General features: G+C 53.0%; 4 protein-coding genes across 7 annotated transcripts; all 4 read right to left on the bottom strand.

Moving 5' to 3' along the window:
• Window positions 1-69,298: 69,298 nt before the first annotated feature.
• On the bottom strand, window positions 69,299-203,692 carry EPHB2 (EPH receptor B2). Of its 2 annotated transcripts, none has more exons than XM_058818689.1 (16): window positions 203,552-203,692; window positions 164,356-164,420; window positions 159,505-160,189; window positions 114,496-114,651; window positions 113,095-113,430; window positions 93,435-93,559; window positions 86,464-86,626; window positions 85,793-85,901; window positions 85,593-85,660; window positions 83,418-83,540; window positions 82,477-82,724; window positions 81,620-81,835; window positions 78,857-79,006; window positions 74,538-74,731; window positions 73,606-73,761; window positions 69,299-70,568 (listed from the first exon to the last, which is right to left on the bottom strand). In XM_058818689.1, exons 1-16 carry the CDS (start codon window positions 203,634-203,636, stop codon window positions 70,460-70,462), a joined length of 2,988 nt encoding a protein of 995 aa, XP_058674672.1. In that variant the 5' UTR covers window positions 203,637-203,692; the 3' UTR covers window positions 69,299-70,459. The 2 variants fall into 2 exon arrangements, with proteins under 2 accessions (XP_058674672.1, XP_058674673.1); XM_058818690.1 differs by having other exon boundaries at window positions 85,593-85,657.
• Window positions 203,693-230,497: 26,805 nt separating this feature from the next.
• Window positions 230,498-232,947, bottom strand: C1QB (complement C1q B chain). The gene is made up of 3 exons (XM_058818766.1): window positions 232,864-232,947; window positions 231,526-231,685; window positions 230,498-231,212 (listed from the first exon to the last, which is right to left on the bottom strand). Exons 1-3 carry the CDS (start codon window positions 232,879-232,881, stop codon window positions 230,644-230,646), a joined length of 747 nt encoding a protein of 248 aa, XP_058674749.1. The 5' UTR covers window positions 232,882-232,947; the 3' UTR covers window positions 230,498-230,643.
• Window positions 232,948-233,942: 995 nt separating this feature from the next.
• On the bottom strand, window positions 233,943-236,080 carry C1QC (complement C1q C chain). 2 transcript variants are annotated; one of them, XM_058818807.1, is made up of 3 exons: window positions 235,893-236,080; window positions 235,056-235,245; window positions 233,943-234,839 (listed from the first exon to the last, which is right to left on the bottom strand). In XM_058818807.1, the coding sequence occupies exons 2-3, from the start codon at window positions 235,234-235,236 to the stop codon at window positions 234,286-234,288; spliced, it is 735 nt and encodes a 244-aa protein (XP_058674790.1). In that variant the 5' UTR covers window positions 235,237-235,245; window positions 235,893-236,080; the 3' UTR covers window positions 233,943-234,285. The 2 variants fall into 2 exon arrangements, with proteins under 2 accessions (XP_058674790.1, XP_058674789.1); XM_058818806.1 differs by lacking the exon at window positions 235,893-236,080 and having other exon boundaries at window positions 235,056-235,254.
• A 772-nt stretch (window positions 236,081-236,852) lies between these two features.
• Window positions 236,853-238,864, bottom strand: C1QA (complement C1q A chain). Of its 2 annotated transcripts, none has more exons than XM_058818863.1 (3): window positions 238,808-238,864; window positions 237,948-238,118; window positions 236,853-237,824 (listed from the first exon to the last, which is right to left on the bottom strand). In XM_058818863.1, exons 2-3 carry the CDS (start codon window positions 238,108-238,110, stop codon window positions 237,256-237,258), a joined length of 732 nt encoding a protein of 243 aa, XP_058674846.1. In that variant the 5' UTR covers window positions 238,111-238,118; window positions 238,808-238,864; the 3' UTR covers window positions 236,853-237,255. The 2 variants fall into 2 exon arrangements, with proteins under 2 accessions (XP_058674846.1, XP_058674845.1); XM_058818862.1 differs by lacking the exon at window positions 238,808-238,864 and adding an exon at window positions 238,534-238,601.
• Window positions 238,865-284,480: the final 45,616 nt, after the last annotated feature.

Raw genomic sequence — 284,480 nt, 5'->3', positions numbered from 1 at the left:
CTAACAGCAGGGATTGCCAGTGACAATGTAATGATTTTAATCCAGCAGTTTTCATTAACTCCTCACGCGCTGTGGGCCTCGCCACGAGGCAGCACCGGCCGGGTTGGGAGGATGGTGCCACTGCCCTAAACGTGCACAGGAACACGTCCCAGACACCACTGTGGACCACAGGGGTGCAAACCCAGCTCTGGGGCTTGGTGCAAAGCCCAAAGCCTCTCCCTGTGCTCCCCTGGGTCAGTGAAGAGCCCAGCAGCTGTGGGGGGAGCTCTGTGACAGCAACATGCCCGTTAAGCCCAGGGATCTAAATCTCTCAATTTCTGGAGGTAAACACAGCTCTTCATGTGTCACTGTGTGCAGCTGGACTTTTGTCAGAGGGTAAAGACATGACTTGAGCATCAGGGTATGGACATGGGACACAACAGGGCAGCAGGGGAAGCAGGGGTGGGGATTGAGCGGTGGAGAAAACGATGGCAGGTCATGGGTGAACATGAGGGCAGGGCTGTCCCACTGGGCAAAAAAGCAGGCTGAGGGCTCAGAACAGGCCCAGAGCTGGAGCTGGCTTGTGGTGCCAGGTGCTCAGTGAGCTGCATGTGACAGAAGGACAGTGAATCCTCTCAGAGTGACTGAAAGAGGCCAACTTGTCTTTATCCCCTGAGTTCTGATGGTCAATCCAGCTGCTCTTTCCCCCAGTCTCCAGCAGACCCTTTGGAGAAGCAGGGCTGGCACAGGCAGCTGCTTTTTCAAGTCTGCTGTTGAGAACAAACAAGGTGCCCAGTGACTGCAGGGACAGTGCAGGCCAGCCCTGTTTGTACTGGAAGCAGGGCCAGAGGAGTGATGGTGTTTGGGGTGGTCCCAGGGCCAGAGGAGTGATGATGTTTGGGGTGGTCCCAGGGCCAGAACAGACCAGCAGTGCTGCTGAGGGGATCCACTGTCTCTGGAACTGGCAAACTCCAGATCCCAGCAGTTAACCCACAAAGCAGAGAGGAAGGAGGGTGAAACAAGGGCAGTTCAGCTCCTGCCACCTGCAAGGGGAAGCATCCTCTCCTCTTGTTTGTCTTCTCACCTTCCCCATTCTTCCTTGACCCCAGTCCCAGTTCCCCCAGTATCTCCTGTGCTCATCCACCTTTCTGCAAGGGGTTTCAGCTCCCAGACCCACTCTAGGAAATCCCAGCACCTCTGAGGAGTGTGCTGAGCACCTCTGGAACACTGGAAGGTAAGACAAGACCTCCCCCTTGTGCTGAGCTGTCACAGCAGATTTACAGCTGCAGCTCTGGACAAATGCTGCAGGTGTGAGATTAGTAAAGGAATGGTCTTTCAAGTCCAGAGAAGAAAATTCCTTTTGCTTCAAAAAGTGGGATGAACTTACTCATGTCCTGGAACAGCTTGGGGGAGACACTGCACCTCCATGAGCTGTGCCTGGGCTTTTTCTTTTTTTTTTTTTTTTTTTTTTTTTTTTCCCTAGGATGTCCTTCAGAGTGGAAGACCTCAGGATGTCCTGAGGTCAGGAAGTGATTTAGTCCAACCTACAACTCAGACAAGTGTCAGCTCTGAGATCACACCAGGCTACCTAAGGCTCCTTCCTGTAAGGTCTTGGAAACCCACAAAGCCTTCTGGTCTTCTGCCAGCATGGCGAAATTCCTGGGATTGTCCTGTAGGGCAGGAGTTGGACTCAATGATCCTTGTGGATCCCTTCCAACTCAGGGCATTCTATACTCAATGAACTGGTGCTGTATCACTTTGGTTCTTTGGAAGGTTCCTTAAGGAAGATGAATTCCTGAATGAGAGAGCCAATGACCTCTGTGTCCCATTGGTCTGCCCTTCAGGGACATGACTGAAAATCTTATTGTCCTGTCCAGGTGATGGCCTGCATGCAAGCAGAGGCATTCCTGCCCCCCAGGCCTGGAAGAGGGGGAACACCACTTTTCCATGTCCATCCTGCTGGACACGGATGAAACTGAGGCAGGGAGGAGAGGAGGGCTCCTCTTGGAGTTTAGTTGTTAATTGCTGCCCCGAGATGTGCAGGATGTCTCTGTTTCAGCCTGTATGTCTGAAGAACGAGTCAGAGCTCTTCAGTTTTCAGTCTTGAAGTTGTTTATTAAATTCTTATCTATAAAATTTTCCTTCTGCCCAGCCGAGGTCTGCTCAGCAAGGCAGCCACAGGCACTCTGTGTGTTGTCCTTTTATACTACAAATTGCATATAACATATTTACACTTAATTCTCAATACCCATCACCTGTGTTAGACAGTGCACTTCTACTCTAAACTAATCTCAAAGTGCCAACATCACTGCAGAAAATGGAGAACAAGGAGAAGAAGAAGAAAGGCTGGACACACCCAGATTCCTCCATCTTGTCCCCATAACCCCCATACCAAAAATGCTAAAATCTACATTTTCAACCTGTCATAATTTTATTATTATACTATTCGAACCTCTGTGACTTTCAGGTCCTCATACAAAGCTGGCAACTTGCTCCAGGGGTCACAATCAAACCCACAGATGTTCTGGGCTGTGTGCCAGGGTCTCTGAGCTCCCCAGCGGGGTCCTGGTAACTCTGGACACCTGGAGGGATGTGCTGAGTTCCGACAGGTTCCTGCTCTCCTGTGGCACAGATGGGACACAGTGACACGGACCTGCTTTCACTCAGGCTTCCCATGGGCCAGGGCCAGGGCAGGAGCAGGCTGGGTGCCCAGAGATCCCCGTGCTGCTGATGGGGGGGCACAAACACATCAAAAATGAGGAAAACCTCTTTGCAGCAGTTCCACTGGAAGCTGGTCAAGCAGCAGGACTGAGACCCTGGGATGCTTCCCACAGCTCCCAAGATATAGCCAGGAATAGCCAGCCCTTATGAGCCAGCCTTGGCTCTGTTTGAGCTGTTCCCTAAGCTTCAGAGTGACTTTCACTATCCATAAGTGTCTGAGGTGAGGTTGGAGAGAGCGTGGAGCAACCTGCCCTGGTGGAAGGGGGGTGGAACAAGAGGAGCTTTAAGATTCCTTCCAACCCAAACCATTCTGGAATTCTATGACTAATGAAATTGTCTTGTTTTATGGTAAATGTGGCCCTTTCCACTTCTTATTTTTAATAATTTCTCTTGCATTTGCTCTCATCTATGGTAAATATGGTCATACTGATTTCTTTTTATCATTTTCTCTTGAGTTTGCTCTGCTTGTGGCATATGGGAAGGAAACAAGCCATGAACTCAGGGTGGCTGAAGTGCTGAGATGTGAAGATCAACTCCTGAGTTCCTAGAGCAGTGCTGGGCTCCTCTGCAGCCTGTCACAGGGTGCCACTGTGCACACTGGGCTGTCCTGGAGCTCACAGCCTCAACAGGGTTATCTTTTCTCTCCTAAGGCAGTAAAGGTGTTGATACCATGTCCAAACCCTCAGAAACAGCATATGGAGTGTTTGTGAGCCTCCTACTGATTCCTTGTGCTTCACCTGTCTAACAGGGGAAGTGTAACTCCAGCCTGTCCACGCCAAGCTGTTTATTGTTTGCACATGTTAGAAATATCAGAAATGTAGGAAGTGCACCCTTTACTCTGGGTGCAGAGTAAAGAGGAGCCCAGTACCAGGCTAATCCTCAGCCATGGAGGACAGATCTTCCCAGATGTCTGCAGCACTTGGAGCTGGGTCTTCCACAGAGTCTGACTGGGGGTCATTGAATCACAGCCTGGGTTGGCAGGTAACTTCAAATATCATCAAATCCTAAAATCAGAGTTGTTTGGGCTGGGAGGGATCCTAAAGGGATCCACAACCTGCCCAGGGCAAGGACAATTTCCACTAGACCAGGCTGTGCCAAGCCCCATCCAGCCTGGCTTTGGATGCTTCCAGGGTTTGGAAATAATATCCCAGAAACTACCAGATGGAAGAAGCTGAACAGCAGGTTTAAATGGAAGCTGTGTAGTTCTGAACAAAACCAGTACAGGGAAGGGGAGGTGAAGGAATAGGATCCTTTAATTTAAACATTGCTGATACATTTGTGACCCTCCATCATCCATAAATAGCTGTACCTGGATCATAAATCTGGGCAACCTGATGCAGTGTTGGCATCCCTGCCCATGCAGGGGGGCTGGAAGCAGGGCTCTTTCCAGCCCTGAGCAGTCTGTGATCCCATGACACACAGTGCAGGGGGGTTGGATCTGGACTCCCCTTCCAGGCACTTCCAGGCTGTATCAATATCACAGGATGGGGCAGGAATAGGGAGGATTTGGCTCTTGATTTGGGAGCTCAGAGGCATTTCCAAAGATGGAGCAGACTTAAAAATAATTTGGTCCAAGCCACATGTGAGCCACCAGGAGAGCCTGGCTGACACCTTCTCTTGGCACCCATGGGCAGCCTCGAGTGCCAGGGGACACAGGACTGGGGTTCATGTCTGTGCTATCCAAAGAACAAAGTCTCCCCAACAGCATTGGGCTGGGATTGGGATTTTTGGGCCCACTGGGATCTTTGAGGGTGATTGTCCATGGGTTTGTGGCGGAGGAACAGAGTTGGACTAAATCTTTGAGCTGTGGGGAATTCACCTTCAGATCACACGTTCCATAAGCTCGAGTACAGCTTGCATGGGGAAATATTCCTATTCACAAATTTATGGGGTAATTGGTTGGAGGGACTTGAGGATGTCTCTGCTCCAACCTCCAGCTCAAAGCAGGGTCAGATGTGAGGTCAGAAAGGACTTCTCAGGGCTTTTTCCAATTCTGCCTCCAAAACCTCCAAGGGCAGAGACTCCACAGTCTCTCTGGACAAACTCTGCTGACAATTGATTCTACACATAAACCCAGATGCACCTTATTCCTTTATTTGTGGAGCTCCTAAATGCATGACAGCATATTTATTTAAAATATAGTCCTAAAAATATAAAATACATATATAAAATATATGTATATGGGGCTATATAAAAATATAGCCCTAAAAATGTTCTTATTATTTTATAGAACCACAGAATTATTAAGGTATGAAAAGACCTCCAAGATTGTCAAGTCCAACATTTGACTGCAACTATAAATCTTGGTTTCTGCCCTGTGCTACTCCCAGTCCCTTTTCCTGTCCTAAAAGACAAAATTCTGCAGGTGAGGAGCACCACAGGTAAGGGTGGGATGGTAGAAAGGATTGGGAAGATGTTCAGATGGTCTTCAAAGCTGGTGTTGGTACTGACAGACACTGCCAAAAAAAATGTGTCTTGGTGGATTTGATGTATTGGTAAATGATGAGTAACTTAATACATTTAATACTTCACTTTCCCAGAACAATTCATACAAAGCTGCTTCAACAAAGCAGAAGGAAGAAAAAAAATCCCCTACAAAATACCCAAAAAGCTCACAATAAATTGTTATTTTCCTTTGGAAAAAAGAGAAATAATTTAATCCTACTGTTTGGATGTCAGTAAGGACCACTGGTCTCAGGAGATAAGAATGAAGCCCATAATGAAGAACACTCATAAATGTTTCATTCTGACAGAATATTTTTTAAAAAGTGATCTGGGAAGAAAAGCAAAGAATAAACAACTATGAGCATTTCTTTGTGTGGGTGTGAGGAATGATGCTGGCAAACAGAAAAGGTGAATCCTTAAATGCAGAGAAATCTAAAGTACAAGGAAACGTGAGTGTGAGAATAAAAACACAGATACTTCTGAGCAGGGCTTGGAGAAGTCAAAATACAGAAGATTTCTGTTCCCTCAGAGGGTAAAATTAATGGAGGAGGAAGGATGATGGTCAGCAAATTGAACTGCAGGTGTCAGTCCCTGCCTGGTTCCCGTGCTCCAGCTTTCCCCTGTGGCCCTGGACAGAGGGAGGAGGTGCTGATGGTGCAGGAGGGAGAAAAGGGCAGCAGGAAAACAGCCCCAGTGCAGCCAGCCCTGTCCCAGGGCTCTGGGTCCTGCTGGGAGGGACCACAACACTTCCACAGCCCCTCATCCTGCTCAGTCCCTCCTCAGTCCCTCCGGCTCCAGCACAGAGATGCTGGGAATGTGCCAAGAGACTGATGGTATGTGCTGATTTGCAGATGAATTTGCATGAATTTGCATACATCTCCCTCTCAGTTTGCATTCATTCCCTGAGATGCCTTTAAGAACAAGCAAAACATTGTCTGCTCTGAATGAGTCAAATTTTCTACTTTAGTTTTCTTTTTTGCAGATACACAAATGTGAAAAAATTCAGCTACTGGTTAATTCATTTTCTTCCATTTCTATTGCTTTTCCCACCTCCCTTCCACTCTCAGCTACTATGGTGATCTATTCTTCTTTTTTTTACATTATATGAAAATTGTTATCATAAATTATTCCCTCAGTTGTGCACAAAGCAGGCAATATCCCAAACTGTACCTTTAGCTGTCCAATTTGCACAACACTGATGGTTCACAGTCTGATGTTAATATGCTCCACTTTTCATTTCTTTTCCTGGAGGAGCAGGTCTCAATACTGACATCTGCTTGGTGAGAAGTTTTAGGTAAACAGAATTCCACACAATTTAATGTTGAGGGACAATTATCCTGGGAGCTCTTTGCTGTGCAGATGAGGGAGTTGGATGGAAGACCATGGTCGGGGAATGCTCATTCTGCAGGGAGCACTGGGACTCTGGGGAACAGCAGATATTTTGGGAAACGTTTGAGAGGTTTCCCTTGGCCCAGATGTGAAGTTTGTTGAGGTTCTTCTGGGCTAGAGCTCTGCCATTCCTGTGCCTGTATCTTTTAATTAGCAATTTACTCTGCTGTTTACAAAACCCTAGGAGGGCAAACTGTAAATATGATCTCTAGCCAAGAAAAAAAGCCCTACTCACCCCTCAAAAGCCATTCCTCCTGCTTCTCTGGAATCAGACTTTTTTGGATTTGGCCTTCTTTTTCTCATTTCACTCTGTGACCTGATGGAGTGAGAGCTAATGCTGTGTTGGCATTTTCCCCTCATATCCCACCGGGTTGTCTCCTTGGTGTCATTCTCTAAGTGCCGTCCAACAGTTTGTGATCTGTGATCTCCAGGATCTCAGCATCAGCTTTGTGTGACAGCACAAACCAACTCCTTCCACCTGTGCAGGGCCACGAGTCAGAGCCCTGGCAGCTCAGCTAGCCCCTGACAGCTCAGCCATCCCCTGGCACCTCAGCCATCCCCTGACACCTCAGCCATCCCCTGCCACATCTCCTGTGTGCTTCTGTCACACCCTCTTATTCAGGGTGAAGAAGGGGCCTTGGGGGATGGACAAGAACAGGGGATCCCAGCACTGAGGAGAGGAACTCCTCCCTTCTGGTCCCAGTCCTTGTGAAGCCCAGTTTGTGGTTTCCCTGGTTTGCCATGAGAGTGCACTGTTGACTCATGTTCCATCTGTCCTCCTGGTCCTTCCCAGCAGGCTGATCCGTTCCTTCCCTGGCTGCACTGCTGGCCAGGGTTACCCTGCCCTGGCCCAGGGCAGTTTGAGAGGCTCCCCTTGGCCCAGATCTGAAGTTTGTTGAGGTTCTTCTGGGCTAGAGCTCGGCCATTCCTGTGCCAGCTGCTTCATCCCTGGTGTTGCCTACAACCATAATGGGGCTGCACCTCACCAGAGAGCACATGGAGTTACTGAACTAGCCCTGGGGTGCTCAGATTGTCCCCTGAGGTTAATCAAACTCCAGTCTGACTGTGCCCACTGCCCTTCCTTAGGGATTGTCCATGGAACAGTCTTTAACCCAAGATTTTTAAATCACTGGTGTCCAGGCTGTGTCAGAGGGGTTTAGGTTGGATATCAGGGAAAGGCTCTTCCCCAGAGAGTGCTGGCACTGCTCAGGCTCCCCAGGGAATGGGCACAGCCCCAAAGCTGCCAGAGCTCCAGGAGCATTGGGACAGAGCTCCCAGGGATGCCCAGGGTGGGATTGTTGGGGTGTCTGTGCAGGGGCAGGGGTTGGACTGGATGGTCCTTGTGGGTCCTTTCCAGCTCAGGATATTCCATTATTATATATTCCATTATTCCATTACTGTCCTGACATTATTCTTCTGTTCTACCACCTTCAAGTTACTCCAGTTCTTTCCATTCCACTGCTTCCCTTCCACTTAACTGAGTCCCCCACCTGCTGGATGCCCTTCCTGGCTGGAGTCTGACTCTTCCCCTCCTGGGAGCACTGAACATGGCCTGTGGCTCTGGGCTCCCTGCTTGTCCTGGCAGGAGATGGGTTTGCCAGGCACCCCCAGCCCTTCCCTCCAGAGTGAGCCCAGGTCTGGGGCATGGGCTTTGCCCAACCATGCTGCCCAGGGTTTGGGAAGATGGAACGCATTCCCATGTGGATCTGCTCTCTCTGGTGAGGCATTGTCCCAGTTGTTTGCTGTTGGGGAGGATGAAAGTTTGACAAAGAAGTCTCACAGATATGTGTGCTTAGCAGAAAGATTTTTGAATGTAGAGTCTGATGAAGGCATAGAGACGGAAGCAAGTTTTGATATAGAAGAAAAGAATTGCTGAGCCAGTCTTGCTGGATAACCAAGGAGGCAAAGGGTGTGTTAGTTAGAAGAGGTTTTTATGCCTTAGAGAAAAGGATAAACCCACCTCAAACAAGAAGATGTTTTTTACCAAGCAGAAAGCACAGGCAAACAACTCAGCAAATGTTGCAAGTAGAAAAAAGGTCTCAGAATGTTCCACTGAAAGAAAACTGAAAAACAACTTCTGGCTTAAACTGTAATGTACTAACTTTTAGTGACTGGAGAACAGTAACATGAATATGGTAATTATAGTAGTTATGATAGGCTAGAGATAATAGTTAAGGTATAGATTGGTTCTACTGCATTAAGATGCACAGCAAAGAAAAGTATATAATTGATTGTAACCAAAACCAAAGGGTCTCCAGGCCTGCCTGCAGCTGGAGCTGACAGCTGTAGCACAGCTCTGTCACCCACAACCCTGGACTGCTGTACCTTCTTGGATACAATAAACTGCATTTTAAAGAGCTGCCTGGAGCCCTGCATCCCTCATTTGGGCTCTTACAGTTTGCCATCTCAGTGCAGGGCAGGATGTCCTTACACTGATTGATGGGCAGCAGGGAAGAGGCAGGAGCCTTTCCAAGCACCTGGACACAGCTTGTTCATGATAACCCATGAGAGGGAAAATCTCCTCCAGCAACCAGGAGAGGACTGTTTGGAGTCAGTGGGACAGAGATGGGGATGTTCTCTCATTTCCCCCCTTATAGAACATTGTTGCCATGCCAGGAGATGGTATTTTTGGGTTTTTTTTTTAAGTCACAGGTGAAATATTTCATTATTTGAAGCTGTGCTCACTATTAACTGTAAACCACCAATCTAATCAAGTACCTGAGTTGTGTAATCAAACTCCTGAGGAAAACCTGAAGATTGCTCCTAACTTGGCACGTAAATAAATGTCAGCACAAAGAGGTGAGGCCCTCTGAGCCAGGATTTCCTTCTGAGCCAGGGGAGTTCTGAGCAAGGAGAGCTCAGGCTCTTGGAGAAGCTGAGGCTGGAGTGGGATGATCCTGATGGATCAGTTATCTACTGATCCTAGTGTTAAATACTTGAGTTTTAGCTACAAACAATATATAACTGATATTTAGAGTTGGTTTGTCAAGCTGTATCTTTTAATTAGCAATTTACTCTGCTGTTTTTAAAACTCTAGGAGGGCAAACTGTAAATATGATCTCCAGCCAAGAAGAAAAGCCCTACTCACTCCTCAAAAGGCATTCCTCCTGCTTCTCTGGAATCAGACTTTCTTGGATTTGGCCTTCTTTTCTCATTTCACCTGCAGATTTGCTCAGGTTTTCAGTAGTTTGCTGCCTTGCCTTGTGCACCTCACAGCAGGCAGTGCAGCAAGAAGGGTTAAACAAGCCTGGGAGTGTGCAGGGGATGTGCTTGACTTTCATTACTGGTTATGGCACATAAGACAGAGAACCCAGCATGTCCTCTTTAAAGGAAAATTGTGTTCCTCTGCCTGCTTTAAGTGTGTCAGCAAAGCAGTTTTGAAGGATGCAATTTACTGAGTCTTTCAAAAGCCTTTGTCAAAGTTCTTCTCAAAAGTCACAGAGAACCAAAAGCTTCTCATGAAACTCTGGTGTATGACAAAATCCAGCCAGGCAGGGGCTGAGCAGGGATTCCCCTGGTGTGGTCTGGGGCTCACAGGTGAGCCAAGAAAATTGAGAGGCTGCTCTTCAAATTAAATATTTCCTTCTGGGGTTGTTGAGCTTGGAGTAAAAGAGGCTCAGGGGGGATCTTCTGGGTCTCCACAACTCCCTGGCAGGAGAGAAGAGCTGGGGGTGGGGGCTTGGCTGGGCTCTGTTCCCAAGGAACAAGAGGAAATGGTTGGATACCAAGGAAAAATCTTTCACTGAAAGGGTGCCCAGGCGCTGGCACAGGCTGCCCAGGTGGAGTCACAATCTCTGGAAGTGTTCAAAAACTTGTGGTTTGGTGGCCATGGGAGTTTGTAGGAGTGTTGGGGGGTAGGACGGTGGGGACAGACAGAGACCAGAGATCTCTGCAGCCAGGTCAGAAACTTGGGGTTTATTGCAAAGGGCCAAGTGCAGGGCCCTGCTAGGAGCTGCCAAACACAGCTGGAGCAGGGCTGAGAGAAGAGAGTGGGAGAGAGGGTGAGGGGGTAAGAGAGTGAGGTTCCCGTTACAATACCATAAATCTTCTTCTGCATTGAATATTCTCATTCTCACTAACCAATCTAGTACAAGATACAAATCCTATAGAATTTCCATACAACCTATAAGAATCATTACATTACCACACTGTGTTACATTTTAAACCCTAAAACCTCCTCTTTGGGCCCCTTCTGCCGAGCTGTAGGGTCTGCTCTGAGCCTTGGGCCTGTCTGCAAGCAGAGGGTGTTGTTCCATCAAAAGGGGATCACCTTCAGCTGGCCATGCCATTGTTTTCCAGTTGTTCAGTAACTGAGGGATCTCAAAGCTTGCTTTCATTTCAATCTCACTTATAGTTTCCATATTCTCAAAATCTTTTGCCAGACAATCATATTTATAAGGCTTTCCTGTTTCACCTTCCCCAACAGGAGTTAAGTGGTGTGAAGGTTGGCCTTGATGATCTTGGAGGTTTTTTCCAGCCCTAATAATAATTCCCTGACTCTGTGAGATGCACCAGCACCATGGTGCTCACCCTCCCTGGGCTCTCAGAACTGTGGGGGCTGTCTCCAGGTGAGCACAGGCTGACTGAGGGGACGTGAGTGACAGCACAAGAGGAGAGTGTTGCTTGTACAAAGCCCAAGGCCCAGGTGACTTGGCAGCAGAAACTTGTCCCCCAGCAGCTCTGGCAGACAAACACCACAGCATCTGTGCTATTTCTCATCACGTTATCCCAACAAACACACCACATCCACCAGGGGCCCAAACAAGGAAACACAGGCAACAGAAATCAATCTCACTTAAGACTTACTGAGGGTGAGGCAAGAAAAAGTCCAAAACAAAAGATCACACTGCAATAAATGTTGACTTCTGGGTCAAAACTACTGCCCAAAAGCCTCTTATCCTTGACAATCACGAGCACCCAGGGAGGGACTGTCAGGACACAGCAGCTGACACCCTTTCTGTGCTGCATCTGGAAAGCTGCTGTGTCCTGACAGTGCCTCCCTGTGTGCCTGCATTAGTGTGGAAAATGGATTTTGGATACCAATTTATTGCAGTGTGCCCCACCCAGGCACACAGGTACAATCCTGGTGTTTGTACATGTGCATGTGAGGATGCAGGGGGGCAGGATCAGCTCCCCTGGAAAGTTAAATTAAATCAGACCCTTTTCTGCTTCCTGACAGTTTCTCACTGAGTTTTGGCACACTCACCACAGTCAGTCCAGACTCTTCCCTTGTGGGACAGAACCTTTCTCCTGCATTCCTGCAAAAGCTCCTCAGGGCTGCTTTGCATGGCTGAACGGAGAGATTTCCTGCCTCAAGAGCTCTGTCCCCCTTCCCTGAACCAGGGGGTGCCTGTCCCAGCTTGCATGTGAATCCCAGGGAAGATGTATTTCTGCAGCTGTGTGAGGGGAGAGCAGCCCCAGAGCTCCCCAGGGCTTGGGGGAAGGCCTGGCTGGCTGGTCTGCAGCTCCCTGGCAGCACAGGGGGAAGGGCTCAGCCCCTAGGGGGAAAAAAAAATTAAAAAGAGCAAAAAATCCCAATTCCAAGCTCCTATTTGCCTTTCTCTGCAGACAGCAAGTGTCTTATGGGAGAGATGGGAAACAAGGAACTTGGGGAGCAGGGAGAGAGACAGAGGGCTTGTGAAGGAGGGAAACACTGCCAAAAATCTGTGTCTGCAGGCAGCAAGAAGGGACAAGTTGAGACCTGAGGATGACACATCATTTTCTGTGATAAGTTGGTAGCTTGTGAAGGGGCCAAAGACTGTAAGTCACAGGCCTGGAGGTGTTTAATTGTGCTTCCCAAAGCTCCAGCAGTGCTCAGCTCCCTGGGGTCTGCTCACCCCAGCTCAGCAGGGCTTTATGTGTGCCCTCACCACCGTGTCCATCACTGGAGAAAACCTATCCTGGGGTTCCAGGATGGCTTGGGGTTCCCTGGTGATGAAGTGGGGCTGTGGTGATCCATACAATCCTCTCTCTGCACCCCTGAGCACAGAACTCTGGGCATCTGAGGCCTCCTTCCTGCAAGATCCAGCGTGTTCTGCTTTGTTTCATTTGTACAAAAAGGTCAAGGGAGCTGATGGTGGTAGGAGATTCAGCAGTGCTGTGATTAAATTACAGGCAAATGCAGCTTCGGTTCCTGCTCTGCTGTACCTTCCTTTCTCTCCTCAGGGCCAGAGGGAACCAAGGAGTGAGTGGAGTTCAGCTGCAGGGACAGGCTATGGCACCCACACAAATACCCTGTCCACAGGCTCCAACTACCCTGTCCACAAGCTCCAACCACCCCCTGTCTCCTCCAGAGAGAGAATTCCAGTGCCCCAGATGTGGCACTGGGCACAGAGCAGTGCCCAGCCAGCAGCCAAGGCCTGTCCCAGCAGGGCATCACTCACAGACATTCCTGGCTGAGCCCAGTGGCTGTGGCAAGAGGCAGCCCAGGAGGGCCTGATGTGGAAAATGCCCTTACCAGAGCAGCACTGATGGAAGGAACTCACAGAATCCATGGAATGACAGAATGGTTTGGGTGGGAAGGGATTTAAAACCCTCTCATCCCACCCCCTGCCGTGGCAGGGACACCTTCCATAGCCCAGGGTGCTCCAGGTCCTGTCCAGCCTGGCCTTGGGCACTGCCAGGGATCCAGGGGCAGCCACAGCTTCACCCTGTGCCAGGGTCTCAACACCATCACAGCCAGGAATTCCTTCCTAATATCCCACCTAACCCTTCCCTCTGTCCATTTGAAGCCATTCCCTGTGTCCTGTCCCTCCATCCCTTGTCCCCAGTCCCTCTCCTGGAGCCCCTTTAGGCCCTGGTGGGGGCTCTGAGCTCTCCCTGGAGCCTTCTCCTCTCCAGGCTGAACACGCCCAGCTCTCCCAGCCTTTCCTCATAGCAGAGGAGTTCCAGCTCTCACCTCATGTCCCCCTTCCCTCTCTGGACTTACTCCTTACTTGTGGAATAATCCCAGTAGCCAGAACGAGGAGCACAGTGCTCTCTGAAGGAGGAAGAAGCTGTTGTGGGAAGCCCCCAGTGGAAGAGCTGAGCCCCAGTTATGTCACTAAATCCTCCCACAGTGTTGCACAGTGGTGAGGGGGCTGGAGGATGTAATCACAGAATATCAGTAATGCCAGTCTGGCTTCACCGTGGGACTGCCACCTTGAATGTTCCCCATCCTGGCACAGGGTGCCCAGAGCAGCTGTGGCTGCCCCTGGATCCCTGGCAGTGCCCAAGGCCAGGCTGGACACTGGGGCTGGGAGCACCTGGGACAGTGGAAGGTGTCCCTGCCATGGCAGGGATTGGAATGAGATTCACTTTGAGGTCCCTTCCAAGCAAACCAGTCTGGGATTCTGTGATTTTCTGACTCTGTGATTTTCTGACTCTTTGCTTCTGCCCCAAGTACCATTTTCTCTGTGCTGGGTGATTTTGGACACACAATGATGCCTGACCACAGCTGCTCCCCAGCTGCTCACCCAGTTCAATGGGAGCCAACTCTGATTTTTGCCTCTGTGCTGAGCTTCCTTCCTGGAGTGGGAAAACACTGACCTGTCACAAGGTGCCTTCACCTGGGCTTGAGGCATCTGGGAACTCATTTTCAGGACAGGGCAGAGCACTCTGATAAAGGCCACCTCAGTCTTTCCCACTGACTCAGATGTTCCTTATGGTGAAACACTTCCTTCTTTCCCAACACTGCAGTCCCAGCCAAGAGGATCATGTAAGAGCCAGGGAAAACACCGAGGAAAAACAGGGTGTAAAAGAGTATGTCTAAACAAGTTCCCATCACAAACCCTGATCCTTAGTTCAGCAGCAGTGAAAAATAAAACAAAATAAAAGATACAATTTCCTTCAGGGGTGAGATGGCGGTGAGACATCCCACTGCTCAGCACCACTGTGAGACCAAGGGAGAACAAATCCCTGGAGGGGAGGGGGTGAGGGGGGCAGAACAGTCACCAGATCCAAATTCAGCTGTTACCCAAGAACAGGAGGCTCAGAACAACGACCTGCAATTGGGAACAAGTGAATATCTCACCCAGCCATCGGTGCTGCCAGCCAGGCTCAGCACCAGGGAGCGGGGGAGACAGAGAATTCCTGTTTGCAGCAATAGAGAGCTCGGTGCTGAGGAAGGAGCTGCATCCATTCACACCTGGCATTACCCAAGTGCCCCACCAGGGCCAGCTGATTGCTCAGGTCCAGGTGAGGTGTTTCCCAGGCAGCCCAGAAAAGCCGCTCAGAAACATTTTGACGTGCTCTCAATTACATTTGGAGGTTTTGGGGTCAGCTGGGAATCTGTGGGAATTTTAACAGCACCACTAATGGCAGCAGAGGGGCTGGAGCCTTCACTGTCTGGGAGTGCTACTGCTCCTCCTGACCCTTCCTGCTCATTGTCCAGCTGCATTGTGTTTGCACAGAGCTTCAAGATCCCCTCCCTCCTGTACAGGCCCTTTAAACACCTGTTTAACCTGAACATTCCCCAGACCCCGCTGTGTTTCTTGCATCGAGTCCCTCCCACCCCTTCTTGCACAAGCTCTAATATTCATCACGGAGCTCAGAAGTGCCTTATAGCTTAATAAAATCTGTCTCAGTCAAGGGAAAAGATTTAGACAGGAATCAGTTCACTCAGCGGAGGAAACTGTTCTCCTAACAAACTCATCAAGCCATTTCCCATAGGAAACCAGTTCCAAAGGCACTTTGGCAAGCAGCAGCCTAAGACAAAAGGAGATCAGTTTGCTGGATAAATTGCATGCTGCAGACAGGAGGGTGACATAATTGTGGGTTTTCTTCTTGTGACAGGTGAATTTCAGACCCAGGGCACCTTAGATCATACAAAATAATTTGTTAAGGAAATAAAGTCTTATGCTGCCTTACCAAACCCTAGACAATGTGGAAAAGAGGAGGATTTGCTGTCAGATGCCTCAGAGCTGCAAGGAGTTAATTTATTTATAAGCACCCCCTCTGCAAGGGACTCAGTGAGGATGTGGAAGGTACCTCACAGATAATTCACTGTGCACACGGAGTCTGGAGCTGCCCAGCACATCCCAGTGCTGCCAGGGTCTGGGTTGGTCTCGTGGGGAATGTGAGGGAGCTGTGATAGCTGAGAGCAGAGGTTTTGCCAGTGCTGGGTTTCAGCCCATGCCCTTTGGTCATTTGTAAATTGGTAATCAATATTAATGTTTACTGGAGCTTTCTGTGAGTGCCGAGGCTGCTGAGCATCATCATCAGAGCACCCTGGGGTCCTGCCCATGGCTCAGCCCTGGCTCTGCCTGGCTGCTGCAGAGGCTGGTACTTCCCACAACTGATTTTTCCCAGCTCAGGACTTGGCACTGATGATTTCTTTGGTTTTACTTTTACAAGGAGTTACCCAGAGCAGCTGTGGCTGCCCCATCCCTGAAAGTGTCCGAGGCCAGGCTGGATGGGGCTCTGAGCCACCTGGGGTGTCCCTGCCCAGCAACTGGATGGGCTTTAAGGATCCTTCCAACCCAAACCATCCTATGTTTCTATGAATATGTTATTTCCAGCCTTGCTGTCTCTTACATAATCAAACTGTAAGTTAAAGTCACTGCTAGAGGCACCACAGAAATTCTGTGTAAGTACCTGAAAATCAGGCACTTATCTCAACAAATTTCCCCTGTGGCTTCCTGCTCATGCTCTGCCGGTGAAATCTTCTCTCCCTGTGTTTCCTGACACATTTTCATGCAAAGCCCCTGCTACTCCAGCTCTTCCCCTGGAGACAGACCTGCAGCCTGGGGGACTTTCATCCCCAAAGGACTGAAGGGGGGTTTTTAGTGGGGAGCTGTGTCCTGCAGCCCTGGCCCTCAGTGCTGCTGCTCCGTCCCTGCTGCCAGGGCTGCCAGGGCTGCACAGCCCCTGCCTGAGTGGCACTTCAGCAAAGGCAGGGTCACACGTGGTCATTGTAATTAAGGTCTATATTTTCCAACATGTTTCCCTGCCAGCCATGCTCCTGAACTTCTGAACTTCCCTGTCATGGGGCTGGGGCTCCTGGGGATGCCTTGCTGCCACGTTTTTATCCCAGTGTTGTTCCCATTTATCCCCATCACCTTGGTGCTAATGGACACCCAAAGCCCACAGCTGGTGGCTTTGGGCAGTGAGGTGGCAGCTCTGATCCTGGTGTCACACACAGACTCCTGGAGCTGGGCCTGGGATGTTTTATTCCTGGGATCACCCTCAGCCACAGGCAGCTGCATGCCATGGGTCCAGTCCAACCTGCACTGCAGCCATGGGATTGCAGCCCCCAATGGGTTAAATGCAGCCAGAGCTGCACCCGGGCACTCCTGGGCTCCCACTCTGGATTCCTCTCTGCCAATGACAAGACTTGGCACTTTGCACTGAACAGTTGCCCAGCGAAGTTGTGGAATCTCCATCCTTGGAGGTAACCAAAAGTAATCTGGAAATTGTCCTGGGCAACAAGGACAGGGGACATTGGAATGGCCTTCAGAAATCCAAATGATTTCCAGAGATTCCTCCCTGCCCCAACCAGTCTGACATTCTGTGATTTTCTGCTGTTTCCCTGGGGCTTTGCCAGCCCAGCCCTGTGTGCAGATGTGCTGCTTGGGGCACACCTCAGCAAACCTGAGTGGCCCAGAGCCACACGGGACTAACTCAGCTGCAGAATTAACAGCACAGGGTGCCTTTGTGCTGCAGTTTTTCTTGGGTTCCAAAAACCAATAGGTGGGCTAATAATTTAAAATATTTTTTAAAATTATTTTAAATAATTTTAAAAAATTATTTAATGCATTTAAAAATATATGCATAAACTGCAGATGCTGAGAGGAGGTTTAAAGAATAGTTTTATTCTATTCTTGCATCCACCCCAAGGCATCCACTCCCAAGGTCTTGGTGGGAGTTGAGTGGCCATCTGGAGAGTTCCTGTGGGACAGCAGGGTTGGAAGTTGGACTGAAAGGTGTCTACCCATACCACTCATCTGGAAATTAGACTTCAGGGAGGACTAGGAATAAAACATCTTCCAAGTTAACAGTTCAGCTCCAGCAGAGTGAGCTGAAGCCTCAGGTTCTGTTGAGATTTCCCAGTGCTCCACCCTTTCCCATTTTTTGTGATTTTCTGGACCCTTTGTTCTGTGCCCTGGTCTCTCACCCTGAGCAGCGCTGGAGGAGGATTCTCCCAGTTCATCCCACCTGAGGCTGGGTCTGCACTGCACCCTCCCTCCTGGATTCCCCCACGCTGGGAGTACCCCAGGGCCTTCTCCAGCTGGAGCAGCCCAGCTCTCCCAGCCTCTCTCCACAAGGAGCCTCCAATCCCTTCAACATCCTCAGGGCTTTTTGCTTTTGCTTTTTGCTGCCTCCCCAGCGTGTCCGTGTGTCCTTTAGGCTGCCATGAGCAAGGGCTGGGCTCAGAAGGGCCAGGGCTGTGTCCCAGCAGTGCCCTCTGGCATTCCCCTCCCAGCTGCCAGCCCCCAGCCGTGGGCACCGTGCCCGGCCAGCGCTGGCTCTGGGGGCTGGCACCACCTCCAGGGTCCCCGTGGCACCCACAGGGGGTCCTGCCTCTCACTCCGGGGTGCATCCTGGGAGAAACGCCTCCATTTGTGCAGTGTAACCTGTGAGTAACACGCCTTGCAGCTCAATGCATCCTGGGAGTAATGCAGCACACTGTATGCAGCACATCCTGGGAGTAATGCATCCTATGAGTAATGCATCCTGGGAGTAATGCATCCTATGAGTAATGCATCCTGGGAGTAATGCATCCTGGGAGTAATGCACCCCACTGTGTTACTATGAGTAATGTCACCTTCTGCGTGCAATGTAACCTCAGAGTGATGCATCTCACTGTGTGTATCCTGTGAGTAATGCAGCACACTGCATGTAGTGCAGCCTGGGAGTAATGCATCCTGGGAGTTAAGCAGCACATTGCATGCAGTGCAGCCTGGGAGTAATGCATCCCCAGAGTAATGCATCCTGTGAGTAATGCAGCCCACTGCATGCAGTGCAGCCTGTGAGTAATGTGTCCTGGGAGTAATGCATCCCCAGAGTAATACATCCTGGGAGTAATACATCATGGGAGTGATGCATCCTGTGAGTAATGCAGCACACTGCATGCAGTGCATCCTATGAGTAATGTACCTCGCTGCACGCGGTGTATCTTCTAAGTAATGCACCTCACTGTGTGCTGTGCATTGTGAGTAATGCAACTCACTGTGTACAGTGAGAGGTATGCACCTCCCTATGTGCATCCTGTGAGTACCACACCTCCTGTGTGCATCATCTGAGTACCGCACCTCCTGTGTGCATACTGTGAGTACCGCACCTCCTGTGTGCATTGTATCCTGTGAGCACCACCCCTCTCTGTGTGCATCCCTTGAGTACCACACCTCGCTGTGTGTATCCTGTGAGTGCCACCCCTCGCTGTGTGCATCCTGTGAGTGCCACCCCTCCTGTGTGCATCCTGTGAGTACCACCCCTCCTGTGTGCATCCTGTGAGTACCACCCCTTGCTGTGTGTATCCTGTGAGTACCACACCTTGCTGTGTGCATTGTATCCTGTGAGTGCCACCCCTCGCTGTGTGTATCATGTGAGTACCACCCCTCGCTGTGTGTATCCTATGGTGTATCCTGTGAGTATCACTCCTGGCTGCGTGCATTGTATCCTGTGAGTACCACCCCTGGCTGTGTGTATCGTGTGAGTACCACACCTCGCTGTGTGCATTGTATCCTGTGAGTACCACACCTCGCTGTGTACATTGTATCCTGTGAGTACCACACCTCCTGTGTGCATCCCTTGAGTACCACATCTCCTGTGTGTGCTGTATGCTGTGAGTAGCACACCTCCTATTGTGCTGTATCCTGCAAGAACCCCCCCTCGCTGTGTGCATCCCTTGAGTACCACACCTCCCCGTGTGCATTGTATCCTGGGATTCACACACCACCCTTCCTGTGTGAATCCCTTGAGAACCACTCCGCGCTGTGTGCATTGTATCCTGTGAGTACCGCCCCTTGCTGTGTGCATCCTGTGAGTACCCCCCTCGCTGTGTGTATCCTGTGAGTACCACTGCCCGCTGTGTGTATCCTGTGAGTACCCCCGTCACTGTGTGTATCCTGTGAGTACCGCCCCTCGCTGTGTGTATCCTGTGAGTACCACCGCCCGCTGTGTGTATCCTGTGAGTACCCCCGTCACTGTGTGTATCCTGTGAGTACCACCGCCCGCTGTGTGTATCCTGTGAGTACCCCCGTCACTGTGTGTATCCTGTGAGTACCACCCCTCGCTGTGTGTATCCTGTGAGTACCCCCCTCGCTGTGTGTATCCTGTGAGTACCCCCCTGGCTGTGTGTATCCTGTGAGTACCATCCCTGACTGTGACTTGTATCCTGTGAGTACCACCCCTCGCTGTGTATCCTGTGAGTACCACTCCACGCTGTGTGTATCCTGTGAGTACCCCCCTCGCTGTGTGTATCCTGTGAGTACCCGCCCTCGCTGTGTGTATCCTGTGAGTACCATCCCTGACTGTGACTTGTATCCTGTGAGTACCACCCCTCGCTGTGTGTATCCTGTGAGTACCCCCCTCGGTGCGGGCAGCCGTGCCTCCCGCGGGGCCGTTCCCCGCCTGGGCTCATCCCCGGCCGTTCCGCAGCCCGGCGCTCCCCGCGGTCCCTGCGCCTCCCGGGCGCGCTGTGATCCCTCTCTGCTCCCAGCGGAGCGGATCGGGCAGCTCTGGCACCCCCAGCCCATGCTCCAGCCCGGGCCGAGCCGTGCTCGGGGCTGGCACCGCCGGCAGACCGAGCCCCGGCCCGGTGTGCCCAGCCCTGCTCGCCCCTTTCATCGCCTGGGTCAGGGCTGCTTCTCCCTGCTCAGCGTCTCAAAGGCTCCACATCAAAGTCAGCCCGTGGGTTCCTCAGTTTCTTTCATATATCCCACAATGGCCTTGTTAAATCACAGAAACCTTTGCGGCTTTTCTCCTTTCTTTCCTTTCTTTCTCTGCTATTTTTTAAAAAGAGTCTTTTCATTTGGGGGGAATTGATAAGGGACAGTGATTGTTGGGGGAAGGAAATTTCTTCCGTAGCATTTCTTTAGGAGTCTTGCTTATTAAAGCACTGGAAAGGAAGCACCAAGGAAAATGCAAGCAGATGGATGAAATGCTTTCCTTTTATATATATATATATTTATTTATGTAGCTTTGGAGATGTGCCTTTCATTTTCTCATTCTTCTCCTATTTGCCCCCAATATGAATCTACAAATTTCAGCTGGGGAACTGGCCGCAATCACCCCAGTGACCCGTGGAATATCCCTTTAATTTTTCTTGCCTTAAACTCCCACGTTACAGGATCAGAGAAAACTGTTAAACTCCAAATTCCCATATTTGTGCTGGGTCCCTGGAGCTCACAAGAATGTGATGCAGCTCCAAGAAGACCAAGAAATCCAGGGGCTCACACTTGTGTGTGAAAGGTGTGAGCAACTTGGGCCAAATGGGGCACACTGGGTTCTGTTAAGCCATCTGGGTGTCTGTCAGGAAATCCTGCCAGCTCCCACTCACCCATGACAACCCTGCCCAAATTCTCCAGGGTACCACCCTGCTTCCAGGCAGATCTCTTTGGAATTTGCCATCCTTTTTTTTAACCTTCTCAGAATTTTCCTCCCTCCTGACATGAAAGTGGAGGTTTTCTCTAGGCTGTTACTACCACTGCACCTTCCACCACCTCATGTTTCCTTACAGGTGTTTGGCCCTGGGCTGGCAGGAGTGGGAGGATTGCACCAGCCCTGGTCATTTCTCATACAAGTTTAGCTAAGAAAGGCAGCAGGTGATCACCCTCTGGGAACAAGATTCCCTGTTTCCTACAAGATGTGCTGCTTGCATTCCTCTCCTGAACTCTCCCAGTGGTTCCTGCCAAGGCTCCTGTGCCAGCAGCAATTGCCACATCATGCAGGGACCATCCCTGGCTCTGCCTGCACACCACACCTTTGCCTGACCCTGTTTTCCCTCCTAACAGGAGAGGCCATGCTGGGGAGAACATCCATGTCTTCCTGTGGTTCCAAGAGTCATGCCAAAAGAGAGAGCAGCTGGACTGAAAGCAAAGCTTGGAAGGTCAGATGACAAGAGAATTCTGTCTTTCTGTGCCATCTTGGGTCAGTTCTCGTGTCTGCACACATCAAGCAGCTGCTGGGGGCTCAGGGGTGGGCATCCTCAGAGTCTGTCTGAAGGGTCTGGGTGTAAAATCAGGTATCTCCAGGCTTGTGAGGCATTGCTGGATGTGGTGTGAGAGCAGAACAGTGTCTGCAAGCTTTCAGGAGGTGCTGGGGTGCTATCACCTCGTTTGCTCATCACAAACTGCCTGCAGCATCCTGGTGTTCCCACCTGCAGGAACACGGCCTCTGGGTCTCCAAGTACAGCCCCAGAGACTGCTCTGCATCTAGACTGGCTCTGTTTGCTCAGATATGCCCTCGAGCAATTGCTCTAAACTTGATGCTTGGCTCTGCATCAAGTCCTGGGACAGCACATCCCAATCCCAGCCCAAACCAGTCCTGGCAGCAGAGACACCCCAGTGCTCCCAGCACCCACCCAGTGCTCCCAGCCCGCCTCCCTCCCTATCCAACACCCACCCCAGGGTCCCAGCACCCACCCAGTGCCCCCAGCACCACCCCAGGGTTCCCAGACCACCTCCCTCCCTATCCAACACCCACCCCAGGGTCCCAGCACCCGCCCAGTGCCCCCAGCACCACCCCAGTGTTCCCAGACCACCTCCCTCCCTATCCAACACCCATCCCAGTGCTCCCAGCACCATCCCAGTGTCCCCAGCCTGCCTCCCTCCCTACCCAGCACCCACCCCAGTGCTCCCAGTACCCACCCAGTGCTCCCAGCACCCACCCCAATGCTCCCAGCCCTCCTCTCTCCCTGCCCAGCACCCACTCAGCCCCTCAGTGTCTCCTGATAACCTGCTCTATCAGAGGTCAAATGTTCTCACAGGTACACCAAGTATTTCAGAAGTAACAACCACTAGAGAAGGGTTTGGCAGGAATTTCCCAGCCCACCCAGACCTTCCTTCTCCAGGGCAGAAGCCACCACTGATTTCCCCATCCTGCCTGTTGTCATTGTCATATTTTCTGGAAAAATCCCTTCACCAGGATTTCTTCTCCTGGGAAGCTGAGAAGCCTCAGAGAAAAATGAAAATAATAATGATCTGATTGCTTCTCCTGTGTTTTGCTGCTTTGGAATGTGGTTGGAGATTGTTTTATCCAACAGGTGGCTGTTTGATTGGTTTCATGTGAATTGTTTTGACTTAATGACCAATCCCAGCCAGCTGTGTTGGGACTCAAAGCAGTCAAGCAGTCACAAGTTTTTCATTAGTATCTTGTTAAGCCTTTTGTATGTATCCTTTCTCTATTCTTTAGTATAGTTTTAGTATAGCGTAATGTAATGTAATGTAATGTAATGTAATGTAATGTAATGTAATGTATATAATATAATATAATATAATATAATATAATATAATATAATATAATATAATATAATATAATATGCCTTCTAAGAACATGGAGTCAGATTCTCAATTCCTCCTTCACCCTGGGGACCCAGCACACAGCACAGCCTGTGGCTGTTGTGCTCCCGCTGCTGCTGCCATTTCCAGGCTCTCACCCTGTGGCTGCAGTTTACACAGTCCCTGGAACCATCACCAAAGGGTTTCCTCAGGCTGATCCCTGCAGGGGCTCCATGCTGGGCTCCATCCCCAGGCTGCCGTGGACAGCCTGGAGCAAGGACAGGCACCTCACTGTCCTCACGGTCTGTGAAGGAACAAGAGAGCTGGAGAGGGACTTGGGACAAGGGCAGGTATTGATAGAGCAAGGGGGAATGGCTTCCACTGCCAGAGGGCAGGGATGGATGGGATATTGGGAAAAAATTCCTCCCTGTGAGGGTGGGCAGGCCCTGGCACAGGGTGCCCAGAGCAGCTGGGGCTGCCCCTGGATCCCTGGCAGTGCCCAAGGCCAGGCTGGGCAGGGCTGGGAGCAGCCTGGGACAGTGGGAGGTGCCCCTGCCATGGCAGGTGGGGGGGACAAAAAGACCTTTCAGGTCACTTCCAACCCAAACCATTCTGTGATTCTGTGTGTCTGTGATCCAGGAAAGTGAGTTGTGTGGGATGGAGTCACATGGGGAGTGTGGGGGTGGCACAACGTGCCAGTTGTAAGCACAAAAGATGGCTCAGATTCGTGTCTGCCTGCATTTGAGACATCCCCCTGAAGCTGGAGTTCTCCAGTGCCAGGGCTTGGCTCTGTGCCTCACTGAAGTTGAGCTGAGGTGGGGACAACACCCAGTGCCTTGTAGAAAAGCCCAGTGGGGAGAATACATGAAAGAACACCAAAAGCTGTGTGTGATCCCCAAATCCAGAGCTGCCCTTCCCCAGGACAGTGCCCCACTACAAGGAGGGTGCAGTGATGGGGCTGATGCAGAGCTCCTCTGGAGCGCTTTGCTGGCAGGCTGGGAATTCACAGTGCCCGTGCAGGAGGACACAGAACACAGCCCTGGGATGGTAAATATGAGTAAAATGCAGCTGGAAACCTTCCAGAGGCAGAAAGCAGAGGGAACAGCAGTGGGCTGGCGGCAGCATGGGAGGGTGAGGGGTGCTCTGAGGGAAGCTCATGCATATTCCCTTCTCCAGAGCTGGAAAAGAGGCTCCAGCCTGGCCACCCTGCTGCTGCAGCAGCCACAGCCACAGAGCAGAGGAGGCTCTCCTGCCCTCAGCCACCTTCCTGGGGAGAGCACCATCAAAAGCAAGGGATTCTTGTGCTCAAATGCTCAAATAGCATTTCCTATCAAAAAGGTTCCCTTGATTATTTCCCAGCAAAGTGTAAACCTTTGCAGTAGCCCAAACATCACAGGAGGAGACTGAGGGACTGGCTGTGAGGCCAGTTCAGGGCAGCCCCATCTCCTCAGGGTTGAGCTTAAATTGTTCCTCTCCCAGCACCAGCCCAGAGCACGAGGGAATCATCAAACACCCCCTGCCCTCCATCCACCTGATCCAGCCCCTCCACAGCAGTGTGGACAACACAGTGCTGCTTTTTCGCTATTCATGTGTCGTGTGCCTCAGTTTCCCAATTCCAGCATGCTGAGGAACAAGTGGGATAACATCCTTCTGCTCCAGGAGATAACAAGGAGTGGCTGCTGGGCACACAGGACTCCAGATCCCCAAACAAGGCACAATCAAAAACCTTCTTTGGCATCAGTGTGTGCTCCAAACCTGGGAACAGAAACTCCTCTGCCTTTCACAGAGTCATGGAATCACTGAAGTTGGAAAAGCCCTTTAAGATCATGGAGTCCAACCCTTCCCCCAGCACAGCCAAGGCCATCACCAGATGATGTCCCCAGGTGCCATACCCACGTGTTTGAACACTTCCCCACTGCCCTGGGCAGCCTGTGCCAATGCCTGACCACCCTTCCTGTGCTGAAATTTTCTCTAATATCCAGCCGAATCCTCCCTTCTGCAGCTTCCTGACACCTGTTATAGATTCCATGTGGTTTAGAGCTTTTTTATGGAGATCTCATGTCACTGTCATATTTTCTGGGAAAATCCCTTCACCAGGATTTCTTCTCCTGGGAAGCTGAGAAGCCTCAGAGAAAAATGGAAACAATAATGATCTGATTTGCTTCTCCTGTGTTTTGCTGCTTTAGAATGTGGTTTGGAGATTGTTTATCCAACATGTGAATTGTTTTTACTCGATGACCAATTACGATCCAGCTGTGTCAGGACTTTGGTGAAGGTCACAGATTTTTCATTAGTATCTTGTTAAGCCTTTTTAATGTATTCTTTCTCTATTCTTTAGTATAGCTTAGTACAGTATTCTTTAATATAACATAGTAACATAATATAATAAATTAGCCTTCTAAGAACACGGAGTCAGATTCATAATTTCCTTCCTGCCACAGGGGACTGTAAAAATACCACAATTTCACATCCAAATGAAGAGGAAACAGGATATAGGATGAGTAGGATGAGATCTTTCACAGAATCACACAAGTATTTAGGTGGAAAAAGCTCTCTAAGACCATTTAATCCAACCGTTATCCCAGCACTGCCAGGGCCACCACTAAGAAAGGAAGACATTCCTAGCAGCCCAAAGTCTTCCTCCTTCCAGAGTATCTCTGCCTTACAGCAAAGCTCTGGCTCTCACTCACTCTGGGACTGGATTTTGAAGCAGATCTCTGGAAATGTCCAGTGGGGGCACAGCATTAGGGAAACCCAAATTATCCATAGGCAGGAGTGCTGGAGAGACACGTGGCAGGATGAGACAGAGCACAAGGACACAGGTGCCATCAGTAACAGCTGGTGGGAAAGGCTGGGGAATGGCTATAGACAAATCCATTCCTCATTCCCACTGACCATGTCTCCTGAAAGTTTTGAATCATCAAATTGGAATATCCTGAGCTGGAAAGGAACTCACAAGGATCATAAAATCCAGCTTCTGGCCCTGCACAGGACAGCCACAATTTTCCCAACTGAGCATCTTGCCTGTTATTAAAGCTCTTTTTTTCTGGTTGCCTGTGATCCTTCTGTGATGGGTGTAAGGAGCCAGGGCAGGATCCAGAAGCAGGGTATGGAATTGCCAGACCCATGAACTGTCAGGAGTCAGGGAACTGGGACAGTGTGGGCAGTGGATCAGCCACTGGAGAGACACACACAGGAGCAGAGTCCAGGAATATGTAAGGAAAAGTTACCAGAAGAATTCCCTGGGAAGGACAGAGAATCAGAAAACTGAATGTCTAGCCCAGAAAATGAGGGGAAAAGAACAACTGATCAAGAAAGAAGGAATGCTCAAAGCAAGGAGAGCCAGTCACATGCAGGGCTCAGAACACAGGGAAATCTGTTGGCTGGGGTCAATATTCCAGCAGGAGCCTGGGCAGAGCTCTGAGAATTCAGCATTTCTGATCAGAGAGGAGACCAGGCTCTTCCCAGGTTTGGCTTTGCAGCTCATCAGCCATGGAGGGAGAGAGGGAAGGGGGGATGGATGGGAGTCAGGGGTGGGAGCCTCTCTCCTGCACTGGGACCAAGGCCTGGCTGGCAGGAATCACCTTGGCCCAGGAATATGAGGGGTTCTCACATTAATGTGCTTCCCCGAGGTCTCTGTGAAGGTGTCAAGGTGAATATCAAACAGTCCTGAGGAGCCCCAGGAATTGGGCTAAGGATGCAGTCGCCATGGCAACAGAGTGGCTTTTGGTCGAGGATATTGAGTGATGTGTCACATTCATAAAGGCACAGAGCTGAGGCAGAGCCTCCCAGGAGCCTTCAGAGCAGCCCAGGAGGGAGCAGAGAGAGCCAGGGCTGGGAATGGGGCTGGGAATGGGAATGGGAATGGGGCTGGGACTGGGACTGGGACTGGGAATGGGGCTGGGAATGGGAATGGGGCTGGGAATGGGAATGGGGCTGAAAATGGGACTGCTGGAACTGGGAGTGGGAATGGGAATGGAGCTGGGACTGGGACTGGGAATGGGGCTGGGACTGGGAATGGGGCTGGAAATGGGACTACTGGGGCTGGGAATGGGAACGGGACTGGGACTACTGGGAATGGGAATGGGACTGAGACTACCAGGACTGGGACTGGGACTGGGACTGGAACTGGAACTATGGATGGGGCAGGGACTGTGACTGGAGCTGAGGATGGAGCTGGATCTGGAATTGGGAGTGGAACTGGAAGCTGGACAGGGACAGGGACAGAAGCTGGGGTGGGAGCTGGGGCTGGGGTTGGAGCTGGGGCTGCTTTACCCCCTTCCACATGAAAGCTGGCAACTTCCATTGTTATTCCATACCATGTGGCATGTGAAGAGGTAGGGAAGTTGAAAAGCCAACAGATGGATCCAAACCACAATTCTCTGTTTTACATTCATGCCATGACCTCGCTCAAGATCAACCTTTAGGATAAACCTTCCTGAAAACAGCTGAGGAGGGGCATTTTCTTGTGTAACAGGAGGTGATAGAATTGTGGAATGTGCTGAAATGGAAGGGATCCACTGGTGTCATTGAGTCTAACTTCTGACCCTGCACAGACACCCCAACAATCCCACACAGAGCCTTGTCCAAAGGCTCCTGGAGCTCTGGCAGCCTTGGGGCCGTGCCCATTCCCTGGGAAGCCTGGGCAGTGCCTGCACCCTCTGGGGGAAGAACCTTGCCCTGATCTCCAGCCTAACCCTGCCCTGACAGAGCTCCAGCCATTCCCTGGCCCTGTTGCTGTCACCAGAGCAGAGATCAGTGTCTGTCTCCTGTTCCTCTCAGAGGAAGCTGTAACTGGGATGAGTCTCCCCTCAGTCTCCTCCTGTGTCCTCAGCCCCTCTTTAAAAGGCTTCTCTTACACTTCCTTTGGACACTCTCTAAGAGCTGAAATGATACTTTAATGTACTTACCATGTTTCTGTTTCTCCTCCCCTCCTGGAGGGTTCAGCTGTTGGTTCCCTGAGGCCCTGGTTTCATTCACTACATGAGTCCAGGGCCTCTCTGAGCTGCAGCAGAGCCTGGCCCTGGACAAGTGAGCAGCCACACACAGAGATCCCATGGCACGTCCTCTGCTCTCAGCTTCCCTGGACCCAAACTGAGGAGCTGGTGCTGCTGGGCACAGATCTGAAATGCAGAACGTGTCTTGCTCTCAGCCTACAGCACAGAACTGAGCTGAGTGCATCCCAGAGATCTGCCGTTGAGTCTCTGCCCTTTGGATGTTGTGGTTTTTTCCCTTACACAGTAAATGTCAGATGTAAAACACCTAACAGTCAGAGCAGAACCTCAAGGCATAGTTTTTTTCCAGCAGGTCCCACAGAAGAGATTTCCCACCTGCTCGTTCCATAACATGTAGATTTTATGCTCAGTTTCAAAACACACACGCACAATGTATTGATGCTCCTTTTCCAACTGTAAATGCTCACAGACAGTGAGGGTGGTGGGGGGAGGTACTGCTGTTCTCCCTTTCCCAAATGCTTGCAGTGATCCCCAGGTCCCAGCAGGGATGGAGGATTTGCCCTCTGTCCCTCGAGCAGGTGCTCTCACTGCAGGGTACAACACAGCCGTACGTGTTTTATGAGAAGACAGAGGTCTAAGTGTCTAAACATAGGAATAAGTTTCATGCTCCAAATCCCAATTTCACAAGTTGCCTAAGTGCTGCTCTTGGATAGACACGTGAACTCATGTGGAAGAAGCTCCACACATCCTGTGTCATTGTCATCTCCAAGGCAGAGTTATGGACATCCCTGTGCTCAGCATCATCCCTGCTCTCTGTCCCCCCAACTCAGCATTGCAAATTCCATCCCTGGAACTGGGCTGCTGCTCCTCAGTTTGGGGAGAGACACCACAGAGCAGGAGTCCATCATGAATTCAGCCAGAAGAGTGTTGTCATGATGAGGGATGAGAGGGGAAGAAGAAGGAGTTGAACATTAATAACAGTGGACAAGACTTGTCTGCATTGATGGATGGTTCTAGTACCAGGAAATCAAAACAGATTTAGACTGGACTTAGGATAATTTGCAAACTGGGCCAAAGCAAATGAACCCACGAGAACCATTTTGTTTCTATGTGCCCTCAAAACAGCACTGCAGAAACATGAAAAGAGACCTCTTTTGCCTACTTGGATCCCAAATTGCTGTTTCAAAAGACAGACCCCCTTTGAACAGGTGTCTGTGGGGTGTTTGTGGCAAGGTTCTGATGGGGAGAACTCCATGGGAGACCAGGAGTTCTGGTCACAGGCTGCAAGCACAGCCTGTGGAGGAGCCAGGCCAGAGCAGAGGGAGAGAATGAGAGGGAAAGGAGCCTGTACACCCCAGCTGCAGCCCCGTGCTGCACTGCCTGTTCTGCAGTGAAAGGCTTGGGTGAGACCTTTGGGGCAGAGCAGCACTTGGAATGAGGTCAGCCAAGGAAAGGAGGAGGAAAGGTTGTTTCCCTTTGTGGGTTAATGATTGTCTTTCTGATTCTCACTACCTGAATCAAAAATTAAAACTATTTAAATTATATATATATATTTATGTTTTTATATGTAATTTGGCACTAAAATAATTTCCCCAAGCTGAGTCTGTTTAGTCCACACCAATGGGACCCTGAGTAACCAGACCTAGTGGAGGCCATCCCTCCTTGATTATCTTTGAGGTCCCTTCCAGCCCAAACCATTCCGTGATTTCTAGGATGATTTCCATGATATTTAGTAAGAGGTTTTCCATCTTTATTTTAACCTATGAGTTTTCTCATTCCTGATCTTCCAAACCTTCTCCCCTCCTGCTGCAGGGAGCAGTGAGTGAACAGCTGGGCAGGAGTTTGGCCTTTTACTGGGACCAGCACACCAGTGTCCACTGCTTCTTACCAGTGGTGTAGATCTGCCTGCATAAAAACATTTTCACTAGACTTTGTCAAATGTTATTTGCTCCTTTCTGCCTGTATCTGCTCATCAGTGTGTAATTAATTAATTAATTGCCACTCCAGCCAATGGTTCACCCTCCACAGGTCTGAGGTGTAACACCCAACTTGGCTTCAGTTCTCTGAAGAACTGACCAAAAGTTCTTCCAGAACTGACCACAAGGATGTCCACCAGAAAATCCTACACAGATTTTATTGGAGAATTAAACTTTGAAATGCCAACTTGGTTTAAATCGTAGAATCCTAGACTGGTTTGGGTTGGAAGGGGCATCAAACCTCATCCTCTTCCACCCATGCCATGGGCAGGGACACCTTCCTCTGTCCCAGGTTGCTTCAAGCCCCAGCCCACCTGGCCAAAATCAAAAGTTATGAAGATTCCAGTAATATCACATGCAGGAAGCTTTTCTACCACCAAGGCTATTCATTCAAAACCAGTTCTCTAAGAACTCCCTATTAGAGACAAACAATCCTCTTTGCCAAGAATAAAGTAATCTCATCAATGACATACTGTTCTTTAATCTGCTTTTTCCCAAAATACAGCACAAAACATCTGCACACACAGACACAGACATACACACTTTTTTTTTCCATCCTTATTGAGCAATTCTCACCTCACATTGGATCTGTGTCATTACCAGAATTTTGGTTGCTAATATACTCGAAAAACTCCTTTGCTCTATTGATTTCAGCTGTGGATTTTTCACTGAGGACCTTAAAGCCCTTTATCAATTTTCTGTTCTGTTAAGTGTCTCCTTTGCAGAGATTGTCAGGTATCACCCCCTCCCCCTGTTATTTAGAGCTTTTCTTTCTCAGCAGTTCAGCCCAAGTCCCTGGGAGGTGGGGACTCAAGCAGCAGGAGCTGCTGTTGCTGGAAAGAAAAGATGGGCCCCGAGGAAAGCAGAATGTGGGACAGACAGATGGGGCAGGGCGGAGGGGGGGTTTGACTCAGATACCTTGAGGGTCTGGGAAGAGAGGAAATGGATGGGTGCCTAAGAGATGAGATTGCTCTTGGCAGCATCACGGGCTGGGGAGTGAGGAGCTGCGACAAGCAGTTTACAAATGTGAGCCATGGGTGGCTCCCCTTGCTCTGCAGCTGTGCTCCAGAGCTGCTCTGGCCTCTCAGGAGCCCAGCAGCTTGTGGGACTGGGGACACATTGTCACTTCACTGATGGAGGCAAAGCTGGCTGGCCACAGGGAGGGAAGGCAAAACACGGGGAATGGAGAAAGATGCTCAAGGAGCAATAAAATCAGTGTTGGACACAAAGAGAGAAGACAGGAAAACACAAAACACTCATTAAGAGGAGAAATATCCAGAGGTTAAAGAATGTAAAGTGAAGCACGAGCAGCATGAGGTGTGAGAGGGTCTGGGAGAAAACACAATGGTGTCCTTCCCATCTCCCAAACATTCTTCAAATTGAGAATAATGAATGCCCCCATCTAATGAGAGAATGAGGTGGGAAACTCCTGCACAAACCCCCTGCCCTCGCTGGGTTTCTGGAGCACATTCCCTTTCCCTGCCCCACAAAGGAATTGTCTTTGCAGCCTATTGTATATGGGGAAAAGCCTCGGCCCAAATCCAGAGAAGGCATTGCAGCACTTTGTGCAATATATGGAACACATCCCTGTGGATCCCAGAGCTCCAATCCCCCTATTCCCATACTGAATGATGGAATTTGTGCTCTAAGGCCAGTGCCTGTCCTGTTCCCTAATGTCTCCCCCTCCTTAGAGTCACAGAATCCCAGACTAGTTTGGGCTGGAAGGGACAGCAAAGCTCATCTCATTCCATGCCCTGCCACGGCCAGGGACACCTTCCACTATCCCAGGCTGCTCCAAAGTTGGTGGATCCAGCCTGGCCTTGGACAATTCCAAGGATCCAACAGCTTCTCTAACATTCTTGTAGTGCTCTGCTGTCCTGCACAGAGCCCCTTCCTTGGTCAATCTATGTTCCTCCCCCTTTTCCCCCACTACCAAACATCCCCCTGCAATTTTCCTTACAAGAGATTATGAGATTATGAGAGGAACACCAACATGTGAGCCTGTCAGAGAGAAGTGGTGAGCCTCTGATCCAGCAAAGCAACCTGTCACAGACAGACACCTCTGGCCAGGAAATCCTGCTTGGAATGTGGCACACCTGGAACTGAGCCAGAAATTGGAACTTGCAACCACAACCTGTGGGTCCAGAGTTGTTCCAGCTGCACCTGCTGCCCGTTGTGCCTGGTTCTGCACAGCTCCACACACAGTGAGTTATGCAAATTATACCTTCAGCTATTTCTTTTCTATGTTTTCAGCCCGTTTATCCACAGCTTTAAGTATAAAATTGTGGAAATGGGAAATGGAAAAGTTTCAGTTGGTTCATGGAACATCTGGATTCTGCACATCTTGCTCCTGTCTCATTTCTTGGGATGAGGACACACCGCAGACAACAAGGGGCAGGACAAGAGGAAGTGATCCCAAGTTGTGCTGAGGGGGTTCAGATTGGATAATAGGCAATTTTTTTTTTCATGGAAAGAGTGGTCAGGCACTGGTTCCAACTGCCCAGGGCAGTAGTGGAGTCACCATCCCAAATGCAAAAAATTTGCAAAAAAAAATCATAACTGTGACACTTGGGGACATTTAAAAGTGACCCTGGCAGTGCTGGGGCAATGGACTTGATCTTAGAGGGCTTTTCCTACCTCAATGATTCCACAATCCTGCAAATTCCAGAAGACAGCAAATGCACAGGATAGCAAACATTCCATGTGGGAAAACACACACAGAAAACTGTATCCCATCCCCTGACTGGTACTGGGTACAGGGGGTTTGGTCTCCTTTTTTGGCTATTTAGTCCCAAAATCCCTGTGCATTTTGAAAAGTAGGACAAGAAAGAGACTTCTGCAAACAAAAGGTTCATCTGGAAAGAGGGAAGGGAAGAGGAACATGGAAAACAGTCACCCAGTCCATAGGGGGAATAATAAAAAATGTAATTGTCCTTTGCCAGCAGAACTTTCTGGGTTTTTTGAGATTTGTGTTCATTATTTTAGGTCTTTTTTTTGCAGGTTTTTGTTTGGTTAGTTTGTGCTTTTTGTTGGTCTTGTCCTGTTCCTTTTTGTTTTAATTTTGTGGTTTTGTTCCAAAAAGATGAATCTGACCTTGAAAGAACTTTCAACCATTAAAACCAAAGCTATGGAGCTGTGAAAGGAGCTGCCAACCAGGAGCAAAAGATATTTCCAGATGGGTTTTCAAGTAGTTCCTGAGGCTGCTTTACCAGTGGACTTTGCATCAGTCCTTGTATCCAAACCTGCAGCAATTACCAAGAAGATTAGAAAGTTGCCCATTGGTGTCAGGAACAGCAGTCCCAGAGAAACAGTCTAATTAAGAATCAAATAATCCAGCATTTAGATAAACCCAGAGTAGCTTGATTGGGTCAAAGCATCAGAGCTGCTGAAGGGAGAAGCGTGTCTTGTTAACCTGGAAAAGTTAATAAAATCCGAGAGCAAGGTGACCCAAGTGCATGTCATTTCCTTGGAGTTTGATAACACTTTTTATAAGGTTCCTCATAAAAGACATAAGGAAAATAAATAGGTATAGGAGAGAGGGAAATGAGTCATAATAACTGATTTCATTAAAAGATACAAATCAAAGAACTGCAGTGGAAGTTTGCTCCCCAGAGGAGCAGAGATTTTCTCAGCGTTGTTTTTAATGGTCTTTAATTAAATATTAAAAACAATGTTAATTATATTGTCAATGGAAAAGATGAATTTAAGTATAGGAAATACCAAACATCCAGCTGTGTTTTGTAAAAAGACTCTGAATTGTCCATAACTTCCAAATGGGTTTCCTTGGTCCTTTTCCATAGACACCCAAAGAAACTTCTCTTAAAAGCAAAACCAACAACAAACCACAGAAATTTTATCTGAAAAAGGATAAGAACAAGGAGGATTTTTTTTTCCATTCTGCCTGCCAGATCCAACAGCCTGATGCTATTCTGGACTGGAATATCCCTGCTCAGGAAAAGTCATGCCAGTCCTAAGTTTGATGTCCCCTTCTGGCTTCTGGAGCTCTGGGGAATGAGGACTGTCCATGAATTCACACATTTAAAAAGTTGAAAGACACACACACACAAATGTCCCAGGTAGTGCAGTTTCTCGTGGGTTCACCTAAGCAAACAGAATATTTTGAATATTGGGAAAAGAGGAAAGAGGAAAGAAGATGTGTGGTTATCTGCACTCTGGTCACTGACGGAGAAAAGCAGGATTCAAAGAGGGGCTGGTATGTGAGTCTTCCCTTTTGCCTTCACTGAAGATGGTGAGATGTTGAAGCACAGCATCTTTTATGGCAAATAACAAAAGCTCAATGAGTCTGAATTATTTCAGCTGTCCCATCCAGGTGGGTGTTGTGCAACTTTTGGAATTCCTGGGGGAAAAAAAGCAACAAAACCAAAACAACAACAACAAAAAGAATCCTATAATGGTTTGGGTTGGAGGGGATCTTAAAGTTCATCCCATTCCACCCCTTGCCATGGCAGGGACACCTCCCACTGTCCCAGGCTGCTCCCAGCCCTGTCCAGCCTGGCCTTGGGCACTGCCAGGGATCCAGGGGCAGCCACAGCTGCTCTGGGCACCCTGTGCCAGGGCCTGCCCATCCTCACAGGGAAGAACTAGGAAATTACAGATACATCTCAGAAATATTTCAGTAGAAATAGTGTAAATATGAGGCCCCTGCCTTCTCCATGAAGCTTGTCAACCCTGTAATAACCATTCCCAGGTGTCAAATGTTTCCTGAGACAGGAATAATGACAAATGGACAATCTATTTTCATTTCATGTAATGATAGACAAATCCAGGTTTGGATTTGTGGAGATCTCGTGGTCACCCCAAAGTCTGAGCAGGTCTTTAAAGACCCATCCTGCTGCTTGAGTCCTGTCCAGTCATGTTTTGACACCCTCAGTCATGTTTTGACACCCTCAGTGACAGAGATTCCACAGCCTTGCTGAACCCCTGTGCTGGTGTCTGGCCAGAGTTTGCCCCACTGGCCCTGGCAGGCTGCAATGATAGGGATTTAGAGGAACCAGAGTTTTATGTGATTTCAGGAAGTACCTGCTGTTCCTGCCCCTTTGCAGTGATGTTTTTAGAGCAAGTTTCATGTCTGAATTCATCTGCAGTGTGACTGATACCAGTATGATCCCAATATTAGATGATAAAGAGGATAAATAGGATAAAGAGACTGGTAACTTCCTCAAGTGCTCTCAGGAGATGTAACACAATTGCAGAACCAAACCCAACCAAACTAAGCTTCAGCTGAGAGGGAACCAAGAGAATGGAGCAGCCTGGGAGCCAAGAATGAGGGAACAAAGCCTTCTGCAGGTGGCAGATTTTCAGGCATTCTGCTCTTGAGGGATGGACCACAGGAGACCTGGTGAGACACTGCCCTGCTGCCCTGGCACCAGGATTCACAGGGCCTGCCATGGTGTTTCTAATCAAGCAGCATGAAGGATTTTGTCAGATCTCCAGTGACAGTGAGGGAAGGCACAGCTGATAGATCAGACTGATTAAAAGGTTCTTTTTCTCAGGGCACAGCTAATGATGCAGGGCTGCAGCAGTTTGACTGTAGGAATTACACTCATCATCACTGTTCATTGTCTGTGGGGTGGGAATGCCTTGGAGGGGCCTGGGACCACACTGTGATGGTGCTGATGGACATGTCCAAACCACTTTGAGAAACAGGGATGTAAAGAGACGGGGAGACAGGGAGAGTGGGAGGAGAAACCGAGGCACAGAGGGAAGAAGAGCTTCCTGTCGGTCCTTCAGGCTTTCAGCTGTGAGCTGGAACCATCCAGGTCTCCTGTGTTCTGCCCACCCTCCTGGGGGTGATGCCTCAGTTTTTAGCCTTTATATTTTTCAGATTCTGTGCTGCTTTAGTGTGTGGGTATGAGTTTCATATAAAGAGATGGTGAGCTCTCTTCACAGAGTAGGGAGACAAAACAATTCCTTTCCTAGCTTGGGACCAAGGACAACCAACCCAAATTTCAGAACCCAGCGCATCAACAATGTGAACTGAAGAGAGAAAAGCAAGAAGGATGGGACTTCATGGGGTAAAGCTGTAATTGGACAATTAACTCCAATATGAAAATGGAACAGAACTTATAAAAGTGAGAGACCCTGTGACTGGTCGTGCATTTAGGGACCATTTTTGTTCATCTTGGGTGCAGCCGTGGCAGGGCTCTTGTGCTGCCCAAGGTGGATCTATTTGAGGCCTCCTAATAAATCCCTACTTTATTCTTTAGCTCCATCTTATCTCTGTTGTAGCTCAGCCTTCACAAGGCATCAGGGGAATGGACAATATCCCAGCTTTGAAAAAATTGCCAGTTCTCCTAATTCTTTGGCCATGATTCTGGCATTTTAGGGCTTAGAATGGTTTGGGGATTTTTTGCTAGTTTTGACTGGAAAAGATGAACAATTTTTATATCCATTCTACATCAAAATACCATTTTCATGGTCATGTTTCTGGTTCTTTGACACTATTCATGGTGGCTCCTGCACTGGAAATAAGAATATAACAGACCATGAAATTGCTAAAGATCCCACAGAATTTCAGAGCTTTGCTAGAAAGCTGAGGAAAATCCTTCCCCGTTCCAAGCGAGAAGAGTACGAAAAAGTTCTTTAATTTTGTATGATGTTCTAAAGTCAAGGGCAATTTAAGGCATGGAAGTTGTCTTTCAGAGAGGATGGGTGGTTGGAGAGATGGAAGAGATGGAACACCCCTCTTGTGAGGAAAGGCTGGGAATGCTGGGGGTGTCCAGCATGGAGAAGTGAAGGGATACTGTCCTGGATTGCCAAGCAAATTGTATTCTATTTGCCATCTGTATAGCAGTTGTCTTCTGTTCAGTGGGCAGTTTTCCTTATCTCTTCCACAACCGCTCCTCTCTCAGGGGAGACATCTGCTGATAACAGCTATTGAATGTCACTGCATGGCTGATAAGAACTACAGCATCCCATTGGGTGCTCCAACCAGAAGGAGGAGCCAAGCATTCCTACCCAGATATAATCTTGAGATTCTGGAACACCAACAGGGCTTTCTCCACTGGATTTCCCAGAGGAACAGCTGCCTCTTCTGCTGGATTTTTAGAAGAAGACTACACCTTTCTCCAGGATCCCTGCTCCAGCAGAACCACACCTGACACTCCAGGAGGGCTGTAGCCACAATTCCAATGGGACTGCCACCAACACCCTGACCCACAGGGTGTCAGGTTGTGTTCAGACTCTGTCAGTGCTGGTTTGGTTTACTGCATTGTTTATTTTATCTTTTTATTTTCTTCCCTAACAAAGAACTGTTATTCCTGCTCCCATATTTTTGCCTGAGAGCCCCTTAATTTAAAATTTATAACAATTCAGAGGAGGAGGATTACATTTTTCCATTTCAGGGGAGGCTCCTGCCTTCCTTAGCAGACACCTGTCTTTCCAAACCAAGACAGATAATTTAGAGTCCCTTCCAGAGCTTAAAGGGGCTCCAACAGAGCAGGAGAAGGACTTGGGATAAGGGTCTGGAGTTCCAGAACAAGGGGGAATGGCTTCCCACTGCCAGAGGGCAGAGTTAGACGGGATTTTGGGCAGAAATCCTTTCCTGTGAGGGTGGGGAGGCCCTGGCACTCATGAGATTAGAGCACATGAGAGCTTTGCTTTCATGAGATTCCAATACCTCAGTAGAGTCTCCTGAGCTCCACAAGGCCCCACTGCACCACCCTGGAGCATTGGTTCCATGAGGTTCTATGCCTCACTATGATATCCTTGGTTCAGTGAGGCTTTTCTGAGTCACATTAGAGCCCTGGTTCCATTGGGTTCCATAACCTCACAGTGCTCTCCTGGGTTCCAAGAGGCCGTGCTGTGGCACATTAGAGCCTTTGTTCCAAGAGACTGCATGGCCTCACCATTCTCCTGGGTTCCATAAGGCTGCCCTGTGACACAGAAGATCCTTGGCTCCCTGGATGAGCAGAACCTCACAGCATCTCCTGAGCGCCCGCTGCATCCATTTAGAGCCCTGGTTCCTTGAGATTCCATACCCTCACTATGGCTTTGGGTTCCATAAGGGCCCCTGATGTGTCACTTTAGCATTTTGGTTCCTTGAGACTCCATAGTGTCAGTGTGGTCTCCTGGGTTCCATGAGGCCCCACTGTGTCAAACACTGGAGCCCTGGTTCCATGAGGTTCCAAAACTTCACCATGGGCTCTTGGTTCCCTGAAGCTCCTCTGTGTCACATTTGACATACAGGGTGTCACATTTGTCACACAGGGTGTCACATTTGTCACATTTCCATAACTTCACAGTAGTCTCCTGCATTCCATGGGTTTCAAATTTCAGCCCCAGTTCCATGAGGTTCCATATCCTCCTTGAGGTTTCCTGGGCCCCATGAGGCCCCGCTGTGTCACATCAGAGCCTGGGCCCATTGAGGTCCCATGAGACCCCGCTGTGTCACATCAGAGCCTTGGGCCCAAGACATTCCATGGCCTCAGAATGGACTCCTGGGCCCCATGAGGCCCTACTGTTGCCCAGAGCAGCTGTGGCTGCCCAGGATCCCTGGAAGTGTCCAAAACCACATTGGACAGGGCTTGGAGTGACGTGGGATAGTGGAAGGTGTCCCTGTCCATGGCAGGGGTGGCACTGGATGGGCTTTAAGGCCCATCCAACCCAAACCATTTAATGATTTGTTGGATTCTCTGATTCCTGGGAGGTAAATGGGCAGAATGAGGCCTCAGGCAATGGCCAAGGTGTGGACTGAGGAGAGGATGGACCCCCAGCACAAAAGTCAATGTCAAGAAGTGAACCTAACACCCCATGACTGTATAAGTGACACTTGGTGACAATGTAAGAAAGATCCAGCTCTAAGGGACACTTTGAGCAGCTCCTGTACAGGATTTGGCAGGAGTCTGAACCCCAGAGATGGTCATTTTGGAAGGGACCACAGTGGGGTCCTCTGGGCCAAGCTCCCTCTAAGCAGGGTCATTCTACACCATGACCTGTCCCAGCCATGGTGTGACCACAGGACCAGGGCAGTGACTGTCCCCTGTGCTGGGCACTCGAATCCTGGGTCAGTTCAGGGCTCCTCATGACAGGAAAGACCTGAGGGGCTGGAGTGTGTCCAGAGAAGGGAATGGAGCTGGGGAAGGGTCTGGGACACCAGGAGCAGCTGAGGGAGCTCCTGGAGCAAAGGAGGCTCAGGGGGCCTTTGTGGCTCTGCACAGCTCCTGACAGGAGGGGACAGCCGGGGATGTCAGGCTGTGCTCCCAGGGAACAGGGACAGGAGCAGAGGGAACGGCCTCAGGCTGGGCCAGGGGAGGTACATATGGAATATCAGGGACAATTTTTTCATTGGAAGGGGCTGTCAGGTCCTGGCAGAGGCTGCCCAGGGCCATTCTGGAGTCACCATCCCTTTAAAGTGTTCAAAGGGGGTGTGGCACTTGGGGACATGGTTTTGTGGTGGTGCTGGCAGTGCTCGATGCTCTTTGGGCTCTTTTCCAGCCTTGATGACTCTGTGATCCTGTGAGCTCCTCCTTGACGGAAGCTGGCAGTAACCCTGCAATCCCTGTGCCTTGTGGGACACAGATGGTTTGGTGTCCCTTCCCTCTGCGTCCCTCCATCTTTCTGCCCCACCTGCCTCATGTGGAACAGTTAGTGCCTTTTTAATGGGAACCTCAGGGATGCTGGAAACCAGAGGATGGAGGGAGCTGGTGCCTTGTGTAGCAAGAAGAGTCTGGGGAAATGAAATGTTGAGCTATGGCAGGGGCACAGCAGGGCCAGGGGAGAAGGCTGGACAGGGCAGGAAAGTCTCAACAGCCTCCTCTGCACCCCGAGCTCCAACCTAATCCTGATTAGTCCCCTACAGTTATCAAATGCATGGGCATTGAGGGGAATTATGGGATCCTTTAGCATTTCAAAAATGGATTGAAAGGTAATTACTGCTTATATTGGCTCAGATATTTTAGGTGATGGATTTCTTTGCAAAAGTCAAATATAACACTGCTTTAAACCTTGTTCCTGCGTGGTTATAAAAGTAGTAAAATTTGAATAAAGTGCAATCTTGAGATGCCTTTTCTCACTTTAACTTTCAAAATGGGCAAAAGTAGGTCTAGAATAGGATTGGAAGCTTAGAAAGGCAAACTTTGAAATCTAAGGAAATGAATTATTGAGTCTGACTAAGCAGCTCTGGGATCTGTGAGCAGAGAAGGCACAGGTACTTAAAATTCAAAATTCAAAAGGGAGAGAGAGCAGTGAGAGGAGGAATGTTTGAGAGGTTAGAAACTGAAAAAGAAAGTTAGAATGACCAAAAAACCACCTCACATAGGAAATTAAAATTAATAATAGTAAATGGCACTCAAACCATTGAAACCAAGAGAAGCCAAGAGAAAATTAGGACAGGTGCACACTTGAGACAAAAATAGATCAGAACTTACCTGTTGGCAGCCTGAAAATCTTATTTACCACAACTAACAGCAGCACCAAGGTGGTATCAAGAATTACATTAACAGAAATCCCAGAGTAAATTAGGGTGCTAATGAGTCCTGACATCAGCTGAGGAGAAGCCACAATTTGGGCTGATTCAAGTGAAAAATAAACCACTGATTTCTACCTGGACCAGCAACAGCACTGTCTGGACAACACATCAAGCAAGGACCATGGATAATGATTATGGAAATCAGGGATGGTCCCATAGTGGGGTAACAGATAAAACACCTCTGTCAAGGACAGGGTGAAGCATGGTTCACACAAGTACAGGCTCTTAGCTGGAATTCAAAGTTATGGAAGAAGAACAGATAAAGCCAGGAGAGCAGGGAGAAATACATAAAGTACAAGATAATTTAACAAAGCTAAATTGTTTCTGGATAATTTAGCAGCATTTCCTGGTAGGATCAGTGCTGCCATGCATAGGACATACATGAACTAAATCCCTCTTACTTTCTGTGATATCCTAATAAATTAGCCATGGATTTGGGCTCTGGAGCTGAAAGTGAATAAAAGGAGTCTGCAAATGTTCCCACTGAAGAGGCAATTACCACAGAAGGGAATGGGGGTGCTCAGAGACAGTTCTGAATCCAACAGGGCGTGGACTCACAGGGAAAAAGTCTCCAGGGAGAGATCTCTGGAGAGAAAACTCCTCTTAGGGCATAGCTGACTGCAAAGGGAAATCTCTTTAGTACACGATGGTGAGCAAAGACTAAAAATTAGGTCCAAGCTTCATGACTGGAATGTGACACAAACTGGGAACTGCTACCAAGACTGACAGAAGAGCAAGATCTCACTCTTTGAATGAGGAGACATTCAGGAACATAGAGCAGACTCGTGTCCTTAGAGTGGCTCAACCAAGACTGTCTTTTTTTGATACCTGCTGAAAAATAGGGGGGCAAGAGTTGAGAAATAAAAATTCATGAACTACAGGCATAAAGAAGGTGGAAAAGTTTTAAGCATTTATAAGTTGCATATGGCTTTTTATTTTTAACACTGGACCAACCAGCTCTGACACTCATTCGAGACTTCTTGTACAGTTAAAGAATCCCAGAATGGTTTGGGTTGGAAAGACCTTAAAGCCCATCTCATTCCACCCCCTTCCAAGCGAGAGACACCTTCCACCAGATTGTTCTGTCCCTTGTGTTCATAATTTCTCCAGGTGTGACAGACAGAACATAAATCCCATGTATGCATCAGGAGGAACTGAGACGTGGGTCTGCAGGTGGATCAGAGCCAGTTTGGACTGAAATTAGGAGAACCTTCCCATTTCAAGAATAAAGTGCACCATGGGCATCAAGTCAGCATTCACCTAAAATCCAGTGGCAGTTCATCATAGCCCAGTCGCAAACACTGGGATCAGAGTCACAGAGAATTTCCCAACTCCATCAGCAGCTGCAGAGGTCTGAGAGCATCCCCTGAAGCACCTGGGTGCTCTTGCAGCATGGTCTTTGTTACATGGCTAAAATATTACAACAGCATTGGCCAGGAAGGTCAAGGGCACCTGGATGGTCCCAGCCATGGGGTGGCAGCAGGACCAGGGCAGTGATTGTCCCCTGTGCTGGGCACTGGTGAGGCCCTGCCTCAAATCCTGGGTCAGTTCTGGGCTCCTCATGACAGGAAAGACCCAGAGGGGCTGGAGTGTGTCCAGAGAAGGGAACGGAGCTGGGGAAGGGCCTGGGACACCAGGAGCAGCTGAGGGAGCTCCTGGAGCAAAGGAGGCTCAGGGGGCCCTTGTGGCTCTGCACAGCTCCTGACAGGAGGGGACAGCCGGGGATGTCAGGCTGTGCTCCCAGGGAACAGGGACAGGAGCAGAGGGAACGGCCTCAGGCTGGGCCAGGGGAGGTACATATGGAATATCAGGGACAATTTTTTCATTGGAAGGGGCTGTCAGGTCCTGGCAGAGGCTGCCCAGGGCCATTCTGGAGTCACCATCCCTTTAAAGTGTTCAAAGGGGGTGTGGCACTTGGGGACATGGTTTTGTGGTGGTGCTGGCAGTGCTCGATGCTCTTTGGGCTCTTTTCCAGCCTTGATGACTCTGTGATCCTGTGAGCTCCTCCTTGACGGAAGCTGGCAGTAACCCTGCAATCCCTGTGCCTTGTGGGACACAGATGGTTTGGTGTCCCTTCCCTCTGCGTCCCTCCATCTTTCTGCCCCACCTGCCTCATGTGGAACAGTTAGTGCCTTTTTAAATGAATCATAGTCCTGTGGCTCAGTCATCCTCTGTGCCACACACGATACCAGGGAAGCAGAGCTCCTGGTGGAGCTGCTGGCAAAGATGGAATAAAAACCTTTCATTTTGATACTGGAGCATTTTCTGAAGCTTTTATAATTCAGCATCACTGTGAAACTGCTACAGGAGCTGCTCTGCTCAACCCATCAACCTGGAGAAAATGCTTTTCCCTCTTGAGTCACTTTTAGTGTCACAAAGCAGGAGCAAATGTTTGAGTGAAAATGCTCACAATAATAGAGAGGCATTTTGTCTACTAGAAAGAGGTACAAGGTGGTTAGGCCATTATCAAGTTCTTAATGTAAAAAATGCTTTAGATAGAGGAAAACTGGCAAAAATGGGAAAATTACTCTTTATCAAGATTATGAAATGCTTTCCATTAACTGGATCCAACATATGCTCCTTGTTCTACACAATCTATCAGATTTAAAGGAAGATTTCTTCCAAAGCTAATAAAACCATTTTTGAAATATTCACTCTTTGCTCATTTGCATTTGCTTACAGAAAATTGTGTCTACTGTAAAGACAGCAAAGCAGTAATTATTTAAATTAGTTTGATAGATGTTTAGTAATGCTTTGATTAAAATATCAATTTTAGATACCAGTAAGTTTGTGAAAAGCAGAGCGTTTAAATGATAATGAACTTTTCTTCAAGAAATAGTTTCATTCTGCACAAATGATTTGGAATGAAAAGCCCTTTTCATATAAAAATTTCAGGCACTCAAACAATGGAACCAGAGCAGAACTGAGGTCAGTCTGGTGACCCAACTGGATCATTATGAGACAGAAAAGGGGCCCATCTCTGTCAGATGAAATATGGGTGGATCCCCCTCCACAAGAGAAGAGTTTTATTGTGTGGGTGATGCCCAAGTAACACAAACTTGCCTGGAAAATTGTCCTGTAGGACTGAGAGGCTTTGCTCAGGGTGAAGCTGAAGGTCACTGGCAAAAGGCAAAGACAAACCAAGACATCCCTGGGAGCATTTCCTTTCCCAGGGCACCCCAGGGCTCCTGTTCCAGCCTACAAGGGGTTGGTGAGCCCTGGAACCAGAGAGAAGGAATTTGCAGGGATCTGCAGCCTGTTGGTCCAGCTCTGCACGTTCATCTCCCTGGATAAATATTCATCTAATCTCTACATCATAATTTTCCACAATCTCCCTGCTGACTCTGACCTAAATCCTGTTATGCAAATGAAACTGAGTCGTTTCTGTCCTATCCATAATGGGTTTGGAACCAAGGCTATTTGTGTAAATCAGCTCTTCTCTGGATAAACATCTCAAATCCTTTTTCCCCCTTGTAGTTCTCTATCCCACTGCTCTGCCTCCCCCCAGCTCTCTAAATTGGCTGTATCATTCCCACTGTGATCCTGCCCTTTCTGAGCACAGCACCATGAGCACTGCACAGGCTGAAAGAAAGGCAGAGATATTCACCCAGAGCAGCTGTGGCTGCCCCTGGATCCCTGGAATTGTCCAAGGCCAGGCTGGACAGGGCTTGGAGAAAGCTGGGACAGTGGAAGGTGGCCCTGCCCATAGCTGGGAGTGGAATGAGATGGATTTTAAGCTCTTTTTCAACCCAAACCACTGTGGGATTCTATGGGTCCATGATTCTAAGATATATAAATGGTTTTTTCCCCTGTGTTCTCTTCCAGCAGCAAGGTGTTTGTGCACCTCAGGATGCATTACTGCTTCCCACTTCTCTTCTACAGTGTTGGCACCAAGCTGCATTTTTCCTGCCCGGTATTTTCTGGAATATTGATTCTTACCTGGAAGGAACAGCATGTTGAATTGGTCTGTATCAAACGACATCTATATTTTTCAGGGTCTTTTCTCATTTTCTCAGGGTTTTGCTAAATTTTAAGCTTTTTTCCCCACCTTCAAAAGGAGTGGGCAGAGGAAGAAGATATGGTGACACTGGGAAAATTCTCATTTGGAAAATGTAAGGCTTTGGTGGAAGATTTGAACTGCAAATGGGCAGCCAGGGGCCGATTTGGTCTCTGGATTAAAACAATTATGATTTGAAGTTCAGAAATGTTGTGAATGACAAACCAGGAGTGACCCCTCCTCCCACCTGCAATGACTTTAATGTAGAGGGACACAAGCCCTGTTACCTATTGCAGCCTGAGGATCAGCCTGGGAGCAGTAAAATAGATGCGGCCAGGGAAACAGGATTTCTATCTTTTCTCAATAAAACTGTGCTTCTGAGACAATATATTTCTGAGCAAGCAGGAGCAGTGAAGGTGATGTAGGTGTCTGCAGCACTAATGAGCAACACGCCAGGCTCTGTGCCATGATCATGAACCCAGGCAGGGGTGCACCACGTCCTCACCAGAGGTTTAGTGCAGCAAGCCTCAGATCCTCCTAAGCAAAACCCAAAATGGAAATATTTAGAGCTTAGTAGAGGATTTTTTGCTAACGAGACTTCATTTAATTAGCAAATCTGTGAGCAGGGCTGATCAGCTATGAGAAAATCCTGTTTGGCTCTCACTGTGCTGATGTTTGCTGTCGGGTGGGAACACCAGGGAAGTGAAGCAAACCCACAGCCAAGCTGCAGTAATCACTGAAAACTGTCTGAAAAACTGTCTTTGCCTGAGAAAAAGATGGGGAAATGAAATTCAGCTGTCTCCCACGCCAGTTTTCAAGTGAGGGCTGAGCAACATTTCACTGTTTGATCCTCCACAAACCAGCACCTTCAATATTTCTTTCACTGCACAGCTGAAGGCGACCTTGCTGCATCAGATTGCACCAAACAGTTGTGGAACAGAGAGGAGCAGACAGATGCTAAAATGGAAATAATTCAGCAACAGCAAAGCCATTCCCATTGCCATGAGCTCGTTGTGAACCACTGGGAGTTCGTGCCAGCAGCTCATGTCTGCACTGTCCCAACCACAGCAGAGTGAGAATCTAAAGCCATTCTAGGGGAAATACCTTTATGCTGATAAAGGGCAGATTCAATGGGATACTGGGAAGGAATTCCTGGCTGTGAGGGTGGGCAGGCCCTGGCACAGGGTGCCCAGAGCAGCCCCTGGATCCCTGGCAGTGCCCAAGGCCAGGCTGGATGGGGCTGGGAGCAGCCTGGTCTACGGAAGGTGTCCCTGCCATGGCAGGGCGTGGAAGGAGATGAGCTTTAAGATCACTTCCAACCCAAATAATTCTGTGATTCTGTGATTCTAAGAGATGTCAGTGCTACACCATCCCCACAAATGGCATCACCATGGAACATGGTAAGAGATTAATCACTGCTCTGTCTCAGAGATCAACTCCCACTGATTTGTCCTGGTTTGTTGTTTTTTTTTTTTTTCCTAGTGAGCTTTGCATTCTCCAGAAAAATCCATGCAGACATTTTATGACCAAATCCACCATCTCTTGTTTCAGCTGTTGTTTGAAAGAGGCAAATTGGCTTTAACAGGCTCATTATCACAGCTGAAGAGAGGAAAGAAAGTCCAGCTTGTGATGGTGGAGCGAGACAACATATCTCCTCTTGACCTTCAGCCCCCTTCACCCTCTGTCCCTGAAAAAATCCCCACCCATCGTGCCATGGTGTGAATCAGCACCTTTCTCTGGAGCTCTCCAATTAACATTCAGCAACGCTTGGAGAGCAGCAGTCGGCCCACACTGGACTAATTAATTTTTCCTGCCTGAGTAATTACAGTCCAGAGGTGACCATGAAAGCCAAGCAAATCAATTTGTGTTTTACTGAGATCCTCATCAGTCACGGAGCACTAACCAAGAAGAAAAAAAATGACCAGGACGGAGCTGGCCCCTGAACAGCAACCAAAAAAGGTTGCTCTGAAACTGCTAAACTTCAGTGCTGGCAAACGCCGTCTTCAAAATATTTTTGTTTTTTGTTTTGTTTTGGTTTGGTTTTGTTTTGATTTGGTTTGGATTTTTTGGCCCAATCACTCTGCTGCTCAAAAATTTAAACTCCATCTCCCTCACTGGCACACACATTCCCTGCAACTGGCTCATTCCAGCCAAAAATCCTTCAAAACTCAGTTTATGAAGATGAGCACAATCGTTTTGCAAATGTCTCAGCAAGTGTTGGGAGTGAGTTTCCCACTTTCCAAACAGAGGCAATCTGCTGCTCTGCTGAGCCAGTGCAGTACCACCGGCAGCTGAACCTATCTCCCAGGAAAAGCTTTCCCAAATGTGCCAGGGATGCAAACAGACAGCTGTCTCCACACACCACTTGTTGATACCCTTGTGAAGTGTCTTTGTCAGCCGCAACAGAGAACGTCCCAGAGAAATCTTGTCTCCTGAAGCCAAATATTCCCATCTCAATGTTTCCACAGGGTTCACGCAATTCTAAATGAGTGGTTTGGCTGGTGGTATGATGGAGAAGATGAAGTTTTTCCTACACTGCAAAGAACTGGGACCCAGGGCTCTCCCAGGGGTGTGAGGGTTTGTGGATAGGAGCTGTCTCACCTGGAATGGTGCAGGTGGAGTGGAAGTGCCAGATAAGAATGACCTTTAAGGTCTCTTCCAACTCAAACCATTCCATGATTCTGTGATTGTGAGATTCTTCTGCCCAAGCCAAAGCAGGTGGAGGAGTCCAATGGGGTGCACATGTCCCAGAGTCACTCCTGAGCATCCACTCAGTGTTTTCATGGTCAGCTGTAGCAAGGACAGTCCTGCTGACATGGTGTGTTTGGGCTGTCCTGAAGGCTGTCCAGGATGCTCATCCCTCAAAGGAGTCAAGGAAGGAGTGAAGGCAGCTGACACGGGGAGATCACTGTGGAAGGCAAATGTTGCAGCCCTTCTCCAAGAGAAGCAGCACCAGCAAGCACAGAAGCAGCATCCAACCAGTGTCCTTTTTCCTGAAACCCTTGGGTACCAGCAGATACCTGCAGACCCTCCACTGAACATGGTTGCAAAAAGATTCCTATCAAGGGAGATGTGAAGGTCCCTGAGGAGCCACACAATGCTGTGCTGGAGCCTACGACCTGTGCCAGGTCCAAGCTCAGAAAGGGCTGTGAGGGCTCTCTGAGACACAGCACAAAGAGAACAAACTCAGAGAAGGGAGCAGGAGCCACCCTTTGTCCTGGGGAAGATTTGGGTCTGCCTGGCTGCAGAGATGTTCTTGCTGATCTGTCAGGAGCTGAGGTGTTGCTCAAACAACATCCTTGTTACTGTTGGTGTCCCTGTTGCTGTCACTGAAGGAGGGTTTGTTTGCAGGTATTGTGACCTGGAAGTAGAAATTTAGGAATGTGTTTTCCCTAAGGAGCAGCACAGTCTCCTCCTATGCAGTCAGGAGCACTCACAGAGGGATTTAGATGAACACAAGGAGCTGCTGAGTTCCAGTCAGGACTCTGTGATGTGGATGGCACTGCAAAGAGCCCAGCAGAAATCCCTGTTTCCAATACAGTGGTCAAGGCACATTCACCTGGGTCCAGAGGATAATGCAGGTGTGTTAAAGAAGATCTGATTGAAGAATAGGCCACAGACTGCAGAGATAGCCAAGTTAGAGGTACAAGGCCTGGGTAATTGCATGGGATTGCACTAGAGAAGTTAAAAAGAGAAGTGCAAAACAGAAGATGGGATGAAATGGTAAATTTGGCACAAATGTGGCATTCTGGACTTTTCAGGGAGAAAGAGGGGATTGGAATGGGAGTCAAAGTGTTGGAAGGGAGTGGCAGGACAAAGCTTTGGCACATCAGATCTATGAGAAGCCAAAGGAAGATTTTGATGATCAAAGTTTTCACCTGTCATGGGGTTGAGGTCCCACCCACCTGCAGTGCAGTGGAGTGGGCTGCTACTGCTGTCCAAATGAACCACCTCAGCAGCAATGTTTGGCCACTGCCCTTTGCTGTGTTGTTTAGCACCACTGAGAACTGGGCTCCATTCTCCTTGTAATGGCCTTGGGGTTGCTGCAGCTGCTCCTGGTTCACCCAACCCAACTCTGTGCCTGCCCGTGGGCCTGGAACCTGGGTCTGACCCTTTTCATCACCCTCTGGCCTCTCTTTTTTCTCCATATCCCTCTGGAAGCTTGGGACAGTTTCTAAAACTGGCCACAGTAAGTCCAATTTGTCTTCCCCAGTGGTGGTCAGAGAGGAAGTTACTTTCCCTTATTTGGCTGGGCACAACCCTCTGATGTTGCCCGGGCCATGGTTTGCCTCATCTGCAGTGGGATCAGGCTCTTGGCAGACGTCCCACACGAAGAGCACAGCTCCCTCAGCAGGACCTGTGACCTTCCAGCAAGACTGAGCGAGTCCAGCACTGTCAGAACAGGGAGCTGGCCTGGTTCACCTCTGCCATGGACAGACCTGAGCAGGCGGGCAAGGCTGCTCAAGGGCATCTGGCTTTACCTTCTCCCTTAAAATAAACGTGTGTGCCTGGAAACATGTCTGTGTGGTGTGGGATGAGCCTCCCTCCCAGCCCCTCATGCAGGGGCAGATGGCTGTCTCTGCCAGTTACTTCAAGGTTTTGAGGGTGCTCAGATGTGGCATCAGCTGCATGTTTTATTTGGGCTGGAAGCAGAGTGCCTTTGAGCTGTTATGCATGCAGGACAATTGCTGCCAAGGCTTTCCAGGATGCTCCTGTCTCGAGCAATCCAGCTTCAGCCATTTCCATCAGGACTCATCAAAGGTCAGTGGCAGGGCTCTCAAAGCCAGGGTCAGTCAGGAGGAGAACAGGATGGACTGGGAGGAACACTTCTGCCCCAATACTGATCTCCACATTCCCTTGCCCATCAGGTATTGGCCAGTGGGGCAGCATTGGCCTGACAGATATCACTGGACCAAACCACCCTGCTGCACCTTGAACATGGACTGGCTCATGGAGAAAATGCCTCGGGTTTGTTGCTGAGGTCCCATAATGGGGCTAGATGATGATCAAAGTGACTATCAGGGGTTCTCTGCCCAGATTTGCACAGCGTGATGGGGATTGCTTCATCCCTGCAAGTGTCCAAGGCCAGGCTGGATGGAGCTTGGAGCAACCTGGGATAGTGACAGGTGACCCTGCCCATGGCAGGGTGTGGAACAAGATGGGCTTTAAAGTTCCTTTCTAACTCAAACTGGTCTGGGATTCTATGATTCTCTTTTAAGTCCATGGCCCTTCATCCAGAGAAGCCACCTTCTATAAAAAGCTCATCCTATTAACTACACTGCAGTTGGCATTTGGGTTTTTGTTGGTTTTTTTTTTTTTCTCCCCATGCATGGAAGCTGCTTGGGCTTTTATTTGGCCACCCAAAATGATGGCTTTTTTCCAGAATGGACTTTTCCTGCCAACACATTTATTTTTAGACATAATTGCTCTTCAGTTCCTCCCGATGAGCGTGCTTTGAGGAAACGCTGCCTTCAGAGAGGCCCAAGCCCCGAGTTCAGCGAGAATTTGCAGAGAGGGATGGAATTGTTGGGGTTTTTCGCTATTCTCTTTCTCCATGCTTCCTTCCCATCATGCCCGCTGCTGTCAAGGCAAAGACCTTGTTGTTTTGACTGTCCCAACCTCAGCAAAGCGCAGACTGAGGGACCCCGAGGCGCTCTTACCGCGATGAATGGCGCACCAAGAGCTCTTTGTCCTTCAACGCAAGCCACTCTGAGCATGGCAGACCCACCCCGTGGGTCATGGAGGGTGATAAAAACATGACAAATAATTCATCAACACAGTCGTGTGAAAGCCAATTGGTGGCGACAATTACCAAACTTGCACCCCACAACAATTATCTCTCACTGTAAGACAAAAATCTCCCCAAAATTCGCCCGCCCCTCACGCAATGGCGCCTAGAAGATGATTTCTCTTGACGCGCTGAACTTTTGAACCCAACGAAAAAAATCTTTTTTTTTACAAGAGAGTCATCGAAAGTTCATTGCCCTTTCTCACATTTGCACCACCAAAGGGACATAAGGAAAAACATCAAGTGTAATATCCGTCAATGTTAGTGAGGCATTCAGAATATATCACCGATGCATAAATAACCCCCATGAAACTCCAGTGGCAGGGGGAGGTTCTGGAAGAACGGAGATACACAACAATATTTAATTATAAATTTCATCAAAATTATTGTCTTTACTCATCAAAGGGTGTCTCACAAGCATTCCTTTGGTTCAGATTTGAGCCTGAAATCCTGGATGCCCCCATCTAAAAGCTCGGGATTTTTCTTGGTTGACTGGCTACTTTTTCCTGCCAAAGCTCATAAAAATCCAGACACCAATTTACTTAACACGAGGGGTGTGAAATCCCCACTTAGGGAAGGTGAATTTAATTGGAAAAGAAAAAAATCATAAATCCAGGCCACTGAGCAGTTTGAATTGGCAAACTCTCTTGTGACCTCGATTTGTTGTGGTTTTATTTTCCTGAAATGTTTTTCCCAACACATGTTGGGTGGAAAAATCCACTGGAATCACCAAACATTGGGTTTTCCTACCCTTTGTACAGAGCAGCGGGTGTGTACTCTTTGTCCAAGGCAAAGGCCGATGGAAAAAGATTCCTGGTAGGAGCAGCAGGAGGGAGTGGGTGGGAGGAACCCCAACCCTCTCTAGGGATTAAAGACTTGGAAGCCTTTTGTTCTCTTCAAAGTAACATCTCCCACTGTCTTTTCTTGACTTGAGGCTGTCAGGGTCATCTGATCCTTAGTGCAAGACCAGTCCATGGTCACCATCCTCCCGTGCTGTCTGGAATTGCTGCCCCACTGGAGTCTCTGGGGTGTGGAATCAGAGTGGTCTGAGGGCACCTTAGAGATCATCATTCCCATTCCATCCATGGCTCCGTGGGCCACATCCCCACAGCAGTTTTGTCTGAGACTCTCCAGAGTCTCCCACCACAGACAACGTTGGCACCCAGGGTATCACCCAGCTGCTGCTGCCAACTCCTGTGTAAAGAAAATTCTCTGGAGCACTTCCACGGCTGTCCCAGGAGCTCTGTCAGGGATGACCCACAACACGGGCAGGGAAGAAGCTCAGGCTGGCAGGCCCAGTGCTGTCTGTGGTGGGAGCCTCTAGAGACCCTCAGACAAACCTGCTGCCCACAAGGCTGTGCATGGAATGGGAATGATGATCTTTAAGGTCCCTTCCAGCTCAAACCCCTCTGTGATCCCACACCACAGACACCTAGCAGAGCAGAGACCCCAGTCACAGACAGCTCTGGGGAGGCTGAGGGAAGCCTAGGAGGATGCTGACCGTGGTCTTGCACTAAGGATGAGCTCACTCTGACAGCCTCAAGTATAAAACAGACTGGGAGATGTTAATTTGAAGAAAGCTAAATGCTTCCTGGTCTTCAATCCCTAGAGAGACTCTTCTATTCCTTCTATTCCTTTCAAACACACACACATGTTAAACCATGTGGGTAAAAAGCACCATCGCATGGAATTTGGAGGAAGCTGCAATAACTGCAGCCCCCATTTCTGTACCACTGCTTGGACTGCTTGGGGAGGGACCCTTTCACTGCTTCCATGTCCTCACTGCCAGCACAGCTCCTGCTCTTGCTGCTGAGAGTGCGCATTTGCTCTTTGTGCAACAACTTCCCTCCCAAGAACCTGTGAAAGGGAAAGGAGGAAAGAAACTGCCCCAGCTGAAGAGAGCCCCACATTGCTGCCTTGTTGACAGGCCCAGCTCCCAAGTCTTGACAAAATATACCTGGATGGGGAAGATAAAAGTCAACATGGAAATCTTACCCACAAGGTGTGAATATTCCACTGTCTGGGAGTCAGGCACCACCTCCACGGCTTTCAGAGGGAGAGTGTCTGGAAAAGGGGCAGGAGCAGCTGCAGGCAATGTTTCCTGTGGGAGTATCCATGTGCTGGCCTGAGGCTGTGATCAGAAATCCTGTGGGGTCGTTAAACCCCCCTTATCCCCAGCTTGGTGTCAGTGTGGGCCAGGCAGCTCTGACCAGGATCTGCTGTGGGAGAGGGGCCAGCAGCACCTTCACAGAACCAGCCTGGGACACCCAGCCCACATCCACAGCTCCACAATGAAGACAGGCAGTGCAAAAAAGGGAAATAGAAAAACACACAAATGCAGCAGAAAGAAAGCTGAGGCTCAGTGTGGAACACTGAATTATTAGAGAATTATCTGGCAGATGTGCAACAAGCAAAGTACTGAAATGGAGATGCTGTGCTTGGATAGGGATGTACAGCAGAAGGCACAGGAAAGGTAACACAGAGTTTAAATAAACTTAATATTTTGTTATAAAGAAGAAGACACCTTAAATCATTATATCTGATTGAGAGAGGCAAAACAAGTGAGAAGTAGATTTCCAAGCAGGAAAACAGCTTCTTTCTAAGTGATACAGAATATAACACCATTTTGTGTTTTGAAAAGTTGCAGAATTTAAGATAGGGAGGAAATAAAGTCAGAGCAGGATCTCCAGAGACCAAGGCAGCAGAAAAACCCAGAAATGTACAGAAATAATTATTTCCTATCTCCAGGTATTTTAGACATCTTTTGTTTACTGAAAATCAAGTGCAAACTCAAACTTTCTTTCCATCTACCAGTGAAAAAAAAGAATTAGGTTTATATCTTTGCAGTGAAAGAAATTAATTATTGTTTAATCTCCCTCCTCTTTTCCCCATCCCCAATAAAAAGCTATAAAAAGGACATTTTAATGTGAACAAAAGGGTTTCCCATATTTAGTCCCTCCTGCCATTTTCACTCCAGCAGGCTGTGCTGTCCATGTGGATTTATTGTCACGCCACAGCTCACTGAGACTCGCTGGCTGTTACCAGGGTTTGGAGCATGTTTTCTTTGTAATAATCCACTGCCATTTTCCACACCATCCCTGGATTTATGACATTATTTATTCTCTATAAATTCCCATTGCTTTTTTTTCTAATGGCAATTTCACCCTTTGTTTCCCCCAGCAGCCTCCCAGAACTGGGGGCTTGTTGCACTCAGTAAATGCAATTATTGACACACCCCCAGCACATCCATATGTGTCCAGATTTGCTGCTGAAAATGCATTTGCAAAGGAAAAAGGAAGAGCTCAGGAAGGATGGAAATTAGTAAAGAAATTGCATTGTGTGGCAAATCTTTTCAACCAGAAAAAACAGAATTTTTTGAAGTCCAACCAATCCTCCTCCAACCATTGCACAGAGAATCATCTGCCTGACCAGCCAGACCAGTGACTTGTGATATTTTCACATGAAATGATCTTTCCTTTGACTCAGAATAAGATCTGTAAGATATTTACATTTGGAAAACAACAAGAAGAAATTAGACTTGGAATTTTTTATTTTATTCTACTCTTACTCACGGGATACATGGATTTGTGGAAGCAAAAAGGGTCCTTTTCAGCCTTGTTAAATGCCTCAGGGATGGTGTGCATGGTTTTATTTTTTTATTTTATTTAACAAAATAAATTTAGCAATATTTTAAAATTTTATTTAACAAAACCAACAAAACCCAGCCGAAAAAAAAGGATTTCATTTTGATTTGAGCATCCTGCCCTCTCCCCTTGGTTTGGAAAATGAACAATTGATTATTCCCTTTCTGCTGCACGACCACTGACACTGCATTTATTTCCCTCTCTGCAAATCTTCCCATTGAGAGCATTCCCAGCTCCATAAATTCTCATGAATAATGTACTAACCAGCATAAATGTGACACTTTCATATATGTGGCCTGATCTGATTAATTGAGAACCACAACATCCTATTATCTATGTTATCTCATCCTGGCAGTTTATATATATTAGATTGACCTGAAATACACTTTTAATTGATTTTTATCAACAGATCCGAAGAGCTGTGGTTTGATTTTACTGTGCTTGTAGTCAGCCTGGATCTTCACTCAAGTTGAGCTGCATTTCATACTTTGATGGATTTTCCATTAAGATCACAAGAAAGAACTTTATTTAGACATTAAAATGTTAAACAAAACATGGCATAAAGGACTAAGAGAGGAGGAGGTTAGGGTTGGGGTTAGGGTTATGGTTATGGTTATGGTTATGGTTAGGGTTAGGGTTTGGTTAGGGTTAGGGTTAGTGTTAGGGTTAGGGTTAGGATTAGGGTTAGGGTTAGGGTTAGGGTTATGGTTATGGTTATGGTTATGGTTAGGGTTTGGTTAGGGTTAGGATTAGGGTTTGGGTTAGAGTTAGGGTTAGGGTTAGGGTTATGGTTATGGTTAGGGTTAGGGTTTGGTTAGGGTTAGGGTTAGGGTTTGGTTAGGGTTTGGTTAGGGTTAGGGTTAGGGTTTGGTTAGAGTTAGGGTTATGGTTAGGGTTAGGGTTAGGGTTTGGTTAGGGTTAGGGTTAGGGTTTGGTTAGGGTTATGGTTATGGTTATGGTTAGGGTTTGGTTAGGGTTAGGGTTAGGGTTTGGTTAGAGTTAGGGTTATGGTTAGGGTTAGGGTTAGGGTTTGGTTATGGTTAGGGTTATGGTTAGGGTTAGTGTTAGGATTAGGATTAGGGTTAGGGTTTGGGTTAGGCTTAGGGTTTGGTTAGGGTTAGGGTTATGGTTTGGTTAGGGTATGGTTAGGGTTATGGTTAGGGTTAGGTTTAGGGTTTGGTTAGGGTTATGGTTTGGTTAGGGTTAGGGTTTAGTTTAGGGTTAGGGTTCAAGTTTAAATTCTTACTAAAATAAATATATAATTACTAAAAGCAGTTTGATGCATAAGAAAATAAAATTAATAATCGTCAGACGTGTGCAACAGCTTTGCTAGGAATTATATAGAGACAAAAGCAAAAGTCCAAATTCAGTGCTAATATTCAGTGAAAGTGGAAGGAAGAGTTTTTATAGAACCCTGCAATTCTTCAAGTACCTCTAAAGAAAAATATTTAGCTCTATTTAAATGAAGGCTGGTGGCCATGGAGTGCAGCCTCAAAGTCTGAGGTTGGAGCTGGGAAAGGGCCATTTCTGGGGGTGCTGCAGCCCCAGGGAATGGGGTGTCCCCATTTGGGCTCCAGTCTCACCTGCACAAAGCCACAACTGCCCTGGGGTGCCTGGGACGTGTGGGAATTCATCCTCACCACGAGGCAATTGCAGATCCCCCTGCAGATGTGCCTGGGAAGACCTGAGGAGTCAAAGTTTCATCGTGTTTGGCCACCAGAAGTGCGTTGGAAAGGAGTTACTGCTCCTAAGGCTGCTGTAGGAAATCCACGTGCACTTGGTCTGTCTCTGAGCAAAAACATCATGGAAAGGGTGAGCTCGTGGTGGAAATGGCCCAACAATGAGCCAAGATGCTCCTGGTGTTTGGTTTGGCTGCTGAGTGCCCTGAAAGCAAAGAATAAAGCACAAAAAAGCCTTGCTGAGAACAACCAAGGCCTTGATGAGAAGAACTGAGGCTCTCAGTGGCTTCTCTTGGTGGCAGAGGGATGATGGAGAGCGCAAGATAAAGGGGGGCAGACCCAGACTGAGCTGAGAAAACATGAAGATATTGGATGTCAGGAAGGAATTCCGGCTCCTGTGAGGGTGGGCAGGGCCTGGCACAGGGTGCCCAGAGCATCCTGGACCCCTGGCAGTGCCCAATGCCAGGCTGGGCAGGGTTGGGAGCATCTGGCACAGGTGTCACAGTGGAAGGTGTCCCTTCCATGGCAGGGGTGGCACTGGATGGGCTTTAAGGTCCCTTCTCACCCAAACCATAATGGGATCCTATGCGGCAAAAAAAAGTGTCAAAACTCTGAAAAGCAAATAAGAAAATATACAAGAGGGGAGATAAATATGCAAAGAAGGAACACTGCAGACAATGGTAAACTGCCTTAAGAAAAATGCCTTGTATCTAATAATAATTGGAAAATCAACTATTATACAGGAGGCTGCAGACCAGAAAAAGCCAAGGAAAGAAAGCACAATAGAAGCAGTGCCTCAAAATATCAGATTTTATACATTTATGACACCAGCACATTCCAAAAAGGCTGACATATTTTTTTTACAGATCTGTCTAGCACCAGATAAGGAAAGAAACAGGCAGAGGAACACAAACAAGCAGGAAATTGCATGGGAAGTCAACATCAATGCTCTGTGAACGAGCAGAGCTACAAAGGCTTCACTGCATTGTGCTGAGGGAGAAAGCAAACCCAGAGCTAAGCAAAGAGAAATTAAAATTTTATGCAGAGTCTAAGGCAGTGTAAGACACAAACACAGCAGAAAGGATATTTATCGGCCAAACAACACAGGAATCGTTACTTTCAGCAGTAAATTAAGGGATTGCTGACATGAAATCAGAGAGAAATATTCCATACAAACCCACAGGAGTGAAATGGGTATGAAAACATAAAATATTCAGTCAGGATGATGCATCTACAGCAAGGGAGAAATCGTTTGTGTTACCCAGAACTGCAGCTATTGGTGTAACTTCAGAACCAAGGGCTCCGAAAGGGAACTGATCTCCCACACTTCCCTTTGCACTGAGAGGACCCTGAATGAGGCTGTGAAAAGCTTGAATTGATGTCACAGAGCATCAGCCACAGCAGCTGGGGCACAGGGGGCCTGGGAAACCCACCAGGAGCATTTCTGGGATCTTTCCAGGGAGCTGTGGAGCTGGGAAAGGACTGAGAGAGGTGCCCAGGCTGCCCCAGTGCCCAAGGCCAGGCTGGACAGGGCTTGGAACAGCCTGGAAGGTGTCCTGCCCATGGCAGGGGTGGAACAAGATGGGCTTTAGGGTCTCTTCCAACCCAAACCAGTCTGGCACTCTGTGGTTCCATGGTTATTGGCGATTCCACGTCTCAGCACACGTCCCAGGACTGGAGGGTTCACTGCTGGTCTGGCAGGTGAGAGCAAACTCCTCCCCTGATCCCAGGGAAAGGAATAGGAACTCTGCCAGGAGCACAGGAAAACCACCCCAGGCTGCAGGCTGACCCTCAGGGTGGGCTTGGCTGTGAGAGGTAGAAGTGACCCCAGCAGTGGCTTTGTACTGGCTGGAGCTCTGGCGAACCAAGGCTCTCCTGGGGCAGAAATCTGGGTTCTTGAACTGCAGTTTTGGGGCTCATGACTCAGCCCTTGGGGCCTGACCTCACACGGGGGTCTCAAGCAGGGATTGCTGAGACCTAGAGCTGGATCCCCTTCAAATTCACTCTTTGGGTCTCTGTGACTTCTGGAAATTGCAGCCCCACACTCCCAGGATAGATTCTGATTACACAGCAGTTTCCTCTCAGTGTTTTTCCACCCATTCCCACTGAGTTCTGCCTGACTTGCATCAGTGTGATGGGAGGGAATTCTCAACTGCTCAGCACTGACTGCTGTGCCTTCCTGGGGTGCAGCAGAGAAGCTTGGGGGGGATTTGGAGCTGCTATTGGCTCTTATAAAAGCAGATCTGTGACTGGGGGAATGGATGGCAGGGGCCAGAACAGCACTGTGCTGTCACCTTCCCTTCCTGGAACAGGAAAGGAGAAGCTTACAGCCTGGAAGTTTAAGATTTTACACCAGACCCATCCAGCTGAGATTCCTTTTTTAATGGTTTGCTCTGAGAGAAAGGAAGCAGTCTGGAAACAGCCAGGCAAGAGCAGTTTCACATTTGGACAGCAGCAAATCCCCTGCCCAGTGTCCCAGAACCACAGAATCATGGAACCTTCAGAGCTGGGAGGGACCTTCAAGGATCACAGAGCCCAGCTTCTGACCCTGCACAGGACAACCCAGTGATCCCACCCGGTGCCCAAGGACTTTGTCTAAACACTCCTTGATCTCTGTGCCAGATATGAAAGATCCATTGCTCTGTTTTTATTACCAGCTTTGATACAAGTGTTCCCCTCCCAGAATACCCTGCCAAGTGTCACCTCTGCCAGGTTTGCCAAATGGTTCTGGGCTCGGGAGCCTCCCTGAACTGTTTGCAGGTTCTTTCCCCGCTCAGTGCAGATGGAGGAAGGGGTGCGTGGCCTCACAGCACTGGACATCACAGAGGCACCTGGCAGAGGGAGTGACCAGGGCTCAGGCAGGGCTGGGAGGAGAAACAGGGAGCTGGGAGGGCTCCAGGTCCACCAGGAGAGCCAGGAGGAGCTGCCTGCCCCTATGGCACCACCATTGCTGGATGTGTGGCTTCCTTGGGAAGCATTTCAGGTGTGCCCAGAGCTGATCCTGACCCCATCATCGGCTCAGTAGGTTTCCAGCAGACATCAGGTCTTACCCCAGATGAAGACAACACTGTTCCCTCATAAACTGAAGTGGCCAGTAGGGTGGGAGGTGAGCTTTAATTCAATTTAAGGCAATGAATGCCTTTGGTGCCTTCCCAGGCCCTCCTCTGTGCTTGCTCTGCTTGCAGGCTCAGGGTCAGAGTCAGGGGGGCAAACAGCAGCTGCGGCCATTTCCCACAGCTCAGAACCACCCGGTCCCTCTCAGGGCTCCTGTGTCCCCAGCTCCTGCTCCCTGTGCCCCTTGCTGCTCACCAGGGCTCCTGTCCCTGCAGGAAATAAGGCTCCCTCCCTGCCCAGACACCTTCAGGGCCTTTCCAGGAGCCCATGAGAAAGGAAAATCCTCTGCCCTGCCCAGCTGCACCAGCGGTGAGGTGCCCGGAGTGGGGCTGTGCACAACCAAAGGAAACCCTTACTGGGCTCACTGGTTTCACTCCAGGGCTGCCCATCCTTCTCCCGGCTGCCACTTCAGGGCTGTGTGGGCTGGTCCTGAGCAGAGATCACAGCTGGCACATTCAGGGCCTGGCCCAAAGATGCAGGAGGAGCCCCAGCTCCAGCTGTGCAGAAATATTTGCCTCAATTGCAAAATCCAACCCAAGCTTCTCCTGACAGATCCATGCAGAAATTCCTTTTTCCTTTGGAAAAGAAGTAGGAGGGTGATAGAACCAGACACACGGATCTGTGACTATAAACTAAATTATTGATGTTCTCTTCTTATGAGTCAAACTCTTTATTGCAGCTGAATGTTGGATTATGACAGCCAATGGTCTGTGCAGACTGTTCACTGCATTATTTATATCAATCATCTGAGCTACACCTTGTTCTCTTGATGGGGGCTTTTCAGGGTTGAAAGATCACTGCAGAGAAGAATTTGCAGATAGTAATTAAAATAAAAATTCAATAATGAATAAAATAATAAGTAAAATATAAAAATAATAAATGGAAAATATATAAAATATTTAATAAAATAAAATTAATTTCCATAAGACTTGATCCTTTCAAGGATCCTGATCTACAATAATCCCTTATATAAGAGATTTTCCTTTTTTTGTTTGTTTGGTTTGGTCTTTTTTTTTGTTTTTGTTTTTGGGTTTTTTTACCCACAGAATTGTCAAGGGATCAAGATTCCCATGAAAACAGCTGTGATTTACTCCCCACATGGAGTTCAAGCTGGGGGTTGGTTGCTTAGACACTGAAATGCCTTGAATTTCCTTCTCCTCTTTAAAATTGCTTGTCAATCCATTGGGCATTGATACCTCCATGAATAATGAAGAAAAGGAAGATCATCACTGAAGATCTAAGCTAAAATACTCAAACATGTACACATATAAATTTGCAGTGCGTTTTAACTAAAGAACAAGTCAGTGACAAAGAGAGTGGGTAATTTATTGCTACACTTGAGGGTTAATTATTCAGATTAAATGGTTTAAGTGGGGTAACAATGGTATCTGTTTATCTTGCAGTCATTTACCAGGCACTAGACAAGTTCTGGGCATGTTTTCTCCTTTTTAAGTAATCAACATCTCTCTTGTTTCTTTACCTTCATATTTACACCCAAGCAGGATTATTGGGAAGGGGAAAAGTTGGATAAAGCACCTAGAAAGGAAAGCCACAAGCAAATGCTTCAAACTTTACAATTCACATTTATTTTGAAAAAATGTCTTGTTAAAAATACTCCTACAAAGGCATTGGAGCAGCAGGTTTCTGTTTCCTTTATAAATACATCTGATTTATTTATTTATTTATTTCTTCTCCGTAACATCGAAAGACATCTGACAAAGCCAGGGAAGCCCTGGGCTGAATGGAAGACACATCCCTGTGTAACAAGGACCTGCACATGATCTCCCCATTCACAATTAAAAAAAAATACAAATACTGTCATGAAAAGTGTTCTGTTGTCCTCAGGGTCACGGCCAACACGCGGAGAGAGCAGGAGGCCAGGGCTGGGGACACCCGGCTGATGGACGCTGGCCCTGGTGGCAGGGGAGGACAGGACACAGTGCTGGCACCCTGCTCTTTGGGTGGCTGCAGGACTCACCCATTTCCCACTCTGCAGCTCCTTCCAGAGCCTGGCAAAGGCTCCTCTCCCTGCAAACCCTCCCTGTGCCATCAGCAGCTCCCCAGAACCTTCCAGGGAGGGACGTTTCCAGCAGATGCTGCCACATCGTGTTCTGTGGGAGGATCCCATGGGCAGGTCACAGGAGACAATGCCCTGATGGACAAGAGAATTCCCTGCCCCATCTCCCCCAGCGCCTCACTGTCACCTCACTGCCACCCCTCCCTTCCCTCTGGGACCTTCCTGGGATTTGGTATCTGAGCCAGGAAAAGATCTCTGCAAGGAGTTCTTTGGAATGGGAGCATGGACAGCCACCTTGGCTCTTCAGCTCCTCAGAAGCCCGTGGGTAGATGTTGGCACAGGAAGGAGGTTTGGGTACCTGTGCCCAGCTCATCCTGAGAGGAGATCTCTGAGCTCCCAAACTCCTGTTTCCTGCTCCCCAATGCTCTCAGACCACGGCTTGGGGAAATGAGAAGGGTCATGCCTTTATTTGGGACATGTTTGGAAGCACCAGGCTCATTTATCCAGCAAGAACTGTGACTCCTCAGCTCTGGCTTCAGGGGCTGGAACACCCCCAGGCTCCCCAGACTTAAACCAGGGCCTCAAAGCACTCCCTGGGTACACTGAGCTCCCATCAATCCAAAGAGCATGGCAGGGAGGGACACAAGGTCAGCAAAGCTCTTCCAAAGCAATTCTGGAAGTACAAGTTGTGTTCTAACACTGATGGATGTGCCCCTTCTCCTGAGGCAGGGCTGGAGCCTTTCCCCTGGATGTCCCAGGGATCCTGACACACCAAACCTGCTCTCACACAGCTTTCTGCTGCTTTACCCAGGAAGATCTGTGATGTGAGGTGGATGTTTCCAGAAAGAAAGGGAGGCAAAGGGGGATTTTTAATGGGGAGAGATGTAACTAAGCAGAGGTTCCCTGCAGAGATGTGCTGGGCCAGCTCCAAGGAAGAGAATCCCTGGCCTTGGCCAAACCTGAACAAACCATGGAGCCCTTCCATACTGGGGAGAGGACAGAGGGCAGACAAGCAGCAGAGAGAGAGCTGAAGGTGGAGGACAAGCAGTGACAAAGAAAAGGGTGCAAGAGTCACAGGTTGAAAAGTGAATGGAGAATTCACTGGAGGAGGGCACCCAACAGAAACCTCCAGTGCAGGGGCTGCAGATCCACTAAAGAAGCAGCAGATGCAAGCCCCCATCTCTGATCCTTGATTTCTCCCCCTCCAGCTCCAGCAGGATGGCAGGGGATGTGCTGTGATGTGGGGTCTTGGAGGATCATCTGAAGAGGGGAGAAGCAAAGCCAGGACTCAGGCAGGAGAACCTGGGTGATCCAGGGTGGCACCCACAGGGACTGCTCTCCTTGGCAGGGCATCCACAGACTGCAGTTCCTGCTCAGTGTCTCCAACTCTCTCACCCTCCAAGGAGGCTTTCCTTCCTCCCCTGCTCAAACCAGGCCTTTCCCTGCTCAGATCCCACTGTTGGATGGGACAGGAATGACCACAGGTGCCTGTCCCTCTGGCCAGGGGGAGCTGGGCTGTTTCACTTGCCTCCACCGTTGAACAGCTTGAAAGAAAACTCTGGAGCTTGGGGATGGATGGTCAGTGCTCCTACAGACACAAGGGACCCAGCCTCACCCTGACCAAGCCCTCACTCCAGAACCCCAGAGGATTTTGGGAACTCCTGCAATCTGAACTTTATTTCTCTGTACTTCAGAGAATGGCCAACATGAAACCCACAGCCCTGAACCTTGGCCACCTCACATGAGAGCTGGACTGTATTTCACTAAAAGTTGGGATTTTCTTATGATCCCAATGCTCCTGGGATCCCAGACACAGAAGCTGGGAGTTCAGAGGAAAAAAGAACCATCAGAGAGCTCATAAACCCATCCCTTCCTCCTGGAGACCAGAGCCCGGGTGGGGCCAAGAAGGAAGCACTGATGCACCAACCTGTCCCTTCCCTGGTTCCCTACAGCTCACAAGGGTCTGCAAGGGCCAGGAATGCAGCCAGGGACCCTCCAGCTCCAGCCTGGCCCATCTCCCACATTCCTGGGCTGCTCTGCAGAGGGACAGAAATCCCTGCCCGTGCCAAAGACCTTTTCACTCGTGGCAGACCAAGCAACGAAGGGCTTGAATGTCTGCATCTAAACTGTCCCCAGGACATAAAGAACAAATTCATCTTCAGAGTTGGGCCAGCACTCCAAACCAAACCTTGCACTTATCCCTGCCTGGATCTTGTCCTGGAGCCCTCAACACTCACTGTCTGCTCTGGGGCCCCTCTGGGATTTCCCTGCACTCCTCCAGCCCAGCCCTGAGTTCCTCCATTGCACCAAGAGCTTTTTGCCCATTTTAGAAGCTTGTCTCAGTCTCCTTTCCTGCATTTTAACCCTTGAGGAAGCTCTGACACATCCATTTGGACTCATGGTCAGCTTGCCACCCAGCCAGCAGGTCACAAGGCTGAGCCAGCGATGCAGAGGGACAAATCTCAGAAACCTCTCTGGAGCAGAGGAAGGGAAGGACAGGCCGTACCCAGCACTCCTTAAGGTTCTCTGGGTCAGGAAAGAAGGTTTGAGGTAAGAATACTTCCACTGAGAGCTTCCACGTCCAACACATGATGGATCACTCAGTCAATCTCTCTTTTTTGTGCTTTTCCAGTTGTTTGAGGCACTGATGTCCCACTGCACCCCTGAGCCCCAGGGATGCCCTGGGATACACAAGAAATTGGGAGGAGGAAGAAGTGGTTTCCTCTGACACGAGAAGCCCTCTGGCTCCACACAGAAATCCTTCCCCAGAAAGAGTGAAAATGGAAAATCAATGATGCTTGATGGAGTGTTTGGGCTTTTAAGAGATGTAGAATGTGTCAGTCCCAAGAATACAATCAAATAAAAGAATTTCTGCAGGAATCCTGTTATACACCCTGTGCCCCCAGGCATCCATGACCCAGAGAAACTGGAAGAGGTATTTTTGTGTCAAGATCAATCTTTTAAAAGTTTGTCCAGTCACCTTTTGGATCCCAGAATGTTTTGGGTTGGAAAGGACCTCAAAGCTCACCATTCCCATCCCCTGCCATAGGCAGGGACACCTTCCACTGCCCCAGGGTGTTCTTAGCCCCATCCAACCTGGCCTGGGACACTGTCAGGGATCCAGGGGCAACCACAGCTGCTCTGGGCAGTCTGTGCTGGGGTCTCCCCTCTCTCACAGGGAAGAATTTCTTCTTAAAATCCAATCTAAACTTATCGTCCTTTAGCTTAAAGTCACCTCTCCTTTTCCTATCAATCCATCCACGTTCCAGCCATGAGTTCCACCCTCCAACCACTGTGCTCTGTGCCAAGGAATATTCTGCTTCCCCTGCCTTCGAGCTGTTACTGTCAGAAACAGTGACTGCTGCTTTCTCACCTCTCTCACATCTTTCCTGATTTAAGGGCATGAAATTTTAATCATTGGGGTTTACCTCTGCCAGAACCAAGAATCAAAATCTATTTATCTTTTATACCTCGCACAGACTTCTGGCTGTTACAGAAGCCCTGATCTGGCTGCACCTATCTGTATATTTATTGCACCAATCCGTATATTTATTTCTTTGTATCTGTGTATTTCTGTGTATCCCTTTTGAGTGGAAGAGAACAAAAGCATCTCCAGCATTTGCAGAGCCAGCACATCAAAAATTCACTGGCTCGTGACCTTGTGTGAAGGCTCCTGAATGCCAATATTTGATGGCAATCAGAGATTTCACATTTATTCTCCACCAGCAAAGGCCAAGCCAGGCTGTGGGTTTGCCACACCATCTGTCCCAGACTGGTGATTTTATCAACCTCCATCTCCCAACCCAGCCCACCCAGCCTGGAGTCAGTGAGCTGGAAATGCAGACCAAAGGCAATTTGGGGAAAAGGGGATCTGAGTGCCAGCTTCATCCTCAGGTAGAGTAACACACTTCTCCCAGTCCTTCTGGAATCCTGGGGTGGTTTGGGTTGGAAAGGACCTTAAAGATCATCTTGTTCCAACTCCCTGCCATGGGCACGACTCCTCCTTGACCCCCTTCCATTGGTTTTTCATAACACAGCTGCTGGGCTCTTAGAGACAAAATTTACTCCTTCCCTCCCAGACTTAGTTGGAATAACCAAAGGATATGGCAGGACATCTGTGTAAGAGCTCCAGACCGACCCCAGAGGTAGAAGTTGAAGCTACAGTTGAGGCAAGTGAAGAATTCCTGAAGTTTACTGGAACAAAAGATCTGGAAATGGATCAACCAAGTGTTTGTTGTTCTTTTTTTCATGAAGGCAAAACAGTTCCTGATAAAAAATGAGGCACACAAGGCTGAGTGTGGTTTGTTTGCAGGGCTGGCAATGGGGCACTGGGATGGCCCAAGGAATCAGACAGGGAGACACAGTGGCACTGCTGCTGCACTCCCGCAGAGCTCACAGAGGAATTTCTTGCGGAATTTTAAAAGGAGAAAAAAAGGGAGAGATACTGCTGAATAGGTTTTAAGACAGCAGGAATGCAGATTCAGGAAAAGATTTGTGGGGAGAGAGGACTTCTTGCTTCCAGTCCCAAATTTCTGCAAATAACATTTGTCAGTGGAGTTGGCAGGAGTTTACACAGGGACAGCAAGGAGGTAAATTCCAGGAAATATTTGGAGAGTGCAGGGAGTTTTCTAGGAGAGCAGTGGAAGATTGGAACACATATGGAAGCAAACACAGGCCAAGGTTGTGTCCTAGGAAGGGCAAAGAATTACAAGAAGCAAAGACATCCTGAACAAGTTTCAATAAAAAAAGCCAAAACGTGACTGTAGATAAAAAAAGTCGAATCCTGTATGTGAAGAACTTGCAAATATGTAACATTTTTGAGGATGGAAAAAGACCTACATTAAATCAGCCTCGAGTTAGACATGCAGGAAAGAAGATGATTTACATTAAAACAATAAACTCCACTAAACCAAAGCAGACAGCAGTGACACTTCCAGGACTCTGTTGTACATCCAAGGCAGTCCCAGATTTATTGCATCATCAGAGGATACAACTGTTAACGATGCAGCAGAGTTCAAGCCCTGACTCCAGGGTTTACATAAATCACCCTGGCAAATATAACAAGAAGTTTCCTCAGCTGCTCAAACCCTCCAAGAGGTTCTCTCTACAGGCCACTGCTAATCCACAGCCTGGGTGAGGATTCCTGGGAAAGAACCTTTCCTTCAACCCAAATTCCAAGGACAGCTCCAGGGAGTGTGGGAAAAGCCCTGCAGTGCAGCCAGAGGCTGTTGCTGATGAAAGTCCCTCAGCTCAGGCCAGGAGGGAGCTGCTCTGGGTAGGGCTCACCAGCCAGGGCACAGAGCAGGATCCTGGGTTGGGGAAGGGTGACAGGAGCCAGCAGTCCCTGTGGGCTCATCTGGCAAGGCAGAGCTCACAGGGATGAAGCTCTGCTGTGTCCCTGCCCTGCACGTGCCTCTCCCTCCCCATGAGCTGACCCTGCTGTCCAACTGCAGTGGGGCCATGGGATGGGTCCCAGCCCACCCTGGGATCAGAGCACTACAGGAAGCCTGCAGCAGTGGGAAGCCCTGGGACAGCCACGTTTATCTGGGGCAATGGAAGCCCCAACACGGGTTGCTGCCTTTGGGAGCTGCTGCTTGGCAGTGAGGATGCTATGGAGAGGAGAAGCTCTTTAGCTGCTGAAAAGCACAAATCCCCACTAATTCATGAAAGGCAGTTCTGAGGGTTTGCTGGGGAGGAGAGCAGATCCTTTAGGGAGGGAATGTGCAGCTCACAGTGCCCTGTTTTGTGTCCCTACAGCCACTAGGGCAAGTGACTCCTCATGGCACTGCTGTGTCTTACAGGGCTGTTTTTCCTCTCTCCTTCACAGCCCTGGGCTGTAACTCCAGCAAATGGGCTGGTGGCAACAGCTGGAAATGAACCATAAAACACATTTTAATTTCTTACTGTCCACATATGCTTTGCTTTCTCTGCCCTGCCCTGTGATGCTCTGCAAGATTTGAACTTATCACTGTCCAACCAACTGAGAACTTCCAAGCTGCTCAGCATTCCCACTGAATGCCATCCACAGGCTGATCCTCAGCAGGAAATGGGAAGGGGACAAGGGAAGGGCTGGGAGGTAGCTTGAAAGGTACAGGGGAAATGTGAAAATTGCAACAAGCTGCCTGAAAATCTCCATGTGATGATTTTTGTTACGTACCCACACATGCACACATGCACATGCACAACAGCATTTCACAGTGTCAATGTTAGCAAATGCCTTTTCCCCTTGGAACGTGCCCAGTTTTCCATCAGACTCCCATTTGGTAGCAGTACATTGGAGACCCATGAAATAAAAATGTCATTGTCACTCCAGTGCTCTGCCCTCACTCTGCAGCATGTGCCAGAGGTGTTTACAACCACAGCACTTGACAGGAACTCGGTTCCTTGTGCTCCCAGGAGAGCTGAAGGATGCAGAAAACTGCAGTGTTTTCTGGACCATGCCTGTTTTAGCCCAGCTCTCCATTAGTCCTACACAGCCAAACACAGATGTCACAGCTGTGTCTGGTACACACAGATGGGAAGGTGTTACTTTTAGTACCACCACCACCACCACCACGTGATTTTTGGTCAGAAGAAGAGACAAGGATGTGCTTTGTCCTGCAGATGGCTGCCACAGCTCTGGGGCTGTGGCACTGGGACCTGTCCTTCACAGTGGGCTGGGTCTGGCAGGTAGATGTGTCTGAAGCAGCCAGCGAGGAGATTCAGTGCATTGAGACAAAATGTCTCCAAGTGAAGAAGACCTGAAGTGCCCTTCCAAGGCCTGGGTGGCTCTGCAGGGATGCTGCCTGGGCACTGCTCCTCCTTGGTGTCTGCAGGAGTGGAGGGGGTGGCAGAAAACGGTCAGGAATTGTCTGGGGAGGACAAGTGAGGAGCACCACGTGCTCCTTGCACACGGCTGCCCCACAGGAATCTGCTGGTGGGTTTTGTGGGCAGAGCTCTCCTGGCAGAGCTCTGGGGCACGAGGTCACTCCTGGCTGTGCTGGACACTGGCACAGCACCATCCTGCCCTCACCCTGCACTGCCATCAGAGAGCTTCACATGCCTTTGGGGCAGGGACAACTGCTCCTTGTCAAAGCACAGCAGCCGCAGACACCAGGGGAGGCTCCCACACCACACTGGGACTGGGCACACCTGGGAGCTCCTGGTTTCCCTGTGTGCCCTCTGCAAACACTTCCTGTGGTTTAGTCAACTCCAGTGATTTTTTATGTCCTTTCAAAGCTGAGCCCATCACCTGACCAGGAGCAAGTGCATCCCTTTGGATACACAGGCTAAACCAGGCTGGATTTGGGGCAGAGCTGCCCCTCCAGGTACCCCCTGCACAGCCCATGCCTACAGCCCACTGCCCCTCTCTCAACGCCACTCTGTGCCACCTGCCAGCCATGCAGGGAGATGCTGGGGCTGTGCCAGGGGCTGCCCTGTGGGCACTGAGCTCAGGACAGGACCCTGGCACCCAGCACACACCTCCTGCCAGGTTCCCATCACCACAGGCAAGCCCAGAGCTGCAAAGCCAGGGCTGGCCTGGATGCAAACATCAACACAACACTGCACTAGAGATTTTGGATTAACAGGGGCTGGAGGGACAACTGAAAAGCCCCTGGGTTGGAGCACCTAACCCTGGGGCAAGGCAAGAGCTCAGGAGAGAAGTCTCACTTGCAGGGACTGCTCTGATGCCACTCACAAGGGCTCTGGTGTTGGATCTGCTCTGGCAGCAGAAAATGCTAGAAGTATTTAATAAAGGGCCTCATATTTTACAAGCAGTCTGGGGAGATGATGTCTGGCCACAGAGGTCTAGACAGCTTGGGATTTTCATCCACAGCAGACATACTTCCTCTTGGATACAGCTCCTGGAAAACACAGCCAGGCAGCTCCCAGTGAACGTGCCTTCAACACTCACTGCTGCCAAAAACAAGAGGAGGAGCCCAGGAACCACATGGCCATGGCAGACAAGGGCTGTGAACACCAGTCCTGAGGCCATGGCCAGGAGATGGGTGGGAAAATGCCATGTGTGGAATGCTTCAAAGGATGCACGGTGGTGTTGGGCACAGAGAACAACCCCATTCTCATCTGCACCTCCCTGCACTCAGCTGGTGGCATTCACACACCCCAAAGACCTGGTCAGTAACTAAGGAATTTTTTTTGTTATTTACAAACCCATTCATTGATTGTTCAACTTCACCCACAGCATTTTGCCTCTGGAGAGCAGGGATTGGAGGTTTTTCTGTCCCAGGCTCTCTGTGACGTGAGGGGCTGAGCCTGAAGCTGCATCACCCAAGTAAGGGACAGGGTCCCCAAGGCACAGAGCCCACCTGCACAGCCTGGCACCTGCAGGGACCCATCCCCACATGGACATAACACAATCCCCTCTCCAAAATGCTGTGCCACGAGCTCCTCTGAGAGGGCTGGGCTTGCCCTGCCTTTCCCATGCACCAATCCAACATCTTCCTCAGCAGCCAGACACTTCCAAAGGGCTCTAAAGCCACCTGTGGAGTCATCATTCCCTCACAAAACCCCTCCACCCTCCCACACTTCCCTCCCAAGCCCCCTGTGATGCTGCTCACCCCCGAGTTGAGCTGGTGGCCATTTCACTTTGGCAAACACCTGGAACCCCAAGAGCCACAAACATCTGTCGTGCCACGACCAGTTGGAAAGACAAATAAGCAAACGGGAGGAAATGTGCATATAAAAAACCTTTTTCTCCTGGCATATGGTCAATAAGCTGCAATTTTTCCTTCCACAGGGAAGGGATTTAAGTTCTTGGATGATATGATGCTTGGAGATGTCATTTCTTTTTCATTAAAAAAAACCAAACCCCCAACCAACCGAAAATTTCCAACCCCAAACTCACAAACTGATGTTAACAAAACAATGTAAAAGGACAAATCTCCCAACAGTGACAACTGAAAAATAAAGGTACACGTCAGCATTTGTAATCAAAAACTACTACATACTGTACTTGGGAAGTCTTCTGGGAAAAGATCATTGGCATCTAGAAAGGATATCACTAAAGTCTTGAGCAATGATATGTATGAGACACGATGCCATTGGAGGGTGGATGGACGGACCCTTAGGAAACTGTCACTCACAAAACTGTTCCATGACAAGAGAAAATAAGAGATGTAAAAAGGATTGGTTTTCCCCATCCCCACCCCCCCAGGCGTTACAGATTCCTTCTCATTTGTTGGAAACAGCCTCCTCTAGTCTTAGTTTATTTGTTGTGGTTTTGTTTTGTTTTGTTTTTTTAAAAAAAAAAAGTCTTCAGCTTTTGAAGGAGTCCATCAGTTTCTGAGATGCACTTGGTTTCACAGCACCAAAGAGCTTCAGCTCTCCCCCTCTGATCTGCTCACAGGGGCTCTGGGGAAGGGCCTGGCTCACAGCATTCCCAGAGCCATGGGAGGAAGAGATGTGCTTCTCGTGGCCTTTTCTTGCATTCCTCTTCCTGGAGAAGTCCCACTGCTCCAGAGGTGCCTGGGTCCAGCTGCAGCAGCCTTGTGCAAGAGGAAACATGAAGCTGCTCTTTTCTCTTCCTTTGGAGACTCCCATTGGTCTTGGAGCCCTTTTCAAGAATGCAATTGCTTTATTATTATTTAAAAATATTTTGTAGTTTGTTTGTTTTTTTTCAAAATAGTTGTCTTTTTTTTTTTTTTTGTTCCCTTTTTCCATTGCTTAAATTCTAGAAGCTCTTGGCAACTTCTCATTGTTGAGGACAGGGTATTCCCTCCTGCTGCTGTGATCCTCAGAGCAGCTGCCTGTCTCAGGTCCATGCAGAACACTCAGGAACTGGAGCTTGGACACACAGGGGCAAAGGGGAGCAGGGCCTCGAGGAGGAGGAGTGGGAGGACAGGCAGCCATCAAACCTCCACAGACTGGATTTGGTTCATCTGTGCTCTCATCACCTGGATACTGTTCAAAATTTTCTTCTGGTGTCCTGCTAAAGTGACCCCGACTCGCAGAATGTCCCTTTGAGAGGAAAGGAAACAAAAACAAATATCAGGAGGTATTTTCTCAAAGCAGAACAAGATCATAGATGGTATTTAAAATTATTTTTAAGGTCCCTTTCAACCTAAACCATTCTGGAATTCTGTGATTCTATGATTCCCTGACTCTATGAGTCCATGAGAATGGTATTTAGAGAGCTGAAGTATCCACAGATTTCTTTCATGAACGCAACAAACAGATGCAAACCTTGTGAAATCTCTACTCTTTCACTTTTTCCTGCTTATTGTCCCATCTTTGCACTTTCTACCTATTTGCAGCACCCTCAGAGTCCTGAACTTCAATAGAGTGTGAAACGAAATGCCACAGGCTCTGCTCTCTGCTTGTGAGTCAATTTGTCTTAAATTTTTTACCCATCTACTGTTTTGCATTTTGGATTTTCTCTCATTTTGTGACACACTAACCTGTTTTTTTCTAGCCCTGGAGACACAGGACAGGGATGTGCTGCCCCTCCTTAGTGTAGATCTGACCCCCATATGCAGATGATGCTGTTCTTGATGCTTTTCCTTTGAGCTGATAAGACCATGAAGTGATCAATTTTTGCACTTATCCTTTTGTTAAATCATGGTGATCTCATTTTTGGACAGCTTCTATTTTTTATAGATTTGGACATCTGAGAGAAATCAAAGTCATGCCGAGAGCATGAGTGTGGCACTAAATTGGTCCTGTCTGTGTCTCCAGCTGAGTTTGCTCTCATCTCCCCCTTGGCAAATAAACCTCAGTCATGAAATCTTCAGATCTTCTTCTTCCCATCAGGGGATGGGAGGCTACATGACCCAAACCTGACTTGAAGGAATTTCAGGTGCCTTTTGTTCTTGAGTGCTAGGAACAGACATTTAAGGGGAAGAGTGGCAAAATCTTTGTCATGTTTAGAGTGGAGGTTATTGGGCAAAGAAGGGTAAAGGACAGCTCCAAAGGGTGGAAAAAATTCTTCACTCATGTCTGTAAACCAGAATAAGACTGTAGCTCTGCACAGCCCAGTGATTCCAAGCCTTCTGCCCTGGACATTAAATATTTGATTGGATATTGGGAAAGAATTCTTTGCTCTGAGGGTGGTGAGGCCCTGTCTCAGGTTGCCCAGAGAAGCTGTGGCTGGCCCTTCCCTGGAAGTGCCCAAGGCCAGGCTGGATGGGGTTTGGAGCAAGCTGGGACACTGGAAAGTGTCTTAAAGCCATGGCTTTAAGAGGAGCTTTAAGGTCCCTTCCAACTCAAATGGTTCTGTGACTCTTGAAAGATAATTGGGTGTCCCAGGTGTCCCAGCCTGCAGACAAACCAGTGAGGTCAGTGTTGAGACCATGTGGATTTGGGGAACTGAGTCAGTTTTCAGGAAACATTCACACTTTGCTGGCTCTCCAAATCTGGATAAACCAGCAGCTCCACTGACATTCCTATCAGCTTCTGCAAAGGCCAGAGAACATCAGGGAGGGGTGTCAAGTCCTGTTACACCACAATTTTCCAAGGAAAAAGGACTGTCCTCTCTATTGTACATTCAGCCATGCACGTGAGGAATGTGGAATGGAAGTTTGCCAAAATCAGTGGGACATGAGCTGAGGATGCCCTTGGAATTGTGGTGAAGGCTCTTGGAGAGGACTTGAGGGACATGGTGAGGGAGTGGGAGTATTGGCATTTAAGGGACACTGAGGATGTCTGTGAAAGAACAGCCAGCATAGCTGGACTGTCTGCATCCTGCCTGCTGTCAGATATTGCAAAGAGCAGGACCCAGGCAGGGGTGGGTTGTGGTCTGATACCTCTGTTTGATCAAAGTTCTTCCCTACCCTTCAGATTTTGTGGACTCTCTCTCTTTCTGTTGTATAAACCCAGCCAATACTGTGACAAAATCATCCCCAGGGCCTTGAGATTGCACCACAGATGTCCCCAAACAGTCAGAACTGCCATGGGAACTTCCCAGCAGCAAACAAGAACAAAAAGTCAGAGAAAGTCACAGTGGCTAGTGGCTGTTTGAGTGAATGGATTCTGACTCACTGGTAGATCTAAGCATTTGGATTTAAGCACAAATCCAAAAACCTCCCTGGCCACCAGGCTCAGAGACATTGCAGCCCTTACAGATGGCTCTAATGCTTGGCCCTTTCTGAGGGTTTCTAGAGATACCTGCAGCCAGCCACAAATCTTTCAGCAGAGGCATCAAAGTCCCAGCCAGCCCCAAGGGATTTCAAAACCCTCCAGAAGTGGGATTTCAGCTGTCTGATTTCTCTGAAGAACTTGCTAAGGATCAGGTGCTGATTGTCACTTGTCAATTGTCACTGCAGGATAACTTCTGTAGATGCAGGACATTTTAGTGGATGCAGCACAGAATGAAACCACTCCCCACAAGGGGATCTTATCGAGGTGTGTGAGGAGATGTGCTGGAGGCTGGAGCCAGGCTCTGCTCCATGTGGCAGAGCAACAGGAGGAGAGGCAATGGGAAAAAATGAATGCCCAGGAAGATCCACCAGAACATGAGGAAGAACTTCTTTACTGTCGGGGTGGAACAGACTTCCCAGAGAGGGTGTGAAATCTCTTTCCACAGAAGTAATCCTGAATGAGGAGCTCTAGAAGCTGAGCAGGAAGGTTGGACTGGATGACCTCCAGTGGTTCCTTTCAACTGTAACCACTCTGTGATTCTGCCTTTCTTAAGCAGGACTTTGCACCATGCTTGTCTCCATCAATACATCAGCCATCCAAGAGGAGTGCAGAGGTCAGAGGTGCTCTGGAGAATTGTCTGATGCCAGCCTGAAATCTCAGTTTGTCCCATGAAGGGGTTTGGACACCCTTGGCAGGGGTGTTCATTTTCACAGAGTGGTAGTGGGGAGAGGAATTCTGCAGGTGCAGAGTGACAGACACATGGTCTGGAGGCTGAATAGATTAGAAGTGGTTCCACAAAACAACAATTCTATAAAAGTATAACTACATCATATGAAAATAAAATCTAATTCAATACCAATTGTTGCAAAACTGCTGGGACTTATCCTTGTGCTTTGGGACTCAAAGCCTGGGCACTTACTCTACAGTCATCTGAGATACTACATCAAAGGTGGTGAAACCAGCACTGGCAAAGCTCTCCTTGTACTGGCTCATCTTGATGGCATCCAGCCATTCATCCACAGTGTTGAAGCTGGTGTAATCCGGGATTGTGCGGTCAAGGAGGGGGAGGTTCATCCTGAAACACAGAAATGGGCAGTGACAGCCAAGCACAACTGTTCCTGACCCTCCAGCAGCTGAGGCACAGCATCAGCATCACTCACAGTGCAGACACTGCCCTGTAGTGTGGAATTCCACCCAGAAATCACTGTTCTGCCAGGGAAGGACTGTGCAGAGCATCAGGGAAGCCCTTCTGGATCAGTTCCTGCAGCAGAGGCAGGAGCCATCAGAGATGATGGGATGCAGCTTTGAATCCTGGCTGCTCACGGGGAGAAAGATCATTCTTGTACAGGGGCAGTGCTTCCCACAAGCTGGTGCAACCTACCCAGCCCAGGGAAACTCCACATTGCGTCAGGGGCTTTATCTGCTCCCAATGCAGTGGGACTGGGATACCAGAACAATCCCACCACCCCAGCACCCCCATGTACATGAAACCAAGGTGCTCCTCTGTGTGCAGAGTGCACTGTCCAAGAGCCCACCAGAGCTGCCCAAGGAGAGGAACCTTGACATCTGTATTCCTGTTCACGCCCCAAGGGTCCAAGGCCAGCTTGGATGGGGCTTGCAGCAACCTGGGATAGTGGAAGCTGAGCCTGCCCATGGCAGGGGTTGAATGAGGTGGGCTTTAAGGTCTCTTCTACCCCAAACTGTGATTCTAGGATCTTTTAATGCTCTCCCTATACAGGATCAAACACAGGCCAAGCTCTAAAGTAGCTCCTGAGAGGTGCAGGGATGGTGCCACCAGGACCCAGAGGACACCAGACCTGTTCAGAGGAGCCAAAGGACAGAGACACATACCCAGAGGAGAGAGGTGCCATGGCTTTCAGGCTGTTTGGATTTCGGATCATTTTATCCAAGGTGTTGACAATTTGCCCAAATTTTGGCCTGTGGTTCCGATCCTTCTGCCAGCAGTCCAGCATCAGCTGGTGAAGGGCATTTGGGCAGTCCATGGGTGGTGGCAGCCGATAGTCCTGCTCAATGGCATTTATCACCTGCAGGAAGAGACAGAGGCATCAGTACAGCTGTGATAAAACCTATTTAATTCATAATGTGCCTTTTCTTGGACCCTGAGGGTGACCGACATGACTGATCCTGCAGCCTGTGCTCACTGCTGCCTTCCCATTTTTGCTCAGCCCTCCAGCCTGGGTGGCTGATTGTCAGGAGCAGTCTCCTGATCTGGGGAAAGGAGCACCCCTGTTGTCCTGACAGGATGTGTGATCCCACAGCTGCAGGCAGGGCAGTCAGAGATGGGATCATGCTTTCCTTGGACACAGCACAACAGCTTGCTGGGAAAACATCTTCATCCAAAGAAGGGGGTGAGTTACAGACAGGGAGCCTGTTTCTGTGTTTTCCATCCCCCAGTGGCGTTTTGTGCTCCTGACACAAACCAGCTCGTCCAGGTGACAGGGTTGTGCCAGGCGTGGGTGGCTCAGTCAGCAGAAACTGCTGGATCATTCTGCAGGCCTGTGCAAGTGCAAAACAGCACAGGGAGGACTCAGACCCCAGCCAGCACAGCCAGCCAAGGAGAACTCATTGCAGTGTGCACAGAAGAGCTGCAGCACACCTTGCCAAAGCTACATTGCACCTCCAGGCACATCCAAAAAGGCTTTGGTCAATCCTTACTGCTCCACAGAGTCTGGGAAAAAGTCTGGTCTTGCAATGTCCATAAGGGCTTGAGCAAGGGCTGGAGGATCTTCTGGAATAGAACAAGGGCTGGAGAATCTTCTTCAAGGGGAACTCCACCTCCCTGCCACTCTGCAGCCCTCAATCCTCTCCTGGGTGACAAACGAGGATGAAGCTGCTCCACTTCTTCCAGGAATATCTGTTCCTCTGACAGGGGCATGCACAGGCAGGATTCTCCTGCCTCCTTGGCCATGCACAGCACAGGCACTGAAGGATGAGCAGAAGGAGCCTTGAACACCAGAGATGGGCGCGTGCATGGCAACAAAACCCAGAAGGACAAAAACCAGAACTGAGGGTACTGCAGAAATCAGGAGCAGATCTCAAATTTACAAAGTCTCCATGGGAATGATGGACAAGGGAAGGAAGAGTGCCAGAACCTCCCTCAGGGATCCTGAGGAAGAACCTCCATGCCTCCATGCTATTCTCACCATGGGATCAAGGCTGCCATGGCTTTGTCCAGCCATGTCTTGCACAATTCCAAAGAGAGATCTTCCTGGTGGGATTCCCTAGGGCTGTGCCCCCATCCTGGGGAAGTCTAGACATACTCGTGCTGGTGGGCACATTGTTGAGTAGGGAGGTTACACAGAGAAAATTAAGGATACTGGGAATGGGAACGGGAGAGAAGCAGGGAAGAGCTGGTGGCTGATCCATGCCAAACAATCCAGAGTGTGAGATGGGCATCTGGCAGGGCTTGAGGTGGTCTGTGGCTCCAGGCAGAGAATGGACTGGGACGTGCTGCAGGCACTGCTGTGTGTGGCCAAGGTGCTGGGCAGGCTGACCTGAGACACGGGGCTGGCACTGCTGCTGCCAAAATTTGCCAGATGGAAGAGCCCTCCCCCAGTTCTGCTGCCCTGGCTGAACATGGTGGTGGCCCCATGGGGCCTGTGAAGGTCCGACCAGAGGTCCGACCTTTACAAATCAGTGACAGGAGGGTGGAGCTGGGGAGTGCTGGTCTCTTCTCCCAGAAAACAAATAGCAGGACTAGAGTAAATGGCCTAAAGTTGTACCAGGGAAAGTTTGGATTTGACAGGAGGGAAAGGGTTGTCAAGCATTGAAACAGGCTGTGCAGGGAAATGGAGTCACCATCCCTGGAAGGCTTCAAAAGGTGTGTGGATGTGGCACTTGGGGACATGTTTAGGGTGAACACAGCTACCTTGATGGCTGGACCCAATGATCTCAGAGCCTTTTCCAGCCTCAAGGATTCCATGGCTACTGATGTGCTTTGTGCAGCTCAGGGAACCTCCCAAGGGCTGCTGAGCCCCAGCCCAGCTCTGTGGATTCAGGTCTGCCCCGGCCAATGCCAGGGGAGGCACAGGGTGGGCACCAAGCACTCCTCTCTGTTCCCAGCGAGTCCTGCTGCCATCAGCCTCATGCAGAGGCAGCCCCAGCTCTCTCCATGTCCTCCCCAGCCGCCACCCCAGGCGCTCACACCCCAGGGTCAGGAGGGTAATCTGCCCTCAATATCCGCCACGCTCCTCCACAGCAGGACCAGCTGTGCTTAAGTGGTGACAGCTTTGGGGCACCGTGTCCTGCGGCACGGAAAGGGAGCAGGGGCTGGGGACAGCGACGCGCAGCGGGAGGTGCCCGGGATGGCAGAGCTGTGCCATCCACAGCACAGTGAGCAGTGCCAGGGACGGGCACAGCTTTGCCATCCCCAGGGCAGTGAGCAGTGCCAGGGACAGGCACAGCTCTGCCATCCCCAGGGCAGCAGGAGGTGCCAGGGACAGGCACAGCTCTGCCATCCCCAGGGCAGTGAGCAGTTCTAGGGACAGGCACAGTTCTGCCATCCCCAGCACAGCAAGTGGTGCCAGGGACAGGCACAGCTCTGCCATCCACAGCACAGTAAGCAGTGCCAGGGACAGGCACAGCTCTGCCATCCCCAGGGCAGCAGGAGGTGCCAGGGACAGGCACAGCTCTGCCATCCCCAGCACAGTGAGTGGTGCTGCCGCAGCAGTGCAGCCGTGGCAGGGGAAACCTCCAAGGGAAGAGCTCCCAGAGAAGGACAAGGGACAGGGAAGGTACAAAACATCTGGTGCAGGACATGCTTGAAACTAAGGTGACAACAATGGCTTAGCAGGAAGGGAATTGTCCTTGGTGAGAAAGGCAGACCCCTAAGTCCCATCCCTCTACCTCCAAGAACTGATGGAAACATTTTCCTGGTGTAGCAGAGGCTGTGAACAGCCAAAAGTTCTAAAGCATCATCCCCCTGCTCCAGACTTAGGAATTCACATTAATAAATTTCCCACCAGGCATTAGGGAGGAAATATCCCCACTCTGGAGAAACCTGATGTGGCACAGATGGAGATCTATTGAGATGGAAAAGGTCTGACAGGAGCAGGGACAGGAGTCAGGGAGGAGACAGGAGGGACAGGGAGCTTGGCTCTCACTCTCTCCCTGTAAGGCAAGACCTTAGGAGCCCACAGCATGGTGGAGAAGAAGTGCATGTCTGAAAGCTTCCAAGGGACTCCCCAGAGCTGCTCTGAGACACACTGGAAGCCAGGCAGATACTGCAAGAGCCAGGACAAGCTTTCTGCATTCCCTAGGTCCACCCAGGACCTTGGTGTTACATCCTGAGTATTCATGATGTGAGGAAGGGCAGCTGTTCTGAGAGACAGAGTTAAAAGTGGCCTTCTGACACACACATGCAGGTGCAGCATCCTCACAGCACTCAATGCCACTGGCCAGATGGGCTTTGAGCCCCAGGTACCACACCAAGACGACCAGGGAGCATGGAAATGGCATTCTGTGCTGAGGGCAGGGACTGCAGCCAGGGGCCATCCTTGCAGGAAAAACATCCCTGGAGCAAGGAGTGCAAGTAACTGTTTGACCTGAATTAGAGCAGAGGAATGAAATATTTAAAACTGAGCATGTTATGAAGTACCTTATGCTTTTGCTTTCTAGCTGTGTCTAAGTTACTTGTGGTTCTTAACAGACCACAGTGCAAGCTTCCCATGGGAGATTTAATGACCATCTAGCAGATGTCCTTAACCATGGCAGAGGGTTGGAAGGAGATGATCTTTAAAGGTCTCTTCCAACCCAAGCCATTGCGTGGCTTTTTAACAGACTTTCCTGGAGTGTCTGTGATCCCAGCAGATGAAGCTCTGCTCCACAGGCTCTCAGCTCAGGAACATCTCCTTTTTCATCCACCTGCTCCTTCCCTTCCTCAGCACCTGCCAACACCCCTGGGATGCTCCCCTTAACCCTGTGCAGTGGGTGCTGTGCCATCCTCAATCTCTGCCACAGCAGCACCACGGGGCCAGAATAAATCCCAAAATTATTCCCATTATTGCTTCCAAAGGTGTTGACCTTGCATACATCTGCCACAACAGAGAAGGCTCTGGACATGCCACAGGCTGGGACAGGCTGTGGACATGCTTTGGCCTTGCAATGCTCCCCACTGCAGTGTTCCTGCCCCTGGTTCCCCAAGAACTCACATCCTGGTTGGTCATGTCCCAGTAGGGCCGCTCTCCATAGGACATCACCTCCCACATGACAATTCCATAGCTCCACACGTCACTGGCTGAGGTGAACTTTCGGTACTGGATGGCCTCAGGTGCCGTCCATCGGATCGGGATCTTCCCACCCTGCAGGGCAAAAACAGCATGGTAACAGAGAGAGCAGATGCAAAATAAAAATAGCAGTGTCCACGATATTTCCCTGGGATATTCTAGTAAAATCCCAGAAGGAAGGAAGCACAGGACTGTCTGTCCCTCAGGGTGGATGTGGATTGTCCAGCCATGCTGGAAGCCTTCAAGATGATGATGATGATTCTCCCCATTTGGTGACCTGTCCCAACACCCTACTGAGGAAGGAGCTTTTCCTGTTGCTCACCTTGAACGTCCCCAGCCATGTTTTTGTCTATGACCCCTTTATTGCATCATCTGGTGCCACTGCAAAGAGTTTGGCTCTGTCTCTTCATTACTGCCCTGAAGGTCACTCAGCCTTCCTGTCACCACCTTAACCAAGGCCAGCTCCTTCCCCTGCCTCCTGCTCCTGCACGGCAAAATGCCCAAGTGCTAAGAGGGTCTTCGGCAGAAAGTGAATGGCCAGGAATGTAAAAAACCAAACTGATCTCCCTCTATCCTTTTGCTGTCACTTGGCTACCTGCAGAGCAGAATAAAGGGAATTAGAACACTTTCCTCTTCAGCCATCTACAGCTTCCACTCTTTGAAGTCAGCAAGAGACCATTTCTGGCCTGAGTCCTGGTGTCCCAGTCTGTCTGCAGATCTACACCTGATCCAGCAGGTTCTGATCCTTCAGCATGGGCAGGGGGGTCACTGGTGGGAAATGGGATAAGTCTGGGTGGGCACTGGGGTCTCTGTCATCCAGCTTGGAGCAATCAGATTCTCCACTCCCTCTGAGGAGTTAAGCACAGAAGTAGCACACACAAATGGGGACACAGGGATTGAAGGCTCTGCTTAAGCCCTTCCTGCCTCCTGATTTTCTACCAGGGGCTTTGGACTTGAGCCATTCACTCAAGGGACCTTCTGAAGGGAAAATCTTCCCCTGTGCTGAAAAAATAAGCAGAAGTATCTGTGTTTTGTGGCTGTGGGAAGATTAAAAAACATTATATTTTGTCAATGAACAACTGCCATGTCTTATTAAGGGTCTCTCAGGACTTCATAAGACTCAGCCCCAGTTCATGCCAGAATAATGAAAAAAGATAATGTTTCTTAATCTTTTCACAGCCACAAACCTCAGACAAAATATTGTTTTCCACAAAAGGGGAAGACAAAGCAATCCATACCAAACAGGATGTCCTCTCCATCAGGCAGACTCCTGACAGAACTCCTGGCAAGCAGTGGATTTTAAAAATGGCTAAAAAGAGGTCCTGAAGTAGAAACTTGACTTTGGAGGATTCTTGTAGGAACTGACCATGGAGTCTGACCTGGAGCTTCACCACTCCAAAGACTTTCCTAAGGTCCACCATGAACCTCCCAGGCCAGAACTTGTGACTTCTGCTTACCCATGGACACAGGGTCACTGGGAGAATGATGACAAAAACCATTTTGCAGAGGAAGATACTTCTGATACAGTAGGTGCACATAATCTGTCATTAGGGATAATAAATATCCTGCTACAGTGCCCACAGTTTAAGGAGAATAAATTAGGGATGATGAATTTATTATTAAAGAGAAAAGCTACAGGCATAACACCAGGGATAGAGAACAGCAGTAAACACCATGTATTTAGTTAACAAAGGGAAATTTAATTGGCTGTAAGGGATATATGAAAAATAAATGTTATTAGTGTTTGCAAAAACCATTGATGGCTGAGTTGATGTCTGAAGCTACACGGATGAGAATAAACCCACACATTTTTAGGTGTTTGTTAGGTATTTAGCTACTGATAAAATTTACTAAGAGCTATGCCAGACATCTCATCACTGCCAGCTTGAAAAGACCCAGGAGAGGTGATTTCCTACAGGTCATGCCCCAGCCCTATCAACACTGATTTCCAAGGATTCCTGACGTGGGCATTGATCCTGATGCACCGTGCAGAGCATTTCTGTGTGGTGTTTATGAGAACTCCTGGCTGAGCTCTCCCTGAGCAAAACCAAATAATCCGCTGGTCCTGGGGCACCTTCTGCAGCCTGACATGAGCCACAAGTTCTTGGTGGCACTTGTGTCTACGGCACCAAGGTGTTCCTGGGAGTTGTTACATGAACATGAAGTCACTTTTAGGAGTGTTTTTCTGTTTAAATTGGATACTCTCTGGAAGATCAGTATCTAGTATCTGGCACCCACCCACATTTCCTACACTTTCAGTCTATCCTTCTTGGGGCTGAGCCAGTGAGATGACATGAAGAAGGGCAGCAGGGCAGCATGACTGGACAATGATGGTAAGAAACTCAGACTTGCTGCCCTGGCAACAAATCTGTCAGGGCAGATCACATCTCAAAGGATCCCAGGTGGATCATACAGGGAGGTGCAGAGCATGATCCCAACCAAGGGCTCTTCAGGGACATGTGTGTGTTTGCAGACATGTTCGGAGGAAGGCTCAACAGGAAGGACAGGAATGACAGGATCTTGCAAGGGAAAATCTTCTTCAGTTTATTTCACTGCTCTTTCTCATCTGGGACGTTTCCACTGCTGACACCCTGGAAAAGTGCTCCCTGCTGTCAGGGGGAGGTCCCTCCTTCCCTCTCCCACTCCTTCCTGCACCCCTGGCCCTCCCTGGCTGAGGAGCAGCATTACCAGAGCACTGGTGTAGGTGGGGTCGGAGGTGTCGTCCTCCAGGAAGCGGGAGAGGCCGAAGTCAGACACCTTGCACACCAGGTTGCTGTTGACCAGGATGTTGCGGGCAGCCAGGTCCCGGTGCACGTAGTTCATGTCCGCCAGGTACTTCATGCCCGCGGCGATGCCCCGCAGCATCCCCACCAGCTGGATCACCGTGAACTGCCCGTCGTTTTGCTGAGGGACACACGGACACGGGTCACAGGAGCGGATTCACAGCCCAGGGAAAAGCCAGGAGCCTCTTTCCACACCCACGGCAGGATAAGCCATGAGTACATTCCCTCCCAGGGAGGGTGGGGAGTGCAGAGCTCACAGGGGTTGGGAGTCACCTCACACATCCCAAGGGCACCACTACGGCAGCTGCTGTCACCTCAAAATGCACCCACCCTGCACAGCAGAGCTCAGAAGGGACAATCTATTCCCATTGACCAGGTTACTTCCCTTCAACAGAGTCAATTGCCCACTTCAAACCCAGAACTAAAACTATTTAGACAGAGCAGCTGGAGGTGGGGTCCTGCTGGGTTAAAGCTGTGTTAGACTGTCCCTCCACGGGTGTCCATGTGTCCATGGGTCGGTCTGGACGTGCACCTGTGGGCAGGCAGGCACAGCCTCTCGCTGGGATGAGTGGACAGACACATAAGAAATGACAGCCCTGGTGCTGTCACCCCCAGCTCTCTGCACAGACCTCTGCACAATGCAGCAGCTGCCCCAGTGACAGGGAAGGGCAGGCTGGGAAGGCCACTGCAAAGGGAACCTTCCCCCCAAATCCCCTCTGTGCTAGCACAGCCTCTAAAGCTGCACACTGCCAGATCTCATACCCGCAGGAAGGAGTCCAGTGAGCCATTCTCCATGAACTCAGTGATGATCATGACTGGAGAGCTCTTGGTGACCACCCCCTCCAGGTGGATGACGTTGGGGTGGTCGAACTGCCCCATGATGCTGGCCTCGCTCAGGAAGTCCCGTCTCTGCTTCTCCGTGTAGCCAGACTTGAGGGTCTTGATGGCCACAAAGATCTCCCTTTTGCCTGGAAGCTTGAGATGCCCACTGCATACCTCACCAAACTCCCCTGTGAACACAAGTAAGGCCTATGAGCCTTCTCCACCTCTGCTGTGCCCCTGAGGGACCCTTGGCCCCCGCTGTGTCTGCCCTGTCTGTCCCTGAGCCGAGCACCCACCCCTGTCCCTGTGCTGAGCACCCACCCCCTGATCCTGAGCTGAGCACCCACCCCAGACCCTGAGCTGAGCACCCACCCCTGTCCCTGTGCTGAGCACCCACTCCCTGATCCTGAGCTGAGCACCCACCCTCAGACCCTGAGCTGAGCACCCATTCCAGATCCTGAGCTGAGCACCCATCCCTGTCCCTGAGCTGAGCACCCACCCCAGACCCTGAGCCAAGCACCCATCCCAGATCCTGAGCTGAGCACCCACCCTCAGACCCTGAGCTGAGCACCCACCCCTGCCCCTGATCTGAGCACCCACCCCTTATCCCTGAGCTGAGCACCCACCCCCTGACCCACGTTCCCTCCCTCTCCACCCCTCCAGCTGCACTCATCCATGAGGAGCACTGCCTGTGGGCTCATGGGAACTGATGGTCTTGATTCTCCTGCACTGGACTCCCCTGCTCCTTTAGTGCAGCCTGGGGCTAAGTAAGGTCTTAGTGGCATCAGTCCTAGTGGCATCAGGCTAAACCCTCCCAAATGCTGGCACCATGAAGGAGCCTGTGCTGCTGAGGGCCAGCCAGCCACTCCCAGGTCACCTACCTGCCCCAATCACCTGCTCAATTTTGACACAAGAGATATCGATTTCTTTTGCAAATTCCCTGACAGCCTCATTGGGATCTTCGTAGGTGAAAGGATCGATATAAATCTTCATCCCCGGAGTCACTGCAGAAAGGTGAGGGAGAGAGTCAGACAGATGGATGCAACTGGAATGGTTGGCATCAAGGCAAAGAGAAAACAGTTTGAGTGACAGTCTTTTACCTCAGCAAGTTGCATAAACAAGGCACGAAGCAGACAGAGAGAAACAGTTTGAGAAACAACATGCAGATCCATGTTTCACAAGACTGTTAAAACTGATTTTCATGAACACTGGCCCACAGGTCATTGTTGGAGCAGTAAGGAGCCACATCATGAGGCTGGACTACAAACTGCAGACTCCTCCATGGGATCTGTGACCCTTCCAGGAGCTGTGCAAGCAGAAGGGACAGTCCAGTCTGCCCTGTTCTCCTGACTGGCACTCCTGCCCAAGGCTGGGATTGCTCTTGGGAGCCCCAAGAGAAGTAGTGGGATACCCTAGGAAAATCACAAAAGACAGGTTCCTCTTGCTAGGCCCAGCAGGGGACACAGTGACACGCCATGGGACCTGGTGAGGCTGGACTGCTGCTGCCACACCCCAGCCACCTGCACTGTGGGACAGCCCTCACCTGTGCTTCTCCCCTTTGTGTACTCATCTTCTGGCCCCTGGCTCACTCCAACATGGGCTATTTGGAGAGCAGAGCTCACAGTTCCCTAAATAAGGAGCCCCACAGAGCACCAGACTGACTCCAGCTTCAGGATGCTGGTTGTATTCAGGGGATTCTGCACGGTTCACAGGCTCCCTGGGCCTTGGCAATTTGCTGCAGTGTCTGCACAGCAATCACTGCTGGGGACTGAGCAGGGACTGAGCCCTGGCCAGGTGTGTTGGGTGAGGAAGGGGCTAAAAGGCAGCCAGGCTGTATCAGCTCTGCTGCATCCTGGGGCACCAGGCCTGTTCCAAGTGGTGCAGGCACAGTGATTAAACCCATCCCAGCCTGGAGCTGTCACATCCCACACCAGGCCTGGGGAGAATGTGTGAATGTGTGTTTGCAGCCCAGACTGACAAACAACTGAGAGCTACATTTACATAATGTCTCCTGAAAAGTGTCGTTTTTCCTGGTAAGTGATAGCGAGGCAGCCAGCACAGGCTGCTGGGCCACAGGGCTGCAGCTCTGCCTTTTGGGACATGTTTCCCAGGTAAAAGATGGAGCAACAGTGAGTCCTGAGTGGAAACACTGCTGGTGTTTTCCATGCTTTGAGCAAGGCCTGGATTTGTACAGGAATAAGGTATTAAAAGGGTAGAAATCCTGAAGCTGCAAGTAGAACACGAGGAAAATCACAACTGAGATTGGAATAAAGCAAAATTAGAGCAACAGGTCTTCAGTGAGGGGGGAGAAAGGAATTTCAGGGATATGAAGGCAGGGGTTAATCATAGAATCATGGAATGGTTTGGGTTGAAAGGAATCTTAAATGACCTCATCTCTTCCCCCCCCTGCCATGGGCAGGGACACCTGCCACTATCCCAGGTTGCTCCAAGCCCTGTCCAACCTGGCCCTGGACACTTCCAGGGATGGGGGAAGAAGGATGCACTGGGGTGAGGCAGGGTGTGCAGTGAGGCTGAGCAGGAAAGCTGGATGTGAGGGAGTGCCTTGCACAGGGATGTTGGAAGAGGGAGGCTACAAGAGAGGGCATGTTAGGTATTGTATTATATACCTAAACATAGATATATCTCCTATCTACTGGGAATCTGGGAGCACTGGGATGGGCTCTGGCTAAGGTCTGTGGGTTCCTGCAGGGGGACAGGGACAGGTCAGGGAGGGGTGTCACTGCTGCCCAGGAGATGGGCAAAGCTCAGGAGCTGGAGAAGCAAGACATGCTGTGGTGGCAGACACTGCAGCACAGAAGACAGTGATGCTTCAGGGGGTGTTGGTTGTCACCGAGGTCTGGAGGACACGCCCAGGCACCTGACAGCGTGCAGAGCTGAGAGCAGGGCAGGGATCAGGGGCAGGAGGGATCTGGAGCTGCCCTGCCCACACACACACGCCCACCCTGCCCAGAGCCCTCCCCAAGCCCCGAGTGAACAGGAGCACGAACCGAGCAGCGAGCGGCCCCCCAGGGCCGGGGGGGGCCCCCGGTACGTACTGTGGCCACTGGTGTAGTGCTGCAGCTTGTCCGTGTACTCCGAGTCAGCCCGCTCGAAGCCCCGTCTTCTGGAAGGGAAGGGAGACCTGAGCACAGCATGGGCCCCTCGGGGCTGGGGCTGCGCTGTGGGGACACCTGTGTCCCCTCCCTGCCATGCCCTGTCCCCAGTGCCCCGCCCTGGGTGCCTCAGGCTGCCCTACCTGCTGCACACGATGCCGATGACCACCACGGCGATGAGGAACACCAGCCCCGCCGCCGAGGAGCCGATGATGAGCGGCAGCTTCTCCTGCACGCTGGTCTGGTACTCGGCTGGCACAGGGCAAAGGGAACAGGTTACTGTGCCATCCCCCTCCAGGTCATTGAGGTCAGAGCCCTGAGCACGGGCCATGTTTGATTCCTGGTATGGCTTTGGTCTTGGACAGCCGGGACTCCCCTCTGGCTGTGGGATGTGTCCCAGAAGGAAGGGTGGATGGAGCTATTCCTTTCGGGAGGAAGGTTTAGTCCTGTGGACGTGTGCTGTGCCTTGTCCTTGGCACCAGGGCCTGAAAACTGGCTTGGTCTGTTTTATTTAGCAGCACAAATTTAGAAAAGTAAGACATGGCTCTGTGTTTGTCATCAGCAGCTGCGCAGGTAGAAAACATAAATTTTGCTTCCTCTACATCCAGCTGAGCAGACATATCCCCACAACAGAAAGGCTGGGCAGAAACTGGGGCCTTCCTTGCATGGAACAAGCACCAGGCCTCTCTCCGGGTCTTGAATGTGGTTTCTCAACACACCCTTAAAGGGACTGACAGCAAGGGGACTGGCTGCTTGTCTATCTTCACATCTCTCTAGACCCTGAGTCACCTTTACAGAGCAGTTGCAGACTCACCTTCAGTCATGGTCTGGAAATACATCTTCCCACTGTAGCGGCCGTAGCCGGCCACGGTGCGCGCCCGCACCTGGAACACGTAGATGGTGCCAGCCTTGAGGTTCTGCACTGCCACAGTGTTGGTGGGGCTCTTCACTGTGGTCGAGTTCAACTCACTCAGATCCTGCCAAGAAAAAACAAATCCATCATCAGAAGAACCAGTCCAGAATCAGGCATTGTGCTTCTGGAAGGAGGAAGGGCAGGAGACCAGGGTGGAGAGACCACCAGGGTCTGAACAAAGAGGTGCTTCCTCCTGTCAGGGAGACACAGACTCAGGGATGTGAGTATGGATATCCCTGAGCTATTCACCACCTCTCAGGAAGGGCTCTAGAGAAGACAGGAGCTACGAAACTCATGTTGCTTCTCTAAGCCTTGAGGTCAATGGAGACTGTAAGGTGGGAACTTCTTCCCTCTTCTGTGCTTTTCTCTTAGCACTTTCCTCCTCCCTCTACCCCTCCTGCTGTGCCTTAGCCAGCCTCAGCACAGTCCACCTGCTCTTCCCCAACTCCCATCTCCCTTTGCCAGGAGGTAAAGCCCACCTGAACTCTGGGTTTTGGACCTCAAGAGAAGTTCTGCTTGCACCCCACTGCCCAGAGCCTGCTTCTCCAGGGGCCATGGCCAAGTTTCCAAGGCTGGGGACCCCAAGAGCACATTTCAAAGTGATAATGAGACTGCAACATAACTTTTGTTCTGCCCCTTGTCTCCAGTTTTCTAGCTGAGGACTGGATGGACAGGATTTCCTCACACAAGGGAACAGATAGTCTCTGTCCCCCAAGGACATGGAGTCAACAGAGGATGATGACAGAGGGTCCTGAACATGGCCAGAGACAGTAGCTGGGAGCCTGGCTGCCATGAAGTCCCAAAAGTCAGAGCAAAACAGCAATGCCAACAGCACAATGCTTCTGGAAAACAAAGAGCTCTTAGGAAAGCCCAGCTGTGAGCAAGCACTGAGAAAAGGAGGTGCAGGCACAGATTTTGGAATCCAGTGGCTGTAGTGACACTGAAGGTGCTCATCCATCCTGGCTGCCCTGGCAGATCACCAGATGCAACAGAGCAGTGGCAGCTCAAAATCTGAGCTGGCAAGTTCCCAGAGAGTCCCTGACTTCAAGTCACTGCACAGGACACCCCTGCACCCTCAGTGAGGAGAGGTCACCTTGTGAGACTCTGACAGGGACTGGCAGAAAGTGAGACATGAGGTTTGGGGAACTCCCTAAGTGTGACTGAGGGTGTGACCAAGGGACTGACCTCTGTCCCAGCTCTGAAATGACATGGAGATGGAGATAGATGCATGGAGACATTTCTGCTTTTCCCATGGGAACAAGAGATCAGTGTGAAACTTGCAGAAAAGAGAAAGCACCTCTAACCAACTTCTGCAATAAAGTGCTGATGGACAGAGGGTAATGAAGGGGCAATCAGGCAGAAGGAAGATCCCACAGAATCATTAAGGTCAGAAAATTCCTTCAAAATCATCAAGTCCAACCTTTGATTGATGCCCACCTGTCACCAGCCCAGAGCAGTGAGTGCCATGTCCAGTATTTCCTGGACACCTCTGACGTGGGGGTTCCACAACCTCCTTGGGCAGCCCCTTCTAATGTCTGAGCACCCCTTCCATGAAGAAATTCTTCCTGCTGTCCAACCTGAACCACCCCTGGCACACCTTGAGACTATGTCCTCTTGTCCTGTTGCTTTTTCCCCAGAGGAAGAGACTGACACCCACCTGGCTGTACCTTCCTGTCAGGGATTTTGTGGTCATAGAATCATGGAACAGCTTCAGTTGGAAGGGGAACTTAAAGTTCATCCAGTTCCACCCCCTGCCACAGGCAGGGACACCCTCTACTAGACAAAGTGTCCAACCTGACCTTGGACACTTCCAGGGATCCAGGGGCAACCACAGCTTCTTTGTGCAGCCTGTGCCAGGGCCTCCCCACACCATCCAAGCTGGCCTTGAATGGAGTGAATTTTGTGTCTCAAGCTGTTAGTTGGGCAGTGCTTTGGTGTGGTTGGTGGTAAGAGAGGGGTCTGTTTCCTCTGGTAAGAGGAATGTGTTTCTTCAAGTGTGTGGCCAAACCCAAGGAGTGGAGATGCTGATGGCAAATCCCTCTGCAGGGAGTGCAGGGGAGCTCTGTGTTACATGTAGGGGCATGGAGGAATATGACAAGGGGGAATGGCTTTAGGCTGAAAGAGAGCAGGGCTAGATGAGATATAGGGGAGAAATTTCTCTCTGTGATGAAGCTCTGGCACAGGGTGTCCAGAGCAGCTGTGGCTGCCCCTGGATCCCTGGCAGTGCCCAAGGCCAGGCTGGATGGGGCTTGGAGCAGCCTGGGACAGTGGGAGCTGTCCCTGCCATGGCAAGGGTGGAATGAGATGGGCTTTGAGTCCCTTCCAGCCCAGCCATCCTATGATTCTGTGAAACACCTGGGAGATCTCCACTATTAACACTGTTCAGGAACACTTTTCCCTTCTAAAAACTACAGTATCTGTTTTATGCATCTGGACTTGGTGCTGAAGGTTCCTGATTGTCACTGGGGTCTCTGGTAATTAGACTGATGGCAGTGAAAAGCTCAAGTTCAGATACATACACCCCAAGGAAAGATGAGCACACAGAAAACCCATGGCCTCGTTTGTCTGATCAGGCTCAGCACTCCCTTGGACCTTTCCCAGGTGGTTGAGGAGAGAAATAGGTCAGGAAATGTTTACAGTTTTAGAGCTCAAGGGCTTGGATGAATCCTCCCAGGCCCTTGGAGGGCACTAACAACACAGTTGTTTAAAAATCATTTGTCCACCTCTTTTGGAGAACCTTATCCCTGCTCCTGGAGGACTTTAAATGGAATGTAATGGCCAAGCCTACAAGGTGGTTGATGCATGGGAAATTGCTGTCTGCCTGGCTGAGGAAGGTGTGCTTGTGATGTGCTCTCCTATAAACCCAGACCACAAGGAAAAACCATTTACACCTCTCCACCCTCCCTTATCAAACCTGTTCTTCCTCCTTGGCATCACCTCTCCAGAACCTGCACATTCACCTCAAACACTTCTCCCTTTCACCTCTCTGGGCTCCACTAGCCAAGTGCATCCCAGGTGATTGAAAGCCCAAGTCCAAGCAGACGTTTGTGGTGTTTGGGGGCTTTTCCCCTGCTGATATTCTTTTGAGTTTGGACATTCTAATTCAAAATAACACACTGGTTTGATTTTGAGTCTTTATCTGATTCTCCCTCCCACGAGCCAAACTGAAGCAAAAACCAAACTCTGATCAATAAAGAAAGAGTCTCTTGAAACATGGGTAGGCTGCGAGACACCCAAAGGATTTACAAAAATTGCTTCTAAAAAGTCGCATTTAAAAAAAAAGAAAATTGAAAGTGAAAAAGCCAAGAAAAAAATGTCAACTGACAGAATTTGGCAGAGTTCCTATGAGCCTGCACAGTGACATCTGCCATGGCCCTGGGGGCAAACACAGCAGGACACCAGGGCCTGGTGCCAAACCATCACACAGCTGCAGTTCGGGATGCCCACGTGTGGGAGCACGGCCCTGCCAGCCACCCTGGCATCCCCAGCACCTGGACTCTCATAGAGATCCACCCCTTGTGGGGGCAGCCCAAGAAGATTTGTGCCCCCAGCCAGGTATCCCATCAAGTGGGACAAGGAGAAATGGCCTCAAGTTGTGCCAAGGGAAGTGCAAGCTAGATATGAGGAAACATTTCTTCATTAAAAGAGTTTTCAGGCATTGGCACAGGCTGCCCAGGGCAGTGGTGGAGTCCCCATGCCTGGAAGTGCTCAAAAAACGAGATGCTGCACTTGGCAACGTAGCTTGGTGAAGGTTGGGCTGACTGATCTTGGAGGGCTTTTCCAACTTTAATTATCCTCTGAGTGTTTGAACGCCTGTCCCAACCCAGTCCTGGATAGTGCCCAGTCCCAGTGTGGCCCTGGGCAGGGACTGGGACTGCAGGCAGGCTATGCCAGGGCTCCCTGGCAGGGTTTCCTCTCCATGTCCTTGAACTCCCAATTTTCTTGGGACAGAGACCCCTCCAAGAGTTTGGGCAGCACTGGCTGAAGGGGCAGCCCCACCTCAGCAGAGATGAGAAACACCAGGCAGCAGCTTTGGCTCCAGGCTCGGGGATTGTGGTGTCCTGCACTGCAGGACAGACTCTGAAGAGTCAGACAATCACAGAAACCCAGGATTGGGTTGGAAGGGACCTTACAGACCATCTTTTTCCAACCCCCTGACATGGGCAGGGATGTCCCCTGAGTCAGCCTGGCAGCAGCACCTCCAGCATCTGTGGGCCAAGCCCTGGGGACATCCTGTCCTGGGGTGCTGGGCTCTGACCAGAAGCTCCTGGGCACCAGGAGAGCTCTGCTTCTACCTCCACTTCCACATCCACCTTCACAGGTCCTCTCCCCCACCCTTCGTGTCCCAGCCAGCCCATGCCCCTACTCCAGCACTGGCTGGAGACATCAAAGGGCTCCTTTGCCTCTAACGTCTTGCACTGGTGACCAAATTGGGCTGAATGTCTTCAAACAATTACAGAATGGGTGACTTTGAGCATCATCAAACCAAATAATTTTGCATAATTATTTGCAAAGGAGGGCTAATTGTTCTTTGCTGTGTCTGACTGCAGTGGGTCTCCAGTTCCCACACTCCAGGATGAGTTTGGCAACTTTGGATGAAAACTGCTACACCCTTTCTAAATGAAGACAACACAGACTTTTTAAATAAGACAAACACTGGCAGGTACCTCTTGGAAGTGAAAAAACAACACATTAAAGTGAGGGCTACAGAGAGCAGCCACGTCAGGCAGTGTTTGTGCAACAATCTGCACGGATTTGCTCCAACTCCACGTGAAAAAAACTCATAATGCCTTTGTACAGGCATTTTTAATGGTATCTAAAAATAGCAGTGCTATAAATAATCTGTGAAAGGGAAACAAAAATACACCTTTGTTTCAGGTGCTGTGAACAGTGCTTTTCTGTCAACACTAAATAAATTCTTCTATTTTTTTAATTTAATGTCTGTATATAGAAGAGAATCCATTAAAAATGAAGAGTCAAGGTGCTTTTGATACACAGTGTGTATGGTGCTATTCTTCATTTGAGCTGTTCGCATGAAAATAAAATATAATTTTCTACTGAGGGAAAAAAAATTCAACCAGAAAAAACTTAACCAGCTCTAGAGATCTTTGCTGAGCATTCAGAAGCATATGGGACAGTTTGTAATTAAATATTTGTAAGGAAATCACCTCTGCACAGCCTGGCAGTGCAGTGGGAACACACCTGGAGTGTGTCACACACCACATCCAACTGCTGGATTGATGGGAAGCAGGAGAGAAGCACAGCAAGGCCAAAGCCCTGGCACAGGATGCCCAGAGAAGCTGGGGCTGCCCCTGGATCCCTGGCAGTGCCCAAGGCCAGGATGGGTGGAAGGTGTCCCTGCCCATGGCAGGGGGTGGCACTGGATGAGCTTTAAGGTCCCTTCCAACCCAAACCATTCTGGGATGCTTCCATGGTTCTCTGAAACCAGGACAGGGAGAACCTGAGCCCAGCTGTGCCCTCTGTGCCAGGCTTAGTGCTCCATGAACAGCCCTGACTGAGAGTGGGGCCACTTGTCCCCATCATCAGGGACAGGCTGTGCCCTGACTCTGACAATGGGACAGGCAGATGTGGCTGCCTGCAAAGACTGGCCACCAGCATCACTGTTTTTTAAACAAAAATTCCCTTTATTTACAGCCTTCCTCAGAAAACAGAGGAGAGGGAAGAAAGAAAGAGAGTGAGAGATTAAGATAAAGTAAGAGGAGGAGAATGTACTCCCTGAGATCTTCTGCCTCTACATTGAGGGTCCCCAGGGAAAGGACCCCTCTTGCTTCCCAGATCTGTCTTGTTATCTCCTCATCCATCCTGCCACATATTCTGGGATAATTTCCAAGGGTCAAAATAAATGGCTGTGATTTATGCAATATAGGTCAGGACCTATTTAACAGCTTACAAAGGAGCCCCCCCTCCTCCCCATTCTCCCTCTGGCTCTTGGTGATGAGAAAATAGGTCACAGGCAGGCAGTGGGGGGGATTAATCATTTCTTCCGGCAACTGCTGGGAAAAATATTTTCAGTTCCATTTAATCATAAAGCTTTTTAATTAGTTAGTTTGCAATTTATAATGTATAGTTTATAAGCTCTTGTGCAAGGGGGCAGATTCCTGGAAGGAGAAGTCTCCTGCTCCCCATCTCCCCTGGGCTGCACAGATGAAGTTCAGCCTGGCAGGTCCTGGGACCAACCTCCACATGGTCCTCAGGTGTCTGAGCAGCCACTGGTGGGATGGACACCCTGGCACAGTCCACATGAAATTCCTCTGTCTGCCTGGACAGGGAGCTTATGGAAGGAGCAGGTTCCTCAGGGATACAGGGCCAGAGCTGCCTGAGCCCTTCACACTGACTCCATAGTGCAGCATGAGCCCTCCATGGGAGCATGGGACACCTTCTCCCTGTGCAACATCTGGGCTCAGGATGCTGCAGGGATGCCAAACTCACCTTTGGGGTAGATGCACCCATGGACAGCGCTCCAGAAAATCTCCAGGACTGGACACCCACTGAGTGTACGCCAACCTGTGACTGGATTTTCCCTGTCATTCCCATTTCCTTCTGATGCCACAGTACACAAAAAGGAAAAAATAGACCCTGGACCCAGAGTACCCTGCTCTCCCTGCAATGGGTCCACTTGCCACCAGTTCTGTGGAGGTGACAGGAGAAGCTCCTGAATGGCCAGTGGAATTTCTACACTTGGACCACTGGAACCATCACTGGACCCCAAGGATAGATGGCCACTGTCACCCATGTGACCGAATGCAGCAAGAGAAGTTTCCTACTTAATAACCACTGTATGCCCTTAAATAAAGTCTGCCCCCCTCCTCTCCCCAAAAGCTGTGGGTGACCCCTGTGAGGTCCCTCAGTACCTTCTCGTAGTACTGCAGCTCATAGTCCAGGATGACTCCGTTGGGCTGGTCGGGCTGGGACCAGGACAGGGTGATGCTGTCCACAGTGCGGCTCACCTGGTGCATGATGGACACGGCAGAAGGGGCTGCAAGAGAGAGAGGGGGGACAGACAGTCAGACACCTGCACAGGTAGGACCCTCACCCTGCAGGAGGTGGGCAGGACAGTTATTGTTGTTTGGAGCTTTGGAATTCACCTCCTGCACTGGGAGAGCTGTGCAGAGGTCAGGGGATCCTGGATTTTGCTGTTTGTAGAGAGCAGTGAGGAGAGGAAAAAATGGTTCTGCTGAACTGGTAGTTAGAAGACATGTAGGACAGTGCCTCAAGCAGGAAAGTGGCAAAAGGAGCCCAGGTTGGAGCAGGCACAGCACTGTTCTACCGCAAAGAGCCCCACCAGCCCCACAGCATGCACTCCTGCAAAGAGCCCCACCAGCCCCACAGCATGCACTCCTGCCATGGGGAAATGGGTGGTTTTTACGTTTCCATTCGCTCAGAGCAGCTTCCCAAGGCTCGGGCCGGCTGGGGCTGCACGCTGCACATGCCAATCACGGGAGGCGCATCCAGCGCTGAGCAGGCAGCACAAAGCTGACCTGACACGCTGACAATGGAGAGCAGCCCGGCCGGGCCCCGCTCCTCGCAGCGAGCACAAAGGGCCCCGCCGGCCCTCACACACCCGGGCCGCTCTCCCTGCCGGCCCTCACACACCCGGGCCGCTCCCGCTGCCGGGACCCTCGGCCGGGAAAGCCGCCCCGGGAGCTGGGCTGGCAGCCCCACATGCAGGGACCGGAGCGGGGAGCTGGGCTGGCAGCCCCACATGCAGGGACCGGAGCGAGGAGCTGGGCTGACAGCCCCACGGGCAGGGACTGGAGCGGGGAGCTGGGCTGGCAGCCCCACATGCAGGGACCGGAGCGAGGAGCTGGGCTGGCAGCCCCACAGGCAGGGACCGGAGCGGGGAGCTGGGCTGGCAGCCCCACATGCAGGGACCGGAGCGAGGAGCTGGGCTGGCAGCCCCACAGGCAGGGACCGGAGCGGGGAGCTGGGCTGGCAGCCCCACATGCAGGGACCGGAGCGAGGAGCTGGGCTGGCAGCCCCACAGGGAAGGGACCGGAGCGGGGAGCTGGGCTGGCAGCCCCACAGGGAAGGGACCGGAGCGGGGAGCTGGGCTGGCAGCCCCACAGGCAGGGACCGGAGCGAGGAGCTGGGCTGGCAGCCCCACGGGCAGGGACCGGAGCTGAGCTGGCAGGCCCGCAGGGAAGGAACTGGAGCGGGGAGCTGCGGGCGCCCTGGGAAAGCCTGAGCGGCCCTGGCCCGGCGGGCTGGGGAGCAGGGTGAGCCAACAGCCCGGGCTGCCTCAGTCCTGAGGGGCAGGAAACTCCTCGGAGCCTGCAGCTTCTCCTGAGGGCAGCTCCCATCTCTACTCTGTGAGCAGGGACAGCTCCCAGGGAACGGCTGGAGCTCTGCCATGGGGGTTTAGGCTGGAGATCAGGGAAAAGTTCTTCCCCCAGAGGGTGCAGGCACTGCCCAGGCTCCCCAGGGAATGGGCACGGCCCCAAGGCTGCCAGAGCTCCAGGAGCGCTCAGACAACGCTCTCAGGAATGCACAAGTGGGATTGTTGGGGTGTCTCTGCAGGGCCAGGAGTGGGACTCGATGACCCGTGGGGATATTCTCTGATTCTAGGTGCTGACAGCAGAGCAGCCAACACCCCCACCCCTGCTGCAGGGCTGACACCCACAGCTGCCTGCGCTGGCTCCTCTCCCCCATCCCAGAGCGGTGAGAGGAGCCCTCCCCGTGCCCAGCCTGCTGCTGGCACTGACAGCACATCCTCCTCAGTGCAGGGCTACCCCAGACCTGCCCTAGTGCCAGCCCAGCCCTGGAGAGAGAGCTCGAGCTGCAGTCAGCGTTAGCCCTGGCACAGCTGCCAGCACAGGCTCACCACTGCAACAGCTGTAGGGCACAGAAGAAGCCTCAGGGCTAGGAGAGGACTGGAGAGTGGTAGCTTGAAAGTTTTCCCATCACTTGCATGCCAGGCCAAATGGATGCAGAGTGGTTTGCACTCAGATGGGCTTTTCCCAAGTCCAACCCTTACAATATTTCATGGAATAACAACTCATTTGGCAGCTCTGAGAAACAGCCTGGAGGAGCAGCACCCAGAGGAAGGCACCTCTCACCCATCTCTAGGCTGGCTCCCGTTGGCATCAGGGGTAGTGACAGGAGCTGTGCCAGCTGGGACTGCAGTGGTAGGACCACGGTGCTTGGACAAGCATGGCCCCAGCATGTTCCTGCACATCACAATAAATTACCACTGAGCAACTCCTCTCCAACACACCAACAAAAGCCATTTTTCTGGTCCACCTCTGCCTCTTCCCTGCTGCTTTTCTGACTCAGCACCACAGTTCCCAGGATGCTCAGTGTCTGGGTGCCAAGGGGCTGGGTTTGGCAAACACAAGACCTGTACCACACTGCTGCACCACTTTCCTTCACCTGCCTAGGTTACCCGACTCCTGAAGGAAGGTGTGATGTGGATTAGCCTCAGCAGTGTTGTTGAGCTCCAGTTTTGTCGAGGAGAACAAAACTAGAAGGACAGCAGAGAACTTCATCCCTGGAAGTGTCCCGGCCAGGCTGGATGGGGCTTGGAGCAACCTGGTCTGATGGAAGGTGTCCCTGCCTATGGCAGGGGATGAGATAATCTTTAAAGACCCTTCCAACCCAAACCACACCATGATTTCAACAGATCCTGAGGCCACTCCTTCCATCCATTTCTGCTTGAGCAAAGCCCCATTACCCAACAGTCTGAAACCCTCTGTGTCACCTCAGCCCTCCCCTCACTCTGTGGCTCTGCTCCCCTCCCAGCTTGACACCCTCATCCCACTGCTTCAGGCCACATCTTTCCAAACTCCTGGGAAGAGTTTCTCACGCTGTGTGAAGATAAAACACAGGTAATGTTTCTGGAGCCTGTCAGCTCTTGCCAGAGCTCACTGCTTCCTTGTTCAAACAGATTCTGTAGGACATCTGCAATTTTCAAGACAAACATCTCTGTCTCTGGAGACCAGGCTCAGGAGGAAGATGTGACTGTGCTGCGGATGCCGTGTGGCAGGGATGGCACTGGACTGAGGGAAGCACACAGCCCACAGTGTCTGTGACAGCTGCTCTGGGAGCTGATCCCACATTACACACTGGGCTTTTCCAGGACAGGGGCCATGTACAGCCAGAGCTGTCCCACCACAACACCAGGATGTGGCAACATCCCGTGATTCAGGCACAGGTTCAGTGGCCTTGCAGCTGGAGAAGCTCCTCAGCTCCAGGTTCCTCCTGGTAGGAGTGAAGTCTCTGGGATGTTCTTCCAGTTCCATGCACTGCACCCCAGCCTGGGAGCACAGGACCTCTCCAGGGCATCTCCTGCCTCTCCTGAGGGAGATGTACCAGACAACAGCTACAGCAGGACGTGTGTGACTCATGTGCTGCTGGTACCTGGTGAACCTGCTCTGGTTTGGCTCAGCAAAAGACCCAAATGGATGAGGTGGGGCTCACGGAAGGAGCTTAATGAGGCAAATGTGCTGCATGGTGGGAGGAGGCAGGGGAGATGAATGACTACAGCAACCTCAGAGCCTTTCCTGCACCTGGGGCAAGGGAGGGCTCTGGAAGAGCAGGAACGTCCCCAGTGCATGTCCTCAGTAACTGCTGCTCTTATCAGGACACCAGGGGAGTGCACAGCAATGAAACCACAGCAAGGCCCAGCTCAGAAGTGACCTCTGGAGGTTTCTGGTCCCACGGGCTGGCAGACTAATTTCAAAATCACATCATTTTTCTCAGGACTGTGTCCAGATAAGACCTAGTGAGTCTGATCCCCATGGATGGGGCTTCCACAGGCTCTGAGCAGCAGCCCCCAGCTGCCTTGCTCTTAGGGGCAGAAACTTTCCCTCACATTCCACTGGGATTTTGCTGGTTGTGCTTTGTGGATGTTGCCACCATTCTCCCCCTTGATGCCCCTCATCCTCCTCCTCTCCAGGCTGATCAGACCTAGCCCTCAGCTGCCCTCACCTTGGATGCTCCAGCCCCAGCCTCAGGGTAACCTCCTTGTCCTGCTGGACCTGCTCCAGTTTGTCCAGGAGTGTGATACTGGGAGCCCCAGAAGATGAAGGAGCCCAGGTGTGGCCCTGAGACTGCTGAGCAGATGGAAACAATCAATCCCTCTCCTGGACTTTTTGCTAACTCTGCAGTGCCACAAAACATGGTCCTTTGTCACACCCTTTATGCCAGGTGAGGGCCTGGGGTGCACAGAGAGGCTCCCAGGCCCATGAATCAGGGATGGGCTGGCACTGGATATGTGAGCTTGAAACCAGTTTAGAGGAGCCAGCCAGACTCAGAGTGACTTTCCCAGGTCCAGTCAGCAGGAACAGCTTCAGCTGGATTCTGACACGATGCCCAGGCAGCTGACTGTGCCCTGTGACACACAGAGGAGATCAGATATGGAGAGTCCCCACTCTCAGAGCCTTGATCTCCCTGTGCTGTCACCATGAAGGTGTGAACAGAGGTGGATTTATCCCGATGGGGTATCCAGGGGTAGGTGTGTCCCAAAAGTGCAAAAAACAAACAGACCTGCCTTCATTCCACAGCTGATGGAAACACTGCTCCTCACTGAATCCCTTAACCTCAATGTTATTTGACTGCACAGATTTCACAGAATATTTTGAGTTGGAAAGGATCCACAAAGATCACTGAGTCCATCTCTGAAGTGAATGGTCCATACAGGGATCAAACCCACACCCTTGGCATTATCAGCACGGGGCACTGAGGCAAACCCAACCACTGCAGTCCTTGAAAGGCACTTTCTGCATCCTCTTGATCAGGGATGGCCTCAGACTCCTCACAGTGCAGTGCTGTGGCTTCCTTGAATTGCTGGAGAAATAAACCACACTGAAGCCACCAGTGGAGTGTAAAACAAGCTTAATGAAAATCCACTGATGTACAAAGCCAACGTGCCCCACACGGTGACCCCACGGGAGGGATGCCAGGGATGCTTCTGTGGTCACCACCCTGAGCCCTGCATGGCCACACAACGCTGCTCACAGCCAGACCCCTGCCCAGGCCGGACATTTGGCAGTTTATCTCAACCCAGGGAGCAGAGCAGAGTTCTGTGGCTGGGGCAGCTCTGCAGGATCAGTGTGGGGGTGCTGGCAGCTCTGCAGCACACACAGAGCACTGCCTGGGCTCAGGAACTGCAAACACTTGGGAAGGATGGGGTTCAGGAGGTCCCCCCATGCTCAGGTGTTGCCAGCAGAGCTGCATGGCCATCACCTCCCTGAAGGGATCACCCCTGAGCTTTGCCAGGGCTGGGCTGGCAGAACACCATCTGGGCTGATCCCACAGCGTGGGCACCAGCTCCGGGGAGGGGATTCTGCTCCTCTGCTCGCCTCTGGAGAGACCCCCTTGCAATTCTGCCTCCAGCCCTGGGGTCCCAGCACAGAAAGGATGTGGAGGAGTTGGAGCAAGTCCAGAGGAGGCTATGGAGATGCTCTAAGGGCTGGAGCCCCTCTGTGCTGGAGCCAGGCTGGGAGAGCTGGGGAGGTTCAGCCTGGAGAGGAGAAGGCTCCAGGGAGAGCTCAGAGCCCCTGCCAGGGCCTGAAGGGGCTCCAGGAGAGCTGGAGAGGGACTGGGGACAGGGGATGGAGGGACAGGACACAGGGAATGGCTTCCACTGCCAGAGGGCAGGGATGGATGGGATATTGGGAAGGGATTCCTGGCTGTGAGGGTGGGCAGGGCCTGGCACAGGGTGCCCAGAGCAGCTGTGTCTGCCCCTGGATCCCTGGCAGTGCCCAAGGCCAGGCTGGATGGGGCTGGGAGCAGCCTGGGCTATGGAAGGTGTCCCTGTCCATGGCAGGGGATAGAATGGGATGGGCTTTAAGGTCCCTTCCAACCCAAATCATTCTGGGATTTGAAGACACCTGAAGACATTGTCCTTTCAAACCAGGCTGGCTCAATGCCACAAGGTGGACATAATCAGGCAGGTCTCAAATCCCACTACACACCACATTTTCCATGAAGGCATCCTTAAGGAACAACTGGGATCTCAAGTCCTGCTTGACTGACTGTCTCCCAGGAATGCTCAAATACCCACTGGGGAGGAAATGTCTGGTCCCAGTGGGGTTTGGCAAGGGAAGCACCAAAGCCACCAGGCTGGTTCTGACCTCCCCAGAATCAGTGTAGCAGCTTCAGCCTCACAGAGGCCAATGCCTCTGGTACCACGAGGTGGGTCTGGCCCGTGTCAGGGTGGGGCTGACACATCCTGATGCTCTCATCTAACAAAAGGGTAACAGCCAAGGGAATGCATCCTGTGCTCTTGGCTTGGTCCCAGAGCCATGGTGTGGAGTCAGTACCAGCAGGACAGACACAGCCCAGGCTGTGCTGCTCTGATCTCTCTCCATGTTCATTATCCATGTCTAGGTGAAGCAGTTGGACCAGATGATCATTGTAGGTGTTTCCATTTGAAATATTCTATATTCCATTCCATTCCACAGACTGTGCTGAGGAAAGGGATGACCCAAGAGGCCTAGGTGCCTCCACACGGAGCAGAGAAGAGCTGTGAAGGCTGACAGGACTGAGCCCTCCTCTTCCACTGCTCCTTTCCATTCCCTAGAGCACCAAATCCCAGCAATGCTGCTGGGATGGGACTCCCAGAGCTTCTGGCCCATGACCACACCAAGGAAGGGAAACTGTATTAGGTGAATCTTTAAACCTCCAAGAATGGGGCTCCCCTCAGTAGCCCCTCTGTATCAGCACCCCTTAGCCTTTCTGATTAGCTCTAGATAAAATCCCAATTTTTGGTCATAAAACACATTCCTTCTCTGCCACATCCCTGTAAACGAGCCCCACATGTCCTGTCTCCCAGGCACTGTGTCTGAGGCACATCCAGAATTTAAAATATGTCTTCTAAAGGAGAAAAAAAAAAAAATAAGAAAAGGTAAGAGATCACAAGTGATGGTCTGGGCCCTGATTATGAAGCTGAAGCCACTTTTATGAAAGAGCTTCCTTTTTTTTTTTTTTTTAAAGAGCTTTTGCTTAAGATCCCATCCAGGCACATCTCTCTTTACAGCTTTACATCTTTGACTGAAAGCATGTCCAGGCTCCCCTGTGGCAGAGCTGCTCTCTGAGGATGCTGTGACATGAGGATAACACCTCCATGGCTCCAGAGCAGCACCTCAAGGCTCCCTCAGCTAAGGGAAACCAAACCCCAGGTGGCACAGATCCATCACACAAAGGCAGCTTAACCTGCACTGATCCTCCACAAGAGGCTTTGGGATCTGTAAGTAAGGATTTGCCTGATCTCCTGCAGGGACAAAGGGGGGTGTTGGTTACATCATGAAGCCTCAGGCTTGGCATAGCCAGAATCTGAGTTTCATACAAATATTTGCTTCTTTGGGACTTGCTGGAAATGGTGAAAAGTTTTAAGGGAAAAAGGGAAATGGAAGAAAACAGAAAGGAACAAAATGTGAGTTTTCCAGGAGAAACAATCACTTTTTAATCACAGGAAAAGCTGAAGAAGGTCACACCAAACCCAGAGCAGCATGATGAGACAGCACAAGAACAGAGCAATTTAGCAGAGAATTGGGAAAGTTCCATAACACCCAGGTCTGAACACCTGCACAAACCCAGGCAGAGCTAAAAATAGCTAAAACACTTGTGTTTGACCCCCTGAGTATGCTACAGACACACCCCCTGCTTCCTTTGAGGACTTCAGATGATGCTGAGCCCACTAGGCCCCTGGGGAGGTTTCCCTCAGCTCTCTTTTAAAATGCACCCTTTATTTTCACATTAAGATGTATGGACTTCAGTTTCCAACTGCAGGAACTTTTCTGGGTTTTGTAACTAAATGGAGGAGGAGTCTAGAAAAAGAACATTGTCATCATGGACAAGCTGAAAGACAGTGAAAATATTTCCTTTTTGTCCATGGAGTGTTGGAACTGGAAGATCTTTAAGGTCCTTTGCAGCACAAATCAGACAATGATTCTGTGATTCCTTTCTGTTTTCCAAGTAGTTTCCTGAGCACTTCACACATTTATCAGCCTGATAACTTCCTCCTCTATCTTTTCTAATTTTTTGTTAATCTCCTTTTCAAACATAAACCTCAAAACTGAGTTCAGTACCCAGCACCCATCTCCTTGCTGAGGTTTGATATTCCTGAGTGTGTCCAAGGTGACACTTCCCTGCCTCAGCTCAGCCCTGCAGAGCTGCTCTTCCCTCTCCCCTGGGCACTTCCACTGGGTATTTTTGGCTGTGCCCCCAGCTCAGGGAGGGAAGTAGGCTGTTCCTGCATTTCCTATCATCCCAGTTCTGCTGGGAGTGGGGTGAGAGATCCTCGATGCATCCAAAGTTCATGTAATTGTCTCTAAAGCCCAGGGAAATTCATTAGGAGAAAGCTGACAAAAAGCAGCAGGAGGGCATCACACAATGAAGAATTGTTTTGGGGCAATGAGAAAGAAATAGGCCCATTTTTCTCTTTGCTTCTATGTCTCTGAGTTGATTTGAGGGTTCTTAGGCAGCTCATGTGTTTGTCTCTCTAACCCATCCCCACAACACCACAACTCTGAGCAGTTCCAGGAGCCCCTGGACATCTCCTAGGACATATTTCTCTTTTATTCAACAAGAGCTTCCATCTGGGATCTATTCCTTTCTCCCAGCCCTGCTTTTTCAACATCCTGAGCTCACCTCCCTCCTATCCCACCTCTATCTGCCTCACCCCTGGAAGAGTCTAAGGCCAGGCTGGATGGGCTTGGAGCAGCCTGGGATAGTGGAAGGTGTCCCTGCCCATGGGAGGGGGTAGAATAAAATGATCTTCAAGGTCCCGTTCAACACAACCCAGTCTGGGATTCTGTGATTTTATGATTCAGTGTATTCTGGCTCATCCCATCCCAAAGGACCCATCAGGGCATCCTTGTCTAATAGACTTTGATAGCAGAGGCCAATTTTCTGTGTCAGGTCCTGACTCTTGGGCCACCATCACTGCCAGTGTTTTTTAGGATGTCTGGCTCAAATAAACCAAGCCCACATCCAGCTACACAGATGTCCATGGCACTCCAGGGCCACTTTGCAGCTTTGGTGCTGCTGTGACCTGGAAGGTCACAGTGTGCAGGCTGGGAAGCTGGAGCACTGCTGTAAAGGGAATAAAATGGGAAAAGACCCTGCCAGCAGCCAGGGCAGCACTGCAGGGAGCAGCCCAGGGGCTCAGACTCTGCTGGCAGCATCTCCTGGGAGTGTCTGGTGGGACTGTGTGGCTCCAGCCTGCAGGGGGGACATGAGGATCTCTCCACAGCTTCTCTTTCATCATCTTTAGACCCATTTAGACCCATGCAATCTTCCCCCCAGTCTGCAGCCAGCCCCCCTTCACCTGCCAGTCCCAAGGCTGAGCCCCTACTCCTGCCTAGTGGGGCAGCGCTGTAGAGATCCCGGTAAAATCAAAGCATCCATTCCTCTGCTGGCTTAGCTGGGAGAATCAGGTTACAGGCAGCAAACCCCCTATCTCTGATCACTTTAATTCCACTAACCCATGTCATGTCAGACAGAGTCAACATTTGCTCTGGAAAACACTCACAACTCAGAGAGAGCAAAGCCAGCCCAGCCCGTGGCCTCTCCCTGGCAACACTTTGAAATCACCCAGGGGAAAAGGGGAGGTGAACAGCTGGGAGCTTTCCAGCATCTCCTCGGAGCCCTCCTGACAGATCTCGGTCCCTGGAGTGTCAGGTTACTGGATGGGGAGAACTGCTTTTATTATAGGAAGGTCAGCAGGGAATTCTGGCATTTTCAATTACCCCGTGCAGCAGCGGCTGTGATCGGGGTCAGGATTAACTGCCTGACCCCCGGCTGAAGACAGAGTGGCAGGGAAATGCACCATGATGCTGCAAGGCACCAGCCAGTCCAGAGGCCACGGGACAGGCCAGGGAGTGGGGAGATGTGGGGGAGAAGGCTCTGTCAGGGCAGAATTTCTGTCAGAGCATCTGGCAGGGGATGCCTGTGACTGTCCTGCCACTGTGCAAAGGGGGAGACTTGGAAAGCCTTGGGGGAAGGGGGCAAGCTTTCCCCTCACTGCCTTCACCCAGGGACTCAGTCTGAGTGGGGGACCCAGGCAGCTCCAACATGTGGGGAGCAGGATTCCCTGTGGGTCCAGAGCATCCCCTGTGGGTCCAGAGCATTCCCTGAGGGTCCAGAGCATCCCCTGTGGGTCCAGAGCATTCCCTGAGGGTCCAGAGCATTCCCTGAGGGTCCAGAGCATCCCCTGTGGGTCCAGAGCATTCCCTGTGGGTCCAGAGCATCCCCTGAGGGTCCAGAGCATTCCCTGTGGGTCCAGAGCATCCCCTGTGGGTCCAGAGCATTCCCTGAGGGTCCAGAGCATTCCCTGTGGGTCTAGAGCATTCCCTGTGGGTCCAGAGCATTCCCTGAGGGTCCAGAGCATCCCCTGTGGGTCCAGAGCATTCCCTGAGGGTCCAGAGCATTCCCTGTGGGTCTAGAGCATTCCCTGAGGGTCCAGAGCATTCCCTGAGGGTCCAGAGCATCCCCTGAGGGTTCAGAGCATTCCCTGAGGGTCCAGAGCATCCCCTGTGGGTCCAGAGCAGGGCATTCCCCAGGACAGTGTTCCCACACCCCGTGCAGTGAGGCTGGAGGTGATGCTGTGCAGCAGCCAGGACACTGCTGTGATCAGTCACAGAGCAAGGGCTGTCCTGACCTTCAATCCTCAGGGCTGGGGATCCAGGCTCCAGCAGTCTGGAGAAGTGTGTTTGCAGTGGCAGGAGCACACAGGGCCTCTGTGCAAGGCACAGGGGTGGGGGTGAGCACTGTTTGTCCACCATGGGCAGAGGGGACAGACAGGACAACTGAGCCCACATTCATTCCCAGAGACCTGGATGTCTCTCACCACTGTCTCACCTGCAGCTCTCCCTCCTTGCCCCACGGCACCCCAGGCCCACACAGTCCCCAGCAGGTGGGACAGTACAGACTGTCACTGTACAATGGTCCAACTGTCCCCACTCCAGGTGCCACCACTGACCCCAAGGACCCTGGTTTTTGTGCTCCTGTTCAGCTCAGAGTCCAAACCCATCCAGGTACTGAACTGAAAATCGGTTTCTCTGGTTAAAACCTCCCTCATTTTTTGCTTTTCTGGGTAAAACTCAATCTGGCCATTTAAGCATCACAGACCATGGGCCCTCCTGGAGAATGCATTTGAACTCAGATGCCTTCCTCCAGCATGAGCACTGAATGCACCACAGTGAGGAATACCTGGATGAGGAAGGGAAGAAGGGAGGATTCTTCACCTGCCCTCCATGGTGACCCTGCTTTGCATGGGAGGTTAGGCTGGAGACCTCCAGAAGCCCCTCCACCAGCACTTGTGTGTCTGTGGCCCTCCTGCTGAAAGGGTTCATTATTCCTGGACTATTACAACATTTGTCCCCCCAGTTCCTTTCCCAGTTCTGCCCCTGTGATGCCATGTTCAGGAGCCACACACTTTTGGAGCCAATTCTCTCCAGCAGAAGCTGAGGAAAGCAAGGAATGGCAGCACTGGGGACTCTTTAATAAGCAACATTTGCCCTTAAAGGAGTAAAAATTCTCAGGTCTGGGATATTCCTGGACTCGCTGGAGCTCTGGAAAATTGGTGTTTCACAGTGTGTGAGGTTTCTGTTCCGAGGTTCTTGGCAAGGTGGCCCCATCAGAGAGGTACCCACGCTGTGTCAAGTGTCTGGAAAACTTCCCAGTGGGCCCAGCCTGCAGCTCCTTGAGTCTGGAACTACAAACGCTGGAAAATCTTAAAAACATGGCAAAGCAGCCCAAAGCTGGTCCTGGCTGCAGCCCCACTCAAATCAAGGCAGGCTTTGGTGTAGATTACAGCCTTTAGAGCAGTTGCTAATGCCACAAGCCCAGGACTTGGCCCAGGCAGCCGAGGCTTTGGCTGTGTTTGAGCTCTTTGTTCAGGGGGGTTTGCAGTCCCATTTGTATGTGTCACCCGGCCTGCAGGGCTTTGTTCCCACACAGAGGAGCTGCTCCAGAGGCTCCTGGCACCCCCCACACTGCTGCCAGAGCAGCTTTGGGGTCACAAGGTACCAAGGGTGTCCCCACCTCCTGGACCCCTCTGCACGTGGAAAACTCATCTGCTCCAGATCATGGCATGTCCCCAGCAAAAGCTGCAGGGAAGCAGGAACACAGAGGGAGCCAGACCCCCCCTCCTCCAACCTGCCCCCCAGATTTTCCATAAAAATATACTTTCCCAAAAAGTGCCCATTAATTGCTGTCATTAATTGCATTAATTGCAATGATAACTGCCCTTAGGAACAACCTGACTTCAAAATTTCAAACATAGAAAGCTTAGAGCTATAGTCCTTGAAAGACATGTCTGCTGCAGAGCATCCATGCAATCACAGAATGGTCCAGCTTGGAAGGGACCTTTCCACCCCTGCCATGGCAGGGACACCTTCCACTGTCCCAGGTGCTCCCAGCTCCAGTGTCCAGCCTGGCCTTGGGCACTGCCAGGGATCCAGGGGCAGCCACAGCTGCTCTGGGCACCCTGTGCCAGGGCCTGCCCACCCTCACAGCCAGGAATCCCTTCCCAATATCCCATCCAGCCCTGCCCTCTGGCAGTGGGAGCCATTCCCTGTGTCCTGTCCCTCCATCCCTTGTCCCCAGTCCCTCTCCAGCTCTCCTGGAGCCCCTTTAGGCTCTGGCAGGGGCTCTGAGCTCTCCCTGGAGCCTTCTCTTATCCAGGTGAGCACCCCCAGCTCTCCCAGCCTGGCTCTGGAGGGGCTCCAGCCCTTGCAGCATCACTAAGTCTTGTTAATTTGTGACTGAACCTTTTCCCTTGCTCTCTTGCATTGGCAAACTCCAGCAGGTTTCCTGTGTAGGGGAAAGTTCTGGAAATCCCATTTTCTCTTGGGAAGAGCATTCCCTGCCCAGCCCCAGAGGTGCAGCTGCCTCCTGCACCCTGCCAGGGCAGGGATGGCCATGGAGCAGCCTGTGGAGGGCCAGGCACTTGAGCATCTCCCTGCTTGCACAGGGGCACACACAGACTCAGCCCTTCCCACAGGGACCCCAAAAAGGACTGGAGGACACCCAGCCAGGAAGTTGCAGTAACCCCTTTGGAACGACTGCCAGCTTCCCCAGCTGCCCCAGGGCACTGCCCCAGGGCTGTGTTTGCCAAGGGCAGCAGGAGACATAAATCAGCCATCTGCAACACAGGAGAAAAGGAGAGCCCTGGAGCCTTCCCATCAGCTCCCGGCACAGCACAGAGCAGGGATGGGGGCACACTGAGGGAGCCCCTGGTTCAGCAGAAGGGACTTTCCACCACATCCATCATGGACAGACTGTTGTTTCTGACCAAAGTCAGATCCAGATGCACTGCAATAGGTTTCTGAAGCCCCAGGCAGGTGAGGGAAAAACGATCCTCAAACTCATGGTGTAACTTATGCAACAGGGAAGGCTGGGAGTCAGCAGGAGGAGGAGCCCACAGAGACGGAGGCGGGCAGGGAAGGGCATCTGCTCGGGAAGCTCCAGCAGTGCAGCCCATCCCCTGCTCTGCCAACATCCCCCAACTGCCCACCACAGGAGAGGGAAGAGGCTCCTGAAGAGCCAGCAGCTGACAAAGCTCCTGCCATCTGCTGCAGATGGTCTCCAGTGGCACAGGAGAAGGGATTTGGGCACGGCAGGGTCCCTCCTGGGCACTCACTGCCAGCTGCTGCAGGCTGGGGGATGCAGTGAAGGCAACAGGCTGGGGCAACAAGAGAGGGGAGGAGGGCAGCAAAAGCAAAGCCACATCATGTTTTGGTGGCCATCAGGGTGAAGATGGGAGCTGTGGGTAAATGGAAGAGGGAGAGGAGATAGATGATGGAACCAGGATGGTTACACAGGTCCATGGAAGGTAAGGTCTGGATCTTAACAGGGTAAGAGAAGCAGCCATGAGGATGTCAAGGTTTCAGGAGGTTTGGAGCATGGGAACAGGCTGAATTGTCAGAGAAACACAACCAGGGAAGTCTCCAAAAGATGAAACCTGGGATTTAAGTGACCTCAGGACAGCAGCCCAGCAGATCCTCCAGCTTGCTCTGTCACACAGAGAAACAGGCTTTGTCCTGGCTCCTCCATGTGTGAGATGGCTCCAAAGCTCAGGAAATTTCTGCTTTTCTCCTTTTTGTGTCAGTTTTCTGCACAAGAAGTATCCTACCAGGTCTTGAAACATCAAGAAGTATGAAGGTGCTTCTCATGGACCTCAGTCACCTCAGCTCAGCTGAGGCTTCCCCACTCGGGTCATTGTGGTCTCCCATTTCTGCAGTTCCTGGACAGACTGCACAGAACCACTTCCAGCTTGCAGTTCCCCAAATCAAATGTTTTACTGGTGTCCTGACAGACACAGAAATACAGACTGGTGTCCTGTATTTCCTTAGAAAAGCAGTGATTTCATTGGGAAAAAAAGCAGCAATCTACACAGGCTCATGTACAAGGAGCTGCTGGGCTGCCTGTCCTTGATGGCTCAAGACTAATTCTCTTCCTGAAAGGTGTTTTAGCTAAAGCCAGGACTGAATTGGAGGAAAATTCCCATCCCTAGAAGTGTCCCAGGCCAGGCTGGACAGGGCTTGGAGCAGCCTGGTCTAGTGGAAGATGTCCCTGCCCATGAGAGGGGGTAGAATGACCTGAGCTTTAAGGTCCCTCCAGCACAAACCACATTCTGGGATTCTGGGATTTGAACTGGTATTCAGGCTGATCTAAAACATCTCTGGGCTAGAACCTTGGAAACTTAGTCAAATGAAGAGCAATGGCCATAAATCATAGCTTGGGAGGGTCAGGTTGGCCATTGGAAGAAGTTCCCTCCCCAGGAGGGCGGTGCAGATGTGGGACAAGTCAGTGGGACATGGGGAGAGTTCTGCCTTTGGAGATAACCAACAACTGCTGGCAGCAGCCATGCTGTAAGTGGGAAGTTGGATGAGGAACCTGAGATACTCAGATGTTACAACTTCCTGCCTTTTATTCTGGAAGAAACAGGAAAGTGGAGTGTCAAAATCTTGTTGAAGTTCAAGGTCAGCTTGGATGGGGCTTGGAGCAACCTGTGCAAGTGGAAGGTGTCGCTGCCCATGGCAGGAGGTGGGACTGGGTAATCTTTGAAGTCCCTTCCAACCCAAACCATTCTGGGATTCTATGATAAACAAATACTCAGAGCTTTGAAGCTCTGGAAAGATCATTCCAGCCCTTTGAGGTAATTTCTGCACTTTCCCAGGTTTGGTTTCACAGACACTAACTCCTGGCTGCAGCAGGGCCCAGCCGAGCAGCACGAGAGAGAACAGGAGGAGCCACTGCTCCTGCTCGTGTCCAGAGCAGCACAGGCTCTCCTGTGCCTCCCTCACAAGCAGGGAGCCAGACACATCCTCTGACACACACTGAAAGTGAGAAGATAAAAGCAAGGCTCCCTGTGCCCCAGGCAGTACAAGCCTCCTGTCCCTGTCTAGCCAGCAGCATCACTGATGTGACAAGCAAACAGCAGGCTGGGATGGCTGCTGAGAAGGTCTGGTCCTGCCCACCCCACCCCTTCACCTCACCTGATCCCCAACCTCTCCATGGCCCTGCTGCCTCTGCCAGCAGAGCTCCAGGGCTGTGGCTGCAAGGGAATTGTTTTGATTGAAGGTGAGGGGGAAACCCTTCCTTTCTGCACAGCCTGGGATGTGTCTCACCCGTGCTCCATCGCTCATGGATGAACTCCTCAAGGTTTGTAGCAGGATCAGGCTGGGCTCAGTCCAGTGCTAGGAGACCCCAGCAGAGCAGGGCCATGGCCCATGTCCTCACTTTGGATGGTGGCCACCTGTCCTTGAGCTCATGGGCTCCTCCAAGGCCTGTGGGGACAGCCCTCCCCAAAAGACCCTGCAGGGCTGGGACCCCACCTGGGCTGTGCCAGCCACTGAAATTCAAACCCTGCTGATGCCTGGCATGCACCTGGGGCAGGGCTGTGAGCTGCACATCTTCCTGGCCAAGAGACCTGGAGAATCATGGAAGGTTGGGAAAAACCTCCAAGATCATCAAGCCCAACCTTTGACTGAATGCCACTTTGTCCACTAACCCGTATCACCATGTCATGACATACTGCTGGAAAATGCCACCCAGAATAATAATGAAAATAATCATAACAACTTTTCTGGATCTGTAGAGGGGGAGAAATCATCCTGATGGGTTTATCAGGACAATGGATTGGTTTCCTTCACACACAGTCCTTGTATTCCCTCTGTAAGGGCCCTTTATGGCTCTCTGTGGCTCTGTTTGCAGCCAAGAGCCTCTGACACCAGCACTAATCCTCCCTCCTTATCCCCTCTGACAAGAGTTGCTCACAAAAGGGACACATTCCCAAGAGCCTGGATGCTCTCTTACCCCCACCACTGGGAGGTCTTGAATTTCTCTCTGGATACTCCAGAGCCCAAGGCTTCTTCCTCCCTCCTCAGGTCACAGCAGCCAGTTACCAACAAGTGCCCTTCCCACTGCTATTAACTCATTCCTGACCATGGAGCCCTTTCCTTCAGCTTTCCCAGGGCACTCAGCCTGTCCATGGTGTGGACAGAGCCTGCCAGCCCTCACAGCACCAAGACTCTCCCCATCCCCAGCAGTCCCCAAGGAAAGGCCACAAATTTGTAGTCAGGGGCTGCCAGCAAGAGCTGGTGCCTGGCAAGGCTCTCAATCAGTCAAGTGTTGTTATCCAGAGCCCTGAGCTCAGCTCCTTGACCCCTTGGGATGCTGGCACGGCTCTCTGACACCCTCCTGGCACAGATCATTTGTTGAGGAATGGCTGGGAAAGGACTTTTGGTGGCACCCAGGCTCTGTCATGGTCCCTGCAGACAGGACTGAGCACATGGATAGTTCTGGATTTTTCTCCTGAAGGGATGCTGGGCTTTGGGGATGAGGTACTGCTCAGCTGCAGGGTGTGAGGAGCAGCAGTGCAGGTGAGCTGCAGATGCACAGGTGGAGCTGGAGGTCGAGGAGAGCCTGCTGAGAAGAGCAGAGAGAAAAGCCAGCCTGGGCTCAGAGGTGCCAGAAGGCATTGCCCAGGAAGGCAGGAGGATCATGTTCATGGGCATCCAGTTAGCTGGAAGGGGTCATGGCCATGGGATGATGGCCACCCAACCATCACCCAGCATGTGCCACCCACCTGGGCACACTCAGGACCTTCCCTCCCTCTGGCTGCTCTAGAGGGGGTGTTTCCTTACTCTCACAGGAGATTTCTCCTGGGATCCCAGAATGGTTTGAACTGCAAGGGATATAAAAGCTCATCACTCCTTGCCATGGGCTGGGACAGCTTCTACTATCCCAGGGTGCTCCAAGCCACATCCAACCTGGTTTTGGGCAATTCCAGGTATGGGACAACTACAGCTTCTCTGGGCACCCTGTGCCAGGGCCTCCTCACCCTCCCAGGGAAGAATTCCTTCCCCATATTCCATCCAACCCTGTCCTCTGGCAGGGGGAGCCATCCTCCCTTGTCCTGGCACTCCATGCCCTTATAAAATGTGGGTGCTGAAGAACTAGTGACACCTGAAGGTTGTGGATGCTGCTGGTGATGGGGCATCTCTCCTCAGTCCTGCATCACAGAGGGTCCCCAGCACACACCCTGTGTCCCTTGGGGAACCAGGGGGGTTTTCCTTGCTTCCTGCAGGGCTGCAGGACCCCGAGGGGTGGTGGGCACTTTGCTTTGTCCAGCTGTGGCAGGAGCACAACCCCATCACACATCCAACAATGCAGCCCCAGCTGGCTCCTCCATCCAGAGCCAAGGCAGAGGGAGGCTCATCCTCCCTCTGCTCCCTCTCCTCTCCCCCAGCACCCCCCATTCTCCTGTCCCAGCTCTGCCTTTGTGTCTGCAGCTTCTGTTACCAACTGCTAATGATCTACATCAAGGCTGCCAGGCAGTGCCGGTGCGAGTGTAAGCAGAAGAATCCAGAGCCTCTAATTACAGAGGAATTAGCAAGCAGACAGTTAGTGTTTAGTGCTAATGAATAGATACATTAGGAGAGACATCACACAGGCTGAGAAGTGTGAGCCCTGATAATAAAGGAGTGTCAAACCAGGGAAACACAAGGAGGAGGATGCAGGGGACTGAAAAGGATTTGCCTTCGACTCAGCTTGCTGGTTCTGCTCAGGTGGGAGCAGCCACGGGTGATCCATGAAGGTTCAAGCACAGCAGAGAAATGCAAGTATGAAATATGAGCATCAAATGATTAATCCATAGTACAGGACCACGGTGGGAGGGTGCAGAGCCCCTTCCCAGCTCCAGGCAGCATTTCAGCCACCCCATCTCCATCAGATAAAGGAAGCTGGTCATCCAGACCCATTCCCCCCTCCTTGGGGCAGCCTGTCTCTGCTTGGAGCCAAACCATGGCTCAGCCTGTGTCAGACCTGCCTCCAGGGCTTCAAAAACACCCTGGCCCCACTCCCAAACTAACTCCACATCAGAGGGCACCATAATAATTACTCCAGACATTTCTGCACGTTCCCTCTGTCCTCAGGCTCTGGAAGTGATGCCCAAGTGATGCCCACCTGCCCTTCTGCTGTTTCACCCCACGCACCACCCCTGGCAGCCAGGACACACCATGGCCTCCAGGTGATTCACCCACGTCTGCCAAATACAGCCCTGGGGGTCAAGAAGTGTCCAGGGCACTTCAGAGGAACCAGAATCTCTCCTGCTCCCCAGCAGGGCTGTGCCTCACTGGCATCCTTCCACCTCAATCCCACTCAGCCGAGCCCCAGGCTGTGCCCAGCTCCAGATGGCTCCAGGTGGGCTGGGAAGGCAGCCCTGGCCAGCAGCTCCGTGGGGCTCCTGCCACCAGCACAGCTGCCAGGGGGACCCTCCTGGGAGCAGCACTACCAGCCACTCTGACCATCCCTCCCCCAGCAAACCCACCCTGCACAGAGCTGGAGACCCCACTGAAACCCTCCCAGCTCTGTGCTTCAGCTGCTTCACCAGGCGACTCTGGAGAAGAAGCTCTGCCTTGGGGGCACGCTGCAGCTTTTCACTGAAATAAGGGATATTTTGACACCCAGGGCTTGGGATTCACTCAGGAATTGCCAGGCACTCATCACCACCAACACTATGGAATAAGCAACACTTCACCCCACTCTTGTCCCCTTCCAGCCCACAGGGACCCAGCCAGCACTGCCCAGGGACCCTGCCCATTCCTGATACCTCAGGTTTTAGCTTTTATATTTTTCAGATTCTATTCTGCTTTAATGTGTAAGTTTGGGCTTCATATTAGGGGATGGTGAGCTCTCTTCACAGGTATTCCTGCTCTAGCTGGGGACCCAAGGGCAGCTGATTCAGATCTCAGGCACAAGAGCATAAATTATGTGGGCTGAAGAGAGAAAACAAGAAGGATGGACTTCATGGGCTAAAGCTGACAATTAGCTCCAAGATGCAAATGGACCAAAACATATAAAAGTGTGAGATTCTGTGACCAGTCAACCATTTTTGTGGCCATTTTGGGTTGTGCTGCCCAAGGTGGATCTATTTGAGACCTCTTTATAAATGCCTCCTCTATTCTTTAGCTCTGTGTTCTAGCTCAGCCTTCACAGGGCATTCCCCCATGCCAGCCCACCCTGCTGTGGGAGCTGTGAGGGAGGGGCACAGGGCCTTACCGGCCTGGTTGGTGGTGATGTTCACAGAGGCGAACTGCGGGGAGAAGGGGCTCTGGTCGGTGACGCCGTTGACGGCCTGGATCTCGAAGGTGTACTGGGTGTGGGCCAGCAGGTCGCTGATGTAGATGCGGGGCTCGGTGAGGCCCAGCTGGCGCGGGGCGAACTGCACGTTGTCCCCGCAGCGCGTGCAGGCCCCGCGGCCGGCCCCGCAGCTCTTGCAGATGATGTTGTACACCAGGTCCTCGCGGCCCCCCGAGTCCCGCGGGGGGCTCCACTCCAGCATCAGCGACGTCTCGTTCACGCTGGAGATCACGGCCTGCGGGGCGGACGGGATGGCTGCAAAGAAAGGGAGCACACAGGAAGGTGTGAGCAGCTGCAGCCCTCCTCCTCCCCATCCCTGAGCAGGCTCTGTGAGCCGAGCCCACAGGGGCTCCCAGCCCAGAGGGACTCCCAGCCCACAGGGGCCCAGCCCACGGGGGTTCAGCCCACAGGGGCTCAGCCCACAGGGGTTCAGCCCACGGGGGTTCAGCCCACAAGGGCTCCCAGCCAACAGGGGCTCAGCCCACAAGGGCTCCCAGCCCACAGGGGTTCAGCCCACGGGGGTTCAGCCCACAAGGGCTCCCAGCCCACAGTAGCTCAGCCCACAAGGGCTCCCAGCCCACAGTAGCTCAGCCCACAGGGCTCAGCCCACAAGGGCTCCCAGCCAACAGGGGCTCAGCCCACAAGGGCTCCCAGCCAACAGGGGCTCAGCCAGCACTGCCCAGGGAGCCTGCCCACCCCTGATGCCTCAGGTTTTCGCTTTTACATTTTTCAGATTCTATTCTGCTTTAGTGTGTAAGTCTAGGCTTCATATTAGGGGATGGTGAGCTCTCTTCACAGAGTAGGTAGATAAAACAGTTCCTGGTCTAGCTGGGGACCAAGGACAAATGATCCAGATCTCAGACTCAAAAGCATAACCAATGTGGGCTGAAGAGAAAAAACAAGGATGGGACTGCATGGGCTAAAGCTGTGATTGGACAATTAGCTCCAATATGCAAATGGACCAAAACATATAAAAGTGTGAAACCCCGTGATCTGTCATCCATTTCTGTGGCCGTTTTGGGTTGTGCTGCCCAAGGTGGATCTATCTGAGGCCTCTTAATAAATCCCTACTTCTCTTGGTGTCAGGGGTGTGTGCAGCAAGCTGGACATCCAAAGCAAAGAGGGGGAATGAAACCAGTCCTCTTACCCCACGCTAATTTGATTGTGTGAAAGTCCGGGCAAAATTTACCAGTTAGTTTGTGTAGTGCCCCCAAAACCCCACTGGGACAGACACCTTGTCAAGCATCCCTCAGTGCTCTGACTGAGTGCCATGTCCTTTCCCCACCACATGGTCCCTCCCAGCTGCCCAGCCCCACATACTGGTGCACGGCATGTCCACGGGGTCGGCATCTGCCCGGTAATATCCATTCCGGCACACGCAGTTTGTGGCCCCCTCCGAGGTTGTCCGGCTGTTGATGGGGCAGTGGACGCACCCTTCATCCCCCTGGCTGGCCTTGAATGTTCCTGAGGGACAGCCTGGAAGAGAAGAGAGCAGTGGTGAGCAGTGAGAAGGGGGCTGGGGGGACGCCTGGAGCTGCCCAAACCATCCCTGGGGCTCTGTAGAGTGCAAAGGAAATCCTGACAACTGCAGGTGGGCACCACAGAGAAGGTGCAGCTGTTGGGAAGGCCCTGAGGAGGCACCTGCAGAGGTGGGTCCCCACATAGACACCTCTGTCCCTGTTCCCCAAGCACAGAACAGATTCTATTCTGCAGAACAGGGACTGTAGGAGTGCAGAGGGAATTTTCAGCCACTGCTACATAAGATGTCAGTACCAGGTCAGACCATGGACACCAGAATCCTCCCCCAACAGCGACTGTCAGAGAGGTTTAGGCTGGATATGAGGAAAGGCTCTTCCCCAGAGGGTGCTGCCACTGCCCAGGTTCCCAGGGAATGGGCACAGCCCTGAGGCTGCCAGAGCTCCAGGAGCATTTGGACACTGCTGCAGGGACACACAGGGTGGGATTGTTGGGGGATCTGTGCAGGGTCAAGGGTTGGATTTGATCCCTGTGGGTCTCATCCAAGTCAGGATATTCCATGATTCCAGGAACACCCAAGGAGCAGGGCATGAACCAGGTGCATGTGTTGCCCATAACACTTCCCCGCTCCCTTCTGAGATGCAGCTCCTTGCACTCAATACCCCATGTCAGTGTTTCTCCATGTTACCCACTCAGTTTTTTATTCCCTGCAGATGTCCTGCACCTATTTTACCCCTAAAGAGCCCTGTGCTGTAACCACACACTGCAGGAAGAAACTGCTGCTCTCTGCTTCCAAGCCAAGCTGCCATCCTTGATGCCATCCCACATTTCCATAGCTGATGGACACTCAATCACCATCTGCCTTGTCCACAACTTCTAGAGTTGTCCAAATCTCTGTCGTGCCCCACACTGCATAACACCATTCACTGTTTTATTCTCTTTTTTCGGCAATGCCCACATTGTTTTTTAACCAGTGACTGTGAAAGCCCCAGGATCTGAGTTGTGAGGGACATTGGGCCAGCTCCCAGCTCATCTCTACAGGTGTGTGTGAACTGGTCTACCAAAGATGCCCCATGGCAGATGGTCTTTAAGGCAGCTCCAAACCCAAACCATTCTGTGATTGCACCATCCCATGAACCTGGGGTTGTTTTCTCCCATTTGTATCACCTCAATTCTTTTGAATTCCAATTGCCTTCTCACTCCCTAGTCACACTGTCTCACAGGGTCCTTTTGCAACTCCCCACAGAGTTTTGTTTTCATGACATTGTAGATGTGGCACCTGGGGACCACATGGCAGTGCTGGGCTGATGATCCTAGGGGACATTCCCAACCTTAATGATTTTATGACTCAATATTACAAATAAACTGTTGGTTCTGCTGAGCAGTAGCAGAGGGCTGGGCTCTCCCTCCAGGCTCTGAGCCTCTCACAGGTGAGGAAGATGCTCCTCAAGCAGCAGCCACTCAACCCCACGTGTGTCCAGCCCCACAGGGTGGGTGAGGGGGGCACAGGGGTGTGTGGTGCCCACAGCAGACAGTGGTGAAGGCTGGACCACACTGTGACCCAGCACTAACAGATTCAGCACTCATGGATAAAAGCTTTCAACACCACAAAGTCCCGTCCAAGCTCCGGATCACCAGTGCCCAAGGAACGGCTCAGCTCAGACCGTTCCTCTGAGGTTACTCCTGTTGTGACTTTCTGTTCCTGTTAATTCTTACACACCCTGAAGAGCCTGGGGGGAGGCAGGTGGTTCCTGTGCTGAAACAAGTTTAACAAACTTTTCCTTCAGTCACCTGCCAAGGCTCCCAGGAATGAGGCAGACCAGAAAACAGCCTGGGACAAACATTCACTGGGGTTGCTGTCAGCAAGAGCCATTGCTAAGAAGTAGCTATTTCTTATCTGGGAAAAAAGGAAAAAAAGAAGGTTGGATTTTTTCTTCAGTTGCCATCTCCTTTTCTCCAGAATTAGCCTGAGTTTCCAATGAGAAAAGCTCTACAGAGAAATTCCATCAGCCCTCCTGCTGGCACTGTCTCTCCTTCCTCTCATGGTCAAAGGAGCTGTTGAGAACCAGGATCCTCCTCACGTTCCTGGGTCTTTCCATCGATCCCTCACCTGCTCCATTCCATTCCTGACCCCCTTCCCTCGGGACCAGCCCATCTCAGAGGGTGTTAAGCTGTTGGGAGAGGTGATGGCTGGGCAGTTCTGCATTCCCCAGAAGCAATGGGGACATGATAACAGGCTTCCTGCACTAATACCAATATTTGAGACACACAAAAGACCAAGAGATAAAATTGCTCTCATCTGACAGCCCAGGTGAAATGCAGGATCATTCCAGCAAGGATAGTTTCAGACAGGGGCCTCTTTCACCTTCCTGAGGTTTATTTTAAAAATAGATACTTTCCTATAATGCTTCTTCTGCATCAAGACAGAGAGACATCCAAAAAGTGCCCAGGCTGTGGAGTGTAGTGACTGCTCCAAGGGATAAAAACATTCCCCACACTGGCCCTGGCACAGGTCAATGGCTGGACAGGGATAAAAACTGAGGCTCAGTGGTTGTGCCTCAAAAATGCCGAGCTGGGACACTGAAACTCTTTGCAGAGCCACCAAAACACAGCCAGGAGTTTGGGCAAGTCCCTTCCTCCCCAGCAGCAGGTCCCACATGGGTAAAATAATCCTGAAAAAATCAGAACTTCTCCAAAGCTAAATGTTCTGAAATCATGTGTAAAGACAGGAAAATCACTGAAATTTGATGCAAAGTCCTTTTTTCTATTGATTTATTTTTCTACAGTAATGACAATCTCCAGAAGTAAAATAAATGAACATTGTCTTCAAAATTGTTCTGCTCCCTCCAGGTCTTCCCTTGGGTGAGAAAACAGTTTTTCTTTAGGAATTTACCCTTGTTTCCAGAAATTTCTTGTTTCCAGAATAAACACCAAATCAAATGTGAAACCTTCACACAGGGGCTAAAACCCCTCCTGCCTGAACAATGAGAACGTTCTCATCATGTTCTGGAAAGCATCACAGAATCATGGAATATCCTGAGCTGGGAGGGACCCACAGGGATCCTCCAGCCCAGCTCCTGGCCCTGCACAGACACCCCAACAATCCCATCCTGTGCCTCCCTGAGAGCCTTGAGCAAATGCTGCTGTGGCAGCCTCGGGGCTGTGCCCATCCCTGGGGAGCCTGGGCAGTGCCAGCACCCTCTGGGGGAGGAACCTTTTCCTCATGTCCAGCCTGACACAGACATGAGGACACCCCAGCTTTCTGCCCTGGGAGGTAACAGCAGCTTTGGGACATTGCTGCTTTTCCTGAGGCTTGCAGCAAGGACATCCATAGGAATTCCTGCTTGCCAAGAGGGAAATGAAAGAGTGGAAGCACATAAATTTCTACTTTATCCGAGCATCCTTCATCCCTGGAGGGTGATTTCGGTGCCAGTGGCTCTGGCCCCATCACTGCAGCAGTAATGGGGCTAACAGGGCTCACAGTCACCCTTCACAGCCCCATGGCAGCTGGGGTACAGCCCTGGAGGCAGCCTGGAGCACTGGCTGGGGTGCTGAGCAACACTGGGGCTCCTTGTTTCTCACTCACTCCCTCCCAGGGCATGGAAAGCTGCTTGTGCCTGGGAAGCCATGTGCTTTGGGAATCACAGAATACACTGAGCTGGAGTAGACCCACAAGGATCACTGTGTCCAGCTCCTGAAGGGAAGGGAATGCCATGGGAAGGCCCCACTGAGGATCCTGCCCTGGGAAGGCACAAAGAGACGCACAAGGATTATTGTGCCCAGCTCCTGAAGGGAAGGAATTGCCATGGGAAGGACCCACAGAGGATCCTGCCCTCCTGCAGAGAACCACACCAGGATGTGGGAGGCAAGGCCACCTCTGCTGCTGGCACCAAGCTTCCAGCCCTCCTGTCCCAGGGCAGTTCAGCAGGGAAAGGCATCCCAAAGCTCAGGGAAAGCTTTTGGCCAAACGTGCAGGAGGGGCCACACAGGGGTTCCCTGCTCCTTCGTGTCTCACTGCCTCTCTCTAACCAAGTGTTTAATTAATCCAGCGTGAGCTGGGCAGGCTCCAGCCAGGCTCTCCTGCATCCCAAACTGCCCTGGCCTTCAGAGTCCACCCCAGGCCCCTCCTGGAAACAGCTCTGAGCAAGCAGCTCCCTCCTGCAATAAAAGTTCCTAAAATGGCACCTTCAGCCCATGCTGAGGGCTCTGAGGGAGGAAGGATTCTTCTCAGCCCCTCTGCCTGGCCCTGTTTCTGCTGGCAGCAAGGATCCCTGAACTCCAGAGAGGCATTTTTAAAGGCTGATGGAAGCCAGGCAGCCCTGGCTGTCAGGATCTGCCAGGAGCCTTAAATCCCCAGCCTTATCTCCCCCTGGCTCCTCTCTCCCTGGGGGCCGGGGCTGGGGGCTGGCTCTGCAGCTTCCCTGCTGCTGCTGCAGGACCCAGGGCGGCTCCCCCGGCCACGTCCTGCCTCCTCTGGGGCTGTGGGGTCCCTCTCCATGCTTTTGGGATTCCTCCTCCATGCTCTTGGGGTCCTGGCCCCACAGCCCTCCCTGCTGCCACCTCATGCCCCTACAAACCCTAGGGGGGTGCCTTGGCCCCACAGCACAGTGCTGCTCCCACTCTGACCCCACATAAAATGAGTCCCACAGAGAGGCTCTTAAGGAGGAGGAGGAAAACAATGCCCTGGGCCGAGCCAGGAGGAGCATGGCCAGGACACTGGGGGAGGTGTTTTCCCCTCCCTTGCCAGGCACTGGGGATGCTGCCATGGTTAGGCTAGGGTTGCCCAGTTCAGGGGTGATATGGAGGAGCAGAAGAGTCCAGTGGAGAGTCACCAAGAGGGTCACCCTAGGGAACAGGGCATGGGAGAGGTGGGAAGAGCTGGATGGGGTAAGGGGGGATCTGGGGATACTGGGGTAAGGGGGGATCTAACTGCACCTGCTGAAGATAGGCTCAGACACTTCTCAGGGTGCCAGACTCTGCCACACAGGACAAGGACCACAGGTTCAGACAGGCTGTTATGAAAAGCTACATCTCCAAAAGATGGTGCTGACCTGGGAGAGGGGTGGTAGAGCTCCATCTTTGGGGTAGATTGAGCCCAATTGCATGGCTGCCTTGAGCTCATGCTGGGGGCACCCCCAGTGCAAATGGACATTGGACATGAGACCCCAGACCCTCCCTGACAGCACTTCTGGCTCTCCGCTCTCCATGGTGTGTGGGGCATTTCATGGAATCATGGAAAGGCAGGAGGGTTTGGGTTCAAAGGGACGTTAAAGCTCATCTCAGGTTCAATCACCTTCCACTGTCCCAGGCTGCTCCAAGCCCTGTCCAACCTGGCCTTGGACACTGACATGGATGGGGCAGCCATAGCTCCTATGGGCACCCTGTGCCAGGGCCTGCCCACCCTCACAGGGAAGAATTCCTTCCCAACATCCCATCTAACTCTACTCTGCTCCAGTTTAAAGCCATTTATGATGTTCTGTGCAGAACTATTATGTCTAACCAGCTCTGAATTTCCCCCTTTTCCTTTCATCAACCATACCCTGCTTGGAAGATGAGGTGGCTGCTGCAATGACATTGTCACTTTTCCCATATTCTGCTCCATTCTGTCCCTTGCACCTTGACCCTTGTTTTCAATCCTGCATCCAAACAGCAATCACTTTGTCTCACTTGTAAATTTTCCCTCCTCTGCTTGTTCCCGTCCCCTGTCCCTCAGCTGATGGGGTTTGTGCTCTCAATGAGAGGGAGCCTTTGGACAAGCCAAAGCAGCCACAGAGCCTTTGGATCCACTCCCACCCCCCCCCATGTCCCCAGGCTGCACAGGGCTGCAGGGAAGGGGACTCAGCTGGGCCTTGGGGAGGCAGTGGTGACACCCTGGATCCTGCACCTGGGAAGGAGTGAGGAGCTGGGACCTGCAGGTGCCAGGGGCCACACGGGTCCTCCTGCTTCCTCAGGGATAAATTCAATTAGCAGCCTGCTCTGTTACCTCATCCTCAGATAAGCAATTAATGCCACTGCCAGGTGCTGTCACTGCCAACAGCTCTTACAGCATTTGGAGAGCAGGAGAGGAAAATACAGGAGGGAAAACAGGGTTAAATGAGATTAACTGGAGGGGAACCTCCAGGATGTGGATTACAGAATTGTCAATAAAGGGAATGGTCCCAGTGGAAATGTTCCTGTTTAACCTCATCATTTTCCATGGGATGGGAATGGAAGCAAGACAGGACAAGCTGTGTAGCATCCTCCTGGCCCACAGACACTGGGCCAACTGACTGGGCCAACACCCTGCACCTCACCAGCAGCCCCAGGAGATCCCCTGTCCCATCACCTGCCCACTGCTGCTCTGGCCTCACAGCTGGAGGTGCCAGCACTCCAAACCCCACATTCCCTGCAGCAATGCTCCCCACCAGCCACCCCAGCTGCCCCCAGCTCCATCCCAGGCTCCCTCAGACACAACTCCCTCAAAGCGCCCTGCCAAGACTCCCACATGTGCCCTGCCTGTGCACAGCTCATGGCACTTTAGGAGCTCACACCTTGCTCTCAGCACCATCTCCTGTGTGCCTCGGTCCCCAGGCAGAGGGGCAGTGCTGGGACAGTGTGGGGCTGGGACAAGACCTTAGTGCTGTCCTCAGGGGTGTCACAGAGCTTTGGAGAGGACAGGGCAGGGCAGAGTGATGCCCTGCTCTGGGAGCTCCCCAAAACAGACCACATTGGAAGGTCTTACAAATTCAGAACTCAGCACATCCCTCTGGGTGTCCAGAATTACTGAGGACCCCCCCGGGGGGCTCAGAGACCCTGGCACACAGCCCAGAACACCTGGGGATTTGATTATGACCCCTGGAGCAAGTTGCCAGCTTTGTATGAGGACCTGAAAGTCACAGAAGTTTAAATAGTATAATAACGAAATTATCACAGGGTCAAAAGGTAAATTTTGGGATTTTTGGAATGGGGTTTTGGGGACAAGATGGAGGGACTTGGGTGTGTCTAGTCTTTCTTCTTCTTCTTCTTCTTCTTCTTCTTCTTCTTCTTCTTCTTCTTCTTCTTCTTCTTCTTCTTCTTCTTCTTCAGGGACTTGGGTGTGTCTAGTCTTTCTTCTTCTTCTTCTTCTTCTTCTTCTTCTTCTTCTTCTTCTTGTTCTCCATTTTTGCAGTGATGTTGGCACTTTGGGATTGGCTTAGAATAGAAGCTCACTGTCTAACACAGGTGATAGGTATTGGGAATTAAGTGTAAATATGCTATATGTAGTTTCTAGTATAAAGAGACAACATCGCCCCAGGGGTGGTCAGAGTGCCTTTGGCTGCCCTGCTGAGCAGAACTCGGGTGGGCAGGAGGAAAATTTTATAGATAAGAATTAATAAACAACTACAAGACCAAAAACTGAAGAGCTCTGACTTGTTCTTCGCACGCGCGGACCGAAGCAGAGACACCCTGCACATCTGGGGCATCATTTAACAGCAAAACTCCTGAGACTGCAAGGGGCAAACACACCCTGACCTCTGGGCAGACTGTCCTCGGCCCAAAGCTCCACAGACCCAGGCCAAGGCCCAAGGATCAAGGATGCAGCCTGTGGACACCATGGGACAAACCAATAGTGCTCATGGCACACCAGATCCAGGCAGGTGCAGTCCCTGCCCTCCTGAGAGCATCCCCAGCCCTGGCAGGAGGAGCCTGATCCCAGCCCTGGCAGCTCTCTCCCAGTGCTGTGTTCCAGCAGCAGAGCTGAGCTCTCACCTGGAACAGGCTTTGTACCAGGGGCTTCCCAGCAAATCCCCCCCTGCAGTTCCCAGGGTTCACAAGGTCACTCCCTTCCAGCACTGCTCCCGAGTTCAGGCATCTGGTGAGCCCAGCACACCTGTGGGCAGCACACCTGGAGGCCCCAGTCCTGCTGGGGGAGGGCACATCCATCAGAGCTGATGGGATTCCCTGTCACAGAGAAATGCCTGGAATTTCTTACCTGCCCTCGGTCAGCCTGGTTCAGCCTCCCCAGCCTGTCACAGTTCTTAAAGAAAAATGTGAAGTTTTCTGTCCCTGCCTGAGCATGTGGGACTGGGATGTTGCCAATATCCTCAGAGTACAGATGGAGAAGACCATAACCCAGCATTTATCCTGTCAGGGCCATCCACACACAAGGGGAGAGGACTTCCCTGTCCCTGTTTGGGGTCAGTCTCCTCTCCCAGGAATAAAGCAAAAGAACATGAGGAAACAGCTTCAAATTGTACCAGAGGAGGTTTGGATTGAATATTAAGGAAAATTTTGTCATGGAAAATATGGTCAGGTATTGGCACAGGCTGCCCAGTGCAGTGGTGCAGTCACCTTCCTTGGAAGTGCTCTAAAAACACATGAGTGTGCAGCTGGGGACAGGGTTAGTGCTGGGTTAATGGCTGGATTCAGTCCTAGAGAGCTTTTCCAACCTTAATGATTTCCTGATTCTCTGGTTCTGTCCCAGGGAGAATGGATCTGTGTGCCCATCCTCTGCTGCAGCCCAGGGGTGGCTGCAGCCCAGCAGCTCAGCTCTCTGCACACCTCCAGAGGCCTCCAGGGAGGCTGAAAGCAGGGAGAGAGTGCAGAGCCCAGGAGCACAGTGCTGGGGGCAGCAGATGCCTGCAAGCTCCTGCCTCGTGCGGACACCTGAAGAGCAGCTCAGGATGCAGCTGCCCCAAGGCCAAGCTCAGCAGCTCAGTGCTCTCCTGAAGCAGGACATTCCCAGCCCAGGAATGCCAGGTGAGGCTGCCCAGGAGCAGCCCCAGTGCCAGGCATGGGGGCAGCAGGAGCCTGCACAGTGCCAGCCTCCAAACCTTGTCTGGGTGCCTTGGCACACACAGAAGGAAGCAGAGCTCCAGGGGCTGGACAGCAGCATTGCTGGGAGCCCTGGGGTGACCTGCATGGAGCAGGGGAGCACTGGGGCACTGCTTTCATCACAGGAAGGACTTGCAGCTGCTGGGGTGAGTCCAGAGAACGCCAAAGAGAAGCTCTGAGAGCTGGAGCCCCTCCAGAGCCAGGCTGGGAGAGCTGGGGGGATTCACCTGGAGAAGAGAAGGCTCCAGGGAGAGCTCAGAGCCCCTTCTGGGGCCTGAAGGGGCTCCAGGAGAGCTGGAGAGGGACTGGGGACAGGGGATGGAGGGACAGGACACAGGGAATGGCTTCAGAGAGCTGCCAGAGAGCAGGGTTAGATGGGTGGGCAGGCCCTGGCACAGGGTGCCCAGAGCAGCTGTGGCTGCCCCTGGATCCCTGGAGGTGTCCAAGGCCAGGCTGGACGGGGCTGGGAGCAGCCTGGAACAGTGGGAGGTGTCCAGGTGTCCCTGCCATGGCAGGGGTGGAATGGGATGAGCTTTAAGGTCCCTTCCAACCCAAACCATTCTGGGAGTCTACAGCTTTATATTTTTATTTTAAACATGCTGCTCGGGCCAGCAGCCCATCCTTTCTCTTGATGTAAACACTGAAGAACTGCAGACTCCCACAGTGACTATTCTGAGCCAGCTTTCTCCAAGAGGTCCCCTGAAGAATTTAGGACCTTCATATTTTGTTACTTTGTTTGGTCTTGTTTAATTGTTTCCCAAAGCTTCTGCCTGGGAGAGCTGTGCCTGGGGAGGGAGGCCACGTTAACCATCCCAGGAACACTTCCCAGGGATTTAACCAGGGAAAGGAACAAACCAAGCAGGCAAGTGGTGACATCAAAGTCACACTGATGGAAACCCCCTAATCCTATAAACCCTTCCTGCTTTAATTGGTGTTAAAACAAAGATAATCTTATCTCAGCCCTATAAAAGAAGGGATAGGATGTTCTTTCTAAAAGCCTCTCTAAAAGCCCTCGTAAACTTGACAAACATTCCCTGGTTCCAGCCCAAGGAGAGTGACTTTAATCCTGAAGGAAACAGGAAAGCAAAAAGGGAACTTTTCCTGGACAAGAGCCCCTCGCGTGTGCCCAGCCCTGCTGGTGCTGGGCCAGTGTGGAGTGACACCCCCAGCACTGTGGGGCTGCTGGGGACAGCACAGAGCCCCAGGAGCAGAGACAGGCTGGCACGGACCAGGCACACTGCCAGGAGTGAGCAGAGGCAGGAGCAGAGCAGGACACATCTGTGCCTCCACCCCAGGTACCCCCAGTGCCTCTGGGGCTGCTCACTGCTTGTGGCTGGGGCTGCTCACTGCTTGTAGCTGCTCACTGCTTGTGGCTGCTCACTGTTTGCATCTGGGGCTGCTCACTGTTTGTGGCTGCTCACTGCTTGTGGCTGCTCACTGCTTGTAGCTGCTCACTGCTTGCATCTGGGGCTGCTCACTGCTTGTAGTTGGGGCTGCTCACTGTTTGTAGTTGGGGCTGCTCACTGCTTGTGGCTGTCTCGCCTGCCCTCCCCTGTCTCAGATGTTGGAGGAGCAGTTCCAGAGCCTGAGATGGGGTGTCTGAAGGAATCCCCAGCTGACCCAACAGCCCCAATCCAGGGTGCAGCCATTGGCACTATTCCCAAGCTGCTCTGCCTTGGCTTCCCCCATCCCTCTGGGGTTTTGGTTGTTGATTGCTGTCCCGAGATGTGCAGGGTGTCTCTGTTTTGGCCCACGTGACTGAAGAACGTGTCAGAGCTCTTCAGTTTTTGGTCTTGAAGTTGTTTCTTAATTCTTATCTATAAAATTTTCTTTCTGCCCAGCTGAGATCTGCCCAGCAGGGCAGCCACAGGCACTCTGACCACCTCCAGGATGGTGTTGTCCTTTTATACTACAAACTATGTATAACATATTTACACTTAATTCCCAGTACCCATCACCTGTGTTAGACAGTGCACTTCTACTCTAAACCAATCCCAAAGTGCCAACATCACTGCAGAAAATGGAGAACAAGAAGAAGAAGAAGAAAGGCTGGACACACCCAAGTTCCTCCATCTTGTCCCCATAACCCCCATACCAAAAATGTTAAAATCTACATTTTCACCCTGTGATCATTTTGTTATCACACTATTCGAACTTGTCTGACTTGCAGGTCCTCATACAAAGCTGGAAACTTGTTCCAGGGGTCACAATCACATCCCCAGGTGCTCTGGGCTGTGTGCCAGGGTCTCTGAGCCCGCCGGGGGGGTCCTGGCAATTCTGGACACCCAGAGGGATGCGCTGAGTTCTGACACAGCACCAGCAGCCCTCACACCCCACACTCCCCTCCTCATCTCCAGCACTGCCCTGCACACCCCTCCAGGTACCCTTCCCAGGCCACCAGCAGCTTTCCAGGTGGAGCTGGGGATGGCCAGGAACCCTTGGAATGGAAGTGGGCACGTTCAATCAGCACATTTTAATGCTCCTTAGCACCCAGTTGGGACAAGTTCAAAGTGCCAGTTGGTTTCGTGCCAGCAGCCACTTTCCAGATGACAGCACTGCTCTGTGTCAGCCCTTGGTGCTGAGTGGAACTGGTAGAAGAGTGATTAAAAATGGGCATTATGGTGAGTGAAGTCACTGGGGGAGCTCACAGAACCTTTCCTTGCTGGCCTGCAGTGAGCAGAGAAGCTGTGGGAAGGCAGCTGGGGAGGGCACACACTGCCCACCTGTGCTTCCCAAAACGCCCTGAAGGAGACCTTTGAAAGGCAAAACCCAAGGAGAGCCAACCTTCCTCAAACAAAAGCTCCCAAGTGCACTGGCAATGAAGAGCTGCTCCAGTCTGGGCTCCCCAGTACAAGGAAGGATCCAGGGAAGGCTCCAGGCTGCTGGAGCACATGGTGGGCAGGGAGAGGCTGAGCATGGATGTGAGCCTGGAAAAGAGAAGGCAAGGAGAGACCTTGCTGCTGCCTGCAGGGTGAAAGGAAGGTGGAGCCAGACCTCAGAAGGAGGGCAAGACTCCAGCTGGCACATGGAAAATTCCAGCTTGACACAAGAACATTTTTCACCATGAGGGAGGAGGGACCAGCACACAGGGATCCACATCCTCAGAGGTGGTCACAGCCCCTCCCTGGGAACTGAGCTGCTTTTCTGGCACTCCAGCTGCCTACAACCAACTGAGCTTCCACTTCTCAAGGTCAAGGAATTGTTTGTAGGGGCAGATTGGGAATAAATTCCCTTTTCCCTTTGCTAAAGCAATCCCAGTTGGAGAGAGGTCCCTTCCCCAGAGCGGAGCCCTCGGTGCTGTCACCACCAGGGCTCAGGGACTGCAGAGACTGCAGCTCTGCTCCACAGCTCCATCTGGCCCTGCCACCTCGATTCCCTCACGTCCCAACAGCCTCACTTGTGCTGCTCAGACGTTTGCAGGGCTTCCCCAGCAACCTGAGCTGCAGCAGCTCCATCGGCACTGAGCTCAAACTGGAACACTGTGCTTGTTCCTGCAAAGAGAACTGCAAGGGTTACCCAAAATCTCTGTGTCTGCAGGCACCTGGTCTGCCCAAAAAGCTGGGGCTGCACTGAAACAGGCCCCTCATGGCTGGGATCAGTAAGGCTGGAAAAGCCTCCTGAGATCCTCGAGTCCAAGTGTCAACCCAGCACTGCCAGGGCCACCACTAAGGGCCACATCCACAGATCAACAACTGAACAATTCCAGGGATTGGTGATTCCACCACTACCCTGGGCATCCTGTGCCAACTTCTGATCACCCTTTCTGAGAAGAAATTTTCCCTAACATCCAATGTCAACCTCCCTTGGCACAACTTGAGGCCATTTCCCCTTGTCCTGTCCCTGTTCCCTGGTGCACAGCCCGAACCCTGGGCTGTCCCCTCCTGTCAGGAGCTGTGCAGAGCCACAAGGGCCCCCTGAGCCTCCTTTGCTCCAGGCTGAGCCCCTGCCCAGCTCCCTCAGCCTCTCCTCATGAGGCTTGTGCTCCAACCCCTTGACCAAGGAAGTCCATGGAAGGAAGACAAATCCCTGTAATCAGCACATGAATTTTTGACAGAAAGCAGGAAATAAGAGGTGGGGCTGTACAATGAAGCCTGAGGAAACCACTGTCACCTGCAACTCATCCCAAAGAACAGCTTGAACCATCCTGCTCCTGAGAAGCACCAGCATGGCCATGTCAGGATCACCCTGTGCCAGGGACGTGCACTAAGGAAAGCTAAAGCGGGCATTTTAGACATTATTTCCCAGGAAATCTTTTATAAAGCCTCCCTGTGTTGCATGAGTGTAATGAGTGCCACAATTCATGGCTGAACAAACACCCAGGAGCAATTCCCACTGTCTGCATTCCCTGTGCACTCCATGTGTCATTGGGCTGTAGAGCTCGTGCAGCACTGAGGGCTGTGAGGGATCAACATCAGAGGGAGGAGGCTGAGCCCTCGGTCCCCAGGCCCCCATTCCACTGATAACTTTCTCTAAAAGGATGCTCTGATGAGGGAAAAACATCAGCAAATAATTATCTCTCCAAATCCATCAGGAGCAGTGCTTAATGGAGGGATCTGAGAGCCAAGCATGCCAGAAAACAGATGGGAAGAGGCAATTTTCAACAGCTCATAATTCCCATTATTTGGGTGGGTTTTGCCTGCATCCATCAAAATGCACCTTCCACATCTGAAAGCTTTCTTCCACCAGATTTCATACTTTCATACTCCCAGACTTTCCTACTCCCACTGGAAGGCAGTGCAAGGAACTTGAGCTGCCAAAGATGTGAGGCTGCTCAGAGAAGGTTGGGAGATGCTGGCTGGTGCCAGCTGTGGGAAAGCTGAACTCACCCTGCCTCTGTGCATTTACAACTCTGTAAATCACAGTAACTCTGTAAATCAGGCTCTTCCCTGCTCCCCAGATTTCCAAGGCTCTCCCTGCTGCCAGGCCCAGCACAGAACAGGTTCCCAGAGATGCCAGCAAGGCCATCAAGGACAGACAGTACAAATGAACCTCTGTGAATAATAACCAAAATAGCCTCAAATAAAGTTGCTGCTGCCCCCAGGAAAAAGGCAATTCATAATTTTACAATAAAAATTAATTCTGAAGCAAAAATGACAGTGAAGGAGTAAAAATGCATCTTAAAAAGTCATGAACTGGTAGCAGTGGCTTTAAATTAGTCAGCAAAAAATACAGCAGTTGGTAAAAGCAGTGGAAAGAACAGAGCCCTTAAGATTAACAGCAACAAGATGGAAATAAAGAACACAAGAAAAATGAAGCCAAAGTCAAGAGATGGTCCTATCCCCAAAATATGGGAAAATCATCCACTGTGCCACAGAAGGAAAGGGATATTTAATCACATGGTGTGTGCATGGAGAGGGATTCTTTCATAACCAACACTTGCCTAAAATTTTCCATTCCTCCTGAAGTAGGAGGAATATCAGCTCTGGGCTCCCAGAGCAGGATTAGATAACTGGGACCCAAGAGCTTTAAGGCTCAGCCAAGGAAACTCCGTGGTGTGGCTGCTGGTGCTGATGCAGCCCAGCCTTGTGAGGCCACTCTGGGGAAGCAGACACAGGGACCACACCATGCCCAGGGGAAGCAGACACAGGGACCACACCATGCCCAGGGGAAGCAGACACAGGGACCACACCATGCCCAGGGGAAGCAGACACAGGGACCACACCATGCCCAGGGGAAGCACACACAGGGACCACACCATGCCCAGGGGAAGCACACACAGGGATCACTCCATGCCCAGGGATCTCCAAGGGGAAGCAGACATAAGGACCATTCCATGCCCAGGGATCTCCAAGGGCAGGGGAAGCAGACACAGGGACCACTCCATGCCCAGGGGAAGCAGACACAGGGACCACTCCATGCCCAGGGGAAGCAGACACAGGGATCACTCCATGCCCAGGGATGTCCAAGGGCAGGAGGTGCTCAGCTCTCCTGGCCAAGGTGATGGCACCACTGCCAGGGGTGAAAAGTAGAACAAGTGACTTGAAGTGAAGTCCCCTGATACATTTGCTTGGTGTTGTTTGGCTCTGCAGGGTGGACTCAGACACTCAGAGCATCCTCCCAGTCGTGTTTTACACAACCTGGTGTTGGCATTGTGTGCCACAGAGAAAGCAGGATGGGAAACAGAGAGGGGGCTGCAGAGACCAGGGTGAGTGTGAGAGCCCAGCATGGAGCTGCAGCAATGGATCTCAGATGGAGAGGACCCTCTGCTCTGCTCTGCTGAGACACCACTAAATTCTGCCTCTGGAGTCCTCAGCATTAGAAGGATGTGGAGCTTCTGGAGTGATGCTCCAAGGGCTGCAGCCCCTCTGCTCTGGAGCCAGGCTGGGAGAGCTGGGGATGCTCACCTGGAGAGGAGAAGGCTCCAGGGAAAGCTCAGAGCCCCTTCCAGGGCCTAAAGGGGCTCCAGGAGAGCTGGAGAGGGACTGGGGACAGGGGATGGAGGGACAGGACACAGGGAATGGCTTTCTACTGTCACAGGGCAGGGATGGATGGGATATTGGGCAGGAATTGTTCCCTGTGAGGCTGGGCAGGGCCTGGCACAGGGTGCCTTGAGCAGCTGTGGCTGCCCCTGGATCCCTGGCAGTGCCCAAGGCCAGGCTGGATGGGGCTGGGAGCAGCCTGGGACAGTGGAAGGTGTCCCTGCCATGGCAGGGGTGGAATGGGATGAGCTTTAAGGTCCTTTCCTACCCAAACCATTTTGGGATCCTTTGAAGGCAGAGAGTGCCCACCATCCTGGGTCAGGCCTGGATGTGATGTGAGAACTTGCACAGGCACAACCAACAACTTCCCTCTGCAGCCATGTGAGAGCACAGAGAGGTTTGGGCTTCTGAACCCTCACACTGCCCAAGCATCAAGCTCACTTGGCTAAGAAGGGTCCCAGCAGTTCTCCAGGGACTTCACTGCATTTCCCCCAGGTCAGCCACTCCCAGAGCCCATGGCACGTCTGGGGCTCACCCAGGATTTGCTCTGTCTGCAGAGGAAAGGGGAAGGCAGAGAGGAGCAGGGGAGGAGGCAGAGGAGCAGGGAAGGAGGCAGAGGAGCAGGGATGGCAGAGAGGAGCAGGGATGGCAGAGAGGAGCAGGGATGGCAGAGAGGAGCAGGGAAGGCAGAGAGGAGCAGGGAAGGAGGCAGAGGAGCAGGGATGGCAGAGAGGAGCAGGGATGGCAGAGAGGAGCAGGGAAGGCAGAGAGAAGCAGGGATGGCAGAGAGGAGCAGGGATGGCAGAGAGGAGCAGGGGAGGAGGCAGAGGAGCAGGGAAGGAGGCAGAGGAGCAGGGAAGGAGGCAGAGGAGCAGGGATGGCAGAGAGAAGCAGGGAAGGCAGAGAGGAGCAGGGATGGCAGAGAGGAGCAGGGGAGGCAGAGAGGAGCAGGGAAGGAGGCAGAGGAGCAGGGGAGGAGGCAGAGGAGCAGGGAAGGCAGAGAGGAGCAGGGAAGGCAGAGAGGAGCAGGGGATGGCAGCCACTCTGCCTCACTGGAGCAGCTGGGATATTTGGAAGAGGGGCTGTGGTTGGAGAAGGGTTTTCTTCAAAGCACGAGGCTCCTGGAGCAGTTCCAGGCAGGGCTGCGAGCAGGACAGATGGCAGAGCCCCCCTAATCCAGCTGGGCCAGCCCAGCCCAGCCCTGCACAGCTCCCTGGGACGCTGCCAAGTGCCAGCTCCATTGCAAGGCCCCACTTGCTCACACAGATTAACCCAGGCCCGAGAAGGGCCCGTGGGGAGGCACTGCTGTTTGGGAAGGTTGGAGCCGTGACTGATGAAGGATGTGGGACTGGAGCAGGGGATGCACATCCCAGCCCTCTCCTGCTGGAATCCTCCCCAGCAGAGTGCAAACCCCTGGAACTGCCAACCTGACACATCCTCATCCTTCATCCCAGCAGGAACGTGCTGCAGTGCAGGGATGTTAACAAGGAATTGCCTCATTAGTAGGGGAGGACCTCACTGCTCCCACAACTGCTTGTAAGGAGTGGTTGTAAGGCAGGGGCTGGACTCTTCTCCCAGTAACAAGTGATGGGACAAGGGGAAATGGCATTAGGTCATGCCAAGGAAGGTTTAGATTGGAGACTGGGAAAAATTTCTTCATGGAAAGGGTACTGGGCCAGGCTGCCCTGGGCAGTGGTGGATTCACCTTCTCTGGAGCTGTTCAAATGAGGTTTGGATCAGGAAGGTGTCCCTGCCCACGGCAGGGGATGGAATAGGTTGGGCTTTAAGGTCCCTCCCAACCCAAACCACTCTGGGATTCTCTGACTGGTCCCTCCAGGCAATGAGAAGCAAATCCAAGCAGGCACAGCTGTCCCTGCCCCTCCCTGTGCCCAGAGCAGGGATCACACCCCTCAGAGCAGGCTGCATGCACAGAGCAGCACAGCACAGGGCTGCAGGCAGCTCCTGGTGTCCCCCAGCCCCATGCAGCCCCCAGAGCCTGGCTGGGGCCCAGGCTGGGCTGGGGCTGTGCCCTGGGCACTGCTCATCCCTGGGGGGCAGCAGGGCCCTGTGCTGGCCACCACTGCCCCCCAGCCCATCCCAGCACGAGCAGGGCCATGGTACTGGAACCCAGATGCTCCCAGGACTGCTCTCGCTGGTCTAGAGCTGAAAATTAAATTAAAACCACGACAGGGACAGTTAATTAAAGCAGATTAGTGCGAGACTAATTAGGGACGCTGACACTGCAACCATCAAGCCCTGTGATGTTAATTAGCTGTTCATTAATGTCAGCTCCCTGTTCAGTACAGAAATATGAACTGCTGATCTCCTGGGCTTCACGTGCAGCAGAGCACATGGGATCACTCGGTCACCTCCTCCAGGGGCACGTCCTGCCTTGTCACCACCCTGCAGGGACACTGTCAGTGTCACCCCACACCACTGAGACCCCACCACCACCAACAGAGACCCCCACCACCATGAACACTGGCACCCCACACCACTGAGACCCCACCACCACCAACAGTGTCATCCCACACCACTGTGATCCCCACCACCACCAACAGAGACCCCCACCACCATGAACAGAGAGACCCCACGCCACTGAGACCCCCACCACCACCAACAGAGACCCTCACCACCATCAACACTGGCACCCCACACCACTGAGACCCCACCACCACCAACAGAGACCCCCACCACCATGAACACTGGCACCCCACACCACTGAGACCCCACCACCACCAACAGAGACCCTCACCACCACCAACAGTGTCACCCCACACCACTGAGACCCCACCACCACCAACAGAGACCCTCACCACCATGAACAGAGAGACCCCACCACCATCAACAGAAAGACCCCACGCCACTGAGACCCCCACCACCACCTACAGAGACCCTCACCACCATCAACACTGGCACCCCACATCACTGAGACTCTCACCACCACCAAGAGTGTCACCCCACCACCAGCCAGCACAGAGACACGGCCACCCATGTGCTGTCCCCAGGCTGTGCCCCATGGCCAGGGGTGCCCCCCACACCCCCATGCACAGCAGGACACTCCTGTGAGCACTGGCCATGGCCCTCATGGACACCATCCCCGTGCCACTGTCAGGGAACAGGGTGGTGCCCAGCACCCACCCACAGCAGTCCCTAAAACTGGCACCCACTGACCTCCACAAGATGGACAGACCTTGTTTCTCCTCATCCTACACCCTGAAAAGGAGACAGAACTGTGGAACTGTTCAGGTTGGAAAAGCCCTCTAAGGTCATTGAGTCCAGCTGTCAGCCTGGATCTGCCATGTTCACACCAACCCCTGTCCCCATGTCCCCAGGTGCCACATCCACGTGGTTTTTGAGCACTTCCAGGGGTGGTGACTCCACCACTGCCCTGGGCAGTCTGCGCCAACGCATGATTACCCTTATCAAGAAGGAATTTTTCCAATACCCATCCTGAATTTCCCCCAGAGCAGTCTGAGGCCATCTCCTCTCCTCTCCTTCTGGGAAATGTTCCCTGGGAGCAGAGCTTGACCCCCTGGCTGTCCCCTCCTGTCAGGGAGGTCCCTCCTGAGCCTCCTTTGCTCCAGGCTGAGCCCCTTCCCAGCTCCCTCAGCTGCTCCTGGTGCTCCAGCCCCTTCCCCATTCCATTCCCTTCCCTAGATATGATCCCATCCCATCGTGGCCACAGCTGAGACATAAAGAGAAAGCTGAAGGAAACTGGAAAACCGCAGAGATCCTTGGTGGGGACCACACTCAGGGAGCTCAGCTGGAGCTCCAGGGAGGGCTACAGGAACAACTGGGAGAACACAGGGCACGCGTGGGGCACAGCAGGAGCCACAGCACCGGGGCTGAGCAGGCACAGGGCTCCAGGGGACACAAAGAGCACAGGGAGGAGAGAGCACACGCTGCAGGAACTGCACACGTGCTTGTAGGAACCACACACAGCTGTGAGAACTCTACACACGGTTGGAGGAACCACACACAGCTGTGAGAACCCTACACATGGCTGTAGGAACTCCACACACCTGTAAGAACTCTACACATGGTTGTAGGAACTCTACACATGGTTGTAGGAACTCCACACACCTGTAAGAACTCTACACACGGCTCTAGGAACTCTACACAGGGTTGTAGGAACTCCATTCATGGTTGTAGGAACTCCATATATGGTGGTAAGAACTCTACACACGGTTGTAGGAGCTCCACACACAGTTGTAAGGACTCTACACATGGCTGTAGGAACTTCACTCACAGTTGTAAGAACAATACACATGGTTGTAGGAACTCCACTCACAGCTGTAGGAATTCTACACATGGTTGTAGGAACTCTACACAGGATTGTAAGAACTCTACACGTGGTTGTAGGAACTCCACACACCTGTAAGAACTCTACACATGGTTGTAGGAGCTCCACACATGGTTGTAAGGACTCTACACATGGTTATAGGAACTCCACTCACAGTTGTAGGAACTCAACAAGTGGTTGTAGGAGCTCCCTACATGGTTGTAGAGAGCCCACATGGTGACTGTATGGGGCACAGCAGGGCTCTATGGGCACAGCAGGGCTCTATGGGCACAGCAGGGCTCTATGGGGCACAGCAGGGCTGTATGGGCACAGCAGGGCTGTATGGGGTCACAGCAGGGCTCTATGGGGCACAGCAGGGCTGTATGGGCACAGCAGGGCTCTATGGGGCACAGCAGGGCTCTATGGGCACAGCAGGGCTGTATGGGCACAGCAGGGCTGTATGGGGTCACAGCAGGGCTCTATGGGCACAGCAGGGCTCTATGGGCACAGCAGGGCTCTATGGGGCACAGCAGGGCTCTATGGGCACAGCAGGGCTCTATGGGCACAGCAGGGCTCTATGGGGCACAGCAGGGCTCTATGGGCACAGCAGGGCTCTATGGGGCACACACAGGGGTAGCAGGAAGCACAGACAGCTTATGAGAAACACACACACACTGTAGGGATAACACACAGGGGTACAGAGAGCAGAGGCTGTAGGGATACACACACAGGGTGTAGGGATACACACACAGGGTGTAGGGATACACACACAGGGTGTAGGGATACACACACAGGGTGTAGGGGTATCACACAGAGGGTGTAGGGATAACACACACAGGGTGTAGGGATAACACACACAGGTTGTAGGGGTATCACACAGAGGGTGTAGGGATAACACACACAGGCTGTATGGATACACACAGGTTGTAGGGGTAACTCACAGGCTGTAGGGATAACACACACAGGTTGTAGGGGTAACACACACAGACTGTAGGGGTAACACACAGGGTGTAGGGGTAACTCACAGGTGTAGGGGTAACACACAGGTTGTAGGGATACCAGAGGCTGATGGGAGCTCACACAGGGCTGCAGGAGCACGGAGGGGGCCCAGGGAGCTCACCAGGAGCTCTCAGCCTGCTCCCTCTCACAGTGCAGCATGGGCCATGGGTACCATGCACCCCACTGCACCCCACTGCTGACTTCAGCCCCCTGTGAGCTCCCTGGCTGCCTGGTGTCACCCCAGCCCCAGGGCCTGGCTGTCCCACAGCCCCAGCAGGGTCATGGGGACACAAGAGTGCTCCTGTGCCCGGTGACAGCCACAGTGCTGAGTGCTGAGCTGTCACCCAGAGGAAATGCAGCTGCAATGGAGCATCTCCCAAAGATATTCCAGCTGCTGGGCTGTACCAGCCCCCAAACCTTGCACATCCCTCAAATACAGCCACATTCCCCACCACACACCCAGAACCAAGCTACACCTTCCCATCTCACCGTGGAAAACAGGAGGGTGCTCACACCTGCTCTAACCTGTATCCTACTCCAGCACCACCAGAAACTCTTTGGATGATGACCCCAACATCAGCACCCCTGGCTGCTGGAGGGTGTCCCTGCCATGGCAGTGAGGGGAACAAGATGAGATTTAAGGTCCCTTCCAACCCAAAGCATGCTGTGGTTCTGCCTTTTAGCCAGCTCTGGAGCAAAAAGGTGTCTCCTGTGGCTGTGCAAGCTGTGGTGGGTGGGAGCCAAGAGGGGATGTCCTAAGGGGAAGCAATCAGACTCCACTGCTCCTCCTCCCCCAGAGCGTATTTAGAGCTTTCAGAAAGAAACAAAACTTGTTTATCTTAACGCTAATCAATTTATAGCAATCAAAATAAAACCCATTAGGAGCCATTCTCCATTTGAATTTCAAAGAGGCTTCTGACCCCAGGAGGCTACCAGCTGATTGATTAGAAATTTCTGACACTAATGTGTGTCTTCGAAGGGTCCAGTGTGGCTTTAATTCCTCTCTCCTGAGACACTGATCGTGTGTTAACATCTGTCAGCCCCTTCCTGCACTTAGGGGAGGGGAAATTCATGAGCACATGGAGTTGCCTGGCACAGCTGGGGAGAAGGCAGCATTTGCTGGCTTAAACAGCTTCCAGGAATCCCTTGGGGCAAATCATTTGCATGATCCTTTTCTCCTTGTGCAAAAAAAGAGCTGGAGTGCACCAAGAAATGAAAAGTAGTGATGCAGAGAGGGGGCAGAGAGTGAAGGGTTAGAGCTCAGGGCTGGGATTTGGCTTTTGCATCCCAGCTTTGCCCCTGACTCCTTGTGTCCCTTAAAGCCATAGCAAACACAGGATGGGTTGGGTTGGAAGGAACCTTAAAGATCATCTCATTCCAACTCCCCTGCCATGGGCAGGAACACCTTCCATTCATCCCTGGCTTCCTCCAGAAAAACCACAGATGGCACAAAGGAAAAAAAATCTCAACCCCTAGAAACATTCACATTGTTCCAGGCTTTTCTTTTTAACCATATTCCCACTTTGGAAACTGCAGCCTTCACTTTTGATGGGCAGGAATTCATATCCTTCAAGGGTATTCCATTACCCAAAGTGGACTGGGGGCAATCCTGCTCCACCTCTCTGGAGGGGAAACGGGAGCAGCAATGAAACATACAGGAGAGGTGATTTTTATCTGGAGAGGTGATTTCTGTCTGGAGATAGAAGTAGAGAGCAGTCTTCATCCTCCAGGATGGAGCACACTTGGTGCACCAGTGGGTTGTGAAGTGGTGATGAGCACACTGTCCCCATTTGGGGACAGACCTAAAGCTCAGAGCTCCTGGTCCTGGCATGGGGCCCTGCCCAGCTGGGGAACATTTCCTGTGTGTGCAGCACCTGTGCTGCCCTGCCAGACCCTCTGCCTTGAGGGCACCACCCTGCTGACCACACACCTGCCTGGGCAAGAAAGGGCATTTTTTTGGTGGGGAGATTGAAATAATTGACCCAACAAGGGAGGGATTTGACCCATTACCCCACAGCTCTTTGTCTGATGCAGAAAAGCTGAGGGTGGTCAAACACTCGGGCTCGGGATCTATCCATGGAGGGAATCCATGGGGGGACAGCACTGGAACAGCATAATCCCTCAAATGCTTTTCATCTGCACAAAGGAAAGGGTGGAAAAAGGGTGGGAGGAGAAGGGGTAAATCTGTCCCTGCAAGGGGAAGCAGTGAGAGCAGCAGGCAGAGGCTCCTGCTGCCTCCACCCTACTCCCACTGACATCCATCCATCCATCCATCCATCCATCCATCATCCATCCATCCATCCATCCATCCATCCATCCATCCATCCATCCATCATCCATCCATCCATCCATCCATCCATCCATCATCCATCCATCCATCCATCCATTATCCATCCATCATCCCTCCATCCATCATCCATCCATCCATCCATCATCCATCCATCATCCCTCCATCCATCATCCATCCATCCATCATCCATCATCCATCCATCCATCCATCCATCATCCATCCATCCATCATCCATCCATCCATCCATCCATCATCCATCCATCCATCATCCATCCATCCATCATCCATCCATCCATCCATCCATCCATCCATCCACCCATCCATCCATCCATCATCCATCCATCATCCATCCATCCATCATCCATCCATCATCCATCCATCCATCCATCCATCCATCTCCCATCCATCCATCCATCCATCCATCCATCATCCATCCATCCATCCATCCATCCATCTCCCATCCATCCATCCATCCATCCATCCATCCATCCATCCATCCATCATCCATCCATCCATCCATCCATCCATCCATCCATCCATTATCCATCCATCATCCCTCCATCCATCATCCATCCATCCATCCATCCATCCATCCATCATCCATCCATCCATCCATCCATCCATCATCCATCCATCCATCCATCCATCCATCCATCCATCCATGCATCCATCCATCTCCCATCCATCCATCATCCATCCATCATCCATCCATCATCCATCCATCCATCCATCCATCATCCATCCATCCATCCATCATCCATCCATCCATCCATCCATCCATCCATCCATCCATCCATCCATCTCCCATCCATCCATCATCCATCCATCCATCCATCCATCCATCCATCCATCCATCCATCCATCCATCCATTATCTATCCATCCCTGCTCGGTGCTCTCAGGGACTGAGCAGCTCTCCCTTTCAGCAGATTAAAGCAGCTGATCTGGTTAATGAAGGCCAATCAGCCCAGATTTTCCCTGCAGCAGGACGGCTCAGGGAGGGCTGTCACCGCCCTGGAGGGCAGGGCCAGCACCGGTGACAGCAATGACAGGAGGCACCTGGGGCTCTGTCCCATCCCACCCTGCCAGGTGTCCCATCCAGCAGAGGGGAATTGTGCTGGGGCTGGTGGAGCGAGGGCAGGGAGGCAGCAGCAGGGTGGGAGAAGCAAGGGCTGTCCTGGGATGCTGCTCTGGGTGTGCATTGCAGATGGCACCAGAGCAAGGAACGAGATGAGCTTTAAGGTCCCTTCCAAGCCAAAGCAGTCCATGATCCAAAGGATGCTGTGCTGGGGCCCCCCTGCAGCCCAGCAGGCAGTGGAGGGGGGAGTCTCCACCCTGGCACCACTGCTGCCAAGGCTGGCACACCTGCCCATGCACACCTCCCTCCTCCCCCAGCAGTAGCAGCAGCTGGGCAGCCCGGTGCCTGTGCTGTTGGTGGGATGGGGAGGCGTGGGAAGGGCTCTGGCTGCACAGAGGTCTCTCAGTGGGTGCTGCCAGCAGGACCAGGGCTGGCACAGAGGACACTGCTCTCACAGGCACAGCTGGGTCTCCTCAGCACCTCTGGGACTGGGCCCTCCCCAGCCTGGCACAGATTTGGGGTTCAGGGTCCTGCCCCTCATCCAGGTGCTCTTTGATACCCCCATGGCTGCTCCCCAGCTAAAGCCCAGCTCCCAGCAATGAACCATCTTGTCTGACATGCTCCAGAACGTGGAGAGCTCCCTCATCTCATTAGCTTGCTCTAGTGGTTAATCACTTAGAAACACATGTCTAATTTTTTAATTTGTTTAGCTTCAGTTTAACCCTACCAGCTCTTGTTATCCCTTCCTTTGGCAGATCAAAAGCCCTTTAGAGGCTGGGCTTTCCTCTTGGTAATCATCTCACCTAATCTTCATTATGGGAAGTCACTGAGCTACTGAGCTTTTCAGTCCCCAATGGAAGAGCATTTTCCATGGCTCTTGGAACCACATTTGTCTTTCCCTGCAGCATCCTCCAAGTTTATTTTTCATATCCCACTTGAACCTTGCAGAGCAGGGTGCTCTGCTCACCTGGAGGCATTTCTGCTCACCTGGAGGCATTTCTGCTCACCTGAAGGCATTTCTGCTCACCTTGAGGCATTTCTGCTCACCTCGAGGCATTTTTCTGACCTCAGGCTACAGGACAGGCAAATTTTGCATTTAAATTCTTCATCTGAAATGCAGCTTGGCATGACCTCCCAAACTTCCTCACTTGCTGCTCACTGTTTTATTAGCAGGGATTTTCCACTCTCTACAGTTACAGCAGGTCTGGGTGCTGCTGACCCATGCTGGGCTACTCTGTCCCCTCATGCACCTAAAGATCATATTGAGAATCACAGAATAGTTCAGGTTGGAGAAGTCCTCTGAGGTCACTGAGTCCAACACAGCACTGCTATGTCCACCACTTAAACCATGTCCCCAGGTGCCACACCAGCAGTGACTGCCTTGGGAAGCCTCTCCTTGTTTGATAACCCTTTCAGTGAAGAATTCTTTCTTATATCCAATGTGAACCTCCCCTGGCACAATTTGGGGTCTTTTTCCCCTCATTTCTCCACTTTTTACTTGAGGAGCAATCCCAAGAGCTCAGCCTGGCCCCAGCACCCCACCAGGGCTCACTCTACCTCCAGGGCAGAGGTGGTGCTCGGGTCACGTTGGCATCATGGTCCTGGCACAGAAGCACCCATGGCAGCCCAGCAGGGATGGTGGGAAGGCACATCTGGGGTCTCCAGGCCACTCTCCAGCTCACAGAAAGGCTCGGTCCTAAGAGCTCAGGGCAGCTGTCTGCAGCCGAGCCTTGGAAATCCCTGAGGATGGTGATGTTCAACATCTCTAGGAACTTCTTTGCTTTTCCAAAGGCCATCCTGAGCCTCTCAAGCTGCATCTTGTGGCTGCTATTTCTTCCTACAGGACCTGGCACCACCAGCGAGGGCCTGGCTCCTTCCTTTTTTCACAGCCCCACACAGAGCTGTGGCTGTGCTGAGATCCCTTCTTGGGCTTCCTTCCCCAGGTTCCCTCCCCTGCACTGAAATCAGCTTGGGCCCAGCTCCAGCCAAAGCAGCAGCAGTTCAAGCCACATCCCTCCACCATTCCACACAGCACATGATCCAACCCTGCTGCTCAGGAGTTGGGAAGGAGCTCCTGAGACACGAGATAAAGGCCTCTGGCAGCCCAAGAGCACTGAGATCTGGAATAGAGGACAAACCATCCAAAAATCCACATCCAGCCTGAAAATCACAGAATATCCTGAGCTGGAATGGACACACAAGGATCATCCAGTCCCACTCCTGGCCCTGCACACACTCCAACAATCCCACCCTGTACCTGACAGTGCTGTCCAAACACTCCTGGAGCTCTGGCAGAGCTGTGCCCATTCCCTGGGGAGCCTGGGCAGTGCCTGCACCCTCTGGGGGAAGAACCTTGCCCTGATATTCAACCTAACCCTGACACAGCTCCAGCCATTCCCTCAGGTCCTGTCAGTGTCGGCCTCCCCTCTGCCCTTGTGGGGAAGCTGTAACTGTGCTGAGTGTCCCCTCAGTCCCCTCCTGTCCCATGGCACCCATCAGCCCCACCAAGGGCGACCCCACTGCACACAGCATGGATGGCACCCCAAGGATGCCAAGGATGTCAGTGCTGGTGGTGCTGAACAAGGGGCTGCCCTGAGCACCCCAGGGTGACAAGTGACACAGGACAGCCCCTGGTGTGTCCCCACATCAGCCAGGCCTGCCTGCCTGCACTCACTGCCACTGACAGGGAGATCTCCAGGTGAAGAACACTGGCAAATGAAATTCAGCAGTGACAAAAGGAAACGAATGCACTTGGGGGAAAAGAGCCCTAATTATACAAACACAATGATGGGCACTAAATTAGCTATTAACATGCAGGGAGGGGATCTCGGCAGCACTAGAGATAATGCTCTGAAAACATCAGTGCAAAGCTCATCCATCATCAAAAAAAAAGAGAAAATGTAAGGAATGACGAAGAAAGGAGCCCAGTGCAGAGCAGGAATGTCATTCAGCCAGGCATGGAGCCACGGCTCGGACGTGTGGCAGTGGCAGCACCCCGAGACAAGGGCAGGAGGGAGCTGATAAAAATGATCAGGGACACAGAGCAGCCTCCATATGGAGAGTCAATCAACTCAGAGCTTCCACGTGAAAAGAGGCCACTCAGGGAGGGATATAAAGCCATCAGGAATATGGGGGACATGAATGGGAATAGATTGCTTGCAATTTCATACAGTGTGCAAGGACATATTTTTTAACATGGTGCATAATTAAATTGCATAACTTACTGCCACAGGCACCCTGGGCACTGGAAATATGAACAGCACAGCAGGGGACAGGAGGAATCATCACTCATCCACCCCTTATTTCTCTACTGCCTGGCCAGTACAGAGCTCTGCAGAGCAACCAACACCACGGTGCTCCTGGAAAGGGCTAGTTTATCCCTCACACATTGTCCTGCCCAACACATGGGGACCTCTCCCTTGGACACCTCCTGGATGTTTCTGGCTCTGCCCAGACCTTGTTGGGACCTCCAGCTGCCAAGAGCTGCAGCCAGCAGCTTCCCAGGAGACACAAGCTGGTGGATGTCCACACTCCACCCCACACACAGCTCCTGGTGAGCCACATCAACAGTGCCAACACCTGGAACTGAATGTGAAGGGGCTGCCAAGCAGAGACTGCAGAGCAAGGGAGAGATGCCATCTCCCAGGAGAGCAGCAGGACCCTCAGCACTGGGGAAACTGCACTGAGGAGCCTGGGCTCTGTTCCTGGAACCCCAGCATCCCATGATGTCACACTATGGAGTGCAGCCTATATCCCCAGACCACCAGCATTCCCTGATGAACCATGGACTGTGCTCCTGAGACCCCAGCATTTCATGTCCCACTATGAGCCATGAACTCTGTCCATGGAACCCCAGTTTCCCCTGATGTCACACTGAGGAGCAGACTGTGGCCCTCAGCATCCTGTGGTGTCACACTATGGACCATGGATCGTGTCGCTGTCACCTCAGCATCTCAGACATGACCACAGCAGCAGATCTCTGGAGGCCTGGTCCTCGCCCCTGCACTGAATGCCTGACCCTGCCCACCCACCCCTGTGCTGAACACATCCAAACCTGCACAAACACTTAAACCTGTCCTAGGAGGCTCCAGTCCTCTGCTGGCCTGCCAGAGCCTTCTGTGGAATAAGAAACCACCCCAAAACAGATCAAAGATGTCCACAGAGAGGCTGTTTAAGGGGAAAGAGCTTCTGGGCTTCCCATTTGAGAGGTATGTTTCCCTTCATGCTCAGCCCAGTGATTAGTGCTCTCCAGGGACTCGGAGCTGCAGAATGAATTTGAGAAGACAGAGCAGTGTCAGGCTGTTAGAGGCTCAAAAAGGATCTTGGCTCCCCTGAGCCCCAAGGCTGAGCACTTACCATTCACATTTAACAACCAAACGCTTCCAAGGCAGGCAGAGGCCTCCCCGCTCCCTGTCCCTCCCCGAGGACACCATTAGCACCTGGAAAGGGAGAAGGCACGGCCTTGGCAGCTCGGGGCTCCAGACAGCCTCACGCGCCGTGCTCGTATTTTTGGAAACGGCATCCCAGAGGGCTGCAGTGATGCTGCTTGTTCTCCCGCCAGCCCTGACTGCTTTGGAAAGTTTGCTCGAGCTCCCTTTGGCTGCCTCTGAGTTATTCAAGCCCAGAAAGGGGGTTATTGCTTACAGGGGATTCAGACTGTTTTTACCCAAGCGTGTTTGGGGTGAGGAAGCCCAGATTTGGGTTGGCCACGCATCTCCTGCAGGAAGGCCGTGCAGAGTCATGGTTAACCCAGTCATGCTAACCCAGTCATGCTAACCTGGTCATGGCTAATCCAGTCACGCTAACCCGGTCATGGCTAACCCAGTCATGCTAACCCAGTCATGGCTAACCCAGTCATGGCTAATCCAGTCACGCTAAACCAGTCATGGCTAACCCGGTCATGGCTAACCCAGTCATGGCTAACCCAGTCATGCTAACCTGGTCATGGCTAACCCAGTCATGGCTAACCCAGTCATGCTAACCTGGTCATGGCTAACCCAGTCATGCTAACCTGGTCATGGCTAATCCAGTCACGCTAACTCAGTCATGGCTAACCCAGTCATGCTAACCCAGTCATGCTAATCCGGTCATGGCTAACCCAGTCATGGCTAACCCAGTCATGCTAACCCAGTCATGGCTAATCCGGTCATGGCTAACCTGGTCATGGCTAACCCAGTCATGCTAACCCAGTCATGGCTAATCCAGTCACGCTAAACCAGTCATGGCTAACCCAGTGATGGCTAACCCAGTCATGACTAACTCAGTCACGGCTAACTCAGTCATGCTAACCCGGTCATGGCTAACCCAGTCATGGCTAACCCAGTCACGCTAACCCAGTCATGCTAAACCAGTCATGGCTAACCCAGTCATGGCTAACCCAGTCATGCTAACCTGGTCATGGCTAATCCAGTCACGCTAACTCAGTCATGGCTAACCCAGTCATGCTAACCCAGTCATGCTAATCCGGTCATGGCTAACCCAGTCATGGCTAACCCAGTCATGCTAACCCAGTCATGGCTAATCCAGTCATGCTAACCCAGTCATGGCTAATCCAGTCACGCTAAACCAGTCATGGCTAACCCAGTGATGGCTAACCCAGTCATGACTAACTCAGTCACGGCTAACTCAGTCATGCTAACCCAGTCATGGCTAACCCAGTCATGGCTAACCCAGTCACGCTAACCCAGTCATGCTAAACCAGTCATGGCTAACCCAGTCATGGCTAACCCAGTCATGGCTAACCCAATCATGCTAACCTGGTCATGGCTAACCCAGTCATGCTAACCCAGTCATGACTAACTCAGTCACGGCTAACCCAGTCACGGCTAACCCAGCCATGGCTAAGCCAGTCATGAATAACCCAGTCATGGCTAACCCAGTCATGAATAACCCAGTCATACTAACCCAGTCATGGCTAATCCAGCAGAGCTGTTAAAAGCCTGCATTGAGAGCTGTGGCTCCGCTCTGCAGCCGGGCAAGAGGCTCCTCCTCGGCAGCCCAGCCACGTCCATTCCACTCCCCCCAATCCCTCCACGCCTCTGGCAGAGCCGCCGTCCAGCAGACGGAGGTTTGGCACAGAAAGCTGGACAGGAGCAGGCAGGGCTGCTCCAGGCTGCACCACGAGCCGCCCCAGGAGGCCGGGACACCCCCTCCTCTCCTCGCTGCTCGCCAGCCTCAGGCTGATCATAAAGAAACCTCTGTGCGTCTCCAGGGAAGCGGGACTGGGAGAGGGGCACAAAGCCTCCCGCAGCTGTGTGTTTGCAAACAACCCAGCTGAGCTGTGAAGAGGGGCTGAAAGCAGTAATTGTCTTTAATTAAAGGAGGTTGGAGGCATCTCAAGCTTTGACAAAAGACATTTCCAGTCTGCTAGCAGCTCCAGCACTCGGTGCCGCCGCAGCCGCAACCCGGCCGGGGTTCAAAGGCAGCGGTGACAGTGGGGACAGGGGCACCTCACCCTGGGCTGCACTGCAGCAGTGCCAGGGCAGTGCCACACACCTGCAGGGCACGAGAGGAGGGCACAGGCAGCCAAGGAGGATGCAGGCAGCCAGCAGCATTTAATACCTGGGACCCCTGCAAACCTTGTGCCTTGCACCAGATGTGGGCCAGATGTGCCCGTGTGGAGACCCAGCAGCTGCCTGAGGCATCCCACCCTCCTGGGGGACCTGGCTGCACGTGTCTGTGTCCAGGGGTGCCACCTCAGCCCCGCTGGGCTCTCAGCCCTGTCCTGGCCTGCCCTGGTCCCCCCCAGTGCACACAGCCAGGCCACAGACCAGACACCAAGAGTGCTGCTGCTGCTGCTCCTCCTGGGCTAATTAATGAATCCTGCTTATTAGTGAGCTCCCTGGGCTGCCATGGAGCTCTCTCACGGTGCTGCATCCTTGCAAGCTCAGGTTGGGCTCCACAGCCTGAGCTGACACCCACCAGACCCCCCAACACGGATGCTGCCCCCACAAAGCCCTTTGCAGGGCCAGCCCTCGCTCCCAGCCATGCTCTGAGCACCAGGGGGATCACAACATCTCCCTGAAGCTCAGGGTAGCAAAATGTCCTCCTTGCCTCCTCTCCTCCATCCCCAGGCAGGGCCTGTTGCCCACCATCCTCTGCTTCCTCCCTCCTACCTTTGCTTTTGGCTTTCCAGCTCATCAGCATGCAGGAAATCACTACTCTGGTTTCCATGGAAACCCCATCATGGGGGGGGCACCCCCAAAATGCATGAAACAGTCGCTCTGGTGCAGCTTTGGTGGTCCCATGTGTCCTGCTCCCCCACCCCTGGCTTGGCAACCCCTCCTGAGCTCCCCCACAGCCCCACTGAGCCCTGGGGCCAGGAAAGCTGGGAGGGAGGGAGGGATTCTGCTGCCAGAGAAACAGCACTGCCTCTCTTCTTGTCTGCCCACAGAAGCTGCACTGCCCCATCCCTGCAAGTGTCCAAGGCCAGGCTGGATGGAGCTTGGAGCAACCTGGGACAGGGGAAGGTGTGTTGGAGATTACCTAAAACAGGGGAAGGTGTGTTAGAGATTATCTGGGATAGGGGAGGGTGTGTTAGAGATTATCTGGGACAGGGAAGGTGTGTTAGAGATCACCTGGGACAGGGAAGGTGTGTTAGAGATCACCTGGGACAGGGAAGGTGTGTTAGAGATTACCTGGGACAGGGGAAGGTGTGTTAGAGATCACCTGGGACAGGGAAGGTGTGTTAGAGATTACCTGGGACAGGGGAGGGTGTGTTAGAGATCACCTGGTACAGGGGAAGATGTGCTGGAGATTACCAAGGCAAGGAGCCCCTTCCCATGGCAGGGGGAGCACTGGATGAGGTTGTTTAAGGTCCCTTCAACCCAAACCACCCCAGGACTCTTTAGGCAGGACTGAGCAGCAAACCTGCACCTGGGTTTGAAGCAGAGGTCTGAATCCTTTGCTCAGCTCTGCACACTCTGCTCCAAGTGTCGTCCCACGTGTCCCCTTCATGCCGTGCCCTCACCCACTCCATGTCTGCCTTGCACCTGGAAGTGCTGGAAAGCAGCCCTCGGACAAGGATAAATCCCTACCACAGCCCCTGCAAAGGTGCAGAGAGCCAAATACTCCCAAAATCACATCCCAGAGGACACACCCTGCCTGTTGGGCAGGTCCCCATGTGAATATTTTTGCCTGGGAAATCCTGGAAAGAGCACCCACGCTCTAATTCAAGAGACACAAAAACAAACTGGGATCACCTCCATCTGTGCCAGACAGCAAAACTTTCAAGAAGAAGGAAAAAAAAAAAAAAAAAAAGACCAGTTCTAATTATAGGGTATCATGAAGATCCACACGCTCAGATTTGTCACTCTGTTTCCAGATTAGCCCTCCACATGGTGACAACGTGAGTGAGCACCAGGCAGAGTGACATTCCTCTCCTGCTTCATAATCCCCTTTGGAAAGCAGGAACACCAAGCACTGACTGAGGGTGAAGCAGAGCCTCCTGCCATTCCCTTTTATAGAATCCCTGTGGCTGGAAAAGCCCTCCAAGATCCCCGAGCCCAGTCATTAACCCAGCTCTGCCAGATCACCACCAAACATGTCCCCAAGTGCCACATCCAGCTGTTGTTTAAACACCCCCAGGGATGGGAGCTCCACAACTGCCCTGGGCAGCCTGTGCCAATGCCTGACCACCCTTTCCATAAAGAAATTTCCCAAAACCCAACTAAATCTGCCCTGGCACAGCCTGAGGCTGTTTCCTCTTGTCCTGTTCTTCATTCTCTGGGAGCAGAGCCCGACCTCCCCTGGCTGTCCCCTCCTGTCAGGGTTGTGCAGAGCCACAAGGGCCCCCCTGAGCCCCCTTTTCTCCAGGCTGAGCCCCTTCCCAGCTCCCTCAGCCACTCCTAATCAGACTCATGCTCCAGACCTTTCCCAGCTCTATTCCTGTCCCTGGACATGCTCCAAGAAGGTCCTGAGGCTGGGATTTGCCTGGGTGGAAAAGCAAACTGGAGAAAACCTGGAGATTACTTTTCCTACAACACCTCCCTCATCTCTTATTCCTCAGTTGGTGCCACAGGTTCACTCCCAGGGTGTAAACTGAGAGTAAAACACCACCTGAGGCAGGTGATGGTACCTGGGCAGTGCTCACTGTCCCCACCCCAGGACAAACAGCCCTACAAGGGCAAAGGAAGGCAGCCTTTAATCCATCACTGGGGTGCACTGCAGGGAAAGGGGAATGAGAAGCTTCTCTGTGAATGAGTCATTCCCCAAATTCTTCCATTCCTGTTTTCCCCCTTTTCCTTATTCTGTTTTATGAATGAGGCTGCACAGATGCACTGAAAGGCTCAGAATTCATTTTGCTCACCGTGCTGCAAGGAAAGGCCTGCAGCAGAGGGTTCACCCACTGGGATAAACCCTCCTGAGCCGTCACCCAGCTCTGGGAACCCTCTGGGTGATGCTGGCACGAGGGAGCTCCAGCATCCACTGCCTGGGCAGCCTGAGGAATCACCTCCTCATCCTCCTTCCTTGAGATCTCTGAGAGCCAAAGGTGGTTCTGTAGGATCCCAAACCATCTAGGTGGGAGTGAACAGGGAATCTGCCAAAATAATCCTCTGGGATCCTCTGTGGTGACAGCAATATGGACAGACACTGCAGAGCTATCACCAGGACATGAGATGAGGGACAAGGTGAAAGGAAGGGGAGGGAAAGGGGCAGAGAAAGGCTCAGGAAAAACAGCTGGTTTCCATTGAAATGTCTCAGGAGGGAGACCAACCCCTCAGAAATTCCAGGTTAGTGGTCTGATGGCCAGCAATGTCCTTTATCCTGCCTGTTCCACACACGTGGGCACTTGGGGCCAATGCCTGCAGCCCCTGTCCCCATCCATCCATCCATCCATCCATCATCCATCCATCATCCATCCATCATCCATCATCCATCCATCCATCCATCCATCCATCCATCCATCCATCCATCCATCATCCATCCATCATCCATCATCCATCCATCCATCATCCATCCATCCATCCATCCATCATCCATCCATCCATCATCCATCATCCATCCATCCATCCATCCATCATCCATCCATCCATCCATCCATCCATCCATCCATCCATCCATCATCCATCCATCCATCCATCCATCCATCCATCCATCCATCATCCATCATCCATCCATCCATCCATCCATCCATCCATCATCCATCCATCCATCCATCCATCCATCCATCCATCATCCATCCATCATCCATCATCCATCCATCCATCCATCCATCCATCCATCATCCATCCATCCATCCATCCATCCATCATCCATCCATCCATCCATCCATCCATCATCCATCCATCATCCATCCATCATCCATCATCCATCCATCCATCCATCATCCATCCATCATCCATCATCCATCCATCCATCCATCCATCCATCCATCATCCATCCATCCATCCATCCATCCATCATCCATCCATCCATCCATCCATCATCCATCCATCATCCATCCATCATCCATCATCCATCCATCCATCCATCATCCATCCATCATCCATCCATCCATCCATCCATCCATCCATCCATCCATCCATCATCCATCCATCCATCCATCCATCATCCATCCATCATCCATCCATCATCCATCCTGCATGTCCCAGGGGATGCAGACCCCCTGCCCAGGAAGGGCTGTCCTGAGGGCACAAAGAGGAACAGAGGGATGGAAACCACTCCCTGCTGCCCAGCATGGCCCTGATGCTGCACAGCCCCTTCCTGCCTCCCCCTGGAGAGCCTGGGCCACAAAAAGGCAGATCTGGGGCAGATCCCATGGACTGTGCTCCCTGCTGCTCCTGCAGCCACTTCAGAAGCCACCACAATCTTTTCCAAAGCCATCCAGGCTGGGAGAAATGCCATGGGGAGCAAAGCAAGAGTGTTAGCCTGCTCCACGGGCCCCACCTCAGGCTGCACTGGAACTGTGACAAACGTGGAGGGTTTGGGCATTTTGGTGTTTGAATGATGAGCCCTTTCTCACATGATCATTTATTTATTGTTCACTCTGCTCCTGTTCCTGTCCAGCTGCGGGTGTAACAACCACAGGACTCTGGGGATCACAATGTTTTGGAAGGAAATTGCTGGCTGTGGTTTCAGCCTTAACAATGGTTTGAACACAAGGTCTCTGTGAGCTCCAGAAGTGCCAATAGCCTGAAAGTGCCAACAGACTCTAAAAGGAGGAGGCTGTCATTGATGAAAACTGTCAGTGCCCAAATCCTGAGGATATTCCCTGCAAATGCAGTTGGCATTTGGTCATGGGGGTTATTTCCAGCCTGTGGGTGTCCAAGGGGCCCTCACCTCAGGGTGCAGCGATGCCCATCCCTGGCTGCTGCTGCAGCATCACTGTGGTACCCACAGCCCCTCATGGAGCTGGGGGCCTGTCCAAGTGCCTGGGGGCAGAACCACACACTCAAGCATCAAAACTCCCCCTGGCCAAGTGAAAACATCAGTTTCTGCTAAGGTCTCTCTGGTTTCTGACACAAGGAGCAGAGCCAAAATCTCTGGGTTACCTCTAAGGACTCGAGACTCCTTGGCAGGTGTCATTTCAACATGCTGAGGAGAAGAGATCTCAGATTTTGAAGAATCTTGCTGCAGAAACCTGGAAAGGCTTCACAGGTTGTCACAATGTGTTCACACAGGTCCCCTTTTGGGTGCCAGACCACAACCTTTTCCTGCCTCCCCCTCCCAGGCTGCCTTCCAGACCCAATGACTTCCACTTTCCTGCTCATGCTATTCCCCATTTTCCATCTAGGACCTGCCATCCTACAAACTACAGCTTCCCTGGTCCTCCAGCCACTTTCCCCCCTACCAGCAGAAGCATTCAAGCCAGGTGGGCAAGGGCTGCTGCCCTGTGGGAGGAAAACTCCTGCACAGGATGTGGTCCAGAGCCTCTTCTGTTTAAGCTCTTGGGGAGCATCCACAGAAGGTCCTCAAGGATAGGAAGGGTCTGGAGGGGAGGGCAGGAGGTGTTGAAGTTCCAACCACCCACACAAGGACTGGGCATCACAGAGCAGCATCACCAAACTTAAGGTCTCCTTCAGATCATGACAGTGAAAGCGTATTTTCCTTGGCCAAACCTAATTAAACCTTGCTTGAAGTTTGGTCTGTGTTAACAGAGCCATTGTATGAGCTATGAACACTTTGATTCAATTTCCCAACCTTTATGGGGACTTTTCTGTGCACTTCCCAGTGACAGATTATGTTTCTAAGGCATAAGGGGAACAATAACAAGTTTCCTTGGAGCTAATTAAGCTAATCATGGTTTATAGATTAAATTCTCTGTAAGGTTTTTACCTAGTGTGGCTAAATCAAAGAGCTATGCTCTAACTGAGCACATCTGATTCATCTGACATCAGAAAAACTTTAAATCAGTGCAGAGAATGTCGGAGGGTATTTCCCAAAATTAAATGTACAACACAATCTCTTGGCTTTGGCCCAGCTTGCTGAAAAATTTCAAATGAAAAAGAAAAAAATCCTCAAAAGCAGTATTTTCTCCAATCTTCCTCAAGTTACATATGATGAAGAATATTCTCCTCTTGCCCCATAAAAATCCAGCACTGTGAGGAGTTCAAGGAAAAATCCTCCTTCCCCCCCAAGATGTCTGAGAGCTTTCAATCAATCAAAGGAAAAAAACTAATGGCAAAAAACTACATTCCCTTCATTTTATGGCAATAATGAGTTAAAATCCTGGAATCCTGGGCCTGAATCCCAGCTATTCATTCCAGCTCCTATTAATGTTTACCACTTTTCTCAGGGAAGAAAAAAAAAAGAAAAAAACCAAAAAAGGGGGGAGGGGGGAAAGGGAGGCCAAGGAAGGAGAGAGGAATAAATGAATAAATGCTGCTCTCCCACAGCACCAGCACACGATGCTGCCAGAGCTGCTATTCCCTGCTCACATGGGTGTAGCAGCACCAGGAATGTGGTGTTTGATCCAAAATGCTGTTTCATCTGTAAAAATAAATCAGGGGGAGATTTTCTCCTGGGTACACATCAGCTCCACGTGTCACTGGGTGTCCCTGTGCCCCAGAGGGACAGAGGGGACAGCAGCCCCAGCTCTGCTCTCACTGCCCTCCCTCCCCACATCCCTCGCTGATCCCAGCACAGGGGGATGGAGGGAGCAGCCCATCCCAGGAGGGGAAGGGGGGCAGAGCCCATCCCACAGCTCTGTGGGATCTTCAAGGTCCCTTCTGACCCAAACCACTGTGAGACCTTGAGCAGAGGGTGGAGGGGCTGGGGCAAAGGCTCCGGGCAGCAGCAGCTGAGGCAGACAGTGGCAATGCAAAACTCCATCATTTCTCTGAGGAATGGCCATCGTTTCCCTCAGGGCTCTGCTGGACCTGAGACCTTCATCCTTCCCTCCAGCCCAAGGGATTTCTGACCTGCCCACAGTGATAAATGAGAAGAGGCTGTTCCCTTCTGGGCTCCCATGGGCTGCTCCCAGATCACCTCGTGCATCCTGCTGAGGTCTTTCCTGCACCATCACAGCACAGCTGGGAGAGCTCTGCAACCTCCTGCCGCTCCAAATCCACTCTCATGTCCTCAGAAACCTCATCTCCTCCCTTTCTCTGCAGAGAAAATACTTCTGTGGAGGGTCTCAGTCCATTCCTTGTCTTGAAAGCAAAATGAGAAAGGAACTCTCATTTCCTTTGCTTCCCAGGAAGGTGCAGTTCCTCAGAAACTGCATTTCCTATTCCAGGTGAGTGGTCCATCTCCCTCCTCTGGTAGCACATCATTTGCCTCACTCCTGGACCATGTGTGACCCTCCCTGTGAGATCAGCATCTCTTGGGGCTTCACACCACCAGCAAATCAATGCCTCAACCCCCCTGCCTGACACCCCCTTGCTCTGCCAAGCTCCCCCGGGTCCTGTTCCAACCTGCCAAAGCCCAAACTCCAACAGGAATGTGCACAGGACAAGCAGCAGGCAGGTGTGGAGTGGCTCCCAGTGAGCAGCTGCAGCCTCCACCACAGCCCTAATTGGACTCACAACATGGAGAGGTCAGCAAGAAGAATCAAAGCCATGGAAAGAAAGCCCCTGTATTCTTGCTTCCCAGACAGAGAGGGAGGAGAGGGAGAAGCCCCAAAAGCAGAATCCAACAATGCCACCGAGCCTCGGCCGGCTGGGAGCATTCAAATTGTCAACAAGCCTGCAGAAAAGGCAGACAAATTCCTGTTTTGTACTTGGGAAGGAGCCAGGTGATGTAATCATCTTTGAGGATGATGGTGGAATACTTTCCATTCCAGCAGTAACTCAAGATGTTAAATAGCAGCCACTAAAGTTAAACATTGCTAAATCAGCCTGTCAGGGCAGCACCTACCTAAGGGGGTGCAGGTGATGGGCTGGGGCACACTCATGCTCACTTTCCACACGCCGTGAGGCAGCAGGATGTTTCTGAGATGGAGGAAGAAGCTATTTGCTAAATGAGGCAGTTGTGGCTATTTTAGGGTTGCAACATCAGTACCAGTCAAATAAGGCTGTGACAGCCCCAGGACTGGGTCAGTGAGGGATTAAAGGAAGGCAGGGATAGTAGTGCCAACCTGTGTGCACTCAGGGAAAACAGATTAAGGCAAATTAGCCTTGTAGGGGTTTTTGATGCAATTACAAGATTGACTGGGGGGGGTAATGGCATTAATGTCACCCACCCAAACCTCTGCAGAGCCTTTCCCTGGCTAACACAGGGATATTTTGATTCTGAAATCAGTGGCTCCACCGACACCATGGGACATCCTCGATGAATTAAAACTTGGCAGGCAGACCCGGCGCGGCCGGAGATCCGAGCGGGGCTGCTCCTGCTGCAGCCAACAAATGTGGTTCGTGCCTCTGGGCTGTTTAACATTTTTATCAATGACCCAGGAGAAAGCCCAAAGTGTTCCCAATAAAGTTAGCTGTTGACGTGGAAGCTGTGGAGTGGTAAATACCGAGAATGATGGGTTCCTGATACAGCAGTCCCTGGGGAAATGGGCATAGGCAAGGAATGTGCATTTCAGTGCAAACGTGTCAAATCACACCTACAGGGACAAGGATGCAGCCCCAGTTCTCCCAGTCCAACAAGAAAGGACAAGGATCCTCCAAAAGCACCCAGAGAAATGCCATTGCCAAAGTGGTTAAACAAAGGGGGATGCAGGCAGAGGGAATCTCAGCATCCCCTCTGGCATGCAGCTGACTGCCATGAGCAGCCTGTATGTGGGGAACTGCATCTGCCAAGGGAAAGGCTAAAGCGGTGCCAAGGGCTGGGGAGAGCCAAAAAAGTTGGCTGAAAACCTTACCAGAGGAGCAGGGGCCAAAGATTACCCTCAAACAGGCAGAGAGAGCACAGAGGTGTGGCCATGGATGGAGCTCTCTGAGTGCCAGGCCCAGCAGAGTAAGAAAGCAGGGACAGCCTCTGGAAGCATTTAACGGGCAGTTCTCTGTCTCTGGAAACATTTCCAGAACAATTGGCTGTATCTGCTCCAGTTCAACCAGGAATGCTTCCTGGAAGAACTCGATTACCCCATGAGCCTCACAATTTACTGGCTGGGTCCAGCACTATCAGAGGAGGCCCAGACCCGAAACAGGCCCAGAGCCATAAATAGCCTTTATCAGGAAAACATCACGTCCTCATGGGCTGTGGCTGTGACACAGCTCGGACAGGCCCTGCTCCAGCACATCAGGAAGCTGCTCTCAGCCCTCAGCACATACTTGGCCCCCTCCAAATCCCAAGTACAGCTTGGCTGCTTCCCACCCTCTGTGCTGGAGCGATGGCTCAGGGTCCTTGTCACACATGCTTGTCACACCTGGGCCCACATCACCCACACAGGTGGGGTGGTGGCAGATCTGCTGCCCTGGGCACCAAACTCATGGCAGAGAAGGGGGCCCTGCTGAGCCCTGGGGCTCCCCTCAGGAGAGGGCCAGCTCCATCTTAAGCTGCAAAATCAGAGAATCCCAGAATGGTTTCAGTTGAAGGGACCTTAAAGCTCATCCAGTCCCACCCCTGTCATGGACAGGGACACCTCCCACTGTCCCAGGTTGCTCCAAGGCCCATCCAGCCTGGCCTTGGGCACTGCCAGGGATCCAGGGGCATCCCCAGCTGCTCTGGGCACCTGTGCTAGGGCCTCACCAGCCTCACAGCCAGAAATGCCTTCCAAATATCCCATCTGTTCCTGCCCTCTGTCCATTTGAAGCCATTCCCTGTGTCCAGTCCCTCCATCCCCTGTCCCCAATCCCTTTCCAGCTCTCCCGGACCCCTTCAGGCACTGCCAGGGGCTTTGAGCTCTCCCTGGAGCCTTCTCCAGGTGAACACCCCCAGCTCTCCCAGCCTTGGCTGCAGAGCAGAGGGGCTCCAGCCCTCATAACATCTCTGTGGCCTCCTCTGGACTCACTCCAGCAGCTCCACATCCTGCTAATGCTGGGGACCCCAAAGCTGGAGGCAGCATTGCAGGAGGGTCTCACAAAAGCAGAGTAGAGGGGCAGAGAACAGAGAAGAGAGCCAAGGAGAAGACAGCTGCCAGCCTGAATCTGGCTTGGTTTCTCCTCTTCCCATCAGCTCAGCAGCTCCTCTCCTCCTCAGAAAGGCCTGTGACCCCAAGGGATGACACCAGATGTCTCTGACAGCCAGAGAGTGTCACCACCAGCAGGGCAAAACCATCCCTTGTCACCCCAGCAAGACCAGGACTCCCGGTGGTCACTGCTGTAGCAGCACAACAAAGAGAAGACAGGGACCAGAGATGCCCTGCTGTGATGGAGAGGAGGCAGAAGGGATGAAGGGCTGGGAGCAGCAGCCATCAGCTGCTGTCCCTGATCCCCACAGCCATGCAGGCAGTGTCCATGCCCTGTCCCTGAGCAGCACAGCCATGCAGGCAGTGTCCATGCTCTGTCCCTGAGCCCCACAGCCATGCAGGCAGTGTCCATGCCCTGTCCCTGATCCCCACAGCCATGCAGGCAGTGTCCATGCCCTGTCCCTGATCCCCACAGCCGTGCAGGCAGTGTCCATGCCCTGTCCCTGAGCAGCACAGCCGTGCAGGCAGTGTCCATGCCCTGTCCCTGATCCCCACAGCCGTGCAGGCAGTGTCCATGCCCTGTCCCTGAGCAGCACAGCCGTGCAGGCAGTGTCCATGCCCTGTCCCTGATCCCCACAGCCGTGAAGGCAGTGTCCATGCCCTGTCCCTGATCCCCACAGCCGTGCAGGCAGTGTCCATGCCCTGTCCCTGAGCAGCACAGCCGTGCAGGCAGTGTCCATGCCCTGTCCCTGATCCCCACAGCCGTGCAGGCAGTGTCCATGCTCTGTCCCTGAGCAGCACAGCCGTGCAGGCAGTGTCCATGCCCTGTCCCTGATCCCCACAGCCGTGCAGGCAGTGTCCATGCCCTGTCCCTGAGCAGCACAGCCGTGCAGGCAGTGTCCATGCCCTGTCCCTGATCCCCACAGCCGTGCAGGCAGTGTCCATGCCCTGTCCCTGATCCCCACAGCCGTGCAGGCAGTGTCCATGCTCTGTCCAGCCAGCCCAAGGGCACACAATGGCTCTGCCCCCGCCGTGCCTGAGCGGAGCCAATGGGCACGGGAGGCAGAGGGAGAAACGCTCGATGTGCTGCATGGGAGGGAGGGGAGGGGAGAGGAGGGGGAGGCGCAGACAAAGAACAGGGAGATGGAGAGAGAAAAGCAGGCAGGGAGCAGAAGGTGAAGCGGGGAGGACGGGGCTGGGCTGTGTGCAGCCCCTCGCAGCGAGGAGCAGCAGCCAGCCCCTCGCAGGGCCTGCAGGAGCGGCAGGCCAGCCCAGGCAAATGAAAATCTCTTAACCACACTGAATTGTTAACTGCCCCCAAATCCTTTTGTGCTGGGGCTGCGAGCTTAGAAGAGCTTAAGCTGTTAGATGCATGAACTTCCTCCATAAATATCCCTTGTGCACACTGCCGCGAGCAGGCTGCCGTGCTATTAGCCAGATGAAAAACCCAGCAGAGAAAATGAGCAACTCCTTCCAGCTGCACACAGGGGTTGTCCATTCCTTGGGATGCCCTTCTCCACCTGGACCCTTTGTGGAGCAGGACCTGGCCCCCCATGCTCCCTGCCACGTCCTGTTTGGGCGCCTGAGTGTGTGAGAGAACCTCACCCCCAAAGCCAGCTCAGATTTGCTATTGTTTTGCTTCTGGAAAGGGGCCCAGATTCCCTCCCACCCCTGGAAACACGAGCAAACCTGCCAGCCACATGTAGGAGGGAGTCCCCCAAGCCAGGCGGCTCCGCCGCTGCCTCTGCAGGGAGCAGGGCAGGGACCCGGCGGGAGGAGGGTGGGGATGCAGGGACATGTCCCAAAAGGACACATCCCACAGGGACACATCCTGCAGAGACATCCCAAAAGGACACATCCCGCCGGGTGACATCCCACAGAGACACGTCCCGCAAGGACACAACCCACAGGGACACAACCCACAGGGACACATCCCAAAAGGACACATCCCGCATGGACACATCCCACAGGGACACAACCCACAGGGACACAACCCACAGGGACACATCCCAAAAGGAAACATCCCGCATGGACACATCCCACAGGGACACAACCCACAGGGACACATCACAAAAGGACACATCCCGCATGGACACATCCCACAGGGACACAACCCACAGGGACACAACCCACAGGGACACATCCCAAAAGGAAACATCCCGCATGGACACATCCCAAAAGGACACATCCCACAGGGACACAACCCACAGGGACACAACCCACAGGGACACATCACAAAAGGACACATCCCGCATGGACACATCCCACAGGGACACATCCCACAGGGACACATCCCACAGGGACACAACCCACAGGTCCTTGCCGAGCAGAGCTGGCCGAGCAGCCCTTCCCAGCCCTTTGTGCGGCTCACTGGGAGGGCTGGGAGGGGAGAGGACGGGGATTCCATGGCTGGCCTGCAAACTCTGTGTCTGGCTCTCCTCCCAGTCCCCACCCCTCTTCTGGGGGGTGCCAGGAAAAAATAGAGGGGCACAATCCTGGGGTGCCATCCAGTCCTGACTGCACCCCACATGAGAAGGGCAAGGGAAAGAAGGAACGGGGAAGGCAAAGGCAAAGACTGAAGGGAAAGGGAAAGAAAAGAAGAGGGGGAGAAAGGAATAGGAAGGGGAAGGAAAGGGAAAGAGGAAGGTGAAGAGGGAGGGGAAGGGGAAGGGGAAGGGGAAGGGGAAGGGGAAGGGGAAGGGGAAGGGGAAGGGGAAGGGGAAGGGGAAGGGGAAGGGGAAGGGGAAGGGGAAGGGGAAGGGGAGGCAGCCCCGAGCCAGCTGCCCCATGGAGAGGATGGGCTGGCGGCCACCGCGTGATTAATGAGGGCGGGGAGCGCGGGGCCGGCGCTCGCCAGCACCGGCTGCAGGAACAGCTGCCGAGGTACCGGACCTCCCAAAATCCTGCTGCTGCTGCTGCTGCAGCCCAGACAAAGAGGGGATCGGCCTCTCCCTCCTTCCCCCGCCTCGGCCCCCGCTCCTGCCGGCTCTGCTCCCCCAGCCCTGCGGCACAGGCTCTGCAGGAGCGGTCCCTGTGAGGGGACTGTCCCTCGGCTGGGCCCGCAGTGGCACTGGGGGGCTCCCCGAGAAACCCCGGCTGCTCCAGAGCAAAGCACCGTGCAGGGCTGGGTCTGCTCCGGGAACAAACAGGCTGAGACGGAAAGGCTGCCATGAATCACTGGGGCTCTCTGGTGTTGCTACGGATGCTCCACTTGGGAGTTGTAAAAGCCCCGTCTGCCCTTCGAGGCAGGGATTAGCCGGGCTCAGTTTCCAGCAGCGCTTCCTTGCTGCCCCCATCCCCAATCCCTGCTAAGGCTGTAAGACACTTGATCTGCCCGAGCTCGGTGGGAAGAGGCGTTCAGTGGCTAAGCATGGAGTAGCTGAAATAATGGATATTAAATGATTCCCACAGCACACCAGGACCTGAATTTTGGTGCATGAGCAGCCCAGCCACCAGCAGCAGACATGCAGCCCTCTCCAAGGAGACCATACAGCCTGCAGTCCCTACTGAGCACAATCAGATTGTCCATTCCCCTCTCCAGTGTGTCTGTCTCCCACTACCATCGCCTTCCCCACGCTTTGGTTCTCCCTGGCCAACCCTTCACAGGCAGAAGAAAGGAGACACAGCTCCTCCCTTGGCTCTGCAGTGGCCACCAACGTGTCTGTGATGGATCTCAGAAGCCCTGGCTCTGCTTGGAGTGTGCCAATGCTATCAGAACCACAGAGGGATTTGGAGGTTCAGCCAGGACAGGGGAAAAAGATCCTGTTTGCCAAACTCTGTGGTTTGCTCCGTGCACGGCACAGCTGCAGGTGCCCATCACACAGCTCTGGGGTCCCCACCTCCCTCCCAGCAACCCCAGGAGCTCCTTTCTGAACCTTCCCAAGCCCATGTATGACTGGACAGGGCACAGACATCAGCTCAGGGAGGGGGTGCTGAGCCTCTTGCTGGCCTGGGACCAGGCTGGCTCCAAGGTGCTCAGCTGAGCTCAGCAGGCACTCACGGAGTCTGCTCTGAATATCTGTGGGGGAGGAGAACATCTACAGAGGCAGAACATTTACAGAGCAGGAAACCTCTGGCTGTTGAAGAGCACAGGGGCCAGGCAGCTCTGAACAGGCCATGACCATGTCCTGCCCTGGGCCATTTGCACCTCACCAGGAAAACACTGTAGACAACTTGCTCCCTCCCACTGCACCCTTTTGGGACCCTGCATTCCCACCCCCCTCAACCAACAGCATAACAGCCCCAGTATTTTGGGATGCAATTGCAGATTGGTGACACGCACCACACATGTGATCCTCCAAAACCTGGAGAGGCACCAGCAACAGGTGCCAGCCCTGAACCCAGTGGCTCTGGGGACCCAGAGGTCATGGACAACCTCAGCAATGGACGGATGAGCCTGGGGCAGGAAGTGAGCAGCTGTGGAAGGAGTCAGCCTCCACACTGCCCCTCTGCCGCCCCTGCCCAAGGAGCTCCCCCCCTCGGGTTCATGCAGATCCCAGATGCAAACCCCCAGCAGAGCAGAGCCCGTGGTTACCTCTGCAGACGGTCCCGTTCTCCACGGACTCGTAGCCGGCGCGGCACATGCAGCGGCCAATGGGCACCAGCCACTCGCCGTCACCGTTGCAGTACAGCTTGATGGGCACGTCCACCTCCTCTGCATTGGCAATGCACGTGCCCCTGGCTGCCACCAGCGAGGTGCTCTCTGCTCCCGACAGGGTCTCCTGGAAGACGGCCCCGTTCTGGATCACACGGGGACATTTGCGGTAGAAGACACGGACGGCAATCAGGGACATGCAGCCCCCATAGTCCTGGAAGGCCAGGTAGAAACCGTTCTTGGAGACGGGCCCAAAACTGCGCACCTCGGTGTTGATCTTCATCACCCGTCCACCTAAGTCCACCTGTGAGAAGCTCTCGTCAGCAGCGATCGTGTCCACCTTCATCCAAGGATTCTCCATCCAGTTAGGAAAAGTCTTGGTGGCCGAGTCCAAGTCTGACTCGAAATAGTAGAGGTTAAAAGTCTCCTTACAGGAGCCTGGGACATTTGGGATGCTGCTGCAGTCCCGGACAGAGAATTTCATCTCCACGTGGATGCGGTGTGCTCCTCGCCTGCGGATGTACTTGGTGCGGAGCCAGTTGTTCTGGCTGGACTCAAAGACGTTGCACACCTGGTAGGTGCGGATGGTGTTCATGTTCTCATCGTACCCACTCACCTCTTCCCACTGTGGGCAGGACACACATACAGAGTCAGGGGCTGCTCTGAAGGGGGGCTCCCCACCCTGCTCACCTCCTCCCATCCCCACGATGTGCCACGTAGGCTCTGCCAGCCCCAGCTGCCCCTCTCTGTGCCCACCCCATCCCACAGGCGGTCCCAGAGTGCCCAGCACCTCCTCCCAGCACCCCCTGCAGGTGCCCTGTACCTGCCTGGGCAGGGTTTGACCCACCCTGTGCCCCAGACAGGCCCCACACTGTGCAGACAAAGGGGCCCCTCAGGCCACCTTGCTGGCCCTAGTACCATGCTCCACACCTGCATTCAGGGTCAAGCCTCTCTGCTCCTGGAGGGACAGCAAGGCCACTATTCTGCAGAAATGGCTTTTAGGGACTGTGCCCATGGCTGTGCTGCACTGCTGTGCCTCTGGCAAAGGAAGACAGGGATTGCCACCAGTCCACTATGGTTACAGACATGGCAACAGGACCTGCTTCCTCATAAGCCATAAAACCACCTGCCTGGCTGCAGCCAGGGCCTCTTCCCAGGGGCAGGATGGGACCATGGCCAATCTTGCCATGTTTGCAAAAAGGGAGGTGCTGGGTAAGTCCCACTGGAGCCCTCATCCCTGCCCCTTTGCCAGTCAAATGCTTTGGGGCTCCTCCAGCAGGTGTGCTCAGGTCCCAACCCCAGCTGTCCTGAACTGGACCTCTGGGATGCAGACATGCCTATGAGCTGTGCCACGACAGCCACATCCTTCTCAGCAAGACAGCTCAGAGCTGACAGATTTCCCCATGGGAAGCTCTGCCCAGCTCTCCCCAGCTGACTGACTCTGCCAGCTCTGGAGGAAGCTCTTTAGAGTTACAGAGAACATCCTGAGCTGGAATGGACCCACAAGGATCATCAAGTCAACCTCATGGCCCTGTACAGTCACCCCAACAATCCCATCCTGTGCTTGAGAGTGGTGTCCAAACACTCCTGGAGCTCTGGCAGCCTTGGGGCTGTGCCCACTCCCTGGGGAGCCTGGGCAGTGCCTGCACCCTCTGGGGCAAGAACCTTTCCTAACATCCAGTCTAAACCCCCTTGACAGAGCTCCTGCTGTACCCTTGGGTCCCCACAGAGCTCAAGGCTGCTGTGACATCATCTGGCCTTCTCCAGCTCTCTGACCTTTTCCCAGGCTGTTTTTTTCCCAAATCCTCCAGTTCTTGTTGTCTCCATTCTGTGTAGGATGGGGACATTTCAGAGGGGGATGCAGGGCATGAGCTGCAGCCTGTAACTGGCCACTGCTCCTCTGAGGGGAGCACCAACAGGGAAGGGTCTTCGTGGGAGGAGAATCCTCAGCTCAGAGAGCATCTCCTCCTGCCCAGCCCCTGCCAGAGTGCAGAGCATCTCCCTGCAGTCCCATCCCCACCCAGGGCACCTGTGTGATGCTGGCAACAGGGACCAGAATCCTGCTGGCATGTGACACAGTCCCATCCAGCTGGAACTGCTCCTTCTGAATTTGTTCAGAAACCTGCTCAAGTGGAAGCCGAGCTGTTTCCCATGGATGTTACACCCCAAGCACAACCCTGCCCAGGATGCAGGATCACAACACCCAGGGCAGGGCAGCAGCACAGCCCAGATCCAGCACCAGTGCCAGGACCAAATCCAGGGAAAATCCTGCAGGAGCAGAGCATCCCCAGCCCCTCAGGTTGTAAATGGCCTCACAAGGGCACCCAGGACTGGGGAAAGAGGCTCAGGAGATGGGAGACAGATTGCTCCTAGCACATGAAGGCTCACAGCCCAACAGAAGGCTGTCAAGGAAGATCCCCAACAGCTCCAACCACTTCAGATTGGCAGTAGCTGTAAATCTGCTGCCAGGGCTGGGGGACAAGAGGAGCATCCTCGCAAAACACAGCCGGAGCATTTGCTTTGTTTTCCAGAAATAAATTTGGTGTGTTAGTGGAAAATTGCAGGATCTCCCTGCTTTTCAGGGCACTGGTTGGGAGGGGAGTGGGGGAATCAAGGACAAGGCATGTGGAAGCAATTCCTTCCCTTGCCCTGCCTCTGATGTGGCTTTCCCTCACCTGGACCACTCCAGACACCCACCCTGGCAGCTACCAAGACCAAGGGACCCCCACCCACATCTGCCCAGCCCCCAGGGAGGGTAAGGACACGAGCCCAGAGAGCTCAGCCTTGGTCAGGCAGGAGCAGCACATAGTGGAATGAGGGTCTCCAGGCCTTGGGATCCACAGCAGATGCCAGAGGCAGGGCTTGGGGACCTATATGAATGGCACAAGAGTTTCAGAGCCAGACATAAAGCAACTGTTTGGGCTTTGGGGTCTGTAATAATCCCCAAAAAGGAGCACACGGCAGCTTCTGTCTTCCAGGTGATGCTGGTTGCGTCCAACCGGACCAGCCACCTCTGAGTGGGACGCACTGCCTTGTCCTGCCCGTGGACATGAGGCCATGAAGGCGCTGCAGAATTGTCACCCACGATGAACCCAGAGCAGGACATGATGTGCCCATATCCCCCCTCAGGGCCCTGCTCACAGGCGGAGACAGGAGGCGATCCCACCAACCCCTGGGACTGCATGGCACTGTCCAGATGGGCATCTCCACCCTGATGGGGGACCTGGGAGCACCCTGGGGGCCGGGCTCGGCACCCCCAGCATCCCCCCACATCCCTGCCACAGCGAGTGGCCGGCTCCAGACTTCCCTTTTCCCAGATGGGAGAGAAAGTCACCCCCGTGCACCAGCCCCTGCGCTTCCTCGACGCTTAATTAGAAGCCTCTCCCTTTCTCTTGGCTCTCTAATTAACATGCCGGGAGCTCAAAGGAAGGCAGCAGCACAATAACCGGGGAGAGGCTTCCAGCAGGCCCCGGCCTCATTACGGCCGCGCTGGGGAGCGGGAGCAGGGCGTGCTTCACATATGGAAACACCGCAAACAAGAAAGGCTGGGCCACGAGAGAAAGAGACTTGACCTCTTCTCCCCTGCATTGTGTGCCCGTCATCCCCCTCGGCGGGCACTGGCGGGGCCGGGCAGCTCTGCCCTTTCTCATGGTGACGGGCAGCGCCCGTGCCTGGCGCGGCACCGCGGCCACGCTGCGCGGCTCGGTTTAATCTCCCAGACAAGGCTGCTCTGGGCTCGCTCTTTTCTCCTGCCAAGTCGGCTCAGACCGGGGGCATGCTGTCAGCCTGGGGGTGAGGGCCACAGAAACGTCTTCATCCAGCCCCTGCAGAGGGTGGATGGAAGGCAGGATGGAGTCCGAGCCACCACTGCCATGCACGGGCATGGAAGCATCTCCAGGCTTTGGCCAGGCTGGATTGAGCCACCCAGGTGCAAGGGGGCAGGTCTGGGGGGTTGGGACACTGTAGCTGCTGCTGGTTACCACAGCCAGAGGTGGGCAGGATGCTCTGAAGCACCTTGATGCCCCAGGTGGGACACAGAGGTGGCTCCACTCTGGGTTTCTCCCGTGAGCAGAAGGGTGCAGAAATCACAGAGTCACAGAATGCTCTGAGGTGGGAGGGACCCACAGGAATCATTGAGTCCCACTCCTGGCCCTGCCCAGACACCCTAGCAATCCCACCCTGTGCATCCCTGGGAGCATTGCCCAAGTGCTTCTGGGGCTGTGCCCATTCCCTGGGAGCCTGGGCAGTGCCTGCACCCTCTGGGGGATGAACCTGATGCACTGCCTTGCCCAAGCTCTTCTTTATAGGAGTTTCTTCAGGGTGGTCTTTGAACACGTTTCAGGGTACACCTGGCCCTGGTAAAGAAGACAGGTAGTTCTGCTGAGCCAGCAAACATCTCTCTGTGGGATGCCAGTCCTCTCAGGACCTGAACCTAATGCCCTCATCCTGCTACAAGTGACAGGCAATGGAATAACAACTGAGACACCGGGGACAAATGATGGTGGCCTTGGCATATTTTTTCTTCCTCTCCTCATTTTTAGGTGGCTGCATGCCAGCTCCATGGAGACTGTGATTCCTATAGCACCATGGGTTGGAACTACATCCCACCAACACTGGGGTATTTTTTGGAGTATCATCTCCTAGAAAACTACTGGAAACCTCAACTATGCTCTTTCCACATGGCCAAGGCACTTTGCATCAGTGCCTGACTTTTCTTGGGCCAAGCCTGCCACATTCATGTGCAGAAGAGACCCCAGAGCAGCTGCAGGTCCCTGTCAGGTGGTGCCTTACCCCTGAGGGAGGATGCACTGTCCAGCCCAGCTCTGCTGTCGCCGTGGTGGAGTCCATCAGTGTCTCTGTGGAAGGAAGGGAAACAAGGAGTCAGTGGCTGCTGATGAAGATGGAGACAGGGAAAAAGGTGGAGAGGAGCTAGCCCAGGGCTGCAGGGCTGGAGCCCACCCCACACTGAGCCCTTTAGCCACATCTCAGCCAGGGGACCCAGGCACTGCTCCTTCCACCCAACTGCTCCCCACCCACTGCCCGCTGCTCCCTGGCCCCCATGCAGAATCTTGGAATCAAAAAATGTTTAGGGTTGGAACTGACCTCCGAGATCATCACGCGCAACCATCAACCCAGCACCAAACAATGTTCATCATTAAACCATCATTAACCACTTGTGAACCACTTGTTCACAAGTGCCACATCCACACATTTTTACCATCTCCAGGGATGGTGATTTCACCACTGCCCTGGGCCAATGCCTGACCATCCTTCCCATGAAAGAACTTTCCCTGATATCCAATCTAAACCTCCCCTGGCACAGCTTGAGGCTGTTGCCTCTTGTTCTGTCTCCTGCTCCTTGGGAGCACAGTTCAACCCCTGGCTGTCCCCTCCTGTCAGGAGCTGTGCAGAGCCACAAGGTCCCTCCTGGCCTCCTTTGCTCCAGGCTGAGCCCCTTCCCAGCTCCCTCAGCTGCTCCTGGTGCTCCAGCCCCTTTCCCAGCTCCATTCCCTTCCCTGGACACGCTCCAGCCCCTCCATGTCTTAGATTTTCATTAGGGACCCACAAGTGACCCCAGGATTTGAGGTGGGACCTCAAGGTGCCCAGCCCAGGCAATGTCTCCTGTTATGAATGGGGACTCTTCCATCCATCAGCCAAGCTGGGTTTTCCTCCTCTCAATCCCAAATCCAGGTACCCCCAGCCCAGTTCTACCGCTGCAGATGGGGAGCAGCCTGAGCAGGGATCCTCCATCACCTTCTAGTTTCCTTTGCCAAAAGCAGGATATTTTTTTTCTCAGCACTTTGCACAGTAGGGAGAATCCTCTGAGATGCAGTAGGATGTGGGGAGGAACAGCACTTTTAGGACTTAAAAGTACTAAAAAATTAAACCACTGTTAAAGCTGGTTTTCCAGATGATTTGGGTTGAAATAGGTCAGGTGATGCTACCACCAACCAGCACAGACAATCCTGCTAAGCCAGGCAACAGCAAAGCCTCCTCACCCTTCCTGCAGCTCACGACGCTCCAACACTGGAGCTCTTTTCATCCCCAATAGCTGTAGGTTGGTTTAACTCCACTGATGGCACTGGGGGCTGCTCAGGTTATGGCACCCCAATATCTGGGCCAACATGAGCAGGTGAGGGTGCCAGCCAGCCCCATCAGAAATCAATGGGACAGACACTTGGAATCATGGCTCAAAAAGCCAGCTAACATCACGGAGTGCAACCATTACTGCAGCACTGCCATGCTCTGCACCAAACCATGTGTCTAATAACCACATCTACTCACTTCTTTAACACTCCCCAGGGAGTGCTCAAAAGTCTTTTTTGGACACTTCCATGAGTGGCTTCCAGAGTCTGGGTAACTCTCTGTTCCTCCAGGTCTGCAGCCACATGCTCATGGCAATACAGGGATTTTTCTGCACCACACCCAAAGCTGACAGTTTAAGAAAATAGGACAATATTCCTGAGTTTAGGAAATGCAGTTTAGAAATTCTGCCCAAAGGCCTCAAAACACCGAGGCTGGACATGAGGGGAGGGTGGTGGGACACACTGCACAGGGCAGCACATGGCCAGTGACTCTGTGCTGAGACCATGGTCATGCCCAGAGGGGAAATTCTGTCCCTCTGCCCTGCAGGGACAATGGGAATCTGCCCCTGATTTCAGCACTTGCCCTGGGGATGCCAAGTGCAGTTGCAGGGATGCTGGCAAGTGTGCATCCCATACACACCAGGAGTCCCAGAATGGTTGGGGTTGGGAGGGACCTTCAAGACCATCCAGTCCCACCCTCCTGCCATGGGCAGGGACACGTCCCACTATCCCAGGCTGCTACAAGCTCCATCCAACCTGGCTCTGGACACTGCCAAGGGTGGTCCCAGAATGGGAATGGAGAGCTATGGGTGTAACCATGTCCTTCTGCTGTGCTTCTCCCCACCAGAAAAACAAGCACACTGCCACAAACCCCCCAGGAGCATCTCCACCTTCTCCACTTTCACTCCATTGAACAAAAACAAAGGAAGAAAAGCTCAGCCTTGAGCAGATCCATCACTGAAGAGCCAGGCCTGGATGCAGAGGTAAAACTGCTCCATGCATGTGACCTCCTGTTCCCACTGGCACCCCAAAAAGTGCCTGGGCAGCACTGTGCTCCCTGCACCTACTCCTGGCAGTAAATCCTCCTCAGACTGTGGCTTGTTCATTACTCCTGGTTCCAGCCAGCGGTTTCCAGTTCACAGGAAACCAGGATTTCGAAATTTGGTTTTATTCCAAGAGTAAAAAGCAAAAAGTAGCTCTTTTCAATTTTTCCCACTAAGAAGAGTTCTGGAAAACAGCTAATCCCGAAATGTTGTGGGTCAAATTTACAAAATTTCTTTTTAAACTGAGTATTTGTTTACATAGGCCAATAATAGTGTTTACTTTATCAGAGGATCTTGCTTTTTCATTAAAACACCAGTGGCGTTTGATCTGAAATGAAAACAGCATTTTTCACACAGTGCTAGCAAGAAGCTTAAAAAACCCCCTTAATTTGTTACTTTATCTTAACTATCAATGACAGTGGTGGATAGTAAGTACATTAATAGCAATGACTAAAATGGAAAACAAGATATATTCTAAGTCATTACAAAAATTTCCCCAAACACAGTTCATATTTTGAAGCATTTTGCATTTTTAAAAGCCTTTTATTTAATGAAAACTCGGTGCAGTGGAAATGTCGTGCTCAGTACACCACTGCTCCCACCTCCTCATCCTCAGCTGAAGGATCCCCTTGGAGCTCTGCATCCACTCTGGCTGGCCCAGAGAGAAGGAGGAGAAGAAATTTGCAGGTTTTAAGCAAGTTTTTCCAATGGCAAATTATCTTCCCATAAAAAACACCAGATATTCCATTAATTTTAGTCTGGATTTACACCATTTCGCTGCCAGCTATTGGATTTCCTTTTCCTTTTACAAAGACTCTGCAGTCCAAAATCCTTCTCTCTTGTGGTGCTCACGGGTGGCAAATGATCCATCTCCAAGACAGCTAAATTAGCTCAGCTTCCTTCTTCTTCCTCCCTAAACCTGGTTCCTGTTTGAGACTCCTGTCTATCACCTTTCACAGTGCAGGGGGTCCCAGGGCTGTGGTCCCCATCACACACAGCTCCAACACCCCAATGTGCCCCTTCTGGGGCAGTTTTTGCACCAAGCTGCTGCCCAGGCTGAAATCCTTTTGGAGATGGGGTTACACTGAGCAGAAAGCACCTGAATTATAGAAAATTGGGAATTACTGGCCCCCATGAAGCACAGTGACCCTGCAGGGTCAGCACAAGGGGATGTGAATCAGAACCATGAAACCACAGAATGGTTTGGGAGGGACCTTAAAACTCATCCAGCTGCATGGGCAGGGGCACCTTCCACTGTCCCACGCAGCTCCAGGCCCTGTCCAACCTAGAATTATAGAATCATAGAATAGGCTGAGCTGGAAGGGACCCACAAAGATCATGGAATCCAACTCCTGGCCTTGTACAGGGAACCCCAACACCCCCAGCCTGTCTCAGGGTGCTGTCAAAACACTCCCTGAACTCAGACAGGCTTGTGACCACTGTCCTGGGGAGCCTGTTCAGTGCCCAACCAACCTCTGGCTGAAAAACCTTCCTCTAATATACAGCCTAAACCTCCTCTGACTCAGCTCCAGACATTTCCTCAAGTCCTATCACTGCTCACCAGAGTGAAGAGATTGGTACCTGCTTCTCTGCTGCCCTTCAGGAGGATGTTGCAGAGCACAATGAGGTCTCTTCCAGTCTCCTCCAGGCTGAACAGACCAAGTGCCCTCAGCAGCTCCTTACACAGCTTCTGCTCAAGGCCCTCCACCATTGCCATGGCCCTCCTTTGGACACACTCTAATAGTTATCTTTCTTACTTTGTGGTGCCCAAATCTGCTCCAGCACTTGAGGTGAGGCTGTCCCAGTGCAGAGCACAGCAGGACAATTCCCTCCCTTGCCTGGCTGGCCATGCTCTCCCTGATGTCCCCCAGGACACGGGTGGCCCTCCTGGCTGCCAGGGCACTGCTGACTCAGATCCATTGACCAGGACCCCAGGTCCCTTCCTGCAGCTGCTCTCCAGCCTCTTGTTGCCTGCTCCACCCACACACCCAGGGCTGCCCCATCCCCAGTAAAGAATCTGGCACTTTCTCTTGTTGAACTTCACATGGTTGGTGATGGCTCATCCTCTGTTTTGTTCAGGTCTCTCTGCAGGGCCTCCCTGCCTTTGAGGGAGGCAACAGCTCTTCCCGGTTTCGTATCCTCTGTGAACTTGCCTCATATTCCTTCCAGTCCTGTGTCCAAGTCACTGGATGCTGAAGAATGCAGGGCAATGACAAAGCCCTGCAGTGACAGGTCACCAGTCTGATGTCACCCCAGTCACTGTCACCTGTTGTGCCTGACCCCCAGTTTCTCACCCATTACATGATGTGTTTATCTGGCTGGGGGCTGGGCAGGTTGTCCAGAAGGATCCTGTGATAGACAGTATCAAAAGCTTTGCTGAAATCAGTAAAGATTCCATCACCTGGCTTCCCTTGATCAACCAGGTGGGTTTACCCAGTCAGAGAAGGAAATCAGGCTTGATAAGCAGGGCTTTCCCTCATGAAGCCATGCTGGCTGTGACCAATGCCTACATTGTCCTCCAGGTGTTTTTCAATACTTCTCAGAATAATGCTCTCCCTTGATTTTACCAGACAATGAAGTGAAACCGACAGGCTGTAGTTTCTAGGGTCCTCCTTCTAGCCCTTCTTGAAAATTAGGACAATGTTCGCTGACTTCCAGTCAGCTGGGACCTCTTTGAAATCCCAAGACTGCTCAAAAATCACCAGGAGAGGCTTTGCAATGACATCAGCAGCTCTGTGAGGATCTTGGATGAATCACAGAATCCCAGAGGAGTTTGGTTTGAATGGGACCTTAAAGCTCAGCTCATTCCACCCCCTGCCACTGGGACACCTGCCACTATCCCAGCTTGCTCCAAGCCCTGTCCAACCTGGCCTTGGACACTGCCAGGGATGGGGAGTCTGGGCAACCTCTCTGGGCAACCTGTTCCGGATGCTCATGGACACTTCTGAGTGACAGGTGACTCCAGGCCCAGAGACATCATTTGGACAAAGTTCTGCCGCAGGTGTGAGCTCCACACAAAGTGTGATAAGCCCCAAGGCATGTGAACCCACCATCTACTGAGGCAGCTCCTCCACCTGCAGATCCACCGGGCTGCCCTGGCCCTGCCACTTCTATGCCCAGGGTGACTATGGTGCCACAGCCACACCGCCCCCAGCAGCTTCCCTGCTCCTGCCTGGGGCTGCCCCATGCTCATACAAGCACAGGGGCACATACAGGACCAGCTCCTGTGCTGGGGACAAAAAACACAGACCAATTCCACCATGGGCAACCCCAAGGCCAGCTGTTAATGCCTTGACCACTGCCTTGGCAACTTCACTCACTGTCACAGCCACTTTCACGGTGCCATCCTGTTGGTTTGGCAGCACCAGACAACAGGGTGAGAGGCCGATGCCTTGGCAGCCTCATGGAGGTCCCCGAGGCACCCAGGACATGGAGCAAAGCCATGTGGGAGTGGCAGGGGGGGGAGCCTGGCCCCTGGCCCACCGCTGGTGGCTGCGATAGCTGCAGCTCAGCGCAGCCCTCCCTGCACAGCAGCGTCTCCTCAGTGTTGGTGCTTCTGTTCTCCCCTCTTGTGTGTTTATCTGCAGCTCCACATGCTGCCCACAGCATTCTAAATAAATGTGCAGCTGCTCCACACCAGCAGACACAGCTCTGGCCCACTTCCCACAGGGAACTGTGCTGCTCCCCACGGGACACCCGGGGACCAGTGCCCGTGCCTCTCACTATGGAGATGTTTGCTCTGAGCAGCTTCCCCCAGCACTGGGGGCTGTCCCCAGCACTGCTGCCTGCTCTGAGGGCACACCATGGCTCTGGAGGGACACTTGGCATCTCCAGCCACACCATCACCCCCACCCCACCACTGCCAGGTGCTCCAAGCCACGCTAAGACAGTGTCATGCAGAGGATCTGCTGTGACAATGCTGGGTGGGGGTTCCTGTGCTTCCACATGGTCTTCCTGCTGCTCAGCCACAAGTGAGATGAGTGAGGGGTTCTCAGCTGCAGCAGCTTTTCCCATCTGGACAGAACTGGGAGGGGAGGACAAGTCTGGGATCATGCTAGGTCCTGGTGGCAGCAGGACGGGCTGGCCAGGAGTGGGGATGGAGGGTAGCAGGACCAAGGGACAGGGGCACAGGCTGGAGGTGGAAGGATTAACAGAGGAGCTGTGCATGTTGCAGACACGCTCCTCTCCATCCGGAAAAATAACTTGCATGGAGTTTTGCCAATTCAGACCAATTTGGAGTATCTGGACCTGAGCTTCTCAGAAGTCCTGGCAAATGCTTCACATTCACAGGCTCCAAGCTCATCCAGATAAAGAAACAGCTGGGCAAATAAATAGCCCCACAGATAGCTGGAGCCTCCACCCTCATTTTTCCACCCACAACTTTTTCCCTTCCCCTTTCACTCCTCACGAAAGCTCCTCTCTCAGGGCAGGACACTTGCCAGGATTGGAATCCTGGTCCAACATTATCAACACAGGAAGCAAGCTTCTCATGAACCCATAACCACATCAGCTGTGGCCAGTGCTGGATGTGCAAAGCAGGCAAGAAGCTTCCAGCTCACTCTGATGGGCTGGGAGCAGAGTCATCCTAAGGCAGAGACAGTGGGAGGTCATTCCTTGTCACCATGTCCCTTAGTTGACCTGGAACCCACCTAAAACACTCATCAGCTCCAGGCTGGAGGGACACACAGTGTTAGAGCCCAGGCAAGGGGAGCAAGACCAGGATCTGCACTGGAGACACCACAGGATGAGCTCCTCCATGCAGGAACATGTGCATCAGGAACCTGTACCCACCCTGGCCTCAGGCACAGCCCCCACATCCCCGGGCAGGGGGTGGCTAATGAGAAACCCGTCTGTCCCTGCCCCAGGAGCCCTCAGCACAGATCTCTGCCCTTCCCCACGCTGAAAGGCCCCTCTCTGCCTCCTGTGCTTTACTGGAGCCTGATCATGATATTTTTGCCAGCGTGAGCTGAGAGGGGCCGAGCAAAGCCAGTGGCCCTTCCCTGCAGCCCCGAGCTTTGCTTTGCCTGGCCGGGGGCCAGCGGAACGAGCTGAAACCCAACACCCCCCGGCCGAGCCCTGGCGCGGGAACAGCTCCCTGCATTGTGAGCAGGGCACAGGATCCTTGGGATGCTGCACTCAGGGATCCACTCACACCCCAAGGGGGACAGAGATTGATGGGGAGAGAGAAGAGGAGGCTGACTGAGCTGGGATGGGGACCCCAACACGCCCCACTCCCCCCAAAGGGCACCCCGAGGTCAGGCACAGCCGGTCATGCCGGTGCTCCTGGTGCTGGGAAGCCAGCACTGAGTACCTGGTCATTCAGTGCCCTTCCCTGGAAAAGGAAGGAAAAATAACCCACTTGGAGTATTTTCCTCTGACCAGCCAATTTTAAGCCCCTCCAGGACACACCTGTAAAAAAAAAGTAGGTCCAGCCAGACTCAGACCTAATGATTAGGATGATGTCCATCATCTCCATCTCTGACCTGCCAAGCAGGATCCAGGCTGACAGTCCATGGAGCAGCGAGAGCTGACCCCAGAGACACCACACAGCACTGACAGGGGTAAGATGTCCTCAGCCTGGGAGAGTCATGGAGCCTTCCTGGCTCCTCAGCTCCCTAGGACATCAGTCACAGCTCCTGCAAGCCCTGTGAGGCAGGAGCCAGCCCCAGAGGCAGCAGGGGAGCAGGGGATGGAAGCTGGTGGGGCTCAGCAGAACCTGCTGGGTCACTCTCACCCAGTTACTGGGTGACACTAGGGTTCAGGACTGGTGTCAAACAAGGGGATGGCCCCAATGCCCTGCCACGGGCACAGCATTGCAGCAATCCCAGGAGGAACTCCCCCTGCATTTCCACGAGGGCAATGCCATGAGCTGGGCTATGCTTTCCCATTCCCACCAAAATCCCTCCCTCACTCTGATTGCCCACACCTTGTCTGGACCATTCTCAGGGAACCAAACCCAGGGCTGATATTGCTGTGCAGAAGGAAACCACTGGTCTTTAGCTCCCAGCCTTGCTAGACCAGAAAATACAGAAAGCTGGGCTTGGGGCAGAGCTGCACCTGGCCATGGGGCATGGTAATGCCACAGGGTGAGCCAGGAGCCAGGGCTGAGCACAGCCACAGCCCAAATCCAGCAGCTTCCAGACCCTCTTCCCAGCTCCTCCTCTCACTGTGAAGGCCTGGCTGTGCAAGCACTGCCCTGCAGGGTGCTGCACTGCTGGAAAGCTCAAAGCAAGGAGAAGCCAAACTCAACAGCCCATGGGGTCCTGCAGGCCACCCCAGCACGTGTCCTGCTTTCCAAGCACTCAGTGACCCACCCAGCATTGTCCCTCTCACCTGCCTGCCTGCCAGGAGAATGAGAGCTCCAGGTTTCAGAAGGGAATTCTGATTTTGTGACCTCTCAGCCCCTGCTGAAGAAGCAGGAGAGGCTGGATGTGAGGCAGAACCACTCTCCATCCAGCTGCCACATTATTCCACTCATAGGTGCAGATTCATCCTGTCTGTCCCAGTTTCCCCACACCAGCTGCTCCACAGGTCAGCAGAAGCAAGAAAAGCCCACCAGAGCTCTCCGGGAAGCTGCTCCAGCAGCACCAGGGACCCACTGGCAGCATCTGTCCCAAAAGGAGCTGGGACCTGTAGGTGGTCTGAGTTCAGGCAAGGGCAGGCTGCTGGGAGGAGACAACGCAGATGCCAAATGGCAGCAGGCAGAGGCCCTCCTGCTGCTGCTGGGAATGCAGGAGCCACACAGAGGAGACACAGCTGAAGGCGTTTAACAGCCACTGCTACTGTCACTGCTGCTGGCTCTCCGTGGTGGCACTGAGCCCATGGGCTGGGAGATACCCTGAGGGAGGGAGTCCCAGGGTAAACTGTGGCATCCAGTCTCATCCAGGCCCAGCAGAGACTGAATTCCCCAGTAAGCCTTTTTCCAAGAGGATGGAACAGGCCCATGTTCCTTCTGAGAGCCTCCAGGCCTCTATTCCTCTCCTGGGGATGGATACAGGGGTGCTCTGGGATTGGAGTCCCATGCCCAGAAGTTCCTTCTAAAGGTGCCCCAGCCCCAAAGGAACCATCAGCCACTACTCAGTGCTCTGGTCCAGCTGAGTGTGGCACAGCCACCCCGTGGGGGATGGACACTGGTGTCACCACTATGCCCAAACACAGCCACTGTCACTGGTGTGCAGGAGCAGGTGCCATGTGCAGCTCCTGGCTGCGGCATCCTGCCAAAGAGCAGCTGTATAACACAATGACCTGCTCCCACCACTGTGCCCTGCAGCCACTGGGACAGGGTGCAATGCCCAGGGTGCAGCACTGCCCAGCCCCCTTTGGCACCCACAGCCACTCTCCTGTATCCTGGACACAGCATCCTGTATTCCCAGAGCCACTGCCCTGTGCTCCCAGGCACAGGTGGCCTCAGGAGAGCTGGGATGCAGCCTGGAGGCTGCAGAGCATCCCTGGGTAAGGAGCACATGTTTGGCTCTTGGACAACATCATCCCTTTCCTCACCAAGCCCTGCCCATCATCTGATGTGAAGAGCACGCAGGGCACCAGAGGGGTAACACAAACCCAGGGCATGGCTTGGGGTGACACAAACCCAGGGCATGGCTTTGTGGCCAGCTCTGTCTCTCTTTTCCTCGGGGCCACCCCCACCCACAGTGGGGACAGGGAGCACAGCCAGTGCCACCTCCCAGCACTGCTGATACTAAATGAGGTTTTGTCACCCTGCTTGGTGGCACAGGCTGCAAGCAACTCGCTCCCAGCAGGCTCCAGAGTCCTGCTCAGAATCCCAACTGAGCTACCCTTAATGGGCTTCAATTTTAATTTGCTTTTATTGGAAAACACAGATGGTGACCCCTCTCTCTCCCTGGCCCAAACATATACAGGATAATAACATTTACAGGGAAAGATGTTATCTCCAAGCAGCCAGAGCTGCAGCCACAGCCCCACCGCCCTGCAGTGACACAGCTGTGCCCCACAGCCCTGCCCGGGCCACCCAGAGCCACCAGAGGGGGGAAGCAGCACCAGGGGCCAGAGAAGAAGAATTAAAGAGCAGGATGAGTCCCTGGTGCAGCCAAGCTTCTCAGATTAACCTGGGCAACTTCCCCTGTGGCCAGGTCTCTGCAGAGCAGCAGCAGGCACCCCAGAGCAGAGGGATGCCCACAGCTGCTGCCAGCACTGCTGTCCCACAGCTGGAGCCAGCCCCTGCCTGCAGCCCAGCCAGCTGCTCCAAACGCCCCTGACCCCAGGCACCCTGCAAGGAGAGCGTGTCAGAGCCCAGCATGGCTGTGGGGAGGGGGTGGCAGTGCAGGGACAGGCAGGGACAGGCAGTGCCACAGGCACCAGGGACCCAGCATCAGGGTTCCCAGCAAACAGCAAGCAGCAAACACCTCTGGGCTCGTGCCACATTAACCCAGGCACCCAAACACCACAGCCTGTGCATGCTCCTGCCCCTCTGGCACTGCTGGTGCCACGCAGAGCCAAGCCCCCTTGTGCACACCCCCAAACCCGAGCATGGGGTGAGCAAGGATGCCCTCTGTCACACACACTGGCTCTCTGGATCCACCTGACACTCCTACTTCTGCCTGTTGCTACTGACAAGTTGGAAATGTGCTTCTAGTTGGCAGTTCCAAGCAGGAATGGCCTGGGAGGAGCTGCTGCCTTTTGTCAGGCATGGAAGGGATCCTCTGGGCAGAGGGGGCTTCAGCTCAGGCTCCTGGCTGGAGTGAGCTTCTCTCCAGGAGAGATGCAGGAAAGTCCAAAACTCCTTCAAGGAGCTGGGCTTCCCTCCAGTCCCTCCCAAGCCAAAGCATCTCCCCACTTTTCTATCTCCAGGGGTTTGCTAGGAATGCAAACTTGGCATCCCCTCCAACCCCACCAAGGCAGATGAAGCACCAGAGGAGCCAGCAGATGCAGCTGGTGGGAATTTTTAGTCAGAGGCAAATGTTTCCTTCCTTGGGAAAACCCCATCTTCAACACCTCACCATGGGCAGGGCTTCCCTCCTCTCCTCTTACACACTCATTCACCCTCAAAAGCAGTGGCTTGAACTGAGGGATGCTCTACTGGTGGGTGTCACTGTGCTGGTGGTCCTGCTTGCGCAAGGGATGTGCTGCACCCATCCCTCCCATCCATCCATCCATCCATCCATCCATCCATCCATCCACCCATCCATCCATCCATCCATCCATCCATCCATCCATCCATCCATCCATCATCCATCCATCCATCATCCATCCACCCATCCATCCATCCATCCATCCATCCATCATCCATCCATCCATCCATCCATCCATCCATCCATCCATCATCCATCCATCCATCCATCCATCCACCCATCCATCATCCATCCATCCATCATCCATCCATCCATCCATCCATCCATCCATCCATCCATCCATCATCCATCCATCCATCCATCATCCATCCATCCATCATCCATCCATCCATCCATCCATCCATCCATCCATCCATCCATCCATCAGCAGCTCTGGAGCAGGCAGGAGATGGGCTGTGGGACCACAAGGAGAGAGAAGCCCCTCTGCCATCACCACCAGGGGCTGCAGCAAGGAGCTGGGGGACCAGGGTTGCAGATGAGTGGGGAACGTCCCCAGGAGTGGGGAATGTCCCCTCTGGGATACAGCTGCAGCTCTGCAGGCCAGCCTGGCCAAGGTGGCAGCAGCTTGTGGAGCAGCTGTGCAGCTCTGGGAGCTGCAGGAGAGGCCACACGGGGTCCAGGCTGCCGCTGGGATGGAGTCCTGGAGAGCCCAGGGCCTGTGGAGCCTCGTTCCCCTGGGAGAACAATGGATGTGAGCAAAGCTCAGAGGAGGAGCTCTCGTGCAGGTACAGACAGCCCTGAGCCGGTTCCACGGCTCTGGGAAGGGATTTCTGCATGCATCAAAAGAAACACACCCGGAGGTGGAAAAAGGGCAATTTCCACAAGTTGAAAGGGATTATTAGCAAAAATTGATCAGGGGGGAAATGTAAACAAAAACAATGAAGAGTAATTACAGCTTATGGCGGCTTTGCCAAAATCTCATAAATCTGCGATCATAAAAGAAGGCGTCTTGAGTTCAAAATTATCTTGGCTTGGAATAAAAGGAAAAAATTGCAGTAAAAATAAACATATTGTATAAATTAAACCCAGGGGAAGTTGGCAGCAGCGAATTAGCAGCTTTAAGATGCAGACAGTTGCAAAAGGATGTATCAATGAAAAAACTAACTGCCAGGAGACAGAAAGGAGGGAAAAGACTGAAATTTTAAATACACCAAAATCAAACACAACCAAAGCGGTGGGAAGACAAGTCATGGGGATGCTCGAGGGTGAAGGCAGCAAACACAGACACCCCAACCAAAACAAGGGCACAGCCAGGAAGGATGAGCAGCTGTGGCAGCTCCAGGGACCTGCAGTACCCAGGAGATGCCCAGAGACAGACCCACCTGAGACCCCTGGCTGGCAGCACCCCCCTGCTGCTGCCCACCCTGCCCCAGCCAGGAGCGAGGGCTGTGAGGTGGTGGGGTCAGGACAGCCCTTCTGGAGCTGTTTCCTGATCACATCAGCCCCAGAACAACCATTTGCTCTCCAGCAGCATTGTGGGGTGGTCAGCAGAGCCCTGCAGACCTGCGGGGCAAGGACAGCCCTGGACCAAGAGCTGCCCTCTCCCCCCTTCCAACAGCTGGTGCCAGGCACCAAGCAGGGACAGGGCACTCCCAGGATGGGGAATGGCTTTGTAGCAGCCCACAGGGCTGGTGGGAAGGAGCTCAGGGCTCTGGGTTCAGCCCCATCCCCAGCACAAACCTGGGGCAGCTGGGGCTCTGGGAGAGCTCGGGGATGGAGTCCCAGGGCCTCAAGGACTCGCTGCCAAGGGATGTGGACACATCCAGCCGCTCAGCAAACCCTTCCTGGAGCAGGAGGGTCCTAAAGCACCAAGTGCTGCCTGCAGAGAGGCCATGGTGGCTCTACAAGCCCTGCTGCAGAATCCATCCTGGTCCCCCAGGAATGATCACCAAATCCTGGCAGGAGAAACAGCCCAACAGCTCTGTGAAAGCCACAGCAGTGACCCAGACAGCTCAGCCAAAACACTGGCAGGTGAAACCAGAGAGATGACCAAGGCATTAGCCAGGATACAGGGCAGCAGAAGGAGCATCAGGGAGGGCAGATCCAGGGCTGAGAGCTCTGCAGGCCAAAATCCAGGTGGTTCAGGCTGCACTGGAACCTCCCTGCTCTGCATCTCCAGTGCTTTGCAGGTGCAGCAATGGACCCCCCACCCTGAACAAGCTCTGAGGATGAGGCAGCAGAGGTACCAGATGCAGCCATGAACCTGCGGCTCCTCTGCGTGGCTGGGGCCACCCCCAATAGCACAGACACAGGATAGCAAGGCCAGGCCATCAGGAGTGTCCTGTGGCAGGAGCCGAGGTGGGGAAGGACAGAGCAGGGCCACTGTCTGTCCCTCGTTCATTCCTCGGTGGAGAAGGTCCCTGTGTCACTGCCTTTCTCACTGTGGGTAAATGCCACCCCTGTGCCAGGAGCAGAGACTGCTCCTCTGCAGAGGCTGCCAGTGCAACTGAGGCACAGAGCCCCTGGCAGTGCCCCTGGATCAGGCTGTGGATCACTGAGCCTGGAGCACCCCGTGCCCTTGGCACCACCACACCACTGGGCACTGCCAGCACAGGACACTGAAATACCAGCACAGGAGCTGACACTGCCTGTGCCCAGGGACACACCAGCACCTGCAGCTCCTGCTGTGACGTGCCCTTGAGCCAGGCTGTGTCTGCAGCCTCTCCCTGGCACCCCAAACCCCCAGTGCTCTCTGCAGGGATGCATCCTGGGGACCCTGGGAGGATGCTCCAGTTGCATCACTGCTCCCTCCCCACTCTGCCAAGACAGAGCATCCCTGCATCTTCTGAGGATGCACAGGGTTCCCAGAAAACCTCTAACAGCTTTACAGAATTTAGTGTTTGTTGCCTGAGCCTCATAAAAGTACCACACTTCCAAAATTTACTTTACAGGGTGACCAAGACATTACCTGACATCAGCCTTCACATGGGAAATCAGGTGAAAAGTGCTGTGCAGTGAATGCCCCATCCCCCAAATTCCCTACTCAGCATGAAACAGCCTTTATAAATCAATGTCTGCAGGAGGAAAACACGTGAGGGAGCAGCAAGTTTATCCTCCCCTTGCTGCTGCACTCCCAGTGATCCCTGAACCCCACAAGTGTGATGGAAGGGATCTCTGCAGGGCTGATGCCCCATCCCCTGCTCAGGGAGAGGCTGTGACCTGGGGGATGCGCTTGAGTACCCAGGGATGCACCCAAATCTCAGGGAGCAATAAAAGCAATCTCAGGGAGCAATAAAACTGCTCTTCTCCCATCTCCCAGCACCAGACTCAGTCCTCTGGCACCTCAGCACCTCCATCCTCTCCCCTGCTCCTAGGACACGGAGCCCCTGAGAGCACCCCCAGGTCCTGCTGCTGCTGAGCCAGCGCTGGTGGCCAGGAGCACAGGGATGCACAGGGCATTTGGGGCAGGAATAATGTGCAGCCTAGGTACTCAAGACCAGGCAGAGCAGGAGGCTGCACTCAGCTCCCTGTGTGGGCATCACTGGCACCCCAGCACATCCCAAAAACATTGATGAGTCACCAGTGCCAAGCAAAACCCAGAAGCTGCAGTGTCACCACAGCCCAGATGTGACCCTCTGCTCACCTGTGCCAGGGCAGGGCGCTGACAGGGTGAGCCCAGCCTGGGGCTGCCAGTGCTGCCAGGCCTACAGGAGGTGCCATAACACAGCCCCAGGCTCCCCAAAGCCCATGTGCTTGGCAGGCAGACAAGGGGGTGCCAGCCAGGCCCAGCCCTGCCAGAAATATTGATTTAAGTAGATATTGAGAAGGAATTGTTCCCTGTGAGGGTGGGCAGGCCCTGGCACAGGGTGCCCAGAGCAGCTGTGGCTGCCCCTGGATCCCTGGCAGTGCAGGCTTTGAGCACCCTGGGACAGGGGAAGGTGTCCCTGCCCAGGGCAGGGGGGGGACTGGATGAGCTTTAAGGTCCCTCCCAATCCAAACCATTCAGGGACTCTGTGTCTGCAGCCCATGGCACTGCAGCAGCCTGGGCAGTGGAAAACATGTCCATGGGTGCAAAACACGTCCTTGATCCATGAGCAGCACCCTCCCTCCTGCAGGGGACGATGCAGCACTCCTCCCTGCCTCCTGATTTACCCTGCCTGGAGAACAGAGGCGCCAGGGCCAGTGGGATGCTCGGGGCTGCTGGCCCCCTCCACCCTCTCACACTGCCCAGGATTTATAGATGGAGAAAAATCCCTTGGCTGAGCCTTTGTTTACTTTGCTCAGAGAAAATAATTAACTCTTAATGCAGTTCTGGTGTCCCTTCCCATGGCAAGGGAGTGGAATGAGATGAGCTTTAATATTCCATCCACTCCAAATCATTCTGGGATTCTCTGATTCAAGGAACTTGGTGAAGCCTTTAAGCTGTCCCACTCCCAGCAGAGCACACATTTTAACACCCCCTGCATCACAACATGGCAGTGCCAAGCTCAGCTCCACACTGTCCCCATGCCATGATGTCCCCAGGGATGGTGTGCAGGGAGCAAAGCCCTGCACCTGAGCCTGGGAAAGAGCCTTGCAGTGATGGGAGAGGAGGGGGCTGGGGCAAAGCCCTGCAGGAGCCAGCTGGGATGCTCTGCACAGCCAGCTGGCCTCCAGCACAGAGCAGCTGGGAGGGTGTCAAACCAGACCATCAGACCTCTGGTGCCTTCCATCCCTGGTGACCTTTTTGCCTGCAGATACCATGGATTTGCTCAAGGTCACTCTTGTGACAAAGCTCCCAAAGCAAAACGTTGCACTACAGAAACACAGGTGACAGGAGGGGACACCCAAGGAGCTCTGCCACCACCAGCCAGGTGGGTGGTGTGAGGGAGCCCTGGGATGGAGCTGAGCAGGTGCTGCCTGCAAGCAGAGCCCCCCCAGCATTCCCTACAGCGATGGCACAAGGCTGGCAAACTCCCACTCAGTGCTGAGGGAAGCACTTGCTTTAGCCAGCCCCCCCAAAACCAAGGTGTTCCTGCTGCCTGCAGAGCAGAGAAACATCAGAGCCTGAAAAACAGCACCCTGAGCACCCCCAGACACACATGAACTAGAGCTTTAAACAGCACCCTGAGCACCCCCAGACACACATGAACTAAAGAGCTTTGTGCCCCAGGCAGGGAAGCAGCAGGCACTGACCCAGCCAGGCAGGGCAGCAGCTCCCAAAGCCCTGTGGCCAGGAGTTGCTGGCAGCACGTCTGTCTGTCCTGGCCAGCAGCAGCCATAGGGACAGGGGGACAAAGGCCAGTTCCCAGCTCCATGGATCCCAGGGTCACAGGGGTGAGGGGGAACAGCTGCTCCAGCCCTGCCAAGGATTTCCCCATGGTTATTCAGGCCACGGGGAATTTTCAGAAGGAAGCAGCCAATCCTGCTGTTGAAATTCCCATCATGGAAAGCCCCAGCCCCAGTTTGTGCCCATGGGGAGGGACCAGGAGCAGCACAGGGCAAGTGCCAGTGACTCCACAGTGGCCAGGATCCATGTGGTTGGAAGATGACAGAAGGATAACCCAGATCAGCAGCTGGTGTCCAGGTATCTCCAGCCTTCCACTTGAAGTGTTCAAGGCCAGGTTGGACAGGGCTTGGAGCACCCTGGTCTGGTGGAAGGTGTCCCTGCCCATGGCAGAGAACGTGCCTGGGATGGCTGGAGATGGAGGAGCATTAGCCAGAAGGAAGAGCCCCGGGGGTCAAAACCAGTTTTTGAGAAATCAGGCACCTTTGATCTACAGATTTGAGCAATAGTGAATCAACTCCACCCCTGGGTGATCTGCTGTACAGTTAATTAGACACGTTATTAAAAATAAGCTCCTCTACCAGGCTGAATTAGTCCAGCTTCCTAAGCCACAGAGTCCTGCCCTGTCTAATTAAACAGAGCTTCCCCATTAATAGTCCTTCCTCCAGGCTGCTACCAGCAGACACTCCTCAGCCTCCTGAACAAGGCCAACAACGGGCAGGATTCCACATCTTGAATCATGATCATTAAACTGGTTTATTTTTATTTTCATTCTTCTTTGGCTGTGGACACCAGAAGCAGATCCAGAGGCCCCCAAGGCTGGCCTCAGTATCACAAGGACAGAGGATGCAGGGATGTCCTGGCTCACCAGTCAAGGACCTGATCAGCTCTTTCACTCCAGGAGAATCCCATTTCCAAGGTGTTTTCAGAGCCACAGATCTCCTGGTTGCCATGGTTATGCCCCATAGTCGAGGACCACACTGTGCTCCCAGAGACAGTGTGGCCATCCTCAGACCCACTTCTGTTCCCTGAGGGCCAAATTCCCTCAGGTGTAACCAAGCCATCCCTGAGCCTTTACTGCTCTCCCAACACTGGCACTTGCTGCAGATGGGAATCTCCCACTTGGAGTATTTTCCTCTGACCAGCCAATTTTAAGCCCCTCCAGGACACACCTGTAAATCCATCTCCTGCTGGAGCACGGTGGGAACCCCTCCTAACTCCTAATGCTGTGGAGCTGCACATTAAAGGTGTGAATCCCCTGCTTACCTCTGCAACAGCTCTTGGGCTGGTGACTCATCTGTTCCCTGGTTTGAAAGCACCAGGGGCTGCCCACGTGCTTTTCTCCAGCCCTGTGCATCCCACAGGATCTCCATGGAATCCCCTTCCTAGAGCCAGCCTGAGCTGCAGCTGTATCCTCAGGGCAGCTGGGTGTCCCACAATGATGCAGAACATGTCCTGTTGCTGTGTCCCACAATGATGCAGAACATGTCCTGCTGCTGCCCTGCTCCCACAAACCCCACATCTGAACCCGAGGGAATGCCTGAGGTGTGTCAGGGAGGTGTAGGTTGGGTGTCAGGAAAAGGTTCTTCCCCCAGAGCGTTTTGGGGCACTGACCAAGCTCCCCAGGGAATGGACACTGCCCCAAGGCTGCCAGAGCTCCAGGCACAGGCTGGGAATTGCTGGGGTGTCCTAAGCAGGGCCAGGAGTTGTACTCAATGTTCTTGTGGGTCTCTTCCAGCTCAGGAAATTCCATGATGCTGTGAACCCCACATCTCCACTGGCAGCACAGAGAAAGCACAGCCCTCTTGGAGAGCATTTCTGTGAATTTATTTTTCCCCTTGGTTCACAAGCCTGTGAGTTTCCAGAGCTCCACCTCACAGGGGACAGCCCAGGTGCCCAAGAGCCTGGTGGGCACCAGGCAGGCTGGCCCAGCCTCCCCAGCACCCTGACCCTGCCAGCTGGGAGCCCCCCTCACTCCAGAGACTTTTATCAGAAACACACAGTCACCAAAGGCTGCAAGTGGAATCCATTACACAGCCTTTAGTATGAATCATTTGTATTTCACAGCCTGCAATCCCTCTGATTTCACAAGGAAACGGCTGTTAAAGCCCCTGCTGCAGCCGGAGGGGAGGGAGCAGGTGGGAGCAGGGATGGGGGAGCATCCCCAGATCCGGGATGGACCTGCTCCCACACCTGGGCATCATCCACAGCTGCATCCTCCGTGTGGGAGATGCTTTGGAATGTGGGAGGAGGCAGCTCTGCTACCTGCAAATAATCACCCTCATCTGAGTCAGGAGATTTTGGAAGCTGGATAGGATTTCCTTGCACTGCTCCAAGGAAAAAGAATCACAGATTCCCAAAATCATTTGGGTTAGGAGGAACTTTAAAGCTCATCCTGTTCCACCCCCCCTGCCATGGCAGGGACACCTCCCACTGTCCCAGGGTGCTCCCAGCCCCATCCAGCCTGGCCTTGGGCACTGCCAGGGATCCAGGGGCAGCCACAGCTGCTCTGGGAAATCTGTGCCAGGGCCTGCCCACATTCGCAATGAAGAATTTCTTCCCAATATCCAACCTAATCCTTCCTTCTGGCAATGGGAAGCCATTCCCCCTTGTCCTGTCACCCCATGTCCTTGTGAACAGAATCTCTGATGCTTCCAGTGATCAGAGCAGCATTCTGGATGTGTGCAGACATCTCCAGTTCGTGCACACAGAAGGGTTGTGAGCCATGCCTTACAGACAAATAAACCTATGGATTGGCTCCTTTCCCACCTCCTCCCAGGTGCTTCTTTCCCCAGCCTTTGGGGACAGGATCCCTGGGGCAATGGGGATCCATGGTCAAATGGGATTGGCACCATCAGGCAAAATTATTTGTGTACCATCAGCACCTGGGGTAGAATGAAAACCAAAATCATGGTTTAAACCCTGAACGTGGCCATTCCCAGAGAGATGCAATTTCATAAAGGAAAAAGCTGGAAGTAATGAAGGGAAAACACAGCCCTCACCCACACTCAGCTACGTAGAAGGGATCTCATCCCATAAAACAAGAACAGTGACTCATCCCATAAAATGAGAACAGCAAGTCACTCCAGGGTGGACATACTGACCCACGAGAGACCGTTTTAAAATAAAAATCGTGACTTGGGATGTCCAAGTTGGATGTTAACTGATCATTTAGGACATTGCTTCCCCAGGAAGGCTGTCCAGCCCTGAGTCTGGCCACCAGGGACCTGGGGGATCTCCAGCACTGGGGGTATCTAGGAATTGGTTTCCCAAATCCACATCACCTTGATCACTGCTACAGCTGGGGCAGGGGGACCTTGGGGACAGGGGGACCTTGGGGACAGGGCAGCAGAGCTGGACATCTGCTCTGATCACAGATGGAGCTGATAAATCTTGCTCTTGTAGAAGGTGAGACACAGCAGGACCCCCAATCACTGCTACATAATGATCCCAGGCACAATCTCATTCAAACACCCAGAGCTCCCTTTTTCTGGCAATGGAACTACAACTGCAGCTCTATATTCTGCCCCCAGGAAGGCCTGGGAACATCATTCCTACACATCTCCACACGAGCCCCTGAGGATGCAGGAGCTCCCACAACCCACTAACAACACCTCAGCCTAATCCAGGATGTTCATCTGCTGAGTATCAGAACTTTGGTGTGGGAAAAACCAGCATTGCTTCCTCTTTATTGTGTTTTGGAGCAAAAACCCAGCAGATGCATTAAGCCAGCAAGGCAGGAGGGAGGCAGGGGCTCCCTGGACTGACACCAGGCTCAGGGATACAATCCAGTCTGTGCCTTGGCATTCCATCCCCAAATTCCAGAAGCTCAGCCACCCTCCAGTGGTGCCAAAAGGACTCTCCCTCCTTAAACAGCAGCAATGCATTGAGACAGCAGGGCTTGCACAGCCCAAAACCAAGAGACACCTGCAAATGTCAGGCAGGTGCCACCTTCACAGGTGAAGGCTGGTTTTGCCAGGGCAGCGGGTCCTTCTCCAGCAGGACACGACTCCTGCTGACAAAGGTCATTGCATGTCCTCTCAATTCCACCATCAGCGGTCTTTCCTCAGTCCTAAAACATCCTGTTAGCTCACCTGACACTGCGCCTCACCCTCTGCATTTCAGCAGGAAATCTGGGCAGGGCTCCTGAGGAGGAGGACGGTGAGAGCCAGGAGAGCTGAGTGCAGGGTGACCAGCATGCCTGACCCAAGGTGCCACAGGCTGCACTGCCCCCTCCCCACACCACGTGTCCTGCAGCTCCCTGCAAAGGATGGGATCCACCCACGCCATCACTGGCACATCGATCCATCAGCTGGGACTGCTCCACACTGCAGGCCTGGAGCAGCTGAGGGAGCTGGGCAGGGGCTCAGCCTGGAGCAAAGGAGGCTCAGGGGGCCCTTGTGGCTCTGCACAGCTCCTGACAGGAGGGGACAGCTGGGGGGGGGGGTCAGGCTGTGCTCCAGGGAACAGGGACAGGATGGAAGGGAATGGCCTCAAGCTGTGCTTGGGGGGGGGTCAGGTTGGGTATTGAGAAAATTTCTTTATGGAAAGGTTGATCACACATTGGCACAGGCTGCCCAGGGCAGTGTTGGAGTCACCACCCCAGAAGTGTTCAAAAACCACGTGGACATGGCACTAGGGCACGTGGGTTAGGGGTGAACATGGCAGAGCTGTGTCAGTGATTGAGCCTGGTGATCTGGAGGGATTTTCCAACCTCAGTGATTCTGTGATTCCATGAATTGGGAAGTTCAGCAGGAGAGGATGCTGGAGCAGACCCCTCAATTCACAGAGGTTCAGCTGAGCCCCCACTGCACCAAGATCAATCACAGACCTGCTCAGGACATGCCTGTCACGACGTGCAGTGACACATGTGCTGGAAAGCCAACACGTGATGACACAGCGCCCGTGACCCAGCTCTCACACCACTTTTGTGCCTCTGCCCTGCCTGGAGACCCTGGTACCTGTCAATATCTGTCACTGCTCCACTGGGTCACACCCTGCCAGCGGTGAGGACAGGCGCGTTACATAATTTTAATGCACAGAGTGCATCAAAGACCCCGAGGTCTCCAATTCTGGACCTCCTAATGACACAGAATGGGGGCTGAATCACTGGACTGGAAGCAGGAGCTGCCTCAGCACTGATGACCTCAGTGTGTGTGGGCCAAAGGGAGAACAGGCCAAACCTGAAACGGCTTTGCCTGTTCATCCAAATGTATCAGTTTCCAAAAGCTCATCAAATTTACAATCAGAGTCAACCAGGAAACAGGAGCAAAAGTACAAATGGGAACCAGAGGGGTTTGGGACTAGATCTTTAAGGTCCCTTCCAAGCCAAACCATTCTATGATTCTGCAACAAAAGTTTAAACTATTTTATATATATATATATATATATAGGCAATTTCAGAAAACAGCAACTTCAACCAAAACCAGCCTCAGAGGAACAAAGTGTTTGTGGCAACCACACACAAAAGGCAATGCATAAGAAACGGAAGGAGAATAAGCACAATCCAGCACATATTTTATTGTGACTGGCAGGAAGTGAATAAAAGAAACCTCTGGAAAACCCACGTCTGAAGACAAGAAAAAGTTATGATGATGTTCTTTTCAGCACATAGAAAAAACCCTAAGTAAAAATGTTAAAATTGATAGAAACATGGAGAAAAGCATTGGGACAGCCCAGGGCTGGAGGTGCTGTCACTGACTCGAGCCCTGCTCCACTCCCAGTGTGATTAACAGGTTTTTTTTACTCTAGGCACAGCCAGAGCTTCCCCCACTGCAGTTCCTGGTGTGTGAAGGGTGGCCATGGTCAGCCAGCTCGTGTCTTTATTAGGAAAGTGGGATGTTATTCCACAGCCCTCCAGAGGACAGGGCTGCTTCCTCCCCAGTGTACCCAGGATTCCTGAGCTCATACATAACCAACGAGCCAGGGAACGTCTGGCTGCAATTCCTTACAAATCACACACGTTTGCAAGCATTTAGCAAATAGCTGGGACTTTGGAGCAGATGCAACGGGGCCACATGGTGCCCAAACAACTCCGCTGTTTTCTCCGCAGACAGTGGCCTTGTGGAGGTGGGAGAAGCTCCAGCCATCGTTTATCTTCATTTCTGGCCATTTCAGTGATGACACTTCCATAAACAAGCCCAAGAAACCATGACCACATCAAATTCCTGTGTGACACTTCCACAACAGACATGAAAAATCAAATTCTGGGACGAGCCAGTATCAAACTGGGAGAAAACCACAAGAAAACATCACAGCCTGGTTTCTGTACTGGTCAAAGTTTGCAGGAGTAACTGGGCAGTGGAATAAACCTGGGTAGCTCTTTCCAGCACTGTTTCCAGAGAGTACCAGCATTGCCTCTGTCACCTCTCCTGTCTGAGTGACCATCACAACAGACAGAGCACGAAGTCACAGACCTCACAAACTCAGTGGACATTTTCTGGACAATTGTGGACATTTTATGGAAACTTTACAGGGATGGCCCATAGACTAAGGGATCAGAAAATCAGATCAGAAACCCTAAGCCAGGGTTGGAAAAGCCCTCCAAGATCATTGGCTCCAACCACTAATCCAGCACTGCCGAGTTCCCCACTAACCCACGTCCCCAAGTGCCACATGCACAGGCCTTTGAGCACTTCCAGGCATGGTGACTACACCACTGCCCTGGGCAGCAAGCAATGCTATCTGTGTACTGTATCTGTGTGGGGATGAGCTGCCAGCTGGGGTTAAAGCACGACAAAAGAGAGAGAACGAAGAAAATCCAACACGTTTCACAGTGACAGACCCAAGAGACTCCAAAGATTAAGAAGCAAGAGCCCATGAGGGGATGCCTGGAGAAGAAGAAAGCTGGGAAGTCCTTGAAGACACTAATGCAGGGCATCTCAGAGCAGAGGGATCACGTCTGCTGGATGCACCAGGATTACAACGTGAGGGAATGGCAGGCACTCAAGGTCTCGCTCGGTTTGAAATCACTTCTGGGGAAATAATGAAAAAGCTGATGTAATTCCAATCATAAAGAATTAAAGAACAGGAGTATAATTAGCACCAGTCAACATACTTCTACAAGAAACAGGTCTTGTCAAACAAATCTGATTTCATTCTTCACTGAGATTACAAGTCTGATTGGTGAGAGGAGCTATGTACGAGGCAGGGGAGTGTCTGAGTGCTGGAATCAGGAGATGTGAGGGCAGCCTGGGGAACAGAGCCACTGTGCCAGCTACTGCCTGCACTCCAGATCAAAAAACATGCTACAAAAGGTGGTAAGAACTGATTAGGTGGCCCATTCCAAGAAAGAGTTCCCAGTGCTGGACCTCTGTGGGCTCCACAGGAACCAGCCCTGGATTCATTTCTGCCTCAGTAAGCATGCTGGAGAGGGATGAAGGAACCCACTGCTCAGGTGGGTAATGCCCTTGCAGAGCAATCTCAAGTGAAGGATATGGGATTCACCTTCTTTGGCATTCACCATATGAAAAAATAATGCTCCCACTTTAATGCAGTTGTTAATTTTCTCCAGACAGCAACAGAGAGAAAAGGGCCTCTGAGGACAGGCTGCTGATCAAGACCAGCCAGGCAGGTGAGCTGAACTGCCCTCAGCAAGATTCTGAGGGGGGGGTTGCTTCCAGCTTACATTAGAAATCCCATTTTTGTGATAGCAATTAAATTGTTCAAATCATCTTCAAAGAAAATTTAGGGGCGTAAAAACCTTAAAATGAATTAAACTCAGCAGTGAAAAGCACTGGAAAGCCTGATCTCCTCCAGCAACTGCCCTGGAGCTGGTGCGGCTCAACAGATGTAAGCACCAGGCAGGCAGGAAAAGCTCCAGATGGTGCCAGTGACATGGTGGCAGTGATCAGGGACAGCCCCTCGTGCCCAGCTCTGGCACCACAGCACGGATGCCGTGCCCACCCCACAGACGCTCGCTGTGCACCAACAGCCCTGTGGCTTCAGTCCCTTTCCAGGCAGGCAGGTGTCACCCACAGCACTGCCACCACAGCTGGCACCTCCTGGCAGCCAGCAGGGTCAGGGCTCTTCCTTCCCCACACTGCTGGGAGAGCAGGAGCACAATTCTGGCTTTAAGGTTCCCAGGAGAGACATGACTGTCCCAGGCAGGAGCCTCTATCTACATTAACCCACACATCACCAGCCCCAAGGAATGACCAAGGTGTGCACACCTGCCCCAACAGTGCAGCAACCAGCATAAGGAACACCTTCAGCACCACCTAAGTCTCCCACCTGGGTATCCATCCATTCCCTGCCCCTTTGGCTCCCCAAAGGATGAACAAAACTCAAAAGCACATCAAGAAAGTCCCATGGATGCTGTTAAACTTCCATGGCTGGCATCACACATGAAGGGCATGGTGAGGAAGGTGAAGGTGGGAGCACACCTGAAGCTACAAAGAGACCACTTGGTCCCCAGACTGAGCTTTAGGTTTTTCAGAAGGACTGGGGAGCTGGACTGGGAAGCTTTAACTCTGGAGCATTACTCAGCTACAGCAGAGACAAGACAGTCTGAGGTGTGCTGGGAGATGGGAGAGGGAGCCCCAGGTCCTTGCTTGCCCCAAGATAAGGGAAAATTCTCAGACACCCCAGCAAAGAGCAAATCCCCGCAGAGAAAGCCCTCAGTGATGGGGAGGGAGGAGCTGCTGCTGTCACTGCCTCAGGGCAGCCTCCCCAGCCCAGCCAGATCCTCTGACATCCAACACTGCCTCTGCCAAGCCAGCCCAGTTGGGCTCCCCCACTAAAGCAAGCAAAACCCCATTCTTTGGGGGCTGCTTTATATCACTGCCTCCCCCCAAAAAAGGTTTAGTCAAAGCAAATGTCAGAGCCATTAAGTGTGAAGGACCTCACAGCCAACACAGGAATGCTGGGGCTTGATGGACTGTTTATAGAGTCTTTTATAGGAAGGATGGGTAACCTAATCCCAACTACAACATTTTTTATGCTGCTCTGTGAGGGCTCAGCTGTGTGCTGGCACAGTCCCATGCCACATAAAACCATGGAGACCAGCCATGTCTCATCCCCAGCAGAGCCCTGCAAACAGGCAGCACAAGTACTCCAAGTATTAAAGGCTGGCAAGCCCCGCTTTGGGGATCCCTGCTCGCACCTCCACTGGCCTCGTGAGCCTGAGACACCAAAACAAAACATCTCCAGTGAATATTTACTCTGGCTGCAGCCCAGAGCAGGCCAAAGTGTAACCACTCCTGCAGGACTTGGTTTGGGTGCAGGAGATGCAACAAAACCATGCTCCCAGCAGTAAGCTTCAATGTCTTCCTCTCCCAGAAGCAGCCCCAGAATGAGCACAGAGCCCTCCACCAGCCTCCTAAAACACTGGAGAAATCCCACAGCAACATTTCCTGCTTTGTTAAAACACTTGATTTTGAGCCAGCCTCACTAAACTGAGATGTTCCAAGTTGTGGATCACCCACTGTCTCTACCAGCTCCATGGCTGTAGCTGAGATTGCAGTACCCAGCACGGGCAAAGTCCTCCCTGGGAGAGGACATCCAAACGTTCCAGCAGACATTGACCCAGGAAACCAAACCCACCAGGCCAAACCATGGGAAGGGTGTGCAAATTTAACTGTCTGAGAGGGAAACAAAGAGTGGCAGGTGGGGAGATTGGAAGGGTGGGAAATCCCAGCCCAGGCTTGGCACAGGGTGACACCAACTGTGCTGCAGGACAGGCAGGTGTAGCAAAGCCAGGCCCTGCTCCAGACCCTCTTCTCAGCTGAAAGGGGAAGAGCTTGGGGGTCTGGAGCAAGGGCAGAGCTGTAACACATTGATGAGGACAGCACAGGGGATGTGCATCATCAGAGAGTGATCGCTTGATGCTGGACCAGCAGGGTCTCCCCAACGCTGCTGGTGGATGGGATTTCTTCAGACAATGTGAGCATGAAGTCTGTTTCATTTTACTTTTATAGAATTGGAAGAGAAGCCAGGTTTGCCTTTTTTTAATTCTATTTTTTGGGTCTGTTGACTCATCCATCAGTTTGTCTGCTCACCCCCATGCATCGTCTCCCTCATGGCCACCACACTCCCACCCTAGGTGGGCTCTCACCACCCACGTCAGCCCACAGCCCTCTCAGGAGTGACAGCCCTGGAGCAGGCCAAGCACAACCAGTGACTTCTGCACTGAACAAAAACCTCCAGCACCTCAGAAGGCCTCACTGAGCACCCCCACCACAGCAGCCAGGAGAGGAATGTGTTCTCCCCAGGCTTTTTCTCTCAGATGGGACTAGGGCAGCAGTTTTATTTTAGTCCTGGGCAAATGTATAGCACATTCCTGCCACCAAAGGGAAGGCGATTTCAGAGCATGTTCAGGTGCATCACCTGAGCCTGCGCACTCACAGGGCTCCTCTCCCAGCACAGACCCCAACATGCCACCAAGGAAAGGGGCACCTTGATGGTTACACATGGGGTGGGCATGTCACCACAGCTCCACGACCTGCTGGCATCCCCAGGAGACTCATGGAGGGCTGAGCCCTTCTCCACCCCCCTGGCCACTGGTGGATGACACACCCAGGGCTGACCTCACAAATCCCTTTTTTTCCCTTCTCTCTATGTAGCCCACACACTGAGGACCTCCCAAACACAGTAAACCACCAGGTCAGCTTTCCAAGGGCCCAGCACTCACAAGCAGGAGCTCAGGTCATATTTAGGCCACCCAAATTACAGGGCAAGGTTTCTGCTGGAGGGTGACCTGCTTGGTCTCCCCCAGCACAAAACCCAATGGGCAGCCCCTGCCATCCCATCCAAGACACCACAGGGACATCTGGGCTCCACTGGTCCCTCCTGCTGGTCCCAAATGTGCTACTCCCAAACCCACCACAGCCCCTGGCAGTGTCCCCTGACACATTCCTCACCTCTCAGTCCAAAATTCAGCTCCCCTCCCTGCAGCCCCACCTTTTATTATGCAGGAACCAACAGAAACTGGGAGAAGCAAAGCAGCACTGTGGGACCCAGCTTGGAAAGATTGAACTTCACCCCCAACCCCCCAGATAAGGAAGGATGGGCTCCCGGAACAGCCGGGATGAAAGGGAACGCCGCAACGGTCGAGCTGGCCGGCTCAGCTTTGGGCTTGTGCCCGTTTTCCTGCCATGGGCACACCCAGGAGCCATGTCCTGCCACATGGGGACAGCCACCTGCCCAGCAGCCCAGAGGGACCAGCCTGGCAATACCTCATCTGCATGTGCCTGCACTTCTGCCTGTCCCACAAACCATAAACCAGTGGAGCTCCAGAGATCCCCCGAGCCACTGCTCAGAGCACCAGCAACCTCCTGAGTGATGCCACGTTCAGCCAAAGCTGGGAACAGGGAGCAGGCAAGACATGGGAGCAGCTGACATAAACTCAGCATTTCCAGAGGATTTGTTTGAATCAAAAGCTGCTGCTCTGAAGCCAGAACAGGTGTCAGTCACAGCAAAATCTCATGGCAGCTATTCAATGTGATGGCATAAGTTTGACATCAGATTAAAAAAAAAAAACTCCAAAAGCAATGTGAGCAGCTCCTCTACTCTCTATTTCACTTACAGCCATGGAAAAAGAAAGGTGAGGAGCCAGAAGGAGGTTAAAAGCAGGTGTATCAGGGCTGCCTCTGTGGCAGCAGCACAGCCACATGAAGGAAGCAGCTCCCCATCACTGGGGATGCTCCCAGCAGCCCCAGGACAAAGCCACATCAGACTCTCACCCAGCTGCCCCACGTGGGCTCCAAGCAGCACCCACCTGCCCCTGGATGGCTCCCTCAGCCCTGAGCTGGCCTTGTCCTCCTGCAGACTTGTGAGCAGCCTACTGGCCTGAGCTTTGTACCGAGTGTGACGCGGAGCAGAGCCCACGCTGCCTCTTCAACACCTCCCACCAGCCAGACACCAACCCCTGCTAATGCTGCCAACATCCTAATTAGCACCTTCCTTGTGCCTGCCCTGCTCCCCACCGCTCTGCAGCTGGCCAGGCTCTCAGAGGTTCACCAAAGGTGACAGGGGATGGGGACGAGTCCTGGAGGTGCTGGGCAGTCTGTCCCCTCCAGCCCAGGGCAGCCCCACTGCCCTCCTGTGAGTCTGTGACAAGGGATTCCCACACAGCAGCACAGCCAGCCTGACTTTACCCTTCCAGAGCCTGTGGGACTCTCCATCCCCTGCAGGGCAGGCACGAGTGGGGCTACCTCCAAGCTTCATCAAATCACACCATGGTCTGGGCTGGAAAGGACCTTAAAAACCATCTCCATTCGACCCTTGCCATGCGCAAGGACACCTTTCACCAGACCAGACTGCTCCAAGTCCTGTCCAGCTTGGCCTTAAGCACTTCCAGGGAGTGGACAAGGCATGGACAGGGCAGCTCCAGGCTCTGCCTGGGGAATGCATTTGCCCATCCATGCATTTGCCCATGCATGCATTTGCAGCTATTTCCATGGCTGGAAACCATCCCTGGTGGGGCTGCTCTGCTCTGCCTGATCCAAGCCCTCAGTGCCAGCAGCCAGCTTGGGGGAGCTGGCACCTCTATCCCACCTCTCAGCACTGGCTGATCAATACCCTGCCATCAGCCATTCCCCACATCCAGGCAATGAAAATATTGGAATTGCTCGCCAGGCAATGAAAATATAACATCCCCAGCTCGCTCTCCCTCCCAGAGCAATGCCCACACAGCCACAGGCCTGCTCCCATTTACCACAAAGGTGTCACAAGGTGCATACAAAGGCTGGAGGCAGAGAACCAGTGCTCAGACACCTGCAGAGGCACTCTGCAAGCAGCCTTGGAGGCACTGGGATCCTGCAGGAGAGATCCCTCAGCAGAGATCCACAGGAAATGCTTTCCCAAGTTAAGTCCCTGCCCTGCAGCCTGGCCAGCCCCCATCCCTGCAGGCTCTATCAAGCCTGGACATCTTGTTTCACTCCATCCACGCTGCCCCCAGGGCACGCATTTCTCCTGCTGGCTTTATCCTCTGATACCAGACAGGCTTAAAAGTAAAACAAGGCCAAGATTTATGAAGTGAGGCTGCCCATAAAGGTTTCTGAGTCGCAGTGCTGGAGCCTGGAAACGGGATTAGAGCAAAGCAAATCAGGGAACGCCATCGTAACCTCGGCACGGGGAGAGGTGACCCTCACGTGCCCCAGCCCAGCTGTGCACTGCCTGGGGCTGCCTGGCCAGCACAAACCTCCTGGGGATGGCCCAGGGCTTCTTGGGCCTCCCCTCCACAGCACCCAGCCCCTTTGGGTGGCCCAGCCCTGATCCTCAGCAGACTTTCTGCCACACCTCACCCCAAACCAGCTGCACAGGGATTTGTCAGAGCAGAGCACTCCCAGCTCCTCAATACCACAAACAGGTGCTTTGGACACATTTCATCATTCCATGGTGATTTCATTGCAGCCTTCCAGTGCCTGAAGGGGCTCCAAGAGAGCTGGAGAAGGACTTTGGTCAAGGAATAGAGGGATAGAACAATGAGGAATGGCTTCCCACTGACACAGGGCAGGGACAGACTGAATATCAGGAACATCCCTCTCTGAGACGATGCTGGGGCCCTGGCACAGGGTGCCCAGAGCAGCTGTGGCTGCCTCATCCCTGGCAGTGTCCAAGACCAGGCTGGAGAGGGCTTGGAGTAACCTGGACTAGAGGAAGGTGTCCCTGCCATAGCAGAAGTGGAACTGGATGAGCTCCAAGGTCCCTTCCAACCCAAACCAGCCAATGATTCTGATTCCAGGACCAAGCCCCCCTCCTGGGGCATCATTCCCACCCAGAAGTCTACTGCCAAGGCAAAGCTTTCACGAAAGATGGATCTCGTGAGAAAGGCTTGAAGCCAAACTCACAGAGGCATCATCTGGGGATGATGATCAGCAAGTGATGGCAGCCAACAGCAGGGAATGATGATGCCAGCTCCATCCAGGAGTCCCTGCCATGGCCACACACCTGAAGGCACCTCAACAGCCCATTCCTGCCTGGTTTGTCCTCAGACACATCCTGTCCCACCCTCCAGCCTTAAGCAGCCCAAAGAGTGTACATTCAGTGGCCACTTTGAGGGAACTAGTGGCCTCCTGAGAGGCTCAAGGAGCAGGATCTCCTCTAGAGAGCAAGGAGCAACCAGAGACTCCCTGTCCCCTGCTCCAATGCAGAGTGCTCCAATCAGTCCTCCCTGCCCTGAGAGACTCTGGAATAGGCAGAACCTGCACTGTCTCATCACAGTGCTTCTAACCCACAACCTGTGCATGAGGACTACACACGATGGAGATGCCTTCTCTCTCTCTTGTGTCCCTCTTCTGAGGTTGTTCAGGCTCACAGAGGGTCCTGGCAGAAGATCTGGAGAATCCAGCCTCCTCTCTGACCCTCCTCACCCTCCCTGGTTCTCCTCTCCTCTGCTGCTGAGCAGAGCAGCACTGCAGAAGCCTCCCAACACAGGTCCCTCCAAGCCATGACAGGGACACGCAAGCAGAGCTCACCAGGCTCCAGCAGGGCTCCACACACTTTGGGGACATATTTGGGGAGCTGGGATGACACCTCCCATGGAGCAGCACTCAGCTCAGCCTGCTGCTGGACAGACAGAGCCCAGCTGGGCATGGCTGGGGAGCTGCATCACCAGCTGTGCATCACCAGGGGCACAGCCTGTCCTTCAGCCTGCAGCAGCTGGGTGTCCCCGTGTCCCCAAAGCCTGGCTGGGAGCACAGGGGATCCCAGACCTTCTGCCTGCCCCTCCTCTCCTGGGCTGGGGGCCTGGAGCCAGCCACAGGCTACCCAGGAGCCCAGCAGCCGAAACCATTGTTCCCTGTGTCTGGCCCTGGGAGCACCAGCCCACGGCAGCTCCAGGTGTCCCCTGTGCCCAGGGACACTCACACAGCTCCAGGTGTCCCCTGTGCCCAGGGACACTCACACAGCTCCAGGTGTCCCCTGTGCCCAGGGACACTCACACAGCTCCAGGTGTCCCCTGTGCCCAGGGACACTCACACAGCTCCAGGTGTCCCCAGGGACACTCACACAGCTCCAGCTGTCCCTCTGCCCAGGGACACTCACACAGCTCCAGGTGTCCCCAGGGACACTCACACAGCTCCAGGTGTCCCCTCTGCCCCAGGGAGGTTCACATCTCAGCCACATTTGTCCCCCCCAACCCTCACAGCTGCTGGGTAAGGGCCCAAGCACCTCCCCTAACCCAGCCACCAGCCCCCAAGGTGAAGCCAGGGCTCAGGGAAGCTCCTCTCCTCCCCACTTCCAACCAGATGCTCTTGGCCTCTGAAACTCCCAGGAAGGCAAAGGCAAGCACCAACAGGCATTTTCCAAAGGACCTTCCATGGCCATCTGGCCAAAATCAAGAGCCTGTGGAAGGTTAAAGGTGTCCCCAGACACAGAGGGCTCGAGGCCATGAGCACCCAGAGCAATGTGGACCTCCCCAGCACTTTGCCTTGGAAGCTGCAGATGATCCTGGAAGCCAGACTGGGAGCAGGGGGCCGGCGGGACCCCACCAAGCCTGGACATCCAGTGTGGGAGCCCAGAGAAGGCACCTTCCCCTGTTTCCTTTCAAACACCACACCTGCCACGGAGGCTGAGCCAAAGGGATTGCTGGTCTCCATCCCACCTCCTGCAGTGCACCAGGATGCTCAGAGAGCACACCAGAATCCAGGGTACCCAGCACGGGGGAGGGCTGGACTGCACCCTGCCCTGCCTCCACCCTCCCATGCTCCTGCTGTGAAACCCTCTGCTTGAGAACTCCAGAGAGAGGGGAAAAATATAAAATAAAGGATCACCACCCTTTCATCACCCTCTTCTTTACACCTCCCACAGAGCAGTGCACCTCTGTGCCCCCTCCCTCCCTCCCCAAGCCGCATCCTTCCCCCAGCCCCTCTCCCCTGCACTTCTCCTGCACAAGCATCTTCACTCCCTTTCCCAGTCTTTCCCAGGTCGGAGCTGATGCTTTCAAAGAGCCATCCACAATGACTTTAAGATCTCTTTCTCAAAATGCTAATAAGTAATTTAAAGACTGCCACTGTGCATGCATGGGTTTAGGGTAATTTTTTCCATGTGAATCCCTTTTCATTCATCCCTGACTACATTTAATCTGCCACTTTATAGCCCGCCTATCCAGAGTCATGAGAGCCTTTTGCAATATTTTCAAGACAACTGTTGTTTTTATCATCCTGAATAATTTTGTATAATCTGCAAACACTCTTTGCCTTCCCATTCCCACCCCTCTCTACTTTATGAATACATCACCAGCACAAGCCTCACGCTGACCCCGTCCAGTGGGAAAACTGACTCTTTGTTTCCCCTTCTTAAAGCACATTTTAATCCATAAGAGAGCCCTTCCTCTAAAATTACTGCTCTGGAGTCTCCTGGATCACCCAGGGAGATCTTCTTAAAGGATGCTCGTCCCATTTACTCTGGCTCAAATATTCATTTTATTGACTTATTGTAAAATACGGGTTCTCCTGCCATCACCTCAGAACAGCCTCCCAGCCCTGCCCTGGGAAGCAAAGCCCCTTGGCAGGAGCCCCTTTGGCCACTTGGGGTGACACTGAAGTCATCCCCCTCCACGCCAAGGGCTCCATCCTGCACATTTAATTTCCCAATACCCATTTGTTGAGGGGAAAGTTGGGGGATAAACAATTTCTGCTCTCAAGTTATTTTTCAAACTCCTTTCAGCCTGCCTTATATGGCTTCACATTCACCAGACAACAATTTCTGATTTTTTTATTTTCTCCTTTTAGATACCCCTTTCACTTTATGAAGAACATTTTTTTACTTCCAATGATCTCCTCCAATTTGCCATTTAATCAGGTTTGGTTGGTTTTTGGTTATTTTTAGGAAGCTCATGTTAAGTGGGCTGCATGGATTTATTCTGAGGTTTAATTTAATTTCCTACATCATGGGCAAGTATTTTCCTATTTTAGCTTCTCCCTTCAGTCAACTCCTTCACTTTGCTTTACTCAGACACCATTACTATGTGGTGTTTTTAAGTGCTGGTTGCTTTATGGATGCCATGGTCCGACTCTGAGAGAGGTAATGTGGAAGGAAGATATTTATTGGATCAACTGAGAAAGCTTCACCAACTTGAGGAGCTCCCCAGCCCCTCCTCATGCCCATTGGAAGATCTGATGTCGTGTGTGGTTGCTCACGTTTAAATCCAGAGTTCATCCTCCTGTGAGCTCTCCAAAGAACCACAACTGTTCTCAGCCACTAAAACCATCATTTCTGAATGTGACATTTAGGGAGGCACAGACCAGCCCCAATTACAGTTGTGTTTTCTGCCCTCATGGCCTGCTCCATCTTTCTTTAATGCTTGGCAGTCGGTGCACACTTCCTGTCAGACCTGATAGTGCTCTCTTCATCCCAAGCAAGGAAATTCAGGGAGGGGCAACCAGCATGATCCTCACTTACTCCTTTCCCTCATCCTGATTATCTCAGGGGGCTGGCACGCCCTGCACAGCCATCCGTGTCTGCACCCTGGCACAACCTGCCATCCATCCAGCAGGTTCCTCGAACATCTGACATTGATATAAAGGCATTAACAATACATGCCTGCACAACATCTCCAGGCACCTCTCCTTCCTCACAGCCTCCCTCCTGCTGTCACCTGGCCTCCAAGGGGTCCCTGCCCACCTTCAGCATTCCCAGAGCTCCCCCATCCCTGGCTAAGGCGGGCAGAGCCCTGGGAGCTCCCCCTGCCCTCCCTCCCTGCGCCCAGCCCATGCTGCACTCAGCCCCTTATCACAGGAGGCCCCATCCTTTCCCTTATCTAACGGCTGAACTTTTGCCTCTGAGCATCTCCCTGCACCCTCATCCCAACGAGATCCAACTGGCAGCTGTGCTTCGCCCTGGTCTCTCTATAAACCAGATCCAGGTATGGGAGGGATTACAAACCAGGGTGGGAGCTGACGGGGCTCTTCCTTGGTAAAAATGGGATTGTGGCAGGATGGAGCCCCACTCCCAGGCAGAGCCACCCTCACTCCTATCCCAGCAGGGCTGGTGTGCAGGGAGCAGGCACATTTTGGGGCAGGAGTGGAGGGTCAGGCTCTCGTTCATCCCTCGCCCCAAAGCACACAGGAGCTGTCACAGCCCCCACTATTTACCCAGCTCCTCGGGCAGTTTCCTGAGTGCCCACCCCTCTTTCCAGCAGCTCAGGTATGTGCACACAAAGGGCCCTGACTAGTGCAGGCAGGTCCTTAGCCCGTCTCCAAGGGGACGGCTGCTCCCATCCCTGGGGACAGCCCCAAACCCCTCACAGCATCCCCAAGGCACAGCTGTGTCCCCTTCACACCCTCTGTGGGGTGACAGAGGAGCGGGGGCACACCAGTGGCCACACCAACCCCGAACCCTTGTCCCCTACAGCATCTCCTCCCTTTGCTTTTGTCACCCAGAGAAGCTGGAAGTCAGCAGGTATTGAGAGGACTGCTGCTCCTGCCTGGAAAAGCCACAGAACAGAGTAGTAAGGGCAGCAACATGGATGTTTAAATGAGGCACTGATTTATTTGGTCTCCAAAAGGAGCTTTCCCTTTTGCTGCCCCTATAATGCAAAGGGCAGGTGGGTGCAAGGAATGTGCCTTGTCAAAAATTAACCCAGGAAATGGAGGGGAGGCGAAAGCAGCAGGAGGGAGACGGATGGCACAGGGCCAGGCCAAAACCACAGGCTCTGCTCTGCTCCTCAGTCCCACTTGTCCCAAAACATTTGCTCCCCTCCCGTTCTTAGGAGAGTGTTTGCAGATCTGGAGCTCAAGCTTGCAGGAAGGATCAGCCCTTGACAGATTCTGTGTTTCTCCCTGGACCTGCTGCTCTGCTGCATCTCTCCAGAGCATGCCAGGCTTACTGGGAGGCTCCTGCAGCTCCCATGCTTCTGGCACACCTGAACATCCACCTCCATGGAGCACCAAGGTCACAGCAATGCTCTGTAACCCTGAAGGGGTGGCTCAAGTCTTCCTCTATGGAGACCCAAAAAAATGGATACACAAAGGCTCAAACCAGCCCTGTGTCCCTGGCATCTCCCCGCACCCCATGTGGAGGTTCTCACCATGAGAACAGGAGCAGAGACTATGTTTTAACATTACAATATATTACAGCATAAGTGAAATTAAATATACTGTATATTACAGAATCACAGAGTATCCCAAATTGGAAAGGACCCACAAGGATCATCCAATCCAAATCCTGGTCCTGCATAGGACCCCCCCAACAATCCCACCATGTGTCTGAGAGTGCTGTAAATATTACATATATACTATAATTCACTATTGAATATGCAGAAGCACTGAAGTCCTGTCTCCAGTTTGCTTGGACAATGGGCAGGCATGTCCATGTCCAGCACCTCAGCCACAGCATGCCCTGGGAATGCCCACCCCAGGAGTGGATACAGCCCTCCTGCCCCAGCATCCCTCTCCAAACCCAAAACTGGGCTCAGGACTAGGATTGCTCAGCACAGTTGTTGCTCAAAATTGAGTCCCCTCACCCGTGATCTGTTTCCCAGCAAAACTCGTGCCGGGCAATTCTCCATCGCCCATTGGAGCCTGTTGCTGCCTCCGTGCTGCTGGCTCCATGCTGCCCACACCCTCACTGATAGCAGGGCCATCTCGTGTCTCCTTCTGCATTTTTGGCACAGGGCTGGCTCTCCTCCAGTCCTCGGGAAGCTTGCCAGCACCACAAGGTTTGTGAAAAGTTAACTCCACTGGGGTGAGGAGCACCATCGGGTTGGTTTTCCCTCCTTGCACGTGAGTTAGCCAGGCTGTTGATTTTAAAATACCTCCGTGTCCTTCCCAGCTCCCCCCAAAATACCTCGGGAGCGTCAGCCCCGCGATCGGCGCGCAGCCTACGCAGCAGGAATACAAAGCGGGGCCGTCAGCGATAGCGGCGTTACCAACTGGGGTGGGTATCCAGACCCTTCCAGGACTCCTTTGTTCTTGACTTTCTGGTTTGGGTTTTGTTTTGTTTTTTTTTTTTTTTTTGAAAAACACACAAAAAACTTTCCTTTGAGAAGCCTGAACTTTCTCAGCTGCAGACACATTACCTTCCAACCGCCTTCACAACTATAGGCAATTCCTAACCTCTGCTTTATGTATGTTGTCATCCACCTCCCTGTTTTCCATACTGATTTATGTTTCACGTTCTTTTTACATTTCCTTTTAACAGAGCCGGTTTTAACCAAACAGCCTTCCCTCCGAGCCCGAACCATGCGTTCTGCTGGCCAGTGAGCAATCAACTTCCAATTTCCATGCACACTCCTGTTTATATTTCCTTCCCTATCGGCTTTGTTTCTAATTAAGGTTTGTTAAATGCAAGTGAATATATAGCGCACAGAGAAATATAAAGCATGTAGATAAATAAACACCCCACACACAGCCGCACTGACTAAGGCTGCGCTTTCAACCACGGATCCCAAAGCACTTTGTCATGTTCATTAACAAAACCTCGCGGCTCCCTTGGGAAAGATGCTTGGATTATTTTACGCCTTGTAATTAGGAAAACTGAGGCACAGAGGAGACAAGTGAAATTACCAGCAGTACCAAAATGCTCTGTGACAAAGCCGAAAACAGGACTCAAGAGGCAGGATCCTCCAGAATCGTAGTTTTCCCCTGAACAAGCCTTTCTGCCCCCATTTTGGCCCTGGAATACGCTGGGGCTAGTGATGGAGGACATCGCCACCGTGGAGGTTCCCTGCAGCCGCCATGGAACATGGTGGGTCCAGCCACCACCTCCATGGCCAGCAGCTACTGTTGGGTCCATCTGTCCACACCGAAGGGATCCAGAGCATTCAGAGGTGCAGGTGGACACCACAACCAGGCACTTCGGAAGCGGTGAGAAGAGGCACTTCCATAAAGGAAGGAGCAGAGGCACGCCCAAGGAGCTGCATCCCACACGTTTTCACCTTGCCAGTTCTCCAGAAGCCCTTTCCTGGAAGGCTAGATTAGGGATCTGGCTGCCCACACCACCCCTGAGAGTGACCATCACAGCCGCGTGATGCACACAGGGCAAGAGGCAACATCAGGGGCACAGGGGGACCATGCCAAAGCCAAACCAACACAGTCAGCCGCGGCTGGGAATGGCCGCTGGAAGCGCACCGACCATCTCCCTGAGAGCGTCCCCATTCATGGAGGAGCGCACCTCAGAGCGATCATCTCGGGCGGGTGAAACACCCCACCTGCACTGGCCAGCCCCTCATCCCTAGATATGCTCCCCATCCCTTGGCACTCATGCATCCAGCGCCTGCCGCTCCTGCCATGATGGTGGGACAGTCACTCACGTTCCACAAACCCGCGCGGGAGCCCCGGATGCCAGCCCCCGACCCACAGCACCGGCCGGCAGCACCTCCTGGGCAGCAGCAGGAGCAGGCTGGGGTGGAGGTGTCACCCCATCCGTGCCCAAGGCAACCGGCATGCCATAGTTGGCAGCATCAGCTTGTCATGGTCAAGTGTGCATGGGCCCCGCTGGCCGAGCCCAGAGCCCGTTGGAAGTGTCAAGGCCACCAGCGGATGGGGCCAGACGTCCTGCATGGACACGTATGCTCTCACAAACACGCTCCTCACCCCAACCCTCCCCCCCATAATTAAAACCATGCTGGGCTCATTTGAATAGCAGAGCTGGCGAGCGCTCTCCGCTGCAACGTAAATAGTCCTATTTATGCCAAGCTCCCATATTGTAAATATCACGATGTATAGCTGGCCAACCCATGAGTCATCTCCCAAAACTCCAACTTAATAAATGGTGCCTCATCCATGTTCCAGACAAACACCGTCCGAGCGGCTCCCACCGCCCGGCACACACAGGGCCAGCATGGCCACCCAGCCTGCCCACCAGCCCAACGGAGCCGGAGGGACAGCGGAGCCACCCAGCTCCTCCAACACGACCCTTCCACAATGGACGGGCATCCTCGGACCACGCCGCTCCAGGACCAGCCGGTTTTTGGCCTGACACTTGGCCCTCGCCCCTGCCCAACCCAGTTCTCTGGCACTTGCCAGGGTGTCCATGCAGCGGGCGGGTGGGAGCAGGCAAGAATGGCTGGGATGGCTGGGGACAGGAGAACGAGTCTCCCCCTGCACAGACCCCATCGTGGGGCTCCCACCCAGCGCGTCCCCGCACACCCAGCCCTGGAGCTCCCCACCTGCCGCCTCACTCTGCTTTGTCTGAGCACCGGGGACCTCGGCGGGGAGCTCGGCTCCTCCTGGGGACGCCGGGAACGCCACGGCGCCAACGGGGAGCCGGCCACCAGTTCCAGAACGCCGGTAAGGCCTGGCGGAGGGGCACCCCAAAGACTCTGCCGAGAGCAGCAGCGGGCACGGGGCGGCGAATCCCGGGCATCCCCGGGGGACCCGCCGCGGTACCCAGGGATGCCCACTCCGGCGGAGGGATGGCGGGGAGAAGGGCGGCCAGCGATCGGGAGGGTCTGGGGGCGCGGGGGGGGCACACACGACACACCGGGCTCCGGCGGCGACACCTCCAGCCGGGGTAGCACTTCCCCAAACTTCGCCTCCCCTCCGAAGGGCGTGCGGCGGGGAGGGGGGCAGGGGGCAAAGTGCCACCCCCCAAAAAACGAGGAAAACCCGGAGGGGGCTCGCCCTACCCGCAGGGCCCCCGCCCCCCGTGCGCCCCCCTTACCTTCCACGGCGGCGAGCAGGGGCAGGAGGGCGAGGGGCAGGCAGCAGAACCACAGCGGCCCCATGGTGCGCGCCGGGCCGGGCATCAGAGGCGGCGCGGCCGGCGCTCCATGGAGGCGGCGGAGCGCAGAGCGCAGAGCGCAGAGCCCCTCGCTGGGGCCGCCGCCGGCGCGGGCACGGCCGCGGGCACGGAGCGCTCCGCCGGCCCCGCCGCCGCGGCCGGGCCGAGCCACCGCCGCCGCCGCGCGGGGGACGCCCCGCGCCGCCCGCCCCGCCCCGCCCGGGCCGCGCTGCCGGCGGGGGCGGCCTGAGGGGGCCGTGGGGGGGGGCCGTGCGGGGGGGGCGCGGCGGGGCCGGCGGCGGGCGGGGGGCGGCGGGCGGCGAGCGGGCGGCGGCTCCCCCCGGCCCGCCGATGGTTTCTCCCGGAGCTGTCGATCATCCAGAGAAAGCCGTGATTTCAGCCCAAATCCGCCTCGCCGGGGCTCGCTGCGCCGCCGGCACCGGCGAGGGGGCGGAGGGGCGGGGGGTCCCGGGGGATGCCCCCGCCGCCGCGCCCTGCGCGCCGCCCGCGGCCTCGGGCCGGGCATCTCCCCCCGGGGCTGAGCCCCCGCAGCTGCCCGGCGCAGCCGGGGCCGGGGCCGTGAGGAAATTCCCCTCTGCAGAAGGGGACGCGTACAGCAGGATATAAAGAAAGAAACAAAAATCCAAGGAGTTGGTAAATCCGAGGCTTGTTGTGGGCAGCCCTGAGCCCCCGCACCCTTCTCCTCCACCATCCCCCCGCAGCCAGCCAGGAGAGAACAGGAATCCCCCACTTCCCACGTGGAGCAGCTGTGACTTGGTTACAATCCCCATTGACACTGCTGGGGCCGAGCAGGACCTTCCTAGAAGGTGCCAGATGAGACCCAGCTCCAATTCTGCATCGCAGCGCTCAACAGGCCCCAACTCCCCCGATGCCTGGGAACCACATCTGCCCTGTGGGCACCTCATGATCCACACCCTCTTCAGGGCATGCCAGGGAGGTTGGGATCTCATGGTCTTTAAGGTCCTTTCCAACCCAAACCATTCTGTGCATCTGTGATACGTGGCTGCTGCCAGAACTCTTTACCCCAGGAGGGCCCCCTGCCACCTGACATCTTCTCCTCGCCTCTCTAGTATCCACCTTGTACCCAGCAGAACCTGCCATAGCTGTGTCCCAGTGTCTGCTGGTTGGGCAGAAGGTTCAGGTGCATCCTGCAGGAAGCACTTGTGTCCTGGAAGATCTTCCTAGGGAGGTCACACCCTGCACATGGATCTCTGCACAAGATGTGCCAGGTTCATAGGAGCTGAAGACCCATTGCACTTCAAGGATGGATTCCTGTCCCTCAACTCCCCATGGAAGGACATGGAAAAAACAGTCTAGGCTCCACTGTGCTCTTCCATATCCCATTGATGCATCAGCAGCTTGAGCACCTTGGGTTCTCTGCCTTGACCCACCACAGGAAATGATTCCACAGGAGTGGTTAGTGGAGGTCACAGCTCCATGATGATGTTGGCCACATGCATGAGCCAAATGGTCTTCCCCAGCTCAGGCTCTGGTTTGCTTTGGGAGTTCCTGTCACTGCAGATGTTGCTGCTCATCCACATTGGCCCCACGTCCAACACGAGAACCCTGTGGCCTTGCTCCATCATGTGTGGAGAAGCTTTCATCTTTAGAAGCTCTTTTGGGGTCACTCTTGCATTGAGGAAGGAGGCTGAAGGCCAGGACAGCCAGTGGCCTTGCTTCTTCTTCCTTCAGATGTGTTCTTCTCCAGGGCAAGAATCCCAAGGATCCCCAGCAGTTGCCCACCATTCCAGCCCTGTACCAGGCTCCCCCACTCCCTGCTGCTCTGAAGCAGCCAGCATTTCCCATCACCATTTCCAAACTCACCATATCCTCATTTCAGTCCTCCTGGATCCCAGGGCTGTTGTGTCCTGCACGTTCCCGAGGATCCATCAGTTCTCCAAAATGGAAGTCTGGAGTCCAAGAGCAGCAGCCCTGTGTGTGTTTACCAGTGCCCACCCAGACCCTCAGGATTTTCTTGAAGCTCTTCAGGACTGCACTGCCAGACACAATGAGAATTTTGTCCCAAGGGAACACTCACTGGAGACCTTTTCTCTTTTGAGCTCCCCCTTAGGCTGTTGCTGATGGACATGGACCTTGGGCTACACAGGATTGTCTGGCTGCTGCGCTGACTTTGAAGCTCTTTCGTGCTCCCTGGAGTCTGGTTTGTGCCCTGGAGATGCTCTTCACAGCCAGTCATGAACTGTGAGCACTGGTCCCACCTCACACCTTCACTCTGCTCCCAGGAAGGGCTTTCCATGACTGTTGCATTTTTTGGCATCCATGGGAAGGCTTGCCAAGGTTCCACTGCCACCCTCACACACTTGCTGTTCCCAGTCTCCACCTTCTGACCTGAATCCCACAAGCTCCACCACGCCTCAGTATCTGAGCAGACCAGCAAAGTGTCATGCAAAGCACCATGCCATGACAAGGGACTCCAGGCCTCCTCCAATGTCCTTCTCTGCATCTTCCACTCACTCTACACCAGATTTAGTGGCTTCAGTGGAGGCTGGCCCACTGTGCATCCTCACTGCTCTCCTCAGCCACACTGCAAGCTGATGCTCTCCTTGCTGCCATCTGGTGACAAGTGGCCTTGGAACTGTGTCACATGGACATGGCCACCATCAGGCAGCTTGGATGTGGCCATTTGGAAGTCCAGTTACGCTGGTTTTGCTGGTCCTTGCTGCCCACAAGTAACCCTGCGGCAGCGCTGCCACAGGACACTCAAGCCCTGCTGCAGAGAGCATCAGGTACAGCCTTGATGGGGTCACAAAAATGGGACAACCACTGCTCCAGCTGCACCCACATTTTGGTTTACATCAAAAGATGGTTCCCAGGCTGACAGAGCCAGGAGAGATGACATCTAGGGGGACATTAAAACAGGTTTGATGGTGACACATTTAATGCTGCATTTTCGATTCCTGATGCAGAAAGAAAAAGGTCATTTGCATATGAAACCCTTGGCTCATCACACCTGGAGGAGGCGGCTCCCTCTCACCCTCTGTGAGGTTAAAGAGGTGCAGCAGGTGACAGCTGGGAGCGAAGGGAGGCACAAAGGAAAGCAGCAGGTGGTGACACAGAGCTGTCAGGCACAGACTCAAGGCTCAGTGCAGTCATCTTTGGTGATTCCAAGGAGCCTCAGCTACCAGAAAGATTCAGGAGATGCTTCTTTGGTCCAAGGAAGCTACTTGGTCATTCTCAATGCTCCAGCTGAGGGAGAGGGAGGTTTATGTGGGATGGGAGAGATGGAGAGTGAGTCCCATGCTGGCACCTAAAGTCCACCAAAAGCAGACAGGAGCTGGTCCAGGGCCACTGAGAGATGCCCTGCATAGAATCAGCACCCTTGGTCCTGAATCAACAGCCTTGGTCACACCTCTGCATGCAAGAGGAAAGATTTCCATGTCCTGGCTGAATCCCTTGGGCTCCAAGGAACCTCAAGCTTACAGGGGCAGGTTGGGAGGAGGAAAACACGAGCATATTTTTACAGAAATTGGAGTCTCCCTGCAGCAGAAAATCCGGTAAAAGCAAAACCCCAGTGAAAAGCAGCTTCAGCTGTTCTGGCTGTGGCTGTGACGGGCTTGGCCCCAGGCCAGTGAGTTAATTCTGCCTATTAACTAATAGTATTGTATTGTCGGTAAAGATTCATTGCTAAACTTATGTTTTTAAGATATCACTTATCATTTAAACACTTAACTCCTGATCCCCAAACATGTACAGGCACCATGTAGCCCTGCAGCCATGCTGCAGATAACCAAAGCCACCACTGGCTGGGGAAGCCGGGCACTGTTAACCCTTTTTCCCCTCTTTGTTTGAATGATAAATTGTCTGGAGTAGCACTTTCCAGAGGAGAGCAGGCCCTCCCACTCAGGGACCACTTATTATCACCTACTTAATGTTCCCCAGCTCAGCAGGGATGGAGGAACTGTTCCCAATAGAGGATTTTTCTAACCTCTGTGAAGGGTGTGTGAACAGCCAGAAACCCCATGGATATCTGTGATTGCAGCCTGTCACCACCAAGGGCCTCCCTCTGTCCTTCCTTGCCTTTCCCAGTCACCCCGAGTGCTCTGCAGGCTGGGCACAGGCAGGTCTGGTCCTTCAGGAGGAAGGGTGGGAGCAACAGGGGCTCCTCACTGTTGTGAGGATTTATTTAGAATAGTTTATTTAGAATAGTGGTGCTGCCCAGCACCTTTCAGCTCAGCATCCCCACTGATGTGCACCATAACTCGGCAGTTTCCAGGATCTCAGAGCTCTCCTGCAGCATCCCAGAGCAAAGCAGCACCTTTTCCAGTTACACCAGTCATCAGCACTGGCTGCAGCCCCCGCCTTGCCCACCCCACCGGGGACACTGTGGGGAGGTTTGGGAGGTTTCTCTGCACAGAGTTAAATAAAGATTAACCTTTTACATCCCTGCACGCTTGCCGAGGCTACCTGGCCCTGGATGGCTCGTGCTGAAACGTGACACGGGACAGCCCCACCTGACTCAACCTGTTTGTCCTCTTGCAGGCACCTGAGCAGGGGGAACCAGCGGCTCCCTCTCCCCTTCAGCTCCCTGCTCCGGCGTTTCTGAGCCCTGCACCTGAGGGATTCTGTGTGCAGGAACCCCGGGCACCAGGTGAACAGCGAGGAGGAAGGCAGAGGGTGGCACTGGGCAGCCGAGCATCCTCCTGCGCTCCGAGAACGAGCAGAGCACGGAACAGCTCCAGGATTTCAGCATCCAGCACCAAGGGGTGGAAGGTAACCCTGTTCCATTGCTGCTGCAGCGTCTGTAGTCTGAGGGTTTAGAGCCTTCTGCTAGATTAAGAAGGAAAAGTCAACTGGTAGATTGCAGTAACGATTTGGAGAGTTCTCCGCTCAGAAAATGAATGAAACTTTTGAATGGTAGCCATGGGAACAAATTAAAGAGAAGAGGCACTTTTGAAGCATTTAAAATAGATTTAGAACTGTAGAATTGAGCAGAAAATTTGGGATATTTTGTTCAACAGCTAATTTGAACCCAGGTTCAGAATTAAAAGTAAGTCTTGAGAAAATAAAGTTCATAAAAGAGTCTTCTTGGGGACTGCAAAGATGTCAGGTCTTCTTGAAAAATTTGTTTTGGTAAATAAGCAGGATCATAGAGAGGCAGGAAGGAAAAATTAAAATAAGGTAAATTTAAAGAAAACAATATATGATCTATTTATTTTTAAATAAAAACAAGGATTTCCTGATTTATAGATTTATATAATCCTTAAGGGTGGAAAAGACCTCCAAGATCACCAAATCCTACCTTTGACTACTTTTCCAGAATGTAGAGAAATGTGTCAATCAAGTATATAAACTATTACTCTATGTTTAAAAAAATTTTTTTTGAAAGGCTATTTAGATATACAGCAAATAAAAGGTGGAACCAAACCATCACTAGAATTTCATGTTATATATAGAAACATAATCCAAAATACTTTACAGCCATGAGCCACTGGCAATAGATGGGGTCTGTATTCTGGAAAATATTTTCATTTTAGTGCTTGGTTATAGCCAGAAATAACAGTGTTAGAGAATAAATCTGCCCAGCAGATAACCTGTAATGAAAAACTGCCAGGCATTACCTACTGATAGGAGTAACAACATAAAAGGATGCTCGATTTAATTGCTGTCATTTGTAAAGGTTTGTAAAAGAAAAGGATGTAACCCAAGCTATTTTGTGGCAGGGAACCTGAGGTCCAGAAGTCTTCCAGAAAACAGTTTTAAAGTTGTTCAAAGGAAAGTGGAAAAGCTGAAAAGTCAAACTCAGGTCTGTGTTTAATACTACAAAATTACAGGGTGGCATCCTTGAAGCTGAGAATGCTGAAATGGCATTTAATAGGAAACTGGGGAAACCGGGGAGAAAACTACCTGGGTTTTGTCAGTGCTGGTGTTAAATACAGGAGCTTTGCAAATGCTTATGGACACTGAAAAAATGCAACATTATGTGTTACAGTGAAGGCACTCCTGAGCAAAATCCCCAGTGCTCTGAGGTAGCAGGGGTTTAGGAGCAGGCAAATACAGGAGCAGAGGCAATAGTCTGGTGTGAAACTGCTCTTTCCTCCTCTGAGGTGCTACAGAAAGACAGACCTGAAGGAGGCAACCACATCTCCTTCCACAGCAGAGGGTGGAAAACACACAGGTGTCACAGCCAGGCTGAGTGGAAGATGTCCCTGTCCATGGCAGGGGGGGGAAGTGGGTCTCTAGGATTCCTTCCAGCCCAAACAATCTGTGACTCCATGCCTCTCTCCAGGTATTTCCAGAGGGAGATGTGGTGGCACAGAGAAAGCAGAGCTGTGTGCAGGCAACCCAACCCCCCCTGGCAGGGTCTGGAGATGAAAGGTCAGGAGTCAGCAGGAGCTGGGATTGTGCTCTGTGATTTGCATTTCCCATTCTCCCTTTGGGTCTAGGAATATCCATATCATTAAGGTCTGGGCTGAAATGGGACTGAACTGCAGCAATTCCTGCAGTGATAGCAAATGCATGCACAGGCTCCTGACTCTGACATTATTGACTTAACTTTTATTTTATTGAAGATTCATGAGAATAATAATCTCTAGCAGCAAGGTATCATAGAATCATGGAATTATAGAATGTGTTGGATTGGAAGAGTCCTTAAACCACATCCCATTCCACCCCCTACCATGGGCTGGGACATCTTCCACTGTCCCAAGTTGCTCCAAGCCCCATAAACCTGGCTGTGGGCAGTTCCAGGGATGGGGCAGCCACAGCTTCTCTGGGCAGCTTGTGCCAGGTCCTTAACACCCTCACAGGGAAGAATTTATCCCCATTTAACCATTTCAGTGTGAAGGCATCCCTCCTTGTCCTGGACGTGCCTTGTCCAAAGTCCCTCTCCAGGTTTCCCCCAGTCCCCTTTTAGGTCCTGTGTGGCAGTGTGGTCTCCCTGGAGCCTTCTCTTCTCCTGGCTGAACACCCCCAGCTCTCTTGCCCAGGGACATCTGAGGGATGAAGATGGGGTGTGGTGAATATCGAGCTCAGGGCTACAGAGGCAGGAGCGTGGTGGGAAGGGACAGGCAGCACTAATGATGCATCAGCACTGTGGAGGTGGTGTGTTGAAGTGAGGGGAGAACGACCATCCTATAATGCATCGAACTCAAGTTTATTGATCGATCAGCCAGTTTAAATAATAGTGTTAATGAACTTCATGCATATTCCAAAATCCAGGTTTATGATAGGCTAACAGAGAAAACTCTAACCACTCCTTTTGTTTTACAATACCGTTGATTGTTTACACAAAATAAAACCAGTGTTCCCACTGTGATACGAACGGTTCCCAAAACTTCCATATCTGTTCCCAGGGTGCCATCTTTTCCCAGAGAGGGTGTTACACTTGTTATGGGAAGACTGCCTGAGAACCTTATTGTTTATACAATGATGCCTGAGAGAGACTAATTGTTTATAGAAGTCAGGCTGGGAACTGCTTTGGAACTGCTTCACAGCTACCTGTTACTTTTCTCTCAATTGCATGGCTTCATGGCCTTTTTCCTCAAGCCATGCCTGAACTAAACTCTCCACAGTAGTGGACACATCTTCAAGGAGGGAGAGGCAGGGGCTTGTACTCAAAATGTGAGGATGCTTGGGGAGTCATTCTGGGGCTGGGCAGAGGCAGGGGACACACATCCCTTCAGGGCTTGAGGAGTGCTGGCCATGGCACAGGAGCAGGACCTGCTCTGTGTCTGTCCGTGGCCGTGGCAGGGAGTGGGAGGAAGCACTGCCCAGTAAACCAGCGTGGATGGAGCACAGCTGGCCCTGGAGCAGCCTGTCCTGCTGCCCTTGGGGCTGCTGACCTGGCAGCAGAGGGACCTGCCAGCCAAAGCGTGCCCAGGTGCCTGCTGGTACCCTGGCATGGCCAGGATGGGGCAGGGATGGTGGCACTGCTCCCTGCCAGGAACACCGGGCACAGGTGGGGTATTTTCAGGGTCCCCCATAGTTGGGAGGAAAGATGAATCTGACTCCATGTTCTTAGAAGGCTGATAATATATTATATTATATTATATTAATTATATTAATTATATTAATTATATTAATTATATTAATTATATTATACTTATTTTATTATATGTATTTTATTATATTAAAGAATGCTATACTAAAACTATACTAAAGAATACCAAAAGAATACATACAAAAGGCTCAACAAGATACCAATGAAAAACTCGTGACTCTCGCCAGAGTCCTGACACAGCTGGCTGGGCTTGGTCATTAAGTCAAAACAATTCACATGAAACCAGTCAAACAACTGCCTGTTGGATAAACAATCTCCAAACCACATTCCAAAGCAGCAAAACGCAGGAGAAGCAAATGAGGTAATATTGTTTTCCTTTTTCTCTGAGGCTTCTCAGCTTCCCAGGAGAAGAATCCTGGGCAAAGAGGACTTTTCAGAAAGTATGATGGTGACACACAGGGGACAGTGATGGTCACAAAGGTCATCCTTTCATCCAGCCCTGCAGTGTGGCCCATTGAGGAGGCTCTTTGCAGATTTGCCCCCGAGACTTGGTCCTTGCAGCTGCTGGGATCCTGTTGGCCCTGGAATCAGCATCCTGCTTGATCCCTGTGGAATTTCTCCTGGAGTGCTCCTTTGGGGATTCTCATAAGCACCTGGGACTGCTGGTTCCTCCTGCACTCATGGAGGTGTCCCTGCTCCTGAAGGGACCAGGGGCACAGCACCAGGGCTGAGCCCTCACCATGCTGTCCTGGCACAGGAGGGGATGGGGTACCTTGAGGAGGGCTGTGGTGGCCATATGAAAAGTTCCTGGGAGACATAAACTCCATGCATTAGAGGGCAGCTGAAGACCCCTGGGTGAGTGCTGTCTGCCAGAGGAAAGTGCATGGGGCTTCTCCAAAGGGGAATCCTGCTTCAGAACCCTTCAGAGCCCTCCAGAGTGACCAAGCACACACAGTCAGTGCCACCTGCTCCTGGCATCTGCTGGGGGTTCCAAAATCTTTCCTTTAAGTTCCTTGCCGAAAGTTTTTTAAGGAAAGCAGGAAGCCTGGGAGAGTCAAGGGAGTTCCTTGTCATTTTAATTGCATATGAGATGGTTGCAGAGAGAAGTCAGCAGAGGGAGGTCACCGGCCTGTCCTGCAGGAACAGGGGTGAGCAAGGAGGTGGCAAAGGATAAGTGATGCCATAGGGAAAACAGCCATAACTTCACTTGCACACTGACAAGGTTGCTCCCTTCTCTGTCTTCTCCCAGGAATAAACCAAAGCCATCAAACGACACTTGTGTGAGGTCCAGGCCCAGGGTCTAAAAGATTGGGGTTTGGGATCAAAGGAGATGATTCTTCACATGGATGGGAGGTGAACTGTTGGCCTCCTCAGCAGAGCTGGGGACACAGAATTCACAGGGATCCGAGTGCAGCCTGGAAAAGTCCTTGGAATGGAGATACAGGAATTTAGAACACACAGGGAAATCCATGGAAATTAAAATAGCTGGAAAGTCATCAGTACAGATTTTCCTGGACTCCTGCAGCCCCCCAGCCTGTCCTCTTTCTTCTGTTAAAATCCTTCCTGGCCCCTTGGGAGATATTGTGGGTGCTAGAGATTTGTCCCATGGGCTACAGGGGCTCCCTGCCATCAAATGGCACCAGTGCAGGATGGGGACCCCCAGCACAGCCCTGCCAGTTGCATTCATGCACCCAAGAGGTCTTGAATTTGGCTTTACTTTGCTTTTTTCTTTCTCAAGGTGTGTTTTGCTCTGTCTGGAGAGCTGGGAATGTCAAGAGCTGGGGTTGCTATGCCAGTGCTGGGGTGGGGACTCCAGCAGGAGCTGAGGGAGCTGGCACAGGGCCCTGTGAGAGGGAGCAGGGCCAGCTCCGAGGGGAGCTGAGGGGCGCCCATGGGTGCTCCAGCCTTGGGAGCACAGCGGGCACAGAGCCTTCCAGCCTTGGGTTATGGAGGCAGGGATGTGTTGGGCTGGAGCTGTGCTGAATGCATTGCTCAGCAGGAATATGGGGAGGAAATAAATCAGCCCCTGATTTACCTGGGAGGACAGATACTTCTTCTCAACTGGTTTTTAATTTGGACTCAATTTCCAAGCCCGGCTGTTCAGATGTCTCTGAGATAAGTGATCTGTGTAACGTCTGAGTCAAACAGGATTTTCCTTCTTTTCAGACAGCAAAGCTGTGCTCTGTAAGTGGATGTTCCAGCTAATGAGGTGTTAAGTGTAGAGAGAATCACAAGTACTTGAGGGCAGGATCCAGCTGGTAGTAAAACCAACAACCAGCACCAAGATTGTCCTCAACTTCCAGGAACAACTTCAGACAATAAAACTGTACTGAGGGCAGGAGCGAGGGAAAGCCTGGGAAATAGAACCACAAAAATACAGCCATGTGTCGTGCTACAGCTGCATCACACGTTCCTTTTCCTTGGGCCAATGGAGGACGACAGGGAGAGACAGCAACAGTGGCTTTTAGCTGGCAACCAGGGGCCAAGTGGGAGCATTCCTGAGAGTCCTGAAATCCCAACATTTGCTGAAGAAATGTGCGCAGAAGATGCAGTGAACCCTGCCGTGGGGGTTCAGCACAGGTCTCTGCTCCCAGGGAGAAGGGATGCTCTCTGGGCCTGAGCTACTGTGCCTTGCAGTGTCTGCAGTGCTGAGGGGAGCAGGGTGAATCCTGAAGCCAAACTCATCATCTGCCCATTTTGTTTGCCTTTGGAGCAGCCCAAAAGCCCAGCTGCACGCACACTCAGTAGCCCTGGTGTCCGTCCCTCCACAGCAAAGCCACCTCCATCTGTCCTTCTGTGGAGAACAGGCAGCCCAGGAGCAGCAGGACCACCTGGCACAAGGACAGAGAGGATGCACAGGCTCCACAGTGACCTGCTCTTCAGGACACTTCCACACCCCAGAACCAAAAAATCACAGTGATATTCTCTGAAAGGGATTTTCTTCGTGTTCTGCTGTGGACACAGGCTCAGCTGGCACATCAGATGGACATCAGGGCTAGGGAGCAAGCCCATGAGGAGGCTGGAGGAGACCAGGTTGGGGCAGAGAAGCAGGAATGTCCTACAAATGCAGTGTCAAGACACATAGATGTCTTAGCAAGGGACTGAGCAGGGAGGATGAGAAACGGGTAGGAGAAACACAGCAGGTTCCCTAGAACAGCAACCCATGGCAGGTGTCCTGCTTTGGACATTCCAGGTGGTGCTGAGACATCCACAGGAGCTCGTGGCAGATGGCAGAACTCTGTCAGCTCCAACACTCACTCAATGTAAGAAACCTGGGGTTGCAGGAAATTCCCTAGAGGGTTTCCAGGACCTGCCACATCCACCCTGACCTAGTGCTGATGACACTGCAGGAGGCTGGAGCAGAGACCCCACATATGTTCCACCACCACCTCCAGGATTTGTGGGGGTCTCCTGAACTGACCTTCTCTGGGACACAGGCTGTGCAGCAGCAGCAAAAGGAACAACCTGCAGTCCCTGGAGCAATATGGATATGCATGTGGATGTGGGTATGGATATGGGTATGGGTATGGATATGGATGTGGATGTGGATATGGATGTGGATATGGATGTGGATATAGATGTGGATGTGGATGTGGATATGCATATAGATGTGGATATGGATGTGGATGTGGATATGGATGTGGATATGGATATGGACATGGATGTGGATGTGGATGTGGATATGGATATAGATGTGGATATGGATATGGGTATGGATGTGGATATGGATGTGGATATGGATATGGATGTGGATGTGGATATGGATATGGATGTGGATATGGATATGGATATGGATGTGGATATGGATATGGATGTGGATGTGGATATGGATGTGGATGTGGATATGGATATGGATGTGGATGTGGATATGGATATGGATGTGGATATGGATATGGGTATGGATATGGATATGGATATGGATATGGGTATGGATATGGATATGGGTATGGATATAGATGTGGATATGGATGTGGATGTGGATGTGGATATGGATATAGATGTGGATATGGATATGGATGTGGATATGGATAAGGATAAGGATATGGGTATGGATGTGGGTATGGATATGGGTATGGATATGGATGTGGATATGGGTATGCATGTGGATGTGGATATGGATATGAGTATGGATGTGGATATGGGTATGGTTTAGTGGGCATGGTATTCAGTCAAAAGTTGGACTTGATCTTGGAAGTCTTTTCCAATCTTAATGATTTTGTGATTCTAGGATTCTATTGCTGTCCCACTGCAGCAGGTGGATAAAGATGTATCTCTGGAGCAGGACAGATCTCAGGAGCAGGGATGGGAGAGCTGAGAGAAAGGTTCCAGCACCAGGACCCTCCCTGCCATCCAGCATGGGACAGCACTTGGTGCTGGCTGAGCAAGGTCACCAGGGGATGGAATAACACAGGACTGGCAGCAAGCCAGCATCCCTCACAGCACTGGAGTTTATCTTTAAAAACAACAACGGCAGCAGCCCCACTTTGCTGGAAAATACCTGCCCAGCGCTGGAATCCTGCATCCTCAGGCCGAGCCAGGCATCCTGCGGGAGCTGAGCCGTGTTATCTGCCCGAGGGGGATTACGCTGTGAAAACGGCTCGTTGGGGATTGTATATTAACAGGATATGCTCGGCTGGTTGACAGGAAGCAATAAAGTAATTTGAAAGAGACTGGGAGAGAGTGTGTGAGTTCCTGCGTCTGTGTTAAATCATGGCTCTAGATAAGCAAACAGCGGCCCCGGAGCGGGAGGAGCGCTGCCAACAGGGACACGGCCGGTGCCAGAAACCTCCGGGAGCTGCCGCGACTCCGTCTCGGGGGCAGCGTGGAAGCCGCTGGGATGCGATTACAGCGATTACAGCTCTGCCGTGCCCTGCTCCGGGCTCCCCGTCCGTGCCACCCCAGCTCTGCCGGGATGCGGGGACAGAATCCCTGGGCAGCGCAGGAGCTCCGTGCCTGCAGCCCGTCCCGCCAGCCCCGAGCTCCGGGCAGCAGCTGCTCCTCCGGCAGCTCCAGGCCTGCGGGAAGGGGAGCAGAGCCAGAGGAGAAACCCGTGCGGCTGCGAGGAGCGACATGCGAGAGAAGGGCGAGGCAGGGGCTGCAGCGAGGCTGGGCAGGGCAGGGGCTGAAGGCACCGCCGTGGGTCGGACCCAGCTCGATCCCGCCCGGATCCTGCCAGGGTGACAGCCAGCGCAGCACCTGGCACCCCGCTCTGCCTCCCACAGCCTGCTGGAACCGCACACGGCAAAGTGTCAGCGCTGCTTATTGCTCGCAGAGAGGCTCCGACAGGGGATGTTTGAGGTTCTGATGCAATCTCTGGTCTTTTTTGTTAGGGATCCACTTTCACAGAGCGAGTGATTGCCCAGAAGCTCCCTGCCACAGGATATGAGCTCCACGGGACCAACAAAATGTGTCTGCGTTTGGTGGGGACTGAAGACACTTAAAGCACTGTCTTCAGAATAATAGAAATGAAAAAATCACATATGCTGCCTTCCACCAGAGGCAAAAAAATCCAACCTAGGGCACAGATGAGTGTTGAACCTTTTTTACCAGGTGTCAAGTGCTCCTAGATGGGTGATGGGCAGGAAGTGGGATGGGGCTTGGAGCAAGCTGGTCTAGTAGAAAGTGTCCTTGCCCATGGCAGGGAAGATGGAACAAGACGACCATCAAGGTCCCATTGAACCCAAACCATCCTGTGATTCTATGAAAGCTCCCTTGGCAGTGGTTGATGTCAGATGCTGTATCTCACTCTGATGCACCACACACTGCCCTTGTCAGAGAAGATCTCCTGGTGCATGGAGCACTGTCCAGAGTGCACTGGGCACCCCTGTGCCTGACCAGCACCTCCTCCAGGCCATGAGTCTTCACACTGCTGCAGCTCTGTTGTGAGAAGGCTTCCCTGGAAGCCGAGGCCATGATGCATGTGGACACCTGCATACATTGGAAAGTAAGTCCATGCCAGCAATTTTCACAAGCACGTTTGTTGCATTCCTTGGGGCATCACAAGCCCTCCCTGCTGAGGAGAACATGGTGGCTGGGACAGGGGAGAAGGTGCCTGGAGCAGAAATGGTCAGTCAGAGACTGTGAGGTAGTGCCACGTCCTCCACATGTTCCTCATTTGCCTTTTCAACATTCCCTCCCTGATCCCGGCACTAATTCTGGATCCCCAGTGGAGTCACTGATGATGTTTTGCACCCCTCCTTTCTCCCACGCACCTCACAGAATTTTTGGAATATCCAGCTGGGACAAACACAACTTGTTCCCTGCCTGTGCAAGAACTGCTCCAGCTGGCTCTTCCAACTGCAGCCACGCCAGCCACAGCTCAGAGTTATCTGATGGTCACACGCAGCAGCCAAAGCCCTGAGCCTTCCCACAGACCTTTCCTGCCGCACCTGGAAGGGCCTGGGCTGTGCTGGGAGCCAGCTGGCACCTGGCTGGCTGCGTGGGCAGTTCCAGAGCCTGAGATGTCACCGGGAGCTCAGGTGATGAGCTGTGCAGCCCTTCCCACGGCGTCACTCAGCAGACTGGCGTGGGTGGCCCGTGGTGGCCTCTGCACCCTCCTCTCCCTGGGTCTGTCGCTGTTTCGTGTCTCACACTGTCTCACCTTGCAGAGCCTCACACACACTGTCTGACCTTCATCACCAGCTTGGCACCAGGAGTTACCTGACCTGCTCCTGAGTCATCTCTGCACACAGCAGGGAGCAGCAGCCTCCAGAAAATGGATATGCCTGCTGCTATCCAACCCAGCCACATGGCTTGGGAGCTGCTTTGGAGCTCCCCGGGTGGGAATTGGCTGCCACCGCTTCAGTCCTGCACAACTTCCTCAGCCACATGCTTGGAAGCCTGGGGGACCCTGCTGGGACTGGCCAAAGCAGCCACATGCCAAGCTCAGCCCCACTCCTGAAGAGACCTGGGACACACCGTGAACCTCTTGGCCTCTCCAGCATTTTGTCCTCCTTCCCTTCCACCCCCAGGCAGCTGCAGAAAAGAGATGATCTCCCAGTGCATGACCCAACCACCTCACGGCAGAATTGGAAGGGCTTCTGGAGCCAGGCCACTGGAGAGGAAGGACCACTCCCTGTACTGGACCTGCTCCAGGCTGGAAGGAGAGACAAGCTGCCTTGGCTGCAGTGATTACATCCTTCGCCCAAATGAGAGAGAACATCCCATCCTCCCCACTCTCCCCACAGAGCTGCAGTGTGCAAGTCCCTGGCATCACCAGACAAGCACATCAGTCATCCCCCAGGTGGGTTAGGGTGGACTTAAGTTGCTGGGGCTTTGTCCTTGCTGTGTCTGAGACTAGGCAGGGCTGGGCTCCCAGCTCCTCTGGGTCAGCTGTCCAAAAACTGTCACCACACTGACCCAACCTTTTGGATCTGCTAAACCAGGTCTGAGCAGCTCAGCCTGGCTGCTCTGAACTGGAGAGAACAGGGAGAGAATCTCTGGTGTAGACTGACCTGGTTTAGACACATGCTTGTGCTCACCAATGCACAAAGGCTGCAGGAAGGGCAGGAAAAAGAAGAGGCAAACCCATGGGAGACAGGACATTTGCCATCCTGCAACACCAAGAACTGGGTGTCAGTGTGTGTTATTTACTGGGCCAGCACCTCCTGCCGGGAAGGGACAGGTGTTTCCTCCAGCCCAGACTAAAACATCCCTGGCATTCCCCTGTTTTGGGAAGAAACTCTGTTCCTATTTCTTGGCTCAGCTTGTGTGGGATCAAGCACCATTGGGAGCTCATTGGCTGCACACTGGCCAGGTCTCCTCCATCCTCCTGCAGCCCAGCAGTTCCCAGTCGGTCCCCACTGGTGCAGGAGCCTCCGTGGAGGATTGCTCTGTGCCCAGGGTGCCAGCACGGCCCTGCTGCCCGAGCACCAGGCTCTCTGTTCCCACCTCACCCCAGGGGTGTTGGGGACTCCCAGAGCCCCCCAGCCCTGCCCCATCCCCCTAGGGCAGCCGCATTCCCCCGCCCCTGCCGGCCCTGCCTCGGCCTTTCTTCCTTTTCACGCCTTTCTCGCTCGCTGAATGCGCTTTGCTTGCTTTGGCGGCGGGGCAGGGAGCGCCGCGCTCCCCCCGCGCTCCCGGGGATCCCCCCGGCAGATGGGGCCGGGATGTGAATGTGCACACAGTGAAGCCCCTAAGAGGATTTGCTGGTGCCCCTTTCATTGCGAGCCTTTGTGTGCTGCTCCGCTGCGGTGGGACGCCCCCGAGATCTCCCCCGGCTCCTCTCTCTTGCACTCCAGAAGAAAAGAAAGTGCCTATAAAGGCCTTGTTTGTCCGACTCGTTTGAGAGGACCATATTGCCGTAGGTGCCGCGGGTCCCGGCTGACAGCGTCGCCCCTTTGAGCGCGGGTGACGCGCGGCTCCCTCCTGGGAGGCTCCGAGCGGGCGGCTTAGCCCGGCGCTGGGAAAAAAGGTTTCAGTTGCATTTCAATGTCCATTGAACCCTGAATCCCCGGCCGTGGTTTTTCCAGAGGCTCTGCAGACAGACAAAGGCACGGAGGAAGAGGCTGGGAAGATGCTTAGCGTCCAGCCGTGGGTGAAGGAGCTGCTACCCCCCAAAATCCCATCGCGGAGAGCTGAACAGGGCTTGCAATGCTGCTTTTCCAATGACATCTAGTGGTAAAGCCGGGCAAGGAGGAAAACGTCGGCTGCGGTTTCCTGGCTGGAGCGCGGCTCCTCCCGCTGCGGCGTTTTGCCCTTTGCATGGCAGCAGTGAGGAGCGAGGCACAAACAGCGGCGCAGCAAACCCCGGGATGCCAACCAGCCCTCCCTGACACCTGCCTGCTCCTGGGCCTGTCCCGGGTGTTCAGGGCCCCTGGAGCCGTGTCCGGCTGGGAATGGAGGTGCTCAGCACACGCTGCTGTTCTCCCTGCTCCAACACGTCCCCGTGCGTGCTGCAGCTGCTCCCAGGCAGGTGTGGGACACACGGGGCAGGCCTGGCAGTATTTGCAGTGCTCGCAGCAGCAGGCACAGGCAGGGACACTGAAGCACAGAATGTGGCTCCAGGGATGCTCACAGGGCATCTCACCCCAGCCAAGGCGGCTCCCCTGTGGTGGGGCTGGGGGTGAATAACAGCCTGGGCTGCTCACTGTTTAACCCAAGGGTATTAAGATGTCAGGAAGAGCTTCCATACCTCACCAGTCACTGGAAACCTCACTCTGGAGGGCACACACTGGAGAGGTTGGCCATGAATGTCTCCACTCCAGCATTTCAGAGCCATTTCTTATGGCTCACTGCACACTGGAGCACCCACACTGCTGGACCATGCACTGCTGATGGATGTTGTCCCAAGCCAGAAGGGACCACGGAGCCTAAATCCTCTGTTGCACAGCCTCTCCTGCAGCAGATCCCTGCTGTACCAGAGCAGCTGTGGCTGCCCCTTCCCTGGGATTGTCCAAGGCAGGGTGGGATGGCACTTGGAGTGAGCTGGTCTGGCAGAAGGTGTCCCTGCCCATGGCAGGGGATGGAACAAGTTCTGCCCCAACCCAAACAATTTGGTGATTCTCTGACTCGGCACACAGGGCGTGCAGGGAGGATGTACCTGAGGATGCATCAGGGAGTGAGAACTTCAGGACCGTGCTGACAGCAGGACAAAGAGATCAGAAATACAGACACAGGAGGTGGCTTTGGTGGTCCTGCACAGAGGCAGAGCAGCTATAACCTCCATGGATTCTCACAGCTTGTGCCCAGAGCCTGTGCCACACTGTGAGCATTGTGATCTGCAGCTGAACCCAGCCCATTAGGTCTGCAGCTGGAGGATGAAAATTGCAGAAGGAAACCCAGGAGGACATTCCCTGTCTCCTGTGACTGTAATTCCAGTCCCTCTGAGCAGTCCTATACAAAAGAGATGCCACAGCAAAACCAGGATCAAGGAAAAGCCCACCCACCTTTAATGCTGGGAGAGAAAAACTGAGCAAAATCCCAGCACACAAATAACTTTTAAAATGAAATACATTGAATCCAGAGTCACAAATGGGTTAATAATAAACTGGTGGTGCTTCCATCTTCCTGGGCTCAGGGTGCTCCAGTGCTCTGGTGGAGGGCCTTGGGGTCACCTGTGCACAATGTTCAGGCACATCCAATGTTCCTGTACTGGATTTTATCAGAGGTGAAAGAAAATGAGGGGAAAAAGCAGAAAAAATGGAGACAGAATCACACAGAATGTGAGAGATCACATCCTTTGTGGGCCATAGGATGAGGCAGAAGCCTGTCCAAAGAAGGAGAACAAACCTCCTGGATAACCTTCAGGTCACCTTTTCCTTCTCAGTCATGCTGTCTATCGTCCTCTCTCAGCCTGGAGACCAGGAATGTCCCTCCATGGCCTTTTGGGACAGTCATGTTGGAGCTGGGAAGGAAGACCTGCTACGACATTTCCCAAGCTCTCCTGCATTAGTTTCTCCTTCAAAAAGGCTTTTCTTTCCTCTCTTTCCCTGCTCAGTGAGGACACAGGTGTGAACAAACACCGATAGTTTCAGCTCCTTGCTCTCCAGCTGCCTGAGGGACCTGTGCAATGGAGGGGGAGACTGAAGGACTGAGGCAGAACTGCCTGGACTCATCCTGAGCCTGGGGACAGAGTTGGAGCAACTGTGGTGGATCCACATGGATGTCAAAAGGAGAAATCCATCTACTCCTGGCCATCCAGCCCACCCCAGGAGACCATCCAGTGCTGGGGAGGGCCAGCAGATCCTCGCCTTTCTCCAGGGAGGAGGTGCCCAGGGTGGCCCATGTTCTTCCCCCACACCCTGAGGGACCCAGCTCCCATGCAGGCAGCTGGTGACAGCAGTGGCAGCACCACTTTCATTACAGGAGCAGAGGCCAGGTCTCCATGGCTGCTGGGGATTTCCCACTGCTGGTCCCAAGTATCACCTCGAGATCTCCAGGAGCCAAAACTCTGCACAAAGCCCTCATGTTCCCAGAGCCTGACTCTGCCCAGCCCTCACGGTCACCCCCAGGCTGCCGGGCTGGATGTGTGACACAGGGCCACCTCTCACAGCAGAGGACATCGGGCCACGCAGCCCCTGGCAGGGGTGCATCCCCAAGAGCCACCACTCAGGGGTGTGCAGGGCTGCCCAGCTCCCTCCTGGCTCCCCTGGAAGTGCCACCAATGACCCATTGCTGTTCAGACAAAAGCCCTCCTGGCACTTCATGGGAACACAGGGGAGCACTGGGCAGTACCACACAGCTCCTGGGGAGCTGCCACCCAAGCCCTCACCCCAGAGCTCCAGTCCCTGCTCTTTCTGAGAAAGCCAGGACAGCAGGCTCACAGATATTCCTTGTTTACAAACCAGATGGGAATTCCAGGTATGTGTCCATGCATGCTGCATGCATTTCCCTGTGGACCCTTCTTCTGCACATGGCAGTGTCTTTGCTGTGCTGTGGGCTTCAAGCTGCCTTACTTGATATTTTTTTTCCCCTCCGTATGTAAATGTGAGATTTTAGGGCAGAGTGAGGCTGTTGAGTGCAATCCTGGCCTTTTCCACCCTGGTACTGCCTGCCCACCGTGTGCATGGCTCTGGCCCTGGCTGCTGGAAGCATGCTGTGTGTGCTCTGCATGGTGTTGGTGTGTTTTGTGTTGGTGCCTGTGCCCTGTGTGATAATTCATGAGCCTTGAGCCCACCTTGGGTGAGGCACTTGGATCCATTTGTCACAGGCTGGGGCTGGAGGCTCACCTCAGCCTCTCAGCCTGTACAGCCAGCCGAGGGCTGGAGCCCACACACGGCTCCAGCGGGGCAGGCTGGATGGGGTATGGAGCAGGGCAGTTCCCCCTGTGGGGAAACTGAGGCATTTGGGGGAGAGTGTGGGGGTGCCACTGATTTGTCCCCTTTTTTCCTGGATACTGCCAGGAGCCAGTAATGGAATAAAAAACCAGTTTTTTTCCTTTTTCTTGGAGAAAACCTTTGGAGAGGAGAGCAGGGCTGTGCGAGGCTCTCCCAGACCTGCGTTGTCACAACTCCAGCATTGGTTTGGGGATTTTGCCAAGAGCCCAGTCCTGCATCACAGCAGAGGATGCCCACCATGGCAAAGCATCCCCATCCTGGCACAGCATTCCCAGAGTGACAGAGGATCCCAATGCCATCAGAGCATTCCCAGGGTGACAGAGGATCCTCAGCCCAGCAGAGCATTCCCAGAGTGACAGAGGATCCCAATGCCATCAGAGCATTCCTGGAGTGACAGAGGATCCTCAGCCCAGCAGAGCATCCCGCATGGCTCCTGGTCTGAATGGCTGGGGGACAAACCCGAGTTCACTGCCGTGCATCCCCCAAGGGGTTAAGGACATGCACGGGGCCAGGCAGGCCCAGGCTGTGGTCTCACCCTTCCGTCCTGCATCCCCTCCTCATCCCCTCCTCATTCCTTCTTCATCCCCTACTCATCCCCTCCGCATCCCCTCTTCATCCCCTCCTCATCCCCTCCTCATCCCCTTCCTCATCCCCTTCCGCATCCCCTTCCTCATCCCCTCCTCATCCCCTTCCGCATCCCCTTCCTCATCCCCTCCTCATCCCCTCCTCATCCCCTCCTCATCCCCTCCTCATCCCCTCCTCATCCCCTCCTCATCCCTTCCTCATCCCCTCCGCATCCCCTCCGCATCCCTCCCGCCGCTGCGCGGGCGGTGCGGGGCGCTGCCGCTCGGAGCCGGGCGCGGGGGGGCGGGAGCAGCGGGAAGCGGAGCGGAAGGAGCCGAGCCCCGACGTGCGGGCGATCCGTGCCTGGAGCTGAACCAGGCCCGGCTTCTCATCCCGCACATCCCCATGGAAACCTCGGCTCCGCCGCCCTGCCCTGCACCCCAGCCAGCCCGGGGCCCCGGGGGGGCTGTCCGGGGGTGTCCCCGACACCCGGGGCACCTGCCGAGGCTGCCAAAGCTGCGACAGCAGGGACTGAGCCCTTCCTCCCATCCCCGCCTGCATCCACCGCTCTCCGCAGGGGATCGGGAATCCCCGGCAGCATCCCCAGGCAGCATTCCCGGGAATCATCCCCAGGCAGCATTCCCGGGGCTCATTCCCAGGCAGCATTCCCGGGGCTCATTCCCAGGAAGCATTCTCGGGAATCATCCCCAGGCAGCATTCCCGGGAATCATCCCCAGGGTTCATTCCCGGGGCTCATCCCCAGGTAGCATTCCTACGCCTCCAGACCCAGCCCCAGGAGCATCTCTGCCCCCCGGTCCAGCCCTGGCAGCATCCCATCCCATCCCATCCCATCCCATCCCATCCCATCCCATCCCAGCCCATCCCATCCCATCCCAGCCCATCCCAGCCCCTCGATCCAGCCCGGGCTCCGGGGGGTTCCCCCTCGGGGCTGCAGCCGCGGGATCGCCCCCACCCCACCCCGGTTCTTTCCTCTCCTGCTCCCCTCCCAGCACGAGTCCCCTGAATGCTCCATTTGAAGCTAATTCCGGCTGAAATCTGGTTTGCTTTCCAACGTTGCTGCTTTAAATTGGAGAGATTGACCTTGTAGCGGGAGGTGACATGCAGATGCACATCAGCAGCCCGTCAGAGCGGCGGCGGGGGCCGGGGGGTGCGGAGCCGCCTCGGGGACACGCCAACTATTTTATGAGTAATTTAATATCTGGAACACAGACTTTTCATTCCCAGAGATCTGCTGGGGAAAGAAAGAGCCTTTCTGCAGCCCTGCGAAGGCTGTTCCTCATAAGGAGGCAGAGCAGGAAAAAAGGGCTGGGATTTAACTCCTTGGTGGCCAGCCAGCGCAGAGCCTCCCGGCTCCCGGTCCCTGCAGAGAGCCAGGAAAAGCAGGAATTCCCTGGGCGCCTCTAAGTGGAAGACAAGCCAGGCTGTGTAGCTCCAGGCAAAAGAAGAAATTGCTCCTTCCCATGCAAATCCAAACGCAAGCCTGGGTGAGGATGGGGGAACAAACTTAACAGCAGCCCTGAAACGAGATTTGGGGTGGGAACTGATGTCTGATCTCCCTTCCCTGTCCCAGACTGGTTTCTGCTGTATCAAACTCTCCAGGAGTCTCCCTGGGGTTGGGATCACCCTCCAGTGGAACCAGTGCACCCAAGGGGACCCAAGCAGGAAGCTCCTGTCACCTGTGTGACCTCAGTGTCCACCAAAGCTGCTGTGTCCTGTTGTGACGCCTGTGACATCCCAGCAGGCGCAACCCAGTGCCCTGTCCCAGCAATGCCTCTGCCCAGAGCATTCCAGCACCTTGGCACAGCACTGAACCCATACAGGGATTCCCATATGGCTCCTGATTGATATTATGGTTCGGAGAAGGGGAGGGAAGGAAGAACACAAAAAAACCCCCCAATATTTCACTCCACAACCCGGCCCAAGGGCAGAGGAGATGGTGGAGAGCAGCCACAGCCTGGCAGCAGAACTGAAGGGAAGGAAGCACTCAGGGCTGTTCAGGAGGGAGCTGCAGGGAAGGGCAGAGCTCCCTGCACTGAGGAGCAGTGGCACCAGTACGTGGCACAGGAGCTGTTTGCAGGGGCTGGCATGGGAAGCTGGTCCAGGAGGCCCTGTCGGGCAGCCTGGCTGTGGCTGGTCCTGCCAGCAAGGACCAAAACCAAACAAGGGTGGTGTAAGAAGGGCTCTTCCTTGGTTATAGCAGGTACTGGGAACTCCTGGGCTCAGTGCAAACACAGCAACACCTCTGCAATCTCCATCATGTTTGCTGGTGATGTTAGACCACACCATGGCACTGACATCCCTGGCTCCATCCTGTTGGGAGAGTAACTAAGAATTAGAAAAGTATAAGGCTGTGGCTAATTCTAAGTCTTGCACTTGCAAGATAGTGTGTCTTTGAGCTTAGCAGGAGTATGATAACAAATAGTGAAAGAGATATGAGAAAAGAGAGATGTAACTTTTAAAGAATGAAAAAGAGCTGATGTTGTAGTGTAGCTAATAGACAGTGTAAATTATAGAATATTCATGAGCTTATTACTTGCTGTATAAGTGTCTGATGCTCTCTTCAATAAACAGAGCTTGCTGAACACTAATATTGAAAGTCTCGAGCCTTCTCTGCACCGAGACAAATGGCCTGCTGCAGCACCATCCCACTGACAAACAGCATGGCTGTGCTTTGATTCCTCCAGCCCAGCTTCATCTCCATAAACGCTGACAGGCACACCCATTTCCACACTGGATTCTGTCAGAGTCCTGCTTATGCCAAGACTGGAGCTTTGGCACAGGGAAAACCTCCAAACCCCCAGTTAGATAACGCAGGATAATCCTCCATGTGATTTTCTTGCTGGTCCCTATTGCTCTGTGCCTGGGAGCAGGGAGATTTTATTTTAACTCCCTGAGAACTCTGCTGGTGCCTTTGCCCACAGCTGTGCTCCTGGTTCCCTCCTTGTCCCGCTCAAGGGGCCTCCAACACCAACAAAACCCCCCACGCTTCTTGGCAAAACGCTGACATCCCTAAAACTCCTGAAGTCACCTGGAAACACCTCCTGCTCCAGCCTCAGCACCTGGGGGCACCTGGGGGTGGCCTGACACCACGGGGAGGGTCACAGCACCCCGGTGAGGAAGGGCTGGGGCTGGGCCCTGGGGAGGGACTGCAGCTGCCTTGAAAGGAAACCCCAAAGGGGTTCTGACCCCAAGGAGCAGAACGTGCGTGTCAGGGAGCACACACAGAGCACAGGGAGTGTGCAGGGACAGGGAGGATCACACAGGGCTGGGTGTGCACACACAGAGCACAAGCAGGAGCGTGCCCAGAGCCCCAGGCCAGCTCTGCCCACCCTGGGTGAGGACAGACCCTGCAGGTTTATTCCCCCATGCAGCCATGCCAGGTTGAAGCCCTGGGCTCAGGCACCCCTGGGGAAGGTGTAAGGAATTAATTAAATATACAAATTGGCCCTTTCCTGGGTGCCAGTGACCGTGGGGCTGCCCTGGCCCACCCTTACCACGGCACCTGCCCCCACACAGGTTTCTCTCCAGCTCTCCTGTTAATGTTGTGTTGTTCCAAGACTGCCCTGTTTCCATGGAATAATGCATCCCAGAGCGAAGAGCAGGGCAGGAGATTCAGGAGCAGGCCTAGGCTGGTCCTGCTGCTCTGGGAACAGCAGGCAGGACAGGTGGGACTGCCAGCTCAGCACCCAGCCCAGGAGCTTTTGGGTTTTCCTCTGTGCCCTGAGCAGCACCGGGGCTCGGCAGGGGACTGATTGCTGCACACAGGGGGAGCAATGCCAGCTCCTGTGCAGGACACTGCCTCTGGCCTCAGTGAGTGCTGTAACAGCTTCAGAGGAAGGGGCATCTCCAGCTGAGGGGGTGCAGGCTGCGGCTTTGGGGCTTCCTACAGGGTCAGATACGTGCTGCCCACCTTGAGCTGCCTGAGAAGAACTGAAGGGTGGTGTTGTATGAACCAACAACAGCTCCAGCACCCTCTGGGCCCCTGTCCTCATCCATTTTGGATACCCAGGGAGTGTGAGTCTAGTGGCAGCCTCAGGGGAGCTGCCATCTCATGGGGCCACTGCCAGAGGTGGCATTGCCGGGTGCTGGCTGAGACCCATGGGAGGAAACGATGCCCTCTGCACCTGTGGGCAGCAATTCCCTCTGCACCTGTGGGCAGCAATTCCCTCTGCATCTTTGGGAAGCAATTCCCTCTGTACCTGTGGGCAGCAATTCCCTCTGCATCTCTGGGCAGCAATTCCCTCTGCATCTTTGGGAAGCAGGTCCTTCTGCACCTCTGTTTCCCAGCTGTGTGAGCACCGTGAGCTGCACTTACAGCTGCTGGTACCTGCACTGCCCTCTGACTTACCCCAGGCACAGCCAGCCCTCAGAGCCCTTTTGGCTCATACTGGTCAGACATCTCTTTTTAAAATAACCAGCTTTTGTCCTTACACCTTTTCAAAAATCAAAAATTATTATATCCATTACCTGGAAAGGCAGAAAGCTTCACCTTGGTGTCTAACAACATCCCAGGTCCCTTCTTACAGAGTTTTCTGCTGCCAGTGCCTGTCCTCTGACATGGGATTGTCCCATGCCAGAAAAAGAGCTTTGCATTTGTCTCCATCAAATATCAGTGGGCTTCTGCCAGTTCATTTCCCAGCCTTCAGGGCTCTTGGAATGGCAGCCCTGACCTCCAGTGTACCTCTGTTCCTTGGTACAGTGTCTCCTACCTGCTGGGGGTTCAGGAGGCTCAGGCAGTGTATGCTCCCAGCCCTCTTTGGGGTGTCAAACACCTGCTCTTTGCCCCCACCTGCCTTGCCCAGCTCAGTTTTATTTGTGATGCTGCATCTCCAGCTGTGAAACACCTGGGTTTGGGGGCTGCACTGTAAAGGCCATCCAGTGCTCTGGCACAGGGGAACCTCAGAACACAACACCCAACACGTGTGCTCAGACCTTCTGAGAGCAGCAGAGCCTGAGGACACGCGTGGCTGCACCCGGGGGACAGAAGGCACAGATTCTGCTGCAGGAAGGATAAAGCTGCGAGGTGAGGAGCAGGAGGAGGAGGAGGAGGAGGAGGAGGAGGAGGAGGAGGGGGAAGAATGGACCGGGGTAATCCTGCCCCCGCCTCCTGCCAGCCCTCGCGGGGGCTGCCCGTGGCTCGCAGCTGTGCCCGAGGCTGCTGTCCCTGCCAGGCGAGGGCTGAGCCAGTCTCCAGTGCCACCTGCCGGCAAATGGCCCCAGACAGGAGCCCCCGAGCCGGTCACAACAGCCTCGGGCACTGTCCTGCGCTGACACCCGAGCAGCCCAGAGCTGGGGGCCCGGACTCACAAACTGTGACAGTGGTCACAAGGGTTGCAGGATGAAGAGAGAGGTGAGAATGTTGACTTCATGTTAAGAAGGCTTGATTTATTATTTTATGATATATATACTACATTATAACTGTACTAAAAGAAATAGAAGGAAAGTTCTCAGAAGGCTAACTAAGCTAAGAATAGAAAAGAATGATAACAAAGGTTCTGTGTCTCAGCAGAGAGTGAGACCCAGCTCTGCCCTGAGTGGTCAGTAAATCCAAACATCCACAGGAGACCAATCACGGATCCACCTGCTGCATTCCACAGCAGCAGATAACCATTGTTTACACTTTGTTGCTGAGGCTACAGCTTCTCAGAAGGGGGAAAAATCCCAAGAAAGGTTTTTTCACAAAAGATGTCTGTGACAACAACCAACCTGGAGACCTCAGGGGTGACGCTCCATGAAATCTGCCCATGGCACACTCACCTCCACAAGACCTTTCATCATCATCCTTTCCATCCAGACCCTTTCAAATCCCAGACTCCCACAAAAATTGCTGAATGCCCCTGTGCAGGCCCACAAGATGGGCTGGGGGCTGCAGGCAGCCCACCCACACGGGTTGTCACCTGCCCCAGGGCCAGGGCTGTCCCCGGGCTCCTCGGCTTTAATCTGATCATTCCTGGGTCCACAGCTCTGCTATGGATAAGGAGCAGATTGGGAGGGCTTGGCTGTGCTCCAGGAGGTGGAGAACAGTTCTGTGCTAGGGTTTGGAGGCTGTCGTGGGGGTGTCCTCCACACCACCCCCATCATGGCATCTAGTTTTTTGGCCCACGCTGACCTACCCTGCCTTGTCACAAGCTTTGACAGTCTTCTGTGGGTACTTCTGTCACTACCACCACCCCCCAAAAAAAGTGTGAGAGAGGTTGGTGTCCCCAGATCCTGCCACTGCCAGGACTCTCCAGTACAGCACCTCCTCCAGCAGCTCCCCACCTACCACCAGCACCCAGTGGCCCCAATTTTCCCACTCTGTCATTGCCCTGCCCCCTGCTAAAGGCTGAGCTGCCTCTCCATGTTTTCCTAACCCTGGGCTGGGATCCTTTGGGTGGCTCTGGACAGAGATACTCGCCCTGGTCTGCAGCAGGAACTGCATGACTTGTCTGGCTCTACTCGGCAGTAATGAGATGCTAATGAGCGTGGGCTGCACCCAAGAGGGCAAGAACCAGTACCCTGATTGTATGAAAATTATTTGTGAGGAAAAAGGCAAATCCTATCCAGAAAGGGACCAATAGAACTGTAATTTATTGTGCAAGAATGGCAGCAGTGTGCTTCAAGCACCAATTTGGGAGCAAAGAGTTTCCAGGGGAGTCCTTAGCACTGCAGGGACTGCAGAGATTGGCCACAGACACATCTCCAGTGGGCTAAGCCTGAGGGAAGATGATGAAGCCAGAGAAGATGCTGTCAGACCCTTCCAGCCCCACCACGGAGTTCTTCTCTGTAGGTTCCAGCCAGACAGACTCATTCATGGCCATCTTGAGGACCACGCCACCCGTGGTGACCTGGAAACTGTTATGCACGTAGTCACAGAAGGTGACCACCCTCTCGCCCCTGCTGGCACCCTGGCCCTTTTTGATGTTGAGGCACAGGTTGCCGCGGGAGGTGACGTGGTAGGTGAAGTAGTAGGTGCCGGGCACGCGGCAGGTGAAGCGGCCGTAGCGGTTCTCGTAGTGGCCCTGCTCGTTGGTGAGCACGCGCTCGAAGCGGATGGGCTGCTCCCGGCGCGGGTAGGAGCTCATGATCCTGGCAGCCGAGAACCCGGACTTGAAGGTGACCTTGTAGTCACCAGGTTCTCCCACGGGGCCAGGCGGTCCCATGTTACCTGGTAAGCCCTCTATACCTGGCATGCCAATGGGACCGACCTTCCCAGGCTGTCCCGGTGCTCCTGGGACTCCCCGCTCCCCTCTCCATTCTTCACTCTGGCCAGAGGGCCCTAGGAAAGAGGAGGAAGAGTCATTGTGGTCACAGCCAAGCTCCATTTGTCTGCAGAGAGGGAGCACGAGCAAGGAAACCTGTGCTGGGTGTGGGCCAGTGGAGACCCTGCCCAACAGGCAGGTGGGACACACCTTGCCGTCATCCCCCTCCTTCCCCAGGTTCCTTGGGGTGCTCCATCATCCCCACCTGACAAGACCTCAAAGAACTGGTGGAAATGGGTTGCTTTCCCAGGACCACGTGCCTGGCACTATGTTTCTCTGCTCTTGGCAGTCACAAGACAGTGTTTTACCCACCTGCAGCCTCTTCCTTACCTTGCTCACCCTTTGGGCCATCCTCCCCATCCCTGCCATCGCTGCCAGGCTGTCCTGGTAATCCTGGGATGCCTGGGATGGTGCCATGGGTCCTGCAGAGCGTGGCACTGGCAGGCTGCCCTCCAGCCAGGCAGAGCAGCATAGCCCACATGATCCACATCTGTGGGAGCATGGAATGGTGTTGGGGGCTTTCCTGGGTGGTGGGAGGGCTGGGGAAGGCACTCTGAGCTGCTCTGAAAGATGGTGACTGCAAGCAAGTCTGGGTAATACGATCAGGGAGGGAAAACATCCTACTGCAGAGCCAAATTCACTGTCCTGCTGGCCCTGGAGCAAAGAACCATAGCCCTTGGGCAAGGCAGGGTTTGCAGTCTCTTGTCATTCTTAAATCCCCAGTTTCCAAGTGCCCACTGCTTCAGCCACATGAATATTTGGGACAGGTTATCTCAGAGATCTGATGTCCAACATGGCCATGCTGCTGCCTTGCAGGAGAAATTCCCCATCTCATCTCATCTCATCTCAGGGCCATACTTGCAGGGCAAAACCCTTACCCAACCACAGCAGTTTTGTCATCTGCAAGGGAACAGGCCATGCCTTCCACCAGCATGTCTAAGGGACATTGCCAGTCCTTGAAGATGGCAATGAGCCCCTCCTCCATCCCACCGGCTCCCCTTGTGACCTGCCACACAGCTGCTCAATGCCAGAGGCATTTCTGTATCTAACAAGCCTCTTGGGACAGTTACCTGGGCTTCCATGCCTGGGGTCTGACCTTCCTCCTGCCCTTCCTGCCCAACTCCTTCCCCCAGATCCTGGTGTGGGTGCATGTGGATAAGCACTGGGCATTTGGGGGCTGGATCTGGACATCACAGCACCCCAGCCACAACTCCCCCATCCCAGGTGGATTTTCCCAGTGCTGAAGCTCTGGTGCCAGCAGGACAAAAGATTGGTGAGTTGGATCCTTCAGCCACAGCCGTTCTGAATTGGGTGCAGCAGGAACAAAGACTGATCCACAAGCTCCCAGCCATCAGAAGACAAGAGCTTCTCAGGGCAGGAGAGCACCCCCAGGGCACCTTTCAGACTGATGCACCTTTCAGTCCCCGATAACCCTTCTGGAACTCTGCCATCTCTGCTTTTATGTTTTCCTTCTTCCAGGTGGAGCAGGAGGGGTCAGGGTCCCACCAGCACCTCCACCACCCCCGCCCAGCACCTCCACCCCCAGTTTCTCTCTGCCCCAGGCCACAGGGAAGTGCCAGCAATGCCGGTGACTGTCACCCTGCCAGGGTTGGGTTCCCCACGTGCTCCTGCCTGCGGGGGGAACCTTGGGCTCAGTCTTGCTCTTACCTTGAGCGCCCTGTTCATCAGGTGGGGAGATGGAGCGGGACACCCCAGCGTCCTGCTCAGAAATGCCCGAGAAGAGAAGCAGAAGTTTCCTGCAAGGGCTATTGTGAAAGGATCTGGGACACATCCCCTTTTTATCTTTAGCTCCTGTCCTTTTTCTGTGGCAGTTTCACATCCTCCACAAATGCTGTTGTCAGCTGAGCAGGACAAGCCATCCCCAAATAGCACCCTGAGCCCCTCCAGCCACAGCTCTGCCCTGCAGGGTCTCTGGGTCCTGCTCAGGGGTGTTTCCTATGAGGAATACTCTTTGGAGCTCCAGATGAGTTTATGGTAACCCAACAGAGCTGCAGAAATGTGCATGCACTCAGGCAGCACCCCTCAGGCTGCTCCATGTGCTTCCAGCTCTGCAGGCCCAGGGGATGCTGCAGGGTCTCAGCATCCATCACCTTGAGTCCGTGCCCCTCCTAAATACTGTGCATGGGAAGTGATTCTGCCCTGTGGGAAAAGCATTCCCTGCTTTGGCTACGGCCTTGTGGAAGTGAAGTACAGGACATTTGGAGAGGAGACTGCCTTGTTCCACCCTTCAATGTGTGACACCAGGAGAAATCCCTGCTGGGTTTTGGTGGGCTCTGTGTCCTCCACAACCACCAGCTCCTTTGGTTTGGCTCAGGAAAGCCAGAGTGCTTCCCCTGCCCCATCCTGGTAGGGACCCCAGGGATGTCCCACTATGGTGTTGGGGTTTCCTTTGCAGTCTGTGCCCCTGTAGAGCTTTGGAGAAAAGGGGAATATCAGGGTCCTGCTTGGATGAGTCTTGGTGCCCTCTTGATAGGGGCTGTGTGGGGACACAGGAACCATCCCGTTCCTGCAGCAGCCAGGGGTCCCACCCCCTGTGCAAAGCCAGGTGTGGGGGGGGGTGGGGTGGTCTCTGATGCTGGTGAGCCTTGGTGGTCTCTGATGCTGATGCCACACAGATGGCCAGATGTCACGTGCACAATTGTGCACACCACATGGAGGAAACAACACACTACACCAGGTGCACTGGGGAAGGTTTTATTGACACTTTCCACAGCCAGGTCATGGCAAAGGGGCTGCTGCAGCCTGCTGAATCTCAGGCAGCCCAGGTGGGGAGGGGAAAAACAGGGAGACCTCTGAGGTAATGTGGGGTTAGCAGGGGGGATGCACATGGCAGTGCCAGCAGGACCAGGAGCTCAGCACCATCACTCTGGGTGCAGATGTTGCAGATGTTCCTGTTCCCCCTGTGCAGCAGCTACCAGGGCTCAGCCCCCAGACTGAGGGGGGTCTGGCTGCTGGGCTTGATGCCCTCCCTGCAGAGAAACTGGGAGCAGCAGGAGGAGCCCAGCAGCGAGCAGTGAGCTCAGGGCAGGTAGAAGGCGCTGGGGTGCTGGGGTGAGCTCTGCTGATCCTCTAGTCTGGGAAGAGCAGGAAGCCTGAGAAGATGCTGTCGGAGTTGGCAATGCCCACCATGCCGTTGTAGTCATTCACTCCCAGCCAGACCTCGTCGGCAGCAGCCAGGTGGAGCAGCGTCCCCCCCGAGCTGACCTGCACCGTGTTGGTCTTGTGGTCGCAGAAGCTGGCCATCCTCCTCTCGTTTTTGTGCAGGATGACGCAGAGGTTGGCTGTGTGGGAGCTGTGGAAGACGAAGTAGTAGACCCCGGGGAGCCTGCAGGTGAACTTGCCCGTGGCAATGTTGTAGTCGTGGTTGGTGTTGGTGATGACATTGTTGAAAACCACGGGGACGTTCTTCAAGGGGTACTGGCTGGTCTGCCTGGTCACTGAGAACGCTGACTGCAGCTTCTGCATGGAGGTGCCTGGCATTCCCGGGGGGCCAGCATGGCCTGCCGCCCCAGGGATTCCCATTGGACCAGGAGCCCCAGGCGGGCCAGGCTTGCCTGGAGGGCCAGGGGGGCCTGGTGACCCTTTCATGCCCTTGGGCCCTAGCTCTGTAGAAGCTGGGATACCTGTGGGATGGTGGGCAGTGAAAGGGAGTCAGTGTCAATGGCAGGATGTGGGGAGAGGCTTCTCTAGCCCCTTCTTTTAGGCAGATGAGTGCTGTTGCTTCTTCCACCTGACTACAGAGGATGCTCTCCACATCCTGCAAACCCAGGCAGACCAGCCATTGAGGACTCAGTGCAGCCCTGCAAGAGCCCATGTGGTTTCCCTCTTTGCTCACTCACCTGGCTCCCCTTTGGCTCCCTTCCGTCCATCCCGGCCATCCCTGCCTGGTATACCCGGCATGCCTGGCAGACCTGGAGCTCCATAGCAGCTGTGAGGGTCCTCTACAGTCACAGCAGAGCCCACATTCAGGAGGAGGAGGGTGAGGGCCAGATAGAGCTGCTCCCAGAATCTCTTCTCCATTTTGCTGTTCTGTAGCATGGAAAGTGAAAGAAAGGGCGGGAGTGAGGGGTCACAGCAGTGTGGCTTGCAGGACATGGAGAAAAGGAGCCTGGATATACCAGCAACACTTGGATGCCTTGCGTGCGTCCTCAATGTCCCACCTATACACACTGCAGGACAGTGGGGAGGTGGATATGTGGAGATGGGCCCCAGGCTCATCTCCAACCCCAGGGCAGCCCCCGATGACACAGTGTGAGTTGGACTTTCTGTCTGGATGGAGCCATGAGGTCTGAGGTACCCTTGGCCAGCCCCAAGCCCATGGCCAGCCCCCAGCCCTCTGAGTGCAGTGTCCCCAAACCCTGGAGATGCACACACCACTGCAGACTGTCACCCCGTGCTGCACCGAGGCTGGAACTCCCTGCACACATCTGACCTCCCTCCTCCTCCAGCAGCAGCCTGACTGTCCTGGCTCTGTCCATCAGGATCAATCCTTCCATCAGCTGGTCCATCCTGCGTCCATCACAGGCGCGCAGCCTGTCAGTGCCTCTGCCTTCACCCTCTCCTCCTCCTCCTCTCTCTTCCACATCCTCCTCTCATTATCACCCTCTCCAGCAATGTGCCATGCTGCTGGACCCCCAGTCCCACCCTCGAGACAGGGACCCTGCAGCCCCTCTTACCTCTGGTGGGGACAGGGCAGGGATGCCAGGCTGCCGGTCCCGCTGGGCGCGTGCTCACTGCCAGCAAGGCGCGGTGGGCGCGGCTCCCCGACACCCTCACAGAGGAAGTCACAGAGTTAGGAAAGGGTAAAGGGCCCTCGTAAACACGGAACCCGAGCTGTTCCCAGCCAAATTTCACATCCTCCTGCCTGATGCTTTCTGCTGAGACAGCACTTTCTTGGCTCTCCAGCAAAACCTGTACTGGTGCCACTGCAACAGGAAGGGCTGCAAGGAAAGAGGTGGGGCACAGCTCAAAGAGATGTTGCACAACTCCCCAGTGCAGGGAATAGCCCACCCCAGATCCCCTGCTTTCCCTCTTACTTCCCTTGTTTCTGAGCAGAAGGGCAGCTTGGGAGCAGAGCCAGCCTCAGGCCAGCTCCAGTGGGCTGGAGATGCCTGTGGCACTGAGGGGCTGCTGCAAGGTCACTGCCTGGCTCTCATGGAAGATGCTGCACCCCTAAATAGGACTGGGAGATGCTTCCCTTTGAGAGTTTCTGATCTGCACCCTTCCCCATGCCCCACCAGGTTCTGCTGGATGCGGGACTCGGTGAGGCCCCAAGATCCTTCACTGGGGTGTTGCACCCTGCAGGTGACAGAGCCCTGCCTTCTGCCTTCCTGAGAGAGTCTGGGTGCCAACTTGGGACCCTGCAGGTGAGGTACAGGATCTGCTGCCTGTGTTTTCCCCTGCAGGACAGTAACCTTGGGCTCAGCAGAGAAGGACACACATAGCCCTGTCCCAGATGTTTCTTATTCTTCCCTGGAAGTGTAAGCTCTGATTGGACACCTCATTCCTCCCTGTCCTTCTGCATTTGCAGTGCCAGGGGCAAGCTGGAATCACTTCTCTCCCTGGCAGCTTGGGAAGGGGTCCAGGATATTGATGGTTCAGGGAAGATGCATGAGTAGAAAAGAAAACCCAAGGTGTAGTGGTAGAAGAAGCATTTATTTATACTGATGGGGAGGTTGTGACAGGATGTGTCCCAGTGCCAGGAAGGCTTTTGCAGTGGTTAGTGGAGCAGAAGCAGCAGCAGGCAGTGATTTCCCACTCAGGAGCAAAGAGCCACAGCTGGTGACAACTGAGAGTGGAGCTTGAGTGCCCAGGAGGAGAAAGGGATGAGAGTCCACAGCCTCCAGGACAGTGCAGGCAGGCTCAGCATGGAGGTGAGCACTGCAGTGGTGACTCACAGCTTGGCCAGTTGGGAATGCACAGAACACTTCTGGATGCTCAGCCTGCAACCATCCACATGTGCTGTGGCACTAAAGCCTCCCACACACCCAGCGGGGAGCAGCCAGGCAGGCAGACACCCCACGATGCTGTGGGAGTCCCTCAGGCTGTCTCTGGGGACACCAGGAACCCGCTGAAGACGCTGTCAGCCTCGGAGCCGCTGTAAATGGAGCTGCCCTGGACAGGGTTGGTGGTCAGGGACACGTGGTCACCCTTGGCCAGGCTGAGCACGCTGCTGCCCGAGTTCACCTGCAGGATGCCGCGGCTGTTGTTGTCGCAGAAGCTGACCACGCCCTGCCCGTTCTTGGTGATGCTCAGACACAGGTCTCCGCTGGACACCACCTGGAAGCTGAAGTAGTAGAGCCCGGGAATGCTGCAGGTGAACTTCCCAGTCTGGGGGCTGTAGGAGTTCTCCTCGTTGGTGATGATCCTGTCAAACACCACCGTGGTGCCTGCGCGTGGCGGGGCCAGCCTGGAGGCGGAGAAGGCGGGACGCGGGTGCTCCAAAGCATTGCCAGCTTGCCCTTTCTGCCCCGGTGGCCCTGGCAGCCCTGGCATCCCCCGAGGGCCTGGCCGGCCAGGTGAGCCACGCATGCCTGGTGGGCCAGGATACCCTGGTTCACCTGCATCCCCTTTGGATCCCTTGATGCTCGAGCTCAGTGCTGCTCTCCCTGGGGAGAAGAGGGGAGGAGAAGGAGTTCATGCCCATCTGGCATCTCCTGAGCTGCTCCCACAGCCTGGGATGCTCTGACCAAGAGGCTCCCAGGCCCCCAACATCCCCAGCTTCCTCTTACCTGGCTCTCCCATGTCACCCTTCTGCCCTGGCCTGCCATCACGGCCAGGGACTCCAGGGGAGCCATTCTTGCCATCTGGTGCCCTACAGACTCCGTCCTCCAGCAGGGCCATACCCAGCACTGCTGCCAGGATGCTGGCTGCCAGCAAGAATCCAGGGTGCATCCTGCTTCCTACAGCACAGGGATGAATTGGGGATGGAGGCAAACACACACAGACACGCAGGTGCCCTCATCAGGTGCATCCACAGATCTACTGCATTGTCCAGCATGGATAACCGGACACCACATGCAGGGAAGGGTTTTGAGGCTGTGTGATCCGAAATCACTGATGGCACTGAAAATCTCTAGCATGCCCATGGGATTGGAAAGCCAGGACATGGAGCATGGCACATACCCTTTCCTCCATGCCCTGGGCATGGGTAGGGGCACCTCAGATGCCTGTAGAGGATGTTTATTCCAGTTTGGGGGGAGAAGCACTGCTGTGTGGGGCAGTGGCCCCATGGGATAGAGAGCACAAGGGAGGAAAGGATGCAAAGACACAACAGTGCTAAAGGGGAAAGGGGAAAAGGGCAAATGATATCCAAACCTCCAACATGCAGAGCTGGGAGAGAGGACATGGATCTATCCCAAAATCGGAGGTTCTCAGCCTGGGACAAGTCTGCAGAACCCAGCAGTTTCCACAATCACACAGAGTAAGGACAGATCCCTGCAGGTTCCTCTTCCCCCGCGTCATCTTCTCCCTGTTTTTCTACTTTAAGCCCTTGTGGAGGGGGAAGTGAAGAACAAAGGAGGACAGGGAGCAAGGACTGGAAAGTGGTGGCAGAAGAGATGAGTGTCCCCAGCTGTTTGTGGTGAATTACCTTGGTGCAGAGGCTGAAGACAGGGCAGTGTGAGCAGCTCTGTTTGCTGGAAGCTCTTCTCTGGGAGTAGGGAGGAAGAAGAGAGGGGTGGGAAGGATGAACTTGCATGCACTGCAGTTTGTCTGGTTGGAGAAGGGATGTGTTAAGTTTCACTTTCTCTCTAAGAGAAAGAAACTTGTTCCCCTTTCCATGCTTGACTCTGGCTTTACTGGAAACAGCTTGGTCAGGGAAAGTGCAGCACCACTGGGTGCCCAGCCTGGCCCAGAAGCAGGGGCTGGTGGTGACTTGGAACAAAGCAACATGACTGGAGGATGCCCACAGGCTGCTGAGATGGCAGAAGGGGACAGGTGATGGGAGTACCAGGTGTCACAGCCACCCAAGGGATGCTCAGGGCAGGAGATCACCCTTGGAGGCTTCTGCTCTGGCTGATGGGCAGTGTGTCTGTCACTTTGTCATGGTGCTGCTGGGTGCTGACCCCTCCAGATGCCCACCTTGGCACTGCACTTGGATGGAGCAGGATCCAGCAAAAGTATCATCAGTGCCTGTGTGGCTCAGCTGGGCCTCGAGTATTTTGGCTGGATATTAGGGAAAGGTTCTTCCCCCAGAGGGTGCAGGCACTGCCCAGGCTCCCCAGGGAACAGTCATGGCCCCAAGGCTGCCAGAGCTCCAGGAGCGTTGGGCCAATGCTCTGAGGCTCAGGATGGGATTGTTGGAGTGTCTGTGCAGGGCCAGGAGTGGGCCTGATGATCTCTGGGGGTTTCTTCCAGCTCAGGATAGTCTGTGGTCCAACGATCTCCTTCCCGCTGCCCTCACTTCAGTGCTTTGGGGACCTGGTGTCTAGAGCAGAGTGGGAAAAGATGAGGGTGTCTGGCACTGATGATGCTCTCACGTCCCTTTGGGTAGCTGTGTCTTGCACCAACCAGATTTGGGCAACCCCAGGAACTGAGTGTGGCCTCAAGGTGAAACACCAGCACCTCCTATCACTGAGTGCAGGGAATGAGTCCAGGGGTGCACATTCAGCTCTGCAGAAAAAGATCCCCAAGATGTCACCAGTCCCCAAATCCCATCACATGGGCATGGGACATGCCACAGTGACTGTAGCAGGTGAACATCCTTGGGACCCTGGGGACCACCCAGGCCTTCCCATGGGGGACACAGTGGGCAGTGAGGAGGGGGCTTCTCATCCATGTTCCCTTGAGTATCCTTTCAGGAGTCCTGTGGCAGCTGCCCTGGCCTGGAGCTGGGGCTCAGGGGAGGATATCCAAGGAAAGAGGATGGTAAGCAGAGCTAGGATTAGGGTGACTCCAAAGTCCAAGGGGCTGACAAACCCCCTATCCTCTCTGCCTTTTGCTTCCTGCATTCCCAAGGGAGGTGCTGCATCATTTCCAAAACAGCTGAAAAAGGCAATGACCAAAACTCAGTCCAAAGACCCTTGCCAGCAAAGATCTGTCACTGAGTTGGTCTTTAATTCATTGACTAGATGTCTGGTTAATGCAATATGTTACACATTTTAAATCAAAATGTTGCTCCATAATAAATCAGATGCCCAGAAGAAATGTGATTTTATTTTATCAGCAGAGTTCACCTATCAACTCAACCTGTAACCATGTCAAGACAAGATGATAGGTAAGTTGAAAGGATCTACCTCTGCCAAATGGTGTTTCTGGACAGTAATTGTATTTCTGTCCTATTGGTCTTTCTTAATATACAGCCCAAATTAGAGCACTCCATCATTTCATCCAGCATTGATTGATGGCTGTGTCCTCATGCTCTGTGTCCTTTGTCTTCTGCTGTCCCCTTAACCCCATTTAAATGCCCAGTTACAGGGGCTGGCTGTGGGTTTCCAGCATCTCCGGGAAGCTGGTGTTGGTCCAGGTGTTCCCTCCCACAGATCCTTGAGATTTCTGAGAAGTGTTTAGTCTCACTCACTTGACTTTCAGAGTACCTGTGGTCAAGGCACCCTTCCTCTCCCATCCTCTGAACAACTACTCCTCCTCCTCCTCTGGATCTGCAGCTGAGACATCCCAGGCTGGTTTGGGTTAGATGGGACCTTAAAGCTCATCTTGTTCCATCCCCTGACACGGGCAACGACACTTTTCATGTCCAACCCGGCCTGGGACATTTCCAGGGATGGGGCAGCCACAGCTTCTCTGGGCAACCTGTGCCAGGCCCTCTCCACCGTCAGAGGGAAGGATTTATCCCCAACACCCCATCTGACGCTGCCCTCTGGCAGTGGGGAGACACTGACAGCGACAGCCGTGGCTCCAGAGCTGCCGGCGAGCCAGCCCGAACACTGCACGGCGCCATCGCGGAGGCTTCTGCAGGCCCAGCTGCCGGCACTGGAAGGCCCAGCCCGGCACCCTGAGGGTGCTCTCTCCGCCGGGAGCAGGGCTGCGGCGGGCCCGGCACCCTAAGGGCGTTCCCCTCCCGCCGGGAGCGGGGCTGCGGCGGGCCCGGCACCCTAAGGGCGTTCCCCTCCCGCCGGGAGCGGGGCTGCGGCGGGCTCGGCACCCTAAGGGCGTTCCCCTCCCGCCGGGAGCGGGGCTGCGGCGGGCTCGGCACCCTGAGGGTGTTCCCCTCCCTCGCCGGGAGCGGGGCTGCGGCGTGCCCGGCATCCTGAGGGTGTTCCCTGCCGCCGGGAGCGGGGCTGCGGCGGGCCCGGCACCCTAAGGGCGTTCCCCTCCCGCCGGGAGCGGGGCTGTGGCGGGCCCGGCACCCTAAGGGCGTTCCCCTCCCGCCGGGAGCGGGGCTGTGGCGGGCTCGGCACCCTGAGGGTGTTCCCCTCCCTCGCCGGGAGCGGAGCTGTGGCGGCCTGGCATCCTGAGGGTGTTCCCTGCCGCCGGGATCGGGGCTGTGGCGGGCCCGCAGCGAGGGGACGCGCCGCGAGATGGCGCTGCTGCCTCGGCCAGCGCGGTGCCACCGCCGGCGCCGCCCTCAGCGCGGCGGGATGGCCGCAGTGGGCCCGGCGTCCCGCGGCCTGTCCGGCTGCAGTGTCTGCCCGGACACCTCTGCCAGGGACCTCGCGGCCTCTCGTGGGCCGGGATAACCCATCTTCCCAGCGGCCCCAAAGCCCCTTTCCCCGGGCTGGGGGCGGTTTGGCGCTCCCTGGGACGGGGGGACGAGCGGGGTTTGCTCGGGGGCGATCAGGCCGGGGCGGGAGGTGCGGGGCCCGTACGGCCCTGCTGGGCTCTGCCTGTGGGGCAGCTCCAGCAGAGCCAGCCCGCAGCATGGAGCAGGAGCTGACACCATCAGGGGACCCCAGACGACATGGAATGGGGCCAGGTGCAAGGCAGAGATTACCTGGACTAGCCAGAGGATGTTCCATATACCCCCAGGTGTCACAAAATCATCTCCAAAGAGGATGGTGCCTTGGTACTTGGTGAACCTGAGCACTCGGGTGAGCATCCACATGATTTAGAGCACCTGTTATGGCCTCTCGGCACTACTGCACACCCAGGAACTCTGCTCCAGATGATTTTTACCTCAAGCACCCCTCCTCCTTTCAGCATGGGGCAGCTCCTTCTCCTCTGGCTGCCTTCCCAGCTGGGGGTGCCGGGTGAGACAAGTTAGTGCCCCCCAGCCCTGCAGCCCTTCGAGGAAGGGAAGTGACCCCTGCACAGCCTCCCCCCATCCCCAGTGCCTGCAGGCACAAAGGAGTTGCTGACAGCAGACAACAGGGAGAGATGCTGCTGCGCTGCCTTCCCTGCTGGGCATCCCTGGGGTGCCGAGCTGACAGGCAGGAGCTGCCAGAGAATCAATCAGGCAGCTGGCACTTACCTGTCCTGAATGGGAGGCAGGGATGGTGGAGATCAGCAGTGCTGGCAGGTAGCACACACCGCTCTGCTGCCAGTCACCAGCATCCCAGTCGGCCACCTGCACCCACTGGGAGGTGAGGACAGCTCACAGCATCCACCTTTCTGCAGCCGCTGCTGGCTTAATGGTGCCTGAATAACCAGGCAGATGGATGTTGCAGCTGTTGAGCTGGGCTGTCCCAAATAGAATCAGAGAATTACATGAGCATAAAGTTTGAAAAAGCCCTTTAAGATCTTGGAGTCCAAATATTAATGCACCAGGTTAATGCCAGGTGCATCACTGAACCAGGCCCCCAAGAGCCACATCCATATCTCTTAAATCCCTCCAAGGATGGTGACACCACCACTGCCCTGGGCAGTTGTGCCAGTGCCTGATAGCCCTTTCAGTGAAGGAACTTTCCCTAAGATCCAGCCTGAACCTCCCCTGGTGCAACTTGAGGATATTTCCTCTTGTCCTGTCACTTGTTACCTGGGAGAAGAAACTGACTCCCACCTAGATCCATCGTCCTGGCAGGGACTTGTGGAGAAAGATGGTGCCCTGGAAGGATTTCATGAGATGTCAGGTGAAAATCGGGCAGCAGAGGCACTTGTCACACTGTGTCACACTGTGTGGCACACTGCCACGTGTCTGAAATGTTTTTAATTGCTGTCCCAGGGGATGAGTTATTCCTATGATGGATGCTTGCATAGAGCAGGTGTCAGGAAGAAACACAGGTATGCGGTTTAAGAGCCAGGATTTCAGGCTCCAGCCCTTGCTGGCTGTCTCCTGTCATTGATGCACATCTCTGTTGGCTCATGGGACAAGAGGAGATAGATGAGTGCACAGCAGCCCTGGGCAATGCTGGGAAAGCTGGTCCCATCCCTCTCTCTTGTTCCCTGTTGAGGATGTCAGGACTTGTCATTATTCGACATCTATTGGTTAATTTGGCTGATTGTTCCCCATTCTTTAATGTATCCGTTATTTATTTATTCTCTGGTGTAACAAGCAGTTCCAGATTGATCACTTTGGCATGTAAATGAGCTGCTCTAGTGCTTGTCACTGAAATTTGTAGATTGGGGGAGTTTGCAATCAAACACAGCCGGAATCTAAATTACAGCATTTCAGGCAATAATAGCAGGGAGAAGACAGGAAGGATGTGCCATAAATAAGATGGGATCAGAGCAGGGTGCCCTGAGCTGTGCTGACAACACGCCAGGAGCCCCAGGGTGAGCAGCAGGAGTCCCTGCCCTGCAGAGCTGGGATGTACTGGCAGGCCTGGCTCCTTCCCTAGGGGAGAAGGGCAAACAGAGGAAGCAAAAGGCTTTTGGGAATGCAGGGCCTGGCTGGGGACCAAAGAAGACCCAGCCATGGGGAAAGTGTTTTCAGGACTACAGGCTGCAGGGAGCCTCAGGACTCTAGCACAGAATACTTATTTGATTGCCACCATGGATCATGTTTGGCATCTTCCCACCTCCATCAAAAGTCAATGGATGCATCCAGGATGAGATTCTGTCCCTCCTAAGGTCAGTAAGAAAGATCACACCATGTAAATAAGAGATCAAAGTGCCCTAGGCCTTCCTGCAGGCAGTGGGCACAGCTGGGAAGGGATCAGAGAGCCAACCTGGATCTTTGCAACATCAGGGGAGAAGAGCCTGTACCCTTCCATGCCAGGGTATACCTGGAACAAAGTCCTGCCAGAGAGCAGTGATGGCCAACAGGCAGTGTGCTATGGGTCTCAGCAGAGCTGCAGAAAGGACCTCAGGGTCCTGGTGCATGGCACGACTATTCCATAAAACCAAGAGGAAAAGGAAGGATAAGTATTGGGATGTTGTTGTTGTTGTTGCCTTGTAAAAATGGCACTTCAAGCTATTTTTAAACCTTTAGGGGTGTTCAGGGGCTACCATGGACTCTCCTTAAGGGGTGAGCAGGCTCAGGACTCATTGCTGGAGTAGGGAAAGGGTTAGGGTGGGAATCAGCGGGCACCAGGCTGAATGTGAACAAAGCTCAGATGAGCTGAACTGCTGCACTGGGGAGAGTGCTGCACAGGGAAGAAGGCCAAACAGAGGAAGCAAAAAGCTTTTGGGAATGGTTCATGGCCACCTCCCTGCTCATGGCAGGACTATTCCAGCATTAGATCAGGGAGGATGTGGCTTTGCCTACCTGAGTCTGGAACCCCCCAGGGACAGAGATCACCATGGCTCCAGTGAGCTGTCTTAGAGCTGGACCACACACAGGTGAAGAGACATTTCCTGATGTCCATCCCAAATCTCTGCAGGTCCCCCCTGTGCCCACCATCCCTAGTTATGTCATTTGGCATCACAGATGTGTTTGGCTCTGTTTCCTTGCAATTATTCCCAAGCAGCTGCAGCAGAGATCAGCTCCCACCTCACCCTCCCCTACCCCTGGCTGACAGCGAGTTGGTCTTCCCACTGCTGATCATAAGGATGAACAATTTCCCTTGAATTGGCCACACTCTCCCCAGTGCAGCAGTTCAGCTCATCTGAGCTTTGTTCACATTCAGCCTGTTGCCCGCTGATTCCCACCCTAACCCTTTCCCTACTCCAGCAATGAGTCCTGAGCCTGCTCACCCCTTAAGGAGAGTCCATGGTAGCTCCTGAACACCCCTAAAGGTTTAAAAATAGCTTGAAGTGCCATTTTTACAAAGCAGCAACAACAACAACAAAAACATCCCAATTCTTGTCCTTCCTTTCCCTCTTGGTTTTATGCTACAGGTTCAGGAGATGAGGCTCTGAGACATCCTAGACGTGGTGGGATTCCCTTCATGTGAATCCCCATGTGATGGCCATACTGGAGGGGAGGCACAGGGTGCCACTCTCTGGGCTGTGAGTTTTGCTGCCTCAGTTCTGGTTCTGTGGAGTTTGGACTCTTTGGGGCCTTTAGGCCATGGTGACACCATCAGGAATCTCTCCACCAGGCAGGGATGTGCTCATCCCAATGGACTGGGAACCATCAGGCACTGGTTTGCAGCAATGTTGTGCCTCCCCACTGGGCTGGGATGACCAGCACAGATCCTCCCTGCATCCTGTGCCCAGACAGTTCTGGAAAGCTGCCGGAGCATCATGCCCCCTTCCCAGACTTATTTCCATCCTGTGACCTGCTTTCCCTGACATCAGGCCTTGAAAATGCAGCGGCAGTTCCCTGCAGGTGAGCATCAGTGTTAACTGGGTCATGGCAGCTGGAGGTCTGTGCTGGCTGCAGCCAATTACACCTCATTTCTGTTCCAGCTCACTTTGCACAGGGGCTTTTCTGGCAGCTCAGCTCCCCTCTACCTGCCCTTGGCTGCCAGATCGATGGGAGCTCCCAGGCTCACTTGTCTGCATGCTCAGTGTGGAGGGCGGCTGATTGCTGATCCCGAGGCTCTGATTGCCTCTTCCTGTGGCCAGCAGGGCCCCAGCATGTGCCCCAGGCTCCATCAGCCAGCCCTGCACTCAGCTCTCCCAGGGAATACCCCAGCAGTGCTGAGCACAGCTGGAGGGATGCTTCCAAGGCAGGGAGGTGTTCAGGCTGCCCTAGGCTGGAGGCCACAGTGCCTCCCTGTCCCTGTGCTCTGACAGCCACACACCTTGAGTGGAGGGACTCTCAGCCCATGGCAGGGGGCTGGAAGGAAGGAGGTGGTCTTTAAGGCTGCTTCCAATCCAAGCCATTCCAGGATTTGATGGTCCTGGTCTGATGAACACAGACCATCAGCAGGTCTGATTTTGGTGGCTCTCTGGCTTTGCTCCCAAGCAGAGGGCAGCAGTACCTGTATCCTCAATCCTGGGGTGGCCCACACGCTTCCAACATCCTCTGAACCACTTCCATCAGCTCAACAGCTCCCTTGCCTCCATGGACACATCCCAACCTCTCTGCTTCTGTTAGAAGCTCACCCTCCTCAGCCACCTCCACTGCCTCCCACCCAGACACACCACCTTCCCAGCTTGGACACACCACCTTCCCAGCTTGGACACATCACCTTCCCAGCTTGGACAGACACTTCCACTTGCAGTGGCATGAGCCACTCAGGATTCACTCCTCTCCAAGTCCTCTCCTGCATGCAGAGGTCAAACCCATGTCCTTGCTGCCAACTCAAAACCAAATCAATCAGCACCTCAGAGGCCTCTCCAGACGCTTTGTGTGGGGGCAATTGTGTGGCAGCCCAGCACTGACTCCCTGGCCTGGAGTTATTCTTCACCTGGACTTTTAATTTCAGAGCTGCAATGAGGGATATGAAGAATCCCAGCTTCTAATTAATTACTGACTTCCCTGTAATTGATGCAAGTCACTGCCAGTGTGTCTGGCTAATTGCACTGTGGGGAAGGTCACTCTGAACGCTATTTTTCCAAACACCCCAGTGGGTGGCCCAAAGTCCTGAAACAGCTCCACTCTGCAGATCCTGAGGGAAGTTTGCACTGGTGGCAGAAGATAGCTGTGATCATCTGGCCTGTGTATGCCACCAGAGAAGAGGGGAAGCACAGAAGCATCCTCTGGATATTGGGAAGGAATTCTTCCCTGTGAGGGTGGAGATACCCTGGCACAGGGTGCCCAGAGCAGCTGTGGCTGCCCCTGGATCCCTGGCAGTGCCCAAGGCCAGGTTAGATGGGGCTTGGAGCAGCCTGGGCCAGTGGAATGTGTCCCTGACATGGCACGGGGGGGCACTGGATGAGCTTAAGCTCCCTTCCAACCTCTCCATTCTGGGATTCTATGATTCCATGGTCTGATCTGGGGGACACAGAGGTCCCAGCATGAGGCCAAGCACAAGGTGATGCATGCAGGACCCTACAGCTGGGCTTCATGTGGCATTTCACATGGCAAAAAGACTGCATTTTTGTTTCCAGGTCAGATTTATCCTATAATGGGACATATTTGGTTGCATTAGCCTTCATGATGAGGATTCAGGCCCAGGCAGTGAGATCTCTAAGGCGCTCTAATCCTTCCGGTAATGTCTGATTTTTTTCAGTTTAATTTACTTGGAGAAGTCAAATGAAGCCTCTCATTTGCCACAATGATACAAGGAGATTACAGCTTGTGCCTCCCATTCTCAGTTCTGAGCTGGATGAAGCTCCCTAATTCCCTAAAAGCCCATATTATTGGGATGTGTGTTTGTTCTCAAGTGTCTCCTATGCTGCCCTGATGTAGGATCCCCTGGGTAGAACCATATCCTTGCACTTGGAGCTGGATGTGCCTTACCAGGGCTCAGGAGGGGATTTACTGAGCCTTTCAAATTGTCTCCCTCACTAATTAACAACCAGGTTTCAGGTTCAAAACATGCACTTAAATAAACTGCCAAAGTGCATTTCATTAATCTTAATTAATGATTTAAATACTCGGAAGCCTCTGCTCAGGCCCTGTGATTGATGGTGGCTCTGTCACCCTTCTTGTCACCCCTGCCTGTACAGTGGGGACAGGGACAAGGACCTGTCCCTTTGCCTGCTGCCTCACTGTCCAGGCTGGGCACCATTCTGGAAGGTTTTAAGTGCTTGATCAGAATGAACAAGTGACAATTGTTGCTCTACACAGGATAACGCCCCTGAATATAAACTCTGTGTTTTGGGTGTGCAGCCACTGCAGCAAAGCGTGCCAATAGCCAGGGCTGGTGGAAAACAGACTTTGCAAACCACTGGAGGGAAGAACTGGGCAAAGTGGGCAAGAGATTGCACTTCAGACCCCTGCAAAGATCCGTCCACATCCCTGCAGGGCTTGGACAGCTCAGGGGGCACAAAGAGTCTTCATTGCCATCACACCTGAGGTGGCACCAGGAGCATTTCCCAGTGCTGAGATGCTGAGGGAAGACTTTCCATCAGATGCACACATGGAACTGTGGAACTGTGCAGATGGTCATGGAAACATGAATTAAAGGGGAAGGACCCTCCTGCATTGCCAAAAAACTGCTGCTGAGTCTGAACGTGGAGGCTGCACCCTGGACTTGCTCTCTGCCTGCTGGAGGATCTCTGCCAAATCTCCCGGGGAATTAGGGTAGAGATAACTATCAATTTAGAGACCAGAGGATGTGATAAAGGCTTGTTTGCACATCCACAAAGGCGCAGGAAGAGACAATGGCAGGAGGGGGAGCTCAAACACTACCTTGGGGCTACCCTGATACTCCCCAAAAGAGAACCATCAGCCCACCAAGTGTCCCGAAGTCGTGGTGGGCACAGGGACACAGTGCCGGGTGGGGACCCACACTGAGGAACAACCACCTTGTCCATGGCCCCTTCCAGAGATGTCCCAGCAGAGCCATCTGTTCCAGTGTGGAGGTGTGAAATCATCACTGGAAGTAGCTCCCAGGGTCACCTTTTGGACCAAAGATGCTGCTGCCCTGGGGTGTGAGACCTCACGTGGGATGCGGGGGAAGAGCATTTTTTGTGGATAAACTGGGTGTCTGAGCCCAGCTGCTGGAGGGATCAGTGCTGCACATAAGTGTGTGTGTACTTCTATTCTCTCTGTCAGACCTACACCCTGCTCAGCCCCAGGAGCAGCAGGATGAGGCACGTTGGTGCTGTTGCTGCTCATGTGCTCTGAGTGGCCAGGCAGGTGTCCAGGTGTACACTTACACAGCTATAGAGGTGTACATGCAGTACAGGTGTGTGCTGTACACATCTTCAGCTTCACTACTGATAGCCCTGGGCACAGGCAGCTGCAGCAGCCTCACGTCCCTCAGCTGCTGGACCCAGCCTAATGTGCTCCCACTAACAAAAAATACCGAAGCCAACAATTTAGTGAATAAGAGCTTGGGAATCAGCGAAGGAACTACCTACACTTGTCACTGCTGTGTCCCTGCTGCAGACCCCAAAGTGCTGCATCTCTGGATGTACAGGCAGGGAGAGGAAAAATAATCTTTTTGGAGAGAAGACCAAGAAAGTGTGCCCATGCTGTTGTTCTTCCAGGAGATGAGCATCCTGCCGCTCCTCTGGGATGGCAGCAGCTCCGTGCGTGACACGCAAAGCCTCCCTCAGCATCCAGCTACCCTGAGCTCCCTCAGCACCCAGCTACCCTGAGCTCCCTCAGCATCCAGCTACCCTGAGCTCCCTGAGCATCCAGCTACCCTGAGCTCCCTGAGCATCCAGCTACCCTGAGCTCCCTGAGCATCCAGCTACCCTGAGCTCCCTGAGCATCCAGCTACCCTGAGCTCCCTCAGCATCCAGCTACCCTGAGCTCCCTGAGCATCCAGCTACCCTGAGCTCCCTGAGCATCCAGCTACCCTGAGCTCCCTGAGCATCCAGCTACCCTGAGCTCCCTCAGCATCCAGCTACCCTGAGCTCCCTGAGCATCCAGCTACCCTGAGCTCCCTGAGTATCCAGCTACCCTGAGCTCCCTGAGCATCCAGCTACCCTGAGCTCCCTCAGCTACCCTGAGCTCCCTGAGCATCCAGCTACCCTGAGCTCCCTCAGCTACCCTGAGCTCCCTCAGCATCCCAGCTACCCTGAGCTCCCTCAGCACCCAGCTACCCTGAGCTCCCTCAGCATCCAGCTACCCTGAGCTCCCTGAGCATCCAGCTACCCTGAGATCCCTGAGCATCCAGCTACCCTGAGCTCCCTCAGCATCCCAGCTAACCTGAGCTCCCTCAGCATCCAGCTACCCTGAGCTCCCTCAGCTACCCTGAGCTCCCTCAGCATCCAGCTAACCTGAGCTCCCTGAGCATCCCAGCTACCCTGAGCTCCCTCAGCACACAGCTACCCTGAGCTCCCTGAGCATCCAGCCACCCTGAGCTCCCTCAGCATCCAGCTACCCTGAGCTCCCTGAGCATCCAGCCACCCTGAGCTCCCTCAGCATCCCAGCTACCCTGAGCTCCCTCAGCACCCCAGCCACCCTGAGTTTTGGAGCTGAGGTGAGACAGAGCTGTCTGCACAACTGCAGTGCTGCCTGCTTGAGTTTTCACTGAGACCTTGCTCCTCAACAGCAAAATCCTTGTTCCCTCTCTGGCCGTTCCCTTCTCCCAGACAAGAATCAGGAAGGGATGCTCCCTTGCTTTCAGGAACTATGATAAAAACGTATTTTTTAAAGCTCCACTTCCCTGAGTGATGACATTAAGCATAATACTCCGTTTCTGCCTAAAATAGGTATATTTTTTTTTCATCTGGTGAAGAAAGAACCTCAAAAATATTATTAAAAGGCTACTGCCAGTTTAGACATTAAAAGCTGGGAGTGACAATCCAAAATCAATAATGGTTTTTAATTCAGACCTGATCTGAAGCTGGAATAGGTTTGGGGCAGAGCATATGGTTTACCAGCACCCCCAGGGTGATGCTGAAAAGCATTTCTAAATTTCTGGGAGACTTAGGGACACTAGACTGTGGATGTCATGTAGGGTGGCAGCATTTCCCAGGTGGCTCTGGGGTCCATATGTGTCCTGAGCAGCAGCTGTGACCTTCTGTCAGCCCTTTCATTTGGCAGGGTGGGTTTGGGGCCCCTTCCCTCGTGCTGTGCCTCAGGGCTGTGGCTCTGACAGTCTGATCCCCAGCCAGTTCCTCACCCTTTATTAAATATCACACTTTGCTTTAGATGCTGATTAATTTCTAATCAAATCTGTTTTCCAGTGGCCATCTCCAAGCCCCCAGGGCTGCACTGCTGAGGATGCTGTGTCTCTGGCACCTGTGAGGTGGCATTTCTGCTGTGCCCATGTGCCTCAGCCACATCTTCAGCAGAGCCATCAGACAGTCACAGAATGCCAGACTGGTTTGGGCTAAAGACAAACTTTAGGCTCATCCAGTGTCCCCCCTACCATGGCAGGGACACCTCCCACTGGCCCAGGATGCTCCAAGCCCTGCCCAACCTGACCTTGGGCACTGCCAGGGATCCAGGGGCAGCCACAGCTGCTCTGGGCACCCTGTGCCAGGGCCTGCCCACCCTCACAGGGAACAATTTCTTTCCAATATTTAATCTAAATTTATCCTCCTGCTGCTTTCTCATCCAGCTGTACAGGGTCTCTACAGGGTAGGACAGATGGGACCATGACTGTGACATCCACCCAAGGGAACGCTGGCCAGACCACAGGCTGCAGGGGAGCACTCTGAGGTGCCTGCCTTAACCAGACATCTTCCTTTTCATTACTGTTCATGACACATTTGCACTTCCCTGTGCTCTCAGGGGGCCCTGCTGTGTGCACTCCCCAGAACCCTGTGGGAAGGCCGCAGTCCTGAATGATCCTTCATGGGATGGTCCCATGAGGAACATGGGATCATCATGGATCAGACTGTTCAGTCTGGAGAAGTGAAGGGAGAGCTCAGAGCCCCTTCCTGTGCCTAAAGGAGCTCCAAGAGTGCTGGAGATGGACGGGGGACAAGGGATGGAGTGACAGGACCAGGGAGAATGGCTTCCCACTGCCAGAGGGCAGGGACAGATGGGATATTGGGAAGGGATTCCTGGCTGTGAGGGTGTGGCTGCCCCTGGATCCCTGGCAGTGCCCAAGGCCAGGTTGGATGGGGCTGGGAGCAGCCTGGGATGGTGGAAAATGTCCCTGCCATGGCAGGGGGCGGGGGGGGGGGCACTGAATGAGCTTAAGCCCAAACCAGTCTTGCATTCTGTGATCCCTGCAAAATGCTAACAGTGTCCTGGAACCAGGCAGTGGGAGGACGAGCAGTTGATGCCTGATTGTGCTCAGGGGGTGTATTTGGATCAGATTGAGGACAGATAAATCATCTGCATTCAAAATGCTTTCCTTGTGCATAGCTGGCTCACATGACAGATCTGGGAGTCAGGGAGCCAGGGGAGGAGGTTTATCATACCTGAGATTAGAGAAGTGTCTGACAAGTGCTCACTCTGTCAGCCAGGAGTAAAGGACCCCTGTGTGAGTGAGCAGCCGCACTGGGGAAGGCACTGCTGGGACTTGCTTTCCTTGCAGACCCAGGACTTGGCAGCACTGATAGACCAGAGGCCAGGGAGGAGCTGGGGGATGAGGGTGGTGCCTGTGACACCTGCACACAGCTCCCAGCCTGTGTCCCCTCTGTGCTCAGGCACCTGTCTGCACCCCTTTTCTGCCTCTCCCAAACGTCCTCACCTGCTGCTTGCACCCGTCCCTGCCTCCCTTCCCTCCCAGTAACTCCTGTGACAGATGCAGACAGCACCAGCCAGAGAGCAGAGCCAGCTCCAGCTGGGTGGAGGAGCTGGAAATAGCCTTTTGTTAACCATTTTTAGCAGTTCATTTGGAGATGCATTATTTTGCCAGCAGAAACTTCAGCGTGCTGTTTATCCCTCTTAGGGGAAGGCTGTTATTAGTGCAAAATGAATCAGCATGTATGCAGCTCCTCAGCAGCTCTGAGCTGGGAGTGCAGCAGGAGGGATGCAGCAAGCACAGAGAGAGCCTTCAAAGTGCCATTATTAATTCATGCTCACATTCATTGGAAGAACACATTCAATTGTGGCAAATTCAGCTGCTCTAGCCACTTGGTGCAAGGGGCTGGTGGGAGGGAGCTTTGTGAGTGCAGGTCCAGGCTTGGCCTGCAAAGCCTGAGTGGAATGGTGCTGGTTTGACCAGGACCCTGGCAGGGATGGTGCCCTTCACATCCCACAGCTTGCAGTTAGTGGGCACAGAGGTGGAGTCATTGTGACCCTGTGGGCAGGGATGGCTCATGGACATGGATATTCACAGCACATCTCAGATCATCTCCTCCAGCATTCACAGCCTCCTTCAGCTCTCATTTCAGAGATTGCACCACATAAAAGAAGGGTTATCTAACACCCCAGTGCCCCCCAGTCTGGTGCCCATCCTGTGGAGGCTGCATGGAGGTCCTCACTCCATAGCAGGGCATCCTGGTAGCACAGATGGGTCCTGGTCCTGTGCTGAGCCCAGTCCCTTGTGCCCTGACTGAGGGACTAGTGCAGGGCACAGCAGGAAGGCTGCACATACGTGATGGGAACAGGAGGTGTGGGAGGAGCTGTGGCACCCAGACACACAAACACTCCATAAATGCAGGTACAGCACGGACAGGCACCCACTCCCAAGCACAGATACACCACTTACTGTTCTCTGCATTTGTCACCCAGGATTGTTACTCAAAATGGAGAGAGGTTTTGTATTTTTAACAAAAATGTGCCCAGGGGAATAGGTCCATGACACTGCAAATGTTTGGTGCGGGTATTTTGGCAGCTGATCTACAGATTGTGTTCCTGCCTGATGTCTGACTTCTCTGCCAGCAAGTCTTGATGGAAAAACTTTGGAGAGAAAATTTAATGGCAGCCCAGGGATGCAGGATTCCCGACACTGGAATTTTGGATAATAGCAGCAGGGTGTCCATGCCCACCCCCTCCAGGCCGGCCTTGGAGGGCACCTCCCATGTGCTCCATGCTTTGCCCTTTTTGCCTGGGTATCACCCCAGCAGCACTGGGGATGATCCAGCCTAGTCCCTCATTGCCAGCAGCAGCACCAGCACTGCACAAGAAAAGTGCTGGTGACAGAAAAGGGAGGAGTATCTGGAAGATTTTCCCAAGTGGTGGTGCCCAGCAGGAGCAGGGTGGGTTAAGTGACACCAGAGCTGTCAGAGGGAAGGGACAGCACATCCCAGCCAAGCCCAGAGTGATGTAGCTGAGGCAGGGAGGAGAAGGAGGAGGGAGTGGGAGACATCCTGCATTCCACTGGGGTTTAAACCTGCAGCCCCATAGACACAGGGCTTTGGGAACATGCATGGGCCACATGAGAGGGGTCTCAGAGAGGAGGGGAGTTGGTCAGAAAGGCTCAGACCTGTGGCAGCTGCAGCACTGGGCACACAGAGATGCTCTGGACTCAGCAGAGCTGGGCTGTAAGGATGACAAACCCTTCCCACAGGATGACTGGAGTATTTGCTTTGTTTTCCTGGCCTTTGCTGAGGTACTAATGAAGTGCTTGGAGGCACAGCAGCAGTGAGGGCGGTGGCTGTTGGAGGGGGCTGGTGCTGCATGCTCAGTGCTGGGATCTATTATCTACAGCAGAGAGCCAGAGCTGCACTCAGCTGCACAAACAGGCATTTAACAGGGCCAGAGGCAAGGGCACAGCTGTCACACAGGCTGTGTCCTGGAGAGCAGGGCCTGTGGCAGGGGACAGCACACCTCACAGAGGTGCTGTTGGTGTGGCCACCAGGGCAATGAGGTGCTGGTGTGAGTAAGAGGTGCCATAGAGGGGAATGACCTCCCTGTCCACGTGTCTGACTGAGCCCCAGAAAGATTTGATGTGGCTGATGGATTTCTCAGTGTCCAGCAGAGGATGTTTCTGGTGCTGTGCTGGGTGCTGCAGGCAGATGGGCTGGTGAAGGTCAGGCATGAGTGACCCTCCAGAGCCGGGCAGATGCCAGGGATTGCCTGAGGTGTCACTCAGACAGCAGCTCCACAGAGGTGTGATGTGAGAGCCGCTGCCCAGCTGTCCCATCACTACATCCACAGCACAACCAGAGCAAAGCAAGTACTCATTCATAGAATGATATCAAAACGTGGTCAGGAAGAGGCTCAAGGACCTGAAACTAAAATGTACCCAGGGGAACAAAACATACCATGTAAATATAGATACTCTTATCTTCAGACCTGTTTGCTCTATAAACCTCTGTGTGCTACTCACCCACTGCCACAGGTGATGTGAACTCCTTCTTCTGATCCCACTACTCCTCCACATGCTGCCACCATAACAGTTCAGGGGGTTCTGGGGTCTCCAGTAAAAGGAGGATATGGACCTGTTGGAGAAAGAGAAAGGCCCAGAGAAAGGCCACAAAGATGTTCAGGGGGCTGGAGCCCCTCTGCTGTGGAGCCAGGCTGGGAGAGCTGGGGGTGTTCACCTGGACAAGAGAAGGCTCCAAGGAAACCTCAGAGACCCTTCCAGGGCCTAAAGGGGCTCCAGGAGAGCTGGAGAGGGACTGGGGACAAGGACCTGGAATGCCAGGACAAGGGGAAATGGCTTCCCACAGCCAGAGGGCAGGGCTGGATGGGATATTGGGAAGGAATTCCTGGCTGTGAGGGTGGGCAGGCCCTGGCACAGGGTGCCCAGAGCAGCTGTGGCTGCCCCTGGATCCCTGGCAGTGCCCAAGGCCAGGCTGGATGGGGCTGGGAGCAGCCTGGGCTATGGAAGGTGTCCCTGGCCAAGGCAGGGGGTGGAATGGGATAAGCTGTAAGATCCCTTCCTGTCTGGGATTCTACAATTCCTGCTCCAGGTCAGAGCAGGGAGAGGACAGGATGGGTGAGAGGAGATCACAGAGGCAGGAGTGAGGGCAGGGAGTGAGGGCAGGGGACAGCATCTCTTGATCCCCGTGGCTGGAAGGATGGAGGGATGCAGGCCATGCAGGGAAACCCTTCCTCACCCTTTATCTTCCCTGTGCAGCTGGAGGCCATGTGCTGTGCTGGGTGCAGGAAAACCATTGATCTGGCTGTTTGGGCCTGGAGCCAGCACTTAGGATCAGGATGTCACCTCCAGGGAGGTGTGGGTGACACTGATCAGTGACTGGGAAGCTCTGGCTTGGCCTGAGTGCTGCCTTCAGGCACCTGGAGCTGCAAGCATCTGTCCATACAGAGATGCTTTGCTGTGGTGGATCCCTCCTCTGCCTGCATCCCTTCCCTTCTGTGACTCCACGTGCAGGTCTCTCCTCTCTGTCCCATTTCTTGCTGCCTGAGCTGAGCAGAGCTCCAGGTCTCTCTGCACAGGGATACAGCTCAGCTCTGCTGCTGCACAAGCTTTCATGGCAAGCTAATTCTGGAGTCACTAATTTAATGATGATTAATGACAGGTACACCACCTTTTCCTTCCTACTTTTATCGATTGGGGAAAAAAAACTGGAGCAGAGCGGATATTAATTAATTCTCTCAAGTGGAGGGGAAAGTAATCAGACTGAAATCAGATTGAATTTAGGACTTGTGGGTGAGCAGGAGCATGTGCAGAGTGATGAAAATGAGAGATGCCCCAGTCTGGCTGGGCTGGGAGGGACAAGGCTGCTGAGCAGATTCCCCTGGAAAGGGCTGGCAAAGGTGGATGTAAGGGACAGGTACCCAGGCTGGGCCTGCCCACCTGGGGCACACAGCCAGGCCCACACTGGGAAGGAGTGGAGATGATGGGAATTTGGTGCAAAGCCTGGCATGGATTTGGCCTGGGTGGCCTTATCTCTGCCCTGCCTCCACTTTGGCTGTCTTTCCTACAGGCTGCATCACAGCATCACATTACACCTCCCTGCAGTGTCCCAGGCCAGGCTGGAGAGCCCTGGAGCAGCCTGGGACAGTGGAAGGTGTCCCTGCCATGACAGAGGTGGAACAGGATGAGCTTTAAAGTCCTTCCCACCCCAAACTAGTCTGGGATTTTGTGATTGTATGAGCATCCAAACCGGCTGAGCTGCCACACAAAGCCACATTTTGCAAACCTCTGCGACAGTAGATTTTTTGCTTCACCTGGGAATGCCAGAGCAGGGCTTATCAAGGCTGGGGAGTCAACCTGCCAAGCATCTAACTGTTTTAAAACCACATATCCTCCAAGAACATCCATTTCACCTTGAGAAAACACCTCCTCCCATCCTTCCCTGAAATCAGTTCAGTAGCAGGTCAGGGCTGAGCCTCACAGCTCACTGAGGCTCAGGGCTCCAGCAATCTCCCAAGTATTTAAGCATGACTAATTGGCTTGTGCCTACCATACAAGGGATTTGAAGCCTGTATCCTATTCAAGCACTGGTCAGACCCACAACTGCCTGATTTCTAATAGCATGCACACTCAGCCATCAGACAGGAGACATTCCAGAGTGCCCTTTCCCTTTGCAGTCCAGTGCAGTGTCACCTCACATTAGGAGTGGGACCATGAATCCTAAACCTGTGACCCCAGTGGAGCAGTCAGTGATGCCGTGTCAAAATCTTTTGACATTATGCTTCAAAAAAGAATCTTAAAGAAAATGAACCAAATTAAATAAATGCAATTAAACAGACATTTTTCATCAGAAGAGGGGTTACTGACTGGGTCCAATCCAGGATGTGAGCAACCTTGTGTTCATAAAGGACAAGAGAGAGTTTTCTGCTGAAATCTCCAGTTTGGGCAAGGCTTTATGGGTCAGGTTGAGTTGGACTGAGCCAGCAGTGAGGGCTGTCCTCCAGCTCTACAGGGGAGTGCAAGGCAAACACAGTCTTTGGAATGGCTGGAAAGAGAAACAAGAGCAAACCAGCAATCTAATTACTGCTCCTGCACCAGCAGTAGAGACTCGTTTAAAAGAATCATGGAATATCCTGAGCTGGAATAGCTCACAAGGGTCATCCAGTCCCACTCCTGGCCCTGCACAGACACCCCAACAATCCCATCCTGTGCCTGAGAGCAGTGTCCAAACACTCCTGGAGCTCTGGCAGCCTTGGGGCTGTGCCCATTCCCTGGGGAGCCTGGGCAGTGCCTGCACCCTCTGGGGGAAGAACCTTGCCCTGATTTCCAACCTAAACCTGACACAGCTCCAGCCATTCCCTGGGTCATTTCACTGGCTACCAGAGCAGAGAGTGAAGCTGCCCTTCCACTTCCCCCTGGGAGGAAGCTGCAGACCCCAATGAGGTCTGACCTCAGCCTCCTCCAGGATGAAGAAGTCAAGTGACCTCAACAATTTAAGCACACTGCCTTTAATGCCCTGGAGACAAGACGTGGGAGTTTGCTGCCCTCAAGGGCAGGACATTGTGGAGACAGCAGCGTGGAGGGAGCACTTCCAGCAGGCAGCAGACAGGCTTGGAGATGAGGAGAGGCACAGCTTTTTATAGCATGGTACTACAGAAAATGGGTCCAAACCCTTATGTCCCATCACATGTGCCACCACCTCCAGAGACCTGTGTGATAATGAACAAATAATTTTCTCCTGTGATTTGTGGAAAGAGCAGAGTGAACTCAGCCTCTGAGCCAGGTGCTGCTCTGCAATCCCCAGGCCAGCCCTGGGGATGCTCACTGCTGTGTGCCACGGGGACAGTGAGTCACAGAGGACTGTCACAGCAGCCCTGCCCTGCCAATGGCCACATAGCAGTAGGAACTGCCTTTGAGTTATGGGCTCTCTGAGAACCCCTCACCAAGGTTCTGAGTGACCCAGCTCAGTGACCTCAGCTGCAGAGGTTCAAAGGGTCTCTCAGGGGATGTGGGCTGGCATTTCTGAGCTGGACTTGGGCCAGGCTGTGCAGGAGAATCACAGAATCATTCAGGCTGGAAAAGACCTCTGAGGTCATTGAGTCCAGATACCAAGAAGGGAGCATAGGGCAAGGTGGGAGAGAAGGAAGGGAGGACCATCCCTGATCCCTGACTGACAGCCCAGCCTCCTGCCAAGGGAAGGAGGTCAGTGGAATGATGGCACTAAGGGGCACAAGCAGGACCCCCTCTGGCTCCTCCTGCAGCCCTGCCCAGCTCTGAGTAGCCTGGTCTGGTGGAAGGTGTCCCTGTGCCAAGGTGGGTTGGAATGAGATGATATTTAAGGTCCCTTTCCAATGCAAACCATTCTGGAATTCCATGATTCTGTAAGTCCAGAAGGGGTATGTGTTGGGGTTGACTCAAGATGAAGATGAATGAGAAATAAGGCCATGGCAAAACCCCTTAGACCTATTGAAAATCATAGAAGTCTGTCCCAGCATTCCCCACTTGTTTTAGGCAAATTTGTACCAGAAAGTTCTCTGTTCTCTCCCAGCTGATTTACTCGCAGTAACCTTGATGCCCTTGACTGGTTCTTGTACCCCTGCAATGTTTTCCAAATCCTTTCCTATTGGGCCTTACCCTCAGACCCCACCGTAACACCGCCCCTCTCCCTAACCTGTGTGTACCCCTGCGAGAGCCTGGACCCCCAGCTGCAGCTGGCTTCTCTACTGGGCCTCCACGTGGTTTGTTCACTTCCCACTTTGTTATTTTCCAGTTATTCAAGTGTTTAGTTCCCAGCCACTGGACTGGATACTTGTCTCTCTCTCCAAAGTCACCCTATCAGACTCCCACCATAGCTGCCACAGGTCCAAAGCTGTCTGGACCTAGGATTGTGTGATAGATGGATAATGAGATTATTGTCTCTCGCAATTAAAATATAACTATTGTGTTAATATTAAAAAAAAGCTTTAGTGATGTATAGTTATGTTACTATAGTCTAGATGTCCTCTGTTCTCCCCATAGTTCCCTTTCCCCCCCATATTGTTGCCATCAGACAGCCAGGGTTGCCTAGGAGGTACAAAGAAGGCTGCACATGTGTCCCTTGCATAAGGCAGGTGGGAATGGAAAAGCTTGGGGGTGCTTAGGGGGTGAGGCATGGCAGCACCTGACCTCCAATCCAGTTACAAGAAAGCAGGTTCCACTGATAAATGGCAAAGAGCTGCCTGACAGACTTTGGGAGGGGCCAGGGCTGGCCGATGCAACCCCCCCGCCCAGGGGTATAAAAGACTGAGCATCCAGCTAGAAGATGAACTGGCCACGTGGTATGCACGAGGGCAGCTCCCAGCCCTGTGAATTTTTCCTTATGTAGTCCTTTGTTGTATTTTTGTCAAGGTTTTCATAAACCTTTTTAAATTTTCAAAGTCAACAGTTGTTTCTCACAACCGGGACGCAACAGGGATGTGTCCTGAGGCTCTGGAAGCACCAGGAGCACATCTCTACCCTGCCCTGAGCAGTGACACTCTAGGAGGGGCCTGTCCCCCCAGCTGTCTGTGCTGCCTCCTCTGCCCGCAGCATCCCTCCCTTCCAGCACGGAGGCTGTGCCCGCAGGCAGGGCTGCATTCCTGCATCCTCGGGACAGGGGCTGTGCCCGCAGGCAGGGCTGCCTTCACAGAGCCTCGGGACAGGGACTGTGCCCGCAGGGCTCCTTCACAGAGCCTTGGGACAGAGGTTGTGCCCGCAGGCAGGGCTCCTTCACAGAGCCTCGGGACAGGGGCTGTGCCTGCAGGGATGGCTCCTTCACAGAGCCTCGGGACAGGGGCTGTGCCCGCAGGCAGGGCTCCTTCACAGAGCCTCGGGACAGGGGCTGTGCCTGCAGGGATGGCTCCTTCACAGAGCCTCGGGACAGATGCTGTGCCCGCAGGGATGGCTCCTTCACAGAGCCTCGGGACAGAGGTTGTGCCTGCAGGGATGGCTCCTTCTGAAGTAAAGGGCAAGGAGATCTGCTCCTTTTTTACAGCCTTTATGAAATCAGCTCTGGGTGGGGGCCCGAGGAGTCGCGCACACCGCCGCTGCTCCCTTGGGTGATACGCAGGAGAAAGCAGACAGCTTTGCCATGTAGAAGAGCTGGTGCTTCCATCCTCGCGAGCGTGCCTAGGAATACTCCTTTGAGAGTTGTGGTCTGAAGTCCTCACCCTGGACCTGTTCTCTTGGGTTACAGTGACCACCTGGAATTACGCTGATGGAACAAGAAAACTGTTCCCAAGTGAGACATGTCACTCAGTCTCTTACACTGCAGGTTGGCTCATCTTTTAGGGTGTTATTCCTTCGAATAGAACTGGATGTCTCTCAATTTACATATACACCAGTGACATTGCTCTCTCTCCTTCATAGCTCAGGCCATCTTGGAAAGCAGCTGAGGCAATACTCGACTGAAAAAAATGGTACAGGCAAGGGAAGGGACTGCTGGGTGATTAACAATATTGGTAATCAACAGAACCAACACACTCAACTTGGTGATCAACATCCAGTGTTGCAGTGTGATTTCATGGTTCACCCCAGAACTCTGGGTTTCTCCCCTGAAGATTCCTTCCCAGGTGTGTCAATCATCCTTCCTTTCCCCACTTTGATCCCTGCTGAGCACTGTCCATCAATACTGGAATTCCAGAAGGGCATTGAGTGATTAGGCAGATTCAAAGTATGCCCTCTACCCCTGGGGAGCTTTGGGCCATCCAGGTGTCCCTTGTCCCTTAAAACCTCCCCACCTGTACCTGGTTGGTGGCTCCCTACCCCTTCCCTCCTCCCCTCCTCTGGGTAAAAGAGCGAGCAAGCATACAGTGTGGGAGTTCTATTGGAGCAGTTGCTGGATTCAGAGGCCTGTGGGCCAGAACAAAAGCTCTGGATTGAAGCCCTCCATCAGAAATGACTCCTTTCCTTCACCATTGCCTTAAAGCTTCTCCGCCAGAGGTAAACCTGAGGAGCAGCCCCTCCACAAGAGGAAGCTCTATCCCGCACCACCAGAGCCCAGCATGCCTGGACTTGTCTCCACACACCCAGCTGCAACATCCAGGTGGCCAAAGGCGTCTCTGGGGTGAAACACCACAGTAGCCACTATTTGGTTCAGCTGCAGGGGCCAGACAAGCCAGGGCACGTCCCATGCACAATACTGGTACTACCAATAATCCAACAGCCAACAAACATGGTCAGTTGTTCATAACAATTCCATGGAGTCTCAGCACAAGAGGCTGTGCCTGCAGACCAGGCTTCTTCCTTGGAGCCTCGGCACAGGAGCAGCTGTGCCTTGTCCCTGTACCTTGTCCCCGTGCCTTGTCCCCATGCCTTGTCCCTGTACCTTGTCCCTGCAGCCTGTCCAGGAGCAGCCATGCCTTGTCCCCATGCCATGTCCCCGTGCCTTGTCCCCACAGCCTGTCCAGCTGCTCCCCTCGGAGCTCAGCTCCCTGGGACCCGGCCTGGAGCCAGGGCCCTGCACAGGGCAGGGTGAGTTTGTAATTTATTATTGATTGTCAGGAGTAGGGAGTGCTCTGCAGGACACGGAGGACACGGGGAGACAGGCTGCCTCTGCCTGTGCTTCTGTAGCAGCGCTGCTGTGTGATAAAACTTTAATAAATTGAAAGACACAGTTTCCATTCCATTGGTAATTAACTTCTGCTGCTGTGTTCCCTCCTAATTGTCTCTATTACTCCAGATAAAACTGAGATCAATAGAAACCAAAGTCTGGAGGCTGGGAATGTTGCAATTAATTAATTATCTCTCTCTTGCATGCATCCTCCATCTGCTGGTAATCAAACGAGACAGGCTGGTCCTCGTGCCGATTCTGGGCCCTCCATGACTGCTGGAGTCCCGTGGGGACTTGGCAATGGGCTGAGCAGTGTGTCCTGGAGCAGAAAAGGGCAGAGGGACAGCTCTCACTGTGCCATGGCATTCCTCCTGGGTGTTTGGCCTCTCCAGGATGGGTTCCATGAGAGACCACTCCACTTCTCCCAGGGTGGGGCTGCTTGTCATTCCCTCAGGCTCTGCAGTTTGTGCTGGGGCACAAACACCTTGAAGCACCTGGAAGGCAATGGTGTGACACATCTGTTAAGGCCTGTGACTGTGAACAAAGCTGAGATGAGCCAGAGTGTTTCTCACATGGTCTCTGAGAGCCTCCAGCAGTCTTTGGCATGCTCCATGACACAGACTGAACCACCTGTCCCCAGAGCCAGCTCATCTCTGGATCCTCTTTATAGGCTGGAGCATTTCTCACACTCTTCCTATTTCTGCTGTCTGGGGAAAGTGGTGCTTTTCTGGGATGCTGTCAGCTCTCCTAGCAAAAGCTCTGTCTGCTGGAGTGTGTCCAGAGATGGGAACAGAGCTGGGGAAGGGTCTGGAGCACCAGGAGCCGTTGAGAGAGTTGAGGGAGCTCAGCCTGGAGCAAAGGAGGCTCAGGAGGGACCTTTGTGGCTCTGCACAACCCTGACAGGAGGGAACAGCCAGGGGGTTGGGCTGTACTCCCAGGGAACAGGGACAGGAGGAGAGGGAACGGCCTCAGGCTGGGCATGGGGAGGTTTAGGTTGGATCTAAGAAAGGGTTTTCAGGCACTGGCACAGATTGCCCAGGGCAGTGGTGGAGTCACCACCCCTGGAAGTGTTAAAAAACCATGTAGATGTGGCTCCTTGGGGGCATGGTTTATTGGTGAACACATGAATGCTGGACACGATCTTAGAGGGCTTTTCCAACCTTATTGACTCTGTGATTCTTTTTGATTTTATACTCAGCAATGCTCTGCTGTGAGGGAGGACAGCAGCAAGTCACATCTGCAGCCTGTGCTGACATGGTGGCCAGCCCCTCCTGTGTCCCCTGGGGCTCTCATAGGAGACAGCTGCTGCTGAGAGTGGACACTTGGTAAGGATTTGTATTGAGTTATTCCACTGCTCAGAGAAAATAATGCCTTATCCATGAAGGTGAACACATCAGGCCTCCAGAAGAGCTGTGCCACAGCCACTATCCATCAGTCACAGATGGTGGGACTTCCTGGCCCAGCCACAGGTGCTGAGTCCCACTGCTCCACTGCCAGGCACTCCTTGGAAGCTGGAGAATTCCTTCCCTTTGTGTACCAGTGGGTGCTGTAAGGTTTGCAGTGTCCCTGGCCATGGCAAAAGGTTGGAGTGAGATGATCTTTAAGGTCCCTTCTGACCCAAACCCATCTGGAATTCTGTGATTTCATCTTTCTCCATGCTTTGAACGGCCTGTGTTCCAGGGTGTACAGGGAATCCCTGCAGGAGGGCAGATGCAGGGCCCTGTGTCCCCACAGCCCATCGATATTCCCCTTGCAGAATGGCTCTCTGTGCTTTTCCTATCATCTGCTGGGACGTGGGTGCTGCTAAATTGAGAATTTAAGAAGCAGCACTCAGGTGTGCTGCATTGAATTTCAACACAGCCTTCCCCTTCCACCAGCACCAAGGACCTGCCCCAGCCCCCTCCCAGCACTCATCTGTCAGAGGAGCCTCTGCAGGCACAAAGCTGCTTTGGGAGCCTTCCCAGCACAGCAGCTCCAAGCCTGAACCACTCCCATGTGTGAGGAGAAAGGTTCAGGAGTTCCCTGGCTGCCATCAGTCTCCAGGGGAGAAGATGTGGGATGCAGGGAGGAGCTGGCTGGAGTTTCAGCATGTCCAGCCAAGTCCTGCAGTTCTACAGCTTCTCCTATGGCACCTTTTGTCTTCTTTAGGCCTTAAACATCTTCCACATTCTGGATTGCAGAAACTGTCCCTAAGAACACTGGCTGCAGCTCCACCCTATTCCACCTGTGGATGTGACTTCTCCTCTCTCATTGTCCACCTATTCATCCCTGATTGCTTCATCCAGACCCCTGAAAGTCATCCTTTGCCCTCAGAGGTTCCTACACCAAAAACAACCCTCTCAGAAGAAAACAAGGGGTCAAGACACAAGAAACCAGGTGTCAAGGAGAGACTGGACTACCTGAGCTAAGGCCAGTTCTCCACAGTCATGGCAATCACCAGAATGCTTTGGGTTGGAGGGGACCTTAGAGATCATCTCCTTCCACCCCCCTATAATGGGCAGGGACACCTTCCATCAGACCAGGCTACTCCTCATGAATGTTTGCTCCAAAAGCACATCCACTGCACTTGGACTTGTAAAATATTAAGGAAGAGAAGATATTTTTGCAAAGCTTGACAGGTATCAAGGAAGAGAACTGACAGCAGGCAATTTCTCTGGGGAAAATTCTAACTAATCCCAGGAGAAAGTGTACAAAACCTATAGTACTGAGGGAAAATAACAGCATCTCTGGCTGTAGGAGCTTCATCCAGACCTCAGTTACAATGACAGATGTGTCAGGCCTAACTGATCTTAACCTGTGCATCATTCCAGCTGTTTCAGTGCTCTGGCAGGGAAGTGAACCAAGAGACTGTGTTAGGGGAAAGAAAAAAAAAATATAAAGATGGTTTCTGGCCCTGCAGGTGGCCAGCAGGAACTGACAAAGAGATGCTGGCAGGCAGTGATGGACCATCCCTTTGAGCCTCTCCAGGGGATGCTGTTATTCTGTGTGTGATGCAGACCAGCATTTCCAGCACCAGGTTGACTCCTTCCTTGACCCTTTGCTTTGGAATTAATCCCAAACCTCTTGGTCCCATTCTCCCTGCTTGGGAACCCATTCCCCTTTGTGTATTTGTGAATCTCTTAATTTTCCATGTCACCGTGGTTACAGGCAGTTTATGCAGATTTCATATGCTAACAGAATTGTCTCTGAAATCGGATAATCCCTTTCCATATTTAAGAGATGGTGATCTCCTTTCTAGACCCTGGTTGTGTCAGGCCAAGGTCCCTGTGTTCCTGCACTCCCCAAATCCTCCCAGCACTGCTGCCAAGCACTGGAGCTGGAGATAATGATGTAAGATCTTAACACTGCCTTGTATGTCCCTGTCTCTGCTGCAAACACTCTGTCTGCTGCATTGTGTGCCCGCATTAGCCACAGACTATTGGGAATCAAATTAGATTAGAGGAAAAAAGAGATATCAACTACCCTTGATCTCTGAGGTTTGAGACCAATTGTTTGTGACTAAGATCTTCAGTAAGCCTGATTTGAGAGGCACATATAATTTGCCTGGAGTGAAACAAATTAATGGAAAAGCCTCTCAAATGAGGTAAATCCATTTTGGGGTCTTGGTCATGGTTGTTAGTCCATAACTGCCTCTGCTATCTTTCAGTATGATAAACCCCACTTTTAGGGCAACACCAGGCTGCTTTATAAACCTATAAATGGAAGGAGTGTTTAAAAATCTGTAAAACTTCTGCACTGCTGTATGTTAAGGAGGAGAAATGCTCTTTTAAACACTGCATCACAGCATTGCTGGTTTGAAACATCTACCATGGTTAAACTGCAAAGTGAACCAGTTTCACAGAAATTAAAGGAAAATAAGGTCCAAATGCAGAAAAGAAAATTGTGGCAAATTGTCAAACCTGGGCAAATTAAGTGTCAAACCATTATTAATGGAATTAAATATTTTAAAGAGCAACTTCTTAGCTCAGCAGCTAAGAATTCAATTCCCCCCACACATTAGGAGATCACACAGTCAGGAGTGTCACCTCTCCTTGGTGACATTCTAGTAGAGGACAGTGGGAGCACATGGCTCCACAGAAAAATAAAGTTAAACCTTTGCATGATATTCTGAACACCCTTTGATCAAGGAGATTCCTTCACCACAAGGGCTTTTCCAGGGGATAAACACAGCAAACTGCCTGGGAGAAGTGTCAGAGGAGGTGCTGGAGCAAAATGTGCCTGACAAGTCCCGAACAGTCAGGACTATGTGGGACTCAGACAAGAATTTGAGAAGAATCAAATCAGCTACAAGCTCCAATGTGTAACCTCAAAGGGGTGTTGAAGGTGACATGTGACACTGAACCACATTGATTTCTCTGTGGCCACCTGGAGAGCTCATCACCAGCAGGTCTAAGTGTCACACCAACAACTGGGGAACTGCGGCGAGGAACACAACAGACACCTTGAGGAACAGAATTAAGAAAATGCCTGAGATTTTCTGTAGAGTAAGTCAGGTCTCTCAGACCTTGGAGAGATCTTTGAAGGGGTGAAAAGGAATGTGGAGGACTATGAGGACAACAGCAAGTCCTTGGATCTCTGTGTCAAGGTACTGCAGAAGAGACTCCTGTGCTAAGGGGCCGTGGCTCGGCCCTGTGGACTGATAATGAGCTCAAAAGAAAGAAAACCAGAACTGGGCTGAGATGTCCAGGTACATGATGGGAGAGCTCACCACCAGGCCCAGGAATTCTGGCAGAGTCCCAGGCTTGGTACTGTGTTTGTAACAATGAAAGGAGATGCTGAAAGCTGAGGCAGCAATACAAATTTATTGAGAATGTTCGGATCTGAAAGGGAATATGAAAAGCTGCAAAGAAAGGCAAAATAATGATTGGCAGGGAGATAAAATGACTCTGAGTCCATGCCCCAGACACAAAGCCATTCAGGTGGAAAGGAAACCCAAGCTGAATGCAATAACAGGCTCCAAACCAGAGGCACACAGAAAGAATCTAGCAGCTACACGAAGCTCCCTGATTGTACCTTGAAACTGTCCAGTAGCAAGGTGAAAGCAAATTCATGAAGTAAAATATTGAGAGCAACAGGGAAACTTTGCTACAGCTCCAGTGACCTGAACAACACAGGCAGTTCTGGCCTTGGCACCAAAAACTGGTTTCTTAAACAGAAACAGGGCCAAAGGAGAGAGATGGGATGGTGGGAGAGGCAGACCAGGTACACAAAGAGAGATGGAAGGGCTCGGAAGGTAGGTTGAGGGAGAGGGATGCTTTGGAGATGTGTGCAGTCCTGCTGGGTGTGGGATGCTGAAGGGCTGTCAGCTGCAATTGGGATGTGTTTCTGGAGCATTTGCCAGAGGTGGGGTGCTGGCTCTGGGGGTCCCTGTCCTGCCAGAAGCTCTGCTGCTGTGGCCACTGCAGTGTGCAGGAGCAGCCCAGCCCAGGCAGAGCCTGTTGGCTCCATGCTGGCCCTGGATTCAACTGCTGCATGAGGGACAGCTTGGGCAGGCAGCCATAGCCTGCTCAGGGCCCCACCATGAGCTGGAAAGGGGCTGGGAAAACACACACCATGAGCAGGCAGCAGTCCAGTCAAATCCAGCCACTGAGTTTGCTAGAAAATTGATTCCCTGAATTGCTCCTTTGCTGCAGATAATGAAAATTAGAGAAGGGATTGTAAACTGCTAACCGGAGAGAAGCGCTGGTTTGTTCTGCCTTGGGTTTGCTGGAACTTGCCAAACCCACGGAGCCTCTGGTCTCCTCCAGGTGACACTGGGGTGCACTGGCACCATCCCAGACTGGCAAAGATGTTTGTAGGGCTCCGTATGAGAGGGGTCGGGTCTGATCTGAGCTGAGCTGCTGCTGGCACAGGACAACTTCTCACAGGCTGAAAGGGATCCTTCAAGAACCTTCTTCCTGGACCCTGATCTTCCCTGGAGCCAGGGCACACCCACTGGGACACAGGCCAGCAATAATCTTCCTGTCCCTGCTGGGCCCACAGATCCTGAGCTGGCCAGGACAAGGTGCCAGAGCAGCACAGGAGCTGCTCCAAAATTTGGGCATCCCCAATGGCCTGTAAAACCCACCCTAGTCCTGCCCCATCTCTGACTTTGTGCACTCACATGAGCAGCAGCTCCATGTCCTTTAAGTCATGGTTGTGAATGTTACTTTAATTCCTAATTTGAAATCCTGTATCTTTTGTGCTCCTGGCTCCCATCCTTTCTATCAGCTGTACCCCATCCCCACTCAGCCTCTCTGCTCTCCTAAACAGAGATATTTGTGTCTGGCTGTGCCCCAGACACCTGGTTTGCCTTCTCCAATGTCCCATCTCATCTCTGCAGGCTTTGCCAGGCACTTCACCTTCTCTAAGGCAGAAATTCACTGTCACAGCCATTTTCAAGTCTGCTGTACCTGTGTCTTCCTTTGCTGCTCCTCTGGCTGTTCCCTTCCTGCCTTTGCACTCACCTCCTCCTGTCCATCTGCTGCCAGGCTCTGAATTCTCCTTGTTCTCTGTTCCCCCAACCCCTGTGGACGTTCCCCTCCTTTTGTCTCACACCTGAATCACAAATCCCTAATTACTCCCACTGTGCTGCCCTCCTCTGATCTCGCTGCACAATGCCCTGCCCATGCCTTCTTCTCTTTCTTCCCAACAATTTCTCCTTCTCTTCTCATACTCTTCCTCCCCACTGCTCCTGATAAATATTCCCTTCAGACCCTGGAGGTTCTGAAGGCTTTGCTTGGCCTTGCCTCACCCACCCTCTCCACCTCTTTGGGACCACCCTTGCTCCCTGCTGCCCCATCAGTACCAAGGCTGGGGCTCATTAAAGCAACAGACCCACAGCCCTGTCAGGAAAAACCCTGTAAAGAACAGGCCAAAACCTGGCAGCTGAGCTGCTGGCAAGTACACAGGGGATTGTGGAAACAGCAAAGCCCTTTTTTTTTTTTGTTTCAGTGTCATAAATTGATTCCACTTAGGGGCCTTTAGTGCTCTTCTCCCTTTCCCATCACCCAGCCAGCATCTCCTGCAGAGGAGTCCTGTGGAGCAGCACGGTCACTGACCTGTGTGGGGATGCCATGGTATCCCCTGAGGACCCGAGGCCATGGGGCTTAGTGCCAGCTTAGAATGAAGTAATTAATTTTCACAGCTGAAAACCCTTCACATTTCATCTCACTCTGAAAAAAATGCTGATAAAGCCACAAATTCCACAAGGAAAAGGGTTATCTTGACAGTCAGTCTTGTTTGCTCTCCTCCCGTGCAACTCCCCCATCTCTGACAGGGCAGAGCTGCATCTCCCCTGGCACAACAACTCCAGCACAGAGGATGCTGAGGATATGTCTGTGGGAAGCAGTGCCCGGTCCCATTGTGAACTGACAGCACGTTGACATTTCCCCTTGGTGCTGGAAAGCTGCAGCTCACCAGCCAACCCCTCCCATGCTGCCAGGAAAGATGAAACCTCTGCAGTAAAACTGGGGCTATTTGTTCGCAAATATTCTGTTTTGCAAGGGAGCTGAGCGGGGAGTGGGGATGGGAGTACTTGAAAAGCAAATGAACTTATGTTTTATGCTTTTTAAGATGTCTAACAGAGTACAAAAGTTCATCTTTAATAGGAGGGCAACGCAGGGTGCTTAGAGCTGCGGTTTGACACAGATACATAGCTCAAATGCCTTTGAAGTATCTTCTGATTCCTCATTCTGCCTGAAGTAACTTTAGATTTATGCAGCAGATGGGAAATAGTCCCTCGTTACGTGGCTCTCCACTTCAGCGCTGACTCCAAGATAAGGCAGCCTCGCTGCATCTGCACTCCTCAGAAGCGCTCTTAGTGCTTTAGTCTTCAGGGGCCTGAGTTTGTAGTTTGCATATTTTTTTCCTGTTTTTCTCTAAAATTAGTCTCGATAAGTCCAACATGTTGTGAGACTCTTCAAAGGAGAATGAGGAGGAGAAAAGTTTGTCTGCGGAGTAGAGGTGATTCATTTCAATGCGTTTGAAAACAGTTCTGTGTGTTTGGGGGAAGAGCTTTCGGAGAAGCGCTGGGGAACGGCCTCGCGGTGACCCCAGCCTCGCACACGCCGGCTTTGAAGGAGTCACTAAAAAAGCTTTTGAGCGACTCTCAGCGCTGCAAACCCCATCCTCAGCCTCAGCGAGGTCCCTGCGAGGGGCCGCTCCCCGAGGGGGCTGCAGGGAGAGGCCAGGCTGTGCCGGGGCCAGGCTGGGGACAAGGCCGCGTTCAGCTCCGCTGAGGGAGAGGCCAGGCTGTGCCGGGGCCGCGCTGGGGACAAGGCCACGTTCAGCTCCGCTGAGGGAGAGAGAGGCCAGGCTGTGCCGGGGCCGCGCTGGGGACAAGGCCACGTTCAGCTCCGCTGAGGGAGAGAGAGGCCAGGCTGTGCCGGGGCCGGGCTGGGGACAAGGCGGCGTTCAGCTCCGCTGAGGGAGAGAGAGGCCAGGCTGTGCCGGGGCCGCGCTGGGGACAAGGCCTCGTTCAGCTCCGCTGAGGCCGCGCCCGGCCCAAGCCCCGCAGCCGCCCCTCGCACGCAGGGGCTGCTCGCACGGCACCGGGGCTGCCGAGACAGACTAGAGACAGGGAGACAGACAGACAGACAGGGAGACAGACAGCCTCCTCCGGCAGCCTGCTGGCCTTCCTTTCCCCCTGGCCCCGGCCAGCCTTTCTCCGGGGTTCACCGCTCCCAGCCCCACGTCTGTCCCTCGGAGGGGAGGCAGAGCCCCGCACTCCCTCCCTGCCTGGCTCGGAGACGCTCCCCCTGCTCGAAGCCGCCCGCAGCACCGCAGCCAGGAGGAGAGGAGGCACGGGAGGGACCTTCCCCTCCTCTACAGCTCCCTGCCGGGAGGCTGGAGCCAGGAGAGAGAGGGCTGGGCTCTGCTCCCAGAGAACAAGGGACGGGATGAAAGGAAATGGCCTCAAGCTGTGCCAAGGGAGGTTTAGATTGGATATAAGGGAATTTTTTTTTCACAGAAAAGGTTGTGAAGCATTGGAACAGGCTGCCCAGGGCACTGGTGGTTTCACTATCCTTGCAAGAGTTCAAAAAATGTGTGGATGTGAGACTTGAGGTTCAGTGGTGAGCATGCTGGTGGTTGTGGGTTGATGGCAGGAATTGTTCTTAAATGCTTCTTCCAACCTTAACAACGTTATGATTCTACGATTTTCATGCACTCCTTAGTTCATTCAGCATGGTCAGGGCAAGGCTGATCAGTCCCAAGGGCTGACCCCATCTCATGCCAACTGGTCCAACTCCCAGCAAAGCCCAAGCTAGCCTGACTTAGGGTACCTTCCCCACACGGCTCTTACTGCTCCCAGAGATGCTTTAGGGCACTCAGCGTGCTCTCCCAGGGCTTGGATCGGGTTGTGCCTGGCAGGTGCTGGGTGGGGCAGAGCTATGATGCCATCACAGTTGTCACCAGATGTCCTAGGATGATGTTATGATCTGGTTAACCTGGTCTGTTAATGCTGGATATTGTATTCTGTGCCTTCCAGACTGGTTCTGGGAGTGGAAATCACCAGGAAAGCTTGTATATTATACCACAAAGTACCTGCAGTAATTGAGATTGTGCAAACACCATTTATTCTGGCAGGACTTGCAGCTATGATGGAATTGTTTCCAGCTTTGAAGTTTTCCCCACTGACAAGATGTTGAGGGTTGTGATGTTTACTCTCCTGCATAAAAGCCTTCCTTCACACACAGCTTGGCATTTCTGCTCCTTGCAAGATTCCCTGGAATGCACCATGCTGGAGCACTGCCCTCCTCAGATCCTGCCCAGAAACTTACCAAGTCTCCAATGCCCCTTGCCCCTGCAGGGACCCATCCAGGCACAGGAACCCTCTCCCTGGAGGTGCTGCAGGAGCTGCTCAGCCTGGGCAGCCAAAGGTGTCTGGCAGCCTCCTGAGGCTCAGTCACCACTGCAGAAGGCAGGTGGGGACGTTTAGGACAAGGCTGCCTGACACCCTCTCAAGCATCTGCTGGCCCTTCTCCTGGGGTGCCCTGCAAAAACTCCAGGACTTATCTGTATAAATATAGATGCTCTATATATTAATATATTATATTTGCATTAAATATAAATATATAAAATATTCCTAAATGGCATGACATCATGCCCTGGGCTACAGGACCAATCATAGAATCCCAGAATGGTTTGGATTAGAAAGGACCTTAAAGCTGATCTCTTTCCACCCCCTGCCATGGCAGGGACACTGTCCACTAGCCCAGGTTGCCCCAAGCCCCATTCAACCTGGCCTTGGGCACTGCCAGGGCTGGGGCAGCCACAGCTTCTCTGGGCACCCTGTGCCAGGGCCTCCCCACCCTCAGAGGGGAGAATTTCTTCCCAATATCTAGTCCTAATATCCTAATATCTATCCTAACATCCTAGTTCTTAATATCTGGGATGGACACTTTGCCTATTTATTGCTGCCCTGTTCCAGCCAGACTGTTCCTGCCCTCTGCCCTTGGTTAAAATCCTTGGAATCTATCTCAGCCCAGGTACCCTAGGCATCCCTGAAATTGCCTGTGTGAGTGGGGAGAAGATGAGGGGGTTCCTGTAATTGGGACAATTCTTCTCTCAGTCCATTTTCTGTGATGTTTATGCCTCTCTCTTTGTCTCGGGTGTTCAGAGCTGGCTGATCGACATAGTATTTATGACTTGTTTGTACAATAATTGCTGCTTAAGATAAATGATTCATAAAGTCCTACCATAGTCTTGAAAATGGTGTAAACAGGGAGAGCAGCTGGAGGACAGCAGTGGGATGCTAATGAGGGACCACCATGGGGAAGGAAATGCAAAAAGACTGGGGAGGAGGGGGATTAAAGCAGCCCCTGATGCTGAAGAACATCCCGGGCTCATCTGCAGCACGGGGCAGTGTGACGGTGGTCACAAGGGTTTTGAGGGTGAGAGAGAGACAAGAATGTTGACCTCATGTTCAGAAGGCTTGATTTATTATTTTATGATACATATATATTACATTGTGACTATACTAAAAAGAAATAGAAGGAAAAGTTCTCAGAAGGCTAACTAAGCTAAGAATAGAAAAGAATGATAACAAAGGTTCTGTGTCTCAGCAGAGAGTGAAACCCAGCTCTGCCGTGAGTGGTCAGTAAATCCAAGCATCCACAGGAGACCAATCACGGATCCACCTGTTGCATTCCACAGCAGCAGATAACCATTGTTTACATTTTGTTGCTGAGACTTCCCAGGTTCAGCAGGAAAAATCCTAAGAAAGGATTTTAATGAAAAGATGTCTGTGACAGGGCAGAGCCCAGGCTGCCCCTGCCCCAATGCTGAAACAAGGGGTCTGCAAGAGTCACTTTGAGCAGTGAGGGCGGGAAGGATCTGAGCACAGAGACAGGAGTGGCAGCTCTGAGCTGGCAGGAATGAGCAAGGACATGGAGGGGACAGGACTGGAGAGCCAGCCCCAGGCCCCAGGAGCAGGTGGGACTTGCAACACCAGGCACTGGGATCAAAGATAGGCAACTGAGCTGAGCTGAGCTGAGCTGGAGCAGTGAGGAGCACAGGTCCTCTGCTCAGCAGCTCTGCTCCAGCCACTCTGCCTGGCTGGCACCAGCTCCAGCTCCAGGTGTAACATCTGCATTGACAGATGGGGTGGAGGGGCAAAGAGTAGGGACAGCCCTGCTGCCAGGTGCCCAGAGAACACCCTGGGGAGTGGGAAATGGTTATCCCACATCCCAGCATATGAAATTCTGCATGTGTCCTGCTAAGAGTGTGAGTCATGGGGGTGCTGGGTGGGAGCCCTGGTCCAGCCCTCGGACCAGTCTGAGGACAGGTTACAGGAACAACCTTCTGGGGTTGTGTTCCTTTGACAGGAGGCAAGAGCCACTTGAGGATAGGCATCTGAGCTACCTCTGCCTCACTGCTCTCCTCTGGCTGCCCTCCCTCCTCCCACTCAGGAGGAGTCTCCAAAAACATTCTTCTGAGCAACACTTGGAAGAGACCAGCTCCAGGACAGCACCTGGAAACAACTTTGAAGAAGATTTACATGTGCTGAACATCCCCCATGACCACCCTCAGCCCCAACACAGGTGTCACCCCATGGAAAGGCAGAGGGCTCTCCCGGCCCACTGCTGTCCAGGCACCATTCACTAATAGCACAGAGGCTGCAGGGCAGGTGTGGTATTATTCAGCCTCTCGTTGAAATTAAAAAAGCTGAAACTGGTCACTCTCTGATCCCATAATGACAGGAGCACAAATACATTCCTTTACTTTCTACACAACAGCTTCAGCAGGCTGAGGAAGCCAAGCCCAGCCCTGTCAACACCCATCCCTGAGTGCTGGCTGTGAATGGAAAGGCGATGCAGTGTCAGTGCTGCAGTGGCTGGTCAAGGCACGTTGCTGTAGAAGAGCAGAAGTTATCATTTCATCACCTGGGCAGAGCAGCTTGGAAGTGGGGCAGAGGGATGAAAATGTCAATGTGTGGGGCACTTCCATTGTCTCTGACTGTGGGGCCGCTCTGGAAGGGTCTCTGTAGGGTGTGAGCAGAGTGCTGCACCCAAACATAGCCAGAAATCCCCTCAGTGCTCACCCCCTGCAGGCTCATCAGTGGCTGGATATATAAACATATGTAGGAAGAAGATGGGCTACAAATAACAATCTCCCTGCCACACTCAGGTCAGTGACACAGGACAGCAAACCCCTCCTGCAGCAGCACATCACCTTTCCTACCTTGTGCTTGCTGGGTGTTGGGGTGGTGTGGTGCCCCAAAAGGAGGATTTTGGCTGTATGCTAGCAGGATACCACACATACACATCTCTGCAGCACCACCCTCTGATTGCAATGCCTCCAGAATTTTTCCAGTCCCCAAACCTCAGTGCTTTGCAGAGCAGCTGGGACCTCCTCACTCCCCAGAGAAGCCCTTGGAAGTAGCTGGGACATGGCCAGAGCAGCCAGTGGTGGTGACAGGGCCAGCCCTGGGCTGCTGCAGGCTGCCATCCCGGGCCAGAGTGCAGGCACAGGTGAGAAGCCAGGGTTGATAGCCAAGAAGATCTTGCAAACCACACTGGGGGCTGGAGCTTGGATGCAATGCAAGAGCTGAAGTCAAACTCTTTCAGACTGATTGCCATTTTTAAGGGCTCACACTGTCAAGCAAACATGGGATGTTCAATGGCTGTGTGTGAACCCCGGGGCTGAGGGAGAGGCAAAGTGTGGAGCTGTGCTCCTCAACTGCCCTGGGAGCAGAGCTGGGATGGGCTGAGGCAAATGAGTTTGTTTTCAGGGTGCTCTGCCCTGTGCCCAGTTGAATATGCAGGATTCCAAGATCACAAGGGACAGGACAAGGGGAAATGGACTGAAGTTGCACCGGGGGAGGTTTAGGCAGGACATTGGGAAAATTTCTTCATTGAAATGTTGGTCAGGTATTGCCACAGGCTGCCCAGGGCAGTGGTGGAGCCACAGTCTCTGGAAGTGTTCAAAGACCACGTGGATGTGGCACTTGGGGACATGGTTTAATGGAGAACATAGCAGTGCTGGGGGAATGCTTGGAGTTGATGATCTTAGAGGGCTTTTCCAACATTTACAGCTCCATGATCTTATGAACAAAATTGCTTCCCGCAGGCTGCATCCCCCTGCCACCAGCAGCTCTCTGTGTCACCAGACCGAGTATTAGGGGAGGACAGGAGGTGGCAGCAGCTCTCAGCACTGCCAGCATCCCTGTGGGACAGCCAGTGCTGGGCACCCCAGGCCAGGCTCTCTCAGCACCCTCCAGCCTGAAGCAGAGGGGACACAGTGTGAGGGGGCACACTGCTGTGAGGGGACACACTGCCGTGAGGGGACACACTGCTGTGAGGGGACACACTGCTGGAGGTGCAGGCAGGCACCAAGGCACTGCCAAGTCCCTGTGCCTTCGGAAGGACTGGAGCTGATGCTGAGCTAGAGGAGCACCATTTATCCCAAGGCAGCACTGGCCTGCAAATCCAGGACTTAGCTGAGCTTCCAGGGAACCAGAGAGCCCAGCCAGCCACCATGACTTAGCCTGAGGAGAAGGGAGTAAGCATCACGCCTAGTGCTGGCTCTGCTGGACCCCAGGAGCTGTGGGACAAATGAAGAAAATGACAGACTAGAGGGAAGTTAATAGAGCAGAAAATTTGAAATGATGTGGAAATAATTTCCCCAGCTTAAGGAGAGCTCCTTGTATGTTTAATTTCAGAATGCAACTGTTTTCGTGTTGCTAAATTACAGTATCAAAGCGAGGGGCCCTGCCTGGAGCTGATGGGACATGGGGACATTCCCATGCCTGTGGTGAGCTCTCCCACCTGGTGCAAAGCAAGGGCTGGGGTGACCTATGTTTGCCATAGGGTAGGGGGCAAGGAGCTGTCACGGATGTTTTGGAGAAGTCCAAGTGCTGCTTGTCACCTCCATGAAGATTTGTCCTGTTAACCTTTCATCCCTAATTTGGGGCTGCCAGAAGCAGCTGAGGGGGAGGCCAAGGGGCTGTGGGGGCTGGGAGGTGCCTGCTGACTCCTTCCCCCACTCCCACACTCTGCTGCCCCTCTGCATGGGGATTTCTGCCCACTCTGCTGTACACAGCCAGGCTTCGGAGCTGGAGGAGCCAAGGGATGGAGGGAGTTGCTGCAGTGGAAAGGGAGGAGAGGGACACTCCTGTTTCTTGGAAGTCTCCTGCATCCATCTTTGTGGAGGTCTGCCCCAGCTAACAGGATGCTGCAATGCCCTGATCTGCAAAGTTCTCCCCCCTCCTGCACCCACCTGTGGGCTCCATCCTGGGTGTGGAGCCAAAGAGGGGATGAGCACCCAGGACCCAACTGCCTCTGCCAGGACCTGGAGGCCCTGAGTGAAACTCTCCCCCTTCTGGGGTTATGAGCTCACCTGGGCAGGGGCCACAGAAAGCAGAGACTGCAATCACCCAGTGAAGAAACAGATCCATGCCAATGGTGCTCCCTGCCTGCCAGCCCAGCCCTGGGACCCCCTGCTCAGACTCAGGAGCAGCCATGGGCTTACACTGCCAGTGAGTGCCTGGGGAAGGGGGCATAGGGAAGATGCTCTTTCAGAGGCTGGAAATCTATTGGGAAGTCCCCAAGGAGCCTCAGAGAGTGAGGAATCAGCTTCTTTCCTGACAAAAGAAGTTTTCAAGGTGTCCTTTAGGCTTCAGAGCACAGAGTGAGATTGATCTGTGCTCAGTCCCCCAGAGAAAATCACCAGTCTGGATTTTCTCTTTCCTCACACATAAATGGGCAGGAGCTGCCCACATGTCCCTGCTAGTGCAGCCAGGAGCAGGCAGCCCCAGGAAGCAGGGAGAAGGGAGACAGACGGGGTGTCAGAGCCACATCCAGCTCTGTCCCCCTCTCTCTGCAGCAAACACAACTGGGGACAGACTCCTGACATGCAGGGTATGTGGGGCATGGGCAGGGAGGGACAGAGCCCTGGGCTGTGGGCAGAGGAGCAGGTGTGTCCCGTCTGGACTCGTGGCCTCTAATTTCCCCGGGCAGGGTGCTGGGAAAAGGGACAGCAGCTTTTTGCAACTAGAGCCCTGCAGCTCTGCCCTGTGCATGTTCCAGCGCAGCCTCCACCGTGCATGCAGCACCCACAGCCCTGCAGCACCCACAGCCCTGCAGCACCCACAGCCCTGCGGCCCTGCTGGGACACTCCCAGTCAGCACCTGGGCTGGGGAGGCAGCTGCTCTGCCCCACCCACCAGGCACCTGCACAGAAAATGCTCATCTGTCACGGGGGTGCTGCAGGTGCTGCAGAGTGCCCGGGTGCACACGCATCCACAGCCCGGTTCATCCCTGTCTGTTCCTGTTTCTGCCTGCTCAGTGCTGCATGTTCCCCCAGCGCCGGGAGCTCGGTGCAAGCTGCAGAAATTCCACTTTTGTTACAGCAGATGGAGTCCGAGGAGAGGAGAGGGAGAGGGAGAGGGAGAGGGGGGATGCTCTGCAGCCACAGCCTGTATGGGGCTTGCCAGGCATCCCCCTGACCACAGCAGGGCACAGAGGGAGGGTCCTCCATGTCCCCAGGGTGAACATCTCTGCTCTGATAGCCTGGACACGGGTAACCAAAGGTGCCCCCCTGTCACCCCCTTGCACACACCAGCCTTCCCCTTTGGTACACAAACCTCAGCCACATGAGATAGTGCTTCCCCTCTGGTTAGAACACTCCCCATTCCAAACCCCTGAATTTCCTGCCTAGATGGAACCGCTGAGGCATCTCCTGTGCTTGGGTGGCTGCTGCTGGTATTGCCTCACCAATGTGTCTGCTGTCCTTCACTTCCAGCACTTGTAGCATGGAGAGGTGGCTTCCTGGCAGAGTCACTCACTCCGTCTGCAGGGGTGTCTGTCTCTCTTCCCTGGAATTCTAAGCCCCAAATTGAGCTTGCTGGGGAGCCCTGGCTGAGTGTGGTGCATGGCCAGCACATGCAGATGAACTGCACCACAAATGCATAGAGAAAAAAAACACACAGTGAGCCCTCTGTGCATGTAAATGGCACCAAACTGAAGTGCAGGAGATGGAAAAATAGCCTTGGATTTAGGAACACCGTGTGACATAGTTTTGCCACCCCTGAGGCTGGATCTGAGAGAATGGGTTAGGGACCATGAGGAGCTGCAGCTTCCGGGGCAGGAGCAGTGCACCCAGTTGCTCTGGTTCTTGGCCCAGAGCAATGCCAGCCACTGTCATCTGGAACTGGAAGAAGACAGACAGACCCTAAAGCCTGGCCACAAGATCTAAGATTCAAATTGAAAAAGATTCTCTAAACCATATTGGTGAGGTGGGATTGCTATGGCTGGGACAGTCTTCTCCCACCAGTGATGCCAGTCCAGGAGATGCTGCAGAAGCAAAGACATGAAAGCTCACGGTGGCCTGGGGCAGGTGGGCAGTGAGGGGTGAGAGGCAGAGTGAAGAACCTGCTTGTCAGAACCCAGGACATTCCTCTGACTGCCCTGCAGGACTCCAGACCCTGACAGGGGGCTCAGAGACCTTGGCATGGAGTCAAAAACACCTGTGCCTTTGATTTTAGCACATGGAAAAAATGACCAACTTTGTGTGAAGATGTACAAGCCACAAGGGTTTGAATAGAATGATAGTAAGTTTATCACAGGGTGAAAATGTAGAATTTTGGGGTCTTTAGAATGGGGGTTCAGGAGGCAAGATGGAGGGATTTGGGCCTGTCCTGTCCTTCCTCCTGCTCTTCCTTGTCCCCCATATTCTGCTGTGATGGTGGCACTTCTGGATTGGTTTAGAGTAGAGACAAACTGTCTAACATAGGTGACAGGTATTGGGAAGTTGTTGTAAATAAAGTACACGTAGTTTTTAGTATAAAAAGATAACACCGGTCTGAGGGCGGTCAGCGTGCCACAAACTGACCTGCCGGACTGATGTCAGCAGGTCAGAGAAGGAATGTTATAGATAAGGAAAAATAAATAACCTTGAGAACAAGAGCCAAGGAATCCCGTCTTCTTCTTCAGTCTTGGGGCTGGGAAGAAGAGATTTTCCATCACCTCGGGGTCATCTAGACACCAGAGACGCCATCCCCTGCTCTGCCGCCGCTCGCTGCCCAGCACAGCCTGCAGAGGTGCCCGGAGCAGGAGCAGCCCTGGGGGATGCAGGGCGAGCGGGGCTGTGTGGGAGCAGCCGCCGGCCGCTCGCTGTGTTGTGGCAGCAATAGCGTGTAAAGCGCTGCCCGTGCGAGAGCAATCGCGTGTCAGGCGCTCCCCGGGGCCGCGGCGTGGCAGAGCAGCGGAAAGGGGCTGCGAGCGGCATCTCCGCAGGCAGCCCACCTGCCGGGCACGGAGGGCACAGCCCGGGCACCGCCAGGCTCCCCAAACCGCGGACATGCTCCTAAAACCCGCCCAGCCCAGCCAGGGGGGCAGCGGGAACTGGGGGAAGAAGTGGGTCAGTGCATTCAGGCTGCTCATCTCTGCTCTCAGCCTGTCAGAACTCCCTTTATTCCTGCTCGCTGGCTTGCACCTGTAGCGTGCTGGAGCTCGTTCCTGCTCCAGCACATGGCCTCCCCTGGGCAAGAGGTCGTGGAAACCCCTGTGCCCTTGGCTGAGGGCATGGAGAGCTGGGGGACATGATGCCCCCTGCTAAAGGTGCCACTGCCACATCTTGAGCTGCACCTTTTGTCACAGCATGTGCAGGCAGACTGGAAAACCATCCCTGGAGCCAAGGGACAGTCTCTGAATGACACTTGTTGAAGGCCAATGAGTCAACCTGTAAGAAAGGCCAGGGCTTTTCCCAGAGCAAAGAAACCCTAGAGAGGATGGACTGGATTGTTCCAGCAGGGAAAGAGCAAAATCACACACTCCAGGGGCTTTGTGGTGCTTGGTCTGTGAAACAGGACTCAGCCAAAGATTTTTGTTGGAAGGGCTCCCTGGAGATCCACAGTCCAGCCCCCAGCTCAAAGCACAGCTACTTCAAAACTAGATCAAGACTGCCCTTGAGCTGAAAGTCTTCACCAGTGCAGTTTTTTTGGCCCTCACCAGCACCGCCTTGGAAATTTTACACATGCACACAATTAACAGCACCGGTGCCTTTCAGGGGGTCAAAGGCAGAGGAGAGTTTTCACCTCACCTGCAGAATTACCCATCCTTTTTCAGAGACTTGAACATTTACATTTGTGCAGTATTCTGGCACCTTGGATGTGTCCTGCAGCTGGTTGCCTGGGAAGAAGAACTACCAAGATCCTGCCATGCATGAGGCATGTTCTCAGGTGTGTGGATGGAGCTAGGAAGGAATGGCTGCTCCTGCACAAGAAAAGCTGAGGCAAGCTGGATGCACAGAGTTTCAGAACTGAAGGTACACATCACCTCCAAGGTTACCCTGGGAAAGCACAGGGACAGAGAGAGGCACAGGAGCACTGCAATCTCTGCTGTGTCCCCTTCTCTCAGCTCCTCAGAGCAGCTCTGGGAAGCTGCTAGCACTCACGTTGTCCCAGATAAGTGAAAATTTGAACAGTAGGAATGTCCTTGCTAGGTACAATTAGCTGCCTGAAATAGCCCAGCGGAATTCTCCAGAGCCAGGCCTGGTCATTAGGAAAATCATCAGGATCTTACTGAAGAGAGAGCATTTATCAGCCTGTTTGGGAGCTGCCCCCGTGTCCCTGGAGCAGAAACAAGAGCTGTCCTTGGTGCAGGAGGTCTCTGATTGCACACCTTGAACTGCAGCCTCCGCCAGGCAGGGGCCCACAGCTCCTCTCGAGCATAGCCACCGGAAAACCCCTCCACATTTGGCTGGGAGGAGCGCTGGGAATGCCAGCTGAGGGACAGGGAGCTGGCAGGTGCCAGCTCAGTGCAGGGCTGGCAGGGGACAGCATGGCAGGGCAGGGCAGGGCAGCAGAGGCTGCCTGCAGGTGCCAGCTCAGTGCAGGGCTGGCAGGGGACAGCATGGCAGGGGACAGCATGGCAGGGGACAGCATGGCAAGGCAGGGCAGGGCAGCACAGGCCTGCCCGCAGGTGCCAGCTCCGGCAGGGCTGGCAGGGGACAGCATGGCAGGGCAGGGCAGGGCAGCACAGGCCTGCCTGCAGCAGCAGCGGGGGGTAAATCAGCCGGCTGCTTCCGTGACTGAGCTCCGAGCTCACAGAAAAGAGCTCCAGAGAGGAAAAGGCTTCTCCCTCATGAAAGAAACATCAGGGCTAATTGAATCCGGGTCCAGCCCAGCAGCACGCGACAGACCACGCTGCCTCATTCATATTTCATGCCTTGCTCTGCTTTGGCAGCAGAAAGCACGGTGCAAAAGGCGGGGGAGCCCTGCCTGGCATGGGAGAGCCCAGGAGCATGAGGAGTGGCCAGGGGAGAGGGGAGCCCAGGGCTGAGCCTCATGTGGGCCGGGGCTGTGGGAGGGCCTTGCCAGCCAGTCCCTGATGTCCTGGGTAAGATCGAGACAGTGCTCGCTCGTTTCAGGTCCTGGGCCCTGCAGGTCAGCAAAGCAAGTGAATGGAATGGGAGTCTGTGGCTGCTGCAGGTTTCTCCTGGCCCCTGGATTTGGGCAGCTGCTCCTCAGTGCTGCTAGAGGTGGGTGAGAGCCCAAAGAAGTCCGAGCAGATCATGGCTAGCGAGGTGAGGAGAAGGCAGCCTGTATGACAGGCGATGACTGAAGTCTGTTTGCCTCCAAGGCATCTCTTTAGGGGCTTTACCCTTGTCTGGAAGGGACTGGGGGGCACCCTGCTGATGTGAGGTGGGGTGTGAGGCACAGATCCCCTCAGCAGGCACAGGGACCCTGCGGGGGCTGGAGAGGCAGACTGCAGGCAGGAGCCTCAGCCCATGGCAGGAGCTGCCCTGAGGTGCTGGAGCATATCCAGAGCAGGGCAGTGGATCTGGGGAAGGGCTGGAGCACAGGTTTGAACAGAAACAGCTGAGGGAGCTCGGGCACTCAGTTCAGAGAAAAGGCGGCTCAGGGGGGCTCATCACTCTCTGCATGTACTTGAAAGGAGCTTGGAGCCAGGTGGGGGTCAGGCTCTGCTCCCAGGTACCTGTGCTCCCAGGGGAAGTTCTGGCTGGATATTACTGAAAATTCCTTCACTGAAAGGGCTGTCAGGCATTGGCACAGGCTGCCCAGGACAGTGGTGGAGTCACCACCCTGAAAGTTTTCAAAAACCTTGCAGATGGCAAGGTGGCACTTGGCTACAGGGTTTAGTGGTGGCCCTGGAAGTGCTGGGTTTAGTGGCTGGACTCGATGATGTTAGAGGGATTTTCCAGCCTTAGTGTTTCTTTGATTGCAAAGTTTCTGCTGTGCAGCAGCAGAGCAGTTTCTGTGAGGGAGTAGCTGTGGGGGGACTTGGTTGCAAACTGCCAGCAGGAATGGTGGAGGGAGGCATGCAGGGAAGGCTGATGAGCAGGAAGAGATAAAGCAGGATTAAAGAACACACAAGCTGGAAGTCAGACAAACGGGCAGGGAGCCATCCCCACTCCTCTTGGAGCTCTGACAGAAGGCACAGAGGAACAAGACAGGAAAGTCCCATTTTAGCTCCACTTGGCCCATTCCTGGTGCCTCTCCCCAGCGTGCCCAGACCAGTACAGCAGCTGGTGGCAGCTGGTGAGCCTGTCACTGGGAGAGCCTGCTGCCTTTCCCTTTCCTGTGCCAGGTTCCCAACTCCCAGCAGTATTTCTGCTTTGGCCTTTCATAGAATTACAGAATCATTAAGGCTGGAAAAGCCCTCTAAGACCATCAAGTCCAACCATTAACCCAGCACTAGCAACTCCATCACTAAATCATGTCCCCAGGTCCCTCATTCACACATCTTTTAAATCCCACCAAGGATGCTGACTCCACCACTGCCCTGGGAAACCTGTGCCAATGCCTCACCACCCTTTCAGGGAAGAAATTATTCCTAATATCCAACCTAAGTGGATATGGCCCAACCTGAGGTTGTTTCCTCTTGTCATATCCTGTCCTTCCAGTGGCTCAGGGATGCCATGGAGATTGTGTGGAGAAGCAGCTGATTCTGGTGGAAATATCACTGGTGCTGGCCTAGAACAGCCCGTGGTTGTCTGCAGGACATTCCAACCATCCCACCACTGTAGGAACGTGCCCCCTGTTGACAGAGTGACTAAATTATTCTTTGCTTAAAAAGGCAAAAAGCCCAGAAGTTTCTCTCCCAGTTTGGTACAAAGACACCTCATAGGACCTTTGGGACTTCAGACCTGGGGCTGCCAATTAGACAGAGGCCAAAAGGTCCCACTTAGGTAATTCACTAGAAAAGGAAGAGAACAAAGGAAATAATTGCTTTTGTGGGGTGTTTTAGCAGGAGTAAGAGCCCCTTGCCTCTGGCTCAGTTTTCCTCTGTAAGAGCTTTGTTATTTTGTCTTTTATTAAACCTTTTTCTGTTTCCAACACTACCTCAGAAGCCATCCTGCTGACTTTGTGCCATTTGGGGTAGATGGGCTGTTTCAGGTGTTATGGGTTCTCTGAGAGCTCATAAAAGCTGGCTTGAGGAGAAACCCATCACAGCCCCTTCCAGCCCTGACTTACTTCCACCCCTACTCCATGCCTCTGTCAGGAGCACAAAACGCAGCAGAGATCCTCCTGCAGTTCAGTGGCAGCTGGTGGGTCCTGCCCTCCCTAAGGTATGTCCTGAGCCCTCCAGCTGTGCTCCAGGGGTGACCAGGCTCCTTGCTGTGGCCAGATATGGGGTGTGAGCTCCAAGAGTAGAGTGCAGACATGTGCCAGGGAAAAACCTGGGCACCTCTGCACAAGACTGCTGTCTCCCTGGGACTGCAGCTGCTTCCAGCCAGACGGCACCTCCTGGGCTCCCAAAGCTTTCCAGCCAAAACTGACGGCTCCTTTTGGCACCAAGGGCACTGCCAGGCAGCTCCCCCCAACTCTGTGGTGCCAGTGGGTCAGAGGCAGGG

This window comes from Ammospiza caudacuta, chromosome 22 (assembly GCF_027887145.1).
Source record: "Ammospiza caudacuta isolate bAmmCau1 chromosome 22, bAmmCau1.pri, whole genome shotgun sequence".
NCBI lineage: Eukaryota > Metazoa > Chordata > Aves > Passeriformes > Passerellidae > Ammospiza > Ammospiza caudacuta.
The sequence above is the reverse complement of the archived record's forward strand: the minus strand, read 5'-3'. Positions and strand labels throughout refer to the sequence as shown.

Bases quoted from the DNA above. Each gene is read 5' to 3' on its own strand.
- EPHB2 (XM_058818689.1), bottom strand. From the start codon at position 203,636: ATGCCCGGCCCGGCGCGCACCATGGGGCCGCTGTGGTTCTGCTGCCTG. The intron at 81,836-82,476 runs GTATGAGATCTG...TGTGTCCCTCAG, and splicing joins CACTGGACTCCTTCCTGCGG to CAAAACGACGGGCAGTTCAC. The intron at 74,732-78,856 runs GTGAGTTCTTGG...CTCTTCCTGCAG, and splicing joins GGGACATGACCAACCAGGAT to GTGATAAATGCCATTGAGCA.
- C1QB (XM_058818766.1), bottom strand. The intron at 231,213-231,525 runs GTAAGGAAGAGG...CCTCTTTCCTAG, and splicing joins TGGCCCAAAGGGTGAGCAAG to GGCCCTCTGGCCAGAGTGAA.
- C1QC (XM_058818806.1), bottom strand. From the start codon at position 235,254: ATGCTACAGAACAGCAAAATGGAGAAGAGATTCTGGGAGCAGCTCTAT. The intron at 234,840-235,055 runs GTGAGTGAGCAA...ACCATCCCACAG, and splicing joins GGGAGCCAAAGGGGAGCCAG to GTATCCCAGCTTCTACAGAG.
- C1QA (XM_058818862.1), bottom strand. From the start codon at position 238,564: ATGTCCTCTCTCCCAGCTCTGCATGTTGGAG. The intron at 238,119-238,533 runs GTTTGGATATCA...CCTGTGCTGTAG, and splicing joins CCCAGCTCTGCATGTTGGAG to GAAGCAGGATGCACCCTGGA. The intron at 237,825-237,947 runs GTAAGAGGAAGC...TCTTCTCCCCAG, and splicing joins GGGTGACATGGGAGAGCCAG to GGAGAGCAGCACTGAGCTCG.